This window comes from Podarcis liolepis (assembly GCF_965112155.1).
Source record: "Podarcis liolepis genome assembly, chromosome: Z".
Taxonomy (NCBI): Eukaryota; Metazoa; Chordata; class Lepidosauria; order Squamata; family Lacertidae; genus Podarcis; species Podarcis liolepis.
Genome location: NC_139570.1, coordinates 33,167,322 through 33,453,481, shown reverse-complemented (window position 1 = coordinate 33,453,481; position 286,160 = coordinate 33,167,322). Strand labels below are relative to the sequence as shown.

At 45.6% G+C, this 286,160-nt stretch overlaps 1 protein-coding gene and 1 long non-coding RNA gene across 7 annotated transcripts; one reads left to right on the top strand and one right to left on the bottom strand.

Moving 5' to 3' along the window:
- Positions 1-88,006: 88,006 nt before the first annotated feature.
- LOC310698345 lies at positions 88,007-92,891 on the bottom strand. Of its 3 annotated transcripts, none has more exons than XR_014521423.1 (3): positions 92,615-92,818; positions 89,170-89,533; positions 88,007-88,822 (listed from the first exon to the last, which is right to left on the bottom strand). It is a non-coding gene; the product is annotated as an uncharacterized lncRNA (long non-coding RNA). The 3 variants fall into 3 exon arrangements; XR_014521421.1 differs by lacking the exon at positions 88,007-88,822 and adding an exon at positions 92,097-92,322 and having other exon boundaries at positions 88,833-89,530; positions 92,615-92,891; XR_014521422.1 differs by lacking the exon at positions 88,007-88,822 and adding an exon at positions 92,097-92,322 and having other exon boundaries at positions 88,833-89,533; positions 92,615-92,890.
- On the top strand, positions 91,482-276,191 carry COL5A1 (collagen type V alpha 1 chain). Of its 4 annotated transcripts, XR_014521361.1 has the most exons (67): positions 91,488-92,190; positions 131,355-131,522; positions 133,692-133,905; positions 135,108-135,270; positions 168,571-168,702; positions 170,324-170,482; positions 171,730-171,972; positions 173,182-173,346; positions 174,214-174,270; positions 177,845-177,886; positions 178,202-178,264; positions 184,790-184,864; positions 185,289-185,381; positions 190,513-190,569; positions 191,294-191,347; positions 193,629-193,682; positions 195,774-195,827; positions 198,955-199,008; positions 199,646-199,699; positions 200,895-200,939; positions 203,388-203,441; positions 207,571-207,615; positions 208,989-209,042; positions 209,982-210,026; positions 211,013-211,066; positions 212,629-212,673; positions 215,047-215,100; positions 221,176-221,220; positions 223,670-223,723; positions 224,985-225,092; positions 226,783-226,836; positions 232,437-232,490; positions 234,442-234,486; positions 234,599-234,652; positions 234,774-234,818; positions 235,517-235,570; positions 235,745-235,798; positions 237,787-237,840; positions 239,619-239,726; positions 240,155-240,244; positions 240,835-240,888; positions 241,980-242,087; positions 244,748-244,855; positions 245,503-245,556; positions 246,765-246,818; positions 247,437-247,544; positions 247,646-247,699; positions 247,802-247,909; positions 248,876-248,929; positions 249,781-249,888; positions 250,798-250,851; positions 253,323-253,376; positions 253,809-253,862; positions 254,649-254,702; positions 254,811-254,918; positions 255,210-255,263; positions 257,344-257,397; positions 257,827-257,934; positions 258,806-258,859; positions 259,874-259,909; positions 260,409-260,462; positions 261,192-261,450; positions 262,177-262,289; positions 266,078-266,146; positions 271,465-271,698; positions 272,378-275,313; positions 275,365-276,191. XR_014521361.1 is itself a non-coding variant. In XM_083484933.1 (66 exons), the coding sequence occupies exons 1-66, from the start codon at positions 92,085-92,087 to the stop codon at positions 272,522-272,524; spliced, it is 5,667 nt and encodes a 1,888-aa protein (XP_083341059.1). In that variant the 5' UTR covers positions 91,482-92,084; the 3' UTR covers positions 272,525-276,191. The 4 variants fall into 4 exon arrangements, 3 of the variants coding, with proteins under 3 accessions (XP_083341059.1, XP_083341060.1, XP_083341061.1); XM_083484933.1 differs by having other exon boundaries at positions 91,482-92,190; positions 266,078-266,275; positions 272,378-276,191; XM_083484934.1 differs by lacking the exon at positions 266,078-266,146 and adding an exon at positions 266,207-266,275 and having other exon boundaries at positions 91,484-92,190; positions 272,378-276,191.
- The last annotated feature ends 9,969 nt before the right edge of the window (positions 276,192-286,160 follow it).

Sequence of the window (286,160 nt, the reverse complement as noted above, 5' to 3'; positions counted from 1 at the left end):
AGTTACACAAAACAAATGAAATACCGTGAAAATCCCTGAAATGAGAAGTAATTGACTAGAAATATTATCTTATAGAAATAAAATAAATAATAAAAATCAAAAAGTTTAAGGACAACATTAGAAAAACCTAGAATTGAACAAAGTTTTAACGGGATGCTAGCTACAAATCTCGTTTCACTGAACTATTCAGTTTCCTCAGAAGGAAATAGAGACATAAACCTTAAATGACCAAATTCAAAGAAAGGGGGTAAAACTCCCAAAATTTCTGAAGTATTCTAATCCTAGCTTGACCTAGGTGAAACAAAGCACAGTAATAAAGGATTGAGGACTCAAGGGTACAGTTTCTAAAAGGTTTGAAAACCTAAATGGCAAGTTTTAGACACAGCCCAGCTTGAAGAAAGCCAATCACAGTAATAAAGAGTTGAGGACTCAGCTGTGAAAATTTTAGTATTGCCTTTACAAAAAGGTTTAAAAAACCTAAATGACACAAATTCAAAGAAAGGAATACAAGATAAGCTGTTTTAGATTTTAAACAAATTCAAAAACAGGGCTGAAACGCTCCCCTGAGTTTGCAAAAAAGGTTTGAAAACACACCCTTCTGATAGGAAATGCTCTGTGGTGGAGCAGGTTAGGGTTAGGCCGGGCAGGAGACCCCCCAAAAATGGGGGGTTGAGGAGGGTCAGTTGTGGGGGGAGTGAGAAAATGTCCCTGTTTTTGTCCAAGGAATGGTGGAGGTCTGGGTCTGGATACCAAGCCTAGAGAATTATGGTGCTGGAGGAGACTCTTGAGAGTCCCATGGACTGCAAGAAGATCAAACCTATCCATTCTGAAGGAAATCAGCCCTGAGTGCTCACTGGAAGGACAGATCCTGAAGCTGAGACTCCAATACTTTGGCCACTCATGAGAAGAGAAGACTCCCTGGAAAAGACCCTGATGTTGGGAAAGATGGAGGGCACAAGGAGAAGGGGACGACAGAGGAAGATATGGTTGGACAGTGTCCTCGAAGCTACCAGCATGAGTTTGACCAAACTGTGGGAAGACAGGAGTGCCTGGCGTGCTCTTGTCCATGGGGTCACGAAGAGTCGGACACGACTAAACGACTAAACAGCAACAATAACTTAGAGAAGCGGAGACTGAGGGGAGATCTGATAGCTATCTTCAAATATCTCAAGGCCTGTTTTATGGAAGATGGAGGAAGACTGTATTCTCCTGCACTGGAGGACTCAAACCAAGTTACAAGGGAGATTCCAAGTAAACTTCAGGAAGACAATGGTAAGAGCAGTTCGACAGTGGAATAGACACCCACGAGAGGGGGCAGACTCTCCTTCCTTGGAGGTTTTAAAGCAGAGGTTGGACAGCCATCTGTCACAGGGGCTTGGACCCACAGGATCCCTTTGAATTCCACAATTACATGACTTTTCGAATTCCCAAACGCCACAACCTTTCTTCAAGATCAGGACTGGGATCATAAATTGTCTCTGTGTGTGGGTTGTGTATGTGTGCAGCAACTCTCCACCAGTTGCTATTTGACTCAATAGGAAATCTCCCACAATGTTTTTAGTATCAGGAGGACTTGGATGTTTGCCTGTCAAACATTAGTAGTTTATTAGGCCACCAGGAAACTTACTTCCGATTGATATATTGCACTGCCATCTGGTGGTCAGTTTTGAGAACTGCGGCTTAAGGTAAGGGCGATGACTTGTCAAAACGCTGAGACTACTGTTTGCCTATTTATATTTTTTAAGAGTCAAAATTAGTGCTTGTGCACGAAGAGAAAGAGGAGTGAGATGCTGCCCTTTTGAAAACAACCTAATTCCCTGTCCCCTCTTTTTAAGATCTATTCCTGTTTCTTGACCGAGTGGAAATATCGATCTAAATAGTTAAATATCAAGTAAAACGAAATACCAACTAAAGCATTTGCTACCACCTTCCTGCTTTGCCGTGCTATTGCTTTCCTCTGAAGGGAGAGGAGAGATGCAAGACCATCTCACTGGTGACCTCTGGGTGAGGTGGGGAGGTTAAAAGTTGGAGAAATAATTTGTTTATCTGCTAATTAGTGGATGGGAGCATTCTTTGCCTATTATTTGAGTATTTTTTTGTTGTTTGTTGTTTATAGGGCAGGTGTGTTTTGTTCTTTCATCTTTACATAAGTATTATGTTAGACAATATATTGATGTATGATCCTCCCCCCCCATGGTATTATGTATTTTTGTGTGTGTATTTTATGTCGCTAGGAGACCTTTGGGTGGCAAGTGAATAATAAGTTTAATAAATGTACATAAATGGAATTGTAGGTCACCCTTGGTATATAGATCAATCAACACCAATCAGCCCAGGTTATTTAAGTGCAAATATTTCATTAGACTATATTTCAGTATAACTTGCATTGGGTCTTGTCTTAGAATGGCTGGACTTTCCTTCCTTCCTCAGAAAGAATCGCCTGCATGATCCCAAACAATCTAAGGAGACTGTACAGAATGGGACAGGGTCACAATCCCTGGGGAAAGGGGAGATGAATATTCAGCAAATAAATAAAATAAACACCATAGCAGGCCACCTGTCCCCAACCTGGGGCTTTCCAGGTGAGGCTGATTTCTAGCTGCCATCATCCTTTAACAGAGGATAAGGCCCTCAGTGCAGTGGCAGAGCTTCATGCTCTGGCACCGGGGGGGCAGAGAGCAGGCGGGGCTGACATGCTTCTTGGGGGCAGAGTGCAATGGTGCCTTCACTTGGTGGTATATTGTGGGTGAAACTGCCACTCCTGAGTCAGGACAGAGCAGCGGCAGTTTCACCTGCAATATACTTCCAGGTAGGTGCCATCACACACTGGCCCTCAGACCAAGAGAGGAATGCTTTGTGAGGTGCCGAGGCCGATGGAGCTTCTTTGTCCCTCGGTGCACTGGGCTCTGGCGACAAAAGGACCCCCTCTGCCGCCAAGTGCCCAGCACACTGAGGGACAAATACAGTGGTGCCTTGCAAGACGAAAGCAATTCGTTCTGCGAGTTTTTTCGTCTAGCGAATTTTTTGTCTTGTGAACCACGGTGTCGGAAAAGTTTTGGAAAAGCTTCAAAAATCGCCAAAAACCTCAAAAAAGGCTACCACACCGCGTTCTATGAGTTGCTCCTCGAAGTCAAGTCGCAACTGTATTAACGGTGTTAAGAAAAAGAAAACAAACTTGCAAAAAACGCAAGACGTTTTCGTCTTGTGTAGCAAGCCCATAGGGAAATTCGTCTTGCGAAGCAGCTCAAAAACCGCAAAACCCTTTCGTCTAGCGAGTTTTTTGTCTTGCGAGGCATTCGTCTTGCGGGGCACCACTGTAAGCTCCATTGGGCCCAGGCCCACAAGGTGCTGAGGTGAAACTGCTGCCGCTCCCACTGATGGAGCTGAGCCCTAGATTTGAAGCAGTAGTTATTCCAGATTGAGCAACTAACCCCCCCCCAACTTTCTTCCCACTGAGATTGTTTTCCTCAGCTTGAGTGTGAGGCACTTCTGAGGGGAACTGGCCCTTTCCTTAGCTCCTTTCCTCAGCAGTCCCTGCTCTGTCTTCCTGCCCACAGCCATGGCTGCACTGCCTCTATAGGGCCCTGACCTTGCCCTCCCCCTGCCATCCTTCAAAGGCAGCCATGCAGCTGGTCTGAGACTCCAGGCAGGCAGAGCAATGGCTCCCTCAGCTGGTGGGGCAGAGAGAGAGGCAGTCAGCGGAAGATGGCAGTGGCAGGCAGGGCAGGACAGAGGCGGCAGAGCCTCCTTGCTTTGATTGCCACCACCTCCCCTGTCTCTGCCCCAGAAAGAGCAAGTGGCAGGGAGGCAGAGGCTGCGGCTGAGCTTGCGCCCCCTTCCCTCGGCTTTCCTGCTTCTGCTCTGTTTCTCACAGCGACACTCAGGGAAGATGGCCAGGGTCGAGGCAGTGGGGCTGTGCACCTGGGGGCCATGTTCCCCCTTCCCCTGCCATGCTATGCCTCTGCAACCCATACTTTGGGGCCGTGATGCCCCCCTGTCTGGCAAATTCAACAATGGGATCCTCCATTAGATTTCAATCCTTTCCAGAGCCAGGAATTAGAAGTGACTCAGGCCTCATACAACCTATCCCAGGGGTCTGCAAACTTTTTCAGCAGGGTTCCGTTCCACTGTCCCTCAGACCTTGTGGGGGCTGGACTATATATTTTTTGGGAAATGAATGAATTTCTATGCCCCACAAATAACCCAGAGATGCATTTTAAACAAAAGCACACATTCTTCTCATGTAAAAACACCAGGCAGGCCCCACAAATAACCCAGAGATACATTTTAAATAAAAGCACACATTCTACTCATGTAAAAACACGCTTATTTCTGGATTGTCCGTGGGCCAGATTTAGAAGGCGATTGGGCCGGATCCGGCCACCGGGCCTTAGTTTGCCTACCCATGGCCTATCCCAGGGGTCTGCAACCCGCGGCTCCAGAGCCGCATGCGGCTCTTTTACACCTTTGTCGCGGCTCTGGGGCAGATACTAGCGAGGGGAGGAGGCGCATTGTGTGCCCCAACACTCCCCACTGTGGCGGGTGCTGTACTGGCTATGACGTTGCATGGGGGCGGTGCGTGCGTTAGTCACGCACCATTCCAACGTCACCTTCCCGGTTTTGCAGCTCTCAGTTTTTTCCCCCTTCGGAAACGGGTCCAAGTGGCTCTTTTTGTCTTAAAGGTTGCAGACCCCTGGCCTATCCTCACCCTCAAATCCTCAACAATAGTTAAACGGAGGATTGCCTGCTACTAAGCACTTTGACGAACGGGGGACGAAGTGGGGAAACTGTCCAGCTCTATTAATGACCTGGAGGAGGAGAAGGAAGGAAGGCAGCACAAAGGCCCCCATCCATTAGCAAAAAGGGAGACCGAATTCTTTCTCCATATCCCCCACCCCCCCAAGCACCTTGACATCACTTTCAGACCCACAGCTGTCCAAGGTTGGCTGTGGATTCCCAGTGTAAACATGTGCAGCTGCTTTAAAACTCACTTTCTTTTTTTTAGAAAGAAAGGGAAGACAGATGACAATAAGGGTCCACTTAGTTCACATACAAGGCAAGAGAACAGATGCTTATTTGTGCATTTGTTTGATTTTTAATTTTTTTCTACTGCCCTTCATTTGTAGATCTCAGGACAGTTAACAACATAAAAATCCTAGATGCTTTGAAACTCCCCCCTATTGCATATGCTGAATATGCTGAAGTAGACAGTCTCTCGTAAAAGATTAAAAATGTCAAAGCAGGATTTCATTTCAAACTGGGAACCTTTAAGGAATTATCTAAAGAATAATTGTTGCAATTTGAATTCAGTAGCAGCCTTTGAGTAATCTCTGTGAATAATTTAAATTAAAAGAGGAAAAACAGGAATATATAGGTATGAATATTCTTATTTTATTAGTAATGTATAGATGAGGCAATAGGTTTATTAGAATGGAAAAAATTGGGAAAGGACCGGAAGTCAAATGTTTGAATCAAATGTATTGTAGGAAGACCTATATTCTTTTGTTGGATTTTATTTTGAAAAAAAATGATTTATGTAAAATAAGGAAGATATGTCTTTGATGTACAGATGCAAGTATGGATAATAAAGCATAATAAAAAAGAAAAAGAAAAGACTCCCTCCTATTGGCTGTACTCTTTTGGTGCCTCCTGAAAACATGTTTCGTTTAGGAAGCTTATCCAGACATGTAGAATGTTTTGACATGTATTTTAACCCCCCCCCCCTTTTAGCTTATTGTTGAAAAAAATTTTAAAAGTTTTTTTTAACTCTGCTTCCTGATGTTTTCCTTGCTTTATTCTTTTGCAAACTGTTTCGAGGTCTTTTGTTTTTTTTACAATGAAGAGGTATATAAACTTTAAGTTGTTGTTTTTTTAGAATACTAATAATGATAATATAAAATGCAGATGGGGAATGGGGCGCTTGAAATGCAAGGTTTTTACAGTGATATGCCACCCGACCACTAGATGGAGGCATTGCACTGCAAAACATTTTCGGAGCCCATTCTTCCCTTCCCCCACTTTAATCGTATGGTGCCTCTCTTCAGTAAAGGCTGTTGGTCTGGAAAGTCGTCTAGGACCCTCCCCTCCCTCGTCTCCGCCCACCCCCAAATGTCTTTCTCCTCCAAGGGTTCTGCATGTTTTACCCTCTGGAATGTTTGCTTTTGTTCCAATTCCGCGGATGTTCGAAACGTTTTCCAATCCGAATAGTGTCCAAGAAGTTATTTATCCACCTCTCCCTAGCCCTCCTGTCATTTTTTAAACAAGCTAAACAGAATGTGATGTCCTCTCTCCCCCTCCACCCGGCTCCCCCGCAAAAAAAACTAAAAAATCCCATTGCACACATATCGTATTGGCAGTCAAGAAGTTTTAAATGTCATAGGAGTATGAAGGGCGGCTGAAGAACAGCTGGCGGAGACATCAGAGGTCTTCCAGAGCATGACCACACCATTTCTCCAATAGCTGGAGTGCCCTTTTCTTTTCTGAATGAAAACCGGGTTTGCAGGGTGAGGGTGGGCAATGGGAATGTGCTACCCTGTCTACCCCCAAGCTCATGTTTAATGTAGAAGGAGAAAACACCCATCTCCCTGGCACAAGAGCCCCAGATCTCCGTACTTATTCTGAGTGGGAAAAGGCCTGTCCAGAACTAGGGGTGGCTCAGCCTAATCTTGGTTCCTGTGTTTCTCACTTTTCCAGACTTAAGGCTCATCCACACTGACTCAAAATCTGGCTTATGGTGCTTCTGAATCCCAGTTGCCGGGATCCACGGGAAGAGAGAGGACTTCTGGGTTCAGATCCTGCTTGTGGGTTTCCCATAAGGGGCATCTGTTTTGCCACTGTGAGAACAGGATGCTGGGCTAGAGGGATAACTGGCCTGATCCAGCAGGCTTAATGGGCCATGGGCCTGACCCAGCAGACTCTTCTTAAGGATGATATTGTTGTTGATGTTGATGATTTTGTTATTTCCACCCCTCCCACCTGGCTGGGTTGCCCCAGCCAATCTGTTTTTTTTAAAAAAAGCTATTTATTGAGAAAAAATTTTGAATATAAGAAAAAATGAAAAATAAACATACAAAATAATAAGCAGTTAAAAACACACATTAATTTTCAATAACATAACTTCCATACCCTTATTTCCTCCGACCTCCTCATACTTCCCTTCTTTGTATTCCAGTTCAGTTTGTTGGTTCAACAAATCCTTACCATAGAACCTTTACCCATTTATAATCCTTTTTTCATATCTCCTAAAGCATTACAGCTGGAAACCGCTTAATTTCTATCCAACATCTTTCTAACTGCCCCAGCCAATCTGGGCGGCTTCCGGCACATATAAAAACACAGTAAAATGTCAACCACTAAAAACCTCCCTGAACAGTGCTGCCTTCAAATGTCTTCTAAAACTCAAATAGTTGTTGATCTGTTTGACATCAGAAGGGCGGGCGCCACTACCGAGAAGGCCCTCTGCCTGGTTCCCTGTAGCTTTGCTTCTCGCAGGGAGGGAACTGGCAGAAGGCCCTCAGAGCTGGACCTCAGTGTCTGGGCAGAACAATGGGGGTGGAGACGCTCCTTCAGGTATACTGGGCCAAGGCCATTTAGGGCTTTGAAGGTCAGCACCAACACTTTGAATTGTGCTTGGAAATGTACTGGGAGTTAGTGTAGATCCTTTAGGACCAATGTAATATGGTCCTCGGACACGGGTGGCGCTGTGGGTTAAACCACAGAGCCTAGGGCTTGCTGATCAGAAGGTTGGCGGTTCAAATCCCTGCAATGGGGTGAGCTCCCGTTGCTCGGTCCCTGCTCCTGCGAACCTAGCAGTTTGAAAGCACATCAAAATGCAAGTAGATAAATAGGTACCACTCCGGCAGGAAGGGAAACGGTGTTTCCATGCGCTGCTCTGGTTTGCCAGAAGCGGCTTCGTCATGCTGACCACATGACCCGGAAGCTGTACGCCGGCTCCCTCAGCCAATAAAGCGAGATGAGCGCCACAACCCCAGAGTCGGTCACGACTGGACCTAATGGTCAGGGGTCCCTTTACCTTTTTAATAGGGTCCTCGCAGCCACTCCCAGTCACTAGTCAGGCAGCTGCATTCTGGATTAAATTCTTATGATGAGGTGCTTCATTGGCTTGATCCAACAGGGCTCTTGTTACATTCTTAGATCTGTGGTCCTGCTTGTAGGTTTCCCTTAGGGGCAACTGCTTGGCCACTGTGAGAAAAGGAGACTGGACTACATGGGCCCCCTTGCAGAGGTGTATCTGGGAGGGCAGGACACACTGGGCATCACACTGCAGGGGTGGCACTTACTGTGGCGCCTGCAGCACACTCAAGCCACACATCTTTCCTGGGAGTGACGAGGTGGCTCAGGCACTTGCAGGCTCCATGCTGCCTGAAATGGCAATGTGGGGCTTGTATCTGCCCGCCGTCTCCCCCTCAGCTGCCCCAAGTGCCCGAGTGGCTAGTTACGCCGCTGCCCCCTTGGTCCAATCCAGCAAGCTCTCCCAGAGATCTTATGCACTTTGGACATGTTGGCTGATGCTGATGGGATATGGAGCCGAACAACATCTGGAAGGCCACCGGTATAGCTCTCATTAAAACATTGTTCTTAATACCCCACTGTTTGAGGTCCACAGCTTGCTGGAACGTGGTCAGTCTTGACTGCAAGGTCCAGAAAATGAAACAACTAGGAGATGTTCCTGGAGGATCCAGGAATCTCCTTCTCCACCTCAGAGCTACCCTCCCTAGTGCATCCAACCAGATGTTAGTGTCATCAGCCAGCGGCCAGCGACCCATTCCAGAGCCTGCCTCTGCCTGACAGCCCAGCTGTTTCTAGAATTCTCTGTGCCTGGGGGCTGAACTTCCAAACCCTGCAGAACTCATTCCATTCCACTCAGCCGATATTTCAAAGCGTGCAAATTAGGTTTGTGCATGAAACCGGGAAAGAGGGCCAAATGGAGTCTGAAATAGGATGAGATTTACGATGTTTGGGTTCCACGAATCACACGGGCAATGCTTGCCGAGAGGTCAACCTTGTATGCAATCCCTTCCCATCAATTACATGTTTGGCCGGCTGTCCTGGGAGCTCGGTGTGTACACCCCCCCTCCTCCCATTTACAGCTGCAGTGCACTAGGAAAATGTGCTTACTGCAGTTATGTTTTATTTATTTATTTATTTATTTATCGCTAGGAGTTCAAGGTGGCATGTGTGGTTCTCTTTCTCTCTGTGTTTATCCTCACAACTACCCTGTGAAGTAGGCTAGGCCAAAAAATAGAGAATGGCCTCAAAGGTAACACCCAGCAAGCTTCATGACTGTGCAGGGCTTTGAATCCAGACCCTTGTTCTGAAAGGGTTTCCACCACCCCTTCTCAGGAATGAAAATAAAATTGCTGTCTTTTTTAGCTGGGAGAGAGAAGGGGGTGGGGAGGTGGGGAGAGGAAGCAGAGCCCAAACTTGAGCTGACTGACCTCCCTGTGCCCTGGTGTGGGAGTGACTGAAATGGCACAGGTCATAAAATTTGCAGACAGAAAAGCCTGCACCTTATGCACATTTACTCAGGAGTAAGCCTCATGGAATGCTTACATCTGCGTAAGCATGGATCAGGTCTGTCTGCAAATAAGATTATCATTCCCTTGCTGCATTTGGAGACCACGTCTGCGAAAGCAAGAAAGAAAGCAACCCACATCTGGGTTCCTCTTCCATGCCTTGATTCACATGTGCTAGAAACCAACTCTTTAAAAATACACCCCGCCCCCACCAACCCTTCATACTTTCCCACTGACATCATCTGGCAGGACAGGAATCTACCACTAACTGGTAAACCCTCAAAGGCATAATTGCAGTTGTTTTAAGAAAGTGGGAGGCATTCAGCTCTCTCCCCCCCCCTTTCAAACCTCCCTTCTGATTCCTGCTTGGTTTCCAGATGTTTCCTGCAACAGCTATTGTCATGGGGACAGAACAGAGAAGGGAGGAAGAGGACCACTACTGCAATGCATGCCGGGAAGGATGGCATGCTAGTGGTGAACTTGCATCTATCCTCGCTCAGTGGTATGTTTGCTGGTGGGGTGTCCAGTGCTAATTGGGGGGGGGGGAGGAGGCTAGGTTTAAAAGGCAAGCAGAACCTCTCAGTAACAAAACTCTCCATCCTCCTGTTAAAGGCAGTAAGACGCACATTACAGACCCGCCATCGATTGGGCTGGCTTTGCCACGCGCCAAAATAAATGGTGTCATTTTCTCTCCTATTATGAGAGGCTGTAAAAAGCCCATTTTGGGAGGCCCCTGTGCATGCATGCCTGTGGAATGACCGATGGCGTTGAAGGTTTCTGCAGGAAAGATGACTGGTGTTGGGAGTAAATCTTGCGGAACGGTTCCTGAGATCAGGGGAAAGGAGCGCTTGTACTTATTTTTATTAATAAGTAAAGTGATTATCGGACCTGGGTAATGGCCCATTTTGTCTTCCCGGTGACAAATCAGGGGTACTTAGCAGGCCTTGAGATAGCATTGGCTTCCATGTGGTACTAGGGGTTTCAGTTCCAGGAAAACAAGTGAATTCATCTCTACTCAATATACGAATTTAGAAGACCCCTGCTATATCCATCTGCTGGCCCATCTAGTCCAGCATCCTCTTCTCACAGTGGCCGGCGAGATGCCGAAATGGGAAGAAGCCCACAAGCAGGACCAGAGCACAAGAGCAACACAGCCCTCCTCTAGTTTCCAGCAACTGCTTTGCTGGTGCCAAGCTACTTTGCACCCTAGGCAAGGATAACTAGTTGCACCCCCACCACACACATGGTTTTCCATGCTAGATTCCAAAGCGGGTACTGGCAAATGGATGCCAAAGATAAGGGAAGAACTGATTTCACAGCAGTACAGGGGCAGTTCGGAGTCATGACTTGCAAAATGGCCCTGCCATGTTTCAGATACTCATGGAGGGAGAGGGTGCCCCGTCAGCCTGCTTGTTATACAGTGGTACCTCTGGTTGCAAACAGGATCCATTCCGGAGCCCCGTTCGCAACATGAGCAGAACAAAACCCACCTCTGTGTGTCTGCGTGTCTGCGCGTGCACGTGTCACAAATCGCTGCTTCTGCACATGTGCATGATGTCATTTTGAGCGCCTGCGCATGCGCAAGTGGCGAAACCCAGAAGTAACCCTTTCCGGTACTTCCGGGTCGCCGTGGGACGCAACCTGAAAACGCTCAACCTGAAGCAAACGTAACATGAGGTATGACTGTACAGTGGTACCTCAGGTTACAGACGCTTCAGGTTACAGACGCTTCAGGTTACAGACTCTGCTAACCCAGAAATAGTACCTTGGGTTAAGAACTTTGCTTCAGGATGAGAACAGAAATTGTGCTCCGGTGGCACGGCAGCAGCAGGAGGCCCCATTAGCTAAAGTGGTGCTTCAGGTTAAGTACAGTTTCAGGTTAAGAACGGACCTCCAGAACGAATTAAGTATGTAACGAGAGGTACCACTGTACTTAGATGACATCCTCCTACACATGAGACATTTGTCCAAGAGCAAGCGTTCTGTGACTCCAACCACAAGTGGCCATACGTGGACCTCTGGAAAACAAATGAGGTGGCATACCAGATCCAGCCGGGCCTCAGGCACAAGCCCAAAATCATTCTTGTGGGTAGCTTCCCCAACCATCAGTGGAAGCCAGGTCCTAGGGGCCTAGGAGAAAAGTGTTGCAGGCCACACCTGGACAAAGTGGCTGTAGCGAAAGTAGCCAAGGATGGCCCAGCAGAGCTAGAGGAGGGTGGCTCCATGACACAGTTTGCTGGGAGATTCCAGAGGCACAGGAATGCACTTCAGAGAATAAGCCTCTGAATTTGCTGCAGACGGAGAACTCTGTGAAACCCTAGTTGGCCTAAGGATTGCGTTGTCCCTCTTGGGAAGAGCAGATGCCTCTGACATGGAGGCAGAGCACAGCCATCATCGCTAGTAAGACACTTACCATATTGGCCTGAATATAAGTGTCACTTTTTCTTTTTCAAATTCCGACCGTGAAAAGTTAAAGTGTGGCTTAAATTTGCGGCCTCACACAAACTGGCTTTTACGATATCGCTGCTGAAACAGACATACAGTAAAACGGAACGGGTGTGAGTGCCTGCAGAATTTTAAGGGAGTGGCTTATATTCGGGTATTGTCTTTCTCTCCCCGCCCCCATTTGAAAGGTTCAGCTTATATTTGAGTGCGGCTTATATTCGGGCCAATACGGTAGCAAAAAGGCTGAGAAGCACATCATCCTAGCTAGTAGCCATTGATAGCTTTTTCCTCCATGAATTTGCCTAAAGCTTTTTAAAGTTGGTGACCATCACTGCCTCCACACATGATGGGAGAGTGGTGCTCTTGTGGATTTCCCATTGGGGCATCTGATTTCAGGAGTGGCACCTCTTGCATTCTGTTCTGCCCAGTTCACTAAGTCAGATTTAAGTGGCGCCCCCTAGACTCAGCTCCCAGTATGGCAGAACTGGACACACTGCCCTAAATCCACCTTGGCTGGTTGGCATTGTAAGAACAGGAGGCTGGACTAGGCAGGCTCCCTGCTGAAACCCACAATAATGGCAAAAGAAGAAGTAAGTATCTGACCTTGAGGAGCTTATAATGTTAATTGCGGCCATAAGCCAGCCAGCAAAAGGAGTGGAATTGGAAAAGCAAAGTTAACAAAGGAGGAAATGGAACAACTGCATCTCCCTCGGTTATCATTAAACCAGTTGTTATTACAGCTCTCCTCTTTGTTATTCAGGTAGCCACTAGGTGGCAGCACAGCAAGCCCCTTCATGCAGGGGTTTATGTGAAGGGAGTGATGCTGTATGTGTAACTCCCAAACTGTATACTGGGGTGTTCTACCCTCGCACCAGGAACCTGCCTATGGCCCAGGAGAAATCAATCCATTAAAATTAAATGACAAGATGTTTTGCCAAAGGGGAGGTTCTCATATCCACATCCCATTCCACTTTATGCAAAAACCCAGGAGCCAAAGGACTTCTCTGCACACACAAGCACACTGCAAGGAATTTCAGAACTTTCAGAAATTAGCTGTGATTCCTGCATTGCAGGGAATTGCACTAGATGAGCCACTGGCCCTTAGGTAAAGATAAAGGGACTCCTGACTGTTAGGTCCAGTTGTGGACGACTCTGGGGTTGCGGTGTTCATCTCGCTTTACTGGCCGAGGGAGCCGGCGTACAGCTTCTGGATCATGTGGCCAGCATGACTAAGCCTCTTCTGGCGAACCAGAGCAGCGCATGGAAACGCCGTTTCCCTTCCCGCCGGAGCGGTACCTATTTATCTACTTGCACTTTGATGTGCTTTCGAGCTGCTAGGTTGGCAGGAGCAGGGACCGAGCAACGGGAGCTCACCCCGTCGCGGGGATTCGAACCGCCAACCTTCTGATCGGCAAGTCCTAGGCTCTGGTTTAGACAACTCTGCAATTCTTTGATTCTCCCATCTCACTAAAATGCATTGGGCTGTCTTCAGCTTGCAGTATTTTAGGGCTTTGAAAAAAGGTGAGGAAGAGGACACACCATAGAGGTGCATAAAATCATGCCTGGTGGAGAGAAGGTGGATAGTGAAAAGTTTTCTTCCCTCTTTGCTGTTCAGTGGGCTCTGGTGTGGACAACCAGGGCCCTGACTCTGGATTTTTACCTCTTGAAATATGACAACCTAATGAACACGGACTGGTAGCAGCTCTTCAGGGTATGAAGCAAGGAGTCTCTCCCAGCCCCCACTGGGAATAGAACATGGGACCTTTAGCATGCAAAGCCAGATGCTCTTAACCACTGAGTTATGGCCCTTCCTGAAAGAAGCACAGATTAAGAGCATCAAACTAGAAATGTAAATCCTCCTGCATCTCTCACTGCAAGAACTCTGCCTTGTCACTGCTTCCCTTCTTGTGTTCTGAGTAGAACAATGTGAGGAGCCTGCTAAAACCATCTTTCTCTGCCTAATTGTCCTGGTAACTTCTGTATCAACCTGTCAAACCTTAATCCTGCCTGACGCACATCTGGCTGACTTCCTTACATAAGAACATAACAAATGCCTGCAAGGTCAGGCCAAAGGGGCCCCGTCTAGTGCAGAATCCTGTTCTCACAGTGGCCAACCAGATGCCTCAACCTAGCTCAGGACCCGAGTGCAGCAGCAACTCTCCATGGTATTCCCCACTGGTGGGTATCTTAGGGGTAGACTGCCCCTGAGCATGGAGATCTGCTGCCATAGTAGAGCCTCCACATAGACAGCCTTGCTGGATCAGGTCAAAGGGGACCCATCTAGTCCAGCATTCTCCTCTCCTGCCATTTCCAGCAACTGCTATTCAAAAGCATTGCTGCCTCTGATCGTGCAGGCGGAACATGGGCATCTTGGCTAGTAGCCATTGATAGCCCTTATACTCTCCACGAACATGCCCAATCCTCTTGTAGAGCCATCCAAATTGGTGGCCACCACTGTCTCCTGTGTCAGGGAGTTCCACAGTCTAACTCTGTGTTGCATGAAGGAGGGCTCTCTTTTCTCTGCCCTGAATCTTCCAGCATTTAGCTTCCTTGGATGTCCCCCATTTCTAGTTTCATGAGTGAGAGAGAGAGAAAAAAAACTTCTCTCTATCCACTTTCTCCATGCCATGCATAATTTTATAAACTTCCTAGGAAGAAGGAGAGAGAAGGAGAGGGAGAGGGAGGGGGAGGGAGAACAGCAGCACAACTGCCTCTGTAGAAATTTGACTCACAGATGGTCCAAAGACCAGCTGTGGCTTCACAGGACAGTCAATTTCTGGGACAAGCAGCAGGTCAGTAACTCCTTCCAGCTTTTTCTCCCGATTGCCTCTCTACAACCCTCGGAGGCATTCCAGAATCTCCACCCTCGGAGCGACGTGGCAGCCAATGCGATGAGGTCATCTGCAGAACGTATATAAAGTTTTCTGAAGTTTTCTCTCGCAGTCCCCATCGCCATGTTGTGCAATGGAGAAGGACTGCATTTCAAAACAAAGAAGCAAACAAACAGGTCCCTAGGGTCTCATTTCGCTGGTCAGGCTGGTTTTTAAAAAAATATTATTATTTTAAAGTATCTAGGCAGAATATTGCAACTCATCACCTTTTATTGGAAAGATGCCCTCCTCCCCTCAGTGAAAGTGACTTCATATCAATTAGGGATGAAGGAGAAAAATGATCTGGCATACAATTTAATGTGAATCTACATAATTCGCGCTTCCTGAACCTTCTGAATACCAGTTGCCTGAAGTCATAAGAAGGGAGAGCGGTGCTGCTGAGCTTGGGCCCTACTCCTTGGCATCTGCTTACAGGGGCATAGTGTGGAGGGGCTGGGGGGGTCATAACCTTGGATACACAATTTTTGACTGCGTGCAAACCAGGTGCCCCCATGCAGATGACTTGAATGGCACCGCCTTTTGCTCCTCTTCACCTGCCAAGGGCTGTGTCAGGCAGGGAGATGGTTCAAAGTGGTCCCAATTTGCTCTGGTGGGCATGGAGATACTCTGGCATCATCAGCAGTGAGGGCTGGGTTGGCACCCCCCCCCACCTGGTGCTCCCTCCCCCGCCCAGAGCACTGACAACCAAGACTTCTGGACTATAAGACCCCCTTCAGCCAGACTTCTAGAATCATGGAATTGTAGAGTTGGAAGGGACCCCAAGAGTCATCTAGTCCAACCCGCAGCAAGGCAGGAATCACAGCATCCATGACACATGGCCATCCAACCTCAGCAAAAAAAACCTCCAAGGAAGGAGAGTCCACCACCTCCTGAGAAGAGACCGTTCTACTGACAAACAGCTCTTGCTGAAAGTTCTTCCTGATAGGTTCTTATGGAACCTCCCAATTCCAGTCCAGTCTATCTAGTTTTCTTGGGGTATTTGGCCACTGTGAGAACAGGATGCTGGGCTATGTGGGCTATTCGCCCGCTCCAGCAGGGATCTCCTTATGTTGTTCATCCACTGTCAGACTCAGTATGAATACCTCTGGACACCGTTTGTGTGGATTTGCAGCTGGAGAGAGTCTTGCTGTCGCTCTCAGATCCTGCTTGTGGGCTTTCCATTCGGATCTGGCTGGGCACTGTGAGAATGGGATGCTGAATTGATGGGCCTTTGGCTGATCCAGCAGGGGTCTTATGTTCTACCTCTGATGCAGTATACCTCTGAATACCAATTGCTGGCAGCGGCAGACTTTGGGCTCTCAGATTTCAGCGGCGCCCTGTGGGATGCTAAAACTCAGACCACTCCATTCTACAGCATTGTTGTGGCTCCCCCTGCAGCACAGCTGAAGTGGTCTCACTACCCTAAAAGCACCTCTGCTGGTGAGCATCTTTGATGGACAGAGTTGCTGTTGCACTCAGGTCTTGCTTGGGGGTTTCTCATCAAGGCATCTGCAAGTTGGTCTTCACTGCAGGCAGCAAATCAATCAGTGGTTGTGAGGCAAGAGTCAACCCTCCTGAGTCCTAAAGTCTTAACTTTGTAGGGGTTTGCATTCAGGGATTGAAACGTGACTGGAATTTATCTCACACCAAGTGGGAAATGACGCTAGGTTAGTCTTGAGGTTTGGGGTCAGGAATCCAGTCTCTGGCAGATTGTCCTGGATCAGGATACCATGGGATGTCATTTTAATTTTTAATTATTCAGTGAATTTATGTTCCAGCTTTCTCCCCAGGAAGATTGAGGTTGCACGCATGGTTCTCCTCCTCCTCATTCAGTCCCCACAAAAACCCGGTGAGGTAAATTAGTCTGGGAGGCAGTGACTGGCCCCCAAGGTCACCCAGTGAGCTTCATGGCTAAGGGGTGATTTGAACCCTAGTCCCCCAGGTCCTAGTCCAGCACTCTAACCACTGTGCCACACTGGCTTAGGCACAGAGGCATCTTGCACAAGACCATTCAGTTCCTAGCCAAGAGTGAGTGTGATATCAAGAGATCAGGGATAGATAACTGGTTTCTCTCCATTTCTCATTTTATGCAAGGTGTGGAAGAAACAGATAAGGAAGTGTTTTTCTCCCTCTTATAAGACTGGACCTCCAATGAAGCTGAATGTTGGAAGATAGAAGGAAGGAGGAAAGAAAGTGCTTTGCACAATGCAGAATTAAACTATGAAACCCATGAGAGATTAGGGATGGTCCCTGAAATATACTCGGAGTCGAGAGTGGATCTCATGCTCTTTAGTCAGCTCATAGTGGTGAGGAGGAATGGAAGTTCTCCCACAATATCTGCTCCATATACATTATTTACACAATGGGCTGCACGTGACTGGCTAATTCCGGGATTCTCCTGTAGGCCAATCAGGTTGTGGGTTCACCTCCACCTGGAGCTGGATTGGTTGGCTCCTGCGGACCAATCATACTGCTGCATTGTTCTAGGACCAATCAGACTGCTGCATTCTGAATCCTATTGTTCTAGGACCAATCAGACCACTGCATTCTGGATCCTATTCAACTCAGTACATAACAGTCACCAACTTAGACAACTTTAAGAGAGGATTGGAGAAATTCATGGAGGATAAGGCCATTGTTCTGACTCCACCATCTGAGGCAGCAATGCTTTTGAATGCCAGTTGCTGTGAGCTGCAAATGGGAGAGCACTCTTGCACTTAGGTTCTGCTTGCAGCTTTCCCAGAGGCTTCTGGTTAGCCACTGAGAACATAAGAAAAGCCCTGCTGGATCAGGCCAATGCCCCATCTAGCACAGCATCCTGTTCTCATAGTGGCCGGGTACCAAGACATACAGGATGCATCCCTCTGCTGAATCTTGGGTCTCTTGGTTGGATTATTTGAAGAAAGATCAAACGTTCACCTCTGCTGCAAACATCTCATTGGAAATTGCAAAATACCTGGCATCGCAGAAAAGGAGCCCAAGGCCCTCAGAAGCACAGCTGCAGCTCTCAAGCAGAGACAGCTGACTTAGCATTTCTTGCTCAGCTGGCAGAAGGGCTGGTGGCTCAGAGGAAGGCTGTACTGAAACAGACACGCCCTTTGCTTTCTCGGGAGTTTCCTTCGCTTGGAGAATGAAGCTCTTGGGTGACCTTGGGCCGGCTGCTGCCTCTCAGCCTAGCCCTACCTCACAGGGTCAATGCGGGGATTAAATAATGAGGGGGAGAAGCTCCTTGGAGGAAATAAGATGGAATAGAAATGCAATAAATAAATGCAAAGAAATAGTCAGTCTATAGCATCCCATCCATCTGGCTGCCTCCATGCAGGGAGCGAGAAGCAGGGTTCATTTCCACCAGCTTTGCCAAAAGACTAGTTCTGTCAGGGGCCTCCTACCCCATGAACCATTTCTATGCCAGTTGGTCGTTATGAGAACTACTCTTCTGGAATCAGCACCTGAGATTGTTTTTTCCTTCTTCCTCCCTTCCTCCCTTCTTCCTTGTGTGCTGTGTCATTTAAATTGTAAGCCTGCAAGGGCTCATTCCATCAGTTTTGCTGAAAGACCATCTCTGTCAGGCACCTCCTGCCCCTAAACTGTTTCTATATCAACTGGTCATTATCAGAACTACTATGTGGGTGGTGCTGTGGTCTAAACCACAGAGCCTAGGGCTTGCCGATCAGAAGGTTGTTGGTTCAAATCCCCGCGACGGGGTGAGCTCCCGTTGCTCAGTCCCTGCTCCACCAACCTAGAAGTTTGAAAGCACGCAGTGCAAGTAGATAAATAGGTATTGCTCCGGCAGGAAGGTAAACGGCATTTCTGCGCATTGCTCTGGTTCACCAGAAGTGGCTTGGTCATGCTGGCCACATGACCCGGAAGCTGTCTGCAGACAAACGCTGGCTCCCTCGGCCCATAAAGCGAGATGAGCACTGCAACCCCAGAGTCATCCGCGACTGGACTTAATGGTCAGGGGTCCCTTTACCTTTACTGAAGAATAGGTGTCTGAGTTTGCTTTATACCTCTTCCCTCCCTGTCCCTTCTTCTTTGTGTGTGGTGTCTTTCAGAATGTAAGTCTGCAGGCAAGGACTGTCTCATTTCAGTTTATCTCAGGTAAAATGATCCCAGTAGCCTTTCCGGCTGTAGAGTGTGTTGCAAAATGCTCTCAGACAAATGAAATAAGCATTGGTCACTGCACTTGCCTCTTGTAAATTTCATTTACGTTTCCTGTTGTTCCGTGGCAGGGTGATGTTTGAAGGCTAGATAATAAGGCCATTAATTCTTGTCACTCACGGTGCTAGTTATTTCATGGAACATGACAGGGAAACGTTGATTCCTCCACCGGAGTAATTACTGTACCACTTCAAAGGCATTGCCCTGAGAGTGGAGCAGCCACAGAGCAGATGGAGGACATCGTGTCCAGGAAGACTAAGATGCACCTTTCATTCCCAATGGCCAAAGATGGCAGCCTCTGGACTAATATCTTCTCCATTGCTAAGATGGGCATTTGGCCTGAGTACCTACTTTGCACACAGAAGGTCCCATGTGCAAACCCCAATGGCATCTCCAGGTAGGGCTGTGAAAGTCTCTCTGTCTGTAATCCTAGATAGCCAGTGAGTGCAGACAATTCTGAACTTAGATGGGCTTGGGGTAAGGTAAAGCATCTCCCCATGTTCCAATGTTCATCTGCCAGCCTGACTGGGACTGATGGGTATTGGGGTCCCTCAATAGCTCAGTTGGTTAGAGTGTGATGCTGATAACACCAAGGTTGCAGGTTTGATCCCTGTATGGGGCAGGTGCATATTCCTGCACTGCAGGAAGAAGAAGAAGAAGAAGAAGACTTTTATTATTTACCTATACCCTGCCCATCTAGCTGGGTTTCCCTAGCCACTCTGGACAGCTTACAGAATATATAAAACATAATAAAACTTCCCAATACGGGGAATATAACAATAGCGTTATTAGTAAAAGCAATTGAAACATTAAAAAAAAATTAAAATCAACAATAAACTAAAAGCAAATCAGCATTCTAAATATCCAGGTAAAAATGTTTTTTTTTAGCAGGCACCAAAAAGAGTATAGCGAAGGCACCTGCCTGATGTCATTAGGCAGGGAGTTCCAGAGTGTAAGCACCACCGTACTAAAATATAGATGTCATACAACTGTGGAATGGGCATTATGGGTCACATGTAACAGGATCAGTTCCACAATACTTCCTCCTCCTGTCTCTTCCTCCTTCCTTTTCTCCTCCTGATGCCCTCAGTAATTGCAGGTGGTCATTATGTTCCTATTTTAAATTGAGGTTGAAGAGGTTCACTCAAATGAGGATGCCTGAAAATTCTCCCCTTACCTTAGTTGGCCAGCTAAGGCTCACCCGCCACACCCCTCCTCTGACTGGCAAGGACTCAGGTTACAAATCCATGTCCCCATCCTGTTTGTCTATCTCCTAATCCTCACTTAATGGGCTGATTCTCCCAGAATAAGCACTGCTTTATTGTAGCTGTCAGGCGAGGGCTCCATTAGGAATGTCAGCAGAACTGATACTGGTAAGATGGTAAAACATCACAGTCTGATACCAAGGTTTCCTGGTGTGAAGTGTCCTTACTTCCAAGTAGCACAACTTTAGAAGTGTACTGGTGGGTTGGTCTTTCAGCCATTTGGGTCCCTTCCACTGTATTCTGGGGACAGAGCAAGGGATGGTAAGTAGGCGTGAAAATGACTGATGTCAGGAATTCAAACAGCTAGACCACAACCTTCACATGAGCCAACAGTGTGATGCAGCATCAAAAAAAGGCTAATGCAATTCTAGGCTGCACCAACAGAAGTCTAGTGTCCAGATCAAGGGAAGTCATAGTATTGGCCTTGGTCAGACCACACCTGGAGTACTGTGTCCAATTATGGGCACCCTGATTTAAGTAGATTGAGAAGCTGGAAGGATGATCAAGGGTCTGAAAACCAAGCCTTATAGTTGAGAGCGTTGGGGATGTTTTAACCTGAATATGTGAAGACACAGGGCTCATCCAAACTTCCTTTTGCACAGGTCTTCACTTTAAAGCTCTGTGACTCAGTGGTTACCCCCCCGCCCCAGTCCTGGTGCTTTCCTCAAGAAAACCATAAAACCAGAGCAAACAGAAAGCCTGATTGCTGTTTGCTCAGATTCAATAGTAAAATATGGTTTTTCCCAGGGAAAGCACCAGGACGGGGGTGGGACCACTCAGATAGTCAAAAACGGAGCTTTAAAGTGTGGAACTGTGCCTGGGAAATGCAACACAAAAGGAAGTCTGGATGAGCCTTAAGGCATGATAGGATAGCAATCTTTTAATATCTGAAAGGCTGTTATATGGGAGATGGAGCCATCTTGTTTTCTGCTGCTCCAGAAGGTAGGAACTGAGCCAATGGATTCAAATGACAAGGAAGGAGATTCTGACCAAACTTAAAGAATAACTTTCTGATGGCAAGAGGTGTTTGACAGTGGAACAGACTCCCTTGGAAGGTGTTGGACTCTCCTGTGTTGTAAGTTTTGAAACAGAGATTGGATGACCATCAGTCAAGGATTCTTCAGCTGAGATTATTGTATTGCAGGATGTTGGAACAGATGACCTGGGGGCGGGGTCCCTTCCAACTCTATGATTCTACGATTTTATGGCCCCAGGATGCCTTGACCCCATCAAAAGCTTAATAAATGGACTGGATTAGTCAATGGCTGTGATGAGGAACAAGTTTTATTCTTCTTCTTCCTTTTTTAAGCTGGTGGGTCATCCCTGATTGGATCAGGGCCACTCTGAAGCACCAGAGCAGGCCCTGGATTGGGTCGATGTGTGTATATGTGTGTGCATGCACAGTCCTGCATTGTAAATCTATCTCCATTGTGCTCAGTTCAGCCCAGGACACTATAGAAGATGCTATAGGGCAGGTTTGCAGATGGTGATTCTGGCATTGCAGGTCCCTTCTAACCCTGCAATTCATTACAACCACCATACAGCCACATTTTGCCACATCCCAATCAAAGGATCCCCCACCTGTAAATGCTCCCATGAGAACTCATCCATATTGAAATTCTGCCTGCATTTTCGAAGAGGATTTACTCCTTGCCCCATGGGACATCCTGGAGACGTCTATGTAATTCTTCCCTTATGTTCATTTTTTGGAGGAGGGGGATCTGTGCATAGAAATAAAAGTCTGAATTTGGCTTTGAAGAGGCTTTAATGAGCAGGGAAATTCAGGTCTCTAGGCATCCCCTTTTAATGCCTGCAGAATACTAATATTGACAGGAAAGAGCAAGGCTGTAGAATGGTGAAGCGAGAAGTCTCCATCTGTGCTCAGTCTGGGGAAGAACTCTAGCTCAGTTGTACCACTCTTTTATTGCAGGTTTTGGGGAATCAGGTCTCAGGAGGTTGATAGCTTAAGGAGGAGTGAGATTGTCAATCTGCACAGGCCACAGACTTATTCGTGGGAATGAGTGGAATTGCAGTGATTAAGATGCTTCTGCAGAACGGTGGAAGTGGAAGCCCTTGGTGGATACAATGAGTAGCCTTTCAGATACTGTTGGACTACAAGTCCCACCATTCCTGACTATTGGCCATGTTGATAGGGGATGATGGAAATTAAAAACATAAGAAGAGCCTGGCTGCTGAATCCTGGTCCAACAGTGACCAAACAGATGTTCCAGTGTGAAGCCCACATGCAGGACCTGAGAGCAACAGCACTCTACACACCTGCAATTCCTATCAACTAGTTTTCTGACAGTGGGGGTAGAACATAGGTATTGTGGCCAGTAGCTGCTGATATCCTTCTCACCCAACAACATCTGGAGGGCATCACATTGGTTCTTCCTGGTGTACCCCACCTAAGACAAACGGGACACTTAAGCATCAGTTTTATGAATTTTGCTTTGTAACAGAATGTGGACATGCGATGGAACAGACTTAGAAAGAAAGTTAGGGGAGAGACTTTTCCAGGTTTACTTGGAGATGCCATTGGGGATTGAAACTTCGGACCTTCTGCATCAATGATGATCTCATATGCTAAGGTCTACCAAAGAGTCTTTGCTCCAGGGACAACATGAGGAAAGTTGAGGAGCCCAAGAAGTGCTTCAACAAAGACGAGTGAGGAAAGGCATTTAGAAGATTAAGGACAGAAAAAAGAAAGTCTTTCACATGGCACATAGTTAAACTATGGAACTCCCTCCCACAGGAGGAGGTGATCCCCACCAACTTGGATGCCCTTAAAAGAGGATTGGACACATACATCAAGGACAAGGCTGTCAATGGCTACTAGCCACCATGGCTATGTTCTGCCTTCACAGTTGGAGACAGCGGGGCTTTTTTCCAGCTGGAACTCACAAGAACTCATTTCCAGGTCCTCTCAGGTGGGTGCCATTGCCATTATAAGAGAACAAGGGAGGCATTCATGGTGAGTTCTGGCACCTCTTTTTCAAGAAAAATAGCACTGGGAGGCAGTAATGCTTTTGACGGCCAGTTGCTGGAAACCACAGGAGGGAAGACCTGCTTGTGGGTTTCTCAGAGGCAACGGTTCAGTCACTGTGAGAACAGGATGCTGGGCTCGATGGACCGTTGGCCTGATCCAGCAGGGCTCTTCTTATGCTCTCCCTCCACTCTCAAAGGCAGCATGCCTCTGGATAATACTAGTTGCTATGAATCATAGGTGGAGAGAATTGCTGCTGCACTCAAGTCCTGCTTGCAGGTTTCCCACTGGTGCAGCTGGCTGACCAAAGAATGCTGGACTTATGTTCTTAGAGCAATGGTCCTGCTTGCTGGTTTCCCTTTAGGGATCTGGCTGGCCACTGTGAGAACAGGATGCTGGACTAGATTGGCCTGATCAAGCAGCAGGCTTTTGCTATGTTCTTACTCTCTAAAATCTTTATGGGCATCTATCAAGTGTCTAAATAGAGCCATGGGTCCAGCCATGAGAATATCACGCCCTCAGCCTTAGAAAGCAAGAGATACCAGATGTTTTCCTCAGCAGTTTCTGGGTTTGCGACGTCTGTGTCGCTTCCCTTCTGTTCTTTGGGCACCACTCCATCTTTGTTCAGGGATGGTGTGGGCTCCCCTTTGTCGTCTCCATGCATTTGAGAAGCATTGCAATTATGTTTATTTAAAAAAAACGAAACAAAAAATGTGACCCCCAAGGTGCTTGGTCAAATGCCACCTGGTATGACAACATCTGGGCAGCTGTGCTATGAAACTGCCAGCTCTGTGCTCCTTGTCCAAGAAAACCCGAAAAGCATTTTTACAAACTGATTTTTACACACTTCTGCCAACCATGACCTCAACTCGACTTCCTAGACTGCTGGTGAGTTGAGGCTAGGCGGATTTTATCTGGAATTTTTTTTATATCTCAATACTGCACAATGCAATGCTTCTGGCTCCAAGGAGGAATCCCAGATTCTGAATCGAATTAGGGGTTGCATCCAATGTTGTAGCTGACTTATCGAAACAAAGTGGACGGCTAATTTAACTCCATTCATTTCAGTGGGTGTACTCTGAGTAGAACCTAATTGGAGACAACGTTATGATACTTATAGCACAAATTCACCACTGAGCTAGGACCTTTCCCTCCAAAAATGAAGATTCCAGACCTCATGGTTTTTCATTAAAGGCTGGTGTAGAAAGCTGCCAGATACCATGTCAGAGGATTGTCCTATGTAGCTTAGTGGGTTGCAGCCATTAGTTGAAACTGATAGACAGGATGAAGTTAGCTGCATTGGTTTCTTTGAGTCTACTCTGAGTAGGCAAAGGTATGTCTAAGGGGCCTCTGAGCTACACCCAGCACACACTGCTTCAGGCTAGTCTGAAAAAATGGGGGATGGTGGGGAAGGATGGATCCTGATGGCTCAAGAGGGACAAGTCCCTGGATGACCTCATCACTGCAACATCTGGAAGTGTTTAGCAAAACTGGAGCTGTGATTACATAGGCTGCCCCTGAAGTCACACACACGCGCACACACACGCACAAACAAAAGAATCCCAGGGTTTTTAATGCCTTTTCTCTCATTTATTTGTGATTGCAAGCTCAGGGTTTGCAAGTGAGAGAGCAGGAACTTTTGCAAACAATTCAAGGGTGCAATTCCAGACTTTGCAAGGATGAACAGGGTCACCCTTGTGGTCATGCATCGGGTTCATGTTCACCTGCCCCCCCCCAAACTTCCCTGAAAGCAATGTCCAAAGGTTAAGAACATAAGACATAAGCCCATCTGGATCAGGCCAATGGCCTATCTAGTCCAGCCTCCTCTTCTCACAGTGACCAACCAGGTGCCCCAATGGGAAGCCCACAAGCAGGACCTGAGGACAACTGCAAAGCTCTCCTCTTGTGGTTTCTGGAAACTGGCATTCATATGGAGATACAGTACAACATAACCATTGTGCCTTGTATCATTCTGGGAACTGTAGCTTGTTCAGGGTGCTGAGAGTCGTTGGGCGATCTCTATTCCGTTCATAGAGCTGCAATTCCCTAAATTCCTTCTGAAGAGGGATTAATTAGAATCATATGATTGTAGAGCCAGGGGGACCCCAAGGGTCATCTAGCCCACCCCCCTGAGAACTCTGTTGGTGGAACAGGGGACTCCTAACAACTCTCAGCAGCCTCAACAAGCTCCTCTTTAAAGTGGTGTCATAGTGCTTTAAATATATGGTGCCGATGTGGCCTCCGAATTAGGAGGAGGAGGTGCCATTAATAAGGGACTGGATACCCAGGGCAATCCTCAGAGCAAGGGAAGCACAGAGCACTGGAAAGAACGGGAAAGATTCCCCTGGCAGGAAAGGCGAACCCTGGACAAAATTGGAGTGCTTTAATGGTGGGACAGGACAGCACTATCTGACGCGGATTTTCCATCCTCTCTGCTGCGCCCCCAACCTGATCCCAATTAGATAAATGCCTGCCAGCAGTCACTTATGACTCATTCGCAAAAAAGGGGGGGGGATGTAAGTACAGAGCCTGGAGAAAGCTGCACATTTTCAGGACAGAAAGAGCCCACAGCTGTTGTTTCAAGAAGGCCGGGGTGCCTTTGCTGAGGTCACTTTGCAACCAGCAGTAGCTCCTGAATTTAATACATTCTGGAAAGGGTAAAAAAAAAAATTCTCATTTTTTATATATTTTTGCTTCTTGGTGGGATCCTTGGAATATTCTGCATATTATTATTTTTTTTAAAAAAAAAAGAGGGGGGGGGAAACACACATCTAAATTGGCAGCAAAGTTTCCGTATGAAACAGTTTTTCCAGCATCCCAGTAGCGAAAATGTGTGGTTAGGGATAACTAGCTTAGGCTTTTAAAAAACGTGTCATGTGTTTTCTCCAGATCAGCAGAATCCTTGGCCGCATTTTACCACTTACGGGACTGAAATGCAAAGGAACCAGGAAAGACGTGTGTGTGTGTGTGTGTGTGTGTGTGTGTGTGTACGTATGTCTGCCTCCATCTTCTGGGCTAGAATTTTGAGCCCAGGTTAGTATACCTCTCCCCTTAAATGTTATGGGGAAGGGGCATAGCTCAGAGTCAGAGCACATGTATTTGGTTTATAGATTTGGAAGGGGCTACCAACCCTCTGCAGTGTAGGAATATCACACACACACACACACACACACACACACACACACGGTGCTGGTTGGCCACTGTGAGAACAGGATGCTGGACCAGATGGGCCATTGGCCTGATCCAGCTGCAGGGCTCTTCTTAATGTTCTCTCCTCTCAGCTCCAACCAGCATGGCCGATATTCAAGGCTGATGGGAGTTGTAGCTGAGCAACAGCTAGAAGGCATCACAGGTTCCCCAACCGTGCCCTACATGTGAGCCTCAAAAAGCAGCAGCAGCAGCAGCAGCAGCAGCAGCAGCAGCAGCAGGGTCCTTCACACTCCCAGGAGGAGCAAGAGGTTGTCCTGACGCCTCTTCCTGTCTCCTCCCCTCCACCCTTGGACAGGCTGCCACAGCCAAGCCATAGAAGGAGAAGGAGATAGAGGGGAAAGTTGAGCAGTGCTCATCAACTCTTCTGGAGAGCTTCCCAAGAAACTGGGAGGCTCCAAAGCCAGGCTGACCTTTCGCTAGTGTGGCCTGTTCCTCTCGATCTTCTCCCACACATTCTTTTCTTCCCCCTTTCCATGATGGGTGAGGTGTCTGCACAGAGACGTTTGACTTTTGTCCGACTGGGATGTAGCTTCCTCTGCTGCACTGCCCACTTTTGTCTCTGGCTCCACCTATGCGGCCCCTGAAAGGTTCAAGACAGATGTTCTGTCACTGAGCTATGGTCCTTCCTCATACAAAATGAAGCACCACTGGTCCATCTAGCTTAGTGTTGTCTACCCTTGCTGGTTGCAGTGGCTCTCCAGGATTTCATACCCTGCACTATTTCTCTGATGAAAATAGGGATGTCCTATTCCATTATCAGGACGCGGGTGGCGCTGTGGGTTAAACCACAGAGCCTAGGACTTGCTGATCAGAAGGTCGGCGGTTCGAACGGGTGAGCTCCCGTTGCTCGGTCCCTGCTCCTGCCAACCTAGCAGTTCGAAAGCACGTCAAAGTGCAAGTAGATAAATAGGTACCACTCCGGCGGGAAGGTAAATGGCATTTCCGTGTGCTGCTTTGATTCGCCAGAAGCGGCTTAGTCATGCTGGCCACATGACCCGGAAGCTGTACTCCAGCTCTTTTGGCCAATAAAGCGAGATGAGCGCCGCAACCCCAGAGTCGTCCGCGACTGGACCTAATGGTCAGGGGTCCCTTTACCTTTATTACATTATCATCATCATCAATAATCATCATAATTTTTATTCTTTATGCTGTGCTCGCCTGAGTGGGTTGCCCCAGGCACTCTGGGCAGCTTCCAACATATATAAAAACACAATAAAACATTAAACATTTAAAAAACTTCCTATACAGGGCTGCTTTCAAATGTGTTCTAAAGGTTGTATGGTTCCTTATCACCTTGTCTTGTGGGTCACATAACTCCAAACCCTTCAACATTTCTCCGATGAAAACAGGGAAAGTGGGACATTCCAAATCAAATCAGAAACCAGGACGACTTCTGTAAATCCAGGACTGTCCCTGGAAAATAGAAACACTTGGAGGGTCTGGGATTTCAGGCAGAAGTCTCTCCTAGCCCTTTCTGGAGAAGCCAGCGGGGATTGAACCTGTGGCCTTCTGCTTACAAGGCAGATGCTCTTCCACTGAGATACGGCTCGTCTGGGACAGAATGATCCTTTATTTCCAGAAGGCATGAAAGTTTCCCAGCAGGGAAATTTAAGAGGTGGTGGTCTTTTATAATGGAAGCAGCACAGTTTGGCACGGGTCGGTATTTCTCTTCTCGTAGCCTCGAGTGCCAACAATGTAGTGGAAGGAATCTCCACCTCCTCACATCAGGAGCTGCTGAAATCGCTTCCTGCCTCATTCACTCCTCACATCAGCCTATAACTCTCTGAGGTTCATTTCCAGACAGGGTAGTCATCCTGTCCCAGAGAGGATGACGAGACCCGGGTCTTTACGGCAGAGATTGCTCAGGAAGCCTAAGGAGAGGAACGCGGCCCCAAATATTCAAAGCTTAAATCATAGCCCACAAACATAGCTTCGCTTTTTTTATGGCAGAAGCCATTCCTTTAGTTACTCTTTCCCACCCACCCCCATTTATCGAAATATGTTCAGCATTCTTTTTCCTTAGACCAAAGTGGTTTTCTCAACCTCTGACTCAATCTTAGTCCTGTTCTGTGATTACTTGTTTTATTTTTAGAATCACATAACTGTAGTGTTGGAAAGGACCCCCAAAGGTCATCTACCTAACTCCTTCTTGAAAACCTCCAATGAAAAGGAGTCCACCACCGTCCTTTAAAGCACAAGAAGGACTGATTTTCTTTAAAATTCAGCAGAAACAAATCCACTACTAGCCCACTGCTAAACCAAGGCCAGGAACATGGGCGTAGTCAGGATTTTTTGTGGGAGGGCAGGACTTGGTTGGGGGGGGCAGGACATTTGTTGGGGGGGCCAGAACCTATGTGATTGGTCAGTTAGTTAAGTATTTCTATTGTTTTTCTTGATCTAAAGGGGGGCAGCTTCCCTGCCCCCCCCCCCTTTGACTATGCCCATGGTCAAGAGGCGCTTTTCACCCAATCAGTGGTGGAGCTTCATGCTCCAGCATCAAGGGGAGGAGGGTGCGGAGAGCAGGCGGGGTCGGGGCTGGCGTGCATCCTGGGGCGCGGGTGGGAGGGCAGCCGCGATGGCACTCTACTGGGATCACACTGCCGGGGGCGGTATGCTCCCCCCGCACTCCTCTTCCTCCGCCAGTGACCCCAATGGCTTTCCCCCCTTCTGAGCAACCTTCCAGGGGTCGTAATCCAGCTAGAGGCAAAAGTGGCTGGAGCAGGATTTGTTTGTTTTACTTTTGTACCATAGAATCATACAGTTGTAGAGCTGGAAGGAACCCCTAGGGGTCATCAAGTCCAACCCCCGGCAATGCAGGAATCACAGTTAGAGAATCGCTACCAGAGGGCCACCCAACCTCTGCTTAAAAACCTCCAGGGAAGGAGAGTCCACCACCTTCCCAGGTAGCCCGTTCCACTGTTGAACAGCTCTTACACTCAAAAAGTTATTTCTAATGAATAATAATAAAAGCATTGGGGATGAAATGAAGGTTTCTGGCTGCCCTGCATTGCAGGGCGTTGGACTAGATGACCCTTGGGATCCCTTCCAGCCCCACAATTCCATCATTCTATGATACTTCCTACATCTAATAAGAAACACATGAGGCCTCTGGGAACAACATGTACCTGCAGGATGAGGCAGGAACGAGTGTATTCAGTGTGGGAAGAGAAGCGAATGAGCTCCATTGCCAGAGCTGCACTAAGTAATGTTGCATTTCAACCGAAGGGCTGGGGCTTTCCTGTAACCCCCTTGCCTAGCTCCTAGGACAAGGATAGCCAGAGTTGGGGGTGAGCTGAGCTGGAATCAGACTGGAAGCTGGAAACACAGAATCCTGCTTGCTCTGTGCTGGATCAAAAGCTGTTACTAATGAAGAAGCAAGATCTGTTGGGGGGGTGTTAATGCTGTGAGACACATACACACACCCTTATGCTCAGGTTATATAGATGTGTAAAAATGAAATCTTCTATCCTGAAAACACTACAGCCTCCAATGACTTCTGTTCCAAGGTGTACAAATCCTAGATGGGTGTCTGGAACCCCTGGAGTCCCTCACCTCTTGGAGATTGGGGTCACATGTACGGTAACTACACACATGGGCAGAAAGTGTGTCTTCACACACATACACACACAGGCAGAAAGTGTGCTGCATTGCACATATTCAATGGTTATGCATGCATTAAGTTTATTGTGCCTCACTCCCACCTTGGCAGTATATGAATGTTTGGAGATCAATCCAATATATAAACAATAGAATCATAGAGTTATAGAGTTGGAAGGGATCCCGGGGGTCATCTAGTTCACCCCCGTGCAATGCAGGAATCTCAGCTAAAGCATCTATAACATATGGCCATCCAACCTCTACTTAAAAACCCCCAAGGAAGGAGAGTCCACAACCTCATGAGGGAGTCTGTTCCACTGTCGAACAGCTCTTACTGTTAGAAAGTTCTTCCGGGGATTTAGTCGGAATCTCCTCTCTTGTAACTTGAGTCCGACCCTCCAGAGCAGGAGTCACTTGAAATCTTCAGATGAGGAGTCACTGGAAGCTGAAGGACCATGCTGCCATATGAGGAACGGTCACAGCCCAGTCCTTAGAGCACATCCTTTCTTGGCACACAGAATGTCCCAGGTTCAATCAAGGCTCTAGTCTAGGATCAGCCTGAGCCGAAGGAGAAGCTAGGAGCAAGGAAGGAGAAGCGAGCCAGAAATGTGGACTGAAGAGTAAAGGGTGAAAGACAAACCACGAAATAGCCTAGTCAGAATTAGCTGTGATTCCTGCATTGCAGGAAGTTGGACTAGATGACCCTTGGAGTACCTTTCAAGTCTACAATTCTATGATTCTGTCAATTCTAGATCAAAGAATAATGAAGACTGTAGACACAACCAGAGGTCACCAAGCAGCATGCCTCAGCCATGGGGTTCCTCAGTCTTGATCGGAGGAGAATCAGGCATTACACCAAGCCCTGGGTCAGGCTCCACCAGGGGCCAAGACCCCAGATCCTGCAACAAGGCCAAGGAAGGGCTGCACCCAAGGAGAGTTTTGCCTCTTGTATTGATGCTGGACAGGTCCTAAGCCCTAGGAAAAGGTGGTAGCACCTTAAACTCCAGGTGGAAACCCACCCTCTGCAAAGAAGCTCCAGATTACAGGAAAGGTCTTCTTGGGTTATACTGTGATCTCAAGGAGAGCTCTGGAAAGGAGGGCACCGACAGGCATCAGCTGATGTTGAGGTGTGGTTCCAGCAGCTCCAGGTGAAAGCACCCTAAGGCTGGGCTGGAAGAACATATGGGGAGCCTGCTGGATCAGGCCAATGGCCCATCTAGTCCAGCTATCTGTGCTCACAGTGGCCAACCAGATGCCCATTGTGGAAATCACACTCAGATCCTGCTGAGCTCTCTCCCCTTCTGTGGTTTCCAGCAACTGGTATTCAGAAACATTACTGCCTCCAAGTGTGGAGTCAGAGCAAGGCCATTGTGGCCAGTAGCCCTCACTAGCCCTCTCTTCAACTTGGTGGCCATCACTGCCCCCTGGAGCAATGCAACAACGTCTGTGTGCCAGCTGTATGTGCTACCTATGCCAGACCTGACCCCAGAGTGCCCTGGCCCTGCCTCTTGCCCAACCCTTGTTGTGGATCTTGCTTGCTTGGACTCTGAGCTTGGACTCTGAATTTTGTTCTAGTTCTTGCACCCATGGCTGTGGCTGCTGGCAAGTCCCTTTGTTACTCCAGTGCCCAGTGAGTAAGGCATTAAGAATTCATTGAAACAGAATGCTATTTCTACTCCTACCTTGCTCAGAAAGATTTAATGGTCATCTTGGGCGAGCAGAAGGCCATTCCAGAAGCATCTTCCTCGCTGAAAAGGCAGCCTCCTGCAATTCAGAGACCCACCACATGGGACAGCTGTGTCTGATCCAGCAGTTCCCGGCCGTATGTATGTATGTATGTATGTATGTATGGACATAACTATTTTCAGACTGTAGAGCCAGAAAAGTACAGAAAGGGCTACTAAAATATATAAAGGTGGACTGGGAGCTTTTAGACAAAAGATGAGGTTGGCAGGTTGAGTTTGTGGGGGGCTGAATCCAGGGGCAAATGTGTATATAATTATGCATAGAGTGGCAAAAGAATCAAGAATGAGCAGAATTAAACATTCTGCCCCCCTCTTGCAGGCAGAAAGTCCCAGGTTCGTCTCCAGATAACTCTGGGGAAGCTGCTGCCAGTCAGTATAGACAATCTGGAGCTAGATGGGCCCCGTAGACTGAATCAGTGTAAAGCAACTTCCTGTGTACTGGTTTTATTGGCTCAGGGGCAGAGTGGTCTAAGTGTTAGTCAGCTCCTTAGGTTCCTTAGGTTCCTATTTAATTCATTATTTTTTAGCATGACGATCTAGAACAGGTATAGGCAAACTCCGGCCCTCCAGATGTTTGGGACTACAATTCCCACCATCCCTGACCACTGGTCCTGTTAGCTAGGGATGATGGGAATTGTAGTCCCAAACATCTGGAGGGCCAGAGTTTGCCTATGCCTGATCTAGAACCTTACTTTATGTTTAGGGGAAGGGGTGGCTTAATGGGTAGAGCACATATTTTGCATGCAGAAGGCCCCACGTTCAATCCCCAGTGGCATCTCCATGTAAGGCTGGGAGAGGCTCCCTGCCTGAAACCCTGTAGAGCTGCTGCCAGTTAGTGCAGACATTGCTGAGCTATATGGACCAGGGGTCTGACGCTGTGCAAGGCAGCATTTATTTCCTGTTTTTCCTATAGGATTCAGAGGTGGGAGGGGAGAGGTGAGGTTCTGGGTTGAGGAGAGAGGAGGAGAATCCTTTTATCCTTTTAGGGATGGAGAATCTTCCTCCTCCCAAATGCATGAGCCACATTCTCAAAGTGGCTCCATGCTGTATGCCATCCCTAGCAGGCAGGGAGAGAGAAAACAATCTTTGTGTGCAGAGGGAAGGACGAGGGGAGCAGGCAGGCGGGGTGTGTGTGTGTGAGGCCGGGGCCTAAAGCGACCCAACAAAAGTTTGAGGCAATGTGAGCAGCCTCCATCTGTTTCCACTCAGGCCTATCCTTGGAGGCAGAGTGATGTAACTCTCCCTAACCCCACCGTTCCTCTGGCACAGTCGAGCCCCTCACAACTCCAACTGCAGGCTCCTTCTGCTAATAAGCGGGGACGGGGGGGGGGGGGAGAGACCTGTTTCATTCTCTTCTTAACGGGCCAGACTTTCACCTTGAGGTCTTCCCCATACCCTCGCCTTGACTCTTTTCACACCACAAGGAGTGCAGATGTTAATGAGCGTGCAGCTGGCAATGCAATGCCTGGCCATGGGGAAGGGGGGGAGGCCTGGTTGGAGGGGGGTATTGTCCCCAACCCATTCCGCCAGGCCCCTTTCCAGAAACGACTCCCCCCCCCCCCCCCGCTTAGAAAAGCAACCTGATCTCCATACAAGCAATCCTTAGGAAACCGTGTTCCGGCTGTGATGGAGTTAAATTTATTATGGCTGTTCTTTTCTTTTCTTTTTCCTCCTCTACGTTCCATCAAGAATGTTTTACCACAGCGCTCTCTCCACACAGTCACCAACCTCCAAGTGGACCATGTTAACAGCAGCATTACACAGCCTGTCAAGGAGCATGTGTTTCTTGTAAGATGATTTCTGGGCCCGCGAACCTTGGTAGGAAATTGTTTATCTCTCCCCCGCCCGCCCGCCCTTCCTCCTCATTTCCTCACTGTACTTCCACTGCCTTTCCCATCCACAGCCGAACGGGGATGTCCAATGTGGACGCTCAGGCAGATGTTGTTTGTTCTTGACTTCCACTCAAGGAGACCTTGCTCCCAGAATGAAGGCTGAGGCAGACGTGCCTCTTGGAAAAGGGGCGAGGGTTGCTCGACTTCTCGGAGAATTTGAACTTTTATCCATCGAGAACAGATTCTGACCCAGGGCCAAAATATTCCTGCTGCTTCCAAGCCATACGATTCGAGGCGGGTTTTTTGGGGGTGGGTGGGGGTGGAATTGAGAGTCCTGGTCAGGCAAAACATCTGGAAGGATTTGGGAAGAGGGGGGCTAGTGTTCAGTTATAAGACAATCAGTGACATTTCTCCAAGGGGGTGGGTCAGAAAGCAGTGGCATACCTACGGTCCCTTGCTCCCATGGCAAGGAGCAGGATCAGCATAATAGCCACATTAGAAGCCACCATGTTTTACATGACCCAAGTACTTGAACTGTCTGGAGCAAGGGCAAGTCAAGGGGGCAGATCGCAGTCTTGCAATGTGGCTCAAGGGCTGGTGTTGCTCTGGGAGTGAGGGCTGGGCTGGCTTGCGGTGGGCTCCTTTCACCCTCTGTGCCCCGCTGCCCCGGACCTGGTTAAAGCACATTCTTCTGCTGTACACTATGCAGTCTGATAGGTGATTTTTGCACGTCCTTGGACCTGTGCCCCCAGCAGAGGCAGGTTTAACCAACTCCTAGGTATGTCTCTGTGGAAGCATGAGCTTGCCCAGATGTACAGTAAAGGTAAAGGGACCCCTGACCATTAGGTCCAGTCATGACCGACTCTGGGGTTGCGGTGCTCATCTCACTTAGTAGTAGTAGTAGTAGTAATAATAATAATAATAATAATAATAATAATAATAATAATAATAATTTATACCCCGCCCTTCCAAGCCAAGGCCGGGCTCAGGGCAGCTAACAAGCAATAATAAAAACTAGTTGAATGAATACAACTTAAAAACAAGATTAAAAGACATTAAAATATTGAAACATTAAAATATTAAAATGCAGCCTCATCACAGGTGGAGAAAGGAAAAAGAAAGAGGGGGAGAGAATCAAATTGGCTCCAAGCCAAAGGCCAGGCGGAACAACTCTGTCTTACAGGCCCTGCGGAAAGAAATCAGATCCCGCAGGGCCCTGGTCTCATGAGGCAGAGCGTTCCACCAGGCCGGAGCCAGTGTTGAAAAGGCCCTGGCTCTGGTTGAAGCTAATCTAACTTCCTTAGGGCCCGGGACCACTAGGGTGTTGCTATTTATGGACCTTGAGGCTCTCCATGGGGCATACCGGGAGAGGCGGTCCCGTAGGTACAAGGGTCCTAGGCCGTGAAGGGCTTTAAAGGTCAAAACCAGCACCTTAAATCTGACCCTGTACTCCACCGGGAGCCAGTGCAGCTGGAAAAGCTGCATATCATAAGGTAAAGCAAAATCTGTAGGTGGGTATAAGGAACATAAGAGCCCTGCTGGATCAAGCCAGTGGCCCATCTAGTCCATCAACCTGTTCTCACAGTGTCTAACTAGGAAAGTCATACACAGGTCAGTCTAGTGTTGTGCCAAAATCTGCCCTCTGGTTCCTTTATCTTTTTTCTTCTCCTGCAAAAGAGGCTTCATGTTTTGTTTCCTGCCTCATTTTCATTTCTCAAGGTGCTTTTGGATTTTGGAGGGTGAGAGGAGGTTGAGCTTATCATTCTATTCCAAGGTGGTTTGGGGTGGGGTGGTTTTCTTCCCAGGAAACATTTATCCAGCCCTCACCATTGGTGACCCATGCTTCCTAACCTGAAAAAGCTCCATAGGAGGAGTCAACCTTGTCATGTCACCACCCCCACCCCCAGTTTTGTTGTGCAGGGATCCAGGTTGGCTGCAGAGTGTGGACCATTGGTGACGTGATTTGTAGTATGAACAACTACCCCCAGCCGCTTTACAAGTAAAGTAAGTGTGACAAAAAACCAGTTTTCCCAACCTATGAGAATGTCACACAAAAAATTCTCTCCACTTTCGAGGGCATTTTCTCATCTGTGGATGAAGAATAGTTGGGAACCACCCACCCGCTAGAGAAATCATCAGCACAGCAAATAATTGATAGTGTTACCAAAGTTGGGTGCCTCCTTCTCTCTCCGCCGAGCTTTGGCAAGAGTCCATGGGGTTTCCAACACTCACCCAGGGTTTGTGTTTCCTTTGGAGAATTGAGACATGGCGGACACTGTCGTAGCTTTAAGAAATAAGGTTTATTCATCAGTTTACACTTTCAGTCTGCATAGAGGGAATCCAGATTTTACAGCATGGTCATCTCAAGAGGGGCTTGTTCCCTTGTCCCCCACAGCAGTGCAGCCCTGAAGTCCAAGCCATCTCTCCCAGCCAGCCTTCAGCCAGCCTGCCCAAGATGGATCCCAGTCTTTCTTCTTCCTCCTCCTCCTCCTCCTCCTCCTCCTCCTTCCCAGCACACCTTGCTAAAAACTCTCTTTTCCTGTCACCTCACACCCAGTTACCCTCGCAACCTTCCACACCTCAGGACACCTCAGGGCAACTGGGGAGACATTGCCTGTGGCACTCAGTGGCCCTGTATTGTTTCTTAATAGCCCTAACTTGGCCAGGTCTTTTGCATAAGCTAGCTCTAGAATTCCTCTGCAGCTTATTTCCCCCCCTTCACATCTCAGATAATCAAAATCCTACCATTTATTAATTTCTAGGGTTTAGGGGCCCCCCACCCCAAATATATAACACCAGGAAGTTTGAGGGAAATCAAACAACTGTGGATGAGGTTCTATATTTTCCTATATATTCCACTGTTTTGTTTGCACCTTAAGGAAACTGAGGACAACCTCACACGACCATTTTTGAGATTCAAAAATCATAGCAAATTCTCTATTCAAAACATAAGGAGAGGTCTGCTACATCTGGCCAATGACCCATCTCATAGTGACCCACCTGGTGCCCCAACTGGGAGAAGCCACCATGCAGGACCTGAGTACAAGAGCCCTCTTCCCTTCTGTGGTTTTCAGCTACTGGTATTCATTGCTGTCTACAACTGTAGAGGCAGAGCAAGGCCATAATGTCTAGTAGCCATTCATAACCGTATCCTGCTCCATGAATTTGTGCAATCCACTTTTAAACCCATCCAAGTTGGTGGCCACTTTTGCCTCCTGTGGGAGTGAGTTCCACAGTTTAACCATATGCTTTCATCCCTTCTGAATCTCCCAGCATTCAGCTTCATAGTATGTCCATGAGTTCTAGGGTTAGGAGAGGGGGAGGTAACCACTTCTCTACTCTCGATGCCATGCATAATTTTATAAACTCCTATCATGCCAACGATTACTCACCTTTTCTTTGTTTTTAAAAAGTCCCAGACGTAGCAATTTCAGATTGATGCTCTTCCTCCTATAAGCCCTTTGTTATTGTTCAGGAAGCCATTGTCCCCTTTCCCCACCTTCATATAAATAAACCACCCTAAATTTCCTATATTTTCCGAGCCAGTTCTTCACTTTCATTTTGTTGATGGGATAGAATGTTTAGTGTTCTGTTAATGCATCTCTCCCATTTATCACTGGGGTTCTTCCTCCTTTCCCCCCACCCTCTCAGTGGTGTCTGTTCTCTGCTGGGACACAGTTGAGGCTCAGAGCCAATGGGGTGATGAGCCAGAGTTGCATTAATTCCACCAAGAGGTCCCCTGCTCCCTCTGTAGAACATTTTTGCCTCTGAAGTCCAAGGAAAAGAAAATCCCTTTAGGGAATAAACTTTCCTCAAGTACTGCTGAGTCAAAACAGATCTATACATCTATTGCAAACATCTCAGTCATGAGAGCGTATGAGCAGAGGGTGGGACGTTTTTAGTCCTGGTGGGGCACATTCCATCATGGGGAGCTTTGCAGGGGTCAAGGCACAGTGGTGGGCATGGCCGGAGGCAAAGGTAGTAGGGGCAGTATTTATTTATTTGTTTGTTTGTTTGTTTTACTTCATAACATTTATACACTAAAGGTAAAGGATCCCTGACAGTTAAGTCCAGTCACAAATGACTGTGGGGTTGCAGCGCTCATCTCGCTTTACTGGCCGAGGGAGCCAACGTTTGTCTGCAGACAGCTTTCCAGGTCATGTGGCCAGCATGACTAAGCCACTTCTGGCGAAACCAGAGCAGTGCATGGAAACACTGTTTCCCTTCCCGCCGGAGCGGTACCTATTTATCTACTTGCACTTTGACATGCTTTCAAACTGCTAGGTTGGCAGGAGCTGGGACCGGGCAACAGGAGCTCACCCTGTCACGGGGATTCGAATCACTGACCTTCTGATCGGCAAGCCCTAGGCTCAGTGGTTTAGACCACAGCGCCACCCACAAAAAGGCAGAACTCTAGAAGTAATTCACCAAAAAGATGAAAACAATAAAATATCAATAAGAAAAATTAACAATTTAAGTTTTTGAAAATAATAATAATAATAATAATAATAATAATAATAATAATAATACATTATTTATACCCCGCCCATCTGGCTGGGTTCCCCCAGCCACTCTGGGTGGCTCCCAACAGAACATTATAAACACAATAAAAGATCAAACATTAAAAACTTCCCTAAACAAGGCTGCTATCTGATGTCTTCTAAAAGTCAGATACTGTAGTTGTTTATTTCTATTATGTACTGAAGTTCTCACCCTGGGCCAGCAGGGGGATACTGTAGATAGTTATGCAAATAAGGGATCGAAAGTGACGTTCAGTGATTGGATAGTTTTAGAAAATTGTTACAGTTATGTTGTACTGGAGCTCTATATAAGCAGGCTGACTGAACCCTTCAGTTCAGTTCTGTTCTGGCTTCTGAATAAACAAGAGCTGTTTGAAGAATCGCTGTGTCGTCTGCTATGTTCACCCACAACCTAACAATTTCCTTGACATCTGATGGGAGGGCGTTCCACAGGATGGGAGCCAATACCAAGAAGGCCCTCTGCCTGGTTTCCTGCAACCTCACATATCACAGTGAGGGAACCACCAGAAGGCTCTCAGAAAAGCAAAAATAGCAATGGACTAAAGCAGAATAAAACTCTCATCAACTTTCAAACAACCAGATAGGCTTGCCTAAACAAGAATGGAAGAGTACAGCAAAGGGGCCTGCTTGATGTCACTAGGCAGGGAGTTGCAAAGTGCAGGTGCCACCACAGTAAAAGATTGAGTTCTTATAATTGCAGAGTGGGCATTATGTGGCAGCTGTGAAATGGCCAGTTCTGCTGACCAAAGCAGTCAATTGGAAGCCACAGGAGAGCAGAATCTTTCTTGTGGGCTTCTTCCCATTGGGGCACCTGGTTGGCCACTGTGAGGACAAGATGCTGGACCATTGACCAGGTCCAGCAGCCAGACATTCTTATGTGAAGACGGGGGTCATTCCCCTCCCCCTCCCTGCTGCCTATAATGAGAGAGGGTTTTCCCCCCGCCTGCCAGAGTTCTGCAGGCAGAAGCGGAGAGCAGCTGGTGGGCTCTGGTGCGCAGATGGGAGTGCAGATGACTGCGCTCCAATCTCAACTTTGAAACACTTCCAGCTTTCATCGGATGATTCCACTCAGGGCTTGGCTCAGCTGACGAGAAGGGATGGCCAAGGAAGCTGTCTGCAAAAAAAAGAGGGTAAGCAACTGGAGTATGTGCAGCCCTTGTTCAGTTCCCCAATGCTGCTCTGAGTGTGTGGGGGTCATCAAATAATAGAGCCGGAAGGGTCCCCAGGGGTCATCTAGTCCAAATCCCTGCAAGGCCGGAATCACATGGGGAGCATGTGCAGCCCTCTTATGCAAACAAGTCTGGCTTGGCATCCACCTTTTCTCTCTCTTAAGACCTTTTCTGCTCCTTTTGTGTAAGTGCCCATAAAACAGACTCTCTCTTTTTTTTGGGGGGGAGCAGGGGGCAGAGTTTCTCATGCTGCTTTACAGCAGGGCCAGCTCCCAAGAGAGCTACTCCATTGCAAAACAAAGCAAGAGGTTTTATCCCAGAATCTCATTCAGGCCTGCTGGGCATGGAGACACGATTCTGAAGCCACCGAACAAACTCACGAGTTCCTGGTCCTGCAAAAAAGAAAAACGGAAAATGTCAGAATGTGGTTTGTTATTACATGCTGCCGAAGCCCTTCTTCCAGTCTCTAAAAGTTTTGGGGAGGCTTGTAATGTTCTGCTCAAGGATGAGCCAGAAGTTTTAAATGCCAAATTCTTCTGGGGCTTAGAGGAAAATCCCAGCTGGAGAAGAATAAGAACGCAAGAAGAGTCCTGCCGCTGGATCAGACCACTGGCCCATCTAGTCCAGCATCCTCTTCTCACAGCAGTCAGCCAGATGCCCCCAAGGGAAACCCAAATGCAGGATCTGAGAACAAGAGCACTCTGGCCTCCTGTGGTTTCCAGCAAAGGGGATTGAGAAGCAACTGCTGACTCTGGAGGGAGAGAATTGCCATCATGGCTAGTAGCCATCAATAAGCCTCTCCTCCATGAATTTGTCTAAGCCTCTTTTAAAGCCATCCAAGCTGTTGGCCATCACTGCCTCCTGTGGGAACAAGTTTCATGGTTTAATCTCTCTTAATTATTCCCACTAGTGTACAAATATCCCTTGAATAAACAATTCTAGTTGATTATTATTACTGTTGTGGTTGTTATTATATTTATGATGGCCTGTTTTCCCACTCCAGATCGGGACTGAAGGCAGCTTAAAGAAATTAAAACAATACGGATAAAATACAAAAAGCTAAAAGCACATAAAAGATAATTGTTTTAAAAAAGCAACTAAAGCAAATTCATTAAAATGCATATAGTAAAAATAGCACTGTTTAAAAGCCCTTTCTTTTAAAAGTAGTCATTCCCCCAAAAGCCTGTTGGGAAAAGAAAGTCTTTGCATGCCAATGGAATGATGAGGAGGGAGCCAGTCTGGCTTTGCTATGGAGGGAGTTCCAAAATGTGGGAGCAGCCACCAAGAAGGCCCTTTCCTGCACCCCTCTCCCCTAGCTTGCCTGTGAGGATGGTGGGACTAAAAGAAGGGCCTTGCCTGAAGATCTCAAAACCCTGGCAGGTTAGATGATGGTGATTTGATTTAACCGATATCCTAGCCTTTCTCTCAAAGGAACCCAGGGTGGCATTTTTATTCAGTCCCTAGGGTAGGGGTCAATCTCATGCCTTACACCTCTATTTCCATCCCTCCTCGCACTTATTCTGACCGCTCATCTCTTTTCCCTTTCAGCTGGAGAGCTGGGGCAATGGGAAGATGTGTTGAAGGGAAGGGAGGGCGGGAGATCTCATTCTCCCCTTATTCTCTGGTATCTGGAGACAAGGCCCAAGTAGCCCCTGAGAAATGTAACTTTCAACGAAAGACATGCTGGAATGTAAATGACCAGGGGGATGAAATAGTCTCCGTCCACATTCCACTCCACCCCACCCTGTGCCGTCTCAACAGCTTAGAGCACTTAGCATTTTGGAACGGTGATGAAAGGTTATACATGATCATCTCCCATTTCTCCTTTGCCTTTATAAACAAGGGGTACCCTTTGATCCCATCTGGATGATGGAGACTCTCGCCACAGGGCTGTCTTTATACATACGTATGGTGCATTTTAAATGACCGGTCTTCCGAGGACAGTCAAGGCAGGAGGCAGAAGCCTCTTAATGCAAATTTAAGATCATAAGAAGAGCCTGCTTCTGGATCAGGCCAACGGCCCATCTAATCCAGCATCGTGTTCTCACAGTGGCCAACCAGATGCCTGCATGGAAAGCCTTCAAGGAGAATCCAAGCACAAAATAACTGTCCTCTATGTATTTGTCCACCTTCTTCTAAAGTCATCCAAGTTGGTGGCCATCAGTGCCTCCTGTAGGGCTGAGTTCCATAGTGTGATTATGTGCTGTGTGAGTAAGTCACATCCCCTCCAACTGTCCTGATTTTCCAGGACAGTCCCGGAATTATGAAAGCCGTCTTGGCTTCTGATTTCATCCTGGAATGTCGCTATTTAATTCACCAGCACTGCAGCCACTGAGCTCAGGGAGAAGCATGAGCCCAGTGCTTGTCCCGAGCAGCAGTGGCAGCTGCAGATGTAAGAGACTATTCTGTTGCCTCTGCATGGCTGCTGCTGCTGGCCTTCTCTCTCTAGCAGCTCATAGCAGCTTCTGGAGAGTGGGCAAGGAGAAGGGGCCACCACTGCCAAGGCCCAGCCCCATGTGACGTGACGGTTCTGAGGGGCAGGCAGAGAGCAGGCTTGCCCTAGAGAGGAAGAAAGGGGGAACAGAACACAGCGCAAAGAAGTCTTGATTTTTATTTTTATTTTTTAAAAATGCTTTGCGCATCCACGTCTAATGTTGCCCATCTCTAAAATTTATTCATTGGTGTGGTTTTCTCTTTTTGTAAATCTACCAAAAGATAAAATAAAATTGAGGGGGGTTTTTCCGGTCGGTGGAGGGTGTGTGTTCTGTGTCCCATTGGTGTTGTCACTCACCCTTCTTCTGATAGAAAATGCTCTGCTGGGGGAGGGGACAAAAATGGGGGGTCGAGGAGGGTCCATTGGGGGAGGGGAGTGAGAAATGTCCCTATTTTCATCTGAGAAATGATGGAGGGTATGATAAGTTCTTTCTTTTATTTGTCCTTCAGCCTCCAACATTCAGCTTCATAGGAGGTCCATGAGTTCTAGTGTTATGACAGAGGTGGGAAAGAACCTTTCTCTGTCCGTTTTCTCCATTCCATGCTCTGAGGCGGGTAGAGAAGGGGAGAGAAGGGCTCTTTCTAGTTTTTGGACCCCAGGTCATTCAGGGCTAAGTCAACATCAATGCCATCTACCAGGGCCAGAAGAACATAGGTGGACAGTACAAATTTGAGACCTCAGTCTGCATCCTTTGGCTAACTTGTCTTCAAGGAGAGCCTATGTAGAAAACATTGCAGTAGTCAATATGCGAAGGCATTTGTGTCCGATCCGCACATTAAAAGTGTAAACTAGATAAAAAATACACTCTATCCCTGCTCAATTAGTTTCAGTCCCAAAAGGTGGTGAAAAACACAGAAGGCTCCAATAAGTCTCCTCCAAAACGCTCAAAATAGTGGCTTTTGAAAAATATGGTTTGAGCCTGAAAGGAATATTTATCAGCTCGTAGATATGCTTCTTAATTGCACTCATTTATTAAAACAAGCTTGATTGTCAAGGAAATCCTGATGCGTTCCAATGGGAAACAGAGCCTGGAATGTGGTTATTCTTCCCCCATGCCCCACCCCACAATATTATGCCTTATGGGGAAAGTGCCTGTTTGCATTACCAGGACAGTGAGTGAGATGGTTCATTTCCTTGAAAAATCCCACAGTCATCTCATGGTGGATAGAGCAAAGTGGGCAGTGGGATTACCAAGGGAGTTTCTAAAAGGTAAGGGGGCAGCAGGGGGGCACTGGAGGTGCAAATGACTATCAGACTTTGAAAAGCTAGTATCAAAAGTTCATCTTTTTTAAAAATCAATTAAACAAAATCACTTCAATTGAATTTTGAATAAATGCATAGCCTCCAATGAGGCTATTTCATTTCTCCAATGAAAACACCCTATTCTACACCAAGAAGCTTCTCCTGCATTTGATCGCACAGCACCCAGAGACATCGTACATATACACACATATATCGGTCGCCTTGAGCCAATGGCAACCTCGCAGCCTAACCTACCTCACAGGATTGTTGCAAAGAAAAAAAATGTGTGCGGGGAAGGATCATGTACAACACCTTCCGCAGATAAAAGGAATGAAACATAATGTTAGCTTCACACTGCCTTGAGTCTCTGTCAGGAAAAAGGCTGAATCGACAACAACAACAACAACAACTGTGAGAATGATCAGGAACGTACCAGAGAGTAAATCCTAGTGAACTCAGTGGGACTCAGTTCTGAGTAAAACTGCTTAGGATTGCAATTTTAAGACTGCACAGTTTACCCAGTTACCTGGCAGTTGAATACAGTAGGACTTACTTTTCAGCACATGGCATAAGGCTCCATTTACAATAAAGGAATAAACACTCCACACGTTTCCTAAAAGATATAAGGCTGCAGAAGCATTGCAGTTAAAAAATTTAAACCAGATTGGTAGCATTTCCTTCAAAATTATAGGAAGGGCTTCATATGCCAGCTTCGCCATTTCCTTCATCTGGTGCAGGAATTTTATTTTCAGTATAAACAGGAGTCTGTTTTTGCCCCTACACACACCGCTTTTAATTGTTCTCTAACACAGGGAGGGGAGGAAAAAGGAAAACGGGGACATTCTGGAATCAAATCAGAAACTGGGACGTCTTCTGTAATTTCGGGAATGTCCCTGGAAAATAGGGATACTTGGAGGTATGTAAATGTGCAATTAATTAACACTGTTCTCAGTTTTATTGTGTGGGGCATGTAAAATGCAAAATGCTATTGTGAATGTTACACACACACACACACACACACACACACACACACACACACAGAGCAGGGGGAATGTGAATGAGTAGGAGACTAGGGGGTACAGGCCTGTAAAGGTTTGGCAATCGCTGGCTTAGATCATAAGCAACAAGAATCTGATGTGGGACTGCCTTTAGGCAATGAAGCAGAGCTTTGGGAAATGCCACATCAGAAAGAGTCTGGCATATTAAATAAATGTGCAAAGAAAGAAAGAGTCTGGCTACCAGCATGGGGGTGTGGGTGGGACATCTAGTTGACCATGGAAATGTGGGGGTGGGGTAAAGCAGTTTGGTGGGTCTGCATTTTTCCCCAGTGAAGTTTCAGAGGAAAGAAAAAGACCACTTGCAGAGCCTGTGGTCAGTCCTTTTCCCATAAAGAAAAGGCTTGAGTATTCTGCCAGCCTTGCCTTTTAGTCAGGGATGTGGAGGGGTGGCCAGCCAGGGGATCCTGTGTGAGTCAGTAAAAATATGGTCTTCTGCAAAGAAAACCTTCCTTGACACAGAAAAGGGCTTTCTACAGTACTTCTTCTGAGAGTGGCTGAATTTGCCCATCTTAGTTTATCTGATCTTTAGTTCAACACATGCTGGCTGTTTATTATTATTTTTTAAGTCCTTATGAAAAATTTTCAAATTGTTCAGTCCACCCCCAAGAGAGACAGTGTCGTTAGAGTGCCAGAGTAAAACCTAAGGAAACCCAGTTCAATTCCCCCCCCCCACTTAGCCATGAAGCTTACTGGGTGACCATGGGTCACAGTCGCTGCCTTGAGCACCTTGGAGAGGGAAAAAATATGTAATATCAATGCAAAAATAAAATAAATCAAAATAATATACATATTTTAATGAATATTTCCATAACAGACACATTTTTGCAAGCTATTCTGCATAATATAGGGCACTTTTATTCAGGCTGCACCTAATAAATGCATTCTTGTGAACGTTGTTTAGTCAGAGAACTGCACTGCAAAATCTGAATAAGTGTGAATTCTGAAGGAAGGCTGTATTTCAGTCATCATGTTGTTGTTTTTCCAGAGAGCGTGAAATTGATAAAAGCCAACTTTAAATATAAAATGAATCTAATTTCTCCCCCATCGCTATCTGTGAGTAGAACCTCATCGAATGCTACCCATAGATACATATTGGGTTGTACACAGTGCTAGTCCTGCGTAAAGCAGACCAACTGAAATCAATGGCCCTAAGTTAGTCATGCCCATTTATTTCTGTCTTGGTCCTCAGGAAGTGTGGGGAGGGGCTCTCCTTTGTTGGAGGTGTTAAAGCAGAGGTTGGATGGCCATCTGTCAGGGATTCTTCAGCTGCGATTCTTGCATTGCAGGGGTTTGGACTGGATGACCCTTGGGGTCCCTTCCAACTGTGATTCTAGCCTTAAGTCGTGGTGGATGAGCTTATTACTGTGGCATAATGGGTCAGTATATCTGGCTTCTGTTAACTAGTGTTTGGGCCAGCTTCAAAGCTCAGAACTCATCCCTTAGAAAACATCTTCCCTTACCTAGGCCACAGTTGGGGAAAGTGGACCACCCTCTGACCTTCTTGGCCTACAATCATCATGCTTTGCTGTTGGCCTTGATGGCTGGGGCTGGCAGAAGGTTGGGCTCTGATAACATCTGGATGGCATCCACATTTGCTTCTGTTCCAAGGTGTGTGTCTGAACCCACATGTGTATACTCATGTAGAATAGGACCTTTTGCTAGAGTTATAACTTGTGTTCATTGTGAACAGGTGTTTGCCCTTAACCTTATGACCCAAGAGGTTCACACATAAGAGGAATTTAAAAGGTTTGTCTATTACATGAAAGTGACAAGAGCATCTGGAGGCTGCTTCAGACAGCAAAGTTACAGTATAGGCAGGCAGCAAAACACACACATTCAATACATAGATTCTAAAGAGCAAAGGAAGGATCCCTATCATAGAATCAAAGAGTGGGAAGGGACCCTAGTTCAACCCCCTGGGCTGCTGCCACTCATGGGGATTGAACCTGCAACCTTTGCATTATCAGCACCACGCTCTAACCAAATAAGCTATTCAGCTGACTGAAAGCCTAGAGAGAGTGAACAAGACAATTTTGCCACAAAGCCACACTTATATGTAAAGCAAAAAAGGGAGGGAGGGCAGTATACTTGTCTTGAAGTGAAGTGGTGCCAGTCTGGTCCTTGAGAGTTGTTATGCACTAAGCTTGGATCCTAATGTTGGAGCTGTGAGAGCCAACCAACCATTGAAATCTGGGTTTTAAATACTATTCTCAGCCAATGTTAGGTCATGGAGAAGGGAGGAGGTCTTTGGGATTTGTCGCTTCTGTTTCTATTGCCTGTTCCTAAAGTTTCTTGACTATTATTTTGTTTACCTTCCTTGGTTTGGTAGTAGAAAGAATGCTTGTGAGAAATGACTATCTGGTTATCTTAGCCTTTCCCCCCAAGTTTAACTTGGGTGGATTCTATTGTGTATATGGAAATTCATTCTTTTTACAGGAGATGTTAATTAAATTTTATGGGCAACAGGTTACTGTGCTGATCTTTACGTAAAGTCTTAGGAGATCAGGTAGCCTTCTAGAACACGTTCAGGATAAAGACTTGCACCAGGGTCAAGAAATTTCATTGAGGAGTATATTTTATATCAAGCTATGCCAACTATGCTGACACCGTGATCTACACCTATAAACTGTAGGAAAAGTTCAGGTTGGCATCCACCATTACAGTACCCTGGATCAAAATGATGAGCTGGATTCTCCACCTCCCCATCTGCTTTGAATTCTGAATCAATTTCACTCTGTATAAGTGACAGTCAGCCTGTTGTCAAGCAAATTAACGCACAGCCCTCAGAATTTTGACACTGAGACAAATGCTTTATAGCAGCTATGTAGAATGTAAAATCCTCCCTCCAAACATGCAAAATCCCTTCCAAAAGAACTCAACACACACACACACACACACACACACACACACACACACACAGGGTAACATGTTGTTACAAGACCATCCGACTAAAGTTATTTAGTCTAACTTAGTCTTAGTCTAAGGCACATCGACAAGTACCGTAAGTCTCAGTATAAAAAAAATTGTTGTCTTCCTTTGGACGGCAGTCTTGGAAGCTCTGCCTTTTGTGGGATGATCCTCTGCACACTTACATGAGAGGAAGCCCTGTTGAATAAAAACATCAGAAGAACTTGCTGCATCAGGCCATAGGGGTTGCATCTAGTCCAGCTTCCTGTCCTCACAGTGGCCAACTGGATGCCTATTATGAGAAGCTCACAAAAGGATCCAAGCACAAAAGCCCACTCCCTTCTTGTGGTTTCCAGAAACTGGGGTTCGGAATCATAGAGTCATAGAACTGTAGAGTTGGAAGGGACCCTGAGGATCATTCTAGTCCACACACACACACCCCGGCGATGCAGGAATATGCAGCTGTCTCATAAGGGGTTTGAACCTGCAACCTTGGCATTATCAGCACCATGACCTAACTAACTGAGCTATCAGCACTACTGCCTCTGCATAGCCAACATTGGCTGGTAGTCATTGAGAGCCCTCTCCTCCTGAACGCAATGCCCAAGGGTTTGACTCAGTATAAGGCAGCTTTCCATGTTCCTATTTAATTCTGCCCATGCCCATTTATTCAGAATCATGAGGACTGGAATCTTTCTTCTTCTTTTAGAGGCAAGGCTGCAGCTCAGTGTTGGAGCATCTGCTTTGGATGCAGGAGGTCCTGGCTTCAGCCCCTAGTGGCATCTCCTGGCAGGACTGGGAATGTCCCCTGCCTGAAACCCTGGAGACCTGCTGCCACCAATCAGTGTTGACAATAGTGAGCTGGATGCACCATTGGGTCTAATTCAAGAGAAGGCAGCTTCAGCCACTCCTATGCATACAAATATTAAGCAGCATATTGAGTGTTTAGGTTCTGTTTTCAACATGAGCAGCCAGGAGACTTCAGCAACCCAGACACACTTCCTATAAGTGCTGTTGATGACTTGATCTCCATACCATTCTGCAGCCCGCCCCCTCCCCTTCCCGCTTAACTCCAATATTAACCTCTGACCCCTCCTGATCCAGGATCCAGGGCTGCTCCAAAGCATCTTCTTGGCCTCTTGGCTGCCGTTTATCATGTGGCTGATGACATGGGACATATGGAGCTGTTCATTACCATATTGTACGTTTCTTGAAAGGAAGCCTTCTGGTACATTCCATCAGGCCGAGTCATACGGTGGAACGGGGCCAACTCTGCAATGCTTCCCCGAACATCAGAGTCCTTTCCTCCTCCCCTCTTCTCCCTCCTTGACTTCCACCTCTCCTAGCCTGGCCTTGGGACTCTTCTCTTACAAGGCCTCCCTTGCAATTGATGTTGAAAGCAGCGGCTGTGAAAAGGGCAGATTCCACACTAGGGATTGTTAGGGAAAGGAACTGAAAATAAGACTGATGATATCACAGTGCCTGGAAACCACAGGAGGGGAGAATGCTCTTATGTTTGAATCCTGCTCATGAGCTTCCCTTTGGGGCATCTGATTGGCCACTGTAAGAACAGGATGCTGGGCTAAATGGCCTCCCTCTGGCCTGATCCTGCAGGGCTCTTCTTACGTTTTACCTTCACTGTCAGAGGAAGTATACCCCTGAATACCTGTTGCTCGAAATCACAAGAGAGTTACTTCTGCAGTCAGGTCTTGCTTGGAGGATTTCCCACTGAGGCATCAGTTTGGCCACTGTGAAGACAGGATGCTTAGCCTCATCCAGCAAGATTCTTCTCGTGTACTTATCAGACATTTTTGGCACAGGACAGGCAACTCCCCATTTACGTGGGGGTTGTGTTCCAAGGCACCTCACGCGTCAGCAGGACGTGCATAAGCCTGCCCTGTTCTGTCCCCCACCCCCTTGTGGTGCCCAAAAAGGCACATACATCAACAATTGTGCACATGCTGATCCCATGGAAATGGGGAGTTGCCTGTACTATTTTATACCAGCTGCAGATTGTGAGCCCATGGCACCTCTTACAACTCAGGAGAACATACAGTGGAACACAAGCTCTCTGCTGGATCCTGTATGACACACAGACTTCCCCATTTTCCAGGGGCGTCCCAGATTTACAGAAGCCATCCGAGTTTCCGATTTAATCCTAGAATGTCCTGCTTCTCCTTAGAGAAATGTTGGAAGGTATGGAGTTATCCAACCCCCGAGCCATCTGAAGGCAGCCCTATATAGGGAAGTCTTTTAATGTTTTATGTTTTTTAATGTTTTTATATGTTGGAAGCCACTCAGAGTAGCAACCCAGTTAGATGGGTGCGGAATAAATAGTAACATTATTATTATTACTGAATAGGGTGTCCCAATTTCCATCAGAGAAGTGTTGGAGGGTATGACAGAGCAAAATTCTTATGACACAAAGTTACTGCAGTCTTTTTAGCATTAGTGTCAGATGCCCACAGAAAGAAGGTGACCTCTGCAGAGTTTCTGTCCAGATGCTCATCATCATTATCCTTTGGGATTATGAATCCTGCAGCCGGCTTTCCTGGAGAGCACCTTTGCCGTGTGGCTTCATCTCCTTAGCAAACACATTTTTGGACCGTGAGTCAAGTTTCATGGAGGTTTCTTAATCACACCACAAGCACCCTTGATTTATGTGTACTTTCCACCAGAAGACGTTGTTTAGCAATGTGGGAAAGGGCACTTGGAAACAGTTAGTAAGAGCCTGAAGTAGAGGCTCTTTGTAATGAGGGATAGGTAGCAGAAATACAATTGATTAGCTCCTTTCCAAGTTGGGCCATCTGCTCTTTTTTTGCAGTGTGGGAACATACACAGTATTTCCCGACATCTCCAGCTGGCAAACATTTTTGCAATTAGATGCATGTAGAAGAGTATTTTTTAGCCACTTTGAGAACAGGATGCTAAACTAGATGGGCCATTGGCCTGATCCAGCACTGCTCTCCATTTTATTGTTGTTTTTATTTAACCATTTTCTATACTGCCCATCATCTGAGGATCACAGGGCAATGTACAATATGAAAACAATATATATATATATGATGGTAACAATACCAGTACCAGTACCCTACACACAGTTTAAAAAGCCATAGATTGTTTAATTGGCCAAAGGCCTGGAAGAAGAGGATTCCTTTTCGCTGGTGCCTAAAGATACATAAAGAAGGCACTAGGTGAGCCTCCCTGGGGAAAGCATTCCACAAATGGGGAGCCACTGCAGAAAAGGCCCGTTCTCATGTTGCCACCCTCTGCACCTCTTGTGGAAAAGGGCCTCAAGATGATGATCAGAGGGTCCATGATGGTTAACATGGAGAGAGGTGGCCCTTGTGGTCCTGAGCCATTTAAGGCTTTGTAGGTCAAAACCAGCACTTTGAATTGGGTCCAGAAATTAATTGGCAGCCAGTGCAGTTGGGCCAGAATTGACACTATATGCTCAAACCATCTTGTCCCAGCGATCAAGCTGGCTGCTGAATTTTGCACCAGTGGGCATTTCTGAACTGTCTTCAGAGGCAGCCCCATGTATAACATGTTGCAGTAATCTAAGCTAGAGTTTACCAGAGCTTAGATGACAAAGGTTAGGCTGTCCCTGTCCAGATATCCAAAGAATCCTCAAGCTACAATTCTCAGAGTTTCCTGAGAAGTGGGCTTGATTGTTAAAGCGCCCTAGGGATTGCTGCTCTGTGAGGGGAATCGGAGGGGGTGTCTCCAAACAACTCTCAGATCCCAAGATTCTTTGGGGGAAGCCATGACTGTTTAAAGTGATAGGATACTGCTTTAAATGAATAGTGCAGGTGGGGCCTATTACTAGCATTGAATACCGACCGTGGTCCTCAAACAGATTCATTTGCAGGAGGGACGCTGTGATTGCCCCAATTTAGTGAATTGAATTGAACATACTGTACACTTGAAATGACAATACTGTACTGAAACTATATTTGCAGAGATGAGTCTGAATATGTAACAGATTCAGGAGGAAGAGCCTGGCTGCTGGATCATATCAAAGGCCTATCTAGCCCAGCATCCAATTGCCAAAAGTGGCCAACCAGATGTCTGTGGAATGCATTAAGGAAACCCCTCAAATCTCCCATTCATGGTTCTCTGCATCAGAGGCATGCTCGTGATTCTCAACAACTGGTATTCAGAGGCCTGCTTCCTCTGATCCTGAAGGTAGCATATAGAACACGAGAGCCCTGCAAATTAGATCAAAGGCCCATCTGCTCCAGCATCCTGTTCTCACAGTGACCAACCAGATGCCTATACTGGAAACCAAAAAGCAGGACATGCATACAGTTCTCCCCCCACGTGTGATTCCCAACATCTGGCACTGAGAAGGATGCTCCATCGAATCTTGGAGGCAGTACACAGCCTTCAGGACTACGAGCCATTGAGAACATAAGAAAAGACGGCTGGATCAGGCCAATGGCCCATCTAGTCCAGCATCCAGTTCTCACAGTGGCCACAATTGGAAGCCCTCAATCAGGACCTGAGCACAAGAATACTCTCTCCTCCTGCGGTTTCCAGCTGAATTGTGTTTAGTAGCTGAATCGTGTTTAGTAGCCATTAATAGCCTTTTCCTCTATTAATTTGTTCGACCGATTTTAAAAGCCATCAAAATCAGTGGCTGCCATTCCATCCAGTGGGAATGAGTTCCATAGTTCAACGATCCTCTTATCGGTCCTGAATCTTCTAACATTCAGCTTAGATCTGTATAACGGCACAATGACACTGGCAGTTTATTTCCAGTTCCTTCCATGATGATCCCTAGAGTTGGTTTGCCTTTTTCATGACCAACAAACTGGGCCAACATCTTTATTGAGCTTTCTAATATGACACCAAGAACTCACCCTGGTCTGATCTTCTTCTCTGGCGATCATTTGTGGCTGAATAAAATTCCCTTCCATGAACACGGTTTTAACAGTGAGTTTGTAAGTGACCATGGAGGTCAATTCTGGATCCACACGTCCCTCTGCAGTGGGGACATAGGATTCCAGGCGGGAGTTGATCAGTGAGGATTTGCTGAATGTTCCTTCCTCTCATCCCTTTCATCCTGCTTTTGAGCATCTTCAAAGTCCATGACACCTTTGATAAAGGCTGTTCTCCAATTGGAGCGCTCACAGACCAGTGCTTCTCAGTTGTTGATGTTTATACTACATTTTTTAAAGATTTACCTTGAGAGAGTCTTTAAACCTCTTTTGTTGACCACCAGCATTACACTTTCCACTTTTAAGTTTGGAATAGAGTAGTTGCTTTGGAAGATGATAATCAGGCATCCGCACAACATGACCAGTCCAACGAGGTTGATGTTGAAGAATCGTTGCTTCAACACTGGTGATCTTTGCTTCTTCCAGTACACTGGCATTAGTTCACCTGTCTTCCCAAGTGATGTGTAAAAATTTTCGGAGACACCGTTGATGGAATCTTTCAAGGAATTGGAGATGGCATTTATAAGTTGTCCATGTTCAGACCCTAGGAGTATGTACATGCAATGAAGATTTTTTTTGTCCCAACATGCATAACTCTTTACACTTGTTGACACTGAATTGCACTTTTCATTTTACCACCCATTCACTCAGTTTGGAGAGTTCTTTCTTTCTTTCTTTCTTTCTTTCTTTCTTTCTTTCTTTCTTTCTTTTAACCAGAACTGCACACAGCCTTCTGGGAGTCAAAGGCTCCTGGAATATCAACAAGACGTCATCCTCAGATGCATTTGTTTCAGCACTTCTGCTGAAATATAAAGGATGCTTCGAAGCTGGAAATGATTCAGGAGGAAGCAACTAGGGTAATAAGAAGAAGAAAAGGTTATAATCACATGTGGAGACAGTTGAAAGGGAGGGAGGCTCTTAAACTCTGAGGAAATACTAAGACAGTTTTCAGATTTTTCGAAGGATGTCAAAGGGGAGAGGGGATGGTTCTTCCCTCTGCTGTTCACCTGATGCTAGGAAGTAGAATCATACAATTGTAGAGTTGGAAGGGACTTGAGGGTCATCTAGTCCAACCCCAGGTGAACTCCCCCATTGGTCTGGAGGAATGCTGCAGGTAGTACACTTCCCTTGTGTGCCCTCTTTAACAGGCCAGCTGCAGCCAGGTGCAACTGAAATTTTTATCACTTTTTAATTTTATTTGCTTATTTATTAAAACACAACCCGTTTTTATGTCATACATACATGCATTTGGGATTTTTGATAAAGAAAAAGAAGAAAGGGTGTGGCTGACATGACCAGCTGCCGCATAATTCCTGTTCTGCACATGTAAAGAACTCAAACTTTTAGTGTTGTGGCACCTACACTTTGGAACTCCCTGCCTCTTGACATCAGGCAGCTGCCTTCAATGTACTCTTTTTGACATTTGCTGAAAACCTTTTTGCTCAGACAAGCTGACTCAGATGTTTAGCATGCTGATGCGAGTTTTTAGCTAATTGTTACATTAACTTTGTGAAAGGTTTAAATTATTGTTCTTGATTTTTCCTATAGATACTTAAAAAATATTTTTGTAAACTGATTTGAGGGCTTGTTTTACAATCAAGCAGTATATGAATTTAATGAAATGAAATAAAAAATACAAGTTTTACATTTTTAAGCGAAAATAAAGGAGACTGTCATTTATCAAATGTATTAAACAATGTTTTAAAATGACTGACCTTTCAGTTAAACATATTGGGTTTCTTTCACATTTAGACATAGTTGAAAATCATCTACATGTAGTTCCCTGCCTCCTGCTTCATCCCTGCCTCTGATTTGATTCAGAATTGAGCCCCTCCAAATCCCCCCTCAATTTATCTATTTGCACCAAACTAAATTGGGGAGAGGGGTCACTTTGGTGACTCTTAGAGGGAGGGACTGTCCAAACCGTCCCAGCAGTTTTGCTTAACCTCAAAATCAGCTGCCACAGCAGTGTGGAACATCTGGGCTGGGAGCTGACTGAGTGGCCCTCCAGAGCCTTCTTTCTGGCTCTTGAAATCTCCCCAGGTCTTGCTCAAAAACTAAGACACACCAAAAATGCAAATAACATTTTTAACTCTCTTAATCCGCTGACTCACTGTGATCTCATATTTTAAATATCCTCAGAACAGCAGGGACTAGAAACTTGCTTGAAAGATGGATGATTATTCCCACGACTGCACACAGGAGACATATTCGTGGCAACCCTAGGCAAGATTCCCTTTAAGGACTCTGGTGGGGGCAGGGAGAGCTGAATCTGCATCCTCCAGACACCACATCCTGAGTCAATCAAAACAAAAAATTAAAATCCTGGGCACATCTGGAGCCCTGGCCTTGCTGCTCTGCTAACTGAGCATCAGGAAAAGGAAATTGCTTTGGGAGCGACTGATGATGCAACCGTGGGTTAGAAAGGGTGGGGTGGAGCAGGTCAGAAGGGAGAGGTTGAATGCCAATACCAAGCGGGAAAGAACAAAGAGAAGCTGTCCCAGAATGATGTTGTCTATCATCCAGAGAGGGAAGGGTTTAAAACAGCTGGCATCGTGCAGGGAGCATCTCTTTGCCTGAGCCAGAACTAAACAAGGAGCAAGTCCTAGACCTGCTGCCCTTGTGGATGATATAATCATAGAATTGTAGAGTTAGAAGGGAGCCCAAGGGTCATCTAGTCCAACCCCCTACAGTGCAGGAATCATAGTTTTAAAATTGCCAACAGATGGCCATCCAACCTCTGTTTAGAAACCTCCAGTGAAAGAGACTCCACCACCTTCCAAGGGAGCCGGTTCCACTGTTAAATGGTTCTTAGTGTCAGAAAGTTCTTCCTAAAGGCAGTGACTCTCAAAGGCTGTGGCGTGTCACACTGGTGTGCCAGGAGAGGATGGCAAGCGTGGTAGGAAGATTCAAGGACAATCAAAGAAACATTTTGGTACTATACTACACTGAAATGTTTGTTTGTTTAGCAGAATATGGTTAGATATCTTTTCCAAATCAAGCACTCCTAGTTTCTTATTTTTGTTTTTCATTGTATTTCTTTTCAATAAAAAAATGTGGTGTGGTGCAAGCAAATTTTTATTCTGAAAGTGTGGCACAGAGGAAAAAAAAGCTTTTGAACCACTGTCCTAAGGTATAGTCAGAATCTCTTTTCTTGTCATTTGAATCCACTAGTTGATCTCAGGGTTATGGGTTCGAACCCCCACTTTGTGCAAAAGATCCCAGCATTGCAGGGGGTTGGACTAGTTGACCCTCGTTGGGCCCTTCCAACTGTACAAGTCTATGAAAAGGGTCCTTCAAACAGCAGAAAACAAGTTTGCTCCATATTCCATGTAACTAGAGCAAGTCCTATAGGGTATCCTAATGCATATGTATGATAAATATAAAGAAACATTTAAAGGACAAAACAAGCATGACAAAACAAGATGCATTTGACAAATTAATTTCTTTATTTGAAAATGTATTTAGGGACCACCTTCCTGCCCACAGGGGCCCTGAAGCAATATAATGCAATATAAGAGTAGTCAGAGGACATTCTCAGTCCTACCTGGAGATGCCAATGGGACTTTCTGCATGAAAAGCAGGTGCTCTAAAACTGAACTATGATGTCTCTTCCCAGCAACATAGGTAGTTGTCAGATAATTGGTACAATTAGCTCAATATTGCTTGCACTGACCGGCAGTGGCTCTCCAGGGTTTCAGACGGGGATGTTCTCAACCCTACCTGGAGATGTGATATTTACTTATTTATGCCCCACTTTTTCTCTTGACCAGACTCAAGGTAGCTTACAGATGAAAACAAGAACTGCTAAACACATAGAAGGATCAATCATTAACATACAATTAAACATGGGTAGAATTAAAACTATATATATATATAGAATCTGTTTAAAAACATACTGTTGTGAGTTGCAGGGCAGGGGAGTGGGGAGGAGGAAGCACCCCATATGAGAGACCCGTCTAACCCCTGGAACGAGCAAGTGTTAAAATATGAGCCAGGTTAGTGTTGAGGCGATCACCTGGTTATGAGCCATTAAGAGAACAAAGGAAAGAGGGCTCTGTGCAAGATTGTAATTGGGTGGGGCTTCTCACTCAACTTGGAGATAGTTAGAAGGACAAAGCCTGAATTTAGAGCTGAGTTGCAGTGATGTGACCTAGAAATAAAGCAGCAAGCTGGAGAGCCAGAGAGCAATGTTTGTTGTATGTTTGAATCTAAGACTGCAGCTATGGGAGAAACAAGACCTGCTTGGCATATTAATGGTGTGAACCCCTCCATCATAGGCTAAACCATAAATCATAAAGACACCACAGTCTCTTCTGTGCCTCATTCCAAAAACAAGCCCTGGGTAAGCACCTGCAGCACCTGGAGTGGATTGAACATTGGGGGCATCTGGGTGGCCACTGTGAGAACAGGATGCTGGCCTAGATGGACCATTGGCCTGATCCAGCCAGGCTCTTACGTTGGAAGAAATGTTTAATGCATAGACTCACACGCCTCTCATGAATGCTTTGCAATGGGAAATTAAATCATGCACCCTCTTAGAATGAAATTCTAAAGCCCCCGAGAAAGAGAGAGAGAGAGAGAGAGAGAGAGAGAGAGAGAGAGAGAGAGAGAGAGAGAAATGGGAGCCTTCTTCAAACAGGTGAATAAAACTTTCCAGACAGCAGCAGCTACAAAAGATTTCCTCCACCCAGTCTCTAGCAATGAGGAATGGGGGCACCGTCTCAGACGCTTCTGCATCAGGAACCCGTAAGTGATTCATGAGTCACGAAAGCTTATGCCCTCTGGTTATGGAAATTGGAAAGTGACCTCCCGACACCTAGGGGGAGAGGGAGAAGTTCTTGATACAGGAGCGCTCACCTCAGGCTGCTGCTGCCGCCTGCTCCACCCTCCACTTTGCAACCAGAGCATCCTGTCAAAATGAATCAGAATCACCTAAGACATGCAGAACTACATGATGTCCTTTTCGGAATTGCCCTGGCATGTTTGCCTATGGAACATCTGTTCCTGCATACCGAGTGCCTTATTGTTTGTGTTCGCTGCCATTAGCTCAGGTGGAATTAAAGACTCCCCATCTTCTTTACAGCTGGTCCCATCTTAAGGTTGTTCTCTTTCTCAGAAGACAGCAGGAGGATAAGGTTCTCTTTGCTCGGGGATCTGCCTCTTAGTGACTATTGGGTCCAGCCCTACCTGAGGAGCATAAGCACATAAGAAGAGCCCCATGGGATCAAGTCAGTGTTCCTTCTGGTCAACCATCCTGGCCTCTCACAGTGATTCCTGGCAACTGGTATTCAGAGGTATACTGACTCCAGCAGTGAAGGTAAAACATAAGAACAGCCCTGCAAGATCAGGCTGGTGGCCCATAAAGTCCAGCTCCCTGTTTTCACCATGGCCAACAAGATGCCCCAATGGGAATCTTGCAAGCAGGTCCTGAGCAGGAGAGCCCTCTCCCTTCACACAGTTCCCACAACTGGTATTCAGAAACATTGCTGGAGCATAGCCATTGATAGCCTCATCCTCCTCTGTGAATTCCTCCAAAATCCTCTTTTAAAGCCTCCAATCTTCTTTTAAAGCCTTTGGAAAGTTGGTGACTTTCCAAAGGAGGCACCTGGTTGGCCACTATGAGAACAGGATCCTGGACTAGATGGGCCCCCTTTGGCCTAATCCAGCACCCAGGCTCTTTCTATGTTCTTACGCCACCTCCTGGGACTGGCCCCCTGGCCCCTGAGGTCATGCTCTGGAGCTGCATTCTTCGCTGAGAAAAGGGTTGGGCTTGATGCCTTTCCAGCCCTGCTTCTGACGCTGCACTGATTACATTACTTTGTTGCACGATGTTCGGGGTGAGGGAAGGGGGTTTGCAATGGCGCCTTCCAGCAGATGCAGAAACCTTGCTAAATTACATCCTGGTTGTAATCCCCTCCTGCAGATGCTCACCACCTTCCTTTTCGCCCCACAAAGCAGGCCGACAGGACTTTCGACAGACAGCATCCAATGAGAGCACGTCGGCAGTTATGGGGAGTGATTATGTTTCTCCGACGTGTGTTTTCAAATGAAGCAGATGCTGGATCCTCCCTGCTTGCCAACATCTCTCTGTTTTTAACTGCTCCTCGGGGAGCCTTCCCTTCCCTTATTACCTTTGAAAGTAGGAGTGTGGCGTCAGTGTTCAAGGAGAGAGAGAGAGACTGCCTCTTTCCATCCCTCTCTCCTTCTCTCGTCAGTCCTGCACAATCTTCTCCATTCCTCACTATAGAGCCACATTTCAGTGGCAGTGATTTCTACTTTATACAAGGTTCAATCCCAGCAGCATCTCCGGGTAAGGTTGGGAATAATCCCTGTCTGAAACCCTGGAGAATTGCTGCCAGATAGTGTAGACAATACTGAACTAGGTAGATCAATGTTCTGACACAGTATAAGGCAGTTCCCTGTATTCTTATTTAATTCAGCCCTTTATTCAAAACAGGACTGGAATCTTAAGGCTTCTTGGGGAGAAGGGCCATAGACCAATAGCAGATCACTTGATTTGCAAGCGGTGTGGGATAACCAGCCTCATATAACCTACATCAGGGTGGTCCGTGTGGTCCAAGGGCCACATGCACCCCTCTATGCCTTTTTTGGAGGCCCTCAGCAACATTTGACGCCCTCCCCTGCTGCTCTCGCCCTGCCTTTCCAAAACCAAGTAAGCGAGGTGCTGAGCTTTGGGAAGGCAGTGTGCAGGCTCCGTGTTCACAGGCGAAGAGGCCATAGAGTCAAAGGCCATATCTGAACAGAAGAAAAGGCGAAACAGCTTGAGGTATCCCCACCACCTTGGGAGTTCCAACATCACAGGAGATCTCAATGGCAGCTACTCTCCTGCATTACAATTTTATTTATTTAAAATTTATACACTGCTTGATTTTTTTTAAAAAAAGCAAAAAAGCACTGTAGTATATATGGAAGAGACTTAATATTTGGCTGGTAGAATAGTTATTTTTTACTGTATTGCTTGATCTACTTCAATAAAAACACTTGAGAACAACTACTTAAAAACATTCCAAAAAAATAAAATGAAAATGAAAACAGCAACAAACTAAAAACAGATTGAAGCACACATCAACATTCTGTATGTCTGGGCAGGCTTGTCTAAACAAAAATGTTTTTAGCAGGCATCAAAGAAAGTCCAGCGAAGGTGCCTGCCTGTTGTCACTAGGCAGCGAGTTCCAAAGTGCCACCATAGTATGGTGGCTATGGTGCCACCATAGTAAAAGATTAAATTATTACAGATGCAGAGTGGGCATTATGTAACAGCTGTGAAAGGGCCAGTTCTGCGGACTGAAGCAGTTGAGTGAGAGTATATGGGGCAAGGTGATCTCACGGGTAAACTGGTCCCAAGTTGTTAAGGGCTTTATAAATTAATAGCAACACAGTCTTCAGACTCTGAGGACTCCAGCTCAGAGGACATAGCAGACCCCATATCTTTCAACATTTCTGCCTTGAAAATAGGGATGTCCTATTCAATAATAATAGCATATATAAATACATAGTAAAACATTAAACATTTTAAAAAATGTTTCCCTATACAGGGCTGCCTTTCGATGGCTTGGAGGGTCAGATAACTCCACACTCTCCAACATTTCTCCGATGAAAATAGTGACATCCTACCATACCCTCCAACATTTCTCCAATGAAAAATAGGGATGCGCTAAGGAAAAGCGGGGCATTCCAGGGTCAAATCAGAAACCAGGATGGCTTCTTTAAATCCAGGACTGTCCCTGTAAAATAGGGACACTCAGAGGGTTTGGCAGCCTCCCCCGGCCCCCAAGAGTCCACAGTTCCTACAAAAGAGGCTACGATCCTTTGAGGGCAGAGGCACTGCGCATCAGGCACAGGGCTAGGTGCTGAAAGGAAGCTGGAGTCTTATTTATCCTATGTCCCAATCAGTTTTGCCTGACCTCTAGCCTAGGCTCCAATGCTGATCCGCCGTGCTTCTTTACATTCGGGATTCTGCCTTCTTTTGATCTAGGCATAACCCTCAGCTGTGCCTCACTTTGCTTTAATGGAACCTGACCTATGCTTGGCGTGTCTCTACTTCTTGGATTTGGGACTATGGCTATTGTGTTGTGTGATCTGGTCTTTCTGTGCCTGCAGCAAGTGGACACTTGAGCTGTTAGGAAGATATAGCTTTCTGAAGCTAAGAGCTGTTCAACAGTGGAACGGACTCCCTAGGAAGATGGTAGACTATTCTTCCTTGGAGGTTTTTAAGCAGAGGTAGAAGGGCCAGCTGTCAGGGGTTCCTTAGCTGTAAGTTCTGCATTACAGGGTGCTGAGGTAGATGGCCATGGGGCCCCTTCCAACAGTTCCACGATTCTATGAAACAGCCCCTGTTTCCATCCAGCGACCTTTCTGTATTTGTTTTTTGCTTCCTCTTTTGCCCAGGTTTCCTTTCTACTCTTATTTATTCATTTGTTGCATTTTTCTGAGCTGCCCCATAACCAGTGTTACATGGTCATCTCCACCACTTTCCAAAGAGGGGAAAAATGTTCCTCAACTTGGCATCTCCTGTGGAAAATGTTAGACATCTGATCAGAATCAACACACGCTTTTCAGAGGAGAGTGTCTGCCAGCTGGTCGAGGCCAAGCAGAGACAATTAAAACAGCTTTTTGTAATGTACAATCTCCACCACCTCCCTCCTGAAAATATTAAAAGAAAAAAAAAGTGTTTTCCAATAAGGCCAAACAGCTGCTCCTTGTGAGTCGAGGACCTGGAAATTTTAATATCATTATTTTATTTGTTAACTTTATATATTAATTTATTACACACACACACACACACACACACACACACACACTTCATCTGAGGATCCCAGGGTGACTTACAGTTAAAAACTCAAAAATACATAACATAATAAAAAACAAAACTAAGCAGATCAATGAGAAATAACATCATGGAGAGGCTGTGTGGTGGAGCAGAAGGATTTGATGGGGGAGGATGTCCATACTCATGGACAGCGCATCTGCTGGGCAAGCAGAGGTTTCCCAATGGCATTTCCAGGTAGGGCTGAGAGAGACCTCAGATTGAGACCTTGTGGAGCCACTGTTGCCTGTCAACGTAGAACATTGGTCTTCTGTGTTATTATTTTGCTTATAGAAAACAATGAGGACTAGAATCTTACATTGTTGTTTTTTTTTTGGCAAAGAGCTATGGTGGAGTCTCCTTCTTTGGAGGTCTTTAAGCAGAGGCTTGACAACCATATGTCAGGAGTGCTCTGATGGTGTTTCCTGCTTGGCAGGGGGTTGGACTTGATGGCTCTTGTGGTCTCTTCCAACTCTATGATTCTATGATTCTATAGTTCTGTGGAAGAGGATCTGCTTTTATACAGAAAGCCCAAGGTTCAACCTGCAACATCTCCAGGTAGGGCTGGAAATGTTCCTTGCCTGAAACCCTAGAGATTGTTGAGCCAGCTGAAGCAATGTTTGGGCTCATTAGGCAGATTTCCAGATCCCCTCCTACCTCCAATGTCAGAGGCAGAACAATAATGACTACAATGTTTAGTTGAAGGGGATATAAATCAGTGGCAGAGCATCTGCTTTGCATGAAGAAGATCCGGGTTCAATCCAGAGCATTTCCAGGTAGGGCTGGGAACATCGCCTGCCTGAAACCCTAGAAAGTCCCTGCCAGTCATTGTTGACGGTACTGGATTCACCAATGGAAATCATAGAATAGTAGTGTTGGAGAGGACCCTGGGGATCATCTAGTCCAGTCCCCTGCAATGCAGAAACTTGCAACCTTGGCATTATCAGCACCACACTCTAACCAACTGAGCTATCCAGGCTCAGTGAACTTACTTTGGTACAATCACACAAAGATTCTTTAGTTGTGCTTCCTGCATTGCAGGAGGTTGGACTAGATGACACTTGGGATCCCTGCCAACTCCACAATTCCATTGTTCATTTGCTTAAGCTGTACAATTGGGGTAGTCTGCAAGTCCAGGTATGCTCTTTCCGTCCCTTGAATTGGCAGAATGGGTCAATGGGTCTTCTCGATTGAAAACTCCTTAGCAGACTTGTTTTGTACAAAACAACAACCACCTCCCTCCTAGAGCAGCTTCTACATTCCCACACGAAATGTCACAATGCAAGATGCAAAGCTGATTGTAGACTTGCATTTGAGGCAGTGAAAAGAAAGTCAGGTGGTTGGATGTGGGGAGGGAAATGATCTCCCACTCACCAGCCACCCCCCGCCACAACCAGGAGGTGTGTCGTTGAGATTAGAAGGCCTTTCGCTCCAGGCCACACACATCAAAACCTTGCCTTCATTTGCCTGACACTGTACCTTCTGCCAGGGGTGGATTAAGTTGGAACGTGTTTTTCCCGTGTTTTTCCCCACCTCTGAAAAAGAGCAAAGGCAGCAGAAGACCTGGGCACCCTGCCCCTGGCTGCATCTTTGAACGCTTTGCTGTTGATTGATGGGAGAGCTGGGTCCCCTTCATTTGCCAAGTCAAACCTTCCAGTCACTGCTGGTATTTACCAGTAAAGGGACCCCTGATCATTAGGTCCAGTCACGGACAATTCTGGGGTTGAGGCGCTCATCTCGTTTTATTGGCCGAGGGAGCCGGTGTACAGCTTCCGGGTCATGTGGCCAGCATGACTCAGCCGCTTCTGGCGAACCAGAGCAGTGCACGGAAATGCCATTTACCTTCCCGCCAGAGTGGTACCTATTTATCTACTTGCACTTTGACGTGCTTTTGAACTGCTAGGTTGGCAGGAGCAGGGACCAAGCAACAGGAGCTCACCCCGTCGCGGGGATTTGAACCGCCAACCTTCTGATCGGCAAGCCCTAGGCTTTGTGGTTTAGACCACAGCGCCACCCCCATCCCTCTTTTACTGGTACTTATTTTTTTAAAAACACAATTCACTTTTCATTGTAAACCATCCCAAGGTGTTGTACGATAAAAGGCGACCTCAATCATAAGGACATAAGAAGCACTTGCTGGATCAGTCCAATGGCCCACCTAGTTCAGCATCCTCTTCTCAGAGTTGCCAGCCGGATGCCCCAATAGGAAGCCCACAAGCAAGAGCCAAGTGCAAGAGCCCTCTCCTTTCCCAAGGCTTCCAGCTACTGGTAATCAGAAGCATTTACTGTCTTTGACTGTGGAGGCAAAGTGTAGCCATTCTGGCTGGTAACCATTTATAGACCTCTCCTCCATGAATCTCTCCAGTGTCTTCTTAAAAATCATCCCACTTGGTGGCCATCACTGCCTCCTGTGGGAGTGAGTTCCACAGTTTAACTATACATTGCATGGAGCAGGACTTTATTTTATCCACCCTCAATCTTCCAATATTCAGCTGCATTGAATGTCCATGAGTTCTATTGTTGGGAGTGAGAGAGGAATTCCCTTCTCTATCCACTTTCTACATATCTGGCATAATTTTATAAATTTCTAACATGTTGTCTTGTCCTCTCTCCAAACCCACCTCCCCGCAAGTCCCAAAGTCTGCAAGATTTGTGCAGTTGCTCCATCCCCTTGATCATTTTGATTACCCTTTTCCAACTTTACAATATCCTTTTTGAGGTGAGGTCACCAGACATTTACACAGTTAATAAACTTTAATAAATAAATAGCTAATAATTGAGGGGGGAAATGTTTAGGCAAGCGTACCCAGATATGTAATTTGATTTCATAATGAACATTTTTAACTGCTGATTGTATTTCTGTTTTTATCATTCTCTTTAGACCAGCTTCCTTTCAGTTACTGGAAAGAAAACATGGTGCCCATCACATGTAGATATTGCATTTCAGCACCCTTAACAAACTATAGTTCCCAGGATTCTTTGTGGGAAGCCATGGCGGTTTAAAGTGGCATGGCACTGCTTCAAATGTACAGTGCGGATTGTTCGAGAGGGACAAATTGGGTCAGTTCAGGCGAAATTCTCCCCAAGCCTAGCCTAGCGAGAGATGTTCTGCCTAGCAGGTTGCATCAGAACAATCTAACAAATCTGCCAGCTCTCTCTTTCCCTGCCTCTAGATCATAATGCTTTTTGTCTTGCTCTCCACTAGCAGAAAAAACGTCAGCCAACTGTACTCATCAGCTCTTTATAGGATCAAGCCCTCGCACTGCAGGAAAACGTCCCCCCCCCCCCCAGTTTATTAATTTGGTTTGCGACAATCTGCTCTCCATGTGTTTGACTGGAGATGGCTTTGTTATTCTGGCAAGCCTGTTGACAACTGCAGTGCATTGAAGCCACAACCCCCCACCCCTTTAGCTGCTATTTTTTTCTGGATCCCAGTCTCCAGTTCAAACTTCCGGAGAACAGGATGCTACACTGAGATACAGTCAGGAATGTCCAGCGTGTGTTTTTAATCCATAAAGGTTTTTTTGAGTTGGGAAATGTAAACCAAACAGGGTGTTATCCAGTGTTGGTCCTACTACTATCAGTAGACCCACTGAAATTGATAATACATTTCTAACCTAGCCACAATTATTTCAGTAGGCATGCTTATTGCCTTGCAGGTGATTGGGTCATATAGGCATTTGCAAAAATTCTCTCTGGGAATAATGCATTATATCCCAACTAAGTTTTACTCAGGAATACCGGTATATCCACTGAAATTAATGGACCTAAGGTAGTTGTGTCCATTAATTCTGTATCACACCAAGTAGAAGCAAGGAGCCCCACTTCAGATGGTGGTCTTTGAATGCACAAAGGACTATGGGGATAGGAGGTAGAGCAAGCACACTTGTCTCCATACACACCCTTTTGCGTGTGGAATTTCCTGTTTATGATGATAGAAATTGTGCTTCAATTGGGAAGAACAGTCGCTAATAGATAAAAGATGGTGTAAACGAGGGCTGTGCTCTTGCACACGCAGAGCTCAGTGGCAGAACATCTGCTTGGCATGCAGAAGGTCCCTGCTTCAATCCCCCATGGCATCTCCAGTAGGGCTGGGAATGTCCCCTCCTTGAAACTCCAGAGAGGCATTTCCAGGGAGCGTAGACAGCACTGAGTTAGATGGACCAGTGGTCTGACTCAGTAGAAGACAGCTTTCCTTTGTTCCTATTGATGTCAGCCCTATATTTAGAACTGTGAAGACTACAGGCAGCCATGCTTCCGAATCCTAGTTGCTGGAAGCCACAGGAGAGGATAGTGCTCTTGTGCTCAGATGATGCTTGCTGGTTTCCCATAATAGGCATTTGGGTGACTATGGTGAAAACAGGATGCTGGACTAAAGGTAAAGGTAAATTAGGTCCAGTCGTGGCCGACTCTGGGGTTGCGAGGCTCATACAGCTTCTGGGTCATGGGGCCAGCATGACTAAGCAGCTTCTGGTGAACCAGAGCAGTGCACGGAAACACCATTTCCCTTCCTGCTGGAGTGGTACCTATTTATCTACTTGCACTTTGACGTGCTTTAGAATTGCTAGGTTGGCAGGAGCAGGGACCGAGCAACGGAGCTCACCCCATCGCGGGGATTCAAACCGCCGACCTTCTGATCGGCAAGTCCTAGGCTCTGTGGTTTAACCCACAGCACCACCCGCGTCCCTGGTTTCCCATAATAGGCATTTGGGTGACTATGGTGAAAACAGGATGCTGGACTAGACAGCCCATTAGCCTGACCCAGCAGGGCTTTTGCTATGGAGGCCTATTGTGATCGCAGAACCTTCGTGCTCAAGGTCAGCCTACCTTTGAATACCAGATAATGGGGAACAAAAAATGGAGAATATTTTTTGTGTGCTCGTGTCCTGCTTGTGGGTTTCCCACTGGGGGCATCTGGTTGGCGACTGTGAAAACAGGATGCTTGTCCTAGGTGGGCTAGCAGGCTCTCCTTCGTTTCTGTCTTCCTCGTCTGCTCCCCCCGCCCCCCCCCCGGTATAACTTCTTAGTTGGAGAGCAACTTAGGCTCAGCTTGAGCCATACTGTTCCTGGATGAGATGTTTTGCTGGAAAGAAGTGGGTCTCTTCTGGCAAATTTTGAAGTCTGATCATCGAAGACCGTGATGTCGACCCTGGAGGAGTCGAGCAGACTTTGAACTCTTCTCTGAGGACGTACCCCACCTTCATATCTCACCTACGTCAGGATTACCTCATGTTCATAAGTTTAGGAATTTCCAGTCAGCCCTGCCAAGCTCTTCAGCTGCTGCATTAAAAGTTTTCACCTTTCTTTGGACTGTACTTTGCCCCTTCCCCATTCATTCTTTCTTCCTGTCATTCCTTTCCCACCAGGCGGTAAGAATGAAAAATGGTTCAAGTTACACTGTCTGTGGCTGGCTGCTGTGAGGGCAGAATCATAGAATCACAGAACTGTGGAATTTGAAGGTACCCCAAGGGTCATCTAGTCCAATCCCTTGCAATGCAGGAAACACAGCTAATGGAAATGACTAATCACAGGGTGGAGACATTGGAAGCTGTCGTGCACCAAGTCAGATCCTTGGTGCAGCCAGTTGAGCACTGTCTATGTTGACTGGAAGCACCTCTGCAGGCTTTCAGGCAGAGGATATTCCCCACTGCACTTGCAGATGTGAGATTCTAATCCTCATTTGTTTAAAACAGAGGGCTGAAGTAAATAAGAATATAAGAAGCTGTCTTTATTGCAAATCAGGCCTTTGGTCCATCTAACTCTGTATTGTCTACACTGACTGGCAAGCACTTTCCAGAGTTTCAAACCAGGGTCTCTCCTAGTCCTGTCTGGAGTTACTAGGGATTGAAGCTGGGACCTTCTGCATGCAAAGCAAATGCTCTACTGCTGAGCTATGTCCTTTCCTGTTATGTACAGTGGTACCTCGGGTTACATACGCTTCAGGTTACATGCGCTTCAGGCTACACACTCCGCTAACCCTGAAATAGTGCTTCTGGTTAAGAACTTTGCTTCAGGATGAGAACAGAAATTGTGCTCCGGTGGCGCGGCAGCAGCAGGAGGCCCCATTAGCTAAAGTGGTGATTCAGGTTAAGAACAGTTTCAGGTTAAGAACAGACCTCCAGAATGAATTAAGTACTTAACCCGAGGTACCACTGTACTAAGCTTGGATCCTAAAACAATTGGCAGGTAGAATCCTAGAATGCAACAACTTGATTTGCTTGCTGGAAAAGACCAATCAGGCTCCAGAAGGAAGTTAATCAGCCTATTAGGCTGGTAGCATAGTAGAATGCAACAACTGATTGGCCTGCAGGAAAAGAAGCTCCAGGAGGGAAGCAGAATCAGCCAGTCAGACGGGATTCATTGTGTAAATAATGTATATAAAAGTCTGAGGTTTGGGGGGCAATTCAATCACTGCAATAAAGAGCATGAATACAGGACTCCAAGTACATTTCATTTTCCCTAAACATATGTTTCTAGTCCTCCTTGTTCTGGATGAAAGACTAAATTAAGTGTGAACCTGGGAAGCTGTCTTCTAGATGGGCCCCCTTTAGCCTGATCCAGCAGAGCTCATCTAATGTTTGGGACTATAACTTCCACCATCTCTATACTGGGACAGGGGACTGATGGGAGTTGTGGTCCAAACCAGCCAGGGAAAGCTGCCTTGGGACTATTCTCCCCTACCTCCCCTATTCTCATCTACTTTTTTTAAATTCCGGGGGCGGGTTTCTGTTGTCATTGCTATTAAAACGGAGGAACATTCTGGCCCTCAATTCCCCCACTGGCATTCTGAACTGATTCAACCCAGAAACAGTTTTACCAGCTCATTCTGTGAAATACGGAATAAATTTGCTTTCTCTGTAACCTCAGACACACAGAGAGTATTTTCTTCTACTTCTTGGACAGGTGCTCCATAGGAACAAGATGCCAGCCGCAATGGGCTATGTATATGTTGCAGGAATGAATGAGGTCACTGGAGCAAAACTAGCCAGCCTGCATTTTCCCAGTTGCTCATGTGCTCAGCCTATTCCTCTCCTCCCAACTTAGCCCAAGACCTTAGCAGGGACATGTTCTGATGGTGGTCCATAAAGCCAATGGAAAACTTGAGCCTTGATACTCATCAGGCTGCCCAAACTCTCCCTCTTCCCTCAATATAGGAAGTCACTCATTTCGCGCCTTCCAGGATTGTGTTACATCTGTGTTTCTAGCTGTCCAAAGACTTCAGTGGAATGGAAGCCTACTTTGGCCCGCTGAAGAGCAGAATGTAAGAAGAGCACTGCTGAATCAGGGCCAATGGCCCATCTGGTCCAGCATCCTGTGCCTGAGCAAATGGCCATTATGGGAAGCCCACTCAATGATTTTGGTATAACATAAGGTTAATAACCAGAAAGCGAAAATGTTAATAAAGAGTACGACAACAGAAAAAGCAGGGTTTCAAATTTGAAAAAGTAAAATACTCGGGTATTACTACAACAAATATGAATTGTATGTTGTTTCAAATTAACTATATTAAAACATGGGCTGAAATAAAAACAAGGTATGTCAAGATGGGAGGTGCTAGAACTGTAATTATTGAGTAGAATCTCAGTGATAAAGATGAATGTTTTGCCTAGAATGATTTTTTTATTTCAAAAATATCTATTTTGACCAATGATTTACCATTTAAACAATGACAAAAAGAGCTATCTAACTTTCTGTGGCGGGGGGGGGGGGTTAAAGTATTGAACAATGCAAAGGAAATGGGAGAAATGGGTTTACCTGACTTGAAATTGTGCTTTGCTGCTTGTTGCTTAGTGTGGATGAAGGAGAGGGGGACACTGAGGACTAGGAAACTTCATTCAAGGTTTGGATGGCATGGATATTTTTGTTATGATAAAGTCAAAGTTAATGTGGATTTTAAAAATCAAATTAATACACATGCCATAGAACTTGGAGTAGATGTAAACCTAGGTTGTGTGAAAAGATACTCTTACGAATTTCACCACAAGAAACTTTTCACACCAAAGAGAAATGGTTAACTCACTGGCGGAGGAAGAGGATTGCGGGGGGAGCGCACCGCCCCTGGCAGCGCGATCCTGGTGGGGTGCCATCATGGCTGCCTCCCCACCCGCGCTGGGCGCCATGCCCCCGCAGGCAGCACACCACGCCCCCAGGACGAGCACCACGCCCCCAGGATGTGCGCGAGCCCCGCCCCTGCCTGCTCTCCGGCCCCCCTGCCCCCCCCCCCGTGCCAGAGCATGAAGTTCCACCACTGGGTTAACTTATCAAGAGTTATTAGAGTGGAGTCAAGGAGATTATAACATCAAAACAAGGGAACAGTTAACAGTGGAATGTGATAGTTTCCAGTGGTTTTCTCATTTACAACTAACACAGATTTTAGTTGGATAAAAAGACTTTTGGCACAGAAGAAAAAAATTTTTGAAATACAATCGTCTACAGATGATGAGCACGTTATAAACTTATTGAAATTTGAAATACAAGAAGAACAAGTTAAAGAATGCATGATTAAATGGGCAAAAAACAAGAACCTGGTTATAATATGGAACAGTGGGAACATATATGGATTAAAGGGTTAAAATATGTATTATGTTATGATCTAAAAATTTTACAAAATGATGTATCATTGGCACCTAACTCCCAAGAAGTTATTTAGAATGTATAAAAATATTCCAAATGTATGCTGGAAGTGTAAAGAATATGAAGGGACGTTTTATCATGCTTGGTGGACATGTAAAAAAGCTAAAAAATATTGGATACAAATACATACACTGATACAGAAGATTTTGAAGGTTAATGTTAAATTGAAACCAGAGCTCTTCCTGCTGGGATTTATGAATATACAATTAGAACAAGACAACGAAACATTTCAGTACATGATCACTGCGGTGAGACTTTTATATGGAAAGATTCTTCATTACGTACCATGGAGGAATGGTTGTCAAAATTATTGAACTTAGCTGTGATTGCAAAGTTAATGTGTTTATTCAGAGAAAATTCACTATCAATATTTACTAAAGATAGGAAACTCTTTATATAACTCTAGCTTGAAAAAGAATATGAACTTATTCTATCTGGGTTTAAGGATTGAAGAAAATATTGGTTTATAGATAGTGGAAATGTTGGGTGTTATCTTGAAGTAGATGCTTTGAAATATTTTCTTAGAAACAAAAGCTCCCCTCCCCTTTCCTTTTCTTCTATTTGTTTTTTTATTATTTAAAAAATGGTTTAGTTATTTATCTTTAAAAAAAGATATTGGGTATTTGATATTCTTTTTCAAACATATATATATATATATATATATATATATATATATATATATATATATATATGAAGCCCACAAGCAGAACCTGAGACAACAGCAATACTCCCCCCTACTGCTGTTTCCAGCAACTGATATTCAGAAGCATTTCTGCCTCTGACTGTGGAGGCAGAGCACAGCCACCTTGGCTAGTAGACCTAAACAGCCTTATTTTCCATGAGAGAAGTTGAGAAGTGGAGGCTTTCTTGGTTATGCACAGAATGCTCATCTTGCAAAAAGCAGTCCTCTGCTTGGAGCAATTTCTGGACCAATGCTGGGTACACACCAGACATCTAAAGCACATTAAAGGTAAAGGTAAAGGGACCCCTGACCATTAGGTCCAGTCGTGACCAACTTTGGGGTTGCGGCACTCATCTCGCTTTATTGGCCGAGGGAGCCGGCATACAGCTTCCGAGTCATGTGGCCAGCATGACTAAGCCACTTCTGGCGAACCAGAGCAGTGCACGGAAACACAATTTCCCTTCCCGCCAGAGCGGTACCTATTTATCTACTTGCACTGGCGTGCTTTAGAACTGCTAGGTTGGCAGGAGCAGGGACCAAGCAATGGGAGCTCACCCCATCACGGGGATTTGAACCGCCGACCTTCTGATCAGCAAGTCCTAGGCTCTGTGGTTTAACACACAGCGCCACCCGCGTCCCTTCTAAAGCACATTACTTCCCCCCAAATCCTGAGAACTGTAGTTTGTTAAGGGAGCTGAGAATTATATCCTGGGAGGAGTAAACTATGGTTCCCATAATGTTTTGGGGTAAGCTATGTGATCCTGTCTTCACAGTGGCCAACCCCGTGTGCATTATGTGAAACCCACAAGCAGGACCCAAACACAACAACAACTCTGGGCGCCTCCCAACAGAATATTAAAAACTTGATAAAACATCAAACATTAAAAACTTCCCTAATGATGGGGGTGGAGATACTCCTTCAGGTATACTGAGCCAAAGCCATTTAGAGCTTTAAAGGTCAGCATCAACACTTTGAATTGTGCTCGGAAATTGGGAGCCAATGTAGGTCTCTCAGGACCGGTGTTATATGGTCTCTGCGGCCACTCCCAATCACCAGTCTAGCTGCCACATTCTAAATTAGTTGTAGTTTCCGGGTCACCTCCAAAGGTAGTCCCACACAGAGCACATTGCAGTAGTCCAAGCGGGAGATAACTAGAGCATTCAGAAAGAGGGAGTCCTCCACACCAGCCCGCCCCCTGTCCCCCCAAAACAGTACTTCTGTCTTGTCAGGATTCAGCCTCAATCTGTTAGCCGCCATCCATCCTCCAACTGCCTCCAGGCACTCACATAGGACCTTCACTGCCCTCACTGGTTCTGATTTAAAAGAGAGGTAGAGCTGGGTGTCATCTGCATACTGCTGAACACCCAGCCCAAACCCCCTGATGATCTCTCCCAGAGGCTTCATATGGATGTTAAAAAGCATGGGGGAGAGGACGGAACCCTGAGGCAAACCACAAGTGAGAGCCCAGGGGTCTGAACATTCATCCCCAACCACCACTTTCTGGACATGGCCCAGGAGAAAGGAGCGGAACCACTGTATAACAGTGCCCACAGTTCCCAGCCCCTCTAGACAGTCCAAAAGGATGCCATGATTGATGGTATCAAAGGCTGCTGAGAGCTCTCCCCACTCCTTCAGTATTATTCAAAAGCACTGCTGCCTCCCAACTGTGGAGGCAACTTTCCCTGGTGAATCTGGGGACTGAATCTGGGACCTACTTCATGCAAAGCACGTTCTCTACACTCAGCTATGCCCCTACAGGTTATCTATACTTTGCTATTTCCCTAAACATAAAGTCAGATTCTAGTCATCATAAAAGTTCTGAAAATGGGCTGGATACTGTATCCATAAATTAAATAGGAACGTAGGAATCTTCCTTATCAGATTATTGGTCCATCTAGTTCAATACTGAATACACTGAGTTGCAGTATAAGGAAACCCTCCCTGTGCCTTTACTCCATTCATGTGGTATGAATCTGAGTGTGATTTTGCTTGGGATTTTGAAAATCTTCAAGCCAGCATCACTGTGGAGAATATTACTAAGAGGAGAAAATAATAACCATCCATGCAGACAGTACCCAGTCAATGGAAGAATTAATCTTTCCGCCCACTTCTTAGCTGGTTCAACATTCCCCTGTGGAATAACCAACAGAATATGAAGACAGTTACTTACACTTTCCAGTTTTTTTGGACCTCCTTTTTTGCAACACACAGACCCCACCCCCAAATTGCTCTGTAATAATGAAGAAATCTATTTCCAGTAGCTGAACTCACTCCGGACTCTCCTGGGATTAATTAAGTATCCTCACATTTCTGAGAAGTCTGTTTTCTGTCTGAGGAGGAACCTTGGCTTGGCAGCTGCCAGATAAATCTGCTAAAATATACCACAGGATTGAAGCACACTTTGCTGGGCTTTTTCTTTTTTTTTTTGTAATAAAAGGAAAGGCACAGACTATTCTTGGTGTCTTAAAAAAAATCAAATAGGATTAGGAAAATGAGAAATTAGCATACAGATTTAAGACCGTGATTTGGGACTCTCAGAATGAAATGGGTTGGAGCTCACAGGATAATGGAATTGTACATTTGGGAAGGAACCCAAAGGTCAACCCCAATGCAGGAACCACAGCTAAAGATTCCCAGATGGATGGCAGCCCAATCTCTGTTTAAAAACTTCCAGCAAAGGAGAGTCTATCACCTTCCAAGGGAGTCTATTCTACTGTTGAATGGATATTACTGTTAGAAAATCATTCCTAATGTTTAGTCAGAATCTCCTTTCTTGTAACTTGAAACCATTGGTTTGGGTCCTGCCCTCCAGAGCAGGGAAAAACAAGCTTGCTCCATCTTCCATGGGACAGCTCTTGAGATATTTGAAGATGCCTATCAGGTCTCCTCTACTCCAGGCTAAACATTCCTTCAGCCTTTCCTCACAAGGCTTGGCTTCCAGACCCTTGATCATCTTGGTCGCCCTCCTCTGCACACATTCCAGGACAAGCTACATGTTATATTTAATGAAAAACTTGCAATCAAAATAATTTATTATTGTTATTATTTTTTGTGGTGGTGGGAAACTCCCCTGTGAGAAAGGGTACAAAGTTCAGGGCTTTTTCGTTTAGAGAAAGGGCACGCAAGAGACAACAAGGTCAACCTTTATAAAATTATGCATGGCATGCAGAGAATGAACAGAGAAAAGTTCTTCTCCCTCTCTCATAACACCAAGACTCATGGAAATCTAATGAAGCTCAACACTGGAAGATTAAAGGCAGAAAAGAAAGTCCTCCTTCACCCAAACTATTTAACTTCCCCCTCTAAGATGCAGTGGTGACCAACAACTTGGATGGGTTTAAAGGATTATTGGACATATATCAATGGCTATTAGCCACAATGACTATGGTTCTGTATTCACTGCCAGAGGCATGAACACAAACTGCTGGAAACTACAGGAGGGGAGAGTTGCTGTTGCTCTTGGGTCCTGCTTGTGGGCTTCCCACTGGAGCATCTGGGGGGCCATTTTGATATTGGACTAGAGCAGTGTTTCCCAACCACTGTTCCGCGGCACACTAGTGTGCCGCGAGATGTTGCCTGGTGTGCCGCGGGAAAAATTAAAAAATTCGAAAGATTTTTTTTAAAAAGTCAAATTTTCGATTGGGGCGCCGTCACTAGATGACCCCTGGGGTTCCCTCCCTCCCTCCCGCTCTGCGCCTCCCTCCTCCTCCTCCTCCGGGGAGGCCCTTCCTGGCTCTCGGCCAAGGCTTAGCGGCTGCCACTCACTCACTCGCCCGCCCACCCGTCCCTCCATCCCTGCACCCGGCCTCTCCCCCTCCGTCCCCGGCGCGGGGGCTGCCGGGATCCATAGTCCCCTCGCCCTTGGGCTCCGCGCCCGCGCGGGGTGCGCGAACTACGTTTCCCAGCGTGGCCTGGTGGGCCAGGTGTTTTGTTTGAAGCGCTCTTCTCCTGGCCATGGAATGAGGGCGGCGGCGGCGGCCGGGCGGGCAGGGGCTCTTCCGCGCAGACCCCGCGCAGCCTGCCTGCGCCCCCGCGGAGATCGGGCGGCAGGATGGAGCCCGGGGATCCCCGCGGAGGCGGAGCGGCGGAAGCGGAGGCTACCCCCCAGGTAGGGCTGCATCGGGGTTTTTTTATTTTTGCAATGCTGCATCCGCGCCGGAGGGGACGCATCGGACCGCGGGGAGACCCCTTGGCGGGCGTGCAAGGCAATGCAGGCGTGCAGGCGTTGCATGGAGTGCAGTGCAATGCAATGGCAACGCGGCGCCCTGCATGCATGCATGCAACTTCCACCGGTGCTCCGGACTTGGCAGGTGAGGGGGGTCCCCAGTGGGCGGCAGAGAGAGCCGGGAGGGCAAAGGGGAGCTGCGCTGCTCCCCGAGCTGAGCCCGGGGGGAAACTTCGGCGTCGTTGCGCCGGGTGTTGGAAGCGGAGGCTGGCGGGGGCCCCTCACCTGCAAAACCTGGTCGCCTCTCATATATTTCGTGCATTGCATTCATCGCCCGCTTTCTCCTCCAAGGAGCTCCCGGGGGCGCGCGTGGTTCTCCCCGTGTTATCCTCGCAACAACAGCCCTGCGAGGTGGGTCAGGCGAGTGGCCCAAGGGAGCACCCAGGGATTGTCCTGGCCAGGTGGGGTGATTTGAACCCTGCTCTCTGCCCGGTCTTCGTCCTCATTTAGCCCCCACATGTGCATGACTGTGCATGACTGAGGTTTCCCCCCCCTCGTCTTGGCTATGGTGTGAGTCTGTGCTGTTAATTAATGGGGTTCTGCCTTCGGAGAAGATGAGCCAGCCCTCAAGGAGGTGATTATGTAATTTGCTAGCAATTCATGTCCCTCCCGGCGTGACGCTGCGCGCTGACGTCACGGGGCTGTAATGGTGGTGTGCCTCGAGATTTTTTTCATGAAACAAGTGTGCCTTTGCCCAAAAAAGGTTGGGAAACACTGGACTAGAGGAGCATTCGTTCAAATCCTGCAGACTCTTCTTATGACTTCCACTGAGTCAGATCATTGGTCAACACTGGTTGCAAATTGCTCGGTAGTTTCAAGCAGGAAGTCAGTCCCAGCCATTACTGGGGATGCCAGAGATTGACGCTGGGGCCTTCAACCCGCAAAACAGATGCTCTACAACTGAGCTGCAAACCTTCCCCTAAAAATAAAGTAAAACCGTAGTCCTCATGGTTCCAAGGACTATCAGTGCTCTAGCATTCCTTCCTCACCAAGGAAACCCAAACTTCTTCTTGCATTCCCTCCATATCTCTTGTGCATAATGGAATGCCCCAGGACATGAAAGACCCTCCCCTGCCACCTTCCTCTAGCAACAATCTTCATCCAACATCACAGCACTTATGGTAAGATGTATGAATACCCCTCAGACAATCAATGCCCTATTCGATTTAATTGCAATATTCAAAGCATGTTGCCTTGTTGTATGTGGGACAATTGACATAGTGACATTTTCTTCTGGCCCAGGGAACAGCAATGAAAGACAGTCTCGGAGTCGTGAAGGGAAAGCAGTCCCTACTGATAGAGCAACAAGGCTGGTTTTGTAGGAATGGTAACTATAGATCAAGCTTTCGTTTTGCTTTTCCAATATTGCCCTTGTAATGGGAATGCGGAGAGACATGGAGGAGCACTGTGCTCTCAGATGTCCAGATTCCAACTGGCAATCAATTGGCAATGGATATTCTTTAACCTTGATATGCAGCTCAAAAGTATTGCGTTTGGTACACCTGCATAAATCCCCAGAAAAACACACTGCAGAATGTTGCTGTCACTTCAGTGCTGTTTAGAGATGGATAAATCTCTCTTATTTTCCAATTTATCCAGTCTTAAATTCAGTTTTTCACATTTCTGTAGCAATTTATTATTTAAAAAAGAAACTTTTCTCATAGTAAACACAATTTTGTATGCAGTTCTGGCTAATTTACATATTTTTTGCAGTGTGGTGTAGTGGTGTGGTGTAGTAAGAGGAATAGACTCGTAATCTGGGGAACCGGGATCGCGTCTCCGCTCCTCCACATGCAGCTGCTGGGTGACCTTGGGCCAGTCACACTTCTCTGAAGTCTCTCAGCCCCACTCACCTCACAGAGTGTTTGTTGTGGGGGAGGAAGGGAAAGGAGAATGTTAGCCGCTTTGAGATTCCTTCGGGTAGTGATAAAGTGGGTTATCAAATCCAAACTCCTCCTCCTCCTCCTCCTCCTCCTCCTCCTCCTCCTCCTCCTCCTCCTCTTCTTCTTCTTCTTCTTCTTCTTCTTCTTCTTCTTCTTCTTCTTCTTCTTCTTCTTCTGCAATGCATTTTTATAACTTATTTTCACTGATATCTGCGGATTTTATGTCCATTTCCACCTACCATATGCATTCTTGATTGGACATCTCCATTGCGAAATTCAGAGAAGTGTGAATCTTGAAGGATTTGCTTATTCTATGATTTGCTTATTAGTTTGATCATAATTAGTCTTTTCTCATTCAAATGCAAACAATTTCTCCTCTAGTGCTGTTAGGCACCCTTTTTCTTCTCTTTGGTTGTTGCTCCTGCATCTTGACACCGATTTCCTTCTTCTCTATTCACAGGCCTTAGAAATCATCACCCACATGGACTATTGTCTGTGACACACACACACACACACACACACACACACACACACACACACACACACATTGATTATGAACATGCAAAGTTGGTTAAGGAAAGCCATGATAGAGATGTAAAATTATGTGTGGCATAGAGAAAGTGGATAGAGAAAAGTTTTTCTTCTGCTCTCATAACACTGAGAGCAGAAAAATCTCTACTAAAGCACCCATGACAGATGGCCATCCAGCCTCTGCTTAGAAACCTCCAAGGATGGAGAGTCCACCACCTTCCGAGGGAGTCCACTCCACTGTTGAATATCTCTTACTGTCAGAAAGTTCTTCCTGATGTTTGGTTGGAATCTCTTTTCTTGTGACTCGAATCCATCCAGACCAGGAGAAAACAAGCTTGTTCCATCTTCCATGGGACAGCACTTCAGATATTTGTTGACAGCTGGAGATTCAGCACAGATAAAAGAAAGACCTTCTTCACACAGCACATAGCTGAACTATGTGATGGCCACCAACTTGTATGGCTTTAAAAGAGGACTGGAGAGATACTAGCCACCATGGCTATGTTCTGCCTCCACAGTCAGAGGTAGCAATGCTTCTGAATGCCAGTTGCTAGAAACTGTAGGAGGGGAGAGGACTCTTGTGCTCGAATCCTGCTTGCTGGTTTCCCAAAGGCAACTGTTTAGCCACTGTGAGAACTGGATGATGGACTACCTGGACCATTGGCCTGACCCAGCAGGTCCTTCTTATGTTCTTATGCGCATGTCTGATCAAGAACTCATGGGGGGGCTGAGGGCCCCCAAAATTTTCAAAGAAGGGGCTGGGCCTCCTCGTTATTAGGCCTTCTTGCAGCTGTGGCAGTGTTGGGAGACGCTGTGCGGGTCAGTGTGACCTCACACCAGACACACTGGTCCCCACAGTGTCTCCCAATGCTGTGGGGAGCAGCACAGCTTAGCTAGGCTGCACTGATTCCTGCGATGTCTCCCGATGCTGCAGGGACCAGCACGAAGGCTGCACTGGCCTGCCCAGCATCGGGAGATATATGTGACATATGTGATGTCACATGTGTGCGCCAGGCTCCTTCAATCTTGGGGGCAACCCGGTTCCTGTATGGCTTATGCAGCTGGATCTACCAATAGCCTGACCTGGTATAAAGTCAACAGAGCTGCCAACATTTCTAATGATGGGCAGTGTTTGACAAATTCGGAGGGAATTAAGGTGGGATAGTAGTCTTCATAGATCTGGCATTTCAACAGAAATGGGGAAGTTAGACATTCCAAGTGTTGCTGGACTACAACTCCCATCATCCCCGGACCTTTGGCCATGCTGGCTGGGGCTGATGGGAGTTGGAGTCCAGATAACCTCTGGAGGGCCACAAGTCCCCTCGCTTCCTGCGTTAGACAGATTGGAGTCATGGACTGTGGAAAAAATCTGTGCAGGGAAGTCGAGTGAAACATACCTCACCAGCCCCTCTTTCTCTCCCCCCCTTTTAAGGCCTGTTGTTGGAAACAGTGAACAGACAGAAGTTGGAGTTAGTCATGTTTGAGACCGCTTGGAAGCTGGATCCGATCCTTGGAGTGACTCACCCAAGCAAAACCACCGCTTTGCTTAACATTCCTGTGTCGCCCTGCAAAGCCTCATTTGCTGCCTTTGTTACCGAGTCTCCTCTAAATGGAGGGGTCGTTTGCTTCCTTGCATTGTGATTTGTGAACCATCAGTGCCAACGGGGGCAGAGTGTAACATAAAATGCTTTTTTTAAAAAAGCCACAAAAATGAGAGGATTTGGAGCACTGCATAGTTCTTGGAAGAGGGAAACCTGTAATCTTGGGGCATCAAAGCTCCGACATGGGCTTCTCTTGGGGCTTGTTCTCATACAAATGGATTTTTTGAGTGAAGGAAGGGCTGACATATTCAGAAATTCTGATCTGAACTTGGTAGGCAACTTCTGCCTCTGAACTTTGGCTCTTTTTATATTCCTGCTTTATTTTTCAAAGAAAGGTCACAACTGGATATGAGACCCTCCAAGTGTCCCTATTTTCCAGGGATGTTCCTGGTTTAGAGAAGCCATCCTGGTTTCCGATTTGATCCCAGAATGTCCCACTTTTCCTTAGAACATCCCTATTTTCATTGGAGAAATGTTGGAGGGTATGGAGTTATCCAACCCCCAGGCCATCTTAAGGCAATCCTGTATGGGGAAGATTTTTTTTAATGTTTAATGTTTTGTTATGTTTTTATATATGTTGGAAGCTGCCCAGAGTGGCTGAGGGAACCCAGTAAGATGTGTGGGGTATAAATAGTAGAATTATTGTTATGGAATGGGACGGCCCTATTTTCATCAGAGAAATGTTGGAGGGTATGGGATATGGGTGAATCTGTCAGTCTTACGTTTTCTCAGTTTCCCTCCTGCCCCCACCCCCAAATCATTGCATAAGAACATAAGAAGAGCCTGCTGAATCAGGCCAATGGCCCATTTAGGCCAGCATTCTCTCCTCACAGTTGCTGATCAGATGCCCCATTGGGAAGACTGCAAGCAGTATCCAAGCACAATAGCTTCTGCCCTTCTGTGGCTTCCAGAAACTGGTATTCAGAAGCTGCCTAAGCCAGTGGAAGTAGAACATAAGGAGAGCTCTGCTGGAACAGGCCAAAGACCCATCTACTACATCATCTTGTTTTCCCAAGGGCTAACCATATGCCCCAATGGGAAGCCTGCAAACTGGACATGAGTATAAGAGCGCTTTCCCCACTTGTGGTTCCCAACAACTGCTGTTCAGAAGCATACTCAGTCGATAAGAGTAGCCTTGCTTCTGCATCTGGCCAAATGCTTGTCTGGTCCAAAATCCAACCAAACACCTCTGGGAAGCTGGAATCCAGCTCTTCTTATGGATGGCTTTACAAGGGGATTTTAAAAATTCACGGATGATAAAGCTATCAATGGCTGCTAACTATGATGGGTGTTTGACCCCCATGGTTGGAGGCAGTAATGCTTCTGAATACTAGTTGCTGGAAATGGCAGGAGGGAAAAGTTGTTCTTGCATTCAAGTCCTGCTTGTGGGCTTCTTCCTCCTGGGGCATCTGGTTGTCCACTGTAAGGACTAGATGGACCCCCTTCAGTCTGATCCAGCAGCCAGGCTCTTTTTGTGTTCTCCCTTCACTGTTGGAGGCAGGAAATGCCTCTGAATCCCAGTTGCTGGGAATCCCAAGTGGGGAGAGTGCTGCTGCTGCATTCAGGTCCTCCTTTCTCATTGCAAAGGAGAGAAACTAGCAGGGCCTCTTTCCTCCACCACTGCCAAGGCAGCTTGTCTCTTACTTCAGTCTCTGTCATGTTCATTCATCTGCTCTGTTTGTAAGACAGTCTTGGAATTGACACTGCAAATGACTTTTCCAGCTGATTTGGGGCCATTTTTAATGTTTGACAGATGTGGACGGACTTTTTTTTCTGCCCCACCCCCTCTTTGTTTTCAACGGAGCTGGAACTGGTGATGTTTTTGTTCCAAAACTCCCTGGCCTTGCTGAGAGCCAGTTGCCAAGCTCAATCTGTTCCCTTGGTTGAGGGGAGGCTGCCAGCAAAGCTTTGGAGATGCCTCGTTATTGATGAACCGCTGCTGTGCAGGACAGGAGGAGGGCTCAAAAGCAGTGCTGCGCAGAGATTTCTCCCACATTCCTCACTCCCTCTCTCCAGAATCATAAACTTTTAGGGTTGGGAGGGGATCCCAAGAGTCACCTAGTCCAACTCTTTGCAATGCAGGAATCCCAGCTAAAGAATCTCTGACAGGTGACCATCCAAACTCTGCTTAAAAACCTCCTGTGAAGGAGAGTCCACCTTTTTCTCCTGACCAGGTAAGGTTATGTTTTCCTCCCTTCTCCCTTATCCCAGAGCTTGTGGACAGTCAATCAAGCTGAGTGTGTTGGTAGATTCAGGACAGACAAAAAGTCCTTCTTCACACAGCAAATAGTCAAAACTGTAGAACTTCCTCCAGCAGGAGGCAGTGATGGCCACCAACCTGGGTGGTTTTAAAATAGGATGAGACAGATTCAGGAGGAGGAGACAGCTATCAATGTCTATGTTGTGCCTCTACAGTTTGGGGGCAGCAATGCTTTTGAATAGCAGTTGCTGGAAACTTCATGGGGGGGGGGGGAGATGACTCTTGTGCTCAGATCCTGCTTGTGGTTTTCCCACAGGCATCTGGTTGGCTTCCATTAAAGTCATTCTGATTGGTGGCCATCACTGCCACCTGTGGGAATGAGTTCCACATTTTAACTCTGTGCTGCTTAAATTAGTTCTTCATTTTATCTGCCCTGAATCTTCCAACTTTCAGCTTCATTGAATGTCAACAAGTTCTAGTGTTATGAGAGAGGGAGGAAATTTGTCTCTATCCTATGGATGGTACCTGACTCCCAGTAAATTAGTAGAAATGTATAAGTTGGAATCAGAAACCTGCTGGAAATGTAAAAAGAGAAGGGGTGTACCTTTTTCCATATGTGGTGGTCATGTAAAGTAGCAAAAGCTTTCTGGGAAATGACTTATAATGAGTTGAAAAAACTGTTGAAGATAACTTTTGTAAAAAAAACCAGAAGCTTTTCTTTTAGGTATAATTGGTGGAGAGGTACTTAAGAACAGAAATATATATATATTTAAGTACGCTACTGCGGCTGCCCGAATGCTTTATGCCTAGAGATGGAAAGAAGAAACATTTACAATGAAGGAGGACTGGCATTTAAAACTGATGGAGTATGCAGAAATGGTGAAACTTACCAGAAGAGTAAGAAACCAAGAAGAGAGACTTTAAAAAAAAGGAATGGGGAAAATTTATTGACTGTTTGGAGATGTATTGTAAACAACGTAAAATATTAGCAGGATTGACATAAACATGTGCAGCAATAAATAATTAAAAGGGAAAACAAAGGGAAAATTATTAAATAGGCTAGAACTGGATATGCAGTAACAAAAAGATATAAGCTAAGTAACTGCAGAAAGGAGGGTAGGGAAGTCGAGGGAAATGCAGATCGATTGTATAAAGACTCTGTTTATTCGTTAAAATATTTGTAAAATGAGGAAAAAAAGAAACGATAGTTCATTAGTCCTCTTGGGGGCCCAGCACTTACTAACAATGATACAAAGCAGAGTTTTAATGATACATTGTTTGTTAGACTATACATAACTCAGAGATTTTTTGAAATATTAATCAGTATATTAATGCTTTTAAATAAAAAATACATGACAAAATTTGCCTCCCTCTGCTTTCTCCATGCCAAGCATGATTTTATAAACTTCTATCGTGTTGCCTCTTACTCAGCTTTTCTCTAAATTAAACACTTCAACTTTTCTGCATGGGGGAATCGTTCCATCTTGTCAATTATTTTGGTGGCCCTTTTCTGAACCTTTCCCAAGCCCACATTATCCTTTCAGAGGTGAGGCAATCAGATGTGTACACCGTATTCAAAATGTAGTCACGGCATAGATTTGCATAACAACATTATAATATCAGCAGTTTTTGTTTGCAATTCCTTTCCTAATTATCCCTAGCATGGGATTTCCCTTTTTCATGGCCACAAAACACTGGGTCAACATCAGGACATTTTCGCTTTTTACTATCTGTCTTGGACAGATTCTAATTCCATCTTTGGTGATTTACATTCTGCTCATCAAATGATTGCAGTTTCTCAGACAAGCGAAAGCTCATCCTGCGTGTCAAAATGAACAAAGAGATTTTCATTTGGTAAGTACAGTACTACTGAGTTGGAGGAAGGGGGAAAAAAAGACAAACCCTCCTAAAACATCAGAAAGCAAAGCTGTTGGCTAGTTTAGGAATTGCTATGTTAACAGACTCCTCTCTCTCCATCAGATTTCCAAGAGTTTCCCAAGAGCATTGACTTTATTTTCTTGCTTGTTCCTTAGCCATTAAAAAAAACCCAAAAAAATATTTAGGCTGCAGAATTGTATGGAAAGATTTGGAAGTCAGATTACAGTGCAGCCTTAAGACTCAGATATGAGTGAACAGAATCCAAATGATTATTTTTATTTTTTGCTTTAAGTAGCCTGGGCCAAAAATCCCTCCCACTTCTCCACCTCCTATCCATTCTCCAACAGTTAATGAGAGCGAGTGTTGCATAGTGGTTAGAAGTGTCAGACTAGGACCTGGGAGGCCAGGGTTCAAATCCAGCACTTGGCCAGAAGCTCGCTGGGTGGCCTTGGGCCAGTCACTTCTTCTTAATTCAAACTACATTGCAGGGTTGCTGTGGGAATTAATTCAGGATGGGAAGAGTCATGTGCGCCACCTTGAGCTTCTTGGAGAAAATGGTGGGATATAAATGCATTAAATAAATAATAAAATAAATTGTATTTGCACATTTTCAAAGAGGAGGGGAAATTCTGGTGAAACCCCAGGGCTGCTGTGTGCAATAGAATTGCTGACCATGGACTCAGAAAGCTTACTTTCCCTTTGCCTCTCAACTACCTTCAGCCTGGTTAACACATTGAGCGTCTACACTCCCACAATGTGCTCTGACCAAGGACTAGTTCTACAAGGAACTGGACCAGGCTGCCAGGAGGGTCCCAGAGTTGGGAACCATCACATATGGGACAACTGCCACTTTGATATTGACAGCATCAATGAGAATGGACAAAGGCTCACAGCCTCTTTATCGCAAACACATTCTTCTCTATCAAGGCAAAACACTGAGTGTCCTAGAAACATCCAAGGTCAAGGCCACTGGCACCAGCCAGACTTGATTGTCACTAGGTGAAGAGCACTGAACTGTGTTTGTGTCACACAGAGTTACCGCAGTGCTGACTGGGACACAGATCACTCCCTGGTGACAAGCAAGATCCATCTCCAGCCAAAGTGGGTCCATAGCACAAAGCAGAAAGTGTAGTCTCAAATCAACGCAAGAACAGTCATACCTGAACTTTGTGAATGCTTCTCTGATTCTGTCAAACAAGCTGTACTGAACCGCCTCACAGATAGCGTTGAAGCAAGGTGGAACCACATCAAAGAGGTAGCCTACAACACAGCTATGTCCTCCTTTGGCAAACGAGAACAACAGATCCCAGACTGGTTTGAGACTGACATTGAGCCTCTTCTGGCTGCAAAGTGTGAGGCTCTTGTGAACTACAAGCATCTGCCCTGCAGGAAGACATTCATTGAAAAAGGCAGGGAGCAATGCCCAGCAGATTGCCAAACAATGTGCCAGTGACTATTGGCTAAAGCTGTGTAAGAGCATCCAATTCACTGCTGACACTGGCAAAACTCACATATGTACAAAGGCATGAAGGAAGCCTTTGGACCAACAGCCAGGAAAACTGCACTCTGAAAACCTTGTCTGGAGAGATCATCACAGACCATAGCAAGTAGATGAAGCAATGGACCAATCATTATCAAGAACTGTACTCACTGACACAGCAATCGACAGCATCCAGACTTTGCCTGTCTTGGAAAAGCTGGATGTTCTTCCCTCCCTCAACTAGCTGAATAACACCATCAACTCCCATGACAATGGCTTGCCTCTCCGAAAAACTATGAAAGAATGTGATGAAGGTCTACAAGGCTTGCATGTTGAGCATGCTGATTTTTGGAAGTAAGTCATAGGCAACTTACAACTACCAGGAGCAACACCTCAACTTCTTTCACATGAGCTGCATCAGAAATATTTTGGGTATCACATGGCAAGATAGAGTCTCAAACAAAAACGTGCTCTCCCAAGTCCACATTCCCAGTATGTTTCCACTCCTGTCTTAATGATGTCTACACTGCTTTGGTCACGTCCACAGAATGGAAGGTGGCAGGATACCCAAGAGCGTGCTCTATGGGGGAGCTGGCTTCAGATACCAGGCCCATTCGCAGGCCAACTCTATGCTACAATGATTACATGTCTGTAAACATGACATGAAGCCTGGCAACCCTACCATGTGGGAATCCCTTGCAGATAACCACAGTGCCTGGAGACAGATAGTCAGGTTATAGATCCACAGCAGTGACCACAGGAGAAATGACCCTTGGGAGGAGCGCAGGGAGAAGCACAACCAGATGTCTTCATCTGTCCCAGATGCAATAAAACATGTCTGTCCCGTATCAGTCTCTTCAAATACATGAGAGGTTGTCACATGGGAAATGGAGCAAGCTTGCTTTCCGCTCCCAAGGGCAGGACCTGGACCAGTGGATTCAAATGACAAGAAATAAGATTTCAACCAAACAATAGGATAGAACTTCCTGAGGGCAAGAGCCTTTTGACAGTATGATGGACTACCTGGCCCATCTAGCTCAGTATCCTGTTCTCACAGTGGCCAACCAGATGTCCGTGGGCATGACAGAGCTAAAATTCCCAGAGTTCCCTGGGAAGAGGTTCTGATGGTTAAACCACTCTGGAACTGTGAGAGGGGAGTTGTCTTCCAACACTTCTCAGAACCTTGAATAAACTACAGCTCCCAGGATTCTTTTTTTGGGGGGGGGCATGACTGTTTAAAGTGGAATTGTAATGCTTTCTATGGATGATGTGACCAGAGACATAGCCAACGTCCTCCTGTCAGGGGCGGTGGAGGAAGCCGCATGGGTGCCTGAGGCGCTGCACCCATAGGGGCAGGGTGCACCATGGGGCCTTTGGAGTCTGCCTGCCTCCTCCCACTCAGCAGCCCTACAGCTGTGGGGGAGGCAGCAGGCGGACCATTTGGGCAGCGCAGGAGAGACACATGTCTTGGGCGTGCTGCAGGCACCGCAGTGAGTTCTGCCCAGCATTTTGTCACCCCCTCAGTGCTGACACTCAGGGCAGACTGCACCCACGGCACCCCCCTTCCTCCATCCCTGCCCATCAAATGTCAAAGAGAGAAATAATTATATGACTTTCCACCGAAGGCAATGCTGTATTGGGAAGTTTTTAATGTCTGGTGTTCTGTTATGTTCTTTTATATTCTGTTGGAAGCCGCCCAGATTGGCTGGGGTAACCCAGTCAGATGGGCAGGGTGTAAGTAATAAATCATCATCATTGTCATCATCATCACCACTGCCTTGCACTGTCAGAACATTGGTCCACCAGCATCATAAACTCTGACTGGCTGAATGAGACTGAAAAACAGAATCCACATTCCCAGAGAAGAAAACCTTGGAGAACTTGGAGGGTAGATTTTGGACCAGCATCTTACCCTTATGAGAATAGGAATCTGCCTAATGAGTCAAACCCTTGGTTTATCTGGCTGATTATTACCTACACTGACTGGCAGCAGTGGATTTCTGGGGTTTCAGACAGAGGACATGCCTCGCCCTCCTTTGGAAAGGCCACTGGGGACTGAGCCTGGGACCTCCTGCCTGAAAAGATTGGGCCCTGGCACAGAGCTGTAGTCCATTCCCATAATATAAAGTAAGTTTATAGTCATTTTTCTGAATACAGAACAGAAGTTAGTAGGAAGGAAGGCCTTATGCCAAGTCAGACTCTTGGTCCATCTAGTTCAGTATTGTTGATGCTGACTGGAAATGCCACCCTAGAGCTTCAAGTAGAGAAATTCCTAGTCCAAGCTGGAGATGCTATCGAGGCTCAAAGCTGGGACCTTCTGCATGCAAAGCAAGTGCTCTGCTTATGAGCCATGGCTCTTCCCCTGAAAATATAGATTCCAGTCTTCATGGTTCTGTATAAAGGACTGGATTAAAACAGGAGCACGGATCCATCCATCTCAGTGCTGTCTACACTGAGTGGCAGCAGCTTTCTAGGCTATCAGGCATGGTGCCTTCACCAGTCCCACCTGGAGATGCAATTGGGGATTGAATCTGGAGCCGACTGCGCTAAAAGTTATTGCTGGCATTCATGGTTCTGCTTGTGGCCCCCAGGTTTCTCAGAAGGCAATGTGGCCCTCAGGATGATAAAGTTCATCCACCTCTGTGCGAATGTGGATCTGCTTTGAGAGGTCAGTGGCTGAGCCTGTGTTTGGCTAGCAAGAGCTCCCATGTTCAATTTCTGGTCTCTCCGGTTAGAAGAATAAATTGCCAGAAAATAGAAACAGAGGAAGTTGCTTTATAGTATGAGTCAGGCCTTTGGTCCATCCAGTTCAGTATTGTACTGAGGAGAAGGAGCAGCAGTGAGATCCCATGAGAATTTCATGAGAACTCTCAAGATTTTGCTGGAAACTATCACTGCTTCACTATTCACTAGCAGCAGCAGCAGCAGCTGGAATGGAATGGGGTGAATGGTAAGGACATGGGTGTGTCACCCCCATGGGATTCCTCTGCCTGAGCCCTCTCATCTGCGTGATCCAGCAGGCTTTTCTGATCATAGAAGCATTATATTGTAGAGTTGGCAGAATCCCATAGGTCATCTAGTCCAACCCCCTGCTATGCAGGAACCTCAACTAATGCACCCATGACAGATGGCCATCCAACCTCTGCTTGAAACATCCAAGGAAGGAGTGTCCACCAGCTCTTCTCAGAGTTTATTCCACTGCCGAACAGCTCTTCCCACCTGAAAGTTCTTCCCCATGTTTAGTTGAAATCTGCTTTCTTGTAACTTGAAGCCATTGGTTCAAGTCCTACCCTGAGTCTATCTAGCAATACAGCTCTGTGGTCCTTAATCCCTTCATGTACTAACTAGCAGTTGTGCATAGTTATGCTTGACTGTAATCTCCGATACTTTCCTGCTGACCAGTCTGTAGTCACCTGAGTCTCCCCCCCCCCCATTTTTAGGAGATGGGGACATTTGCCTGCCTCCTGTCTGCCGGGACCTCGCCTGTTTTCCAAGAATTCTAAGATTACATCCACAAGCTATATTAGAATCCTTGGTTGCAGCTCATCAGGCCCTGGAGACTTGAATTCTAGGTGATGTAGCTGGGTGATGTTCTTCTGCAAGCAGCAAAGGTGCTTCCAAAGCAGACCTCAGCAGGACTGAACCCTCTTCCTCTAAGCAGGAATAAGTCCTCCAAGCCCTCCTGATATGTGTTTAATTAGGGTTTGAAAACCTCCCATTAATTTTTAGCACCGTCCCCAAATTGATTCAGACCTAGGCCAGATGTGGGTAGGGTGTTCCCCAAGGCTGGCCACAGATTTGGGGTCAGGAGGGTGTCCCTAGCGCTAGCCACCACCACCAGATGGATTATTAAAAATGAACACTGTGGCTGAAAACAGTTCACTAACGTAACAACTTCAGAAACCTGTGTAGTGTTGTTGCAAAGTATCAGCAGAGAGAGATGAACCTTTTTCTATTTTTTTTTTGGCACTCAGACATCTCTCTGGCACAACAAACAGATTTCAGGTATGTGCAAATTCTGGATGATGGTTTGTCAAGAAATAAGCAAAATACACTAACATCCTATTCCACTTTGGTTGTTTTTATTTTATTGATTTGTTTGATTTGCTCCAACAAAATCTAAAAAAACCAACAAAAAAGAATAAAGGCTGTTCCCACTAGCAACTATCTTTGTCTCTGAAATGTCAGAGGGCGTGCAAATGAGGGTGTGGGTTTGCACATTTCTATGTAACTGGGACGCTCCTAAGGAGGTCAGTGACCCTTTGGGCTCAAGTGATCCTCTCCAGTGGGGAAGATTCCAGCTTTTACCACAACAAAACCATACTTTTGACACACTGGAGAAATCAAGAGGGGAGTTGGCTGGGCTGCATTCGTGGCCTCTAAAATGACAGCATGCAGGTCCTGACCAACTTTGTGATTCACTTGATATTTGTCATTCTTCATCTCTCTCTCCTTTTTTTTTTTTTTTTTGGTCTCCAGATGTGGGGCAACTCCCCCGCCCCTCATTTTGGTCGGCACAAATAGCTCATTGTCTGGAATCGTGACCTTTTCAGTTTAATGGCAAAGCACCAGCTACTGCAAAGGGAGATCTCGTGGATACCTTGATAGAGTCTCCATCGAAACTGTGTTGGAGACACTTCCCTTAGGGATACAGGGATGTGTGCATTTCAGCTTCTCGTATTTAAAATCTTAACTTTGGTCTACCACATTTCCAGCAACGCTTGCATTTTTTTTTAAAGTGCACATGAAAATCCATGCATATGTTCATGTACACTTCACGTTCATACTTGGTTGAATGGGCTGCAGATCTTCTTATTCTCGTATAATAAACATATCCAATAAGTCTCTCTCGTCTTTTTTTCTGAAGCTTTGTACTCTACAAAAAAAAAAGGTGAGTAAGGGGAGACACGATAAAAGTGAATGACATGGAGAAACTGGATAGAGAAAAGATTTTCTCCCTCTCTCATAACATTAGGACTTTGTGTGGGCATCCAATGAAACTGAATGTTGGAAGCTTAAGGACAGATAAACGAAAGGACTTCTTCACATAGCGCAGTTAAACTTTGGCACTTGGGCTAGATCTAGACACATCCAACGTTTCAGTTTAAAGAGTTGTCAATTTAAACAGGGAAAACAGGTAGAGAAAAACGGGATTCCATATCACCATCTGGTGGCTCAATGTTATATCGCATATACAATGCATATAAATCGCTTTTCCTTTACCAGTCTAGCTGACTCCTTGCTCCCACAGGAGGCAGTGATGGTCACCAACTTGGATGGCTTTAAGAGATTATTTGACAAATTCAGGAAGGAACAGAAGGCTATTGATGGCTACTAGTCACAATGGCTATGCTCCACCTACATGGTTGGAGGCAGCGATGCTTCTGAATACCAGTTGCTGGAAACAACAGCGGGAGAGAGTGCTCTTGTGATTGGTTCCTGCTTGTGAGCGTCTTCCTATCGGGGCATCTGGTTGGCCACTCTGAGAACAGGCTGCTGGACTAGATGGGCCATTGGCTTGATCCAGCAGACTCTTTGTATTTTCCATCTCAGCTGTTGGGGGAAGTATGTTTCTGTATACCAGCTGCTGGAAATCAAAGCAGAGGAGAATGTTTCTGTTGCATTCAGTGCTGGAGAAAAGCTAATACATTTCATTCTGTTGAATTTGTAGTTAATGCAAGTTTTACTTTAAACCACCAGCGGGCACTGCTTGTGTAGCAATCTAGCCAGCATTTGTTTGTAGCTCTCTGTTTAAGTTAATTCCACCCCCAAAAGCTGAGCTATTAAAAAAAAAATCTCTCCACTTGTTGAGGCAAAATGTCTGCTGTTTCTCTGTCTCATCACCACTCATCCTATAAACAGTTCCTGCATGAATAAAATCTTCAAACTCCAGAAACCATAAGTGATCTAATTCTCCAAGCTGCAAGCTCTCCTAGCAGGTTTTGGGCCCAGACATTGATTTAGAACTCCAAACAAAGTTTCCCTGAATTTTCCCTTCCAAAAGCCTTTTCATCTAAGCTGCCCTTCCTCAACAAGAAAGAAGGAGAGTGGATTTCAAGTGAAGCGAAAAGAAGTAGGTAGTGAGGAAAAAATAAAATGGACTAGAAAGAAAAGAGCAGGCTGCAAGATCTGCTAACACTTATATCCTGCTTATGGGCTTCTTTTTTGGGTCCCTGTTTAGCCACTGTAAGAATAGGATGTTGGACTAGATGGGCCATTGGCCTGATCCAGTAGGATCTTCTTAACTATTAAGTTATTATTATTTATTAAATTTGTATCCCACCCTTCACCTGTAGATCTCAGGGAAGTTAACAACACAAAAATAGAAGCAAAAACACAAAATATATAATAAAAAACTAAAACAAAACAATAACCACCCTCACCCTCTCCCACAAACACATTAAACCGAATACAGTGGTACCTTGGTTTTCGAACGTCTCGGAAGTTGAACGTTCTGGTTTTCAAACGCCGAAAACCTGGAAGTAACTGCATCGGTTTTCAAACGCTTTCCAGCTTCTGTATTGAGTTTTCTGTAAGTAAATGCTTCTGGAAGTAACTGCTTCAGTTTTCGGACGTTTCGTAAGTCGAACCATCTTCTAGAATGGATTATGTTTGAAAACCGAGGCACCACTGCAAAGGATGTTACTGAGCCAAAGGCTTGGTTGAAGCGGAACATTTTAGCCTGGCATCTAAAGGCATAGGCACCAACTCCATGGGGCTTGAGGGGGCCTGAGCCCCCTCAAAAATTCATTTGGGGGGGCTCCGCCCCCCCCAATAATCTCCGGTGCCCCTCCAGCAGAGCACCATCGCTGCCCATCCCCCAGCCCAAAATGCACAGGGTCGGGCTGCATACCTCCTGCCCTCCCTCCCGAGCAAAAGCTCCACCCAATTTCCGCTCCGGAGCTGATTAATAGGCGCAGCACGCTCTCCCCTATTCGCTCACGAGGAGGCGGCGCCACTTTATTTGCATATTCATGAGCTTATTTATTATTCATGAGCTTTCCCGGGCCCCCCCAATATTTTTTATAAGTCCGCGTCCCTGTCTAAAGGTGTATAATGAAGGTGCCAGGTGAATCTCCCAGGGGTGAGCATTTCACAAACAGGGAGCCACTGAATAAAGGGCCCGTTCTCATGTTGCCACCCTCTGGACCTCTCTTGGAGAAGGCATATGAAGAATGGCCTTACATGATGATCACAGGGCTTGGTAGGTTCCTATGGAGAAAGTCAGATTTGGTAGATTTCTACATTGCTGGCTGGGAAACAGCTTTCTCTGCAGTCATGGCCAATTGCTGCCAGCCAGTGCAAACAGTACTCAGCTAAACAGATGAAATCTCTGTCTCTTCTACCCCGTGCTTGTTCATTTTGCTCTGTGATTTTATTTCAATGCATCATTTTTCCAATGCACGATTTTTTACTTTTAAATGCATCACTTTTAATGCATCAATTCTCCAGCGACTGGATTTAAACTTCCCGCTGGGGTCTCCTCTGCCTGCCTGTTCTCACGCCCTAGTTGGAGGGGGAGCTTGAAAGGGTGGGGAAGACAGGCCTCTCTCTTTGCCACACACACAAAATTTTCTTTGCAAACTCCTTCCCTCGCCTCCCCCTCCCATCTGCGGAGAAGCGAAGAAGAGGCGGGGATTAGGGCTCTTCCGAGATCCTGATTGGCCGAGGCACCTCTGGATTGACATCCTATCCTCATCTGCTCTAAGAGGAGAAAGAGGAGAAGGAGGAAAGAAAAAAGTTTCACTCCCAGATCAGAGAAGGGAAAGGGGAACATCACGGTGTAGAAAGTCATCCCCGGAAGGCAGATCAAGCAGAGGGCCACTGGCAGAGGTGGAAGAGGACAGCAGTGGGCTCCCTTAAGGAAAGAAAGGAACGGCCGATCTTCCAAGCAAAGCAGCCACCAAGCAAACTTTTTGCAGACTTTTTGGAGAAGAGGCAGAGCAGCTGGAAGGAGACGTCCAGTCTCCTCCTCTTCCATCCCAAGCATCCAAACTCATGGCTTCGTAAAGAGAACATTCCTTTGGGGGGTGGGGAGGGATATATATTAAAAGAAAGAAAGAATATTCCACCAGGCTTGAGGCTGCGTCTTTTGCACAAGCAAAATAATAATTATCCCTGTTTTGTCTCGGTGGACGATGGATACTCACACAAGATGGAAAAGGAGGACTTGGGTGATGAGGTCCATTCACCCTTGGAGTCTAGTAATGTGTCTTCTCTATTCAGTAGCCCAGAGCCACGCAGGTAAGTGGGACCAACAACTCAATTGTTTTTGCTATAGATGCAGGTTGTTTATTTTACTTCTTTTTATTTCTAAAGAGTTTTTGCCCTCGGGTCACGCAATTATTTTTTCCCCATCGTGTTCATACATGATTCCTAGAGGGAAAGGTTTGAGGCAGTGCTTAGATTTGGAATTGCCTTATATATATATATATATACATATATTCTCTCTCTCACTCACTCACACACACACACACACACACATACATACATACATACAGTATATATATGCAGCAGCAATTGAAAGAGATGCAGGAGCAAATCTAGGTTTTGCACTGTTTTTGCACTATCATAAATAATTTTAGCAGCCCCAGTCCTTTGAATGCCATTTATCAAGGGCTGGGACGGGCAAAAGGAGAAAACTTCAGAAATGCAAAGTGTTTCTTACCCGTTTCTAGGGAGGGAGAAAGGTTTCTTGCGGAAGATGATCTATACAGTTTGCAAAGGTCTGTTGCTTGGGATTATCTCTCCGTAGCGTAACTGTGTCCAGCTGCAAACTCCCGCCCCCCGCCCCGCTCCTGAGGAACAATCTGGGGATCAAAGGCAGGAACTTTGCAAACTCAAATGAACTTAGAAAACAGACGCCCCCTAATGTGCCTTAAGTGAACTTTATGGAAACAAATTCTTGCGTCTAAAACTCAGAGCGGGTCAGTGAGACCAACGCAGGAAATCGTGTTACTCCAACCCCAAATCTGGGTTTCATGAAAGAAGCCCAAAAATGTTCCATGATATGTGTTGCCTTTGACTGGTGGGTCGTGGAAGAGATGTTTTCTTACTTTTACACCTGGATAGAAACCAGATCAGACAGACAGACTGTTCCAATAAGGATATCTTTGGAACAGTATTAAGTTTTGTTTTTCAAAGAAAAAAGTTGGACTGTTAGTTTTGAGACTGGAAAATGCCATGAAGTGAAATATTTGTGATAAACATTTGTTCTGGGCTTCCTACTGCTTCTTATGTATGTACAGTATTTACAAAGCGCCGGTGATGGGTCTGGAGTCTTGTAGAGAAGAAAGAGGAAAGTCTCTGCCACCTTAGGAAATAACAGGAGGGAGTGATGAGCGGAGACACCTGTATTACAGTGGGTTGGGTTCCATAACCCTTGGGGATCCCTTCCAACGCTTTGCTTTGGATTCAGTTACAGCAAGGTTTATTGCAAGTCATAAGAACATAATAAGATCCTGATGCTGCTGAATCTAGTTCAGCATCCTGTTCCCACAGTGCCTGTCAGATGCCCTTAATGCAAAATCCACAAACAGGACCCAAGCAGGACATAGGCTCACAAAGGTTACACTCCCTTAGTGGTTTCTTATCAGTTTCTTGGAATAGATACATTCGTGGAGGACAACGCTATCAGTGGCTACTAACCATGATGCTCCATGTTGGATCTCTGGTACTGGGGCAGTATGCCTCTGAATGCCAGTTCCTCTTGTTTCTGCAGGCAGTAGTGCTGGAAGGCTATTGATAGTGTATAAAACAAGTTCTTTACACAGGGCTGGCCCTCAAACTGGGTCTCTGCATTTGCATGTTCTGCTTTGCATGCAGAAGGTCCTGAGTTCAATCTACGCCCGCATCTCCAGGTAGGGCTAGGGAATGCCTCATCATGGATACCCTGGGAAGCTGCTGCCAGCCAGTGTAGACAACACTGAAGGAGATGGACCAACAGATCTGACACTTGGTATAAGACAGGCTCCTATTTCCTATTTATTATCCAAAACAATGAGGATTAGAATCTTGCTTTATTGTAGAGAAAGGGCGGTAGCTCCAAGGTAGAGCATCTGCTTTGCTTTCAGAAGTCCCCAGGTTCAATTCCTGCTGGGAACTCCAGGTAGGACTCGGAATGTTCCCTGCCTGAAACCAGTTAGTGCAGATGGTCCTGAGCTAGAGAGACTAATAGTCTGACTCAGGATAAGGCAGCTTCCTGTGGTCCTATGTTCAGAAGTTGTTGCACTCCATCATCCCTGCTCATTGGACATGTAGGCTGCTGAGCCTGCTGGCAGCTTCTGTGGGGCTGCTGGGAGTTATACTTTAGCCGGAATTAGATGGCACCACGTTGGGGAAGGCTGCTTTATGAGTTGTTTGACAGTGTGGCTGGGCGATATATATTGTCCAAAATAGTTTTGAAGTCCAATGCCATGATATCAGTTTCATAATTTTTGACCTGGCAATATATCATGAATCATGATGTGTGTGTGTTTGCACACACGCTATGCAAAAATCACAATGCAGGAAAAAGTGTGAAGCCAGCCTCTCCATAGCTCCATCCTTATTTCAAACATCATGATATATCTGTATATCACAATGTATAGCTAGTGAAATATCATGATGTTGAAAATCAGATATTGCCCTGCTCTATTCAGCAGTGGAACAAACAAGAAACTTTATCGTTTGTTGGAGGTTTTTAAACAGAGGTTGGGTAGCCATCTGCCAGGGGTTCTTTAGCTGTGAATCCTTCATTGCAGGGGATTGGGCTAGATGATCCTTGGGGACCCCTCCCAAATCTACAATTCCATGATTCTATGACCTCATTTATCGTTCTGCCTTACTGAAAGCCTCTGGACTCTAGAGAATTCTGGAGACCCTTATGGGTATTCTGCTGTGGAGCCCTGACATGGGCTGCAGCATCTCTCCTAGATTATACAATCCATGCCAGAATTTTTGGCAGGACAGACCCTGTTTGCTAACACTTTTTGGAGAGGAATCCAGTGGTGTCCCTAAGAGTGACTTGTCAAGAACCATCCAGTGAGTTTCATAACTGCACTAGGAACACAGGAACACAGGGATCCATTTTGTACCACTGGTCCAGCTACCTCAGTACCATCTATGCTGGCTGGCAGCAGCTCTGCAGGGCTTCAGGCAGGGGCAGAGCATGTTTTCATAGCCCCTGGGTGGTGCACATGTACCGGAGGGTGCAGAGGGCAAAGAGAGCCTGCTGCGTGCCAGCCCAGCCCTTGCCGCTGATGCTGCTAGAGCAACACCAACCCATGAGCCACTTTTCGAGTCTGGGATCTGGGGAGGGCGGCATGAGGGTGAGGCTGGGATTGAAGGGCACATAGTATCCTTCTCACACTGCCTTCCCCGAGCAGCTTTAGATCCCAGCCTCCTAAAGTGGTGCAGGGCTGGCTCAGGGAGGGTGGCATGAGGAGCCAGCAGCTCCCCCCACCCGCTACTTCCCTGGGCATTCCTGAACCTATCTGGAAATGCCACCAGGGACCTGGGACCTTCTTTGTGCAAAGCAGGTGCTCTGCCATTGAGCTATGGAGGCCCCCGGTTCCCCTTTCTCAGAGCTACAATTCTCAGAGCTGTTTAACAGTCAATCCCTCTTCACAGGGAACTCTGGGAAATGTAGCTCTGGGAGAAGAAGCAGGGTTCTCCTACCACCCCGAACAAACTACAGCTCCCAGGATGCTTTAGGAGAAGCCATGAATGCTTAAAGTGGCATCTGATGTGAAATGTGGCCTTGGTCACCCACCCCAAATCCAAGCTGTCTTGCAAAATAAACGAAACTGAAGGGAAAGAAATGTGATTCCCATTTCCTTCAGCTTTACACCCACTGTGTGCCAGGCGTCCAGATGTGACAGATGAAAGGCTCTGAGTAGGCTTGCATGGGCGGGGGAAGGGGGGCTCTGGGGAGTGACCTAATATTACAGGCTTGCGGTCCTGGTCCTGTAGGGTGCCAACTTACAAAGTTAAAACCCTCAGCGACTACCGAATAGAGCTTTGTGTTGCGAGAATCCCGCCCACACAGCTTTTAGGCTTTCTGCAGACAGCAGTTGTTGGAAATATTTTCACATGTAGTACAAGATGCATTTCTCATCCTTAGCTCTTTGCCATGACTTTGTTAGGCAAAAGCACATAATCTGCAACCAGAGGCTGCAGGCTAAATGGTTTGGTTTTTTTAATGCAGCTTCTCAATTGCAAATGATATTCAGAAGAAAAACTTCCAAGTGGAGTGTCCTGCATGCAAGAGCTTCCCATCAGAGCATCTGGTTGGCCCCTGTGCATAGGCACCATCTAGGGTGGGCCTGGGGTCCCCCCCCCCCAATTTAAGGCAGGGGGCCACATCTCCCCAAAATCTGCAGGGGAGTGAAAACATGCCGCATTACATGCTTACATTAACCAAGCAGTCCGTGTGGCATACTTGTGTCACTCACGCCTGCCCTGTGGCATATGTGCGACACGTCAGCACATCATGCGATCTGCGCACATGATGTCATCATGTCACATGGCGTGCTGACGTCACTCATGCATATCGCGTGGCACCAGCCCCTTCAATTGCAGGGGCAAGGCGGCACACTTGCCGCTGTGAGAACAGGATGCTGGACCAGTGATCCAGGAACCAGGCTCTTTTTGTGTTTCACAAAGAGGTGTCTTAAATTCTCCCATGGGAAATCCCTGAAGCATTCAAGAATTTGAAGGGATAGGTTAGCCTTTAACTCAGGACCCACTTCAAACATTGCAATAAAATAAAATAAAATGCTGGTGGGAGGGAAACCTCATACTCTCCAAGTGTCCCTATTTTCCAGGGACAGTCCCAGAATTACAAAAGACAACGGTGGGGTGCACAGGGTGAATAGAACACACCACACTAGCCCAATGCTTGCCACCAATGCTGTTGGACGGGTGCAAGCAGGGTGTAGAGGATTCACAGAGCCTGCACTCCACCCCAGCCCTTGCCACTGGAGGCAAGTGGGACCACACTGCGCCACCTGCCTGCCCATCCAAGGAGGAACCCAGCTAGCCAATAAGGCCCATAGAGAGTGAATCCCCCCAACATTGGCTGGGCGTCCATTCAATGAGGCAGCTGGGGAAGTGGCGGAGAGGCCAGAGACCCCTTGCGGCAGGCAAGGTGGGATGGGGATCTTTGGATGTGTGGGGTGCCTGGGTTGCCCCCACACAAATTGTGCACCAGGGACTACAGTCGCTTCTGGCTACTGCTGAGCTTGGGGAGGAGGAGGAGGAGGAGGAGCTGGCACTTGTCCCAAGAGGTGGTAAGGGAACTTCCCGCTGCCTCTGCATGGTCTCTCCATGGCCGCTGCTCCATGGGGAGCTCATAGTGACTGCTGGAGAATGGGTGAGGAGAGGCTGTGGCCGCTGAGGCCCCACCCCCTGTGACATGCTGACTCTGAGGGGCAGGCAGAGGGCAGGGCTGCCCTGGATGAGAAGAAAGGGGGAGCGGAACAGAGCACAAGGAATCTAGATTTTTTATTTAAAAGCCCCCCAAACCCTTTACATCCACATCTAAACTTGCCCCTTTTGAAAATTTATGTACACTCGTACCTTGGATCCCAAACGCCTTGGTACTCAGACGTTTTAGCTCCCAAACACCACAACCCTGGAAGTGAGTGTTCTGGTTTGCGAACGATCTTTGGAACTCAAATGTTCGACGAGGCTTCCTCGGCTTCCGATTGACTGCAGGAGCTTCCTGTAGCCAACCAGAAGCTGTGCTTTGGTTGCTGAATGTTTTGGAAGTCGAATGGACTTCCAGAACGGATTCCGTTCGACTTCCAAGGTACGACCGTATTTGTGTATGTGCTTGTAAATCTACTGAAGAATAAAATAAAATCGAGATTAAGAGGGTGTCTCAAGACGGTGGAGGGTGCATGTGCTGTGCCCTGTTTGTGCAGTGGTGGTGACACCCAGCCTTCTTCTGATAGGAAATGCCTTGTGCTGGGAGCGGGGAATGGGGAGTGAGAAGTGCCCCTATTTTCATCCAAGGAATATTGGAGTGTATGAAACCTTAAAAAGAGTAAGGGCTGTCATTGGGTTATCTGGACCCTTCTTGAAGGAGCTGTGGAAAGAGATTAGAATCAACCAAGATGGAAACAGACTCAGCCTCCAGACAAATGGGATATACTGTTAAGATGCCTTCGGCTGAGTCACTGTGGATGTGAATTTGCTTCTGTTTAACTTGGGTCATTCCCCATGTGTCAAGATAGGCTTGGGAAACTGGAGAGGTGATGATGTCACAGGGGCAGACCTGGGGCTTGTCTGGGGCGACAGACTCCCTCCCCAAAGATGGGCATTCCGAGGCATGGAAACCTCACTCAATGCTGTGTTGTTAATTCTAGTGATTTCCCAGCAAAGTGTTTGTTCTGAGCAGGATGTGATTGAAACATATCAGGTGAATAATTGAAAGCATCCCTCTGCCTGTTGTGACTTTGGATAGAGTCCACTGTATGGCTTGCAGCATAACACTTGCCTGGGGATGGGGATCCTGGGATAGATAGGGCTGTTGCTTAGTGGGTAGAGCACCTACTTTGCACACAGGAAGCCAGAACCATAGGGACTAGGATTTTACTTTATTTTTAGGAGAGTAGCCATAGTTCAGTTGTACAACACCTGATGCTACAATGAACACTATACCTTCTTCTGTGACCAAGTCTCTCTGCATCAACTCAAGTTACCACTGTACCTGCCTCCACAGCTCTCTTTCTGCATTATCCAACTCCCTGTTGCTTTGAATTGTATTCTGTGCCTATCTTTGGGGCAGGTGGGAGAAACAACTCCATTTTCTTCATTTTACCAATGTTTGATTTGCGTGGCTTTGTCCAATCTCAGCTTCATTGTCCAAGTGTCACAAGCCATGCATCAGCATCCCAAAGGCACTCTGAGGAGTCAGATGACTCCCAGGTAGATGGCAAATAAATTCAATTCAGTTCTGCTTTTATAGCAACTCAGTATTTTAGTGTGGCAGCACCAACACTTTGGAACTCCCTGCCTATTGATGTCATGCTGTACTCTTCCCTGTACGATTTGCAGTGCCTGCTAAAAACATTTTGTTTAGGCAAGACTACCCAGATGCTTAAAGGACGCGGGTGGCGCTGTGGGTTAAACCACAGAGCCTAGGACTTGCCGATCTGAAGGTCGGCGGTTCAAATCCCTGCAATGGGGTGAGCTCCTGATGCTCGGTCCCTGCTCCTGCCAACCTAGCAGTTCGAAAGCATGTCAAAGTGCAAGTAGATAAATAGGTACCACTCTGGTGGGAAGGTAAACGACATTTGAGTGCACTGCTCTGGTTTGCGAGAAGCGGCTTAGTCATGCTGGCCACATGACCCGGAAGCTGTATGCCAGCTCCCTCGGCCAATAAAGCGAGATGAGCGCTGCAACCCCAGAGTCGGTCATGACTGGACCTAATGGTCAGGGGTCCCTTTACCTTTACCTTTACCTAGATGCTTAGAAAATGGATGCAAGTTTTGATCTGTTTTCAGGCTATTTTTCAAAAGACTTAAATTATTGCTATTAATTATTATTACTGATAATCTTATTGTTTTATCTTTTTGTAAACTAATTTGAGGTTGTTGTTGTGTTTTTTTACTACCAAGTTCTGTACAATTTTTACAAAACAAAACAAATAAATACAAACCTACCTAGTTTGCATATTCTGAAACAATATGCAAACCGAAATACAGCCATCCTTTGCAATTCACACTTTCCTGAATTTTGTAATCCGATTTTCCATCCAAACAATAAGGTCAGTGGTTCAAATCCCTGCGACGGGGTGAGCTCCCTTTGCTCAGTCCCTGCTCCTGCCAACCTAGCAGTTCAAAAGCACAAAGTGCAAGTAGATAAATAGGTACCGCTCCGGCGGGAAGGTAAACAGCATTTCTGTGTGCTGCTCTGGTTCGCCAGAAGCGGCTTAGTCATGCTAGCCACATGACCTGGAAGCTGTAAGCCGGCTCCCACGGCCAGTAAAGTGAGATGAGCACTGCAACCCCAGAGTCATCCGCGACTGGACCTAACAGTCAGGGGTCCCTTTACCTAGTGCTGGGTGCCATCTCGCTTTCACCTTCACGGTTTTTCCCACATTGTGATTTTTACATAGTGATTAATGATATATTGCCAGGTCAAAAATTATGAAACAATATAATGAAAAACCAGTTTTGGACTATATATCACCCAGCCCTAGTGTATACTAGGATAAAGGGTTTATACATTGCATATATGCATGAAAACCATTTCCCCCAGTCATTGCAAAATCATTTCCCCTATTATAATGGATGTTTGTATGAACATCCATTATAATAGGGGAAATGGTTTTGCAAAAAAAAAAAAAAAAATGTTTATGTCCGGCAGATGTGTGTACATATTGAGAAATTCCTGCTAAAATTCTGGTTCATGAAATTCATGATGGCTGTTAAAAAAGAAAACCATATAGTGGAAGCTGATGTAGAGGTGTGGAGAACTTCAGAATGGAAGAATGGGTAACTTGGGGAAACTTAAATCAACAGATTTTGGAATTCACAGGCTGATAACAGAGCTGAGTGTGACTGAGATCTCAATGCCATGTGAAGCTGAATGTTGGAATATCCAGGACAGATAAAAGAAAGCCCCTCTTCATGTAGCGTCTAGTTAAACTATGGAACTCACTCTCATTGAAGGCAATGATGGCCACCCAACCTGGATAGCTTTAAAAGAGGATTGAATAAATTCATGGAGGATAGGGCTATTCGCAACCACTAGGCATGATGGCTGAGCTCTGCCTCCATAGTCAGAGGTGGTAGGGCTCTGAATACCAGTTGCTGGGAACTGCTAGTGGGGAGAGTGCTGTTGCACTGAGGTCCTGCTTGCAGAATTGCCATTGAAGCATCTGGTGGCCACTGTGAGAACAGGACTCTGGACTAGATGGGCCATTCGCCTGATCCAGCAGTAAGGCTCCTCCTTATAAAGAGACAGACAGTTAGGTGAGGTATCCATAGCAGAGACCAGAGTAGGAATGGCCACTGGGAGGAGTGCAGAGAGGAGAAATGCAATGGTACATCTGCATCAGCACAAACAGATGCCCTCATCTGCCCCAGCTGCAACAAAACATGTGTCTCCCATATCGGTCTCTGCAGCCACAGCAGGTGCTGTAACTTTCCAGCACTTTGACTTTACCTCCGATGGTGCACTCTTCATTTGTCTCCTGAGACAAACAGATGTCAACTAACAACAGCTAAGTTCTTAAGGTAATCAGTATTTGGGTAGGATTTGGCTCCTTGAGTGCCGAAAGGTCTGCCTCAGCAAGATATAATCCAAAAGGACATTGACCCAGATTTGTTATCTGGGCTGGGATTCTGGGACTCATGGTGGTGTCTGCTTGAGGGGTGAGAGACAGCCTGTTCCACTCTGTTTGTTTGACTGTGCTCTGGTATCCAGGAAACAGATCTGGAGCAGAGGTATAGAAGAAGGCAGTGCAGAAAGGGAGCCAAAGGCAATGCAAACTCTGCCAAGGAGGTCTTGGCCATGGTGCTCTGACTCCCTGGCCACTCCTTGTTGGCTGTCAATGCTAGGGTCTGATGAGGGTCAGGAAGCGTGTGCAGAGTGCATTCAAGAAGGCAGGGCTTGGATCCAGCTGCATCTCAATCAGAGGGCTTTTAGGAGAGGGTGGTGGTGATGTCCTGCCTCCTTATCTGAGTTGTTGAGGTTCCTCATTCTTGACCTAAAGGATATGGCTTCTGTTTGTGTGATACTGAACATTGCCAGGCATGTTTGTGTTTAGATTAATTGCATTTGAGATCCTGGGAGCTTTGATTCCTATTGTGGACCATCGGAGCTAGTGGTTTTCCTTGGTACATTCTAAACAGAGCTAAAATTGAGACTCTTCCCTCAGTTAACCATATTATCTGAGCCTTGTGGAATCATAAAAAACCAGCAACTGGTATTCAGAGGCATACTGCCTCCAGCAGGGGAGTGCAATTTCTTACAGGCCTGTTTCTTCATACAGGTAAAAGGTAAAGGGACCCCTGACCATTAGGTCCAGTCGTGGCCGACTCTGGGGTTGCGGCGCTCATCTCACTTTATTGGCCGAGGGAGCCGGCATACAGCTTCCAGGTCATGTGTCCAGCATGACTAAGCCGCTTCTGGCGAACCAGAGCAGCGCACAAAACACTGTTTCCCTTCCCGCCAGAGCGGTACCTATTTATCTACTTGCACTTTGACGTGCTTTCAAACTGCTAGGTTGGCAGGAGCAGAGACCGAGCAACGGGAGCTCACCCATCACGGGGATTCGAACTGCCAACCTTCTGATTGGCAAGTCCTAGGCTCTGTGGTTTAATCCACAGCGCCACCCGTGTCCCTCTTCATACAGGAGAAAATGCTAAATTGTCCCTTAGAACATAAGTCTGCTAGTTCGGGCCAGTGCAATCTATTCCAGCATCCAAAAGCAGGACCCGAGTACAAGGGAACTCTCCCTCCCTGCTCTTTCCAGCAACTGGAATTCAGAAGCATTTACAGCCACTTCCTACTGAAGCATATGCATATATAAAATAAGAATTCAGAATTCTCCCAGTTTTTAACATATCTTCCAAAATTTCATCAACGAAACTGAGGATGTCAAGGAAAGAATGGAGCTAGAGAGCTCAGTGTAATTTCACCTAAAACTGAATGGCCACAACCTAGATGGCTTTAAAAGAGAATGAGATAAATTCGTGGAAGAGAAGGCTTTTGATGACTGGATGGCGCTGTGGGTTAAACCACAGTGCCTAGGACTTGCCGATCAGAAGGTCGGCGGTTCGAATCCCCGCAACGGAGTGAGCTCCTGTTGCTCAGTCCCTGCTCCTGCCAACCTAGCAGTTCGAAAGCATGTCAAAGTGCAAGTAGATAAATAGGTACCGCTCCGGCGGGAAGGGAAACGGCATTTCCGTGCGCTGCTCTGGTTTGCCAGAAACAGCTTAGTCATGCTGTCCACGTGACCCAGAAGCTGTACGCTGGCTCCCTCGGCCAATAAAGTGAGATGAGCGCCGCAACCCCAGAGTCGGCCACGACTGGACCTAATGGTCAGGGGTCCCTTTAGCTTTACCTATAAGGCAGCAATGCTTCTGAATTCAAGTTGCTGGAAGCCACAGGAGGGGAGAGGGCTCATGTACTCTAGTCCTGCTTGCGAGTTTCCCACTGGGGCATCTGGTTGGCCACTGTGAGAAAAGGATGCTGGACTTGATGGGCCATTGGCAGACAGGCTCTTTTTATGTCATTATGAGCAAGTAACTCCAGATGGGTAAAGCAGCTGACCCAAATAACTGTAAGTGACTATATGCCAAGTAAAGAACATGGTGTATATGCAGGTCAAGGTTGGCCAGAGCACTTCTCTCCAGATGCGTGGACCACAAGTCCTACCTGCCTTGCCTAGTCTTGACTAGGGCTGGGTGATAGCTGGCTTTCAAAAATGTCACATACCGATATATCATGATGTCTGAAATAAGAATGGAACTGAATATGTTATCCTTGGGATATGTGTGTGTGTGTGTGTGTGTTTGAAAAACGAGACATTTTTGTGGCAAGACGTAAAACAGTAAAATACAGCTCAATAATTGGAAACAGGACTCTCCTGGAGTGAGCTTTGTTGCAGCTTTATTTCACGATGCTTGGGAGCTGACGTCTAAAATGAACTTCTGTTCCGATGTCCGATTCCTGGCTCAAAATAGCAAGGGGAGAGAGTTTCTGTTGCTCAGATCCTGCTTGCGAGTTTCCGACAGGTTGGCCACTGTGAGAAGTGTATGCTGGACTAGATGTGCCATTGGCAGGATCTAGCAGGGCTCTAATTATGTTTCTCCTCCACTGTTGAAGCCAGAATGCCTCTGAATACCAGTCGCTGAGAACCACAGGAGGGAAGAGAAGCCCTTGTGCCCAGATCCTGCTTGTAGGTTTCCCATAATGGGCATCTGGTTGGACACTGTGAGAACAGGATTCTGGACTAGATGCACGCACCACCGCCTTGGCCTCACCCAGTAGCCACGTTGTTCTGACCCTCTTATCACATACACACAGAATTCAGGTTATTAAACTGGCATGCCCCCCAATATTTTGGGAGGGCAAATCAGGGTGCACACACCCCATTCTGCTGATCTTGTTACTTGCCCCCTTGCCCCCTCCCTGCTGCCACCATCTTCCTCACCAGCCCGCCTGTCACCTTCTCCTCCTCTGCCTTGGGAAGGCTGCCCCCCCTACACAGCCTCAGGAGGCGCTGCTCTGAGTGGTGCATTCTCTTCCTCTGGTGCCACAGATATATCTGGAAGTGCCACAATGGAAGGAGGGAGAAGAGTGGTGGTATGTGGGTCAAGGTAAGTTCTCCTTCCATTTTTTGGTCCCATGCTCTGGTGTGAGCCAACTGTTTCGTGTCACAGTGCAGAACCAAATAAGTGTCTCTTTTGGTCCCACGCTTTGGCACAACCAGAGCATGGAAGCCCAAATGGGGCATCCCAGATTAGGGTCAGAAGCCAGGGTGGCCAATGGCACATCTGGGATGTCCCACTCAAAACAGGAGACACTTGGAGGGTATGGGATGAAGTTGGTGCTTCACCCAGCTAGTAGTTTAATTATGGAATTCTCCCCCAAAGGTGACTGACTTGGATGTTGTCAAAAGAGGATTAGACTAGTTCATGCAAGGTATGGCTATCTGTGGCCATTAGCCACAAGGACTATGGGGATACTAGTGCTGTTGGGCTCATTGAGACAACTTGTTGGCTACTGAGGGGATAGAATGCTAGCCAAGAACAGCCTCTGGTGTGATCCAGATAGCAGACCCTTGTTATATTCTTGAGAACACGAGAAGAGGCTGCAGGATCAGGCCAATGGCCCAACTACTCTAGCATTCTGTTTTCACAATGACTGACCCAGTTTGTGCCCCAGTGTCAGAAAATGGGGTAAGCAATCACACACACACACACACACACACACACACACACACACATGGGTTGGGCCATGTTTTGTTTGCAACATAGTGATATATCACCAGCTAAACATATACCAATCTATCACAATGCAGGAATTGAAAGAAGCATTGTCTGGTTTCACATTGTGATTTCCCCCCACATTGTGATTTTTGCATAGTGCGCGTGTGCGTGCGCGCACACACACACACACCATGAGTCATGATATATTGAAAGGTCAAAAATTCTGAAACCAATATCACAATATGAACTTCAAACCGATTTTGGATTATATATTGATATATTGCCCAGACCTAACACACACACACACACACACACACACACACACACACACACACACACACTTTATGACCAGCTCTGACTGCTTAGGACCATTTATTATTTTGAGCTAAAATGCATGATTCAGAGTAACATGGGGAACTAATTCTCTCTCTCCCCACCCCCAGTTAGATTCCTTTTAGGAGGCTGATGTCATCATTTTTCAACAGGGTAGCTGGCAAGTGTTGAGTCTGCCAGAAGTGACAGCCTTTATTCCAAAGGAGAGCAAAAAGTGTTCAGTAGGATAATCTGTCAAAATTGAAAATAATAGTTGCTGGATTAATATTTTTCTTAAAGAGGGCATCCATAACATTCAGCTTGTCCATGATATTCTCAGATTCCTCTAAATAAAAATAAAATCTGGCAACCATATCAGAAAACTTGAGTCAGCAAAAATAAACCCAGGCAGGCTTGGAACTGGATCAGTGGTCTCCACAATTTGACTTGTGTTGCACTTGATTAAAGGACTGGGAGTAAGATAAACTTTTTTGTTTTTAATTTCCTGCCCCCAAAGCATCATTTAAAAAAAATAAAAATTTTTTTGCATGACTTTAGAAAACCTTTAATCAAAATGGGAGCATGAGGTTTTGGGGAGATGGAAAGGGGTATATTTGCCTGTGGGTTTAAGACTATGGGCACTTGATATAGAAAGCTTGGGTAACAAATGGACTGTTCTGCTTGGATGAAGGCATGTTGTTGACTTAAAGCAGGGAGTTGGTAGTAGCCACATTCACACCATACATTTTAAGCACTATGATGTGATGTAATGGTTAGAGTAAGAATATTTTATTTTATGCTTATTCATTTATTGCATTTATATCCCACCTTTTTCTCCAAGGAGCTCAAAGTGGCACACATGGTTCTTCCCCTCATTTAATGCCCACAACACCCCTGTAAGGTACGTTAGACTGAGAGGCAGTGACTGGCCCGAGGTCACCTACTGAGCTTCATCACCAAGTGGGGATTTGAACCCTGGTCTCCCGGGTCCTAGTCATCATTTAATCCCCACAACAATCCTGTGAGGACAACAGCATACCCATTTCTCCAAAACAAACTAAAGAAAATCCCCACAACAATGCACAAATCCACATGGTCCTGGAAGGGACAAGTAGGCAAGCTGTCTCCATTCCCATCCCCACTAACTCCCATGGCCTATCACCCACTATTCCAACACACAGCACAAAACCTCCAGATAAAAACCTGGCAAGCCAAAGACCTACACTGTCTAAAATATTTCTACAAAAACAACAAACCCAAACCAACACAAGAAATACAAGACAAGCTGGGTGACACCCAAATACCTTGGCTAACACACCATCAGCTATATGCCTTCTTAAGTAATCCAGTAAAATCAGCAGCCACTAGGTCCTTGACAACCTTCGAAAACCTTCTCCTGACAGCAGAGGGGCATGGAAAAGGGATAGTATCCTCAATATACAAAATACTTCTCCAAAACCCTAAAAAAAACCCTTGACACAATCAAAGAACAATGAGAGCACAACATAGGCTATGAAATTAACCCAACCCAATGGACTAGAATGTGGTCTAAACCTCACTTTAAGTCCATATCAGCCAAAAGAAGGGAACTCACTCTGAAACTCACCTACAGGTGGTACTTAACACCATGGGAACTGGTGCTGATATGCCCAGGAACCTCACCAAGACGTTGGAGAGGCTGCACCTCCAAAGGCACATATCTCCACATGTGGTGGGAATGCCCTAAAATCCAACCCTTCTGGACAGCAGTCCTATAAGAGATGTGCAAAATAACTAAACAGGTATTAGAACTCACCCCAGAACTGGCCCTACTGAACACCTTCCAAGATCATAATGACCACCCGCTTTATTCAGAGCTTATAACCCACCTACTCTCAGCAGCCAGAAGCCTCATAGCCAGACACTGGAGAGACCTGTCAGGAGGAAACATGGACCAATGGTATCAAATTGTATGGGAAACAGCCTTACTAGAAAAGCTAACCAATAAACTGAAACTGACACAGGGACAAATAGGACTCCTTCACCCCAGTATGGCTCCCCTTATCAGCCAACCACAGCCAACCAACCACACCCTGCCCCCCAATACCTCACGACCAAGGAAATGTAATAAGAGAACCTACCCAGTTGACGCTGACACAAAACCCTGCACATACACCATACAAAATAATACAAGCCTCACCACCCCACCCCTCCTCTCCCCCCTCTTCTTCCCCAAGCTTATACGGTACTCAACATTAATGTCTCACAACAAATGTAACTTATTTGTAAGAAAGACTGTACATTACAACCTGAAAAAAGAGACAAGGCATGTGCTTTTGTAAACCAAGAAAATCTTTAATAAAAATATTTTTTAAAAAATAAAATCCTGTGAGGTAGGTTAGGCTGAGTAGTAGTGGCTGGTCCAAGTTAGCTTCATGGCTGAGTGGCATAACTGAACCCTGGTTTCCAGGACCCAGTCTGACACTCTAACCACTGCAGCAGCAGTACACAGGTTCTCTTCACCAATGCATATGGTAAGGTATATGTTGGCGTTGAGTATCTCTGAACTTCTGCGTTTTTATTCTCCAGTGCCTGGCGTAAAAAATGCCTGGAATGATAAATTGTTTTGTCACTGAGCATGTTTTGCATTAATGTTGGCGTCGGGTCACCGTAGTGTCTCACTCAGGGGGTTGGAACATTCAGACGGAAACTGTTGTCACAGTTAGAGGTCTGGAGGCAAAAGGCATGTCCAACACAAACATGGAAGCTGTCAAACCGTCCACCGACTTGGAACCAATTCTGAGGGGGAAATGGGTCTCGGTTTGCTAGCAAGGCAATCTGCTAAGATGTCCCCAGTGCCAGCAGGGAAAGGGAGAGGGCGATTTGACCTCCACTCCTCACCCCAGTTTAAAATATACCTCTGAAACCAATGCACAAATCGGTAAACATTATTATTCTTCAAAATCTGCACTGCTCTGTCTTTTGCAATGTGGTTCTCCAGTTGGTCACCTCACTTCAAAGATGATACAGCGGTATCTCTGGTTATGAACTTAATTCATTCTGGAGGTCCGTTCTTAACCTGAAACTGTTATTAACCTGAAGCACCACTTTAGCTAATAGGGCCTCCCGCTGCTACCACAGCGCAATTTCTGTTCTCATCCTGGGGCAAAGTTCTTAACCCAAGGTACTACTTCCAGGTTAGCAGGGTCTGTAACCTGAAGTGTTTGTAACCTGAGGTACAACTGTATTGCAGAACTGGAAAAGGTTTCAGCAAAGGGTAACCAAAATGATCAAGAGGACAGAGAAACTCCTCTACCAGGAAAGGCTGCAGCATTTGAGAAAATGCTGCCATATTAGAAAAAAAAGGTGACTAAGAGATGGCATGTTAGAAGTTTTTAAAATTATGCATGGCATGGAGAAAGTGGGCAGGGAATAGTTTTCCTCCCTCTCCTGACCCTTGAACCCAAGGACATCCAATTAAGAGGTTGGAAGATTTAGGACAGATAAATGAAAGTTCTTAAACTATGGAACTCACTCCCACAGGAGGCAGTAATGGCCACCAGTTTGGAGGGCTTTAAAAGAGGATTGGCCAAATCCATGGAGGAAATTAGGCAACCGTTGGCTACTTGTCATGGTGGCAATGCTCTACCTCCATATTTGGAGGCAGCAATGCTTCTGAATCCCAGTTGCTGGAAACTGCGGGGGGAGGGGAGGAGAGATCTGGTGTTGCACTCAGGTTCCGCTTACTGGTTTCCCACAGGCATCTGGACAGACATCGTGAGAAGTGGATGCTGGACTGGATGAGTCCCCTTTGCCCTTATGCAGCAGCCAGGCTCTTCTTATGTTTGAAAATGCACACATATGGGCATGGTGGTGCAAAAAAATGTGCATTACTGAAAATAACAGGACATGCATTATATATGGGGAAATCTGCTTGCTGGAAAGCTTGTAAATTAGGAGAAAGTAGGACCAAACAGGTGATGAATCTTCACAAGGGTGCAGTGCTTTGTGCGGAAAGATAGTGACTGTGCTCAATTTTTGAGGCCAGGCAGCCCTTATTTATTTGTGTACTCCTCATTGTACAGGGGAACAACTTATCTGTTCTTCAGAGACGTGTACTCTTGCTATCAAATGATGGTGCATCACTGCCCTAGTTTCTGAGTGTCAAGTTCCTCATCTCTTAGGAACACAGCGAGTTGCCTTATATTAAATCAGGCTTCTGAATGTGCTGCCATTGAGCTATATCCCGGCCCCGAAACACAGAGTGAGATTCTAGTCCTCAGCATTCTGAAGAATGGGCTGAAGCTCTACCACTGAGTTACAGTCTGCCTCCTTGAGAACTGATGCTTACATAGGAAGCTGCCATATACAGAGACAGGCAATTGGGTGCAATCTAGCTTAGTATTATCTACACTGGCAGGCAGCAGCTCTCCATGTTTTCAGGTAGGGAGTCTCTCCCAGCCCTACCTGGAGATGCCAGGAATTGAACCCAGGACCTTCTGCCTCTGAGTTATAGCCCCTCCTCTAAAAGCAAGATCCCGATCCTCATGGCTGTAAATAAATAAGCTATCTTACATTGGTCTGTCTAGCTCATTATAGTCTACACTGATTGGCAGTGTCTTTCCAGGGTTTGAGGCAGGGGTCTTTCCCTCCCGGCACGGAGATTCCAGCAGGGATTGAACTTGGGACCAAAGCTGCCCATCCAACAACCACCAGCTACCAAGTTACTGGAACATACAGTTCCTGCACCAATGAATCCAACTCAGAAGTAACCCTGAGGAAAAAATTCTGATACCCTGCTTACGATTCTCAGCAACTGATGGAATGCACAACTACAGAGGAAGAGCATGATTATTCTCCATGAATTTGGCTACCCCCCCCCCTTTTTAGGGCCACTTGAGTCTATGGCTATCACTGCCTCTTGTGGGAGTGAGTTCCACAGATTAACCCGGTGCTACAGGAAGAAGGACTGTCTTTTCTCTATCCTGAATCTTCCCCCATTCAGCTTTATTGGATGTCCACTAGTTCTAGTATTTAGGAGAGAGGGAGAAAAACCTCTCTCCATCCACTTTCTCTATGGCATTAGCTTGGCAAGTTAGCATGAGTGCATCAGGATGTGGGGTGTGTGTGTGTGTGTGTGTGTGTGTGTATTAGGTTTCATGCCTGGTTTTGTCCACCTCGTTTCACAGGGGACTGGGAAACTAGGTTAGAAATTTGAGGAAAGTACAGTCATACAGAGGGTTTTCTTTTTTTAAGGGAACAGGAATTCATTGTTCTTCAAAGGAATTTCCTCCTGCGAAGCAAGAAAGGTGGAATTGTGTAGCCTGCGGGCGAGTAGGAAATCATTGTCTTAACCAAATAAATAGAAGTTGGCATCCAGTGGGCTTTAGTCTCTCAGTCTCTCTTACAGTTGCTGTTTCCACCAGGGAGGAGAATGCAACCCTCTTTGGTCATGAAGCAATTGGGCATTTCAGAAATACTAGGAATTCTGAGATGTTCCAAGGTACACATGATCAAGAAATTGGGGGTTCATTGTTGCTGCTTTGCCGACAAGCTTTGGTTGGTAGCAAGCATACGAGGAGGAGGAGGAGGAGGAGGGGCTTGTTGGATCTGCTTTTTGCAGAGGACTGACCCAAACTGATGCTCATGAATTTGCAGATTGGAACACCAAGTTATTTAACTTAGGTGCATAAGATGAGCCTTGCTGGATTGGATGATAGGCCCACCTAGCCCAACATCCTGCTCTCACAGTGACCAGTCAGATGCCCCAATGGGAAGTCCGCAAGCAGGATCTGAGCACAACAGCAATTCTCCCCTCCTGTGGTTCCCTGCAACTGATATTCAGAGGTATTCTGTTTCCAACAGTGAAGGAAGAACATTCAGCTTCACTGAATGTCTGTGAGGTTGAGAAAGGATTGAACTCCAGTGGGCACATGGAGAGAAGCAGTGATGATCCTTGCATAAGGCTAGCATGAAGAGAGTTCTGGAGTTCAAGAGGGTGAGGAGGCAGCCAATGTTCAATGAATCCCATTACATAAAACACATATTTTTAAAGGGCCCTTCTTGCCCATCAGAACTGCATCACAACTTCAGGACGCTTGTCCAATCCCATAATACCATTCTGGTTCCATTTGGAATGGTTCCATTTGGTTTCATCTGTTCTTATCATTGTAAATTAACTGTTGTAACATACCCTGTGAATTTCTAGTGAAGAGCAGGTAGGAAATCTTACGACTCGAGGCAGCGATGTTTACCATGTGGACAGCTCAGTTGATTAGAGTGTGGTACTGATAGCACCAAGGTTGCAAGTTTGATCCCCATATGGGACAGCTGCATATTTCTGCACTGCGGAGGGTTGGACTAGATGATCCTCAAGGTCCTTTCCAAAACTACATTTCTGTGATTCTATGCTGAATACCGGTGGCTGGAAACCACAAGAGGGGAAAGCACTCCTGTGCTTAGGTCCTGCCTGTGAGCATTGGGGTGACCACTGTGAGAACAAGAAGCTGGACTAGATTGGCTATTGGCTTGATCCATCAGCCTCTTCTTATACTCCTATGATTACAAAGTGGACATGCTGAGCAGAGATGCTGATTCCAAGGCAAAGGCCTCTGGATCCTGTTGCTTCAGTTAGCTGAACAAGGCTCTGTAGCAGGGGGTGGGGTGGGGGATCATTGTTCGGTTTCTTTGGGAGTGAGTGGCTGGAGCAGGACTGAGCCAGTTTTTCCATTTTAGCAAGCAAGGGCTGACAGCAATGGGACAGATTCAGTCAGGTAATCCACATCTGCTTAATATCACTCAACACATGATTAAATGAGGCATGGTGGAAATTCCTGCTATGAAGCAAAATGGAGCATCTGCAAAGAGACGGAGGGAGCTCTGGAGTCTGAGAGGGTTGGGAGACAGGCCAATGTGCCCCCACCGTCACCCCAGTTCCCTCCTCCCAACTAAAAGAGAGGAGGGAAATGCAGCTTAGCCCATACTTTTCCTGCTGAGCCACAGAGGTTAGGGAGGCCATTTTTGATGGATGGGTAACTTAAAATGTTCCTACGTTATTATGGCAAAACTATTGGCTGTTTTGCAGAGATGGCTTAGCATCATAGAGTTAGAAAGGACCTTGAGGGTCATCCATATTGGTGTTATGTGAACCATGGGTTAAATTACACAGTGCTGGATGTGATGAGATAAGGGTGCCAAGCGCACTGGGTTACCATAGCAACACCAGTTGAGGTTGACTGCATGCCTTTCTGAGCCATTCACCCTCCCATTGGTGAAGGCCATATATGTAGAGATGGGTATCATAGTCTCTAGGGCATTGCTTTCATTATGTCTAGTCCTGTTGCATGTTTGTGTCCTGCCCTGTTTTGCTGGCAGGGTCTGACTCTGAATCTGTGAGAGTCAGGGGAAGAGACTGTAGGTTTTCCATGGCAGCGTTAGCTAGCGTGGTGATAGTGTTGATGGATCTCTCGGTACATATGTATCTTTACCTCAAAGGCCATAAGGACTGCACATAGTAGATAGCAGTGTTTAGCTTTGTCTTGCATCTGGAGACAATAAACACTTGGTTACTTTGAACTGTGTGGGAGAGGAGTCTTCCTCTTAATTGGAGACTCTGGAAGAGGATGTTCTGCTGGGAGCAAGAAATCTCTGAAGACTCTGCTGGGGCTCCACATACTCTGCTGATAACATCACACTGGTTGAGGTGTGGTGAATGACCATCTGACTTCCACAAGTCACCAACAATCCAGTCCAACCGCCTTCAGTTCAGGTAGCACAGCTAAAGAATCCCTGACAGATGGCCATCCAACCTCCACTTAAAAACCTCCAGTAAATGAAAGTCTATCACCTTCTGAGGGAGTCCGTTCCACTGCCTGGAGTCCCTGTCCAGTTCTGGGCGCCGTAGTTTCAGACTGATGTTGACAATTTGGAACATGTGCAGAGGAGGGTAACCAATATGACAAAGAGCCTGGCAACCAAGCCTTATGCGGAACAGTTGAAGAAGTTATGAATGTTTAGCCTGGAAAAGAGTAGACTGGGCTCAGTGTTAGAGCATCTGCATTGGAAGTAGAAGGTTCTAGGTTCAGTCCCCTGTGGCCTCTCAAGGTAGGGCTGGCAAAGGCCAGCCTAAATGCCTTAAACTCTAGAGAGCCACTGCCTGTGTGGACAATACTGAGCAAGGTGGACTCAGTATAAGACAGGGGTTCTTTAGCTGTGGTTCCTGCATTGCAGAGAGTTGGACCAAATGACCCTTGCAATCCCTTCCAACTCTACAATTCTCTGATAGCCATATTCAAATATCTGAAGGGAATATGGAACTAGCTTGTTTTCTGCTGTTCCAGAGGGTAGGACCTGATCCAGCAGAATCAAATGCCAAGAAAGGAGACGCTGACTAAACATTAGGAATAATTTTCTGATAATGAGAGCCATTTGACAGTGGAAATGACTCCCTAGGAAGGTAGTAGACTCTTTGGAGGTTTTTCAACAGAGGTTGTATAGCTACCTGTCAGGGATCATTTATCTGTGACCCCTGCATTGCAGGGGTTTGGAGTAGATGACCCTTTGGATCCCTTCCAACTCTACAACTCTGTGAGTCTATGATTCACTACTACCACTGATATTTAATCTACATTTGTGTTCCTGAAATGTGCTCCTCACCATATCAGAAAATATTTCCTCAAGGAGGAAAGGGTATGACCTCCTCCACATAAATTTATGGTGCTTTGTTGTCTTCAGTGAGCCATGAATGAGGAGTGGGTGTGTTATAGGTCTTCTCCCTCACCCTACCCTGGCAATTCAGTCTAATTTAGTTCTTTCCTCCTGGTCCATATCTCATTTGTCAAAATCTTCATTATTCTTGGAATCAAAGTTCTGGGCTTTGTCTATAATACTCTTTTCTGGATCTGCATTCATTGCCATTTTCCTGGAGGCTTAGGAGTGAAAGGTCCCAGAGGCCACACTCATCTTCTTATTCCCTTTCAGGGGTATTCAAAACCAGTAAGTCAAAATATTTATGTGGTTCCTTTCTGTGGTTCCTGGTTCATGCTGTGCCAAATGTCACAATTCCCTTTTGTGCATATTTATTTTCTTTGCACATCCAGGAAAGTTGTGCTTGAGTTTCAGAAGCCCACCTCCACAGGGGGGGGGGGGCGGCGGACCCTTTGGGCAGGTTGGTCACCTGCTGCGGCGGGGGCTTCTGTTCCACAACATAGGATCTCCATGTGGTGTAGATCTCTTGTACAGTCCTTTTGCAAGCGATTGGGGATCATGGTTTCCATTGGTTTGCGCAGAGGCTCCTTTGAAAAGCTTAACTCAGGAAAACTGTGAGTGAATTTGATGTGTACAGAATAGGGAAGGAACGGTCTGTCAAAGTCACTTCCCTGATTCTCATTTTTTCTATCTTAAATTCAGTTGTCAACATTTACTTAACAATTTGTGATTTAAAAAAATAATTACAAAAATTCATCAGCATTTTAGTGCGACTCTTCTAATTAAATGTATTTGTGTGCAGCTATATGGGTATATAGCCCAGTCCTATAGCTCATGTAGTTTCTAAGCCAATCTGATGTGAGATATGGGGAGCTGTTTGTGGTGGAGTTTTAAAACAAGGCTTGACAAATGTAGGGGAAATGGAACCTCCAGAGGCAGGGGATGTATTATTACTTTGCATTCTCAATGTGACTGACAGATGATCAGTGACAATCACTATCATGGGCTGTTTGGAACCTCTTGGAGCAGAGGTGGATGGGGATCTTCTTTTTCAGTCTGAGGGTCACATGCCCTCCTGGGCTATAGGGCTGGGCGATGTTTATCTATCACCAACTAAACATTGCAATATATTGAGATACCGTATTTTTCCATCTATAAGATGCCCCCATGTATAAGACACCCCCTATTTTTGGGGTCTCAGATTTCAGAAAATGGGGAAGATGGCCCCGTGTATAAGATGCCCCCTATTTTTTGACATTATTTTTTAGGGAAAAAACCTAGTCTTATACACAGTAAAATACGGTACACGACCATGTCTGAAATAAGGATAGAACCAGGCTTTTTTTTCAGGGAGAACTCACAGGAACTCAGTTCCAGCACCTCTCAGGTGGGCGCCATTGTCATTCTAAGAGAACAAGGGAGGTTTCATGGTGAGTCCCAGCACCTCTTTTTCTAGAAAAGTCACACTGGATGGAACTATATAGAGGTGAACAGTAGGGGTGGGTAATATCTGGTTTTCAACATGGTGATATATCACCAGCTAAACGTCCTGACATACTGATATATCACGATATCCGAAATAAGGATGGAACTATGTAGATGCATTGTCTGGCTTCACAGTTTTTCCTGCATTGTGATTTTTGCATAGCACACACACACACACACACACACACACACACACACACACATATTCACAATATATTGCCAGGTCAAAAATTATGAGAACAATAACACAATATGGACTTTAAATCGATTTTGGACGATATATTGATTTATCGCTCTGCCGTACAGGGCTACCTTAGAGAGGTGGACTGGGCCAGAAGCAATAGTATAAAAAGCAACAGGTGTGACCGTTACATTTTGCACAGTAAACTGTGCTTCAACCACACCTAAGTCAGAGGAGACATTCCAAACTGGCAAAAGCAATCAAGAGGAGAGAGCATGGAGCAGAGCTGATCCTAGGGATGTGGAGTCTGCCCTGAGAATCCCAAGCACTGCTTAGGTTAGTCTGGAAGTTCCTCAGCTCTGTCTTAAAGCCTCTGGTCAGCCTCATTAGAAGCAGAATGATAAATAAGACTGGGCTTTTTTTAAAAAAAAAAATCTGTTCAGAATGATTTAGAATCCTGTATATTCATGGGAAGCTAAACCTTGTACCTTATCAGTATTTTCATAGAATTACAGTGGACACTTGGGTTGTGAACATGATCCGTGCAGGAGGCACGTTTGCAACCCGCAGTGCTGCATCTGCGCATGCGCGGGTTGTGATTCGGCGCGTCTGTGCATGTGCAAAGCGTGATTTAGCACTTCTGTGCATGTGCGAGCACCAAAACCGGGAAGTAACCTGTTCCGGTACTTCCGGGTTCGCAGCGGTGCGCAACCCAAAAACATGCAACCCGAAGTGTCTGTAACCCGAGGTATGACTGTATAGACTTGAAAGGGACCTAAAGAGTCATTCAGTCCAACCCCCTGCAATGCAGGAACCACATCAATTTGTTCTAAGAACTAATTATTATTATTTATTGAATTTATATACCGGTCTATACCCCTGGAGGTCACAGGGCAGTTCACATAAAAGATCAACATAAAAACCACAACATATATAATCAAAATAAAAATAAAAACAACAACCTAGTAACACACACATACACACCAAATTAATTGTGTTAATTGTGGGGAAATGAAAGCAAAGAATCACAAACTCATAGAGTTGGAGGGGGTCCGAGGGGTCATCTAGCCCAACCCCGGCAATGCAGGAATCATAACTAAAGGATCCCTCACAGATGGTCCCCCAACCTCTGTTGGAAATGAAAATGCATTTAAAGGTGTTGGAAAATGAGCATTTGTTCATAAAACACATAAAGTTCAAATGTGAAATTTTCATACGATCTTGGGGTAGGACGTGGCGGTGTGTGGAATCTGCACAAAACAGAATGGAATAGAGCAGTGTGACGGAAACAGGATGGGATTTTACTGTTTAGTCCATCCCTAGCTTGTGGAGCTGCCTGTACTGTTGAAGCGAGTAGCAGAAAAGGGTGGATTTTGCAAGTTAAATTAAAAACCTGGCACCCTAGACCAGGGAAACAAGTCCAATGCTCATCTGAAGCAAAAGAACACCGAGTCCAAGTAGTTTATTTTGCACACAGATTGGGTAAGAAAACAGCCTAGATTGTAAATCGAAAATTTCCAGTCATTTTCTGTTGGGCAGAACTTCGTCACTTGACTTTGCTCCCTGCATCTGTGAAATCTAAAAAGTGGTGGTTTTTACCCGAGGGCAAGCAAAGCTGGAAAAAGGCTTTGCTTGTTAAGCCTGAGTTTTTCATCTGATTTTGCAAATGTCAGTTTAGGCAGTGGAGGCAGCTGCCAGCTCCCTCTACAGGCTGGCGGTGTCAGCCAGTTTTGTGTTTCACACACAAAAGGTGCCAGAAGTTCCCTGTCAAGAGTCACTCTGGGCCATGGGACTGCCTGCACATCCGATTTAACATCCTGTCCTTGAAAGGAAATGCATAAGTGGGGGGGGGGCACCTCCCAGACTTAACAGAAGTAAATAAATTTTAAAAAGGCTTCTTCATGCAGTGATGCAGTACATACTTTGACTGTGGAACTCCCGCAGAAAGTAGTTATTGCCACCATCTTGGATGGCTTTAATGGAGGATTAGACACATGCAAGGGGATGCGGGTGGTGCTGCGGGTTAAACCACAGAGCCTAGGACTTGCTGATCAGAAGGTCGGTGGTTCAAATCCCTGCGATGGGGTGAGCTCCCATTGCTCGGTCCCTGCTCCTGCCAACCTAGCAGTTCGAAAGCACGTCAAAGTGCAGGTAGATAAATAGGTATTGCTCCAGCCGGAAGAGAAACAGCATTTCCGTATGCTACTCTGGTTTGCCAGAAGTGGCTTAGTCATGCTGGCCACATGACGTGGAAGCTGTACGCCGGCTCCCTCGGCCAATAAAGCGAAATGAGCGCCGCTAATGGTCAGGGGTCCCTTTACCTTACCTAGACAAATGCATGGAGGAGCATTGCTTGCCACAATGCTTTTGAACACCAGTTGTTGGTAAACGCATGAGGGGAGAGCTCCTCTTGTGCTCAGGTCCTGCTTGCGAGCTTCCCACTGGAGCATCTGGGTGGCCACTGTGAGAACAAGACGCTGGGCACTTTGGCCTGATCAAACAGGGCTCTTCCTATGCTTCCTGTATTGCAGGGGGTTGGACTGGATCAGTAATGGCCAAATTTGGCCCTCCAGCTGTTTTGGGACTACAACTCCCATCATCCCTAGCTAACAGGACCAGTGGTCAGGGATGATGGGAATTGTAGTCCCCAAACAGCTGGAGGGCCAAGTTTGGCCATCACTGGACTAGATGATTCTCAGGGTTCCTTCCAGCTCTGCAATCCTATGATCCTGATGTGGTCCTGATCTTTTATCTGACTTGAATCAGATAACCCAAGGTGTTTCAGGCAGGGGTGTCTTTCCCAGCCCTCTCTGGAGATGCCAGTGGGAACTGAACCAGGGGCCTTCTGCATGGCAAAGCAGATGTTCTTAACCACTGAGCCAAGGCCCTCTTCGATTTCTCTAAGTTCCTGCATGGCTGAGGAATTTCAAGGGAAATCAAAAGTTTTATGCCTGTATGAAATACTCTTTCAGTTCGATTTTGGGTTTTAAAAAGTGTAGTTTCGGTGGTGCAGAAATATTTCCTGCTTGATCCTTGTAGTGAATAGTCACACCGCTTAACAGTGATGTTACGAATAAGGACAATTTAGATTTGGGGTAGGATCATCACAGTTAGATATCACTGGCAAAATACTGAGTTAAGATTGAAGACTTAGACATTTCCAAGGAAGGAAAAGAATTCTGTTGAGGCTTGTGGATTTTTTTCTTGGGGGCAACTTGCAATCCTCCTCACACATCTCATTTAAAATTATTCTCTGTCCAAAAGGACAAGCTGGCCCTGTATTTTTTCTATTGTTAGCCATTTAAACTGTCTTTATGGTTAGCCTCTTTCCAAGGTGTAGAAGGTCATCTTTATTGCACCCGTAGAATGACTCTGGATCCATCCAAAGTGCAGCTGTGGGTGGTCCTTTTTCCACTCAACACAGAACTTTCCAATTAAGTCAAGGTGTCCCCTCCATGCCCCCTGGTCCTTATGGACACCTCATTAAAGTCTGCTTTTCACTTTATTTCTTTAACCTTGGTGGTCTAACAATAGGCATAACGACAGCCAAACATTTCCCTTATGTGGACTGGTTTGTTTGTGTCCTTTTGATTCTGACTACATTGTCAGTCAATAGGATGTTGGTGGAGGAAACAGGCCCATAGCTGTATGGATTCTGAGAACATCTAGATCCATCCTTCAGCATCTGATAGGCATGGCGTGGTCATAGGGTGGAGGCCTCCATGCTATCACGGGCACCAACTCCATAGATGCAGATGCTCTTCCTCTCTTGTGATGCAAGAACTCATGGGCAATCAATGAAGCTGAATGTTGGAACATTCAGGACAGAGGAAGGAATTATTCACACAGTGCATAGTTGAAATATGGAACTCCCACAGGAGGCAGTGAAGGCCACCAATTTGAATGGCATAAAGAGAGGACTGGACAAATAAAGGGAGAAGGCTGTCAGCGGCTACTAGCCACAATGGCTCTGTTCCACCTCCACAATCAAAGGCAGTCAATGTCTCTGAATTATGCCTGTTGCTGGAAATCACAACAGGGGAGAATGTTGTTGCTGCTGCCACACTCAAAGTCCTGTTTGTGGCTCTTCCCTTTGTGGCATCTGGTTGGCCACTGTGAGGACAGGATGCTGAACTAGTTGGGACATTGGCCTGATCCAGCAGGCTTTTCTTATACGGTAACTGATTGCCTGAAAATTGCTTTTAAAAACTGGCAAATGATGTGGGTGTATGGTGATACAATTCATATGAGCTGCCAGTTAGGAAAGGCAGGTTCAAATCATGCAAGCCTCTCCCTTACAGCTTCAGGCATCCCAGCTGTATCATGGGAACAATGGAACATAAATATTAATGTCATCTAGAAGGTGATCACATTTATTCTGGCACATACTTTCATGGCTTTTTGAACTGCTTTTCTAATTCTTAAGAAAATCTAAAGTAAGAGTGAGCAAATCAGTTTTTTCCCCTCATACATGTATCACTTTAGCACACATTCACTCATATTTTTTCCTATTTCTGAATTAAACCTTCAGGGTTTATTTTTGGTTGTGGTGATGTTTTAACAATCCACATGAAAAATTATTTTTAGGTGTGTATTCCCTTAAAAAAATTAACCATCTTTTGAAATTTGCCTGCCTCCGAGTTTTGCAGTGCAATTCTCCATTCATTCATTCATTCATTCATTCATTCATTCGATTTATATACTTCCCTTTATCATAAGATCTCAGGGTGGTTCACAGAATAAAATGCAGGATAATAAGTAAATAAATAGAACAGCAAAACATCCCCCGCCCCAGTAATGAGTACAAAACTGCATATCCTTACGTAAAGTGTTCATAAAAATGCATATAGAAGAAGAAGAAGAGTTTGGATTTGATATCCCGCCTTTCACTCCCTTTAAGGATCTCAAAGCGGCTAACATTCTCCTTTCCCTTCCTCCCCCACAACAAACACTCTGTGAGGTGAGTGGGGCTGAGAGACTTCAGAGAAGTGTGACTAGCCCGAGGTCACCCAGCAGCTGCATGTGGAGGAGCGGAGACGCGAACCCGGTTCCCCAGATAACGAGACTACCGCTCTTAACCACTACACCATATGTTACCGAATATAACACTTCGCTGCCTGTACCCCTCCATTTCCCGCTCCTGGCACTGTTCCAGGATTAGCATGGACTGCTCATCCATTTTCAACTTCAGGCACACATCACTGCTAGCCCTCTCTCCAGGAAACACAGATCCCACGACTGACTCCAGTGTTACAAAAGCTGGGTGCCTGCCCCTCTCTCTATCCTGAGTGGTGGCAAGAGCCTATGAGGTCCCAGGCACACATCCAGGGTCCATTCTCCTTTGGAGAATGGAAGACACGGTGGAGACTGTCATGCTTTGAGAACTATGGTTTATTCACCTGTTTACACCTTCAGTTTGCATGGGGGAAGTCCAGATGTTACTGTATACACATTTCCAGAGGCTGCACTGAAGGCAACCTTTAGGCTGCCTCCCTCCAAGATGGATCTCAGCTCTTTCCTCCCATTCTTCTTCCCAGAAAAACTTGTTCCTGTCCCCTCAAACACTCCCCATCACTTTGGTAACCTTTCAAACTCCTGTCTCTGTTCATACCTGGGAGCGGGTGTGGGTGTGGGTAGAGAGGTCTCTTGCATTAGCAACCACCCACAATGGGCCCTCAATGGCCCTCTATTGTTGCCTTAATGACCCTGGCTTGGCCAATTTACCCAGGAATTCCTCTGCAGTTTATATTTCTCCCTTCCCAACCCAAGCAATCACAAACCTAGAATTGATTAATTTCCAGGGTTTACCCTAAATCTATAACTATTTATTTATTTATACCCCACATTTTTCCCTGACAGGACTCAGGTGTGCTATTTTAGGCAATCTTGCTTTGCAATTATGTGTATATTAGAGGAAATTGCATTTTTAAAATGTCCTTCGAGAAATCTGCAGCAAAATGCACCTCTGTAAATCAATCAATCAATCAATCAGAGTGGTTTAACAACAATTATATTTAAACCATGCAATAAAAACACACACATAAAGAAAGTTAAAATTGGAAATCAGCTAACTACTATGGACAGATGTATTCTTAATTTTTATGAATTCTCATGAGGCTTTTAAAAAAATAATATTATCAAACTGGTGTTGAAATGCAGAGAACTGAACTGAAAAAAATGAGAAATGGGGAGAAATGGAAATTGACAAACTCACTGCTCCCCGACTCTGAGTATGGCTAACAATGGATCTCCCTCTCCCTCTCCCTCTCAATGTCCTATCTATATCCCCACATACTTCCCTATTTTATCTACCTCCCTATCTATCTCAGCCATTCTGATTACAATTTTTCAGCCTTCTGTATCGAAGCATCTTCTTAGCATATAATGCTCAGTTCTTTTTTGTAGCTGAGTGGAACGAAGCAGGCATGCAGTTGAGGAATTTGGAAGGGGGGGGCTTTGCAATCGTGGTTATGAGGCCATTCCAAAGGTGAAATTCTTGTAGAAAGTCCCCCATCTCCTCTCTGGCTTAGCAATGGAGCGTTTTTTGTGCTGTGGAATGTGGCAGTTTTCCCAGAATGACTAAGCAAGCAGGGATCTCCCAAATGGCCTCTCCAATGGTTGGTCTCTCTCAGCCACTCCATGCGACACTAAACCTCTCTCCTCCCCACCCCTAAACCTTGCAACTGAGCATTTGCACAAAATCCAGAGAGCGCTGCCTGAGCTGGTTGCCAGTGAACTCGCTTACATTTGTTTATATTTGTTTTTTGGTTTTGTATCATCACATTGGTAAGCCCAAGGCACAACTAAATTAAAAAGACATTTCACAGAATCACAGAGTTGGAAGGGACCGCGAAGATGATCTAGTTCAAATCCCTACAATGCAGGAACCTTTCACCCAAAGTGGGGCTCAAACCCACAAACCTGAGATTCAGCATTTCATGCTGTACTAACTGAGCTATCCCACTTGGCAAAAATGTCTGGAAGCTGAATGAATGAGCAGTAATACAGCAAGTGCAATTCATTGTAAACAAGTGTAAAGTGATGCTTGCTGGGGCAAAAAAAACCTCCTTAAATCTATTCTCATGGGGTCTGATTTGACAGTGACAGACCAGGAATGAGACCTTGGGGTTGTAGGAAATATTTACTCCCTCATTCAATGGACATCCAATGAACAGAGGTTGGGTAGCCATCTATCAGGGATTCTTCAGCTGTGATTGCTGCATTGTGGAGAGCTGGACTAGATGGCCCTAGGGGGGGGTCCCTACAGCTGTACAATTCTGTGGTTCTATACCATCACATAACAGCAATGGGCACAATCTTTGTGGTGACAGTCTGGAAGTGGTCCTAGTAAAGACATTCTGCCCTGCTGAGCATAAGGATTGTGGAGGACACAGGAGAAGCTTGGATTACACCATGGAGCTGCCATTGACAGACCCTGATTGACAACCTTAGTCAGTGTTTTATTACTCCATTTCTTGTAGGATATCGGAAACTGCCTTAATGAAAATGGTGCCTCCTGATTAGTGGGCCTGCTATTTATTTTTTAATAAAAAGGTTGCATTATTTTTCAAACCAGAAAACATAAATGACAAAGAGCCAGAGAGAGAGAGAGAGGGAGAGAGAGAGAGAACACATTTCCTAACACGTCACCAACTGTGGCAAACTTTCTGTATCAGCTTAAAATCAAAGTTTGTTTTTGTTTTTTTTTAAAGAGAAACTCCATATCCAGATTTAATGAATTAACTGAATTAATGGATTAGCCAATATGCCAAAAAGAAAAAAACAGGAAACATTTTTTAAAAACACCCAATTGCTTGGGATTTATTTAATCGGAAGACATATTGACATTTTACCTTGGAAAGACAGCCCCTGCCACATTCCATAATTGTGATTGCTGGATTGGAGTAATATCCATTGAATTCCTTGTTCATGAAACACAGATACAAAGTTACCCGATTTGCACCTCTCGGATTAAGGGCGCAGACGGTAATTATTCTGTGCACCAAACTGAATATATGAAAGAACACATATTAAAATGTTTTTGGGGGAGGTGCGAAATTCTTTCAAATATGTGTTTCCCATATTTGTTAAAGAAATAATTTGCAGATCAATGCAGAAATGGAATACAATGGAATTATGGATAGAATCATAGAATTGTAGAGTTGGAAGGGATCCCAAGGGTCATCTAGCCCAACCCCTTGCAAATGCAGGAGTCACAGCAGGTGACCATCCAAACACCCAAGGTAATAGAATCATAGAGTTGAAGAGTTGAAAGGGACCCCGAGGGTAGTCCAACCCCTTGTCCACCAGCTAGTCTGCTCCACTGTTGATAAAAAGGGGAAGCTCCATGTAATGGAACTAGACATAGCTGTAGGAAAAACCTTAGCTTCCTGAAAAATCTCCTGTTTCTATTTAAAACCAAGCTCAAGTGGCTAACTCTCATGGTTACAAAGATGACTACTTGATTGTTAGGTCCTAACTGCCAGCTAAATTAGAATAAATAATGCCTATGTGGTTAATTTCCATGACATGCCTGGAATTTTATTCATTTAATCCAAATTTTGCACAGTTTAGCTAAATAGCAAACAGATTCCTTTGGGCTCAGTGCCTGGCTGCTAAGACGTCGCTTTGCCAGAAGGCAATACAATGGGCAATAGGTTAGTTCTGTGTCAAAAAATTATCCTGGGCTTTTCCTCTTTCACAGAAGCCTCTTTCACAGAATTGCAGCGCTGAAAGGGACCATAAGAGTCATCTAGTCTAGCCCCCAGCAATGCAGGGACCTTTTGCCCAATGCTGCCTTCAAATGTTATCAATGGGGAGAGAAAAAATGCAGTGAAATTCTCATGGGCAGGGTTCAGGATTTTTGTGGCACCTACTTTTGAAGTGACTGAGTAGTGTTTGTGGGTGCCATTTATTTCTGCCTGCAAATCCAGACTCCCTTGGAAGGTGGTGGACTCACCTTCATTGGAAGCTTTGAAGCAGAGGTTGGGATGGCCATCTGTCATGGATGCTTTAGTTGATATTCCTGCATTGCAAGGGGGTTGGACTAGAAGACTTCAGCATCCCTTCCAACTCTGCAGTTCTATGGTTCTATGGCTGAATGTGAATTTGAACCCTGGTCTTGCAGTCCCTACACTCTGAGCACTACATGACTCTGGCTGTCATGAACACAGGAGTGGCATGCTTCCACCTTCCTTTTACAACCTGCCGAGCTGAACTTGGTTTAACTGGGCAAATAGCTGAAAAGGGGATTTGATTCCACAGGAGATCTTGGCTTCAGCTGTGCTGGCAAGTGATGGCTTGCTATACCAGAACAGCAAAGGAGTTTTGGGGCAGAGATGCCTTTGCAAAATCTGTGGTGCATTGTGCCAGGTTTTGATATTGAAATTCTAGCCTGTGGTTTGTTTGGGCTGGTTGAGAGCCATGCTTAAACACACACACACACACACACACACACACACACACACACACTTGGAATAGAAGTGCACATTCCTCCTCCACAGCTGGTTCTAGCCAATGGTTGAATGGACTATAACTTACATTAGCTCCAGCCAGTATATCTGCCTGGAAATCACCAGGTTGAGGGAAAGGCTCTGCTAGATGCCTTGTGTGAATGCAGCCAGGTTGAGCTCTGTCACATGTTATGAGCTGGCATTATGAGGAGGGAAGCTATATGTTATTGCCCTGCCATACCAGTTCAATAGCAGTTGTTAGAGGGAGAGGAGGGGTGCTCTTGTGCTTGGGTCCTGCTTATGGCATTCCCATTGGAGAATCTGGTTTGGCCATTGTGAGGACAGGATACTGGACTAGGCTAGCAGGCCCTTTCTATTTCCTTATGTTCTGTAATTTAGGCACTTGGGGCTGCCCTGAAAAAGGCCCTGTCAAGCATTGATTCTAGCTGGAAGATTCAGGACTGATAAAAAGAAATCCCTTCTTCATGCAGCACACAGTTAAACTATGGAATTTGCACCCGCAGGATAGCCACCAACTTGGTTGGCTTTAAAAGAGGATTAGACAAATTCATGGAGGAAAAGGCTATCAATGGCTATTAGCCACACCAGCTGTGCTCTGCCTCCGTGGTTGAAAGCAGCTTTGCTCCTGAATACCCAGAGCTCAGGGCGATGAAACAATTGCTGAGATGGCTAGAGTGCCGGTGGTGGAAAACTCATGCAGAATCTGAACGGACACAGGTTAGAGCTCAACATTGAGCCTACCAAGTGGTGATAGTGACAGCAAAGAGGACCTTCTTCACCACCTCTATTGCATCTGCAGAAAACAGCAGCACAAGTCTCTTTCAGGTGGTTCACAATTTAGAGAAACCACCTGCATCATCAGGCCTGGTGAGGACCCCAAGATCTCCTGCAATGATTTTTGCAGATAAAGTCGCTCAGATTCAGAAAGAGGTAGACTCCACCGTGGGAGTAGGGTGGGGGCAGGAGAGTGCTAGAGTCCTGTCTAGTCAAGTTGTGTGGGATCATTTCCAATCTGTTACCTCAGAGGATGTGGACAGGATGCTTGGACAAGTGAAATCAACCACCTGTCTCCTTGATCCTTGCCTATCCTGGCTTACAAAAGCTAGCCGGGAAGAGCTGGGCAGTGGGCTCCGCAGGGTGGTGAATGCTTCCCTCTGTGAGGGAGCCTTCCCAGACATGCTGAAAGAGGTGGTTATTAAACCACTTCTTAAAAAAAAATATTTGGACCCTGCCAATATGGCCAACTATCGCTCAGTCTCAAATCTTCCATTTTGGGGCAAGGTGATTGAGCGGGTGGTTGTGGAACAACTCCAAGCACGCCTGGAGGATGCAGACCATTTGGATCCATTCCAATAGGGATTCTGGCCTCACCCTGGGACTGAAACTGCCTTGGTCATGCTGGTCAATGATCTCCGGCAGGCGAGGGACAAAGGTGAAAGCTGCTTCCTAGTTCTGCTGGATATCTCAGCGGCCTTTGTTACCATCGACCACGACATCCTTCTGGACCGTCTAGAGGGGCTGGGAGCTGGGGGCACTGTTATATTAGGTTCCACTCCTTCCTCCTGGGCCATGTTCAGAAAGTGGTGTTGGGGGATTAGTGTTCAGTCCCCTGGGCTCTCACTTGTGGGGTGCCTCAGGGTTCTGTCTTCTCCCCTATGCTTTTTAACATGTATATGAAGCCGCTGGGAGAGATCATTAGGGGGTTTGGGCTGGGTGTTCATCAGTATCTCTTTTAAATCAGAACCAGTGAAGGCGGTGAATGTCCTGTGTGAGTGCCTGAAGGTGGTTGAAGGATGGATGGCGGCTAACAGATTGAGGCTGAATCCTGACAAGACAGAAGTACTGTTTTGGGGGGACAGGGGGTGGGTGGGGGTGGAGGACTCCCTGGTCCTGAATGGGGTAACTGTGCCCCTGAAGGACCAGGTGCGCAGCCTGGAAGTCATTTTGGACTCACAGCTGTCCATGGAGGCACAGGTCAATTCTGTGTCCAGAGCAGGTATCTACCAGCTCCATCTGATACACAAGCTGAGACCCTACCTGCCCACAGACTGTCTTACCAGAGTGGTGCATGCTCTCGTTATCTCCTACTTGGACTACTGCAATGTGCTCTACGTGGGGCTACCTTTGGAGGTGACTACAACTAATCCAAAATGCGGCAGCTAGACTGGTGACTGGAAGTGGCCGCCAAGACCTGAAAAACCTGAAAAACCTATATTTGCTCCCAGTACGTTTCCGAGCACAATTCAAAGTGCTGGTGTTGACCTTTACAGCCCTAAACAGCCTCGGCCCAGTACACCTGAAGGAGCGTCTCCACCCCCATCATTCAGACCAGACACTGTGGTCCAGCTTTGAGGGCCTTCTGGTGATCCCCTCACTGTGAGAAGTGAGGTTACAGGGAACCAGGCAGAGGGCCTTTTCAGTAGTGGCACCCTCCCTGTGGAACACCCTCCCATCAGATGTCACGGAAATAAACAACTATCTGACTCCTAGAAGACATCTGAAAGCAGCCCTGTTTAGGCAAGTTTTTAATGTGTTAATGTAGGGAAACCCAGCCAGATGGGCAGGGAATAATAATAATAATAATAATAATAATAATAATAATAATAATAAATAATACCAATTGCTAGAAAGAACAGGAGGGGAGAGTGCTCAAACGCTCAAATCCTGTTCACAAGTTTCCCACAAGTTGACCACTGTGAGAAGAGGATGCTGTACTAGATGGGTGTCTGGCCTGATCCTGCAGGCTCTTCTTATGGCTAGTTGGACCAGTGGCCTGATCCAGTAGTCTCTGCTTATGTTCTTATGAAAACCTATCCAGGCCGGTGCCACTCTAATGCCAGTGGCATTCCACCACTGGGGCACCAGCATCAAGAAGACCCTCATGTGTGGCTGTGTCCCAAATGCTCAGTAAATGCTGCATGGATAAGGGGGTCTCTCTGCACAAATGTACCACCTCAGCAGGTGTCTGTGGGAGCAGATGATCCACCAGATATTTAATATTTATATCCAACTAAGTTCTACTCAGAGTAGACCCAGTGACATTAATGGATCCAAATTAGTCACCACCTGTTAATTTCAGTGGTGCTATATATGTCAGAGCAAGCACCCTGAACTTGGCTCAGTAGCAAATTGGCAGTCAATGCAGCTGCTCCTTCACCGTCATTAATATGCTCCTGGCAAGCTCTCCTGGTTAAGAGCCTAGCTGCCACATTCTGTGCTGGATGCAGCTCCTGAATGGAGCCAAAAGGCAGCCCCATGTGCAGTGCCTCACGTAAAGCCTGCCCTGGCACAGCCTCTTTTTTCACACCCTACGAGCCTTTGCATTAGGCAGGTGCCATCTTCAAGGGTGGCATTAAGAGGGAAGCCATGTGGCATCCATAGAAAATGAAAGTTGCTTTTGATCGGCGGTTGAGCAGAGGCATGCGCCATGGCAGACTTCCAACAAGATACCCACTTCTTCCTTCCTTTGTTCTTGTCTTTTCCTCAGGCATATTACAGCTAGTGATTAGCCAAATCATATTTTAGTCATTTTCCCTCTGGCAATGAAAATTCATGCGCCTTCTTGTGTTAGCAGGCCGCAGAGTAAACCTAGAGGAAAGAGGCAGGGGGGGTCTGAATATTATGGAAGCCTGTTCCTGAGTCCCATTGGGACTTAAGCACATAAGAAGAGCCTAATGGATCAGACCATTGGTCCATCCAGTCTAGCACCCTGTTCTTACAGTGGCCAACCAGGTGCCTGTTGGAAACCTGCAAGTAGGATTCGAGCAGAAGAGCAAATTATCTCCACCTACCATTTCCAGCAACTGGTATTCAGAAGCACTGGTGTCCTTTCCTCCATGAATTATTCTAATACTCTTTTAAAGTCATCCAAGTTGGTGGCCATCACTGTCTCCTGCAGAAGGCAGTTCCGTAGTTCGACTATGTGCTGTTCGAATACGTTCTTTCTTTCCTTTGTCTTTAATCCTCCAGTATTCAGCTTCACTGGATGTCCACAAGTTCTAGTGTTATGTGAGAGGGAGAAAAGCTTTTCTCCATGCCATGCATCATTTTATAAACTTCTATCGTGCTGCCTCTTCCTTGCCTGTTTTCAAAACTAAAAAGTGCCGAATGTTGCAACTAGGGCTGGGCGATGCCTGGTTTTCAACCTAGTGTTATATCACCAGTTAAACATTGTGACATACTGATCTATCATGAGGTCTGAAATAAGGATGGAACTATGTAGAGGCATTGGCTGGCTTCATGGTTTTTACTGCTTCGTGGTTTGTGCCAGTGCCTGCTCTTGTGATTTGCTGCCTCCTGCAGGAGCCGGCAGAGTAAACAGGGGCTGCAGGAATCAAGAGAAGCATTGCCTGCCTTCACGGTTTTTCCCACATTGTGATTTTTGCTTAGCGGGTGCACACACACATAATAATTCGTGATATATTGCCAGGTCAAAAAATATGAAACCGATATCACCATATGGACTTTAAACTGGTTTTGGACGATGTATCAGTATATTGTCCACACCATAGATTACCAGATTTTGTTCTTTTCCTATTGATCCCAAACACGGAATCTGTAATTTTCAGAACTGCTGCACACTCACACTTACTGGGGTGATGGTGTTAACCACCCACAACCTACACACCTGGCAGAGCATGGTGGAGGACTCATTGTTGGTTCAGGGTTACTTCCTCAGGCGAGAACTTCAAATGTGTTAGTTGGGTTCTCCTGGCTGGAAGGCACATCCTTCATGCCATCCTCTGGCTCAGGAGAGGAGTCCCTTTCAGGACCTTGTAGAAACCACTCTCTCTGTGGTGAAAATGAGCTTTTGAGCCATCAAAGTCAAGCAGGCCATAATGCTGGCCACTTGGGCATCCTTGCAACAATCTCACCTTTGACTTTCCCCATGGCACGTTGCAAGATGAATTTTGTAGTGATAGTGGAAGTCGGGGGGTAGGGAGCGTTCTTTTAATCTCAGGCACTCTTTTTTTTTTCAATCTCAGAAACAAAACTGCATGGCACTTAAATCTTCTTTCCTAGATCAGTGGTATTGCTGTTTACGTTGACATGTTACATTGGTTGTGTATTCTTTTTGTAAAGCGCTTTGGGTGGTTTTTTTAACATTGTTTATTTATATTTAATTTGTATACCATCCTTCATCTAACACTGGGCAGTTTAAAATATAAAAACAGAAGAATATATAACATAGTTACAAACAAAACAATTCCTCCCCTACCCACCGTTTAAAAGGCCATAGATTGTTTAATTAGCCCAGGGTTTGGCAGAAATGGATACATTTGAAGAAAAGAAAAGAAAGAAAGAAAGAAAGAAAGAAAGAAAGAAAGAAAGAAAGAAAGAAAGAGAAATGCAAATATTTGTTTGTAATTTGGGGGGTAGTTTTTGTTTTAAACACTTTTTAAAAAAGAAAACTGTTACAGAAAACTATATGAGGAATATAATAAGTCGCTGAAAAGAGGGGACACTGTTCATCTGTTGAATGGAAACACCTGGGGTTTGGGATATTGAATGCATTTAAAGGCCAGGGAAAGCTTACAACATATTGAGGTTCCTGAGGAAAAGTGCCAGCGAGAAGGAGAATTTATTTTCCTCAGCCAAAATAAAGAAGTCACTTCACTATATTGAGTTAGCCCCGTTTACCTTGCTTCTGAAATTTCACCTGATCATTAGATTTGGGTTGTATCCAAAAGGAGAATAAGAGGTGACATGATAGAGGTTTGTAAAATGATGCACGGCCTTGAGAAAGTGGACAGAGAAACATTTTTCTCCCTTTCTCATAATACTAGAAATTGTGTACATCCAATGAAGCTGAATGTTGAAAGATTCAGGACACACAAAAGCAAGTCCATCTTCACACAGCGCAGAGTTAAACTATGGATCTTGTTCCCCCGGGGAGACAGTGATGGCCACCAGATTGGATGGCTTTAAAGAGGACTGGGCCAATTCATAGAGAAGAGGGCTATTGATGGCCACTAGCTTGCGCTTGGGTCCTGTTTGAGGGTTTCCCATTGGGGCATCTGCATGGCCATTGTGAGAACTGGATGCTGCACTAGATGATCCAGGAGGGCTCTTCTTATGTTCATAATGCTGGTTCTACTCAAAGCAGAGGAACTGAAACAGATGGGCATGGCTAACTTAGGTCCATTTAATTTCAATGGGTCTACTCTTATTTGGATAAAACCTATTTGGATACAACCCTTTCTCTCTTTTCCTTGGAAATAAATTATTTGATGCTTTTGTTGCTGCTCTGTTTCATGCATGTGGTCATGTGGAATAACCAAATGGCAATCTCTTTTCACCTTTTAATCCCGGTGCTTCTTCTTTTCCCCCCCCTCCTTACAGCTGAACCTGCAGATCTCTTGAAGGTATTAGATTTTCACAACTTACCCGATGGCATATCGAAAACAACAGGTTTCTGCACAAGCAGGAGGTCTTCGAAAGGCGCAGATGTGGCATATCGTGTGACCAAGGATGCACAGCTGAGTGCCCCAACCAGGCAGCTCTACCCTGGTAAGGCCTGTTTTTATTCTGAGGTTATGCAGAGTTAGACCATGTATCCATCTACCTACTCTGACCAGAAGCAGCTCTCCAAAGTTTCAGACAGAAGGCATTCCTTGCCCTACCTGGAGATGACACTGAGAATTGAACCCCGGACCGTCTGCATGCACAGCAAATGCTCTGCCACTAAGCTACAGCTTCCCTTTAAAAAAGAAAGAAAACAAGATTCCAGTCCTCATGGTTCTGAGAAAAAGGTCTAATTTAAAAAGGAGCCCGAGGAAGCTGTTTTATTATCAAATAGAACTCTAGGAGGTTTTTAATCTATTGTTACTTTTAAATTTGGGGAATTTGAAAGCCTTTAAGATACATGTGTAAAAACTGTCTCGGTGGCTTCTCTCTGTGAGTTAGTGTTGCAATTCTTCAAAACAAAACGCCATAAGTGTTTTCCCACTCCCCATGTTTTGCCACGCTGGCAGTGGCTAATGCAACAGGATGCAAAGACCCTAAAACTACCAGCTTAGGAGAACAAAACCTTCTAATTATCTCAAAATATGCTATGAGGCAGAGGGCGCTTGGGTAGAAAGAGCTCTGTGGCTTTGTCTTCATCTCCCCATCTCAACACCCTTGATATTCAAATCCCCCAACCTCCATTTCCCTTGGAGATGCTCTGCAATTACTTCTGTTGTCTTTCTTTTAGCATCCCATCATTTGCTTGCTTGTGAGCTAGAGTAACATCTAGTTATTGGGATGATGTGTGTTATTAAAGAAGAAAAGGGATGAACGGTTTCAGAAAGTCCTAGGCAGCTGGCCAACCGACACATCCAAGGTCTAAACAAGGCCCTTTGGCTTATTGAGGGGTTTCGTACACAGGGCTTGACTTCATGGAATCATGGAATTGTAGACTTGGAAGAGCCTCCAACAGGTCGTCTAGTCCAACCCCCTGCAAGGCAGGACTCACAGTTAAAGAATCCCTGACGGGTGGTCACCCAATTCTTGTCAATCTGCTTTGCAAAGCTCTGCCCCAAAATATGCAAAAACTCAGAAGAGTTGAGGGACATCATAATATTCTAGTCTTCATAGTTCTGAAGCATGGGCTGAATTAAATAGGGCCACCAGAATCTGCCACACCAAGTCAAGCCATTGGGCTTCCCAGTTCGGTTGTCTATACTGACTGCTAACTGTTTTCCATATTCCAGACAGGTGCTCTACCACTGAGGTTATGACCCTTTCTCTAAAAATAAATAAAGATTTTAGTCCTCATGGTTCGGAATAAAGGACTGAAATAACTAGGAACATAGGAAGCTGCCTTCTATCAAGCTAGCAGATTGGTCCAAATAGCTCAGCACTGTCTACACTGGCTGGCAGCGGCTCTCTAGGGTCTTTCCCAAGCCTTACCTGGAGGCTTACCTGCTATTGAACCTGGGGCCTTCTGCATGCAGAGTATGTGCTCTTCCAGAGAGCTATGGTCCCCCCCCCACACACACACACATTAAAAAATGTTCTGGTCCTTGTAGTTTTGAAGGAATAGCTGGATTAAATACAATGTAGGCAGTTGCTTTCTGTTGAGTCAGAACACGGCTCCATGTAGCTCAGTACAGTGGTACCTCAGGTGACAAACACCTTGGGTTACAAACACTTCGGGTTACAGACTCCGCTAACCTGGAAGTAGTACCTCAGGTTAAGAGCTTTGCCCAGGATGAGAACAGAAATAATAGGAGGCCCTATTAGCTAAAGTGGTACCTCAGGTTAAGAACGGTTTCAGGTTAAGAACGGACCTCCGGAATGAATTAAGTACTTAACCCAAGGTACCACTGTACTGTTATCATTGACAGCTAGTGACTTTCCAAGGTTTCAGGCAGGGATTTCTCCCAGCCCTACATGCTTGTGCTACTGGGAATGGAACCTGGGACCTTCTGCATGCAAAGCAGGTGCTCCACCACTGAATTACTGCTTTCCCCCAAGGAACACTGCCTTCTCTGCACATTTTGAACTCATTGCTTTGGGTCCAACTCTACAATTCTGTCATTCTATGATATTTGGTCCCATTCCCATTTCCTTTTTGAAAAGGCCACCTAAGCAAGAGGCCTTTGTCACCAATCTTACAATATTGTGGTTTGGGGGTTATGCTTCCATTGCAGGGAATTAACCACTCTCTCTCCCGCCCCCCTTTTCCAATGCCAGCCTCTCCATTCCCTGAAGACTTCTCGATCCTAACCACTGTAAAAGCAAAGAAAGGGGGCCAGTCCTTCTTGGTGTCTATCTACAATGAGCAAGGCATACAGCAGATTGGTGTGGAGATTGGGAGGTCTCCCGTATTCCTATACGAGGACCACACAGGGAAACCAGGCCCTGAGGACTACCCTCTCTTCCGGGGCATCAACCTCTCAGATGGCAAGTAAGTCTGGCTTGGAACAGGTGGGTGAGACAGAGGGGTGTCAAAGATTTCTAATAAAACAGAAATGGGAGAGGACGTAGCCAGGGGTCATTTCTTCATCCCATGTCGTGAACCAAAACAAATGCAGCAAATAAGTACTTAAGAATAGCCTGCTGGATCAGGCCATTTACCCTTCTAGTCCATCATCCTGTCCTTACAGTGGCCAGCCTTGTGGATGAAACCCACAAGCAGGATCTGAGCACAAGAACATTCACCCCTCCTCTGGTTTTCAGCAACTGGTATTATTCAGAAGCATTATTGCCTCCAACCATGACCACTGAGATGCCTCCAGGATATTGTAGAGTTGAAGAAGGTTCAGAAAAGAGGATGGAGCGACTTCCCTATGAAGAAAGGCTGCGGCATTTGTGGGGCTGCAGCATTTGTGGGGCTGAAGCGCTTGTGGCTGTTAAGCTTAGAGAAAAGGTGATGAAGAGCAGACACAATAGAGGTTTATAAAATGATGCATGGCATGGAGAAAGCAAAGAGAGAAAAGTGTCTCTCCCTCTCTTATAACGCTGGAATTTGTGGGCATCCAATGAAGCTGAGTGCTGGAAGAGTCAGGACAGATAAAAGAAAGCCATTCTTCATGCTGCATGTAGTTAAATTGTGCAACTCACTGCCACCGGAAGGGGTGATAGACATCACCTAGCTTTAAAACAGAACTGGACAAATTCATGGAGGATGAGGCTGTAAATGGCTACTAGTTGTGACATCTGTGCTTTACCTACACAGCTGGAGGCAGCCATGCTTCCAAATATCAGTTTCTGGAGACCACAGGAGGGGAGAGTGCCCTTGTGGTAACTGCTTGCAGGTTTCCTATTGAGGGCATCTGGTTGGCCACTGTGAGGACAGGATGCTAGACTAGATGGGCCATTGGCCTGATGCAGCAGGCTCTTCTTCTGTTCTTAAGAAGGACCTGAGCAAAGGAGCACTCTCCCCTTCTGCATTTTCCAGCAACTGGCATTCAGAAGCATTATTGTCTCAGTCCATGGAGGCAGAGCATAGCCTCCGTCATAGCTTCTATCCATTGATAGCCTTGTCCTCTATTAATTTGTCTTTTATTGACTGTGGGCATTCTGACAGGTTGTCCTCCTGGAGAAACAGACTCTTCATAAGATTCGGAGTCTCCATTTAACGTTCCGGTGGGGCTTCTTATTTCCCAGGTGGCATCGGATAGCTATCAGTGTCCACAAGAAGAACGTTACCTTGATATTGGATTGTAAAAAGAAGGTTACAAAGTTTTTGGACCGGAGTGACCATCCCATCATCGATGTCAATGGCATTATTGTGTTTGGAACAAGGATCTTGGATGAAGAAGTATTTGAGGTAAGCGTGAGAGAGAAAAGAGCTACTGAGAAGCCAGAATGGCATTTCAGGTTGTTGAAATATTAAGGGTGCTTTCTTTCTGTTGGAGAAGAATGTTCCAGATCAGAAATTGAGGGGTCACCAATATTGGGTTTTTTTTTTATTTCAGAGTGGCTTACATTACAAATGGTTAGAACACAACAGTCCCTGCACTCAGACACACATTGTAAAAGACATGGCATGAGAGGAAAAATGGATGAGGAGGGAGAGAGGTACCAAAATCTGGAAGGATGCTTATGATTCAGAAATGCATTTTCCTAGCCCTGTCCAGGTTAACTATAACAACCCCTGTGTTGGATGGGGGGCAGCTCCACCCCACCCCACCTAAGGGGACACTACTGATGGAGGGATAGTTATCTAGAGTATCAGGTATCTGTGTTTTCCAGCACATGTGATTAGCAGAAAGTTGTGTGCTGTGTACGAAAGCAAGCATTCCATGTGGATCTGTCCAGTGGAAGGTGTGATCCTTATTTGTCAGTAATGGTGCACTGTAGCTCATGGCATGGAGCTTTCTCCCACAAGCCTCTAATAAGCTCCAATCTAGATGTACCCAGGATGCCTTGATAAGAGCGAGAACAGGCAGAGCGGAAGGGTTTGTATTTTTCCAGAGGCTGTCATTCACCATGCATATCAGTGACAGAAAGTTCCTTGTTGTGAATTATTGTAGGGCAAGATCTGTAAGGAGTATTTAATTATGTATGATTTTTATAACTAATTTCATGTGTGTAGAGCACTTAGAAGCCATTCTTTTTATAAAGCAATAAACAAAAACAACATCATTTCAGCAGGACACATAGATACCCTAAACAAATCTGGAATGTTTCTAACCACGAATGGTTGCAGACTTGTTCCATAATGGTGGCTGTTTTTAAAATAAAATAAAATAACATACCTTTTGGCTGAGCTGACTAATGAGGAAGCAGATTCCATTAAAGGATAATGTATTTTGGTGCTGATTTCCATCATATTGTAACAGGATCCTCCAAATTGGACCATTTTTATGCTTATGACCATGTAGCTGAATAGCCAAGGTTGGTTTTGGCAGCTGATTCAGACACCAGGCGGCAGATTTCATCACTGTCCCAAAAGCTAGACTTATTCCCTGCAAACTGGCTGGTCTTAAGTGTCAACCAGACACCTATATTTTCCTTCTCTCCCCCCTTCCTTTCCTCCTCCTCACTTTTTTAAGATATACATTTTATTGCTTCACCCACCACCACCTAGAAACTACCTTGCAAGCATTTACTCATTCGTTATCATTATTTTGGTCAATGTGTGTTCACAATGAAACAAAAGCCCTGCCAGGTCTTCATGCTGGTGTAGCTGGGAGAGCATGGAGGCTCCCTACAACAATATTTCATTATTTCCACATATTTATACAAGAAGCAGCAATCAGTATTCAACCATGCGACCCCCACCCTGCAAAGCACCAAATGTCCATTTAATTGCATTTAACTTGCAAGTCATTTCAGTTGCCAGATGTCCTCAGAGGCCTATAACCATGTACTATCAGTGTTGCATATATTACAGAACTGTGCCAGGTTGATTGAACAGTAGTGGCTTGATTGTTAGTTTGACTCTCTAGGACATGTTTGCATTTGTCCATTAATATTAAGCCCCAGACTGGTGAAGTCCAGATATGAAACAGGTCTGCACTTAAAGTCTACCAATAACTTGCAAGAGTAAGTCAAGGGAGTTTCTGAAATGGACTTGAAATAGAAATTCTTCCTTGCTGGTAATTCCAAATGTCACCTAGAATGAGGATTCAACAACAACAAAAATCTGTTGGTAGCTCTCAAGCTGCCACCTACTTTCTCTGCTGATCAATGCTCCTTAGCTCATTAGCTCACCCATTCAGGGTTTATATAGGAACACAGGAAGTTGCCTTCTGTTGGGTCAGACCATTGATGGTGCAATATTATTGAACCTGACTGGCAGGGGCTTTCCAGGATTCCCAGCCCCACTTGAAGACAGTAAGGGCTGAACCTCATACCTGCATGCTAAGAAGATGCTCTGCCACTGAACCCTATAAAGTTCCTATCTCTTGCAGTTCTGAAGGAAGGACATCATCAAATAGACTGACTGGCAGGGACTCTCCAGGGTTCCAGTCTTTTCTCAGTCCTAGCGGGAGATGTTGCAAAGGATTGAACCTGGGGCTTTCTGCTCGCAAAGCAGATGCTCTACCAACGGCACCCCTGCTGTTCTCCATAGGCCCCTTCCTGTTAGTGTCAGGATAGCTTTAAGATGACAGTTCCTGAAGCCTTTGTCTGAGGGCCTTGTCAGGCAGGCCAGTATCTAAAACAAGCAGCCTAACTCTTGGCTTGACAGGAGGGGTCATAATAATAGCGTTAATAAGCTCTGTGTCCATTGGGCTGTCATAAAAACTTAATCTGTCCACCCTGTCGCTAATGGCTTCATGGAGAAAAGAGAGTTTTCCAACTGTTTTTTTCTGACACCATAGGTACCAACTCTTAGGTCTGAGGTGTCTTCAGCCCCACCAAAGTCTGTTGGAATGGGACTGAGCCCCCACAATCTTGAGGGGCCAGGCCTCACAGCAGCAGCAGCAGGCTTTGCTGGACATCACAGGAGTGGCAGGCCTTACCGGGCCTGTGACAACAGTAGGCCTCACAGGGCCTCGCTGTGGTGGCAGCAGGCCTGACCAGGCCTTGCAGTGGTGGCAAGCCTTGGTGGGCCTCACAGCGGTGGTGGTCTCACCGCCCCCCCCCCCAACGTTGGGCAGAACTCTGCACCTCTGATCTCAATAGAGGATGGGGGCTCATTTTATGTTCTTATGATTATAGACCACTTTGGTTGCCCTTATCTAGCTCCACTGCTTTGTATAATATATTTATTACGGTATTTACTCGAATGTGTCTTGGCCAAATTATGTCACAAAAAAATAGGGTGTGCATTAGATTTGATGGCGCATTTGCATTCACCAGCAAATACTTTCTTTCGGTTTCAAGGTTTTGAAAATGGAGGTCCACATTAGATTTTGATGGCTCATTAGATTTGTGTAAATACGGTTCTTTTAGAATCATAGGACTGAGGAGTTGGAAGGGACTGCAAGGGTCACATCTAGTTCAGCCTCCTGCAACTCAGGAATCCCAGCTAAAGAATCCCTGACAGATGGCCATTGACCCCTGCTTAAAAAACCCCAAGGAGGGAGAGTCCACCACCTTGCAAGCCAAGGCCCTTTGACTTATTTGTTTCCCTCATTATGAAATAACCAGACAAGACAGAAAGTATAAACAGTGGTACCTCGGTTTACAAACTTAATCCGTTCCGGAAGTCCGTTCTTAAACCAAAATCGTTCTTAAACTGAGGCGCACTTTCCCTAATGAGGCCTCCCACTGCTGGTGCCCTTCCGCCATTCAGATTCCGTTCTTAGACCGAGGTAAAGTTCTCAAACCGGGACACTATTTCCGGTTTTGTGGAGTTCGTAAACTGAGTAGTTCGTAAACAGGGCTGTTCTTAAACCGAGGTACCACTGTAGAATGGGTTCAAATTAGGCCACAACTTTATTGATTACAGATGTGAATGGTTTGGCTTAGGCACAGGGTGGAGCCATCCCCTCCAACCCCTCTGCTGGGAGAGCATCTAAGGGTGAACTACCACTAGAGGGAGCCCTAATGAGCTACATCAAATAGGGGTACATCTGAGGGGTCCCAGTTGGAAGGAGTGCTATGGCCCTGGCTCCCACCTGGGCATTCGGATAGAAGCAGCTCTTCCTAGATCCCTTTACCAGGATACCCTTAACCAAGGAGGGGCAGGCAGAGGCTACAACTTTCCCTCGAACCAAGACTAGGCTTAAAGGTAAAGGTGCCTCTGACTGTTAGGTCCAGTCATGGCCGACTCTGGGGTTGCGGCGCTCATCTCGCTTTACTGGCCAAGGGAGCCGGCGTACAGCTTCCGGGTCATGTGGCCAGCATGACTAAGGCGCTTCTGGCGAACCAGAGCAGCACAGGGAAACGCCGTTTACCTTCCCGCCGGAGCAGTACCTATTTATCAACTTGCACTTTGACGTGCTTTCGAACTGCTAGGTTGGCAGGAGCAGGGACCTAGCAAAGGGAGCTCACCCCGTCGCGGGGATTCAAACCTCCAACCTTCTGATCCCCACTGCCTAACCTCACAAAGTTGTGAGAATTGCTGCATTTCTCCTAAATAATAAGAATAAGAATAGGAATTTTATTTATCTGCCTATCTGACTGTGTTGCCCTAGCCATTCTGGGCAGCTTCCTATGTATATAAAAACATAATTAAACATTAAACATTTAAAAGCTTCCCTGTACACAGCTGCCTTCAGATGTCTTCTAAAGGTTGTATAGTTATTTATCTACTTCGCTCAGAGGTCTCATAACTCAATACCCTTCAACATTTCTCTGATGAAAATAGGGATGTCCTAAGGAAAAGGACATTCTGGGATCAAGTCAGAAGCCAGGATGGTTTCTGTAAATCTTGGACTGTTCCCTGGAAAGCAGGGACACTTGGGGGGGGGGTCTGTTGCTACAAGGTAGGTGGAAACCCAATGGCTGGTGCCAATTTGCCAAGTGGAAATCTTCCTACCTGGCCCTGAATATGGCAACCAACAGTGCCATAGCAAAGTCTAGCCTGCAGAAAGAAACTTACGAAAAAGTGAAGGGAGGGTGGGAGAACTGACTATGGTGAAGTGGGAAGGAGGCCTGCTCAGGCCTCAATTTATCGCCCCTGGGTGCAGACCCAAGTGGCATTTATTGGTTGGTTGGGTCTGCCCCCATGGGGAATTCCACCGCACACTTGGCCTGCTATTGGCCAATCTTTGGGCAGGCAAATCCACCTAGACAACCTTCCCAACTCGCAGATGTGGGCATGGTCAGGCTGCAATGAGATCCGACTAAGGAAGGTAAGTGGACTTCTGAGACCATAGAATTATACAACTGAAGAGTTGGAAGGGATCCCAACGGTCATCTAGTCCAACCCCCTGCAATGCAGAAATCACAGTTGTTTTTATTTTTGGATCCCTTTTCTAATGATCCCCAGCAAGGAATTTTCTTTTTCTCAGTTGCCATGTGCTGGGTGTGTCTTGTTGAAAACCTCTCTCTGCCCACACCCCATCTCCCAGCTGCAATTCTGCCAATTCTTCAGATATTATATCAAGGGAGGGAGGAGATGGTTGACTTTATAAAACCCGCAATTATGGCTAAAGTCAATAATCCCCCGTTTCATTGTCCCTGTTCACAAGCTTCTATTCTCACCCAATGCACCACCCTTTTTGCCATCTGTCATAGTTTAATGGGTTTATAGCAGGGATTATTTGGACTCATCCGCCTGTCAGATTAATGTGTCATTATCAGACTGAATGGGATCACTCAGCCTGAACCAGTCTAGGAGAGACGCTCTGAGCTCATTAAGAGAGATCATAAAATGCTCTTGAAACCTCATCTCCGCATTACACACTGTGAGCAGATAACTGAAAAGTCTAAGCTGTCGGAGTCAGGAACGGGTTGTTCTATCTCAGCGGTGGAGTTCACACCTGGCATGGGTGATTTCACTGTCAATGTCTGGCTTACACACACACACACACACACACACACACACACACACACACAGTCTCAGTAGATTTAGGGAAGCCACATCTGTGTTTATCCACATGCCCAAAAGAACATGAGAATAGTATGCTGGATCAGGCCAATGGCCCATCTAGGGCAACATTCTGTCCTCACAGCTGCCAAATACCACACAGAATCTAGGATTCTGGATAGACTGCTTTTGGCATTGGAGGTTCCACAAGAACATAAAAAGATCCTTTTTGCTGGATCAGGTTGGTAGTAGCCCATGTAATCCAGCACCCTGTCCTCACAGTGGCTGACCAGATTTATTTATTCATTACATTTATTTCCCACCCTTTCCCAAGGAGCTCCATTTCCCCATTTAATCCCCACAACAACCCTGTGAGGTGGGTTAAAATGAGCAGCATCCCAGTGCAGGATGCTTCCCTTCCCCTCCTCTGTTTTCCAGCAACTAGTATTCAGAAGCATTGCTACTTCCAATTGTGGAAGCAGATTGTAGTCATCGTGGCCAGTAGACATTGATAGCCTTATCCTCCACAAATTTGTTCAGTCCTTCAGTAAAGCCACCCAAGTTAGTGGCCATCCCTGCCTCCTCTTTCTCCATAGAGCTCAAGGTGGTTTGCATAGTTCTGAGCCTTTTCATTCCCCAAAACAACCCTGCAAGGTAGGTTAGGCCAAGAGTGAGCAACTGGCCCAAAGTGTGCTTCAAATGGCCAAATGTGGGAATACGAACCCTGGTCTCCTAGGTCCTAATCCAATACTTGACAGTTCCTCTTTTCCCAGGCCTTTGGCTAATTAAACCATTTATGCCCTTTTAAACTGTGTGGTGGTGGGTACTGTTTTTGTTTGTTATTACAGGGTGTGGGTGGGTGGGTGTGTTCACATTGTAAACCGCCCAGTGTTCTTTGGATGAAGGGTGGCAGATAAATAAAACAAACAAGCAAACAAACCATTACACCACACTGGCTGTGTAGACAAGGTTGTTGGGGAAACTAGGAGAACATGCCAGCACAACTACCCTTCCCCAATATGCTGAAAGAGTGGGCATGGCCAGGGTAGGACATCATAAATAGATGTGGAAGGAAGCCTCCTCTTTGCAGGTGCCTGCTTTGGGTTCACAGCTGTGTTTGAATGATCCATTTCATTTGTTTCTGCAGCCTGGTGGCAACTCTCCCTCTCCCAGCTCACTGTTTTGGAACAATCGCTGTAATTTGGCAGTGAGGCTGGTGCTCTGAAATGGGGCATCCTCCATCCCTCTGTTGAGTTGAGATCCAGACACCTACTTTAGCTATTCCTCCCCCATCCCACTTGAGTTAGCTGCCAGAGGGAGTAAATTTATGACCTTGGCTTTGTGTTGGACCACTTCGGCCAACAGTGATTTCACTTTTCTTCCTGCAAAGCCCTTTAAGGAAGTCTCTCTCTCCTTTTTTTTAAGCCTCCAGTACATCACATGGAGCGATGGAAAAACTAAAACAGCGAGCGCCAGCATTTATTCTGGCACTCATTACATTACAGGGAAATGGACGGTTCTTCTCCACAAGCTCGGGGTGTAATTTATGGTTTTCATCATTGGGGTTTTGCTTTGGTTTAGCTCCCCCTATTGTTATTGTTATTTTTCTTTTTTTAAAGAAAGAAGGGTCTTATTTTCTCCTGGAACAGGCAGTCACTTTGAGCATCTGGATCAAATCACCAGGATGGTGTGTGTGTGTGTGTGTGTGTGTGTGTGTGTGTGTGTGTGTAGGTGGCGAGTCGTAAGTTTTGCCTATTGGAAAAAAACGAATGTTGTCATCTATCTGAGGTTCTACCTCTGGAAAAGTTTATGATTGCGTCGAGACGGCCTTGCGCTGACTCCAAGCAATGCTGTCACTTCAAGAAAATATGGTCAGCTACTCCAGTTCAGGGCAGACTCGTAAGGAATTGGGATTTTGTGGCACCCAGGAAGGCTCAGAAGCCTCCTCTGGTAGCTGCCTGGTGATGTACTGACTAGAGTGTAATGGTTAGCAATGGGAGATGGAGAAAAATCCAGAGTGTAGTAGTTGGATTGTCTGACTAGGACCTTGAGAGAGGCCAGGGTTCAAATCCTCACTTGGCCGTGAAGCTCACTGTGTGTGACCGTGTGCCAGTCACTTTCTCTCAGTCTAGTGTACCTCACAGGGTTGTTCTGGGGATAAAATGGGGAAGAGGAGAGCCATGTACACCACCTTGAGCTCCTTGCAGGAAAGGGGGGAGCATAAATGCAATATATAAATGCTTGCTCTTCCCTCATGCCTCTGCAGCTTGGCAAGAATCCAGGAGTGGGCCAGAACAATCATGGGTTCAATCTTTGGCATTTTCAGATGAGTCTGGGAATATCCCTGTACAAAACCTTGGAAAGCTGCAGCCCTGTGTTGACAAAGCTAAGTTAGGTGGATCAAAGTTCTGGTTCAAAATAAGGCAGCTTCCTAGATTTCTCTTTAAATCACTTCCCATTTATACAGATGTATGAGGACGAGAAGCCTGTTCTAGTTTTGAGTTATGTAGCTTAGTGGCAGAGCATCTGTTATACTCACAGAAAGGTCCAGGGTTCAATCCCTGGCATCTCCTGGTAAAGCCATGGTAGCTTTTTATGCTCTTACCAGAGGACAGTGTGAGGAAGCTCACAAGGGCGGCAGCACTGAGTGTGTGTGCACTTTTATGTTGGGAGAGGCTGTTGTCGGGCATTTGGATGAAAACACCAAAACTGAGAACACAAGAATGTAAGAATAGCCTCCTGGATCAGGCCAGTGGCCCATCTATTCCAATAGCCTGTTCTCACTGTTGCTAAGCAGATATCTGCCTATGGTCAACCTGCAAGCAGGACCTAAGCACAAGAGCAACCCTCTCTCCTCCTGTAGTTTCCAGCAACTGGGATCCAGAAGCATTGCTGCCTCCAATTGTGGCAGCAGAGCATAGCCATCATGGCTAGTAGACTTCTCCTCCTCCTCTATGAATTCGTCTAATCCTCTTTTAAAGCTGTCTAGGTTGGTGGACATCACTGCCTCCTGTGGGAGGTAGTTCCATACTTTGACTATGCACTGCGTGAAGAAGGACTTTTTAATGTGCCCTGAATGCATTCAGCTGCATTGGATGTCCATGGGTTAGGAGAGATCCACTCTATCCACTTTCTCCATGCCCCACATAATTTTACTTAACAGGCAGCAGAAGAGGATCTGAGTATCCTAGTCCAATCCTCTGACCTAAAACCAACTAAGATTTTTTTAAAAGCAGGCCAAACTCATTATGGAATGCAAACCGAATTCTAATAGACTAAAAGCAAATGGAGAAACAAAACGAGTCGTTCTTGGTTCCCTGCTCTTGCATTTCCCAATGAGACAGGGAAAGAGGAACTCTTTTCTCAGGATGCAAATGTTTGAGAAATCGGAGGATGGATTTGAGCACGGCACCAGTGCTGGCAGAGCAGACCCCCTTTGGCAACCAGTGGAGAGCAGTCCATGCATTGGCTCATTACAGGGGATGGATAACATGAAGCACAGCTCACCATCAGTCTTTTGGCTTGTGGCTGCGTTTTGGAGGTTAGGTTTCCCTGATGGATAATGAGAGAGCAAGGGTGTAATTTGTTCCATGGAAATTATAACCTTACCATGGTGCTGCCTCTTTGGATGCTCATATTCCCTCTTTTCCCGCCTGTGAAACAAACAGCTTCTCTGCTCCCCCACACCATTTCCCTGAGACAATCCTTTCCTAAACGTAGTGGAGTCCAATAAATCTGAAATATTGTTTTCTGTTGTATAAGTCATAATTTAAGGACACTTTTGTTATAGAAGTTTAAACACTAGGCAATATAGGAACATTAGTTCCATTCCTTCCATAACATCTGCATATCAAATTGATTTATTGATAATAAATATCTATAAAAAGTAATCATGGGGTGGGGTTTTTTAGTTTTAAAGGATTTAACCAGTCATTCTAGTATCTCAGATGTCTCAGAAGCTGAATAAAGTTGTTAAGAAATGTTGTAGCTGTAGATATTGCCATTGGGTTGCATACTATAGCTGATATTTAGTTCTTAACACAGCGTACGTTAAAAATTCATCTTCATCATGCATCAGTTGATCCAAGCACCATCTTTTCTCCAATTTTGAAAATTGGGGTTTCCCATAAAGTAAATTTACCATGGGGAAATGGGTCAAATCTTTTTTTTATTAGACATTGTATTGCATAGCTTTCCAACTGATACAATTGTTTCCAGAGATAGCAACATTCTAATGTATTTGTTTGGGGCTTGGCTCCCAAACAAATCGGCTTCCGAACGCTGCAAACCCGGAAGTGAGTGTTCCGGTTTTCAAATGCTTTTCGGAACCCGAATGTCCAAAATGGCTTCCATGGCTTCCGATTGAGTGCAGGAAGCTCCTGAAGCCAATTGGAAGCCACACCTTGGTTTTCGAATGGTTCTGGGAGTCGAAAGGACTTCCGGAATGGATTAAGTTTGACAACCAAGGTACCACTGTATTCCAGAGTTGCTTCTAATATTTAATGCTTGACAATAAATGAGCATGATGATATCGCTGAAAACCACGAGCAGGAGCAGAAGAGAGTGGCTCCTGTGCTTGAATCCTGCTTGGGGGCTTCTCACTGGGGCATCTGGTTAGCTACTGTGAGAGGCTGGACTAGATGGACCATTGGCCTGATCCAACAGGCTCTTCTTATGTTTTTAAGAAATATAGAAACCATCCACTTTGGTGGGGAGTGGAATTATTAGTAATAATAATACCCACCAATCTGGTTGGATTTTCCCAGCCACTCTGGGTGACTTACAGCATATATTGAAACATAGTAAGCTGATTCCCTCTGGCCTGTGGGAGCATCCAATTTTTCCCTTCTATTATGCTCCTGAGATTGAAACACCGTTGAGGTGTGTCATTGTTCTCTTTGAGCTGATGGTTGAAAATTAGCCACGGCTTGTAGTAGTAGCAAATACAGGATCTTGGAGGAGGTTGAATTCCTGTGCCACCACCAGGATTATATACTTCCACACACACCAGAAATTAGTGGAATTTACCCTCACCCCAAAGATAAGGCAAGCCCTCCTGCTCACATACACCCCAACCAACTGTAAGGAGGAGCCCAGTCAGATAGGCAGGGTAGGTAAAGCTAAAGGTACTCTTGACCGTTAGGTCCAGTTGCGGACGACTCTGGGGTTGCGTGCTTATCTCACTCTGTAGGCCGAGGGAGCCGGCGTACAGCTTCCGTGTCATGTGGCCAGCATGACCAAGCTGCTTTTGGCAAAACCAGAGCAGAGCTTGGAAACGCCGTTTACCTTCCCACTGGAGCAGTACCTATTTATCTACCTGCACTTTGACATGCTTTCGAACTGCTAGGTTGGCAGGAGCAGGGACCGAGCAATGGGAGCTCACCCCATCGCAGGGATTCGAACCACCGACCTTCTGAGCAGCAAGTCCTAGGCTCTGTGGTTTAACCCGCAGTGCCACCCACATCCCCTTGCATTTGTCTAATCCTCCATTAAAGCTACCCAAGATGGTGGCAATAACTACTTTCTGCGGGAGTTCCACAGTCGAAGTATGTACTGCATCACTGCATGAAGAAGCCTTTTTTACCTTCCCACTGGAGCAGTACCTATTTATCTACCTGCACTTTGACGTGCTTTCGAACTGCTAGGTTGGCAGGATCAGGGACCAAGCAACGGGAGCTCACCCCGTCGTGGAGATTCAAACCGCCAACTTTCTGATTGGCCCTAGGACCTGTGGTTTATTATATCATAAATCATAATTCATAAAAGGTAATTCATAAAAAGTAGTTCATGAATTATAATTCATAAAAGTAATTCATAAATCATTACTCATAATTCATAAAAAGCAATTCACAATTCATAATTTATAAATTATAAATCATGAATATCATAAATATCATAAATACCATGATTCAGGAATCAGGAATCAGGAACCATAAATAAACCGCAATTCATAATTCTTAATTCATAATTCATAAATATCATAGATCATAAGTCATAAAAGAATTCATAATTCACAAATATCAGTAATCATAAATCATGATTCATAATTCATGATTTAGAATTTATGATTTAGAATTCATAATTCATAAATATCATGAATCATAAGTCATAAAAGAATTCATAATTCACAAATATCAGTAATCATAAATCATGATTTATAATTCATGATTTAGAATTCATGATTTAGAATTCATGATTTAGAATTCATAATTCATAAATATCATGAATCCTAAATCATGAATCATGATTCATAATTCATAAATATCATGAATCGAAAATCATGAATCATAATTCATGATTCATAGGCTTGATTAGCCTCTCTCTGTTCTTCCCTCTGCACAAAATTACCTGTTCTTTTGACAGTAAAGGGCATCTTTGTCACCATAGAAATAGGCACGGAATGGAGTGAGATTTGTTTAGTCTCCATTTGAAAGAACCATGTGGACTAGGATCTTACTTTAGTTTTAGGGAAAGGGCCGCAGCTCAGTAGTGGAGCATGTGCTTTGCATGCAGATGATCCCGGGTTCTTGATGGCATCTCCAGGTAGGCCTGGGGAAAAAATCCCTGCCTGGAACCCTGGAGATCCAATGCTACCTGTCAGTGCACAGAATACTGATCAGTGTTCTGAAAGAGTGTAAGACAGGTTCCTAAGTACTATGAACAGCTGTCCTCCCAAGGAACACTCCCAAAATAATCAAAATGGACACCTCCATGGATTGGCTAATTGGAATCCCCATTTAGTCTCCATCCTAAGAGAGACATGCCTAGTCCTCCTTGGAGTGAGGCAGATTTCAGAGTAGATGGGAAGCATTAAGTGCATCATCACTCAAGGGACAGGATGGGGGCCTGTAAGAGTGTGTTCCTAATGAGTTCCACAGGCTTTTTGGAGAGAAGGCTGTGTCTCGTTTTACCTCTCTGCCTGTGTCTGTTGTGCAAACGAACCGGCTCCAAGAACATGGAAAATCCATCTCCTGCCAGATGGATGGTTTTCTCCCTGGCACACAGTCTCCTACTGGATCCACTTCAGGAGATGAAACCCTTTTAAACAAAACCGTGTGTGTGTGTGTGTGTGTGTGTGTTTCTCCCTGAGTCAGGAAGACTAGAGCTTTGAGATGGAGATGGGGACATTGCTTCAGCATCATACAGAGAAGGCTCCACCCCTTCCTGGCTCTTAACCACTCAGCTGAAGTCAGGGCACATAAAAGAAAGTTCTTAGTTATGCAACTATGGAACTCCCACAGGAGGCAGTGATGCACACCAACCTTAAAAGGTAAAGGGACCCCTGACCATTAGGTCCAGTCGTGGCCGACTCTGGGGTTGCGACACTCATCTCGCTTTATTGGCCGAGGGAGCCGGTGTACAGCTTCCAGGTCATGTGGCCAGCATGACTAAGCCGCTTCTAGCGAACAAGAGCAGCGCACGAAAATGCTGTTTACCTTCCTGCCAGAGTGGTACCTATTTATCTACTTGCACTTTGACGTGCTTTTGAACTGCTAGGTGGGCAGGAGCTGGGACCGAGCAACAGGAGCTCACCCCATCCTTCTGATTGGCAAGTCCTAGGTTCTGCGGTTTAAACTACAGCACCACCCACCAGTGGCGTAGTGTGGGGGTGCAGGGGGGCTGGCCGCACCGGGCGCAACATCTGGGGGTTAGGGTTAGGGGGCGCAAATCCATGGGTTAGGGGGCGCAAATTACTTGCCTTGCCCCGGGTGCTGACAACCCACGCTACGCCACTGCCACCCACATCCTTGCACACCAACCTAGATTGGTTTAAAAAAAGATTGGACAAATTCGTGGAGGAGGAGAGGGCTATCAATGACTACTAGCCACAATGGCTGTGCTCTGCCTCCCGGTATTCAGAAGCATGACTGTCTCTAATTGTGGAGGCAGAGCATGGCCATTGTGACTAGCAGCAATTGCTAGCCTTATCCTCCATGAATAAATACATGATTATTCAGAAATAATGAAAGAATGAAAGAAGAGACTGCTAGATCAGGCCAGTGGCCCATTGGGTCCAGCATCCTGTTCTCCCAGTGGCCAACCAGATGCCTCAGTGGAATGTTCTCTCCTCTTGCAGTTTCCAGTAACAGGTATTCAGAAATATTGCTGCCTCCCACCATGGAGGCAGAGCACAGCCAACCTCGCTAATAGCCCTCATTAGCCCTCTCCTCCATGAATTTGCCCAGTCCTCTTTGAAAGCCATCTAAGTTGTTGGCCATCACTGCCTCCTGTGGGAGGGAGTTCCATAGGCTCACTATGCATTGCTTGAAGAAGGTTGTTGTTGTTGTTTTAATCTGTTCTGAATATTCCTGCAGTCAACGCTGTTGGATGTCTGCCAGTTCTAGTAATATGAGAGAGGGAGCAAAACTTTCCCCTCGACTTTCTCCATGCCATACATTGCATCATTTTATAAACTTCTGTCATGTTGCGTCTTACTCACCTTTTCTCCAAACTGAAAAATCCATTCCCTTGATTGTTTGGGTTGCTCTTAGATTGTGATGATTTCATTGGAAGGCACTAATTTGCTTTTTGAGTTCCTGATTTGACGAATTTAGAAATATATTGCACCCAAACATATGCTAAGTGTGCATGCAGTGTAGAAATTTCCTGAGCTGTTTTTCTGGCAATCATCTGGGGCTCCTCCCTCTTAACCCCTCAACCCACCCCCATGGCCGTCTTCAGCTATTCATGACTCACGGTGGAAAAATGTCAAAACAAGTGTAAGGACATTTAATTTGATTTGTTTTGGCTGGTTGGAACACAGCAAACCGGGCATCTGAGCAGGCTGTATTTTCCACACACACCCCACCTCTTAACAAAGAATTCAAGAATGGAATAATTTGGTGAGTGTAAGTAGCTCTTGCTTTAATTGGCCCAGCCTCCTTAGTAACTTTTGGAAGATCAGAGACCATCAGTAGTCTAGGACTGCTGAATTAACAAGACAATTTGGCCTGATCAACTAATTTTTCAAGCGAGCTTCGTGAGTGTCTGAGTTTGGAGGAGCTTTGGGGGAGAACCACTGTCATGAGCCCCCCTCCCTCAGTGAGCCTACCTGCTTGCCCCTATTAAAAAGGATAAGAGCCCTGCTGGATGAGGTCAATGAGCCTTCTGGAAGAAAAGACTTAGAGGAGATATGATAGCCATTTTCAAATATCAAATGAATTCAAGTTACAAGATAGAAGGCTCCAAATAAACATTAGGAAGAACTCTCTGAGGGCAAGAGCTGTTCGACTGTGCAGCAAACTTCTTCCGGAGATTGTGGAGGCTTTTAAGCAGAGGTTGGATGGCCACCAGTCATGGATGCTTTAGCTGAGGTTCTTGCATTGCAGGGGGTTGGACTAGATGACCTTTGGAGGTGCTTTCCAACTGAACAATTATATGACACAGTGAAAAGTTTGGGGAAACTGGAAGATAAATTTAGGCTCATTTTTCCTTAGAATAAGCTCATGCTTGGCTTGGGGGCTCTTCAATGTGTAACACTGGTAAGATTTTGAAAAATTAAACGGCCTGTTTCGCTGGGGCTGTTTTGATGGTTTGGAGGCCGGGGAAAATTTGAATCCCTGGATTAAATGCCGAAACCAAGACCCAATGGCAAATGGGGACTTATGCCAAGGAAGGAAACTTAATATCCAATTGAACAGAGAAAGAAAACACCAGAGTCAGGGGTTGCGACTTAACTCCCGAGAAGCTGCAGAGATGAAACCAGGGTTTGGGCAGCCTTTGGCAGTGCAGAGCCCCTTGAATTTGGCTGACGGAGGCATTTTTGGGATCCCTCTGGGCCCACTCCGTTTCTCCAACAAAAACTTAGCAATTTCCATCACAACAGCAGCCTGTTTTGGATCAAGGGGCCAGTTCGGAGGAGACAGCCGGTTCCCGCATCGATCTGTAGCGGGCAGGGAGGTGCCAGCAACAACATCCCAGTTCCCAGCCTCTATTTGGCAGCCAGCAATAGATGTGGAAAGGATCCGAGCCTTATTCTTGGCTGCTTCAGGACGCCATGTAGGAATGAGAAGTTGGTGGTGGGGAACCAGGAATGGTATTGTGTTTTGCTGGTTCCTGGCTCTGCCTGGTTCTTGTTATAATTTTATGATTGACTATGGTGTCGATCATGCCAACCTTACAAAGTAGCCCACAAACTACCTGGGCTGCCCACACAACACCTATGCGGGATTCTTGAGCTGCAATTCTTGTATTGCAGATGGTTGGCCTAGATAATCCATGGGTTCTCTTCCAACTCTACAATTATATGATTCCAAGTAATTTGTGTGGGGTCAGCTCAATACATTTTTGCTAACCAGAGATAAAGGGAGGAATGTGGCTCAGAGGAAGAACATCTGCTTTGCATGCAGAAGGTCCCAGGTTTGATCCCCAGTGGTGTCCTCATGGTGTGACAGCAGAACACTTCCTTCTGTAAAGTTGGAGAGTTGCCACTACCGCTCAGTGCAGACAGTAGTGACTGAATAGACTGTCTGAAGGCACCTCCTATGCTCCTTTTTAATTCAGCCCATTGTTATACAGAACACTGAGGACTCAAATCTTACGTTATTCTCCTCATCAGCTGTAGGGACAGCATGCCAACCTATGTCCCTTATGTGTCAATCATAGGTCTGTTCCATCCAAGAGAATGCATGAAAACATATGCACATAAAACATACATTTTTTGAACACACCTCTTCCCAGCCTCTCCAGAATTTCAGATAAGGATGTTAAGTCTCTTCCTTTAAATTCCTGGGAGTCCATCTTAGTGAAGACCTTACTTGGAAGGTCAATACAGCCCAGGTGGTTAGGAAGGCCCAACAGAGACTTCATTTCCTTAGGGTCTTTTGAAAGAACAATGTTAGAAAGCAACTGATGATTTCCTTCTATCTGTCCACAATAGAAAGTGTTCTCTCATACTGTATTACGGTGTGGTACGCTGGTTTGACAGCCATGGACAGAAAGTCCCTACAGAGAGTGGTGAAGACAGCACATGATATCATGGGCTGTCCCCTGAGTCTGCTAGATGTCATTGCAAGACACCGTTGCCTCAGAAGAGCGAGGAACAGTCTCAGGGATGACTCAAACCCTGGCCAGCACCTTTTTAATCTCCTGCCCTCAGGCAGGAGATATAGAAGCATGATAAGCCCACCAACAGGTTAAAGAACAGTTTCTGCCTGTGAGCCGTGAGGCTGCTGAATGGAAGGCAGCAACATTGCAGCTGACGTTCGGTGTTGGTAGTTGTACAACAGCACACAGAGTGTAACAAGGACTGAGAGATTGGGGGGGGCTCATTTAATCTCACTTCAAACAAGTGGTACAGTGACAATAAAGTATTTCTATTTTTTTCCCCTATTCTCAGCCCTACCTGGAGAGGCTTTTGGGGTTCAAACTGGGACCTTCTGAATGCAAAGCAGATGCTTAGTCACTCAGCCTTGACCTTTCTCAAATAGATTGTGTATGGAATGGAGATCAAGGAAGGGCTTTTGGTGGTGCCATTGACTTGTGAACATAAGGATATGGATGGCTCAGTTGGTTAGAGCGTCATGCTGATAATGGCAAGGTTGCAAATTCAAGTGCTGTATGGGATAGCTGCATATTCCTGCATTGGATTAGATGATCTTCTGACTCCTTTCCAAGTCTATGGTTTATCATCATAGTTGCCCATACAAAAGGTTTGAAGCCGTATTGTCAAAAACCACTACTCATTTTTACTTATCAGTAAAGTGTGTACGTGTGTGAAATACCTGTGCAAATGCAGGGGGGCATGTTTCACTCATCTCTACGCCTTAACACACTTTCATAACCCCATGCTTGATGGAGGCCATATGATAAATGGTTGGAAAGGGATTTGTATGTCACAGGGGGGCCCAGCCAGAATCATGAGGGTGCTAGCAAAGTCACTTAAATGATGCTGACTGAGTCCAGAGAAAAAAGAAATGCTGATAACGCTTTACTGAGGAAGCAAGGCATGTAATTTGAGCAGAAAGAAACAGATGTTCTATCTTCCTTGAGACCTTGTACATGACAAGGAGATGTTCAACCAGACATGGGAAAGGGTACTCCCTCTCAGCCACACAGCCAATCGGAGCACGGGTACCTCACAAAATAACATTGCACCTTCCCTGGCTGCTAAGCACCATTTCTAACCGCTTCACTCTTGGCCAATTGACTTCCCAGCAGCAGAATTAATTCTTAAATTCCAAACTGAGTGATCCCTGCCTTGCACTTCCAGTGAAGGGTGCAGGAGGTCTTACCTACAAAAAGTACCGTATTTTTTGCACCATAACACTCACTTTTTTCCTCCTAGAAAGTAAGGGAAAATGTCTGTGCGTGTTATGGAGCGAATGCCTGCGGGTGGCGGGGGGGATCTGCTGCAGTCGTGAGCAGAGGATCCATGGTTCCCCTTCCTTTCCTCCTCCATGGTTACAAAGCATGGATCCACATGGATCCTCAGGATTTTTGCATTGGGCTACTCCAAACTCACTGTCAGATCACATGTCTGTGGCCACAGCATGAACCACAAAAATCATATACCCACTATTTTGTTTAGAATATTTTTTTCTTGTTTTCCTCCTCTAAAAACTACGTGCGTGTTATGGTCTGGTGCGTGTTATAGAGCGAAAAATATGGTAGATACAAAAATCACCCAGATTTTAAGATCTATAACAAATGGGAAAACAAGGTTTGACATTATTTGTCCTGTTCTTTTTCCTTTTTATAGGCTCAAGAGAGGTACTTGAAAGGCTTTGTCGTTTTTGTTAAAATAGATTTCTGCAGAAAGAGAGAATATGGATTTATGGGCAGCAGACTTGACAGTGTACAGGCAGGAGAAACAAAATAAACTAGCTTCCAAATTGCAACCAAACCACTTTTGCAGACTGGAAAATATTAGGATGGGCTGTTTAGGATGGACTATTTTGGTATCTGATTTTTTTTCCCCATTCTGCTTTTTTTTTTTTAAATTGCACTGCCATTTTGCCTGGTTTGGCTGAGGTCAAATCAATCCACTACAAGATGCTTGTAATGATAGAGCTTGTAATTTGTTGACACCCCCTTAATGTTCAGAAGTCGACAATTTGAGGACTTACCCCTGAGTCACATTACGTAGGCAGTTCCTTAGGTCTTCACTTTTGAGTTCTAGCAGAGATTACAGGAGGCTCCTCTGAATGAAGTTTCTTTAGAAAACTGCTACTCAGTCCTGGTGCCTGTTGGTTGGACTCAGAAACATTACAATACTCCTTGAAAATGTTTGCTCTCTCTAGAATTGTTGTTGCAGAAGGAACAACACCCTCAAAAGGTGGTAGTGATGAGAAGAGGAGGAGTCTCAAAATAGGACAGGGGATATGAGCTGTGACAACACCTATCCCATAAGCGGTGTCACTGCATCTTCTCCACTATGAAGAACCTTCCATAGAGTGACACCGCCCAGACTGACCATTGGTTCCTTCTGGGCAGGAAGCAGTATAAAATGACTTCCTGTTTCAGGAGTTTATTTATATGAGTTTGAGAGTCAAGGTCTACTTGTGCTCTAGTGTCTGGTACTGATCTTTAGTCCTCTTGACACCTGGTCATTAGTCTGGTTCAGTTCTAAGGCAGCTTTCTATGTTCTTACTTAATTCAGTCCTTGATTCAGAACTATGAGAACTACTATCTTGCTTTGTTTGGGGATGCAGCTAGGTGCCAGAGTACCTACTCTGCATGTAGCAGGTCCCAGGTTCAATTTCCAGAATCTCCAGAAAGGGCTAGGAGAGAACCCCACTACCAGAAACCCTGGAGAGTGACTGTTGGTCAAAGTAGATCAAGCTAGATAGACCAAGCATCCGACTTGAGATAAGGCAGCTTCTTACATTGCTATTTAACTCTTTAACTCTTCTTACATTGCTATTTAACTCTTTCCTTATTTCAGAGCCATAAGGACTAGAGTCGTATTTATTTTTATGGGAAGGTCTGTAGCTCAGTGGTAGTGCATATTATTATTATTATTAGTATTACTACTACTACTACTACTACTACTATTTTGCATGCAAAAGGTCCCAGGTCCAATTTTCCACTGGCATCTCCAGGTAGGGCTGGGATGGTCTCCTGTCTGAAACCCTGGTTAAGTATTTTCGGGTTGTGCTCCGCAGCGACCCGGAAGTAATGGAGCACGTTACTTCCAGGCTTCGCTACTCACGCATGCACACTCGAAGTGTTACGTTCTACTCAGGATGCGAACGGGGCTCCGGATGTACCACTGTACTGAGCTAGATGCACCCAGTTCTCTCCAAGCACCATCATTGTAACAATAACAGCAATCCCTGCTAGCTCATGTTAAAAGTCTTTCCAGCAGAGGAAGAAAATGTTGACTGGAATGTGGTGAAATTTGAATGAAAAGTCACACCGCTTAAATAACAACGCACATACACACACACATGCCCTAGCTGTTTTGGATTCTGTGGCTTTTCTCCATGTGTTTTCATGTGTTTTCAATCAGCCAGGGTTTTGGAACAGGAGCCCAGAATGCCTTGCTCCATTCGAGGCGAGAGAGAGGAAAATGCTGATCTTGCAGATGTAATAACAGAAAGAGCTGTTCCCCCCTCCACTGCCCCGTAGCAGAAGAATGACATCTGAGAGCTCAAATAAATCAGCCTTCCTTAAATCAACCTTCCTTCCCCTTTAAAGGAGCATGAATTGGTAACTAAATATTACTCTAACAAAAGAAAGAGAAGAAGGAACTGCCGAGCGTGTGTGTTTGTGTGTGCTGCTTATTCAATCATCACACCAACCCACTACATTTTTGGCCCAGTGACTGAGAGTCGGCTGTAGAATTGTTATTTTTCTTATTATTTCAGCTATTTATATACTGGAATTTTGAAGGAGAGAGGAGAAGGCTATCAATGGATACTAGACTCTACAGTGAAAAGAAATCTTATGCCAGAAATTCTGGAGAAGTGCTGCTAGCCAGTGCAGACAATATTGAGCTAGATGGACCAGGGGTCTGACTCAGTTGAAGGCAGCTTCCCATGCTCCCATCCCTTTCTTCTGAATGATGAGGACTAGAATCTGATATTGTTTATAAGGAAAGGACCATGGCCCAGTGGTTAGAATGTCTGCTTGACATGCAGAACGTCTCGGGTTCAGTCCCCAATGGCATATCCATATAGATCTGGAAGAGACCCCTGCCTGAAAGTCTGGAGAGCTTCTTGCCAACTGCTCCTCAAATCCTGGTGTTAGTTGTTTTACACAAAAGCTCCCATCAGTCCCAGCTGGTCCAGAGCATCTGGCAGACTTTGGGTTGGAAAGGCAACGCTGAGCTATGTGGGTCATTAGTATGACCTGGTATAATGGTCCTATATGATCTGCAAGACCAGATCAAGGATTCATTCAGGGGTGCAACAGACATCAGGGTGAGCACCTTGGTCTCCCTCTCAGTTTTAATTGTTTAACTTGATTACTTGCTGGATCGTGTCATCTGATTTTCAAGCCGTATTGGAATTGCTGTTATGCAAGTGCATTAAATTCATACGGACTCTTATTTCAGAAAAGGGTATTAAGGGGGCAGAGTGACTGGCCTGTGTGGAAAAGTTGCAGCATTTGGGACTTTTCAGTTTAGAGAAAAGGCAAGTAAGAGGCAATATGATGGGAGTTTATAAAATTATGCATGGCATGGAGAAAGTGGCTAGAGAAAAGTCCGTCCCTCCCCCCTCATAATACGAGGACTCATGGGTATCCAGTGAAGCTGAATGTTGGAAGATTCAGGACTGATGAAAGAAAGGCCTTCATACAGCTCATAGTTACATCATGGAACTGCCCTCCACCCCCCCATGAGGCAATGATGGCTTTAAAAGAGGACTGGACAAATTCATGGAGGAGAAGAGGGCTACTGAGAGTTTATTAGTCACAATGGCTGTTCCCTGCCTCCACATTAGAGACAGCAGTGCTTCTGAAAACCAGTTGTTGGGAACAGCAGGAAGGGAAAGTGCTCTTGTGCTTAAATCCTGCTTCCAGATTTCCCAAAAGAGGCACCTGGTTGGCAACTGTGAGAACAGGGTGCTGGACTAGATGGACTAGCAGCCTCTTCTTATCCTCTAATTTTATCTACAGTCATACCTCGAGTTACAGCCGCTTCAGGTTGTGTTTTTCGGGTTGCGGTCCACCAAAACCCAAAAGTACTGGAACGGGTTACTTCCAGGTTTTGGCAGTTGCGCATGCGCAGAAGCACTAAATCGCACTTTGCACATGTGCAGAAGCACTGGATCACAACTCGCATGTGCACAGATGCACAGACGTGGGTTGCGAACGCTGCGGGTTGTGAATGTGCATCCCGCATGGATCATGTTCACAACCCAAGTGTCCACTGTATTTATTTATTTAAGTACATTAATACGGACTCATTTTCCCAAGTGCATTACTGTCTACCACTGAACTGGAATGATAGTGCTCAGGCAATCCATTTCTGGAGTCAGCCTGGAGTCACTAAAACTGTCACAGTGATGAGTGCAAGCAAATAGCCTAGTTTACTGTGAGCAAATTGGCATGGCATTTTAAGCACAGCATTTTAAGACTTGGCCGGCGATGATCAGTTAGCGCCCCTCATTCGCCAGAGCCTTGCCAGTCTCAGTTTGTCAAGAGTTGAGGTCCTGCTGTACTGATGCTGTCTGCTGAGCAATGTGCTTTTGCCAGTAGTGTCTTATTCCATTGGGTGAGCCATCAGTGATGGACTGGAGCTGGGAATGTTGTGCATGTCTCCTAGCCTTATACAATGCAACGTAAGCCACTTCTAAGTGGTTGGTAGATCAGCATGGTGGCAAATGCATGTATTTCTGCCTCCCCCCCCTTTTTTTTTAGAGGGTGTGATAACTCAGCGGGACATGCCCAGGCTTCATTCCTTTGGCTCTTCCTTTCTGCTGCTAGGTTACTTCTGGGTGTCCATGAAACCCAATGCTAGCAGAGGGGAGAAAAACCTTTCTCCATCCACTTTCTCCATGCGCTGCATCAATTTATTACCTTCTATCATGCCATCTCTTGCTTGCCTTTTCTCTAAACTGAAAAGTCCCAGAAACTGCAATGTTTCTTCATGGGGAAATTGCTCTATCTGCCTTTGACCATTTTGGCTGCCATTTCCTGAACCATCCTATCCTTGATGGGGTTGGGCATCTGGACAGCTTTATCTGGAAAGAGGGTGCTCGTCCAGGAGGAAAGACTCTTCCGTTTTCATCAGAAACCTGGTGAACTTTGTCATTTGCCAGAAGTATTTCACTCCCATCAGAAGTCTCTGGCATCTTTGTTGAAATTGTCCAAAGCTTAGCAACCTGGATTATATACAGCTATGGAAAGATATTTTGGGGCAGAGGTGAATGATGCATATTGTTATAGGCCACCCCAATCCATGCTGAGCTGTGCATGGGATTCCAGGGGTCTTGACCCCAACTGCGCTCCTTTGGACGAGTGATATTGCGGTGGAGACTGCCGTGCCTTTAGAAATATGGTTTAGTTAAACATGAGGGTGAAAAAGGAGAGCGCAAAATATGGTTTGAAGCTCAACATCAAAAAAACGAAGATCATGGCCACTGGTCCCATCACCTCCTGGCAAATAGAAGGAAAGAAATGGAGGCAGTGAGAGATTTTACTTTATTGGGCTCCATGATCACTGCAGATGGTGACAGCAGCCACGAAATTAAAAGATGCCTGCTTCTTGGGAGAAAAGCAACGACAAACCTAGACAGCATCTTAAAAAGCAGAGACATTACCTTGCCAACAAAGGTCCATATAGTTAAAGCTATGGTTTTCCCAGTAGTGATGTATGGAAGTGAGAGCTGGACCATAAAGAAGGCTGATCGCCAAAGAATTGATGCTTTTGAATTATGGTGCTGGAGAAGACTCTTGAGAGTCCCATGGACTGCAAGAAGATCAAACATATCCATTCTTAAGGAAATCAGCCCTGAGTGCTCACTGGAAGGACAGATCGTGAAGCTGAGGCTCCAATACTTTGGCCACCTCATGAGAAGAGAAGACTCCCTGGAAAAGACCCTGATGTTGGGAAAGATGAAGGGCACAAGGAGAAGGGGACGACAGAGGACAAGATGGTTGGATAGTGTTCTTGAAGCTACCAGCATGAGTTTGACCCAACTGCGGGAGGCAGTGGAGGACAGGAGTGCCTGGCGTGCTCTGGTCCATGGGGTCATGAAGAGTCGGACACAACTAAATGACTAAACAACAACAAATTCAGTCCACACAGAGGGAGTACATCTCAAGAGGAGCTTGCTCCCCACAGTCGTGCAGCACTGGAGTCCAAGGCATCCCTCCCAGCCTGCCTTCAGCCAGCCGGCCAAGACCATTCTGCCCTTTCTCAGCTATTCCAAGCCTCATAGCAAAGGCCCCCCAACTATTCCTGACACCTCACACCCAGTTACTCTGGCAACATTCTAAATCCCCTATGTCTGTTCACACCTCAGGGCAAGTGGGGAAAAGACTGTTCTCTTGACTTGCCAGTGGCCCTCAGTGGGTCTGTATTGATTCTTAATTGTCCTTAATTGGTCAGATTGTTTTGCATAGACTAGCCCAGGAATTCCTCTACAGCTTGAATTTTCCTTTCATATCGCAAATAATCAAAATGCTACCATTTATTAATTTCTACTATTCACTAATAGACCCCAATGCCTCATATCTCTAACTATATATTTGACATCTCCCTGCCAGGGATGATAGTGGGTGGGAGAAGATAGGTTTTCTCCTGATATGTTTGGATTAAGACTTTGAGGGGGTCTGGTAGCCATCAGCCAGGAAGTAACACGAATTAACCTTATGACCTCTGCAAATCTCAGCTGCTAAATACAGAGCAATAGGTTATTCTCAGAGTTGTCTGGTTGGGTGAAGATTTGGGAAGAGCCATGTTTAGAAAGTAAGCCTGCACAACAAGCTTTGCAGATTGTGTGTGTGTGTGTGTGTGTGTGTGTCTTACACACAGACACACAGGTAGGTAGCTGTGTTGGTCTGACACAGTCGAAATAAATTAAAAAATTGTCCAGTAGTACCTTAAAGGTAAAGGTAAAGGGACCCTTGACCATTAAGTCCAGCCGCGAATGACTCTGGGGTTGCAGCGCTCATCTCGTTTTTCTGGCCAAGGGACCCTGCGTTTGTCCGCAGCCAGCTTCCGGGTCACGTGGCCAGCATGACTTAGCAACTTCTGGTGAACCAGAGCAGCACATGGAAATGCCGTTTACCTTCCCGCCGGAGCAGTACCTATTTATCTACTTGCACTTTGATGTGCTTTCAAACTGCTAGGTTGGCAGGAGCAGGGACCAGGTGACGGGAGCTCTCCCCATCGCGGGGATTCGAATCACTGACCTTCTGATCGGCAAGCCCTAGGCTCTGTGGTTTAGACCACAGCACCACCAACCCCCTTCGTAAAGGTAAAGGGACCCTAGACCGATAAGTCCAGTCGCGAACGATTCTGGGGTTGTAGCGCTCATCACGCCGCTTTCGTGTGCATGCGCACTTCTTCAGATACACTGAAACAGAAGTCGCCAGACCCTTATATATAGTGGGAGGGTGGAGTGGGGTTTTTCTCAGAAGGGTAGTAGGAGATGGGTGATTGACTCAATGGGTATGGTAAACCTGTTGATGACTGTTAACGTCTGCAATTAGTCCTACAGCTGTGCATGCGCAGGTTGCAATTCGGCACTTCTGTGCATGTGCAAGCACAATCGCCAAAACCTGGAAGTAACCCATTCCTGTACTTCTGGGTTTGGCACAGTGCGCAACCCGAAATTGCGCAACCTGAAGCGCCTGTAACCCAAGGTATGACTGTATTGGATTCTTGGCTCATTACACATGCTAAAACTATTTTTGGTCATCTGCATACTATCTCTTGCTTTTTCCTGTAGGACTAATTGCAGTCGTTAACAGTCATCAACAGGTTTACCATACCCATTGAGTCACTTAGCCATCACCTACTACCCTTCTGAGAAAAACCCCACCCCGCCCTCCCACTATATATAAGGGTCTGGTGACTTCTGTTTCAGTGTATCTGAAAAAGTGTGCATGCACATGAAAGCTTATGCAGGGGTAGGCAAGGTTTACCTCACCTGGGCCAGTTCACTCCAGCGAAGATCCCTCTGTGGACTGGATTGCGCTTGCGCATGAGCGCCCACACCTGCAATTTCCAGTGTCTGTGCAGACATGATTTCTGACACCTGCATCTGCGCAGATGCGATTTCTGGTGCCGCGGAAGCAAGTCCCTGTGCTGCACTGCGTTGGTTTAGCGCAGCGCGTGGGGACTCGTTGAGCGGGCGGCTTGGTTCGGTGGTGGCTCATGGGTCAGTTAAATAACCCCCGTGGGCCGCTTTTGGCCCATGGGCCTTAGGTTGCCTACCCCTTGCTTATACCCAGAACAAACTTAGTTGGTCTCTAAGGTGCTGCTGGAGAATTTTTTAATTTATTTCAACACATACACAAACAGAGAGAGTAATTTCCTCACATTCATTTCTCTGTCACTGAGGCACATACAGCATCTCAGCTGAGGGCATGGCAGATGCAATGGGAACAGGGATAGGCATTATTTTATTTATTGCATTTATGCCCACCTTTTCTCCAAGGAGTCAGGGTGGAATCCAAGGTTCTCCCCCACCCCTTTTAAACCCTACAACACCCTGCAAGGTGGGTTAGGCTGAGAGGCAGTGACTGGCCCCCGAGTTCACACTCAGTGAGCATCATGGCAAAGAGGGGATTTGAACCCTGGTCTCCCAGGTCCTAGTCCAGCACTCTAACCACAATGCCACCCTGGTTCTCCTAACCAAACAGTGTCCCTGCATGCTTCCTTTAATCACTCCACTCTCTGCTCCCCCTATACCTAGAGATTTTGATAAACCATGACTGGGTACAAGCTGGAAATTTGCAGGGGAAGCCCTAATCATCATAATCACATTACTACTACTACTACTACTACTACTACTACTACTACTACTACTATTGTTATTGTTATTATTCACCCTTCACCTTAAGGTCCAACATGGGTTACAGCATTACAACACAATATTAAAAACAGTTAAAAACAACTTACAGGGGAAAAAATAACAGAATATATTACCCACCACCCACCCTAAGGTTCTGAGATGGGTTACAACAATTAAAAACAGTTTAAAACAATTTACAATCAGAGAAATAAGGTGGGTTATACTGCAATAAAAGCAAAAAAAACCTATACAACAAAGCCATTATTGTTTTTGTTTTTGTTGTTATTTGAACAGACATCAGTTAACCATTGTGGGAGAATGCATTCTTACTTGCCTACATAGGCCTGGCAGAATTGAAAAGTTTTCAGCAGGCATTTAAAAGTTGGCACAGAAGGTGCCCGCTGAATCTCTAGCAGCAGAGAGTTCCACAGGGATGGCACTCAAGGCTCTATATACCCCCCCCCCCAGGTGTCAGAAGGCAGGATAAGGAGGTGCATCTTCAGTACAGTGGTGCCTCGCAAGTCTCTTTTCTTGCATTTTTTCGTCTTGCGAAGCACGGCTATTAGCGGCTTAGCGGCTATTAATGGCTTAGCGGCTTAGCGGCTATTAACAGCTTAGCAGCTTTAAGAAAAAGGAAACAAACTCGCAAGAACTCGCAAGACGTTTTGTCTTGCGAAGCAAGCCCATAGGGAAATTCGTCTTGTGGAACGACTCAAAAAAACGGAAAACTCTTTCGTCTTGCGCGTTTTTCGTCATGTGAGGCATTCGTCTTGCGAGGTACCACTGTATCATCCAGAAGTTTCAGTATCATCTGGAAGCAATGAAGGTGTCAGATGCATCTGTGTGGGGATATTGTTCCACAGCTTAAGGGCCTCCTCCCCTGGGCTGCCACCTTCTGAACTTCTGAGGGCAGAGGAAGAGCTAAAAGGGCCCCCTCTGCTGATCAGCTAGCTGGCAGCAGACTATTTATTTGGAACCTACATTTGTGTCCACCACCCACATGCCTTCTAAATATTGAGCTCAGAGGATTTCAAGGATCTTTTTGCTAGAAACATAACCTGTGTTTGTTTGTGAATACTGGCAACTCCCCATTTACGTGGGGGTTACACTCTGGGCTCTCCAAGCTCTTAAGTGAAATGCATACCCTCCAACACTTCTCCAATGGAAACAGAGACGTCCCATTCCATAATGATAATTTTACTATTTATACCCCACACATCTTACTGGGTTGCACCAGCCACCCTGGGCAGCTTCCAACATATATAAAAACATAAAGCATTATTATTATTATTATTATTATTATTATTATTATTATTATTATACTTCCCTATAGAGGATTGCCTTCAGATGGCTGGGGGTGTGTGTGTGGATTGGATAGCTCCATACTCTCCAACGTGTCTTCAATGAAAATAGGGACATCCTAATTCAAAACAGGACATTTCAGGATCAAATCAGAAACCAGTACAGCTTCTCTAAATCAGGGATGTCCCTGGAAAATAGGGTCTGGAAGTGGTGTAAGTGGGAAGCACCCTGGAGAGTCCTCATTGCTCATGAGGAGACCTTTCCCTGTCACTCTCATTTCGTACAATAAATAAACCTTTTAAAATTCATTTTTTGTGTGAACCTTTTGGGGCATAAGGTTCAGTTTAAGGTTAACTCCCCACTTGCGTGTGATCACACACACAAACAGCGCTTGGAACCCAAAAGTGGTGGGCAGCTCATGAGGAGACCCTCCCCAGAACCCACTCTAGGGAAGGTCTCCTCGTGAGCCGGTGGTGCATGGAGGCTTTGTTGAGGCTGATCAGTGCACATGGTAGTGCAGCAGACTCTTTCCTGTGCTCAGCTGAGCAGCCTCAACAAAGCCCTGCTGCACCTCTGGCTTGCGAGGAGAGGGAGGGTCTCCTCGTGAGTCGCCTGCCACTTCCAGATTCCCAGCACTGCACGCGTATGCGGTTACGTGAAAGTATATCACATGCAAGTGGGGAGTTGCCTGTATGTGTTTCACCTTAACCTTACGGCCCAAAAGTTTCACACGTAAATGAATTTTTAAAAGGTTGATTTATTACATGAAATGACAGTGGCAGAGTATCTGGATGCTGCTTCAGACATCAGAGTTACAGTACAGTGGTGCCTCGCAAGACGAAATTAATCCGTTCCACGAGTCTCTTCATCTTGCGGTTTTTTCATTTTGCGAAGCACGGCTATTAGCAGCTTAGTGGCTATTAGCGGCTTAGCGGCTATTAACAGCTTAGCGGCTTAGCGGCTTTAAGAAAAAGGAAACAAACTCGCAAGAACTCGCAAGACGTTTCGTCTTGCGAAGCAAGCCCATAGGGAAATTCGTCTTGCGGAACGACTCAAAAAACGGAAAACTCTTTCGTCTTGCGCGTTTTTCGTCTTGCGAGGCATTCGTCTTGCGAGGTACCACTGTATAAGTAGTACAGTACAGTACATACTGATCAAGAAGTTGCAGTTACTGCAGAATGCTGCAGCACGATTGCTGACAGGAGTGAGGCCTTGTCCACGTATCTGCACTAGTAGCCGATTTGCTTCTGGGTCAAGTTCAAGGTGTTGCTATTAGTATATAAAACCTGACCCTGAGATCACCTTACTGCATAGGTGCCCATTTGACCGATCTGATCAGCAGAATTGGCGCTACTACAGTTTCCACATAGTACCTGTTGCACATTTAGGGGGGGGGGGATATTTTAGTGTGGCAGGACTTATACCCTGGAACTCCCTGCCTATTGACATCAGGCAGGTGCCTTCATTGCACTCTTTTTGGCACGTGCTAAAACATTCTGTTTAGTCAAGCCTCCCCGGATGTTTCAAAGGTTGATGTGATGAATTTTGATTTGTTTCCATCCACTGTTGCTTTAACTTCTTGTATGTTTTACAGTATTGTTGTAAGCTTTACTGGTGATAATTTTATTTTTTATTTTTTTGTAAACTGCTTTGAGGTTTTTTTTTTAATTTCCACAATTAGGCAGCATATACATTTTATAAAATAATAAACAAGCAAACAAATACAGTGGTACCTCGGGTTAAGAACTTAATTCATTCTGGAGGTCTGTTGTTAACCTGAAACTGTTCTTAACCTGAGGTACCACTTTAGCTAATGGGCCTCCTGCTGCCACCATGCCGCCAGAGCACGATTTCTGTTCTCATCCTGAGGTAAAGTTCTTAACCTGAGGTACTATTTCTGGGTTAGCGGAGTCTGTAACCTGAAGTGTCTTGTAAACTGAAGCGTCTGTAACCTGAGTTACCACTGTAAAGCACACATTGAGTTAAAGAGTAAAAGAAGGAGACCTATCAAAAGCCTAAAGAGAGAGTAACTCTGACATTTTTCAGAGACTCATATGTGAAGTAGAAAAGGGAGGGGAAAGGGTAAACCTGTCCGGAAGTGAAGGAGAGTGTCAAGCTTGTCCTTGAGAATGCAGATTGAAAAGGCGGCACATGTTGAAGCTGTGAGAGCTAACCAACCATGGACAATCTGGGGCTTAAATACTATTCTGAGCCCATGTTAGGTTATGGACAAGGGATGAGTGATTTGCATTAACACCTATATTCCTTTGTTCTGTTGTTTCTTTTCCGTTAAGTTCCTGTCTGCTGGTTATTCTGTTTTTCCTTAGTTGGTAACTGAAAGAATACAATCCCAGTGAGAAATTACTAAACTGGTTATCTTTATTTCTTGAGTTCTGAATTTACCATATTTTTCGCTCTATAACACGCACCCGACCATAACACGCACATAGTTTTTAGAGGAGGAAAACAAGAAAAAAAATATTCTAAATGAAACAGTGGATGTATGATTTTTGTGGTTCATGCTGTGGCCACAGACGTGTGATCTGACGGTGAGTTTGGGGTAGCCCAATGCAAAAATCCTGAGGATCCATGTGGATCCATGCTTTGTAACCACGTTTTTGCACCACTGCGGCCCCAGGCAACAGTGGGTGTGTGATTTTTTTGGTGCAAGCTGTAGCCATGGACATGCTATGTGAACTGATGGTGAATTTGGGGTGACCCAGTGCAAAAATCCTGAGGATCCATGTGGAGGGACTGCAGCAGAGGGACTGCAGCAGATCCCCCCGCCATCCGTGGGCATTCGCTCCATAACACGCACAGACATTTCCCCTTACTTTCTAGGAGGAAAAAAGTGAGTGTTATGGAGCAAAAAATACGGTACCTCACTACTGCCTATGTGGAACTCATTCATTTTACAGGAGATGCAAATTAAATTTTGCTCGTGACACCAGATTGCTGTCCTGATCTTTACATAAAATCATAGGAGATCAGGAAGCCTTCCAGAACACAAGAAATTTCACCGAGGGGTATATTTTATATCAGGTTTATGCCAACAGTAATGAACAATAGGAAAAGCTAAGATTGGCATGCACCGACTGGCACCTGTCCTGGACCATGAAGCCCCTTGGTCTTTTGAGGGCCTCTTTGCCCTGATCTTGAGTGACTGCTCTGATGCCCTCCTATTGGCAGGGCCAGATTGTGGCTGTGATGCTGTCCACCTCCCTCCAGATGTTCTCGCTGTCTGGATAAATTTGGTCATTGGCATGGGAAAGCGAGCAAGAGTGGTCTGTTTACACACCTTCACGTCCAGCCAGGGCTAAAGTGAATTTTTGACCATCAGCCAAACAACAGCAAAATGGGTTTGCTGAGGCTTGGTGTTGGAGCCAAATTGAAAAAACGAGAAAGGGAAGAGAAGCCACATAATATCCTTCTAAGGATGCACATTTTTGCACATTATTATTATTATTATTATTATTATTATTATTATTATTATAAAAAAACTCTTCTAAGGGCTGGTTTGCCTAGGAAACTGTAAGGCCTGGTGGTCAGGCCTATTATGGATGAGACACTTCTGTTTGTTCCCTGTGGGTTAAGGGAGAGGAAAGGCGGGGTGGAAAATGAGAAGGGGTGGCTCCACGTACTCCTTGCTCTGTCCCTTGACAGATTACCTCTGAGATTATGCAGCCATCCACACACACACACACACACACACACACACACACACACACATAGAGAGAGAGAGGGAGAGAAAATTTCAGTTGTACAAGATAAAGTGAAAAAAGAGAAAAAGAAGAAAGTACAAAGAAAAAGAAGAAAAAGTGCAATAAAAATACATAGTATAGCAGAATAAATGTTACACTTTCATGCATATTATATAGGTAAAAAGGTAAAGGTACCCCTGACCATTAGGTCCAGTCGTGGCCGACTCTGGGGTTGCGGCGCTCATCTCGCTTTATTGGGTGAGGGGGCCAGCGTAACTAAGCCACTTCTGGCGAACCAGAGCAGTGCACGGAAACGCCGTTTACCTTTCCGCCGGAGCAGTAGATACCATATTTTTCGCCCTATAGGACGCACCGTCCCATAAGGCGCACCTAGTTTTTGGGGGGGGAAATAAAGGGGGGGAATTATTTTTTCCCCCAGGCGTGGGGCCGGGGGCGGGGGAGGCCTGAGCTTCCCCCGACCCCAGCCCCCAAACAGGCAGCTCTCTGCAAGCCGTAGGAGCCCAGCGCTAGCTCCCGCTGCTTGTGGAGAGGTCCGCGAAGCCTGGACGCGCTGATCTCAGCGCGCGCAGGCTTCGGCATGCAGGCAACTCTCCGCAAGCAGCGGGAGCGCTCCCGCTGCTTGCGGAGAGGTCCGCGAAGCCTGGAGAGCGAGAGGGGTCGGTGCGCACCGACCCCTCTCGCTCTCCAGGCTTCAGCCAAAGCCTGCATTCGCCCCATAGGACGCACACACATTTCCCCTTCATTTTTGGAGGGGAAAAAGTGCATCCTATAGGGCGGAAAATACGGTAAGTACAATTATTCTCCTAATACGTATATAATTGTTGATAACCTACAATGTTCATTCCAAATGTCAATATGTTTATCCAAACAGAGTCTGTATCTTTAAGCAATCCATTCATATGTTGCATGTGCTGTCATGTCTTTAGTCCATTGATTAAAGGGGACCATAATGTTATTCTTCCAGTTCATCAATACCAGTCTTTTGGCCATAGTTGGGGCACGTAGAATCTATTTTCACTCTTCAGTTGTCAACTTCCATACAATAGGTATATAATTCAAAAGAAAGGGTATGCAGCCCTTGACAATAAAAATACAGTTCCCTGCTCACAGCCCAGGTGATGGGGATGGTGTCCATCTTCTCTCTCTCTCTCTTAATAAACTTTATTAAACAAGAAGATATCTTAAAATACACACAAAACAAACATACAGTACAAACATTCTATAAGAAAAAAGAACTTAATTACATATAGAATAAAAAATAGTAAAAGAAAGAAACTTCCGACTAAACCCATTGTACTATTTTGCATTCAATTTTTTTCACACAGTTTCTTATTAATATTTTTCTATATCTTAGCTTAAACTTTTTAAAATACTTCCTATACCCTTTGAGATGTTCCTTAATCATTATCCATTCCTTGTTACGTAACATCTTGTGTTGAGTTTCCTCTTACTGTCCCAGTTCTCCTTGCTAGCTGTAAATACTCTATTAATTTGGCTTGCCATTCAATCTTTGAAGGGATGGTATCACTTTTCCAACTTCTTGCTATTAGAATCCTTGCTGCAGTTGCTGAATACATGAATAATGGTCTGATTTTATTCTTGATCTCTGATGTCATGATTCCTAATAAAAATGCCTCGGGTCTTTTAGTGAATGGGATCTTAAACATTTTCTTTAACTCATTATAGACGGTGGGTGTCCGCCTTGCCACAGTGTGGTGTCCCATCCTTTTGTGTCATATGCATCTTTTCTGTCTCTCTCCTCCCAGGGTGACATCCAGCAGCTCTTCGTGGTAGCAGACCACCGAGCAGCCTACGACTATTGTGAGCACTACAGCCCAGATTGTGACACAGCTGTCCCAGATGCGCCGCAGTCCCAGGACCCCAACCCTGATGAATACGTAAGTGGAAAGAGATGAACGACTGCCACAATGTTGGTGCAAAATCTGGAGGCAGCCTGCTGGCTCAGCAGGGAGACAGAAGATCCATTGCTCCCCATGGAATCCAGAGCAAGGGATGGCAAGGCAACCCCAGTGCAACCCCTTCATGGAAGTGGAGTGATGAGCTGAAACCACCTCTTCCCCAAAAAAACACACACTACTTTTCTATGGGGAGGGAGGGATCCGCCTCTGCTTCAGTTTCACATGGGTTTATTCATAAACCCACTCCAGTCTGTTTTAGATACCATTCGACTCAGGGTAGACCCACTGAAATTAATTGAAATTTATTTTAATGGGTCTACTCAGAGTAAAACTAAGGTGAATATCACCCTGATTTTTTTGCTTTAAATACCTACGAAAATTCTAAGTGGTTAACAAATTGTCTTTTTTTTAACATGGGCTGTCTTTACAAGCAAGTGTAGCAGACTTTGTGTAAGCATATACACCATGCATTCAAAGCATATTCCTTCCTGCAAAGAATCCTAGGAATGTTAGTTCACCCTTGCAAAGCTACAATCTCCAGCACCCTCAGGTAAAGGTAAAGGAACCCCTGACCATTAGGTCCAGTCGTGGACAACTCTGGGGTTGCGGCGCTCATCATGCTTTACAGGCCGAGGGAGCCAGTGTACAGCTTCCGGGTCATGTGGCCAGCATGACTAGGCCGCTTCTGGCGAACCAGAGCAGCACACGGAAACACTGTTTACCTTCCCGCTGGAGCGGTACCTATTTATCTACTTGCACTTTGACGTGCTTTTGAACTGCTAGGTTGGCAGGAGCAGGGACCGAGCAACGGGAGCTCCCCCCGTTGCGGGGATTCGAACCGCCAACATTCTGATTGGCAAGCCCTAGGCTCAGTGGTTTAGACCACAGCCCCACCCGCGTCCCTTAAACTACAGCTATTACTACTACTACTAATGCTACTATGTGGGGTGAGCTTTAAAAGTATGGTGGGTATGCAGCCTAAGCTATAGCAAAAGAAAATAAAAAATGGAAAAAACATTAATGGGCAGGAGCCTTGGCTTTTACTAACTGCAATGAGCAGACTGTTCCATGGAGTCTACACTCACACAAGATTCCGTTGACTAACACATCCACTCCCAAACAAGGCTCTGCTTCAGCCATCTCTATTTCATTTGCAGATATGTAGGTTAGAAGAGCCCTTCTAGATCAGTCCCATTAAAGTCCACCATCCTGTTCTCACAGTGGCCAACCAAATGCTCCAAATAGGAAGCCCACAGGCAGGACCTGAACCCAATAGAGTACCCCCCCCCTTGTGATTCCCAGGAACTGGTAATTAAAGGCATATTGTATCTGACTTGTATCTGAACTTGGCCACTGTGGTTAGTAGATGTTGATAGCCTTTTCCTCTCCAGATGTTCGTCTAATCCATCATTTTAAAGCCATCCAGGTTGGTGGCCATCACTATAGCTTGTGGGTAACAAATCCCATAACTTAACTCTGTGCTGTGCGAAGAGGTTCCTCCTTTTGCCTCTTCTGATCCTGACTCAGTGAAACTGTGGATGGTGGTGACAATGCCTCACAGCCTCGCCATGTTCTAGCTGCTATGCTTTCTGCCTTGCAGTACCCAGATGGAGATGGGAACCTCGAAGTGGAAGGAGAAACTTACTACTACGAATATCCCTACTATGAGGACACAGATGACACAGGCAAAGTGGTACCACCTACGACCCCAACTACAGATACTGAAGAAGTGGCACGGGAAACGGCTGAAACCACTGAGGTATGGAACAGGGGGCCACAGCTGGATTGGTGAACTGGTTCCAATCCAACCCCCTCCCCCTATTTTCAGATGCTGCACACATGGCATAGAAACATAGGCCATGTTTGAAGAAGCTTTCCCTGTGGCGTAGGGTGTAGAGATGCTATTGGTTCTCCCAGAGTGGCTTCTGTAAGCCCTGGTATTAAGATACTCTTTGAAATAACAATTTAATTCATAAGGGACACAGATGTCATCTATTTTTACTCTTTTGACATGTTGCAGCACTAAGCCAATGGTGTAGGGGGTGAAATATCCTAGCCTTTATAAATCCTAAAGTGGGGTGTCCAGTAAGTAGCAGTGCCCCCTCTGAGATCAGGTAACAGGGCACTGCAGAAGGTCATGCCTGGGCTCAAGCAGATGTTTCCAGATGTGATATTGATATACAGAACTGTATGGCTCTCATTTTGGGGTGCCAACCCAATCCAATGTGCAAAGGTTTTAGTATTATTCCTGGAATGGTACCTCCTGATTTGCCCCTTGTGCATTTACACAGGCTCTGGTGGCTTTTGACAGAATGTAGGTTAAATGCTCTGCAGGTGATGGGGGCATTATAGGACTCAGAACGGCATATATAAATATTTCACTGCTTTAAAGAGGAGAGCATGGTACAATTCTTAACAGAGTATACCTTGTGTTAGGAGAGCTTGAAGCTTGGGTGAATTAGATTGGAATAATCACTTACAGTTTCTGGAGTTCAAAGGGTTTATTTATACAGGAATATATTTACAAGATGAGTGTAGATGAGAAAGAGAAAATAGCAGGCATCTTTCTCAACTAGTCATATAGAACCGTCACATTTGTTAAACAGGATTCAGAGAAGTGAGGGCCATTGATTGCACCTAAAGATCACACTGAATAAAATGGATTTGTTGTTCTGATTTTGTGGGGGAGGTTTTGTGAACGAGTCTTTTATGACAATGTACTTACTTTGATGCTTACTTTTTTGCTTTGTGATTTGTCTATTGATATGATGAGCGTGCGGTATGGTTTAGGCTTGGTTGGCCAGAAATCAATAAACTATTCCTTTTCATATTTTAAATATCTGTTTAATTAATTAGGGGGCACAGGTATCAGCCAGTTTGATTCGTCTGACATGCTGCGGTGCTAACAGTGTAGACGGGCACGTGTCTCCTAGCTTGTGCACATCCTAAGAAAGGGTATCCTAAATATCAGGTAACTGTGGCCTCTTCTTCTTTTTGTGGAAGCAGGAACTTGCCCCTCCATCTACAGCATCCCCACCCATTGTGGAGAGAACTCAAGAGGAGACCACGGTGAAAGAAAGGGTAGAGGATCCACTGGTGGATGAATATAATTATGGAACCATAACTGATGAATATTACACTCCACTCCCTGATGAAGATATCAGCTATGATGACCTTGATAAGCTCCCAGAGGGCGGCGTCGAGGTGGAGGTCCCCACCAGCACGGTGATCACCCTCAACGGAACCAATGTAATTCTTTGTGGCCTCAAAACTATGATCCATGTTCTGGCTCGGTCTGTAGCCCAGGCATTTTGGGTTGTTAACCCAATCAAGTTCTACCCAGAGTAAACCCACTAGAATTAACAGGCCTGATTTTGTCATAAGGAGAACCTGCTAGATCAGGCCATTGGCCCATCTAGTCCAACATCCTGTTCTCACAGTTGCCAGCCAGATGCCTCCATGGGAAACACACAAGCAGGGCCTGAGCACAATATCAGCACCCTCTCGTGGGTTCCAGCAACTGGTGCTCAGAAGCATTACCATGGAGGCAGAGCATAGCCATTATGGCTTGTAGTTGTTGAGGCCAGTCAGTTTCAGATGAGTTTACTCTGTGTAGGACTAACATTGGCTACAGCCCACATTCTTGAACTGCCTCATGGGTTCTGAAGTTGTCTTTAAGTTGCATTTTAGAAAGTTGATGGCTGATGGTGGATCCTAGTAAATTGGTGATTATGCTAAAGACCGCTGCTCTTTTGCAGGGGAACATTATGCATACCTGGATCAACACAGCTGCCTGCATTTTCAAACCTTGGAGGTGTAGCTGTGCTGCTTGAGTGGGGTGGGATGTCCTTGTGATGAGTTAGTGCTTTTCAGATTTTACAGTGAGAGTATTCAGTTGGGTGTCTGTTCATATGGGGCAGCAGTAAGGCCTAATCTACAATAAATCCATAAGTTAGTGTGGCAGCACCTACACTTTGGAGCTGTCTTCCCTTGACATCAGGCAGGTGTCTTTGCTGTACTCTTTTTGGCACCTGCTAAAAATATTTTTATTTGGGCAAACCTTTTCAGACATGGGAAATGCTGACAGGTGTTTTAATCTAGCCTTTAGCTTACCATTCACTCTAATTATTTTTTTGAAAGTTTTAAATAGTCATTATTCTATTCTTTGCATAAACTGCTTTAAGGTTGTTATGAATTTTGGGAAATTAATGAATCATAGAATTGTAGATTGGAAGGGAACCCAAAGGCCATCTAGCCCAACTCCCTGAATTGCAGGAATCACAGCTAAAATGTGCCACCCCCCCAAACTTATGTTCTAGAATCCTCTGCAACCAGCAACGGCTTTGGTATGCAGAAGCTTATACTGGAATGGTCCACTGATGGTAGGAAATCTGGAAATCCCTCTGGCTTGGAGGAAAAGGTCTTAGAACCTCCTGTTTTCTGTTATCTTCCACTTAGGATGCAGAACAAGGGCGTGAAGGAGGAGAAGACCCCAACAAGGACTTCACAGAGGAGACCCTCACAGAGTATGAAGATGGGTACTATTATGGCAATTATGACCGGACAGACTCTCCAGACATTGGACCCGGCATGCCTGCTAACCAGGACACAATTTATGAAGGGGTAAGGGAAGACTTGGTTCTTGAGAAACAAGGAGACTGGACTTCACAGTCCATGCTGTGTGGAGGTGAAGCCAGGGCCTTGGATTAGTGCAGTGGTTCCTACGGTGAGCAGTCATTCCCCCTGGGGAGACAGTGGGATTACAGTGGGACTAAGAGGCAGGGACGCGGGTGGCGCTGTGGGTTAAACCACAGAGCCTAGGACTTGCCGTTCAGAAGGTCGGCGGTTCGAATCCTGAAACGGGGTGAGCTCCCATTGCTCAGTCCCTGCTCCTGCTAACCTAGCAGTTTGAAAGCACATCAAAGTGCAAGTAGATAAATAGGTACTGCTCTGGCGGGAAGGTAAACGGCATTTCCGTGCGCTGCTCTGGTTCGCCAGAAGCGGCTTAGTCATGCTGGCCACGTGACCTGGAAGCTGTACGCCGGCTCCCTTGGCCAATAAAGCGAGATGAGCGCTGCAACCCCAGAGTCGGTCACGACTGGACCTAATGGTCAGGGGTCCCTTTAGCTTTACTAAGAGGCAGGGGAGCACTGGAGGTGGGTTCTTCCAGGAGCATGGATCGCTTATTTACAATTAACTGGGCTAGAGTCTGGAGCAAAACACTTTCCTCGCTTCATATTATGGTGGCCTAGTAAGCTGTTAAATACTGAGATAGGTAGATAAAATATTTTCTTTCTGAGTTATTCTTCTAAAAGGATCTGTTTTAAAAAATATGTAGATGTCAGAGTCTCATTGGACAGATGAGATGTTCTGCTTCTGCAACACTCTGCTCGGTGGCAATCGATTTGGTGACAATGAATGCAGCCAATGAAGTGGAGCAATGCTCATTGTTCAGTGAGTTCTTGCTTTTGTTTCCTGTGTATGCTGCAGATTGGTGGGCCACGAGGTGAAAAGGGACAGAAAGGGGAACCAGCCATAATTGAACCGGTAAGAGCTGTCGCTTTGCCTTTGGCTTGCAGCTGGAGAATCCATGTGGAAATTGTGCAATGATAACATTTAAAAATCGATCAGTTTATCTAACCAGGGTAAGGGTGGGGAATCCTCAAGCCTGCAGGTCAAATGTGGCCCTCTGGGCTGCTCTGTCTGGCTCTCAGGACAGACAGCCTCAACCCACAGTCTCCTTGAGTGTTTTTGCCTGTTTGGAATATGTCCTTGAGCTGTCCTTACTAGCCAGGATGGGAATGTGTTTGTGTATTTGGCCCTGCCCACACCTGTTGCTCCACCTACTTTTTTTGCTTCTGGCCCTGTCCACCACTAGGGTTGCCATATTTCAAACAGTGAAAATCTGGACAGAAAAGTTGTGAGCTTCCCCTCTCTTTTTTTTTTTTTTGCCCAAAGTTGTTGAGCTTTTTGGGCAAAATCGCAAAAAAACAACAACCCACCAAATTTTTGAGCTATTTTTATTGAAAAAGTGCAAAAACGGCACTGCCGACATGGGCAGCCATACAGCTGGATTTTCCCAGACATTTCCCCAATGTTCACCCGGACACTGCTGCCTACTGCAGTATTCCGGACGTATGCACCATTGACTTATGACCCCTGGAAGGCTGCTCTGAGTAGAACGAGGCCCATGGACTGCTGAAGTTCTCAACCGCTGAAATAGTTGCAAGAGGTTCTCCAGTAACAAGAAGGGATAACTACAAAGCGATCTGTTCTGCATTTCTGTAGTTTGGTGGCAGGGTGGAAGTCTATCCTATCTTTCTGTCTTCTCCTTTCCCAGCCTCCAAAAGTTCTCTGCCCAAGAATATAGAAAAAAAATAAGAATGGCCCATCTAGTCCAGCATCTTCTTATCACAGTGGCCATCCAGATGCCCAATAGAAAGTCCTCAAAGCAGGTGCAGACCACAAGAGCCCTCTCCCTGCCTGCAGTTTCCAGCAGCTGGTATTCAGCATTGCTTCCTCTGACCATGGAGGCAGAGCATAGTGACCCTGGTTAGTGGCCATCAATAGCCCTCTCCTCCTCCATGAATTTGTCTCCTCCTCTTTTAAAGCCATACAGTCTGGTGGCCATCCCTGCCTCCTGTGGGAGAGAGCGCTGGAGTTAAATTATGTGCTGTGTGAAGAAGGCCTTTGTTTTAACCATCATCTTCCAACACCCAGCTTCATTTGGATGTCCACATCTAGTGCTATGAGACAGGAAAGAAACTTTCTTCATGCCTTGCATAATATTATAATGTTGCCTCTTACTTACATTTTCTCTTAAGCTAAAAAATCCCAAACGCTGCAACTCACTCCTAGGGGAGTCACTCTGCCCTCCTTGATAATTTCCATTGCAATTCTGGTTGCTACAACATCTGGCTGCTGTCATCACTGTACATCTCCATATTGGATCTGACCTAGGTTCTGGACAACAGAGGCAGGAATGAAGTTGCAGAGTGCTTAGTGCTGAATAACTTCAGGCTGCAATTTGCAGATCACAATTTGGAGATCCTCCCTTAAGGTTAAAAAAATAATAATCCTGCAAGGAGAAGTCTAGAAGAAAAAATCCCTGCAAGAGGAAAACTAATACAGTGGGAGGGAGTGGACTGAGCCAGATCCTTTCTCTCTGATGTTGAGGTTCCCGTCTTTTTTTAATTTGCACAGCATTGTTTATATGGGGGGACATGACAAAACAATGCCATCTGTTGCATGCAATCTCAGGTCTTATTAAACCAATTCATAGAGGGGAAGGCCATCAACGACTACTAACCACAATGGCTACATTCTACCACTGCGGTTGGAGGCAGTCAACGCAGCTTCTGAATACCAGTTGCTGGAAGCTGCAGGAGAAGAGCTGCTTTTGCACTCAGGTCCTGCTTGTGGGTTTCCCCTGTTGGCATCTGGTTAGCCGCTGTGAGAACAGGATGCTGGACTAGGTGGGCTCCCTTTGGCCTGATCCAGCAGGCTCTTATGTTCCTCAGCCCAGCTGCTTCCACACCCTTTCAACAGCTATGCCTTCTCTGTTCCGTAAAAAGAAAAAAAGCAACTCTGTTTTTCCAGCTCAGTCCTCCCCATCTAACATTTTCTGTACACTAGCGACCTAATTAACCCAGTTTTTTTCCTGGCAGACCAGCCAAAGTAACAGCAACCTTGTCTGACTTGCAAAGTTGAAAGGTCTCCGTGTGCTGCTTCTCCCTGATGATTTCCCTACAAGGGGAAATGAAGTCAGAACCAACTCCTCCTCTTAACTGTTTTCTAGCTGCCTCCCATTCTTCCCTCACCTCTGTCTCTGAGGGAGCTTGCAGCTGAAACACGTGTGTGTTTGTGTGTGTGTGTGTGTGTGTGCAAAAAAGAGAAAAATCAGAGATGCCCTCAGCATGGAGGGGGATCTGCTGAAAACGGTTGCATAAGAATTTGGCAGCTCTGAGCAGGGTTTGAAAATGCCAGACCACCGAGAGGCTGCTAGAATGTAAACAAGACCAAATGCTTGTATTTTCTCTCTCTCTCCACTGTCCAAAAAAAGAAACATTTTGGAGCCTTTTGCTTTTTTTTTAATGCACTCCTTATCAGGCTTAGATGCATTCCAAGCTAGGCTCGCTGGATGCCTTCCCCCTCCCCTCTTCAACTCCACAGAGGCCCTGCAAGTCACTACATAATAAATTTACTTGAAGTTGAGGCCTTGGGTTTTTTGGGGTGGGTGGGGGTTGCATTTCAGCTGCTTACTGTACTTTTCAGAATGGCCACTGTGTGTGCCAGTTTTCTTGAGCTCAATGTCCAGCAAGATATTGGAGCCCTGTCGTTTTTGCAGTGCATAAGGGGGTTAAAAGCAGCTGCTGCTGCTGCAGAAGAAGAACATAAGAAAAATAAGAAGAGATGAGTTGCTGGATTAAGCACCTAGTCCACCATCCTGTTCCTACAGTGGCCAGCCAGATGCCCCAAATGGGAAGCCCCCAGGCAGGATCTGAGCAGAACAGCAACTCTTCCCTCCTACAATTTTCAGCATCTTTGACTCAGAAGCGATTCTGCCTCCAGCTGTGGAAGCAGAGCATAGCCATTGTGGCTAGTAGCCATGGATAGCCCTGATCTCAATGCATTTGTCTAATCCTCTTTGAAAGCCATCCAAGCTAGCGACTATCACAGCCTCCTGCAGGAGGGAGTTCCACAGTTTAACTATGCACTGCATGAGTAACTCTTTCATCTGTCCTGAATCTTCCAACATTCAGCTGCACTGGATGACTACAAGTTCTACTGCTATGAGAGAGGGAGAGAAACTCTTCTCTATCTACTTTCTCCACACCATGCAGTTTTGTACAGTTTTATATTACTCACCTTTTGTCTAAGCTAAAGTGTCTCAACTACTGCACCCTTTTCCTCATAGGGGAGTTGCTCCATCCCCTTGATCGTTTGGGTCGCCCTTTTCTGAGCCTGTTCTAACTCTGTTATTCAAAATATGCAATTTTGTACTCTTGCAGAATTCAGATTTTAGACTGCAGATTTTTTTGATTTTTTTAAAAAATAAACAAGTTTAGATTCCCCACTGTCCTGTTTGTTAACTGTATTGCAATCTCTTTCTCTGTTTCAGGGGATGCTCATTGAGGGCCCATCTGGGCCAGAAGGACCAGCGGTGAGTTGCAAAATATGACCTATATATTCTGTGCTTTCCCCCTACTTTCTCTCACTTAGCACAACCTTGTCTCTTTGTGTGTCTTTTGACTGCTGCCTGAGTGCAGCTGTTCTCTGGGTTCAATTACTTCCATATGATGGGCATGGTTCTGCAAGCCTTGTGAGGTCAATTTGACCATGCTAAAGTAAACACATCCTTCTCATACTTTTCCTGTTCAGTGTGTGTGTGCGCGCACACACACACACACACACACACACACACACACTTCCTTTTGTCTTGCAGCTAATTTTCCTTCTTTTTTTTCTTCCACATCAGGGTCTTCCAGGTCCTCCAGGTACAACTGGTCCAATGGGTCAAGTTGGAGATCCTGGCGAAAGGGTGAGTTATCTTGCAAATTCCCGATGCTCAGAGCACAGGGAGTGAGCCCTAGTACAAAATGCTGCTGATGTCTTTCTGCAAATAATTCTTTTGCCTTGATCTGAAATCACCACTAACCACACCTCTGACATTGATGGGACCCAGAAGATGTTCTTTCTCAAGGATCAAAGTGACTGGGCAGGTTCGCATAGGGAGACAGGTAGTTTGGGCCCAATTTCTCCATCTGAAGTTGTTCCCTAAGGAGATTCTGGCTGAAGCTGAATCAGAAGTAAATGTTCAAAAGTTGAGTTGAAATATGTTAGCATAAATCACGCTGGATGACATTCTAAGCAAATTTGGTTCACACCGAAATTGGATTTCATGGGAAATGGCGGTTTCCTTTGCTGGCCTGCCAGAGCAAACTCAACAAAACTTCTTTGTTATTATTATTACTACCCAGTGTCCAGATCTTACTTGGACCACAACAATTGGCATGGGTTTCTGTTGCAATAAGATGCTTGCATTTGTAAGATAATGCATTTTGTTTTTGTTTTTTAAAGCATGCTTAAATTGAGTTTTTGAACATAAGGAGAGCATGCTGGATCAGGCCCATGCCCTATCTAGTCAGCAGCCTGTTCTCACAATGGTTGGGCAGTTGCCTGTGAGAAAACAGCAAGCAGGAGCACAAGAGCCCTCTCCCATTCACATGGTTTTCAGCAACTGCTATTTAGAAACATTACTACCTCCAACTGTGGAGGGCACAGCATAACCACCCTGGCTAGTAGCCATCATAGCCCTCTCCTCCTCCATGAATTCGTCCAATCTTCTTTGAAAGCCATCCAATTAGTGGCTGTCACTTCCTCCTTGTTCCCTGGATGCCATGTACGTAGTTGCAGGGAGAAGGCTCCCTATGTGATTCTGACAATGGCCAGCAGGAGGAGCTCCAGTATGCAATCTGTTTCTTCTAAAAGGATCCTCCCCACCACTGCCATTGGTGTAATAATCTGGGATAAATTTTCTGCTCAGTTTGGATTATTTCCTGGGCTGGCAATTGTTTCCGCTTGAAGTTCAAAAGCAACTCTGGATGCCTTTCTTATGACACCTACTCTAAGCCCATGTGACATGGTTTTAGAGCTCTTGTTCAATAAACAATGCAGATTAATCTGCAGGCAGCAGTCAATATACCATGTTATATTGTGTGCGCGTAGTTATATGCAACTCGTAATGCACAACACACATTTCAGGTTGTACCTAGGGAGGTAAGATGGTAAAGAGGAGACTGAAAGGAGTTACAATTTGTTGTTGTTGTTGTCTAGTCGTTTAGTCGTGCGCAACTCTTCATGGCCCCATGGACTAAGAGTACGCCAGGCACTCCTGTCTTCCACTGCCTCCCGCAGTTTGGTCAAACTCATGTTGGTAGCTTCGAGAACACTATCCGACCATCTTGTCCTCTGTCGTCCCCTTCTTCTTGTGCCCGCAATCTTTCCCAGGGAGTCTTCTCTTCTCATGAGGTGGCCAAAGTATTGGAGCCTCAGCTTCAGGATCTGTCCTTCCAGTGAGCACTCAGGGTTGATTTCCTTAAGAATGGATACGTTTGATCTTCTTGCAGTCCATGGGACTCTCAAGAGTCTCCTCCAGCACCATAATTCAAAAACATCAATTCTTCAGCGATCAGCCTTCTTTATGGTCCAGCTCTCACTTCCATACATCACTACTGGGAAAACCATAGCTTTTAACTATGCGGACCTTTATTGGCAAGGTGATGTCACTGCTTTTTAAGATGCTGTCTAGGTTTGTCATTGCTTTTCTCCCAAGAAGCAGGCGTCTTTTAATTTCCTGGCTGCTGTCACCATCTGCAGTGATCATGGAACCCAAGAAAGTAAAATCTCTCACTGCCTCCATTTCTTCCCCTTCTATTTGCCAGGAGGTGATGGGACCAGTGGCCATGATCTTCGTTTTTTTGATGTTGAGCTTCAGACCATATTCTGTGCTCTCGTCTTTCACCCTCATTAAGAGGTTCTTTAATTCCTCCTCACAATACAATAGCCATCTCCAAACATCCCAAGGGCTTTCCCATGGAAGATGGAGCAAGCTTGTTTTCTCCTGCTCCAGTGGGTAGGACCCAAACCAATAGCTTTGAGTTACAAGAGAGGAGATTCCTACCAAACACCAGGAATAATTTTCTGACAGTAAGAGCTGTCTGACAGTGGAATGGACTCCTTTTGAAGATTGTGGACTCTCCTTCATTTGGAGGTTTTTAAGCTGAGGCTGGATGGAGATGCTTTAGTTGAGATCCCTGCTTTGCAGGCGTTGGGCTAGATTACCTTTGGTGTCCCTTCCAACTCTTTCAGTTCTATGATTCTGCTATGATTGGAGATATAAGAAGGCCTCGTTTTTCATCCCACTTGCATTTGTTGCATGAAGCACTATTTCTCTTCCACTGCAGTTTGTTTCCCACGAAAACCAAACAACGGTTATTCATCTCGCTGTCCAGTGTGACAAAATCATGGCACATTCCTAGTTCCTCTGGGCACAGTGGCGGAGGAAGCTGCTCGGGCACCTGGGGCAGTGCGCCCAGGGGTGGAGAGAGCCCCCCACAGGGGTGAGGTGCACCTCAGGGTCTCCGGGGTCTGCCTGCCTCCTCCCACTCATCTGTCCTACAGCTGGGGGGGGGGGAGGCAGCAGTTGGACCGTTTGGGCAGTGCAGAGCCTGCGTACGCCCAAGTCACCGCTTCTCTCCCAGGAGAGACGCCTGGCTCGGGCGTGCTGCAGGCCCCACGGTGAGTGCCGCCTGGCATTTTGTCACCCCCCTCAGTGGTGACACCTGGGGTGGCTCACACCCACCGCATCCCCCTTCCTCTGCCCCTGTCTGGGCATATGCTGAATGTCCAATGGTGGGAAGATAATTGTGCACCTTAGAAATGCAAACATGCAGGGATTCAACTTGTGTGAGATTGTATGGGAAAAATACGGAATAACAGATACAATCTTGCTTCAAAATGTATATAGGAAGTGCAGTGTAAGCGAGGGAAGTCAATCAATGAAATTTTATTATTATTTTCATATTGAGATATCTGTAGAATAAACTTGGAAGAAATTCTTCCAACATTTTTCTTCTTTTTTCCTCTTTATTTTTTCTTCTTTCTTCTTTCTTCTCTTTTGTTCCTTTTTTCATATATATGTGCTTATTTGAAATATATATGTACGTATGTATTTGTAACATTTTGCTTATATTTTGTAACAATCATGGAGGGATTCAAAGAGACCTACAGTACTGGGTTTCCTTAGTAGATGAGTATTACTGTCACATCTGTTTTACAGCAATTGATTTAGGCCTGACACCTAGTGGCATCCTGGGAACACTGCAAGCAGTTTCTGGGTGATTGTTTTAGACTTTCTTAAAATAGAGCTGCACTGAACGTTACAAAAATATATTTCGTTTATTTTAACCTTTCATTGAGTGGGTGGGGAGCGATACAAAACCCTCCCTAAAAATAAGTTTTTTAATTGATGCTTTTGGGAGAGATTGCCCTGTACCATATTTACAAGGTGCAGGTAGTTTCCCTTTAAAAAAAAAGTATTTTAAACATTTAAGGCACTCTGTGCAGCTTCTCAAAGGCTGAAGTTCCTGAAACATCTTGGAAATGATGCCATCTCACATTGCATTGAGGAAGTGTGGCCAGCAGGGGGCAGTGTGTGGCTCTTTCCACAGCTTACAAATGTCTGCATTCCCTGGTTGATACCCAGTTTTCTTTCTTTAATTTTTTTTTTAAAATCAGCATCCTCCCTCTCCTAAAACTTCAAATTTTAGAGAAATTCCTCTCTCTCTGCTCCCAGAAATGAGGAGGAATCTCATCCGTGCTTTAGCTGAAGTAGGCCTGGGTATATCATGACATCTAAGAGATAATTTTTGGGCTTCTTTGTTTCTGATCACGTCTGATCAGGTTTCCCTTCTGTCTGGTTCAAGACAACATGCAACTGTTTTTCTAAACAAATAAGTATGCTTTGCATCTATTAAAGACACAAATCCCTTTATTTTAAAAGGAAAAGGGAAATGGTGCTCATTGATGACATTGCAAAAGTATTTTTAAAAATCACAACAAAGGCTCTGAAAGAGTTTAGGAGAAGAGATTGCTAGATCAGGCCAGTGGCTCATCTGGTCCAGTGTGCAAGCAGATTCTGAGCACAACAGCACTCTCTCCACTTGAGATCCAACCCTGGAATTCTATAAATAATGCAATGAAGATGTAATTTAAGTAATTAATTGTGTAAGTCGTGTAATTTCACCACAGTGCATAGTGAGATGAATAGCATAGTTTCTGGTGGAAGACGCATTGCAGTGGAATGGAAACAGTCCTAGATGAAGACATCCTTTGTACATCCTTGGGAGAATAAACTTTGTTATGTACTGAAGTTCTCGCCCTGGGCCAGCAGGGGGATACTGTAGATAGTTTTCACTCAGGTCTACATATGCAAATAAGGGATTGAAAGTGACGTTCAGTGATTGGATAGTTACAGAAGGTTGTTACAGTTGCGTGGTAGTGGAGCTTTATATAAGCAGGCTGGCTGAACCCTTCAGTTCAGTTCTGGCCTGTGAATAAACAAGAGCTGTTGAAGAATCACTGTGTCATCTGATATGTTCACCCACAACTTAACAAACTTCATTCTGAATCCTCTAATAAGAACTGATCATACCATTGGTCCATTTCAATGGGGTCCAAATGTCCCTGTTTTCCAGGGACTGTCCCTGTTGTATGGCATCCAAGACCCCTATTTTTGTCCAGACCTACAAACCTGGCCAATCACCTTGCCCCAAAAAAGATGCAGATGTAGGAGAAAACGCAGGCTTTTGGCCCAAAGAAGGAGTGGTTGTCTACCAACCCAATAACCCATTGGACAGCAATAGGCCAGAAAAAGCCATGGGTGAGACCTGGCCACTATAAAAAACATCCTGATCAAGTTGTGCTCTAGTCTGAAAAATCAGGCGGTTGCTATAATTTGGGTGAGGGATTTGGGGAAGGGCAGAGTATCTGCTTTGCATGTGCAAGGTCCCAGATTGAATCCCCAGAAAAGAGACCTCCTACTTGAAGCCCTGGAAAGCTGTTGCCAGTCAGTGTAGGAAATCTTGAGCTATTTGGACCCAAGCATCTGACATGGGATAAGGTGGCTTCTTACATTGCTATTTAAATCTGCCCTTGATTTGGAACCATAGGGACTAGAACCTTGTTTATTTTTATGGGAAGGGATGTAGCTCAGTGGTAGAGCACTTCCCATCTTCCCAAGTTCAATTCTGGCATCTTCAGGTAGGGCTGGGAATACCCCTTGTCTGAAACCCAGGAAAGTCTCTACCAGTCAGTGCAGACAACCCTGAGCTAGTTTGACCAGTGCTCTGACTCTCTGTCCTTTGTTCACATTATCATTTGTTTTCTCCCGGGGCTTCCTTCTGCTCCCAATCCTGTTGAGGGTTGGGTCTGTCAAATGGGTGGCACTGAGCTATTGCTTTTCCGATGCAGCCTCTTGTATTTACGACTCTTCGAGGGCCCAGTAATAATCTTCCCCATGGTTGTGACATGACAGAGCATGAAAGACTCAGCCATGCCGCATCAATCCTTCCTTGTAAGGAAGTCAATACTGCAGCTTGTCCTTTCGGAAGGGGCTGGAGCAGGCAGCTCCCTTGGTGGCTCCACCCAGCTGTAGGCCTCGATTCCCTCTGACTTTGTATGGGGGAGGAGGGACAGGACTTGCACTTCAGGGCAGAGGAGGGAGAGGAGTGGGATTTGTTCGGTCTGCTTTTCGAAATAACATAAGGGTACCCAGTGGGTCTTCTGGTTGGCCACTGTGAGAACAGGATGGTGGATTAGATGAGCCCCCTTTGGCCTGATCCAGCAGGGCTCCTCTTGTGTCCTGAAGTAACATTTGTGAGATGGTTTATAATCTAGTGAATAAAGGAAGATCTATAACAGGGGTCCCCAAACTAAGGCCGGATAAGGCCCGAGGGACTCATTTATCTGGCCCGCAGCAACCCCTGCTGCCTGCTCTTACCAGTGCTGCTCTGCACGGCTGCCCACTTCCGGGTCGGAGGAGCACCGGAAATAGCTTGTGCACATGCGCAAGCGTTATTTGTGCAGGCGCAAGCGTTATTTGTGCATGCGCAAGCATTATTCCTGGTGCACATCTGGGTCAGAGGAGGCCTGTGCACATACGCACAAGCTATTTCCGGTGCTCCTCTGACCCAGAAGAATGCTGGAAATAGCATGTGTGCAAAAATATGGGCACGTGCTCCCCCACCCTCCGGCCTGCCATGCGATTGGCGCTGGAGACACTGGCGCGTGGCGCGGTAAGTTTGCTGACCCCTGATCCATAAATTTCCCTCTGCTTCCCACCACTTTTCCTCTCTCAACCAGAAAGTTCCCAAAAGGAAGAGAATAAACGCTTGGGTCTCCACCTGACTTCCGCATCCTGCAGTCTCCACACCATTAATAAACCCAAAATAGTTGCATTGTCCAAAGTTTTTAACACCTGTTCTATGTTCTGTTCAATTTGCAGGGGCCTCCTGGACGAGCAGGCCTGCCTGGGGCAGATGGTTTGCCAGGACCTCCTGGGACTATGTTGATGCTGCCGGTGAGCACCCGTTAACTGGCAATTTTGGTGGTTTGCAACTACAGTGTAAAGACAACTTTTTTCACACAGGCATTTGCTGTTACCTGATACAGCATCTTAAGGTCATTCGGCTGTGTGGAGGAGAATTCCAGTGACTGTCAGTGGGGGGAAAGACCTGACTGTTGTAAGATGAGGTGGCAGAAGATTATTAGACCAGGTGACACACACGTCTTTCCTTTACAGTCAAAAAGTAAATCTCACAGCCACTTGAAACAGCAGGTGTTGGGGTTTTTTTGCCCCCTACCATATCCTGTCGGGAATGGTGCTACCAATCTACTCTCATTCCCAGCAGCCCTCCAGAAGTGAGATAATGTTGTCGCTCCCCCCGCCCCAAAAGGATGTCATTCTCCAACTGATCCTCTTCTCTCTGCTTTGTCTACTTCAGTTTCGGTTCAGCGGGGGAGGTGATAGCGGCTCGAAAGGCCCCATGGTGTCTGCTCAAGAGTCCCAGGCGCAAGCCATCCTCCAACAAGCCCGGGTAAGTGACAGGTGCCACTTTGGCATGTGGGACACTGGGCCAGCTTCTCTCTACTTCGTTCGCATGGTGGTGGATGGCATAAAAGCAGTAATGAAATTTGTGTTCGTAAAACAACTACGAAATATATCACCCATCAGCTGATGAGCTCTGATTCCTGCATTGCAGGGGGTTGGGCTAGATAACCCTTGGGTCCCTTCCAACTCACCAATTCTCTAATTCTGTGCTCAGCTGAGTATGCCAGATATAGCTGGATCACCCCTAAGGGAAAGGCTGTGTGAGCAGGTGAGGTTTAGGCAGGCACCTGCATGACATTAGTGTAGACATCTGCTTGCTGTTTGCTCAGGGTGCATTCCAAAAGGAAGGTGCCACCATGCTAAACACCCTGCTTTTAATCAATGTAAGATGAATCTCAGGAGCATACAGCAACCCTAAGAGTGCCTCTCCTGAAAACTGAAGTGACTAGGCAAGGATACACAAGGTCAGGCTTTCCTGAGCAGGGTTGCCAGGTCAGAAACTTACCAGCCTCTGAGATTTCAGGATTCAAAAATCCTGAGACTTGGGGGAAGCCCCATGTGATGTCATTGCGGTGGACCCGGGAGACAGAGGTTAATTGGGAGAAGGGAGCAGAAGAGGGCAGACCCAACCAGAGTGTCTGTGCTATAATTTGCAGTGGCCTCTTGCCTGGCTGAAGTTTGCAAGCTGCATTCTCAGTCTTCCTTTAAAAAATAAAGAGACTCTCACCCATAGTCCCTGGAGATGGAGGTTAATTGGGAGAGGGGGCCGGAGGAAGGCAACCCTCCACCACTTTGTAGCCAGCTCCTGGTGAGCTGAAGTTTGCAAACTGCATGCACAGTCTTCATAATAATTTTTAAAATTGTTATCAAAGACACTTCTGTCCACCTGGAGATTCAAGACCTCCCCCTGCTACCTGAAGGGGGCCGGGCAAAGAAGGAAGTTTCAGGTCAGACTAGGAGGTCTGGCAACCCCATTCATGGAAGTTTGTAGAACAGTAATGTCTGGCTCCAGAAGTCACTATTTTAGCATTCAAGTGGCCTGCCCAGATCCTAGGCTCAGGGAAAGGGCCATAGCTCAGGCATAGAGCATCTGCTTTATATGCAGAAGGGCCCAGGTTCAATCCCCAATGGTGTCTCCAGGTAGGGCTGGAAATTTCCCCTACTTGTGGCTCTAGAGAGGCATTTCTAGTCGGTATTCCTGGCATTTCCTGACAATATGGAGCAAGATGGATCAAGGATTTGACTCTGCATAAGGCCTCCTACTTACCTCAGCCCCTATATTCAGAACTATGAGGACTAGAATCTTACTTTCTAGGGGATGGGCCACAGCTCAGTGCCAGGGCCCAAGTTTGCATGCAGAAGGTCCCAGATTTGATCCCAGGCATTTCCAGTAGGGGAGAGAGAGACCTCATGTCTAGAACTTTGGAGACACAATGTCAGTCAGTGCAGATTGTATTCGGCTAGATGGACCAATGCTCAGACTCAGTGTAAGACAGCTTTCTGTGTGGCTGCATGAGATTTAAGTCGGGTCTCAAATCCCACCGATATCAGCTAATTGTTCTTTGCTTTTCACTTTATATATATTTCTCCATAATTTGGATTTGGCCTCCTAAGACCAAAGCGGTGACTTTCCCCCCATTGGCCTTTTAATGGTGGAGCAGTTTAGTTAAACTCACAGCACACAGCTCACTAAATTATCTTGCACTTCTCTCCGCCGCCCCTCCCCCATGCATTATGATTGCAGCCCTTGGTTGGATTTTAATTACTGGAGAACACAGATAATTACAGGTCTTTTAAGGGATTGAATTCTTGCAATGGAACAAATTTGTCCTGGCGACGTTATAAAGTGCGGACAGGCCCATTACCTGCCAAAAGATTTATTGACTCTGGCCTAGCTACATGACTTTTTAATTAGTAGTTGGAAACAAAAAACCAAAAAACCAAAGATCCCTAGACTGTGACAATTTCTGAAGTTCTGGATCCTTGCTCTTTTCATAGAGGGCAGCGTTCCCCAACAAGGCACTCTGTAGGTGTTGTTGGAATCCAAGTCCCATCAGCCCTGGTCATTCCCATCAATATTCAGAGGTGATGGGAGTTGTAGTCCAAAAATATATAGGGAGCACCAGGTTGCAGGAAGCCTGGCATCAGGGTACAAACAAGGAGCTGATATTCCTAGATCTGCTCTCTAGTCCCAAGAGTCTACTCCTGTAAATGTCGCATTTACCTATTTATTACGTATTTACTTATTTTTTTGCTCTATAAGACGCACCAGACCGCAAGACACACCTAGTTTTTGGAGGAGGAAAATAAGAAAAAAAAATTCTGAATCTCAGAAGCCAGAACAGCAAGAGGGATCGCTGCGCAGTAAAAGCAGCAATCCCTCTTGCTGTTCTGGCTTCTGGGATAGCTGTGCAGCCTGCATTCACTCCATAAGATGCACACACATTTCCCCTTACTTTTTAGGAGGGAAAAAGTGAGTCTTATAGAGCAAAAAATACGGCATTTATTCCATAAAATGTATGTGCCACATGATTATTCCATAAAATGTATGTGCCGCACGATTGTAAAAAGAATCTCCAAGTGATTTTAGAAAAAGATAAAATGATAACAATTCTTACTAACAAAAGTTAACCACAATAATTTAAGACTTTTGAAAAGCTGAATTAACAATAGGTATATATATATGGGGACGCGGGTGGCGCTGTAGGTAAAACCTCAGCGCCTAGGACTTGCCGATCGCATGGTCGGTGGTTCGAATCCCTGCGGCAGGGTGAGCTCCCGTCGTTCGGTCCCAGCTCCTGCCCACCTAGCAGTTCGAAAGCACCCTTAAGTGCAAGTAGATAAATAGGTACCGCTTTATAGCGGGAAGGTAAATGGCGTTTCCGTGTGCTGCTCTGGTGCCAGTTCGCCGGAGCAGCTTCGTCACGCTGGCCACGTGACCCGGAAGTGTCTGCAGACAGCGCTGGCTCCCAGCCTCTAGAGTGAGATGAGCACACAACCCTAGAGTCTGTCAAGACTGGCCCGTACGGGCAGGGGTACCTTTACCTATATATATATATGTGTGTGTGTGTGTGTGTGTGTGTGGACTCAAAGACACATGCAAGAGCGGGCACTGAATAGACTGATGTCAATAGGCAGGGAGGTCCAAAGTCTACCGCCGCACTAAAATATTGAATTCATACAACTGCGGACAGGGTATTTATGCGGCGGCCCCTGTAATAGTGTCAATTCCACTGATCAAAGTGGTCAAGTGGGCATACGTGGGGCAATGCAATGTAAACTGCAGGTAAACTGGTTCCAAGTTCTAGTTACAGGTAGGTAGCCGTGTTGGTCTGCTGTAGTCAAAACAAAATAAAAAAATTCCCTCCAGTAGCACCTTAGAGACCAATTAAGTTTGTTATTGGTATGAGCTTCCGTGTGCATGCACACTTCAGATAACTTGGTCCCAAGTTGTTAAGGGCGTTATATGCTAATGGCAACACCTTGAATATGGCCCGGTAGCAGATCAATAACCAGTGCAGATCTCTGAGCACAAGTGCTACATGGTGACAAGGCCTTGCTCCTGTCAGCTATCGTGCTGCAGTATCCTGCACTAACTGCAGCTTCCAGATTGAGCAAAACAGGAGCCCCCCCATATTTATCGTCAACACTTTCACCAAGGTAGTGTCCAAAATACTATATAATGTATTTATATAATGAAATCAATAAATACTGGTTGGTTAATATGAAAGGAAAAGATTCGTAATTGCAAAGGCACATCCATGGAAGACAGTTTTCAGAAGAGTTCTAAAATAAGGTGTGGTTGGTTTCTGCCAAACTTCCACTGGCAGGGAGTTCCATTGGGCAGGGCCTGCCACACTGAAGGCTCCCTGTTTACCCCCCACCCCCCCCCCCACCCCGGTGCTTTCTTAAGGCTTAAAAAAAGAGTCCCAGCTGCATTCTGATTTTATCATTTTAACTGACAATTGTAATGGGATAGCATATAAACTGTCTAAAAAAGTAAAGTCGCTGGGTTTTCTAGCTAATGCTTTTCCTACGCAGAGTAGACCCCTTAAAATTAATGGAAATGACTACCTTAGGTTGATTCATTTCAGGGGTTCTTCTCTGAGTATAATTTAGCTTGGTAACAACCCAGAGGAATTACTTCTGAGTAAACCTAATTCGGAGAGCACCATGTACTTCACCACTATGAGTAGCTATGTCCTCTAGTTCAGTGTTTCCCAACCTTTTTTGGGCAAAGGCACACTTGTTTCATGAAAAAAATCTTGAGGCACACCACCATGCCAGATGGGGAAAGGTCACTTTTTACTTATGTAAAAAAAAAATAAAAAAATAGTAACAGCATAGAAGGTAATGGTTAGGCTAGCACCCCTCTTCCAAATATGCTAGGTTTTTATTTGCAGGGACTGTTCTACATGGGAAAGCATTCAGCACTGTCATTCTCCCATCTGCCATCTGAATTGGTACTATTCTGGGTCAACTTACTCTGCTGCATGTATAGATGAAAATGGCACCAAGTGTGGGGGAGGGGGCAGAACAGGTTTCAGATACAGGATATTAAGCATACACGTACTTCAGATTGAACTGGTTGCTTGCTTTGCAAGTTTTCATTTCCCAAATGACTGCCTTGGCAAGCGCAATACCTACCAGGCTCAACGCCGGTCTCGCGCTGCCGCTTCCCGCGCTCTCAAGGACCCGGGAGGAGGAAGGCGTGAAGGGAATCCCGAAGGCGCGAAAACCTCGTGCATGTGCAGGCCTTCTGCCTGCGACAGCCCAGTAGGCTGGCCGAAGCGAGCGGCGATGGGATGTGGGAGGGAGCTTGCTCGCCGCCCCACGTGTGCCTATGTGGGGCACGTTACAGCCCCGTGACGTCAGCGCCACGCAGGCAGACGGCGAGAGCCCCGCGCTGGGCGGCCTCTCCTCGCCGCCGCCGCCCCGCCTCTCGCCGCCCGACTCGCCCGCCTCCCTCCCGCGGCACACCAGGCAACGTCTCGCGGCACACTAGTGTGCCGTGGAACACCGGTTGGGAAACACTGCTCTAGTTGGCATGCAACTCTAGCAAGGTGACAACTGCAAGTGCCATTTTCACACCCTCTTTTCTCTCCCCCCCCCCGCAGTTGGCGCTGAGAGGACCAGCGGGCCCAATGGGTCTTACTGGAAGGCCAGGCCCCATGGTAAGTAAGCAGTGCAAAGCTTGCTATTTTATATCTTTCTGTATACATAAAAACCTGAGGCTGTCATCACGTTCTGCAGTCTGCAGCAGCAGGCAGGAAAGTGAGGAAGTAGCTCTGGTGGCTCGCCTTTCAGCAAGCAGGTAAAGGTGCTTTGAATGGTGGTTCAGCAAGCCACCTCTCCGTTTTAAAGGGGGGCTGGAGTTTGGGAAAAGCTGTGAGTAGAGGGGGAGGGGCTTTGGGAAGACTACTAGAGGAGCAGTAAGGGACAATCGTGGGACATAATGTTCTGCACCTGCCTCCACTGAAGGCTCTAGGTGTAAATATGTGTAAAACAAGCTGTATTTCTTAAAGACACTAGTCTCTCCTGTGTCCTGCTTTCCCAATGGAAGCACAAATTCTGCGTAAGCATCTGTAACCTCCTGGAGTCTTGTTACCACTCAGCAGAAATTGGGAGTGGCATGTAACAATACGCATGGGGCTGCAGGGGGGAAATGTGCATTGCGATGCACACGTTGGTGCAAATGATGTGCATTGTTATGAGTGGGAAATTGCTTGCAAAAACTGGTGATTTGGGCATGGAAAGGATGTCAAAATCACCAGTAACCATCAGCCAGGAATGAGGAGAGTTGGCTGGGGTGGGGTGTTGGGGTGGGCTAAGAATTTACTGATTAATTTTTCAGTTCGTTCCTTTTCCCTTTCTTTCTGAATATTCCTCTTCTCTTAGGGACCCCCAGGCAGTGGAGGCATAAAAGGTGAATCAGGAGACATGGGACCGCAGGTAGGTTTGTTTGTTTTTGTTGCATTTATAGCCCACCTTTTCCTCCATGGAGCTCAAGGCGGCTTACATAGTTCTTCTGCTCTTCATTTTACCCCCACAACAACCCTGTGAGGTAGGTTAGGCTGAAAGGCAGTGACTGGCCCAAGGTCACCCAGTGAGCTCCATGATTGAGTAAAAAATTGAAACCGGGTCTCCTAGGTCCTAGTGCAACACTCTAACTGCTCCACCACATTGTACTTTCTTTAATCAATCAACACACTTGTTTTGAAAAGCCTCTGTTGACCAGGTCTAGATAGGCAGGTGACGTTTAACTCACCTCCTCCCTGGATGGATCACAAGGAAAGATGTGACTCGCAAGCTCTGCTATTAATTTAAATCATACACAATAGAGCCATTTTTACCTATGGGGTGTGTGTGTGCGACTTTGCCCTCCTAAGAAAGGTTGCTCCATTTATCTCAGAAAGGATATGGATACCTAGCAGTGTAATAAGCCCTAAAGGGCCGTCCCTACAAATTAATCTGAATGTGGAGCTTGAAGAGAGTAGTTAGAGGAAGCTATTATCCTCTTACTTTCCCTTCTGAGTTGCCTGTTCAATGCCTTCATCTCACTGCATATAACAAAATGAAATACCTTTAGGAGGCTTAAGTGCTCAGGGGCTGGTGATAAACTGTGCTTATCCCTTTCCACCTTGCAGAGCAAAGATGTTGCTCTTTGCACATAGGTACTACATGGAGCCAGGGATGCGGGTGGCGCTGTGGGTTAAACCACAGGACTTGCCGATCAGAAGGTCGGTGGTTCGAATCCCGGCGATGGGGTGAGCTCCCGTTGCTCGGTCCCTGCTCCTGCCAACCTAGCAGTTCGAAAGCACGTCAAAGTGCAAGTAGATAAATAGGTACTGCTCCGGTGGGAAGGTAAATGCGGTTTCCGTGCGCTGCTCTGGTTCATCAGAAGCGGCTTAGTCATTCTGGCCACATGACCCGGAAGCTGTACGCCGGTTCCCTCGGCCTACAGAGCGAGATAAGCACACAACCCCAGAATCATCCGCAACTGGACCTAATGGTCAGGGGTCCCTTTACCTTTACCACATGGAGCCAGGATGACTGTGTCAGTGGCCCTCTTTGAATGGTCACTTGCTAGGTTTTGCATCCTTGCCCTCCTTTGTGCTTCACTTGAGGGAAGGGCTGTAGCTCAGTGGCAGAGCATTGGCTTTCCATGCAGAAGGTCCCAGGTTCAATCCATGTCATCTGTTCAGGTTCATGAGGACTGGAGCCTTACTTCCTTTTTAGATGAGGGGCAATCATTCAATGCAAAGCATATCAAAATATCAACAGTACTGAACTAGGTTGACAAATGGTCTGTCTCTGTGTAGGCAAATTCCTATGTTCCTGGTCCTATATCGCAAGTAACTGGGAATAGCCATAGCTCAGCAGGAGAGCATCTGCTTGGCATGCAGAAGGCCCTAGGTATAATCCCCAACATCTCCTGTCTGAAACCACACAAAGCCACTGACACTCAATGTAGACAATACTTGAATTCAGTGGACCAATGATCTGACTTGGTGTAAGGCAGCTTGCTAACTTTATTATTATTTATTAAATATCTATACTGCAGTGCACAAAGACCTGAGGAATGAGATCATCACCCCACTCGTACTAACCATTCCCGGGGCACTCAACCACTGCCACAATGTCCTTTCTTCTATCAGATCAAAATGAGCAGATAACAGCAAAGGTTGCTAGGTTCATAGCAGGCGCAATCAGAATAAGGGCCACTAACTGCTGATTCAGGACTTTAAATTGTGTTCTTATATTAAATTTCCTTTTCTGCGTATACTGTAATGTTTTACTGTTGCTATGGCCATTGGCTAATGCGAATAAAGTTTTATCTCTATTTCTCTCTACTGTTCTGCCCTTCGTCTGAAGATTACAGGGCAGTTTACAATATAAAAACACAAAAATACATATCATAATAACAAGCAACAAGGACACACCCACCCACCCCACAGTTTAAATGGCCATAGATTGTTTGATTAGCCAAATGCATGTGAGAAGAGGAATGTTTCTGCCTGGTGCCTAAATATATTAAATCATCCCTTTATTCAGAGCAATGAGGACTGGAATCTTACTTTATTTTTTATGAGAAGGGCACATGGTAGAGCATGTTCCAAATTCAGTCCTCACTGGCATGGTGGGTGAGTCATTGGTCTGCCTCCATATACAGCAGCTTCATGCGTTCCTATGCTCTTCTTTTTTCCCCCATGCTCTGTTCCATTTGTTTCAGGGACCACGAGGTGTACAAGGACCTCCAGGCCCATCGGGGAAACCAGGACGACGAGTATGTGTGCAGTGAGATTAAAAGCATGCTTGGTATGGTCTTATGAATTGGGTCCACACAGAGTGATCTGGAGCTGTCAAAAAAGTGCAGTCTGGTGGCAAAATGCGGGGAGGAGGATATGTGCAGGCATGTTTAATTGTAGGGAAACATTTTCCACACTTCTCCTGGCTGCATGACTGTGGAAGGCCCCCTGAGGCCCGGATTTGGTTGGCCCTCGATTATCCTGCTTTGGAGCAGCTGGATTGGTCTCCAAATCAGACTGAGAAGAAGCCTCTGTCCAGCCCTAAAGATGGTTGGTTGGGAGGGTGATATGAGATTCAGTCAGCCCCAAAATGGGGATCCAGAGCAGCAAACAGAGTTCAGAGGGGGCAGAAGCAGTGGCGCTATCAATGGCCCTTTGGCTTCCTTTGGCTTCCTTTAGGGAGGGATTCCTGACTCCCCAAGTTCACAGCAAATTCACTTTTGGGAAAACGCAGGTGTCCATTTCTAATTCCTATTCAGTGGAGGTACCACCATCTGCACCTCCAGCTGTTCCTGAGTTGCATTATGTAAGAGGGAAGCAGATCCTTTTGTCAAGGCTTTCTGCAGAAACATGTGACTCTCGCAGTTGACTTCTCTCTGCTTAATTTGAGTTAGTGGCCAGTCCTTGTATGTTTAATTGAAAAATTAAGAGGCCGTTGGGCACATATTTGCACTGCTGATCTTGGCAGAACCCATCAATACTGAAGTCATCATCTCTTTGGAGTGGTGTTCCATGGACCTATTCTGTGATTGGGATTGTGAGCTGTGCCAGTCCCCCATGTTCTGCCCTGCTCTCAAAGAGCTGTAGAATTGGAAGGGACCCCAAGGATCACCCTGTCCAACCCTCTGCAATGCAGAAATAACAGCTAAGGAATCTCTGGGAGGTGTCCTTCTGACATCTGCTTAAAAACCTCCAGTGAACGAGAGTCCATGTTCCAGGTTCATAGAATGATAGAATTCAATCCATCAAAGTTTATTGACAATGATAGAATTGTAGAGTTGAAAGGGACCCAACGGTCATTCAACCCTCCCCCCCTGCAATGCAGGGATCCCAGCTGAAGCACCCCTGGCAGATGACCATCCAACATCTGTTTAAAAACTCCCAGCAAAGTATAGTCCACCTCCTTGTAATGTTGATTCATCCTTATTCCTCTGGAATAAGACTAATGCACCATATACATTCAGCATTCAGCTAACCATGATCAAAGTCATAGTGATGTGCCATTTGATGCCTTGCTAGTGTTGGTGCTTTGTATAAGGTTACCAGATTATTTTTTCAATGAATCTGGGGACACTTTAAATAAATAAATAAACAAATACATGCATACATACATACATACATACATACTACACATTCAGGACATTGATGCTGCAGTGATGGCAGTGGCAGAGGGGCCACCACCACCTTGACCTCAACCGCCATGTTTCCCCTTCCTCCGAGGCTTCTATCTCCTTTCTCCATGAGCCTGGGCAGCCCCTGAGTTGTTGGTTCTTCAGTGGTGGTGGTGGGGAAGCGGTGTGCGGTGGGTCAGGCATGGAAGACGGAGAAGGAGGGCCGAGAGCAGCGGCGGCAAGGCTCAGGCAGTGTGATGCCTCCCTTCCCATCGGAGCAGCCCCAATCCCATTCCTACTTGCGTGCAAGCAGGAGAGGGCAGGGATCCCTCAGCTGGGAAAGGAGGCTTCCCGTTGCCTAACTGAGAGGTCCCTACCCCCTCCTGCACGCAAGTAGGAGTTGGGAGGCTGCTCCTATAGGCAGCATGAAGCCTCCCTTCCCAGCTTAGTTGCTGGGGTCAGGGAAGGTGGAGGCAGCCCGGAAGCAGCATCTTTGAACCCCTGCGCCACCATCATATGGGGACTTCCGAGCAGCTCCTGGAGCCAGCCAGAGCCAACTGCTCCAGGCTGCTGAGACTGTCACTGCTGCGTTTCCTGGGGACATTAGATGAAATCCGGGGACATTCCAGGGATGGAATTTGTCCGGGGACTTATTCACAAATCCGGGGACTGTCCCTGGGAAACAGGGGCGTCTGGTAACCCTAGCTCTGTGCTTAATTTCTTCCCCTCTCTTTTTAGGGACGTGCTGGAAGCGACGGCGCTCGAGGGATGCCTGGCCAGACTGGGCCAAAGGTATTTGCGCCAAATTGTTCAGGGTCTTTTTTTTAAAACCCCCATTTACTCTAGGAAACATACTGCCATTTACAAGGAGCAATCGCATTCTGGGTGGGATGAGCCTGTCGCCTAGGGGCCTGGTGCTCCCGTCAGCCCAAAAGCTGAAGATTCGCAACTGCAGATTTAATGGCCGCACCTGCCCTTTGTGCTAATTTATATATCTAGAAAGAAATTTCCCTTTTTCCTTTGCTCCTCACTTCCTTCAGAGTTCACTCAGCTATCATCAAAAGGGACAGAAGCCACCAAACAGGAAATTTGAATATGGAGACATTTTGCCAGTGAGCTGCATGCTAGAAGGTTTAAGTGTTTGATTAAGTTGGTACTTAAGATGGAAATGGATGGAGACAGGGACTGTTGCAAAGGAAGAGGACCGCAAATCATTTGTCCCTGGAGATGTGCAGCCACCATTGCCTGGTCCCAAAAATATTGAAAATCAGGGTCAGGGTAGAGGAGAGGTGGCTAAATAATTTTAAACTACAAAGACAGAGATTTTTCTGTGTACAGGCTTGGTGGTCTGTATCCAGCCCCTGGCCCAGAGGTTGCCCACCCCTGTTTATAGATCATGGGTCGGAAACCTGCATCCCTCTAGATCAGTGTTTCCCAACCGGTGTTCCGCGGCACACTAGTGTGCCGCGAGACGTTGCCTGGTGTGCCGCGGGAAAAATTAAAAAATTCGAAAGATATCCGGAGAGGCGGCCTTCAGGCGAGTTTTAATTTTCCTTCTCCCACTTAATGCCCCACGCTCGCCCGAGCAGCTTGCAGTCCTCGGTAACCACGGCGACCCGAGGGAGGGGAGGGAACAGGGAAGTCGAGGGCGGCGGCGAGCCGCGATGACGTCAGTGGGCCGCGCCGCCTCGCCCTGGCACGGTGTGAGAGCCCCGGCTAGTGGCGCGAGCTTCGGAATAAGTGGGATCCGCGTGCGTGAGACCGAGATCGCGGGTAAGGAGCTCAGCCCTGGGCAGGAGGAAGCGGGGCCGCGCGTGCAGGCCACATCCCCACAGAGAGCGAGCCTCCCCCGGCCCACCACTCCGGGCAGGTCCACTCCGCATGAGGGGGCGGCGATGGCGACGGCCGGCAGCTTGCCTGCAATGCCATCCCTCGAGCAGGCGGGGAGCCCGGAGGCTACCAGATGCGAGTCCTCTTTCCCACCCTGCTCGGGAGTCCAGAGCACTTGGTCGCATTCAGGATCTAGAGTGGGGAAGCGGGGCTTGTGTCTGGGCTGGACACATTGGGCTGCCTGTGCCGCTCGACCTGCGGGGAGAAATCAGGGTGGGAGTCACGACCGTGAGGCAGGGCTGCCAAGTGTGGCAGAAGAGGACACGGCCGTCGCACCTGTCCTTAGGTAGGAGCTTCTTCCGTGTCGACCTGCTGCCCTAAAGTCTTGGCTTTTTTCTTGGCTTTTTGGCGGTTGGCACAGAAGGAAGGCAAGGGGGAGGGGAAAAAATTGAAACTTACACTTTCGTGCGTCCCTCCCGGCGTGACGCTGCGCGCTGACGTCACGGGGCTGTAATGGTGGTGTGCCTCGAGATTTTTTTCTATGAAACAAGTGTGCCTTTGCCCAAAAAAGGTTGGGAAACACTGCTCTAGATGTTATTGGACTACATATCTCATCCATTGCTAGCTGGCACATCCAATGCTCATGCATAATGGGAGTTGTTTTAAATTACTTTTAAAATTGTATTTTAATGCTGTAACCCGCCTTGGGACCTTCAGGTGAAGAGCAGGTAATTTTTTAAAAAAATATTATTATTATTATTATTATTATTATTATTATTATTATTATTATTATTCCAATAATGCCCAGAGGGTCAAGGTTCCTGACCCCTCTTACAGATAAATCTTGTTTGAAAAGCTTAAATATTGTGGCTGGTATTCAACAAAGTTTTGCACAGGGTAGGTCTATTGAAATGGATGGACCGAACTTATTCATTTTAATAATTTAATGGGTCTACTCAGAGTAGAACCTAGGTCCTACCTGCACCATATATTTAAATCAGCATCGCACTTAGAAGAATGGTGCCTCCTTTCAAAGCATATTGGGAACTGTAGTTTCTTAAGGGTGCCGAGAGTTGTTAGAAGACCATTATTCCCATAAGTAAAGGTAAAGGGACCCCTGACCATTAAGTCCAGTCGTGACCAACTCTGGGGTTGCGGCGCTCATCTCGCTTTACTGGCCAAGGGAGCCGGCGTACAGCTTCCGGCTCGTGGCCAGCATGACTAAGCCGCTTCTGGCAAACCAGAGCAGCACATGGAAACACTGTTTACCTTCCCGCCAGAGTGGTACCTATTTATCTACTTGCACTTTGATGTGCTTTCGAACTGCTAGGTTGGCAGGAGCAGGGACCAAGCGACAGGAGCTCACCCCGTCGCAGGGATTCGAACCGCCGACCTTCTGTTCGGCAAGTCCTAGGCTCTGTGGTTTAACCCACAGCGCTACCCGCATCCCTGTTCCCATATTCCCTATTCCCATAGCAGAGCTTCAATTCTCAGTTCCCTGTGAAGAAGGATTGACTGTTAAACCGCTCTAGGAATTGTATCTGAGGGATAATAGGGGGCCTCCTGACAACTCTCAAACTAGCAAATTACAGCTCCCAGAATTCTTTGGGGGCAGCCCTGGCTACTTAAAGTGGTATGATGCTGCTCTAAATGTGTAGTGCATATGCAGCCTTCATTGACTACCACCATATGTGCTAAATATCTGCTAACTTAGCACAGAATTAGCTGTTGCTCCAAAGCTGTGGCTATTGTGGAAACAGAGGCCCTGAGATGAGATACCTTCCCCTCATCCTTCCATCTTCCTTTGCTCATTGCAGTCATGCCATATGTGACTTGATGGACATCCTCCATCCATGCCTGTTGTAGGCAGCATCTGTTCTGGGATGGGTAGCTCCCAATGATTTAACCAGGCAACAAAACCTGGATGTATTCTGTCTGAATGCTCAGCATATTTGGCAAGAAGAAACTTTGCCATCTCTTGATCTGACAAGCTGCTAGAAGAGCTCATTCACTTACAGCTTTTAGGAAATGGTAGGTGATTTTGTTGTTGTTTTTAAAAAAGTTACCTCTCCTTAAAATTTTACTGTAGGGTGACCGAGGTTTCGATGGTCTCGCTGGATTGCCAGGGGAGAAAGGCCACAGGGTAAGTCTATTACAGGTTTATATCTTGTTCTGGCTGAATTACTTTATATGCCATCATGAAGAGGCTGACTGGTTTTGATAACCTCAACTTGGGATTGGGGGGGCGGGGGGCGGGTGGAATTCAGTTTGGTTCATTAACCTACCTAATTCAAAATACCCAAAGCAGGGCATTAAACCAAAATACAGCTATCCTTCAAAACTCATGCTTCTCTGAATTTTGCAATGCAGTTCTCAAACATTAAAAATGTGTATAAAAAATGCATACATTAGTGAAAGTAATATGCATTGTTTTAAGGGAAATTGCTTGCAAAGATGGATATATTAAGATAAATAACATTTCATATAGCCATTTGCAATTTTATAATGCTGGAAAACTGTGTACTATGGAAGGCATCTGAATAAAATTCTTTATATTTTTTCTATAAAAAAAATTAGAGGCTACAAACCCCAAAGACAGAATGCCAGTGGCTGGAATCCACAGGAAAGGAAATCCTGCTTGGATCCCACTGGGCATTTGGTTGGCCATTGTGAGCAGAAGAAGCTGGACTAGATGAGCCATTGGCCTGATCCAGCAGGGCTCTTTCTAGGTTCTTGTGTTCTTCAAGAATGTGGCTGATTCTGTCCTTTGTTTTTCTTAGGGTGAACCAGGCCCTTCAGGACCCCCAGGAGCCCCTGGAGAAGATGGCGAGAGGGTGAGTCCATTCCGCTCTTCATTTGTCTGCAAGGAACCCAGGCAGGTTCAGATGTGCTTGTTCCTCACTCTGACTGTAACCCCAAGGGATAGCCCATGTGTGCAAATGGAGCTCTTGCAAATCATTCACTACATTTTCCATGCATTTAGGGATGTGAGAAGGCATCGCTTTCTGTCATGCCTTGAATCCATCACACGCAGCTCTGTTTCCATTCTGCTGCAGTTTGACTTCTGCCCCAAGCTCCCTTTTTCATCCTGCTGTAGCAAAATGACGTAACTTACGGAATTGATTACAGCAATTCCATTATAATTACATTCTTACACCTCATTCATTTCAATTCAGTGCAAATTTGGGGAGTAATCAATTACGTATTGTTTGCAGATGGACAACAGCAGCAAATACCAGTTGCATTCATTGGATGGATTTCCATTCTAGATATGAACAATAGCAATTTCTGTTCCCATTTCTATTTAGATTTAAATTCTTGAACATCCTTACATTCATTTCCTGTCCAATGGAGACCTGTTGGTATAATGGGAGAAAGAGAGGAAGACCCTATATTTAACCCCCCCCCCCTGTTGAGTTTGGATCATTTGATCCGTTAGCTGGCTATTTTTCAATGGTTCCCCCATTGGTTCCAGCCATTTCTTCAGTGGTTCCCCCTACCCTATGCTATAAAAAGTATTATTCAGGTCAGTGGTTTGCAGGGCCCATTAAGGAACATAATAACACAACAAAATATAAAACAGTAACAATTAATTGTCCATTTATTCGAAACCCAATTAAAACTAGTTTGATTAATTCAACAAAGCTGGTGAACTTGATTCAGTGATACCAGGGGTCAGAAACACTTTGGGAACCACTGTGTAACATATTAACCTTCATTTATCAAAATTACACACACACACACACCCGCTCTTTGTTTAAGCAAATCTATCTTCATAAATGTTGGCATGGATTATGATGATATTGCTTACAGTTTCTCTGATCTCATCAATTCTACACATGCTGTATTAATACTCTTAGTTGACAAGGTATTCTTTATGCATGGGCTACTCCTTATCACTCTCACAGAGCTGTTTTGCCTGTGCAATTATTTAATCACAAATGAAAACACCTGTGATACAGTTGGTAGAGCCCATTTCTGATCTCTCTCTCTTGCCTTCTTTCTTCCCATTTCTTTGCATCCAAATAGGGCGACGATGGTGAAGTTGGACCCAGAGGTCTCCCTGGCGAACCCGTAAGTCATTCACCACAGCAATAGAAACAAAACAAAATACAGCATGTACTGCATTAGCTATGTATTAGAGGTGTACACCAAAGATTCTTCTCTAAGATAGCATAATGTATGAATCGGACTGCCTGGTGTCTCACATGTGCTCATGAAGTGTTGGAGATGCGATGTACCCCCCCCCCCACCCGCAGAGCATATACTCAAAGGCAAACCCAGGTTTGCTAAAACATAATGTGTGAAAAGGTCCTCCGCAACTTACTTTGTCCATTTTGGCTAGCTCCCCACCGAGTCCCCATACTGCAGACAGGAGGACTGAGGCTGAATGAGAGAACAGGCTTCCTTAAGCCAACTTGATGAGTTCATGGCACAATGACACTAGAACCAGGTGTTTCCTGGGTCATATCTCCTATTCATACCAGTTGGACTAGTACTTGGGAGAGCCAGATTCAAATTCCCCATTCAGCTGTTGGGTGACCTTGGGCCAGTCACTGTCTCTCGGCCTGACCTACCTCCCAGGGTTGTTGTGAAAATGAAAATATGGGGCAGGAACCATGGACCTTGAGCTTTTTGTAGAAAAGAGGCGGTTACTCATGTAACAAAAAAATACATAGATAAATTACAGAAGCTGTCAATAAATCTGAGTGACAGATGCACGACTCTCCAGTTTTTTTTCTCAGCTCTAACAGAAAGCTGTCAATGGAGTTTTGAAAACATTTTAAAAGATTGCTGCTGTTGCAAAAACTGAGCTTACCAATATGACAGCCTTTGTCAAAAATGTTAGGAACTCTTCATTTGAGGCAAGGAGCAAAAAAGTGTGTGTGGTTTTTGTAGTGGGGTGGGCGTGGGGAGGAGAGATATGAATATCAAAAAGCTCCATCATATCTGGATGAGGTGAGGTGGCTGGTTAAGATCTGCTGAGGTGACGTCATCCTTCCTGTTTTCTTCAACATACTTTTCTAAGCAACAACTTCTAGGCTGTTTACCTGCCTTTAAAAACTGCTTTAAAATCCAGCAGGTACTGACAGTAATTAGGAAGGCATTTAGATGAGTATAAATAGCCAGGGCACTTTTCTGGATCATTCATGGCTGGGGGAAGAAGGAAGAGGATGGTGATGAGGGAGGGACGGGTGGAGCCTGACGCTCTTAATGTACCTGCCTCTCAGTCTACCTCATAGGGTGGTTGTGAGGATAAAAGAGCGCAGGGGAAGTGTGTACACACCACCTTGAGCTTCTTGGGGGAAAAGTGGGATATAAATGCGATAATAATGATAATGATAACAACTTCACAGTATGAGACCGGGATGCAGCTAACTCCACACAGGGCCTGGATCCCTCTTTAGCCACTGGGGCATGATGGATTGTCTTAAAATGCTAGTCCTACTTAGAGTAACCCTATTGGGAAACAGTGGACGTTACTAAATCAGATCTATGGATTTCAGTGGGTTTACTATGAGTAGTACTTGATTACAATTTTACGGAATAAAAATAAATGCAACCAGAGAGACAGAGAAAGACAGAGGCAATGTGCTATAGTTAGAGTGTCAGACTTGGACCTGAGCCATGAAAGTCACTGGGTGCTGACTTTCGGCCAGTCATTGCTTCTCAGCCTAGCCTACCTCACAGGGTTGTTGCTTTTTGTTGACCCACATAGTCTTTGACTGGGCTGCAGCTAAGGAACTCCCTGTAAATTATAGTTTCTGCACAGGCTTTGGCACTGAAGGTACCGTAATGGGTTGTCTCCAGATGCTCTTCCTACTTAGAGCAGACCCACTGGGAAATAAATGGGCATGTGGGGATTAAATGGGGGGGCAATGTGTGCAACTAGGTGCTTCTTAGAGAAAAAGGTGGAATGCAAATGCAATAAATAAAACAATAAATAAATAGTAACCAACTCAGTTCTACTCAGAGTATACCTGCTGAAATTAATGGATGTAAGTCCTGTCCATTATTTCCTTTGAGGAAAAGGTGGGATAGAAATGCAAACAATTTATCAATAAATCACATGCAATCAATTTCAATAGAAACAGAAATTTCAAAACCAATGCAGAGAATAATGTAATTATATCTATGCAACTTTTTTTTAAAAAAACAAACCCACAATGCTGCTCATTTTCACTTGCATGATTTCCATTCCTGACTTCAGATGAACATGCGGATTGGGGGGCATTTTCTGTTCCCATTTCTGATAGAATTCTCCAACATCTTTGGTGGGCACTGAACAGTCCTTGTTTGGCTGTTGGGGGAAAGTCCCACTCCTTTGTTTGTTTGTTTGTTTACAAACAAGTCTCAGGACCACCCTGAGACTCCTGCTGTTTCACTCCATGTATGGGTGAAATGTTTTTCAGCTACAAAAGTGACAGCACTCAGAGAAATGGATCAGAAGTCGAATACAGAACGTGATCGCCGTCTCACCCTAATGGACATGTTCAGACTCTTATTTGCTTCCTCTTATAGGGACCCCGTGGTTTGCTGGGACCCAAGGGACCTCCAGGACCCCCAGGACCTCCAGTGAGTAGCATTAATTTTTTAGTGTCTCCTCCCCCTGGCTTTGGAGCACGTCCTCATCTTACAAAAGAGTCATCTTAGCTGAGATAGCAAAAAAATAATAATAAATGCTCCCACCCCCCTGTTTCTGTCCTATCAGATGTTACAATGTTGTAATGGAGGGGATTTAAGTCAGTGTTTCCCAACCGGTGTTCCGCGGCACAGTAGTGTGCCGCGAGATGTTGCCTGGTGTGCCGCGGCGGCGGCGGGAGCTGCTACTGCAAAGCAGGGAGAGAAGGAGGCGGCGGCGGCGGCGGCGGCGGGGAGCCGGGCAGGGAAGTTGCTGCTGGGGATGAAGAGGCGGCGGCAGCGGGAGGCGGACTTCTCTCCCTCTCTGGTGCTGCTGCTGTGAGGCGCTTGCCAGCCCACCGGCCCCTCCTGAGCGGGATATGGGTGGGCGGACGGGGTGGGTGGGGGAGAGTCGCCGGGCCCGCCTCGAGCCCTGACAGGAGCTGCCGCTGCGCCCGCCGGCGCCCTTGACGCGGCGCCCCTCATGCCGCCTCGAGAGGCGTTGGGGGGCAGCGAGACTCTGCCGGGCCCCGCCCCTCACTCCGCGCTCGGCTTCAGGGCTGTCTTGCGAGGGGGCGGCGGGAAAAGGCTCTGAGGAGAACCTCGCTACTGCAAAGCAGGGAGAGAAGGAGGCGGCGGCGGGGAGCCGGGCAGGGAAGCTGCTGCTGGGGATGAAGAGGCGGCGGCAGCGGGAGGCGGACTTCTCTCCCTCTCTGGTGCTGCTGCTGTGAGGCGCTTGCCAGCCCACCGGCCCCTCCTGAGCGGGATATGGGTGGGCGGACGGGGTGGGTGGGGGAGAGTCGCCGGGCCCGCCTCGAGCCCTGACAGGAGCTGCCGCTGCGCCCGCCGGCGCCCTTGACGCGGCGCCCCTCATGCCGCCTCGAGAGGCGTTGGGGGGCAGCGAGACTCTGCCGGGCCCCGCCCCTCACTCTGCGCTCGGCTTCAGGGCTGTCTTGCGAGGGGGCGGCAGGAAAAGGCTCTGAGGAGAACCTCGCTCGCTATCCCGCGTCGCTTTTCCTCACGTCGTTTTCCCTTGAGGGGACGGGGAGGTGAAGGGAGCCCGCCTTCCTCCTCGCACGTGGCGAGTCGTCGGTGGAGGTAGAGAAACCACACACATTATATATTCACAATAATAATAATAATAATGGTTTGAAATTTAAGACTCCCCCCCCCCAAGGAAAAGGCACTTTCTTGCCCTGCCCGTGGACCAGGAGGTCGCGGCGGGCGAGGCCTTCAGCAGCGGGGCCCTTATTTGCACTGCCAGCCTGACCTTCACCCTCTTACATATAGAGAGGAAAGGAGACACGGAGGTGCAAAGGCTTGCGGGGCAGAAGTAAGCCCCGCTGAGTTCATCAGGGGTGCCAATGTGAATACAGTATGATATTGGGGGGGGGGGAGGCAAGTAAACCCCGCCCTGCATAGTTGATCACATTGGCAATGCCCATCAACTGGGGGACTGGCCCCCTCAAATGTTTTATTGGGGGACCTGAAGCAGTGGCGTAGCGTGGGGGTGCAGGGGGGCCGGGTGCAACATCTTGGGGGGGGCGCGCTCGCACTCGAGTGCTAAAATCCACGGGTTAGGGGGCACAAATTATTTGCCTTGCCCCGGGTGCTGACAACCCACGCTACGCCACTGGTCATCGGCTCCGGTTGTTGCCTTTCTCCGCCGAGGTCGGTGGACCTTGCGCCCGGTGGACATGAGCCAACAGTGTGATGCGGCAGCTAAAAAAGCCAATGCAATTCTGGGCTGCATCAATAGGAGTATAGCATCTAGATCAAGGGAAGTAATAGTGCCACTGTATTCTGCTCTGGTCAGACCTCACCTGGAGTACTGTGTCCAGTTCTGGGCACCACAATTCAAGAAGGACACTGACAAACTGGAACATGTCCAGAGGAGGGCAACCAAAATGATCAAAGGCCTGGAAACGATGCCTTATGAGGAACGGCTAAGGGAGCTGGGCATGTTTAGCCTGGAGAAGAGGAGGTTAAGGGGTGATATGATAGCCATGTTCAAATATATAAAAGGATGTCACATGGAGGAGGGAGAAAGGTTGTTTTCTGCTGCTCCAGAGAAGCGGACACGGAGCAATGGATCCAAACTACAAGAAAGAAGATTCCACCTAAACATTAGGAAGAACTTCCTGACAGTAAGAGCTGTTCGACAGTGGAATTTGCTGCCAAGGAGTGTGGTGGAGTCTCCTACTTTGGAGGTCTTTAAGCAGAGGCTTGACAACCATATGTCAGGAGTGCTCTGATGGTGTTTCCTGCTTGGCAGGGGGTTGGACTCAATGGCCCTTGTGGTCTCTTCCAACTCTATGATTCTATGACCCCGAGCCTAGGCTTCCTTCCCGCACCCCGCTTTCCGAAGACCGCACACCAGTTGGGCCAGTACATATTCCCCTCCCGTGACTGGAGCGGAATAGCCCTTTCTCTTCTTCCCCAACCCTTGTCATTGGAGGAGTCCCTCAGTCCCTCGCTTTGCTGCCTCCTCCCCCCCCCCAAAGCTTGGAGGTTCCCCGGCAAGGGCGAGGGAAAAAAATTGAAAGTTACACTTTCGTGCGTCCCTCCCGGCATGACGCTGCGCGCTGACGTCACGGGGCTGTAATGGTGGTGTGCCTCGAGATTTTTTTCATCAAACAAGTGTGCCTTTGCCCAAAAAAGGTTGGGAAACACTGATTTAAGTAATCGGAGAAGAGCAATAGTGCATTGATGTAGTATTGTCCCTGGGGAGCTTATGGGAAATAAAAATGGGAGCAGGGGCATAGGTCAGTGGTCAGACAGTTGCTTTGCATGCAGAAGGAGCCAGGTTCAATTCCTAGAGGCACCTTCAGGTGGGGTTGGGAAAGACTCCTTGCCTGAAAACCTGAAATGGTGCTGCTGCCAGTCAGTGTAGTTAATTCTGAGCTAGACATCCTACAGATTCGCTGCTAGAGATGTGAGCAGGCAACAGTTTCCAATCCGTTCTGTGTTGGTCATGCTGTTTTTGTTCCACTACAGTTCCACTTCCTCTGAAACCTATACTAAGGTTACCAGACATCCCCGTTTCCCGGGGACAGTCCCCGGATTTACAAATCAGTCCCCTGACATAATCCATTTATTAGGAGGAAGTTGAAAAGTGCCCCCGGAGTCACTGAAAAAAATCTGGTAAACTTAACCTATAGTATGTCCCTCTGTCCTCTGTGGCTGAAACCTATGTGATAAATCATGTGATGAATTTCAATGGAAGGGAAATGTCAATAAAACGTTGCAGAAAATTAACACAATTAATGGAGCGATAGTGACTACCACTCACAAACACAGGATTTCCTATCTTCCTACGTTTGCAAGCTCTCCAAGGGGGCCATTCCTGCCTCTGTGCCTGTTGATTGGAAGGAGAGAGTGCTGTGATCCCTGCAGAGAGATGGCATCCAACCTCTTGGAGGCTGACTGATTAGGGCAAAATGGGACACTGCCCCACTATTCTTGCTCTGAGTTTGGCCAGCCTCCACCCGCTTTCCTTCTTATAGAATGTGTGGCTCTGGCTGTCATTGTTTCTGGCTCTGGCTCCCATTTGCTGTGGCTCCTGTTGGTCTTCTCACCTTCTGTCCCCGTGGGAACCAGCCTCACTGATCCAAGGTGGTGTGGAGTCTCCTCGGCTGGAAGTTTTTAAGCAGAGGTTGGATGGCCATCTGTCAGGGATTCTTCAGCTGTGATTCCTGCATTGCAGGAGTTTGGACTAGATGACCAATGGGGTTCTTCCCAACTCTGCAATTCTCTGATTCTACGTACCTCATCTGTAGCTAGAGGTGATCATGACACACTGGCAGTTCTGTTACAGCACAAATGGGGAACCTTTGACCCTCCAGATGTTGCCAGCGTACAACTCCTATTAGCCCCTAGCAAGCATGGTCAATTATGGGAGTTGTAGTTCAGCAATATTTAGTGGGTCAACATTTCCCCACACCTTTATGCCCTGTGTTTTGGGAATATTAGCCAGTTAGGAAGTTGGATCAGGTCTGGAGCTTCTTGGTTCTGTTTGATTTTCTCAGAAGATGCTGAAAACGTCTCACTTTGCCTTGATTACCTATATTAAATTTCCTCCCAGGGCATAGCTGGCATGGATGGGCAGACGGGTCCCAAAGGGAGTGTGGTAAGTTCTTTCCTCCACTCTGTTTAACTATCCAGGTTTCGTGTGTATGTGTTGTGTAAATTACATTTACTAATTGCTTTCCTGAGCTGCGTTCGTTTCACAGCCGGTGAATGTTCAAGGTGCTGTTTTCTGGAAGGAAATGGTTGCTAATTAATTTTTAATTTGAAATTGATTTTCCAGTAGTGTTGCACATCCCTTCCCTTTGTGCGGGCAATATATCAACTAACACACTGGGGTAATTTATGGGCATCAAAACAGCCTTACACCAAATGCCAGTCTCTCTCGCTCCTTCTTCCTTCCTCCCCCCTCTCATTCTCTCTGATACACATAGCATTTGTCAGTGTGCTGGGTTGTATGTATGACTTATTCATCCCATACAGTAGGGCACTGAGAAGGAACACTAGAATTTGTGGCCACCTAATGAACTTAATGTTGGAAGATTCAGGACAGATTACAGAAAACCATCTTCATGCTGTACAGTTAAAACTATGGAACTCACTCCCCTAGGAGGCAGTGATGGCCACCCGCTTGGATGGCTTTAAAAGAGGATGAGACATGTTCATGGAGGAGAACAAGGCTATCAATGGTAACTAACCAGGATGCCTATGCTCTGCCTCCCCAGCTGGAGGCAGCAGCGCTTCTGAACACCAGTTACAGGAAAGTGCAGGAGGGAAGAGGGGTCTTGTGCATGGGTCCTGCTTGCAGGTTTCCCATAATGAGCACCACTGCGAGGACAGGGTGCTGGATGAGATGGGGCCCCTCTGGCCTAATCCTGATGTTCTTGTGTGATGTTCTAATCAACCCCTTTCATTAGGAGCAGAGGAGAATCTCAGCTGAGTTTGCAGCTAAGTGCAAACCCTACCCAACTTGGATGGCTTTAACAGGGTATTGGACAAATTTGTGGTGGCTGCTAACCATTAAGGTTACGTTCCACCTCCACAGTCAGAGGCTATAATGCTTCTGAATACCAGTTGTTGGGAATCCTGCATGTGATTCCTGCATTGTCTTGAGCTAAATGACATTTTGAGCCCTTTTAACTCTACAGTTCTATGGTTCTATCTATGATTCTATGAATCACAAGTGAGCAGAGTTGCTATTCTGCTCATGTCCCGCTTGGGGGCTTCCCATTGAGGCATCTGGTTGACCACTGTGAGGACAGGAGGCTGCACTAGATGAGCCATTAGCCTAATCAAGCAGATTTTTCTTATGTTCTTAGGGACCTAATTTAACCTCAAAATGATCCTTGTACAATTGAACAATCCTCTACAATGCCCTGTCTTTGTTGTAATTGCTTTTGGGTTTGTCTGAAATTAATGAAATGCACAGTGTTTTCTGGGCATATGGATTTTAAATTTGGTCTTCTTCTTCTTCAGGGTCCTCAAGGTGAGCCGGGACCCCCAGGTCAACAAGGAACTCCAGGTGCTCAGGTGAGAGAATGCTTTTTGAGCCAAGTGAAAAGAAAAACCTTTGTGTCCATTAGATTGAAGTGCATGATGCAAAATTGGGGGTCAGTCATCTTGCTGAAGGATTGGAAAATGGAGATCAAAAGGAGTTTCGTTTTCCTACTGTGGTTTAATTGCTGTGTCAGGAAACTGCTGCATTTAGGGAAGCAACAAAGCTCAGTGATAGGACACCTTTGTTGCAGGCAGGAGATCCCAGGGTCAGTCCCTGGTATCTCTAAGTAGGAATGAGAAAGACCCATTTCAAAGTGCTGGTACTGACGTATAAAGCCTTAGATGGCCGAGGACCTCAGGACCTCAAAGACTACGTATCCTCATGGTAATCATCCTCTGGGCCCCTTCTTCACGTGCTTCCTCCATGAGAGCTCCAGGGGGTGGCAACACAATAAATGGCCTTTTCTGCAGTGGCTCCCCATTTGTGGAATACTCCCCAGGAAGGCTTGCCTGGTGCCTTCATTAAATATCTTTAGGCACCAGGAGAAAAAGTTCCTCTAACCAGGCCTTCGTTCTATAGTCTTATATTGAATGGGGGGGTAGTGGTTTGTTTTTGTGTTTGTTTTTATTATGTATTTTGTGTTTTCATTTCATATTTTTACGTCGTGAACCACCCTGTGATTTTGGATGAAGGACCATATACAAATTTAATAAATAAGAATAATAGATTTATATGTGTTATTTTATAATGAGTTAATTTAATCATTGTTACCGAACACCAAATGTTATCAAACTGTTCACATGCAGCAGATGTACATTTTCCATAGTTCTTAGTGATCATAATTTTTGCTGCTGTTATAATTTCCTGATCGTTTTCAGAGATAATATCTTTCAAATAACAGAATACAACAATTTGGGCTTCTTAGGGTGTATGCTATCCCTATGTGTCTAAAATATCCCTTTGTTTTCTAGGGTCTTCCTGGTCCTCAAGGTGCAATCGGTCCACCCGGAGACAAAGTATGTTAATTAAAAGTAGTTGCTCTTTACAGTATTCTCTGCTGCTCTGAGTGCATATTCAGTCTTTGAATAAGTGTTTGTTTCCATGTTCAACATCTGTTTATTAAGATTTCTGGAGACTGTTCAGACTTGATAGAATCAACCCCAAAACAGTATGTTGTATTCTTGAGTTGCAACTTAGCCAAAGAGTGAGAGACTGAAAACAGAAATCAGCCTCTGGTGAGAGGTTGCTTCTGTAGGGTAAATATACAAAGGGACGCCCTGGGCTATCTTTGTTCATGAACACATGTTCAAAGTGATGTTCTAGCACATACAAATAAACCATTACGGTTCCATCAGTCTCCACACAAAGAACTTTCGCTCCGAGGTCACATCCACACCACACATGTAAAGCATATTTAAGACCCCTGGCTTCAGCAAAAGAATCCTGGGAACTGTAGTTTACCCCTCATGGAGCTACAATTCCCTGAAGCCTCAACAAACAGTATTGGTTCATGCATTGGTTACTTCAAGACTGGATTACTGCAATGCACTCTGTGTGGGGCTTCATCAAGTGCTTGATCCAGAAACTGCAGTAGGTGCACAATGCTGCAGCACAATTGCTGAAGGAGTGAGGCTTTGTCAACATATAGCATCTGTGCTCAGAGATCTGCACTGGTTGCCCGTTTGCTACTGGGTCAAGCATGGGCATAGCCAGGGGGTCAGCTGCCCCCCTAAATCAAGAAAATATATAAAAATTCTTAACTAACTGACCAATTGCATCACAGATAACTTGGTTCTGCCCCCTCCCATCCCCTGTGGGTCTACTCTGAGTATAGTCAGTGTTGAATACAATCTATAAGATTGAATTGAGATACGATGAATCGTGTCAAGGATCTTTGTAGTCAGAACACTATCAGCAAGGCAGATCAGGTTGATGATGCTTCCATGGTGGACATCAGTTGTAGAAGTGACTCACCTTCCTGTTTCCTTTTTCTCTCCCTTAGGGTCCACTGGGGAAACCTGGACTTCCCGGTATGCCTGGCGCAGACGGTCCCCCGGTAAGCCTTCTTGGGGATTTTTTGTGACCTTTCTTGCTCCCAGGGCAAGGCTGGGGAACCTTTTTCAGTCTGAGGGCCGTGTTCCCTGGTCGATGATCTTCTGGAGGCCACATGCCAGTGGTATAATAATAATAATAATAATAATAATAATAATAATAATTTATTACTTATACCCCACCCATCTGGCTGGGCTTCCCCAGCCACTCTTCCAGCCACTTTGTTGGCGGCTTCCAACAAAATATTAAAATACCATAATACATCAAACATTAAAAGCTTCCCTAAACAGGGCTGCCTTCAGATGTCTTCTAAAAGTTTGGTAGTTGTTTTTCTCTTTGACATCTGGTGGGAGGGCGTTCCACAGGGCAGGCGCCACTACCTCAGTGTCTGGGCAGAACGATGGGGGTGGAGACGTTCCTTCAGATATACTGGACTGAGTCTGAGGGCTTTAAAGTTCAACACCAACACTCTGAATTGTGCTCGGAAACGTACTGGTAGAAGTAAAAGTCAGAGCCTCTCCACCCTGGGAGGCACTATCACAGTTAAAGGATACAGTCAGACAGAGGCAGCCCAGGAAGGTGTGAAGCTGAGCTGGTGAGAGGTTTGGCATCAAGAGAGTTTGGAGGGCCACATTCACACCCTGGGCCTGAGGATCCTCACCTCTGTTGTAGCAGGCAGCATTCCCTCCTGGGTGACCTTCCGACAGCAACATCCCAGTTGTGGGCAGGGCCAGGGGGAAAGGGGGAAAGGTGGGTGGAGCATTCAATTGTATTTTTGTACAGTAGGCTAATATATACTAAACTTACAAACTCCTCTTAAACTGGAAGCGTGCTGAGAGTTTGCAGACATGTTCCATCCAGCCAAAAACATTTGGGGTATGAAGTGGGGCCAGTGGGGTGTGTTGCCTGGGGAGAGACTCCCAGGCTCCAGATAGATAGACCTGTAGGGCCACATTTGGTAATACAGTGGTGCCTCGGGATGCGAACGGGATCCGTTCTGGAGCCCTGTTCGCATCCTGAATGGAACACAAGATGTGAAGGCGCAATGGCGCATGCGCAGGTCGCGTTTTGCTGCTTCCGCGCATGCGTGTGATGTCATTTTGAGCACCTGTGCATGCGCAAGCGGCAAAACCTGGAAGTAACATGTTCCGTTACTTCCGGGTTGTCGCGGAGTGCAACTCAAACACGCTGAACCCAAAGCACATTCAACTCGAGGTATGACTGTAGTGGAAAGTGCCCATTTTGCATCACTGCCTGATAATGTTCTGTAGAGTGCCATGCCTTGAGTCCAATTTCCCTTGGAAGATCTAAATCATTGTTCTTCAGCATTGGGTAGGTGAACTGCAATTCCCATTGTCCCTGTCCATTAACTAAGCTGTCTGGGGATGTTGGGAAATGTAGTCCAAGAATGGATGGGAACCCAAGATTGGCGAACACGGATCTAAGCCAGTTTGGGAGGAACCACTGATCTAAGTGACCTTATGGGGTTTATGCAGGGTCAGGCGGCCATTCAGGTAGTAATACATCAGCTGATGTAACCCCCCCCCCCATTTTTCTTCACAACAGGGTCACCCTGGCAAGGAAGGTCCACCTGGTGAGAAGGGAAGTCAGGTACGTATCTAGCCTACGGACAACCTTCAGCATGCTTGAATTGTGTTCCTTAGTTAGAAGTGTGTGTACGAGGGGGAGTTTAAAGACTGGGACTCAATAATCTGTGAGATCAATATCTGAATGGAACACCCTCCCACAAGAAGCAGGGATGGCCACTAACCTAGATAGCTTTAAAAGAGGATCAGACAAATTCATGGAGGAGAGGGCTATTGGTGGCCACTAGCCCCAATGGCTTTGTTCTGCTTCCACAGCAGACTAAGGCAGCCTTCTGAGTAGAAAGGCCTGTTTCTCCCTCTCTCATTAAACTGGAACACATGAGCGTAAGAATAATAGATTCTAAGAATAGAATCATAGGATCATAGAGTTGGAAGGGCCATCTAATCCAACCACCTTCAGTGCAGGAATGACAGCTAATGATGGAGTCCAACAACATCTGGAGGGCTACGAGTTCCCCACCCCTCCCTTAAGCAGAATGGATGGAGAGGTCTCCTAATAAGCCCCTACAGAGTGAAAGAACACAAGGGAGAAGAGGGAAGGGAGTCTTCCACTCACCCCTTTCCATTTTAAGGCTACAGGGAGGTGTCGCCTAGCCTTATAGCAACATGAAGGCCTCTCAGTAGTCTCTGTTGAGGCCATGGGTCTGTTTCCCTCCCTCTGCCAGCTGCTGCACCTTAGCACAAGCAGGTCACAGGGGGTTGGTCTAGATGACTCTTTGGACCCTTCCAAATCTATGATTCTATGGTTTAGCTCCCTCCTCTCCAGCATGAGGGTTGACCATAATTTAGAAAGCTTTGCTCAGGGACTTCAATTATTTGGCTGGCCAGTCTCCACACCCCATCCATTTATTTCCAAAGTATTTCATTATGGGTGTGTGTTTGCTGAGCTGATTGAAGTTCAGAGCAGCCTTGCCTTGGGACTGAAAGAGAGAGAGAGAGAGCCATGAAGAAATTGCAGCTGCGACTTCACTCGGAGGGCGTCCTGTCCCCATCTTGGCTGCTCACAAGGACAGGAATCTGCAAAGCGTCTGCGCCCACAGAATCCTCAAGCAGGCTCATCCATCATGGAAGTCACTGGCAGGGCTGGAAGTCATTTAGCAAATGGCAGGCAGTCCGCAGGTGTCCCTGGGATGGGAGAGGCTGCCACATTCTCTGCAGATTGCAGGACAGGCTGTCTTGACCTCGGAGCAAAAGCGGCCCACCTAAGGCTGTTCTCGTTGACTTGGATATGAGATGATGGAGACACCTGGGGGGTGACGGTGTGGGCTGGTTGGGGATGGAGAGGAGAGAGGCAGCAGGCACTTCCTTTCTTCAATCTGAGGGAGAACTGGAGCCAAAGTGGAAACCATGTCAATGTGTAAAAATATATATTTTCACATTGAATGGAGGGAGGGGAAGCAACGAGGACTGGGGCATGAGGGGTGAGAAGCTTGAGAAGTACACTGACACACACTTTTTGTCTGTCTGTTTCTCTCCCCCCCCCCCCCAATTTTCTCACACACTCATACACACTTTCTCTCACACACCCTCTCACACACATTTTATCTGCTGCACACAGAGACTTTCACTCACTCAGTCATGCAAACACCCACACACATCCACACACCCACACACACACCTGCCCAAAGGGGAAGAGAGTGTTACTGTGGGAAGCCTCTGTTGGTGCAGCAAATCGGCCTAAAATAATTCCTTAGGAACAAGAATGCAGAAGACAAATGCATAGCGCCACCAGAGCAGTTTCTTGTTTAAAAAAAGAACGCCCAGAATACTTTTAAAGGGGTCAGCGGGGACTTCTGTTGTTGAAAAATCATTAATTTATGAACTGTGCTTTTAAAACACCAACACCCACACCAACACCCACCCACACAACACAGCTGGAAGTCAGTTTGAAAAGTGAATCATAGAGAGCTGTGTTGTGAACAAAATTCACAGAGATAGATTTCAAAGGGCCCTGGCTGAGTGGGTAGAGCTCCTGCCTTGCATGCAGAAGGTCCCAGTTTTAGTCCTCATTAGCATCGCAAGACATGGCAGAGAAACAAAACCGTAGAGAGGCACTGCCAGTGTAGGCGATACTGAATGGGAATAAGGCAGCTTCTTGTGTTGCTATTTAAATTAGCCCTTCAGAAAATTCAAAACTATGAGGACTAGAATCTTGCTTTATTTCTATGGGAAGGGACACAGATCAGCAGTAGAGCCCCTGTTTTATATGCAAACTGTTCCAGGTTCAATCCCCAATAGTATTTCTAGGTAGGGCAGGAACTCTCCTTTGTTTGGGATTCTGGAGAGCTGAAAGGATGTTTTCTCTGGGTGGGGTGAGAGAATGAGAATTACCACTGCTGAATAAAACCAGAAAAATCTCTTTTTGTTTTAATCGTAGGGTCCAGCTGGCCCCCAGGGCCCAATTGGATATCCTGGCCCTCGTGGTGTAAAGGTAAGAAAGTGGAGGGGAACAAACCTTTTGGTTCTGCTGAATACAGAGATGCCCCTGGAAAGCAAAACATTCCCCTTCTGACCGAAGCACAGAAGGTTGAATGAGCACTGGAAGAAATCTTTTGCGACCTGGGTGAAAAAAATGGGTGTTCCTGCCCCACGCATCATCACTACCATCTGGTCACATAACATGAGAATTGGTGCTGAGAAACTGGAGTTAAACAGGAGTGCTTGAAGATGCCTTTGTGATGCATTGCAGGTCTTGTCATAAAGACCTAGTTCACACCTAAGGAGAGCTTTGTTGAATTCGACCAATGGCCCATCTTAGTCCACCATTCTGTGGTGAAAAATGTGTCTCCAGGTATGGCTGGGAAAGACCTCTGCCTATAACCACCTACCTAAACAACAACAACAACAACACAAGGCCTTGAAAATTAAATTAGATTAATATTTTCTGTATTTTTTCCAGTTAGTTCCTTTTAAAAACAGCAACCCTCTTAGCACAATGGTTGGTCTTTTGCTTGCCGAGCAAATAGGAATGTTTTCACAAAATGTTGTATCCTCAGCAAAGGCAACCCTAATGCCTCCCCCGCCCCCTGGCCTGGCCCCTATTTTTAAATTCATTTGGTTTATTTTTCTCTTGGTGAAAAGAGCAGACCGCCAATTGCTTACGAAAGAAGCTGCCTTCTGAGTGGGGGGAAGGGCACCCTTCCTCTGAACCGGCACAACGCATAATTTGATCTTCCTTTCCGTTTGATCAGAAATTTCTTTCCTGCCACCTGAGGGATGAGGCAAGCTCCTTGACGAGAGCTGATAGTGCAAAAAAGGCAAAACAAAAACCCAAAGTCTCAATAAGAGAAAATGTCTTGGGTAAAAGCAAGAGAGTGCGTTGCAATGGTGTTGCAAACCAGCTTCTGGAAACCAAAGGAGGCAAGAGCGCTCTTGTGTTCGGATCCTGCTGGTTGTTTTCCTTTGGGGCATGAGGTGGGCCACTGAGAGGACAGGATGCTGGACTAGATGGGCCTTTGGCCTGATCCAGCAGGACTCTCCTTAGACAACTACTGTGATAGCAGAACCTCCATGCTCAGGGGCAGTCACCTTTTGAGTACCAGACAATGGGGGACACACCTGGAGAGGGCTCTGGCACTCAGGTCCTGCTTACGGGTTTGCCATTGATGCAACTGGTTGGCCATGGTGAGACCAGAAGGCTGGACTAGATGAGCCATTGGCCTGATCCAGCATATGATGGGGTGCATCTGGTCAGCAGCAGGTATGTTCAAAAGCAGCTGGAAAGAGAACCATTGGCCCTCCCAGTGTTGCTGAATTCCAACTCTCATCAGCCACAGAAGGTAGCATGGCCAATAGTCAGGGGCAACCAAGGGTTGTAACCACCCAGAGTGGCTGGGACAACCTAGTCACATAGGTGGAGTACTCCTACTACAACTACCCAACTAAGTTTTGCACATTAATGCACCTGTTATTTTATTTAACAACATAAAATGCCCTAAAGGAAAGCCCTCAAGCATCCAAGCACCAGAGCATTCTCCACTCCTTTGGTTTCCACAACTGGTACTCAGAAGCGTTTGCCACATTTGACCATGGAGGTGAAGCATAGCCATTGTTGTTACTAGCCATTGATAGCCTTATCCTCCATGAGAGAAGTTGAGGAATAGCAGCTCTTGCATAGGGTAGCCACAGGAGAGGAGCTCTTATGCTCAGGTGCTGCTTGAGGGCTTCCTACAGATTTCTGCTTGGCCACTGTAAGAAGAGGATGCTGGACTAGATGGGCCATTGGCCTGATCCATCTTCAGGGATCTCCTTAGGTTCTTAAGATGGGCAGCGCTCTGCACTGCATTTTGATATTATTATTATTATTTTAAAAAAACAACATATGTATGCAACAGTACCTTAGAGAGCTCCTATTACTAATGCATCACATCCACTTAAAGAAATAAGACCAAGGATTTGAAACTTTGGAATCCAGGAAGAATAATTTCTGACCGACTGATCCTTTTTCCTCCCACTGGACTCTCCCAAGGAACGGCAGATGCCTCCTTCCTGTCTGCTATTGGCTTGATGATGCTCCCTAGACAGAGCCCCTTCTTGCAGCCTTTGCCTTCCTCACCTTTCTTGGCACCGCAACAGCCAGCTAAGAATTTTGTAGGCTTTCAAATCTATTAATATTGACTACATTCTATGCCAAGCAAGCTCCCCACTCCCACCCCTCAAGCCAATCCCTAGAGAAGCTGGCAAGATTGTTGAAATACATGTTAAAATGTACACTGAGCCTGCCTGTGGATGAGATTCCAAAGCTCTCTCTCTCTCCTTCTCCCTCCCTCCCCGCCCCTCTTTCTTGGGCCTCTACCCAAAGGGCACAAGAAACATCAAGTAGGCATTAGTTGGAGTAGTGATAGGAATTGGCTGCCAATTCAGCCAACAGGGGTTGTATCAAAGTCTTTTGGGCCATGGTTCAATGGCAGAGCAACTGTTTTGCGTGCAGGTCCCAGGTTCAATCCCCAATGGCATCTTCAGGTAAGCCTGGGAAACACCTCCTGCCTGAAACCATGGAGAGCTTATGCCTGTCAGCAGGGGTAAATCTTTCACGCGGCTCAAAGACCCACCTTTGCACATTTGCACACACACACACAGGCTGAGAGCCTCAATGGCAGCCCTCTGGAGATTTCACCTGGGGCAAAAAACCTGGCTACACACACAGAGAGAGAGTTATGGCTCTGCCTGTGCGTGTAAACAACACTGAATTAGATGGATGAGAGCTCTGCCTGTCTGTGTAGACAACACTGAGATAGATGGAGCAGAGGATCTGACTTGATATAAGATGGCCTCCAGCTTCCCATTTAATTCAGAACCATGAGGACTAGAATACTTTGTTTAGGAAAAGGTCCATAGCCCAGTAGTAGAACATGTGCTTTATATGCAGAAGGTCCTGTATTCAATCCCCAAGTGCTTTGCTAGGTAGGGTTTGGAATATCCCTTGCTTGAAATCTTGGATAGCTACTGCTGCCAGTCAGTGATGACAATGCAAAGCTAGATGTGCCACTGACCTCATTTGGTATGGACCTTAGTTGCAACTGGCAGCCAAATAAACAAGGATTCTCTTACCTTTGTAGTGTTTGCTTGATTCTAATGGCAGGCATGACACATTTGTGCCACAAGAGGGGGCTTGGCCAATTGAGTCTCCCCCAACTTCTCCTTAATGCAAGTCTCTTTGATCTGCCTTAGAGAGAGAGGTGTAAATTATGAGTGGAAGAAACTCACCTACCTAATACAGATCACAGCTTGAACCCCCTTTTTCTTATTATTATATTAAATAAAGGGGTTAAATAATTCACAAGGAAAAAAGTGTTTAAAAGAATCTGTATGTACAATGGAGATGGCTAAGGAGGTTTCCTCTTAGCTATGGGAGCAGCCTCAGATTCTGGCTTCAAATCTTGGAAGAAAGGCTGGCTGAGGGCAGCAGGAGAAACTGGAGGCAGGAGAGAGGAGGCAGCAGGAGAGGGGGCACAGGGGGGGATCTGCCCCCCCAATCAAGTAAATAAAAATACATATACTTAACTAAGAATAGAAATTGTATAAATTTCTGACAGATTTTTCTGAGCACTTAGTGTCAAAAGAAAGTAATTTAAAACAACTGTTGTTGAGACAATTCATTTTGAATTTGCCAGACAGCCAGACAGAGGATGATGACAGGTGGGTGTCCTCCCCCCCCCCCGCCCCAAATCCTGGCTATGCCCATGGGAGGGAGTGCAATCCTCTGGTTCCCAATTTACTCATAAATCCCGTGATTCCCAGTCTTCTCATTTTAAATCTCATGTCTCCCGATCTTCTAGTTTTAAATCCTGAGGTTCCCAGTCTTCTATTGTGTGGACTGTTCTTTGTAGTTCATGGAAATCTTTAATAAAAAATTATTTCAAAAAAGCAATCAACCTGCCACTTGCTTAGTTCCTAACTGCTGTTAATTTGTTTTGTTATTCAGTTTGCATTTGCCTTGTTTTTAGGTCACATTTTTCTCACATTTTGCATCTGGTCAATTATTATTTATTATTTATTTATGTCATACGAATTATATGCCATTTGATCGTTAAAAATACCCTCAAAGTAGATTAGAAAAGGATAAAACAAGAAAACCAAGGGGGGGGATCACAACCATACTTTTGTATGTTTTAAAGTGTGGTTGTGAATTTTTCTTGATTTTATTTTTTAGTATTATTGATTTTATTGTTTAGTATTACTATACTAAAACATATTAAAAATCCCCTGAGCTTCCTAAGCAAATTGGTAAGTGAACTTTATATTGCTCTAGACACAAAGTAAGAACAGGAGTGCCTAATCTTAAATTATATTCTAATACATTTCAGGTTAAAAAAATAATGCATATTCTTAATGATTCACTGGAGATCCCATGGGTTCAAGTAGAATCATTCTGCACCCTTCCTTCAATTAATGCTCTGCCTTTTAAAAATCTTCCTTGGGTACAGATTGGGAAAATATACAGCCCGTTTCTTCAACTGACTTTTAGGGCATCTTTTTTTTCCAAAAGACCAAGCCCGTCCTGTCTCTGCGTGTGAATGTTTGCTTCTCTTGGTGTATGTTTTCAGCAGTTGAAATATTGCCCAATATGTTTTGTTTTGTTGTGTTATCTTGGATACTTTTAGTTGTATCCTACTCATAGTAGAACCGTTGATTTTGCTGTCGCTTTCCATGAAATTGACTATCTCTTTCAGCTACCCTGTAGATGTGTAGATAATTTATTACGGTCAAAGACCAGCTCGCATAACACAATAAAAACAGCGTTCATAAAGATAAAATATACAATTAGAGCAGTTTACCCTGTAGCCTGATGCTATATGAAGAGAATGTCAAATTCATGTCAAATACTTCCTCCTCTTCATGGCAGAGGACCATAGCTCAGTGGCAGAGCATATGCTTTGCATGCAGAAAGTCTCAGTTTCAATCCCCAGCCTCTCTACCTAGGGCTGGGAATGCCCTCTTGTCTGTAAACCTAGAGAGCCAGTCTGTGTAGACAACACTACACTAGATGGACCAGTGGACTGACTCAGTAGAAGGCAGCTTCCTATGTTCATCAGAAGCACCCACAGCTAATCAATAGAGCAGCTGCCTTGCATGTAGGTTCCAGTTTCAATACCTGGCATCTGCAGATTGGGCTGGGAAACCCTGGAGAGCTACTGCCAGTTAGTGTGAATAGTACTGAGCTAGAAGAAGGTAGCTTCCTGTTAAATTCAGCTGTTCACAGCCAGTAGTGGTGTAGTGGATAGAGAGCCTAGGAGACCAGGGCTCAAATCCCCACTTAGCCACGCAGCTCACTAAGTGCCCTTGGGCCAGTCACTGCCTCTCAGTCTAAGCCATCTCACAGGGTTGTCTTGGAGATTAAATGAAGACAGTGAGAACATTGTATTCTAGCTTGAGCTTCTTGGGAAGAAAAGGTGGGGTAGAAATGCAGTAAATAATTAAACTTTGAGAACTAGAATCTTAATATATATATATATATATAGGCACAGGGGTCAGCAAACTTTTCCAGCAGGGGGCTGGTCCACTGTCCCTCAGACCTTGGAGGGGGCCGGACTATATTTTGAAGGGGAAAAAAGAATGAATTCCTATGCCCCACAAATAACCCAGAGGTGCATTTTAGATAAAAGCACACATTCTACGCATGTAAAAACACACTGATTCCCGGACCATCCACGGGTGGGATTTAGAAGGCGATTGGGCTGGATCCGGCCCCCGGGCCTTAGTTTGCCTACCCATGTTTTAGGGGAATGGCCTTCGTTCAGTGGGAGCAGTTCCGTAGTTCAATCTTTGACATCCCCAGGTGCAATTGGGAATTTCCATTGCCTGAAACCTCTGGGAGTGTAAACCATCCTGAGCAAGAAAGGACAATGTTTTGACACCATATAAGGCAGCTTCCTGTGTTCACTAGGAGTTTTAAACCATCACTAATGAACAAGTCATGTTTCTTGCCCCACCTCCATTCTCTCTGTGCCAGACTTTACTAATTTATTTTGATGTTGTTTCTCTCCCCCTCCCCACCCCCACAAAGGGAGCTGACGGCATCCGTGGCTTGAAAGGAACCAAGGGGGAGAAGGTGAGTAAATGACCATTAGTTAAATGACACTCTCTCTAGGAAATGGACCACAGAAGGCTGGCCATAGCAGAATGTGGCCCTCGTGCCAAAAAAAGCTTCCCCATCCCTGATTGACAGTCTTTCCTATTCCTTGGTAACAAAAAAACCAAACCCAAATTGTGGGGGAGGGGGAACTTCTGCAATGCCTGTATCCCTAAATGCAGACTTCTGTGATTAATTTGCATGATAACCCTCGATGCAGAATTTCCTTGCTATGGAACCTGGAGGTCTTAACACAGAGAGGTTTCCTTTCATATTTTCTCTTTGCAGAGCGGAAACCACACACACACACACACCCCGATGCGACAGTCCCAATTACAGCTATAGATGTTTCTGAGTGATGCCGTTTGCAGAACGAGCTTAGGAGATTCCCTGGGAATTTGGCATGTGCAAAGGACTTAACAGCCAGAGGCAGCAGCAGCAGCATCTATTAAAATGCTGTGTTTAAAGGCTTTTTTGACAAGGAGGCTTTCTGTATATTTTCAGGTACACGGTTATGTTCTCCCGAAGGATGAGCAGAGGCTGTGTAATATTCCAGCCTGGTCCAAGCTTTAAATCCCCCTCACTTTTCCCTTTGTTCATGCCCATAGTCCATCACAGGGAAATCTGACAATTATAAGCAGGAAGCCCAGCTACCAGCAGCCTCCTCAACCCCCCCCCCTATGTTGTTTTTTCATTACCACATCCGCATTTTAGCACCTGACAGGCTTGCTTTAGGACTTGATACACTATCGATTGGAAGTCTGCGGTTAAAACCTGGAAGAAATATTAGTGCTGTCCTCGAGCTCTCTCTGAAAAGACTGGCGCGAGATGGCCTCGATGAAAATGATTTGTTGCTGGAGTGCCGGCAAGTTCCTGGTATTTATATCAGTTGAACTGACAGTCCTGCCTTCAGCAGCTTGAACAGACAGAGGGCACCCCTGGGTTTTTTAGTTGGGGGGGTAGGCAATGGTAGGGAGCCTTCGACAAGGTTCCTACACAGAAATTGATCGGATATATTGTTCAGGCCAAAGGTTTCCCTCTGAGAAAACATAGCCTTACACTACAGAAGCTTATTTCTGGGAGGTGGGAGAGTGAGGAGGGGCACACTGCTATGTTGTTGCTGTTGTTTTTTTTATCATCACAGTACTAGCTGGTCCTCCTTTGCCCCAGGCAGGACCTGGTTGCTGTGGAAACGAGGCCTTCCTTTCTTCCCACTGGACCGAAATATTACCTGCCTTACCTCTGTGTGGGAGATAAAAGCCTCTTTGAGGAGATGGGGGGCAGAGAATCATTTCTCCTGAGAAGTGGGTTTAATAAAAAGAACATTGGGGTTCCTCAGTAGCTAATTGGGCTACTGAAGGAAATTCAGGAAGGAAATCTGTGCTACAGGGCAGGCATCCCTAGTAGGCAAGCTGTTTCCTAAAAGCAACATGGGCTGTTGAGGTGGAGGGAAGATTGAAGATCAGGAGTAGGTAATATGATACATCTCCCCAAAACTGCAGCACCTCCCATTAACCCCAGTGGTAAGGAATGATGGGAATTGTAGTCTTTAATGTGAGATCCTGTGTGGTGCAGTAGTTACAGCGTTGAGTTAGGACCTTGGAGAATAGGGTTCAAATACTTAGTGATGAAACTTACTGGGTGACCTTGGGGCTAGCCATAGTGTCTGAGCTCCCTTGGTTGTGGAGGGCATAGATAAATCTGAGATGTAGGGGGAGGGTTATGATGTCCATCACTACAATGGAGGATTCCTTGAATAGAAGTGTGGTGCCACTTCAATCCTTCCCTCTATCCTTTAACTGTGGAGAACCCTCAAATATGACTTCAGTTGATCCAAAATGCAGTGGCCAGATTCCTGGCGGGGATTCCGTTTAGATCTCTCACAACCCCTGTTTTGAAACAGCTGCATTGGCACACTCCTCCATTGTCTCCAACCCATAACTATGTGCCAGTTCATTTCCAGGTCCAATGAAAGGTGCTCACACTGATATTTAAAGCCCTAAACGACTTATGCCCCAAATATCTGAAAGGCATCTTTCTTTCCTACAGACCCTCTCAGGTGCTGAGATCAGCAGAGGGAGTGCCTCTTGGTAGTTCCTCCACTCTCAGCTTTTTACCCCCACTCTGCTGGGGGTGGGGTGGCCCAAGGGAGGCGCCTTTTCTGTGGTGGCCTCTAAGCCATGGAAGTCCCTCCCCACAGAGGTGTGCCTGGCACCTTCATTGCACAGCTTCTGGAAGATGCTGAAGGTGCACCTCTTTTCCCTGCCTTTTGGCACTTGAGGTGTATATTTTTAGGGTCCACCTTACTTTTGTAAGTCATTTTAAATTGTTCTTAGTATTGTATTTTAAAGTTGTCACCTGTTATGGGACCTTGGGGTGAAGAACAGGTAATTAATCATAATGATGATAATGATTTGTCCTCATCCAGGGTGAAGATGGCTTCCCAGGTTTCAAGGGCGACATGGGCATCAAAGGAGACAGGGTGAGGTTTTTTTGTAAACATGGTCTTCAAAGCTGGTCGTGATACTGAGGTTGCCACTGGGATTAGATCCCAGAGCTGCTACCCTAGAATAACCCCTTCTGCCTGCAAGAACGAGGCATTCCAGAGTGTTTCAGAGACATAAGCTTTCACTTCCTAGAATCATAGAATTGGAAGAGACCACAAGGGCCATTGAGTCCAACCCCCTGCCAAGCAGGAAACACCATCAGAGCACTCCTGACATATGGTTGTCAAGCCTCTGCTTAAAGACCTCCAAAGAAGGAGACTCCACCACACTCCTTGGCAGCAAATTCCACTGTCGAACAGCTCTTACTGTCAGGAAGTTCTTCCTAATGTTTAGGTGGAATCTTCTTTCTTGTAGTTTCCTGCCTGCTTCTGAAATTCATCTGAAGGTATACAGATCCTCTGGGAAGGGACAGTTTTTCTCTAGACAGTGACAGAATCTGACACTCCCTCCTTCAGACAAGGCCTGAAAGTTGGAGAATAGGAAGTATGTTTTGTTGCTGTGACTTTCACATAACTTATGTTAACTTATAGCAGGGCAGTCCAGGAACTGCAGGCAGTTGAAGATGGGATCTCCAGTCATGGGGCAGGGATATATGGATTCATTGGCTCTTTCGGCTTGCTAGCAGTATAGGATCTGCTGGGGGCAGGGTCCTCATCCATTTGCTCCTTCTCCTCCTCCTCCTCTTTGGAGACCTCAGTTTCCAGGTCTGGGCAGGGCTGAAAACTGACACCTTGGTAGTTCATTGCCAAAGCACACTTGGTAGGGATGTGGGAGAGGGCCTTCCCAGTGGCAGCTCTCAAACTTTGGAATTCCTTCTCTAGAAAAGCCAGACTGGCTTCCTCAGTGCTGTCCTTCTGCCACCAGTGAAGACCATTTTATTCCAACAGGCCTTTGGGAAGTGACTGTTTTTAAAGGAACACGCTCTTAATAGGGCTGTGTGGTCTTTTATTATATGCATTTTAATAGATATTTTTATATTGTTTTAATTGTGTTAAAGTTTAATTACTGCTTGATTATGATATTTGCTTTTTACGCTTTTTGTATTTTATATGTGTTTTGTATTTTTATCTGTAAGCTGACTTGAGTTCTGCTCTGGAAAAATGTTGGGATGTTGTTGTTGTTGTTTTGCAATTCTGTTTAACATCACCCTTAAAAATTAACCTACAGCTTAATGGTGAGTGTGAGATGGGCTTTGTAAAGGATCAAGAAATTCATCTCTTTTCTGATTCTTGACAGGGGGAAATCGGACCCCCAGGTCCACGAGGCGAAGATGGCCCTGAAGGGCCAAAGGGTCGCGGAGGCCCCAATGGTGACCCTGGTCCTCTGGGCCCTGCAGGAGAAAAAGTAAGAGCACTATGTGAATGGTATTGGGGAGCATGTGATGAGTTATGATAGAGCAGAGCTTGCCAGACTTTTCATGTTGGTGGCACACTTTTTAGACATGCATCATTTCGCAACACTGTAGTCCAGTTTTACTAGCAAACCAGAGGTTAAACTAACCCCTTTCCAGCTCTGGGAGGAGTGTGGGGAGCGTTCGCATGGCACTCCTATGACACACATAGGAAAGCTCTGTGATAGGGTTTTGAACAGTCAGAATTTAGGATTTATTCTACAGCATCTATGTCTGTTCCAATCAGACTTCCTGCTAGTTAAGAGATTTGCGTCTTCAGACCCAGAACCCCCCCCCCCCAAATAAATTCACACTTTACTCAAATTTTGGTTTTTGGCAGAATTTAGGCCACAACTTTATTGATTACAGAAAGTGATTGGTTGCATAGGCTCTGGTTCGACTAGCTCCCTGCCATGCAGGTAGCACTGACCCAGGGTTCCAGCATAGGTCAGCCAAGGGTGAACACCTGGATAAGTGGAAAGCCGGGAACAGGCTGTCTCCACCACCCAAATGTCCCCCTGGACTCAGGCACAGGCACAACTCCCTCTCTGGGTTGGCCACACCATCGAGTCCCTGGATGCCTTTAACGGAATACCTTTCACATAGGAATGGTGAGAGCGTTCTCCCATCCCTATCACCTGAGCCAGAGCCTATCCGAAACCTTGCAAGTTGTGACGATTTGCTACGCAGCAGGCAGAACCCAAATGTCAACAGCCAATCAGCCAAGTGAGAGAAATTCCTGCCATGCCCCTGTCCCAACAACAGATGACACACGACGGCATAGCATGGTCAAGTGCAAAACCCTAAAAGTAGGGAGAGGTGGGTGAGTGTTCAGAATGCACACGCCGAAAGAGGAAGCTGTGGGTCACATGCATGAGTATAAATAGGCCCCTCGAACCATTTGGATTGCGTCCCATTGACCAGTTTGCACCCAGCTACGAGGGACCTTCCAATCGGGTGTTGTGGCTGACCACAACACAACACAGGGTGTCGGTTTCCAGGTCTCACCGCAATACGTGCCCTCTTTAAGGGAGGACCCGATATACCAAATACTACCTGGATCGTTTTACTGGTGCCACTGGTAGTGTCTTGTCCAAGCAGAACTCTCTAGGTTCAGGAGACCAGGGGTGGATCAAAACCTATTCTGTTATTACTGTTACTATTTCTTGGATTACCCTGGAACCATGAAGTCGGGTAGAGAAAGGGCTGCCCATCATTCACCCATCCAATGCTGGCCTAGTCTTCATTTTGGATCATGTCCCAAAGCCAGGGATTCCTTCCCACCCCAAAAATACTTGAGCTGTGTCACAGTTTTAGTCAAAGCAAATGAACTGAAACTAGCAAACCAAGGTTAGTCAGGTTTTTTTTTAATTTTAATGGGTCTATTTGTCCTACTCAGAGCAGACCCACTGAAATTAATGGCTCTAAGGCAGTCATGTCCATTAAATTCAGTGGATCTACTCTGAGCAAGGCTTGCACTGGGTACAACCGCACCACCCTGTTCTGAATAAGACGAATGATAGATACAAGTCCGTTTTTGGTATTGTGTAAGCATAAAGGTTAATTCTGAAGTTAAGATAAATATAGAGTTCCCCAAATAAAACCTGTTCGCTTCATTTCTTAAATATTGGTTTGTTTTTACAGGGCAAGCTTGGCGTTCCTGGGTTACCGGGATATCCTGGGAGACTTGGCCCCAAGGTAAACCTTGTTTTGTTTGTGGAGAATTATCTGTTTGGGATGCTCACATTAGAAAGTTTCAGAGATTGCTATACCTCTAGGAAGAAGGTCTTGTATCTGAGAGATGCCTCTCATCTCAAGTTTCTTTTTAAATTGTCCGTATTTATCCTCCTGTCGGAATGATGTATGGTCTAGCAGTGGAGCCAATGGTGAGAGTTTGGGGGCCAGAACTGAGTCCTAGTCCCTCCATTCCAGCAACCTTTAAAAATGGAGTATGGATCTTTCTCCACTCTGTCCGGGATAGTTTTAGGAAAGGAAGTGCCCCTACTGATGGTGAAGGGGGAGGGGCCTCAATGTGCACCCATGGAATGTCATTTTGTTCCCTAATCAAGGGGATCTGAGATTTAATCTGAAATGCTCCAAGACGTCCCTTATTATGACATTTCATAATTTATTCTAGATTTTTTCCCCTGAATGAGACAAATAGAATTAGCTTTCATTGCGATTTTTAAGCAGAGAAGAGAGAATACAGATGAGCAAAACCTGAAAAAAAATATGAGAACTTTAGAAGAATAGACATTTTAATCACAGCTATCCTGCCAAGCCAACTGAGATTTGAATGCTTCCATTTCACCAATTCTTGGGAAATATCTTTGAGCGAGTTTTATAGTTTCTGCAGCTAAGCTGCTTAAGATCTGATGTTAAATTAATGCCAATATATTTAAAGGCACCGTGAGCAATACTAAATTCTGATTGTGATATTAGTTGTTCAAAAGTCATTGTGGGTAAGTTAATTGGAAGAATGGCAGATTTTGCATAATTTATTTCCAGTCCCACAGCTGCATGAAATGCATTCAATTGTGTTTTGAGTGGTTGGAGTGCATTAAGAGAGTCAGAAAATTAACCAGTGTCATCAGTGAACATACTGATTTTGTGCTCAATATTTCTCATTTTTACACCCTAAATAGTTGCATCTGCCCGCAAATGAATGGCAAGCACCTCTATCACCACTACAAAGAGCAGTGGTGACCTTGACAAGTGCCCCTATTGAGGTGGATGGGTTTGGTGTCATACCCATTTACTGTAATGATGATGTTAGACTGTAGGTAAAATTGATTGATCATATGCAGGAATTGCTTACCAAATTGTCATTTAGATAATAAATATTTTTTAAAGTGCCATTGAATTCTGTCAATGACTTTGAAGGCATCGAGAGAAATTAAAGTTCCAGACGAGTTTTGTGTGTGGAGCTCATGAATAACAATAAGGATTCTCCTTACTGAGTCTAATATATTCCTGTATGGTATAGAGCCAGTTTGGCCGGTTGAAATATATTGTCCAATAAAATTATTAATCTTTTCAGCCATTACTGCCGTGAAAAGTTTTGCACCAACGTTAATAAGAGCAATAGGTCTATAAGAGTCCCTGGTTTCAGCAATAGGGTCAGTTCTGAGGTTCACCATGTTTGGAGAATTTCACTTCAATCTAAAATTGAATTAAATAGTCTAATTTACCAGAGTGAGAGCTCCATTTCAAATGTCTTATAACAGGCATAGGCAAACTCCAGCCCTCCATATGTTTTGGAACTACAATTCCCATCATCCCTAGCTAACAGGACCAGTGGTCAGGGATGGTGGGAATTGTAGTCTCAAAACATCTGGAGGGTCGGAGTTTGCCTGTGCCTGCCTTATAATATTCCCCTGAGGAGCCTTCTGGTCCTGGTGATTTGCCCAATGTTAGTCTTTTTATTGCTTTCTGTACTTCCTATTGGGATATTGGTTGACTCAAATAATCCCTGTGTACCTCCGACAAAAGGCACACTTGAGAGAGATAAAGTTCTAGAGAGGATTGTGAAGGATTGTCGGGATGAGTACAGGGAAGTATAATGTTTTTGGAAGATTTTACCAATTACCAAAGTATCAATGGCCCTTCCTGGAGGCTTTCATCAAACACCGGACTATCATAATTGGTATGATACAGAACCAACTTTGCCAAACATGCAACCTTTAGCTGCCCTGGGAGCAGAAAGCTCCACTTGTGCAGAATCACATGAGCAGTAGAGATCTGCCACACAAATGCCCAGGAAAACATGGGAGCAAGCAGGGGCAATCAGCTTTACTCCAAGCCTTCCATTCCCATGACGGGATGATAAACACAAATACAAGTACCTTAAATATTTTGACACTGTATAACTGCACTCTTGATAGATGAATAAAACAGAGAGTATTGTGATCAAGTGTGTGGTGTCCTGTTTATCTTGTTTATCTTGACGTTCCAGGGGAGATTGCCTTTTCCTAAGTTGTGAGAGGGCACCGTCAGCTACGTTAACCGATGTTGAAAGTTGAAGATCTTTTAGCATATTTTCAGCTGGTTGGTTGTCACCCAGCACACACTGTCTGTGCTGAGCTATTAATATTGAAAGGAAAGCCTCAATGGTAGGCAATGCCAGCCTCCTTCAGGGCAGCTGTATAAGGGCGAAAATCTCGTTGCTGGGCGAGAGTGACCAGACCAGATTGATTTCTTGAAATATGGCAGTGCTGGATTCTTCATATTTTAAGCCCCTGATGTTACAGAGTGCTTTAAATGTTGTAAAGTCTATAATGTTTAAAGCAGATGACAATATTACGCGAGGCTTCACCCATTTTGCTTCGGCCTCCAGGGACTCTGTGTGCCCTCTCCACATCTGCTATTGACATGGTGGTATTTATATTCAAAGTAAGTATCCAATCCACCAAAAATTGAGCCACATATCTCCTTTCCTGATTCTCTCGGTAGGCCTATGTTTTTTTGGGGGGAATACATCTATTTCTGTCTGATTGTTCCTCGAGCTTCAGGGCACGATCCTCCATGGCCTTATGCATTAATTGTATTTCAGATTGATTAGTGGTTGCAAGATTCAGCACTACATTTGCACTTTGAGAGCTGGTTAATTAGAAAGGCTTTTAAATTTCTGTGAAAATGGTGCCAATGCTGTGGTCTAGTCACACGTTAGGGCATGGCAGATTCTGTCTATGTATAGTTACAGGTAGGTAGCCATGTTGGTCTGCCGTAGTCGAAACAAACAAACAAAATCCTTCCAATAGCACCTTAGAGACCAACTAATTTTGTTATTGGTATGAGCTTTCGTGTACATGCACACTTCTTCAGATACCTTCAGATACCTGTCTTCAGATACATATCTGTCTATGTAGGCATCTGAATCTCTATTGGCCTGCATAACTGCTGCCACTTTTCTGCCATTTTGTGGGCAACCATTCCCATTAGACATATCGGTGTCTGAGGCCTTGTCTGAGTCCTCAGATATTGAGCTTTGAGTTTGCTCAGACATTAGATCAAAATGTGTGGACTTGAGTTTAGATCCTCAAAATCCTTGAATCATTACTGTTCCCATGTGTTAATTTTTTTGCTGTTCCAAAGCCTATGGTTGTCCCTCAATGCGATTATCACCCTGTTGTGTTCAGAGATGTAAGATTATGCTGCCATTTAGCTTTGCAGTTAGCTATGCCACCCCCCACCCCCCAGTTTTAAACACAAAAGCAATTTTAAATAAACAGATCTTCAGAGCCTGCAAACCTTTTGCAAATCTCTAGGAAAATTTACGCTCATAATAAATGCCTCTTCAAGACGAGAGCTCGTAGCATTCAAGCTGCCTCATCAACCTTAAATTATTAAGCAGGGATGCTACTCCAGGCGCCAGGAGTGCACACGAGAGATCCGACAGGGTACCAGGGGAGTAAGGAATCAAAGCATCCCGGGTGATGCCGCTGTAGGCACTCTGAGGAAACCCTTTGATGCCGGCATCGACTGCCTCCCTCTCTGTGCTTCCACTCTGAGCAGTCTTAAGGAGGAGAGCGCCAAAGCCAGGCTCCCATATTACTCTCCATGCAAACTGTTAGATAATTAATTAAGGATAATGATTACAAAGGCAGTGCCACTGTAGCATAAAAGTGGTGGCCCCATTTCTAGGATAAAAGGGGGTGCCCACCCCATGCTCACTTTCATTTTGAGTGGATGTCCACAAATTCTCTTTTTTAAGAAAATGAGAAATAGCCTGTGCTTTGATTAGAAATCTCTCTCTCCCCCCCACCCCCATATTTTATCACAGCCTCTAGAGATACTGTGTGTTTGGAGCAATGTTAATGTTGTTGTTTTTCTTTGATATTTTTTTAAGCATGGTGTTTTATTATTTTTAATGCTTGACGGGTGGGGGACAGATTTGTTTGATGTTTGAGACATAATTAACCAGGAAGATTCGTTCCTTGCCTGTATATATTTCACAGAATCATAAAATCATAGAGTTGGAAGGGACCCCAAGGCTTAGCTAGTCCAGCCCTCTGCAATGCAGGAATCAGAGCTAGATAATATTGTTTGTATCAGTCAAGTAATATTCCACATAGCACTTCCAGTGTCCTTTCAATGTGTTTCCTCATAATGGGGCAAAGTCACCTATCATGTTCTTCTCTGTGAAGATGACATTCGAAAAAAGCATCACCCATAGTTTTGACTACAACATTGGGCAATCTTTTGGGCCACCTCACCTCACCATGCCTTGGTCTGGGAGGACTCTACCATTTCCTTGTTTGTCCTGTTGCAATTGGATTCAATAACTTTTTTTTCTTTTAATCATTTTTCTTTTATTTTGACAAAGTAATAATCATAAATAAATAAGAATAAAAATGTGCACCCCACCACCGAGACCATTCCATTGTAACTATAAAACCTCCCAAAATTTCAACACCTCTTGCGATGGTTTTAACAGTACAAATTCTACAAACACCCTCCATATCTCCTCAGAATCATTTCTCCTGCATATTCCCAGTCTTACCTTAATGGCACATGTTAATTTAATGGCACATGTTAATTTATCATTAATAGCTATATCCCAGACCTCTTTATACCATTCTTCCATTTTATATTCTGCTTTCCCCTTCAACTTCCTAGCTATAATAATTTGTGCAGCTATCAATAAATTTGTGAGCAAGTCCTTCATAGCCTGTGAACCTTCCACCCCATTGTAAATTAATAATAATGCTACCTCTGGACTTTCAGCTTTAACCCAGTGATTTTTGTTATCTCCTTAAAACCCCTTTGCCAAAGAAATTGCACATATTTACAGCCCCACCACATGTGAACATAATTTCCTGTTTCCTGGATTCAATAATCTTGTTGTAGTGTTTTACTGATCACTATCTGATGCATTCTAGAGATTGTAAACTGCTTTGTGAGAAGATGGGTGCTGGGTAGAGCTGGTATGGTTTGTGGCTAGAGTGTCAGACTAGGACCAGGTAGACCAGGCTTCAAATCCCAACCAAGCCATGAAGCCCCCTGGGTCAGTCACTGCCTCTCAGACTAATCTACCTCACAGGGTTGTTGTGAGGATAAAATGGGGAGGAGGGGAACTATGTAAGTCAATATAAGAGTTTAAAACAAACAAAGGAATGGTCTTGGAAATTTCACTCTTTTTGACTTGTTAAGGGCCCCACAACGACTTCATTTCCTTCTCTTCTCCTGGAAGTGCGATTCTTTGGTTGTTAGGGTGCCTTGTGATGTTATTTTAGCAGCTACAGAATGTTCACAGTGACTTCCTTCACTCTCTTTCTCTCTCTTTTCTCTCCCTTCAGGGCTCCATTGGATTTCCAGGGTTTCCAGGAGCAAATGGTGAGAAAGGAGGAAGGGTAAGAGCCTTTTTTTCTTTTTATGCCAATGCTTGACTCATTCCTATTGCAGAATTGTAGAGTTGGAAGGCACCCCATGGGTCATCTAGTGAAACCCACATGACTCTTTGCCCTGTTCCGAAGCCCCCATTTTTCCTCCAGTGCATGTTTATGACACCTGAGGATGGGGAAACCAAAGCGTAAGTGACGTGACAAGGATCCCTTGTGATTAGGATAACACTGATGGGCTGGTTAAAAGGCTTTGTGTTTATTTGTCCAAGTGCAAAGCAAACTCCATTTCCATCATTATGAGACCGACTGGCAGACGGGTGGGGGTGGGGGCTCTCATGTTCTTCAACAGCACCCATGTTACAATGAGAGTGCATGGACAGCATTAAATTTCCCTTTTGCTCTCATTTAAATTCAAATTGCTTCTAACAGGCATGCTTGATCGGAATGCAGGAGGTATAAATTGCTTTTCAACATGTTAATATTGTGCCATCTAAATTTAGTTTACATAACTTGAGGACGGGAGGGGGGCCATGTACTTTCTGTCTCCCTCCCCCCAGCCCGGCTGCTCTTATTTTTCTGGTGCACAATTTTCATCCCTTGATTGTTAGCCACAAATCACTTCCCCACCCCACACCCCTAGCCCGCTTTAGGGGAGGCTTTTGGCAGCATTTCATTCCACTGAGCCGTGTCTTACGAAATGCCACCCTCTCCTTGCTGAATCATGGGACAAATTCAAATGCCATGCAGTGAGGAAAACTAGCAGCGAAAACACCACTCTACTGCAACTGTCTGAAGCCCAGCCCAGCTCATAGAATTACAAAGTTGGAAGAAACCCTGAGGGTCATCTAGTCGAATTTCCTGAAATGCAGGAATCTTAACTATATAAGACATGACAGATGACCATCCAACCTCTTCTTAAAAACCTCCAAATGAAGGAGAGTCCACCACCTTCTGAGGGAGTCCATTCCACTGTCAAACAGCTCTTACCTTCAAAAAGTTATTCCTGATGTTTAATTAGAAACTCCTTTCTAGTAACTTGAATCCATTAGTTTTGGTCCTACCCTCTGGAGCAGGCGAGAACAAGCTTTATCCATCTTCCATTTGACAGCCCTTTAGATATTTGAAGATGGCTATCATATCTCCTCTAAGTCTCCTCTTTTTTAGGCTAAGCATACCCAACTCCCTCAACCGTTCCCCATAAAGCTTGGTTTCCAGACCCTGGATCATCTTGGTCACCCTCCTCTCATCCGTTGAAAATCAACAGAGTTCAAGATAGTAACATTTCATTTTGTCCTGGGTAGCATTTGACTGAACTGATATGATGGAGCAGAATGTTCATTAACATTCTGGTTGCTCAGAGTAGATTGCAAACATTTGCAATCCAGATAGGGGAGAAGATGGTGTCAGTTTGGCTGGGGGAGCCTATAACAGCCAGGAGACAAGAGGCAGGGGTGGGAGAAGCTGCAGGACTGGAGAGTGAAGAACAGGTACAGGAGGAGGGAGAGATCGGTCAGGCAAGTGTAAAGTCAAAGGCTTCCATACCTCCTCTACCTGCCCATATCTCTTCTACTCCACTGTCTCCTGGAACCAGAAAAGGATTGAAGCAGGAGGAGCAGAAACAGGTTACACACAAGCAGAATCTTTGTCTGCCTGTGCGAAGCTTGGGTGGGGCCAACACATAAGCTGAGGTCAGGGGCAGGGCCTCTCTTTTGCCGCAGCTGCCTCATTGGGTGCATACCTAGAAGTAGCTGAGAGACATACGACTGATGGACATGCCTTTTCCTAGCTTGCAAGTATAGTTTTGATGATAAAGAGTGAATTCCTCACTCGGGACATCCCATGCCTGAGAGTGCCATGACATCCAACCTCTGCTTGAGCACCTCCGATGAGGAAGAGTCCACCACCTTCCAAGGTACTCTGTTCCAAGTGATTTAAGGTCACGTCTTTTTTCTGGTTCTAGGGTACTCCTGGTAAACCTGGACCAAGAGGACAGCGGGGCCCAACGGTAAGCCACCCTGTCCCTTCCTGCTTCTTGGCTTTTCTGGGATTAGCTTTCGGGCCAGTTTCTGCATCATCAGACAGGTCACACCGTAACAAGTTTCCTTCCTTATCTTAAGGGTCCCAGAGGAGAACGTGGTCAGAGAGGCATCACCGGAAAACCAGGACCCAAGGTATTTGGGATTCCAGACACCCTCCCCCCAGATCTATGTTGTGTGCTCAAACTGATGTTTATGTGCTTTTGGCCTTGGTAGTGCTCTCATTCTAATGTCCTTATTTTTTCTTCATTAAAAGGGCAACTCTGGCGGTGATGGGCCCCCTGGTCCTCCAGGCGAAAGGGTAAGAAAAAAAACAGACTGAGACAGGAGCTTAGATGAGAGATAAACATAGACTTTTAGGCAGTAAGGGGCAACTTGATAGAAGTTCATAAAATGATGTCACAGCAGGAGGGAGAGAATAGAGAGAGGTTTCCCACCCACCTCTCCTGACACTGGAATTTGTGGACGTTCAATGAAGCTGAATGTGGGAAGATTCAGGACAGAGGAAAGAAAGTCCTCCTTCACACAATGAAACTAGGGTACTTGCTTCCGCAGTAAGCAGTGATAGCCACCAACCTAGATGGCTTTAAAATAGAATTCGACAAGTTCACGGAGGAGAAGGAGGTTATCAATGTCTGATAGCCATAGTGGCTATGCTCTGCCTCCATTGAGGGAGACAGTAACATTTCTAAACATCCATTTCTGGAAACCTCAGGAGGGGACAGGGGTCTTGTCCTTGAATTGTGCTTGCATGTTTCCCTTTAGGACAGGATGCTAGACTAGATGGGACATGGGCCTGTACCAGCAGGCTTTTCTTACGTTCTTATGAAGGGAAGTTGTAGTAGTAACAACAACAGAAGATCCTCTGATTGATGGATCTTGAGGTTCTACCAAACCTGCCCCACCCCTTGCTCTAGAGCCCACCCCCAAGTGAGAGGCCAATTGCTTTAGCATCACCAGGTGGCAACACTAACTTTCTTGTGTTCTTTTGTCTCTAAGGGTCCTCCAGGGCCCCAAGGACCTACTGGCTTTCCTGGACCCAAAGGCCCTCCAGTAAGTACAACAAGGAGAGAAGTATCTGCCCTTGACCCACCAATGCACCCAGTAAACCAAAACAGAGCTTTAAAAACTACTACAAGACAACCCACTGGCTCGGATTCATCACACCTTGTATGTGAAGAAAATCTTGCTGGCTGTGTCCTCTTAGCATTTTCTTTCCTCCTCTAGGGTCCACCAGGAAAGGATGGGTTGCCAGGACATCCTGGGCAGAGAGGTGAAACTGTAAGTACACAGAGATATTCCCCATTCTGATAGGTACTTGATGTGTGGTTGTGTTCTGTGTATTTGTATTTGTATGCTTTGCAGAGGATTCTTGGGCATGTTCCATTGCAGAATGAGAGTTCAACTTTCTGCTGGGGATATGTGTTGGAAGACCAACTGTGGCAGTCAAGATATCTTGGAAGGCCAACCATGGCATTCATCATATATTGTAAGACTAAACGTGGTCAAGATCTCTTGGCAGATAAACCATGGCACTCAAGATATATTGAAACACCAACCATAGCACTTAATAAATCTTTATGGGGCCTTGTCTGCCATTGCTGATCTTTTCATTGTGAGGAGCCACTGATAAACATCTAAGGGTCCCCCTAGACATTATTTGAAAATCAGGGGTAAGTACAACAGGCAACCCTATTCAGAAGGAATAAAAGGGGGACATTTCAGCAGTTGTCAGGGGACAATAAAATGAGTGGGGGAATGTGGACCATAGCACCATCATCAGTATTCCTTTGGTTGGGTTGTAGTCGGTTGCCACCATTCTTCTTTAAATGACACCTGAGAATTCCTGCCTCCTTGGGAACAGGAGTTTATGGCTTTACTCTACTGCTAAGGTCCTGCTTGTGGGCTTCCCATTAGGGCATCTGTTAGGCCACTAAGTGAATAGGATGCAGAAATAGATGGACCACTGGCCTGATCTAGCAGGCTCCTCTTATGTTCTTAAAATTCCCTTTTTCTTCTTAGAGCTCATTCATCAGAGTCATACAGTCTAAACCAGCCTCCTCTGCTGAAAGCTGGTGCCCTTCTGATGTTTTGCACCCCAACCCTCATCCTTACCAGCCAATTGTGTTGGATTTGGGGGAGTTTTGGTGCAAACCATCAGTTCTGTTGCACTTGATTCACACACCTTCCAATCTGTGGAAAGTTTTGGTTCAGTAACAACCAAACTTTTGAACCTCATATAATCTGCTTTCCCATCTGATAACCTGCAAATATTCAGATACTCCTTCTGTCACCTTTCATTTCCCTATCGCTATCTCCTTCAGGATTTTATTTTTTTTATAATGTATATAAAACAGACAGAACAGTTATAGCAACAGATGAAAATGAAAACAAAATATGACAAACATTAACTACAAAATAGGCACCTAGAGTGAGTCCACTTGCACATGGGTTAAAATAGCAAGGTCACTCTTAAGTAAAAACTATCAATATTATCTAATTATCAAGTCTAGTTCCAGATTTGCCAGGCTGGTGACAAGGCTGTCTTGAAAATGATGGCTCTATTGTATATGTCATGCATGCCAAATCATATTCAAAGGTTCTGGTCCTTGTCGAAATTTAAAATTATGCATAATTTTATCCATTTTAGCTATATTCCAGAGTAAGTGGCACCAAGCATCCAGTGTCGGATTTTGTGCTGTTTTCCACTGAGTTGCAATTACTATTTGAACTGCCAATATTATAGAACCATAGAATTGCAGAGTTGGAAGGGACCTTGAGAGTCACCTGGTCAAACCCTTTGCAATGCAGGAATCTCAACTAAATCATACATGACAGATGGCCATCCAATCTCTGCTTTTAAAAACCCCAATGAAGGAGAGTCTACCACACCTTCTGAGTGAATTTGTTCTACTGTCATACATAAGACCAGTTCTTTTGACAGTATATCTACATTGGTACCATCAAAAATATTCACTAAGGTTAATTTTGGACAACAAACAATAGTTTCTTTAGCAATACCTATCATTTCTGTCAAAATTAAATTCCAAGAATCTCGCACCAACTTACATTCCAAGCATAAATGATAACATGTATCAAGTCCTTTGGGATTTCTCCCTCTTTCTAAGATGATAAGAAAACTTATTTGGAGAAAATAAGCTAATCAATGTCAGCTGGATCATTATCTTGCATGATAAAAGATTAGCAATTTATTTAGCTATCCACTGCTCTTTTAAAACAGTAATTTCTTATTTACTTTTTTCAAACAGGGTTTCCAAGGCAAGACAGGTCCCCCTGGGCCTCCGGGAGTTGTTGGTCCTCAGGTAAGCACCCCCTCCCCACCCAGCCCAAACCACCCTATTCTCTTGCCAATTTCCTTCTCCCAACCTTACAGGGAGAGTTGCCAACTATCCAATTATCTAGCAATTAGTAGACCCTGTCGGATTAATGGCAGAGTTAATTCTGTAAGCCCATGTTTGTGTCTGCTTTCTGGGGTGTAAAAGTCGACTGCCTGGTAATTATTGTTTGGATATGCTAAAACGTAATTAGTGTAATCTTTGGAAACAGCATCGTTGCCAAGGCATTGTTAATGGAGTCAATGAGAAGTTTTGCGATGTTTGCTTTTCCTTTGTGAGGAGATGCAGGATTGGGACACTTAGGGATCTGCCCACACTCCCATTTGTCTCATGCTTTCTTATAATTTGTATCGGGTCAGTAGCACTGATCTGAAAGCTTATCATTTCTAAGCCCAATGCAGAAATGCAAAAACCGTTTTGTTTTGTTTTACAAAAAAAATGGTTTTTTTACAGAACAAACGAAATACCCGTTAAACCCCAATTAGAAATTGGTTGTTCTTCTGATCCTTTTGGGGGGGCTCCTGAATGGAAAAACACACACTTTCCCTTGTGACACCTTGTGTAGGTGTTCCTCTTTCACCTCCCCTCTTCTATCTCCGCCCATGCCTTGTGTAAAAATTTCCAGTTGTCTCAAGAGCCTCTTGATGTGCACTTCTGGTTCTCTGCCCTACACCTCTACTGCCCTACACTATTTTTTTTTAACAAAAGGGTTCCCCTTTTGCGCTCATGTAGGCATTTCAAATATATGTGTGTGAGCGAAAGCAGCTTCCCTTTCCAGTGCCAATAGTATCAGATGTGTGACCGCAATGCAAAAATGGGGAGTAACAGGGGAATGTAAACCATCCACGTAGCCCCCCATTCCTTGGCTGCAGCAGCGGTCAGCACCCTGTGCTGTTGACACCTTAAATGTTTATATTATGGGCTATGTGAGTGGTCTTCCTTTAATATTAATCAAATTACAGTCTATTTTTAACTTGTTCTTGTTGGACTTCCTCTTGGGAGTTTCAGAGAAGTGGCAATATTTTCTATTATTATTATTATTATTATTATTATTATTATTATTATTATTATTATTATTTGCTTGTGAACATGGGCACAGAAACAAAATGGACTTCAAGGACCTCCGAAAAAGAGCAACAGTAAAGCAGGGCATGCACTGCAGTGCTGTGGCACAAGGGGGCAGAGAAAGGGGTGGTTAAGAAGGAAGAAAAGTGGAACAGTGATGGACAGGATATTGTGAGCTTCCACAGGTGCCTCCTTGAATAGTTGTGGAGGAAGATGTGGCATGAGGACCCAGAATCCCAGACAAAACTTGTGGCAATACTAATCTGCACTGCAACAAGCAGTAGAAAACTTGGGACAAATGGAAAAGTGGATAGGCCCTTTCAGTGCTGTTGCTCCCTCTCCACTGGTCTGAGAGTGGCTAAGGGAGCAGAAAGGTCAGGACCACCAAGATGTACATAGATGTATTCATTCATTCAGTTGCAGATTGCATAACTATTTAAAACAATCCCAGTCCTTAGGCAGAATATACAAATATGCACAGACTTTTATAGATGTGAAAAGGTTGCAGCACTTGGGACTTACTTATTCTTGCTAAACCACAGAGCTTGATATACCTCTCAGATCAAGCTCCCTCTCTCCTCTTCCGGTATTTTTGCATGTGTTGTTCTTGCTTTCAGTGTCATATGGAAAAGAAGTGTCTCCTTCTGTGCACATAATTACTCTCTGCGCTTTCCTCATAGGGTCCTACTGGGGAAACTGGTCCAATGGGTGAGCGTGGCCATCCAGGGCCCCCTGGACCTCCAGGTGAACAAGGACTTCCTGGGTTAGCTGGAAAGGAAGGAACAAAGGTGAGTCTGTTTTGATGCAATCAAGGATTGAACCTGAGAGAGACCTTCTGCATGCAAAACAGATGCTCTACTTACCCCTGAGCTATAGCCCCTCCCCAGATAGGATTGGTCTGTATTGACCATAGGGGAGATCTTAATGATGTCCCCCATCAATTTGATTTCTCTCTCTCTGTTAAATCAAGAAACTTTTTTAAAAAAATGGCCCAAGCAATATTAATTGCTTTTTAAAAAATGCCTCTTGCTTTGTTGTTTTTAAAAATACATTTTGTTTATTATTTTTATTTTGCTAATCTCTGTTCTTAACATTTGAATCCTCACATTATAAACAGAATGTTAGCAACAAAACTTTTGTTTTTAAAAAAATCAAACTGTGCAAATAAGCAATGAGTTTCTCCTTCCAATTCTGAACCTTGAACCTTTCCTTGCAGGGTGACCCGGGTCCTGCTGGCCTTCCTGGAAAAGATGGTCCATCTGGTCTGAGAGGATTCCCAGGAGATAGGGGTCTTCCTGGTCCAATCGTAAGTAACAGGACTTACGTTGGAAGCATCACGGTGTGCCTTCTGCTAATTTCCCCCAAACAATTTTAATAGTTTCTGCATACCAGTTTGAGTCTGAGATGACAGAACCATATAATTGGTGTACATCAATATGTTCCTTTTCTGTGAGCCTGGGAATGCTGGAAGGGTAGCTTTATTGGATGAGTGGACAATGATATCATTCACATATATGATAACCAAAAAAGGGGCCTGCAAGCCTTACACATTTGTTGACTGTACAGCTGACAGCTGACATTGTCTGTCTGCTCTAACTTACATTGTATTTCCAGTGCACAGGTTATTAATTATGGTCACCAGTCGACTATCCATCCCTAGCTTCCATAATTTGAGCCAGAGCATAGCTTTGTTGGTTATATCAAAGGCTGAGGTCAGATAGCCAAAAACATCATTTAAATATTTCTTGAGGGTGCCTGCATATTTCTCTCTTAAATGGTTTTTAAAAAAGCACTGGTACACAGTTGACTTCCCCTAACAAAAGCCTGATTGGTCATCTGCTAATTTTCCATTTGGGTGACCTTTCTCCTCTTTCTCTCCCATCTTCTTGCCTGCAGGGACCTGTGGGATTGAAGGGCAATGAAGGACCTCCTGGACCCCCAGGCCCAGCAGTAAGTACAAAACTTAGAATTGCCTTGAATCTTCACATTTGCCAACCAGCCAAATTCTTCCACCTTATAAATGCTGCAGACTGTTCAGTTCTTTGTTTGCTTATCTTCTAATCAAAGCAAATTGCTGCACCTAAACTGTGGCATCTGGTGTCTGGCCCTGGGTTCTTTGGTAGGACTGGATTTCCTGTATTAATTCTACATAAAGTGGGGTTCTATGCTTGTTTGAGAGCCAGCAGTATGTTGACCCATTAGGAAGCTGGAAGAGTAGCCCTTATGTAGAGGGTGTGATGAGGCTGTGATTTTGGTTTTGACCTGCATTTGTCACAATCACTGCTGTTTACATGCTGCTGCAGTTCAGTTTCTTCCCAATACTATGTTATTAGTCTCACTGTCCACTACTTAATGTAAGTTAGGTAACTTTTTACATCATGTAGGTAACAACTGACATTGATCTCAATGTAATGGAAACATCAGTATGATGTTTAAAAAGCCGTTATACATTGTTTATGGATGTTAATTTTTCTATTTTGAGAACTAGTAGTTGTTAGAAGCATAAAAGCATAGAAAATTGTAGAATTAGAAGGGTCCCTGAGGATCATTCTAGTCCAACCCCCTGCAATGCAGGAATATGCAATTGTCTCATACAGAGTTTGAACCTTCGGTGCTCTGTTTACACAGTCAGAGGCAGTAATACTTTGAATAACAGTTGCTGGAAACCACAGGAAACAAGAGAGTGCTCTTTTGCTCAGGATTCTCACTGACATCTGGTTGGCACTGTGAGAACAGGGAACTGGACTAGATGGTCACTGGCCTGATCCAGAAGAGATCTTCTTATGTTCTACCTCCACAGTTGGATGCAGTAATGCTTCTAAGTACCAGTTGCTGGAAGCCACAGGAGGGAAAAGTGCTCTTATGCTCTGGTCCCCATCCCCTCACTAAAGAGGGCTCCAGGTCTGCAAGCAGCCTGAAAGAGATCACTGAACCTGAAGTTAGCAAATGCTGTTCACACTCACATTATTTTTGATGGTTTCATAGCAGCCTTTGTCTTGTTGTTGAATGTCCACCAACCCTCTCTCCATCCTCTCATCCAGGGCTCTCCTGGTGAGCGAGGTCCTGCTGGCTCAGCCGGCCCCATCGGTCTGCCAGGGCGGCCTGGACCACAAGGGCCACCTGGCCCTGCTGGTGAGAAAGGAACCCCGGTAAGTCTTACATTCAGATCACGGTCAGTGGGTGGGGCTGGGGTAGTCTGATCCAGCAAGTGATGCAAGTGGTTAGTTAGAAGAATAGAATTTTAGACTTGGAATGAACTCCCTGCAATGCAGGAATCAAAGCTAAATTGTTTAGAATGGCAATTTTTTTTTTTAGGGATGTAACTCTGAGTTGAAAGGGTCATGCCCTAAGTTCTGCTTGGTGTAGGCCAATGAGAATGAGCAGACCTGAGCGAGTGGATCTCCTCTGAGTAATAATAATGATTTTATTATTTGTACCAGCATATACAAAAAATAATAAAACATTGAATATTAAAGAGAAACGGGACAGGGCCCATTGAACTCGCAAATAATAGGCTACAGCACATGCAATCTCAGCAGAATTCAGCAAAATAGCCTGTAACATTGGGTTATATATTTATTTATTTTCATATCATTTATACACTGATTGATCCTAAAAAGACAACAGCCTCAAAATGAGCTTACAAAAAAAGGCAAAACAGTAAGAAAAGATGAACTATAGTTTAAGGCTTTCAAAAAGTTAAAATCACAATAGGCTAAGCAAGATTAAAACTTGGATCAACCATCTAAACATGTAATGTGGTGAGATGCGTGGGGGAGAAGCCTGTGTGTGTGTGTGTGTGTGTGTGTGTGTGTGTGTGTGTGTTTGTGTGTGTGTGTGTTTTAAAGGTATGATAATTCAATAGAGAACTTCCATGTTCAGTAGCAGTGTATCTCCTGGCTCCCAGTCACTGGGGATGTACCACTGGGCAGAATGGGTGGGTAGGTGTTGATGTTGATGGTTGATGACCCTTCTTACAGGAGAATATCATTATTATTCTTGCTTTCCTTTCCACTCCACTCTGGGCCATGATGATCTCTCTCTCTTCTTTCCCACCACACACAGCTTGTGACTTTCAGAGGCATGGAAAACACAGCCTCAGTAAGGCCTTTTCCCTCCTGCCTGCCCGCCACCTCGAACTGAGCGTTGGCGTAGAGTTTTTGAAAGATGGCAGCCAGGCCTGAGGCACTAATCTCCCTCTCCGAGCTGCGTCGCAGACGTCTGCACCGTAGCGTTTATATATGTAATGTTTTCAGAGAGCTGAAATGGGTAGTTTATCTGATGCCAGATTGGTTACTGCAGAGAGCGCCTGGAATTCAAGGGAGAGGATGAAGTGATGCTCTTGGAAAGGAGAGAAACATCAAACATTCATCCTGTTGAGGCAGGCAGGGGGAGGGAGTGCAGGGCAACTACCTCTCTCTGCTCACACTCTAAATCTAGGCCTTCAAGTAAAGGAAATGCTTTGAAACAGCAACTCATAAGAATGATAAAGCCATAGAAGTCTAGAGTTGGAAAAGACCCAAAGGGCAATCTAGTCCAACCCTATGCAATGCAGAAATGACAACTGAAGAAGCTAAGCTAATTTCAAAGTTTGCAGTATTTCTTCTCCAGTCAATACGAAGCATCAGTGACATTTGAAGCTAAAAGTCTGCCCACTGAAATATAGCACCTCGGCTAGGATGTATGGCGGAATATTTCCACTGCGGAAGGCTTCAGCCCAGTGGCAGAGCATCTGCTTTTCACGCAGAATGTCCCACTTTCAATCCCCACTTGTAAGGCTGGGAACACCCCCTGCCTGGAACGCTGAAGACTGCCTGTGGTCAGTCAGTGTAGACAATCCTGAGCCAGACGGACCAGCAGTCTGAGTAAGGCAGCTTCCTATATTCCAAATTAATTCAGCCTTTTCTTGAGAACTATAAGGACTAAAACCTTACTTTGCATTTAGGGAAGGGCCATGGCTCAGTGGCAGAGAATCTGCCTTGCATGCAGAAGGCCCCATGTTCGATCCCCACTGGTTTCCCCAGGCAGGGCTAGGGAAAACACTCCTTGCCTGAAACCATGGATATAATCCGATAAGACATTGTGGAATAGGAAAGCAGCACATTTGGCCCTCCAGATGTTGCTGTACATTAACCCGCATCACCCCTGTTCATTCTGGCAGCAAGGGCTGCCGGGAGTTGGTGCCAAACAACAACTGGAGAGCCAAAGGTTTCCCCATCCCTGATTTCTGACTCAACATAAGGCACCTTCCTGTATTGTTATTCAGCGTCTTGGGTCAGTGGTACTTCACATCACATTCAGGTTCAGTTCCTGGTGGCAACTCCAGGTGCAGCTGTGAATATACTGTGCCTGAAATCCTGGAGAGGTGCTGCCCGTCAGGGTAGACAATACTGAGAGATGGACCAGTGGGTCTCACTCTGTATAAAGCTGCTGATATATGTGCTTTCTTAATATATGATTTTTTTAAAAAAGGAAAAAAAAGCTTTAGTTGCACATTGATGGGAGGGGAGATCCATCCTGCCTGAGCTCATTACTTACTCTCTGATATAGATCTCCTCCTCATCTTCTTGAGGTAGAGACAACTAGAGAGTTGTTAATTTTTGATTTTTTGCTATATTCTTATATGTGTTGTAAGCAACCCAGCCAGATGGGTGGGGTATCACCATCATCATCTTACTTTATTTTTTATTTCTCAGAGCAAGGATTGGAGTTAGGCTTGTTTTAAAATGAGCAAGTTACACGTGTCAATATAGTGGAGAGGAATTTGATCTGGGATTTTGATTTCTGCTCCTCCTCTAACCTTTCTTAGGGTGAAAAAGGCCCTCAAGGACCAGCTGGCCGTGATGGTATCCAAGGTCCAGTTGGGCTACCTGGCCCAGCAGGGCCTGTTGGACCACCAGGGGAAGATGGAGACAAGGTAGGAGACATTTCCCAATACCACCCCCTGCCACCCCCCAAATAATCAGGTTAGCAAAACCTGCCACTAATCAATTATCAATCTAGCATGTATCCAGTGAATCCAGTGAAGGATATCCTCCTCTCCTTGCTAATGTTCTTCCTGGGTTTTGTTTAACCTGCGTTTTACAGAGGGATTGCCCTACATTGTTGTGGAAATGAGCCCACAAGATAATCATTTGAAACGTACACCAGGGTATCCCTTTGTTTTCTGATGTGCATGTCTGGAGAGTCACCTTGTCCATCTGTACCATAGGTACTCTGAACATTGTACAGAGTGCAAAAGATTAAATCAGTGGTTGACACATAACAAGCAAATATACTGGAAAATTAGCAAAAGTTGCAAAAAGGTTTCAGCAAGTTACTATAATCAGTTTGCCCTTTTAAAATCAGCTTTCTTAGCATTATGTGGCAAGCTGTGGTTATACATGATAGAGTGTTTTTGCACAACTAGTGCAGGATATGAACCAAGCTAATGCCACCCTCACACACGTAACCCTTATCAATTGCTGACCAGAGCAATGCTCAATATCCTTAATCCTGAAACCAAACTTCATTGATTGCTCTAACAAAATATAATGCTGTTTGTGTTCTCCCCTTGTTGGATAGGGTGAAATTGGTGAACCAGGACAGAAGGGAAGTAAAGGTGACAAAGGGGAACAGGTAAGGTGTGGTTTTCCTCTTGAGGTGGGTTGTTGCAAGTGGCGATGTAAAAAGGTATTATTTTCTGTTCCCTGTGGGAATCAAACCACAGGACAACTTTTGTTCTTCACCTGATGCTCCTCTTTATTCTAAGTACCTGGGAGAGGTCCCTGAACTCTTGAGATCCAGAGTTCTCTGAACGCACTACAAAGTGCACAGTATGGATATAGTCATTGTCATTGCAAATCACAGAGACTAACTTCCTCAGATGTAGTGGAATACTACAGAGTGTCCAAAGCAATGTTGCAGAAATAGTTTTTCACCTTTTAGATTCAGTTTGTGTAGCAGTTATTTAGCTCTCCTGCAGTCTGAGGTTATTCATGTTAAAACATTTTTGCACAGCTTTGTTTTGTGTTGCTAAAGCAGTACATGAATCACCAAATATCACCCTCATCCTTATTCCATATCACATTCTCTCTTGTTGTTGGCCAGCACTAAGTTCATTATCCTTAATCCTGAAGCCAAACCTTATTGATTTCTCTTACACCTGTACCTGAAAGATGGTATTCCCTCAACCAAACCTGCCCAGGTTTTGAGATCTTCAGGGGAGGCCCTTCTCTTGGTCCTGCCACCCTCGTAGGGCCACTTGGTGGGGATGTAGGAGAGGGCCTTCTTGGTGGCTGCTCCCAGACTTTGAAACTCCCTCCTTAGAGAAGCCAGGCTAGCTCCCTCCTCATTCTGTTGGCAGGTGAAGACTTCCCTTTGCCAGTAGGCTTTAGAGATCTGCCTGCTCTTAATTAAAGAGCTGGTGCCAAGCTGTTTTTATTGTAATTATTGGTATGGTTTAAACTGATTTTGTATATGTATATAGTTCTAATTCTATCAGTGTATAATTGTTTTTTAATTATGGCTTTTGTAATATGTTTTTAGTAGTTCTTGTTTTTATCTGTAAGCTGCCTTGAGAACTGTCATGGGAAATAATGGTCTCATGCAGCATTCTTTTCATTTTGCTACCAAACCTGAATTTCATTTCCTTGTGTTCATCTTCCACTGAACCTGGCATTATTATGTAATTTGGTTATCTTGTTGTTACGTCATTCCACCCTGTTTGTTTCAATGAAAAGGAAACACAGTGTGGGGGAGAACATAATCAATTACATGTCGTTTGCAGGTAGGCAGCTTGCTATCCCCTTGATCATTGCACTGAGCATGCATCTCTTTTTTTCCAGGGTCCACCAGGCCCTACTGGTCCACAGGGCCCAATTGGTCAACCAGGTCCAGCTGTAAGTATGGCTACTATTTTCAATCATCCAATATCTTGTCAAACTTCACTTATATGGGAACTGTACTGGACTTCATTTGAGGAATCCTTGAATATGTGAAGATCATAGTCTCTGATCATGTTCAGAGTGCCTTCCTCTACCATTGAAAAGTCACAACCTGTTTCCTAGGATTAAAGGATCTGGTCTTCTGGCTTCAGGCTGAGTTGGGACCTCACAGCCCTTTCTCCTCAAAATTAAAGCAGGGGTAGCCAATGTGGTGACATCCAGATGTTTTTGGACCACAACTCCCAAAAGTCAACATATTCAATGATCGGGGTGGTGGGAATTGGAGCCCACAACACCTCAAAGACCACCCCGAAATCAAGCCCTGGGTGGGGACATGACTGTAGAAACAAAAAGAGGAGAGACTCATTTCCTTAAGGTTCTCTCTTCCACCAGTTACCAGCCATCCAAATGAAACATGCTCCATTTTGAGATGGCAGCCACAGTAGGGTAAATTTGCTGTGCTGAAATCTGTCCTTCCTTCCTGATCTGAAAAAGTTCCAACCATGTCCTTCATCAGGGATTTACTCCATCCCCTCATTCATTTTGGTTGGGTTTTTGGGGTGTGTTTTTTAGGGAGCTGATGGTGAGCCTGGCCCTCGAGGACAGCAGGGTCTCTTTGGTCAGAAAGGGGACGAAGGACCAAGAGGATTCCCTGGCCCTCCAGGACCTGTGGGGTTGCAGGTAATTTCCAAAACAAGTTAAAGGAGATTTATGGGAGGAAGGGAAAGGAAAGAAATGTGTGATTCAGATGCTCTACTCACTCTTCTGACACTATTCCACAGGGCTTACCAGGACCTCCTGGTGAGAAGGGCGAAACAGGCGATGTTGGCCAAATGGTAAGGTTCCCATTTTCCCTGAAGTGTTGCTATTGCCGTAGTCTGCTTATGTCAAAAGGTTAACTTTTTCACCAATTAAATGTCTTTTTTCCTATCCTCCAGGGTCCTCCAGGGCCTCCAGGGCCGAGGGGTCCATCTGGGGCCCCAGGAGCGGATGGGCCTCAAGGTCCACCAGGTGGGATTGGAAATCCTGGATCTGTCGGCGAGAAGGTAACCTATCTTTGGCTCATCTCTATGCCCAAGTCCTTTGGGGTGGGGATTTGAGAGGAGGAGATGAGCATCTGAGCAGTGTTGTTACCTGGATATAGGTAAAGTCAGGCAAGCGATGGACCTTGCCTAGGCTATAGCTCAAAGGGAGAGACATCTGAAGGAAAGCCAAGAGTATGGTTAGCTCCAGTGTTTTGAGGGTTCCTCTCACCAAGAGGCCATCAGGGGACCATTTAACCATCAAAGGGTGGAACTGTGCACGGCAAGGAGATTGAGAATCTGCTCAAGCATCCTTGGCCACTTAAACCTTTAAGCTAGGCAAGACAGTTGCTAGATTCCTCTTTTCCAGTGGCGTAGCATGGGGGGTGCAGGGGGGGCTGGCCGCACCGGGCTCAACATCTGGGGGTTAGGGTTAGGGGGCGCAAATCCATGGGTTAGGGGGCGCAAATTACTTGCATTGGCTCGGGTGCTGACAACCCACGCTACGCCACTGCTCTTTTCAGCTCTTGGTGGTCATGCAAGAGATAGCTATGATCTGCCTCCATGATCGGAGGCAGCCATGCTTCTGAATACCAGTTGCTGGAAACCACAGAAGGGGAACTGCTCTTCCTCTTAGTTCCTGCTTGTGAGCTTCCCGTAATGCGTTGGCCACTGTGAGGACAGGGCACTGGACTAGTTGGGCCACTGGCATGACCCAGAAGGCTCTTCTTATGCTTTTTTGCCACCATGGAATCAGGCACGCTTGTGGTCTGAGGGGTTAGGAAGTTTGGTTTCTAAAATACCCAGAGTGGCTCCTGCAGAGTGAGGTCATACAGGCCACTGGGTGGAGGTTTGAGCTCCAGGATTGTCAGAGAAAGGAGAACAGGTGGGGTAGGAAGGTCAGTGGTGAGGGCTAGAGTACAGCTCTTCCCAATATCAAAAGCAAAGGGCATGGCTATATTTCATGGTCCTGACCTACAATTTTTACAGGGTGAACCTGGAGAATCTGGAGAACCTGGCTTGCCTGGAGACGGTGGACCCCCGGTAAGGCCTTTATCTTCTTATAAAAATGACTACGTTTGGAAATAAGATGGTATGAAATGGTGCTGAGGCTTTGAAGTTGTCCTGTCTAAAGTTTTCAGTGTGAGGTTCATATAGCCTCAATAGCAACCCAATCCACTTTTCTGCTATAGGCACAATAATGGGACATACAGGACATTACTATGTTACTGTAGAATAAGTAATTAATAGAATCACAGAATTGTAGAATTGGAAGGGGTCCCAGGGGTCATTTAGTCCAACCCTCTGCAGTGCAAGAATCCAAGTTAAAGAATCCCTAAGAGATAGTCACCCAGCCTCTGCGTAAAAACCTCCAGCAAACCAGAGCCCACATTAACTGAAAAGATAACTCATCAGTTATGTGTTGCCAAAGGCCAGGAGGACTGAAAAATATGCTGTTTGGTGGGATTTTACCTTACATGCAGATACGCAGGGTAGCCTCTCCATCTCACAATATCAGATTTGCCTTTCCTGATGGCCTTAACTACTCTGCCCACCTGATATTAAGTCCCAGATATACTGTGTTGCTTTTGTGGACTTCTGTTGTTTTTATTGTATTGATTTCTTCTATTTACTTTAATGAAGTCTTTTGCCGTGAGGAGAGGAAGTCTTTCAGAAAAAGAAGAAGCAATTACTACTTGTCTTTACTGAAGACCAAGGCATTTCTGATGGGGAGGGGATTAGGAATAATAATAATAATAATAATAATAAAGATGCTGAGTTGAGGATGATCCTTTTCATCATTTCCTTAGGGATTCTGTGTATTACCTTTAACTGAAGTGGCAGGTGTTTCAAGGAGTTTGTGCCTAATGTGATCTCTTCTCTTCCATTTTCAGGGTCCTAAAGGCGAGAGAGGGGAAAAGGGAGAAGCGGGCCCCTCAGGTGCTGCTGGCCCCGCAGGACCCAAAGGCCCCCCGGGTGATGATGGACCCAAAGGTAGCCCTGTAAGTAGCCCCCACGTGGATTCCATAGGCCGTGATCCCCAAAAGGAGGACAGCTTTCCCCATATCTACATAACTGACTGATCTTGGCCAATCAAGAATTGCGTTTGCAGTGTATTCTGGAACAATCACTCGTAAGGGTTGCTTTTGCTTCAGTTTCATTAATCAATTTTTGATGAATCGAGTCTCAGTTTGCAAACTTGAGTGGTGGCCTCATGTTCTGATACCCTGTTTGAATAACTGAAACCACAGCTGTTGCATGGAGCTGGGTGTGTTCTGTACATCCTTGGATTGGCTCTAGATGTCTGTGGGTTGTATCCAGTGTTAGCCCAATGTTAGTAGGCCCATTAAAATCAGTGGGCTTAAGTGAGTAATTTCCATTGATTTTCAATTGACTGACACCATTACATAATACCTGTTTCACATTTGTAAGAAATCAGTCTTTCGGTATGGTAGCACCTACACTTTGGAACTCCCTGCCTATTGACATCATTGGCATTTGCCATATGCTTTTTTGGTACCTGCTAGAAACATTTTTGTTTAGGCAAGACTGTCCAGAAACATTGAATGTTAATGTGCGTTATAATCTGCTTTTAATTTATTGCTGATTTTATCATTTGAATGTATACATGGATGACTTTGTTGCTTTATTCTCTTTGTAAACCACTATGAGGATTTGTTAGTTTTTTAACAACCAAGTGGTGTATAAATTTTATGAAATAAATATAAATACATATTTTAAATATTGTTAAAATGAATTAACAACTGAGATCTAATATTTGATACAACCCTGTGTGCTGCTGAATCAGTGGCTCATAATCTAGGTTGCAGTTTACATTCTTTGTAAGATGCCCACCCAGGAACTGTAGATTTACATGGTTTCATTCTGCACATTTTTTTTTTTTTTTGTAGGGTCCGGTTGGTTTTCCTGGTGATCCGGGACCTCCAGGCGAACCTGGCCCAGCCGTAAGTACCAATTATGAAGTTGTTAATTTGCATAACTTCCTCTTTCTGGTTTCCTCTTTGAAATATGCCTCACAGTGCAATATTCAGAAGTAGGTCCCGGTGGGTTTGGTGGAACGGACTTTCTTGTAAGCGTGCATAGAATCAAAGACTTAACTCTCATTTTTACTCAACTGCCTCTGTAGCCTTACTGCAGGGGAGGGAAATGAAGGTCACAGAGGACATTTTCCCTTGTAATGAGCAGAGCAGGTAGTGGAGATGTGAGAAGCCATCATTTTCTGTTCTGCCATGTATCCGTTGAATGCAGTGCTGTTTCCGTTTCACTGCCGTTCGTCTTCCGCCGAAAAACAACATTATTTGCCTCACTGTCTGCTGTGGCAAAATGTGTAATTTAAATAATCAATTATGTAATGGTCGCTACACTATTCCACCATGCTCATTTTAATACAAAGGAAAAACAATGCAAATGAGGAAAGGGACGTCCACAAAAAGCATAAAATCATAGCATTTGGAAGGGAGCCAAAGCACTATCTAGTCCAACCCCCTGCAAAGCAACAACTGCAGTAGATTCTGATCATATTCTTTGGGCTGATTTCTGTCCTGGGTATGGAACAAATAAGCAAACATTGTAAGTTTCCACTCCTGTTGCTTTTTGCTTTGGAATTTTTCTGACATCTCTGCTTGTGACTCATTTGAGTACAGACAACACTGTTCCGCCTTCATCCACCAAGCCTTGTTGCCAAATTCCACCCCACTTACTCAGGCAAAAAATGGTTTCATTTTCACCAGTGAAATCGTGGCGGGTTTATGATTCTGCCTTTCTTATTTACCCAAGCCTCTGTTATCTATCGTATCCTTTTAAAGGGATTATTTAATAAGATGTGCAAATATAACAAACGAGACATCAAACTAAGCATATCACCAAACTAAACACCATCAAAATGGACATAGAGGCAAGATGAGTAGAAACACAACAATAATAATATAAAAACTTGTAAAAGAATGAGTAGCATAAAATATATCCCACGGAGGATTACAAGGCTTATATTTATGCAGTACATATCAAACATTCATGAACATTGCTGGATAAAATCAAATTTAGTAGGTAGGTGCCAGCCATGAGATTCTTTGGCCAAATCAATCAGAAACAGCCACCCCAAAAGATTCAAAGTCTGAGGTGTCTGCATCACCCCCTTGGGGCCAGTTTTTCAAAGATAAACATGACTTTTTTAAAACTGCAAGTCTAAAGAGGAATAAGATATGTCCTTCTATCCTTGAGAGATCACTAGGTAAGCAGTAGAGGTGGAATTAGTTGTGGTCAACAATTATCTTAAAACTAGGGTTTTCTGAATGCAAAACCCATTTCAACACTGAACACAATCAACCATTTTTAGGTTGCTGTCCAATAAACATGCATATATTTTATAATCTTTGCTTTTGCAATGTATTTGCAAGGTATGAAACTCTTCAAATAACCCTGGGAATCATAGTGTGGTAACTGGAATGCTGAAAACTGCTAGATTCTTAGCGCCCCTGCACAGAACAATAGTTCCAGAATTCCTGGGTTGGGAGAATCAAATCTTCTCTGTAAATATGACCATATCTCCATATCATTAACAAATGTCATATCTCCATATCATTAACAAATCTTCTCCATATCATTAACAAATGTCAAGCCAAGTCCCTCATCAATTGCCAATTAATGGATCCTGTTTCCATTTTTCTTGAAATTTTCTGGCATAGGTTGCAATATTTTATTTTTAATTAGTTTTTATTGAATTTTTTCAGATAAACAAAAAACGCATAGTAACATACAAGACACATACAACAAAGCTTGACTATAAGCGTAGGTGTTGCTTATAAATGCACAGAAAGAAGGAAAAACCCAAACAACATTTGCTGTAGAAACAGCAATCTGGTAGACCAAGATATTTTTTAGATTTTAATATAAAGACCAAAAGTATACAGTATAGGTATAACACCAGTCCAAAAATAGACAATGGAAATCTGCGAGGAAGACAGCTCCTCGTTGTTTCAAAACAAATATGACAAATGGAGAGCAAATAACTGAGAAGAGTGTTTTGGATTTAAGCCCTCTAAGCTGCCTGTTATGCTCCATAACTTTTCCTGCAACTGCCAACAGCCATACCTTGTTCCACAATCCCTTTAGAGTACAATGGGAATAATGTCTCCAATGCTGGACCAGTTCCAGCCTAGCCTAGCCATTGTTACAAGGTGGATGATTAGATCTTTATATAACAAATTTTGCATAGTTTTCTGGAAAGAGTGATAGCAGTCCAATTGTAAACAAGGAGAAGAAGATCAGGGTCTTTATTCAGTGGGGCTCCCCTGCTGGGGTGTGGTCTTCAGCAGTCACTCAGTCATAGCAACCCTTGGTTTCCATATCCTGTGATTGCCTTCAAAGAACATGAGTTGGTGGATGGCAGAATATGAATCTCTTGCCTTCTTTTCAGGGCCAAGATGGTCCACCAGGTGATAAAGGAGATGATGGAGAACCCGGTCAGACTGTGAGTAACCATCTGTGTGTCACATCTGTTTGTTACAGACCAAATTTACCAGCTGTCAAGCATTTGCCCTCCTCCTCCCCAGAAGGAGATGGTGGTGGGGAGATGACACCAGCCTGCTAGGGTGAGGGCATGGGCAGGAAATCAAGGGGTACTTACCTCTCCCCTTCCCTGCCACTAGCCTCTGATTCTCTCCCCTCCTCCCTGGTGATGGCCCCCCAAAACCCATTGGGCACCCGCCGGTATTGCCCTGTCCCCATTTTGTGCTCCTCCCAGACCCATCCTCCTTCTGGCTCTGCCAGCTCCTGAGACCTTTATAGGACAGCTAATGGCCTATCTCGGTTGGTTGCATGGGGTCAAACTATTTGGCATCTTCCTGTATCATCTCAGAGGTGCAATGATGAACTGGCTCTCATATTCCTTTCATATATACAGGGCTCTCCTGGTCCAACTGGAGAACCAGGTCCTTCAGGTCCACCAGGGAAAAGGGTAAGTTATCGTTTTACGTGGTGTCCTGTAGCCTCGTGGCAAGGCTTATCAGAAAATTTCAGGGGAAGACCAGCAATGGTAGTGGGTGTCAGAGAATCATAGAACTGTAAAGTTGGAAGGGACCTCAATGATCCTCTTGTCCAGTCCCCTATACAGTGACAATGTGAAGCTCAGTTCTGTTGTTGTTGTTGTTAATGTGAACAGAGACCATATCTGTTGCTCAGCCTGTGTATGGCAACATCAGAATCACACATGAGACTCTTCATTCTGGGATGGGGAAGGCTTTCTGCCTTGTGAGCAACCCTTCTGGGGGGGACACCCAGCAGAGGTGGGAGGGGCCAAAGGCAAAAGTAGGGAGGACAACATACATGACTTCCCTTTGCACATTAGGCTACATTCTAGCCACACACATAAGTGAGAGGTTTCTACACATAGAGGTTTCTACCCTCCACAAAGGCCTTCTTAAAAGGTCAGGTCTGGACCCAGCATCTGCTGTTCCAAAGTGTTAAGTCCTCCATGGAGTGGGTGTTGGTACCACCACTGAAAAAGCAGCTGCCATACTTCCATTGAACAAGACATGGGGGGGGGAGAGAGAGAGAGCAGGGCCTTAGATACTGGATGAAACACACAGGGACATAGAGGCAAGGGGCTTACATATAAGGAGAATCATAGAATTGTATAATCAGAAGGGACCCAAAGGGTTGTCCAATCCGCTGCAATGCAGGAATCACAGGGGGCATATGGATCTGATTCTGTTTGCTTATCAACCTTCTTTATCTCTTTTAGGGCCCACCTGGGCCAGCGGGTCCTGAAGGCCGACAAGGAGAGAAAGGTGCCAAGGTAAAAAATGAAATTTTATTGAGGGTTCAGAAGGTCAAATCCATGTTCAGTTTCAGCCTCTGTTTCCCTCCAACAACAGCCTGATTCTCTTTTGCTTTTTCACCACAGGGTGAATCAGGCTTGGAGGGACCTCCTGGGAAAACGGGGCCTGTTGGCCCTCAGGGACCACCAGGAAAGCCTGGTCCAGATGGACTTCGAGGGATCCCCGGCCCAGTGGTGAGTATTAAGAGCACAGAGGTCATCTATAGGAAAGCCTTCTGTTGTAAGAGAAGTAAACCATTACATGAGCATCCTAGACTCTGTGCTGGATCCCTGAAGTCCAAGCAGTATAAAAAAACATGAATGGGTTCTGCATCTTCAGAGGCTGCCACATAACACAGGGCCATAGAAAGTTGCCATGTATCAAGAGAAGCTCTCAGAGAAGCTCTGCATGGGCCTGAATTGAACTATGGAACTTGCTTTAAAAATTCAACAAATGAATAAAAATGAGTAATCCTTGTTTTGCAGGGTGAGCAAGGACTTCCCGGTGCTCCAGGCCCAGATGGACCTCCAGGACCACTGGTACGTCTGGAAGTTTTGCAGGATTTTTGTTATTTGTTTGTTTGTCGATAATGGGGATGGTCCACTCTGATTCCACCATATTCCTGGGATCCGCTGTATTTCCAAAATCAGGTGTCATGATCTTGTTAAGGAAGTCTGCTTTGTAATGATGGGCATTGCAGTCATAAACTGTATGCCAGCTTTTACCAGGCTGCTACCCTAGATGTTTCGGACTCCCAACTCCCATCAGGCCCAACCTGGCAAAGCTATTGCAGAAGCTTCTGGCTGCAGTCTTAGCTGCCCAGCATGCCTTTGAAATGAAGGGTGCATTCCCATTTGCAGTCAAAGTGCAGCTTGGAATTCCACTCTTCTTTCTCGCATAACTTGGCTGTATTTTACAAAACCTTGTTTATCTGTGCGGAAGAAGCACCACTGTGGTTGGACTGAAAGTCTGCCGAAGAATATTAAGAAGAAGCAAATGCATTAGAGAAGACTCCCATCACCATCTCTTCTGAATTGTTAATTCAAGTGTTCTAGGGATGACAAAGTTATCACAACCTGGTTAATAAGAAACCACAAGAAACAAGTTACTCAGGAAAAACAGCATTCCATCCTTCCTTCATTCTGACTTCTTCTTATACTTGAACAGAGATGTGGGCTTAAGATAAAAGCAGGCTCAAGCCTGTCGCAGGTCCAGATCCTTGCACACCCCAAACCCACACATTCTGCTTCAACACGTATGTTGCTAGAGCTGGATGGTGGCAAGAAAGTTTGGATCTGAGAATATTATGAGATTCCAAAGATACTGGATTTACATTTTTGAAAACATGAGTATAAGTAGATGAGTTGGGTCTGGATTAGGTCTGGATGGGGGAGAAATTTGATTCAGGTCATATTTAAGGGCAAACCTACTTCCTTTGTACTGTTGCATGCCACCCGCATCTCTGAGTGATGCAAGATTTCAGGGGTTCCAAGCTCTTGCCAGGGTTTGTGTTTCCTTTTGGAATGAAGCACAGAGGAGACTGTGGTGTCTTTATAATATATGGTTTATTTTCATTTATACAACCTGAGCCTACGATGGAAGGGTTCACAGCATTAACACCCCAAAGGGAGGGGCCCCACTCATATTTTATCTTGCACAGAGCCCCCTTTCCTTTGTTCTCTTAATTCATCACTGAGGCGACCATAACACAGGAATAATAATAATAATAATAATAATAATAATAATAATAATAATAATAATAATTTATTATTTATACGCTGCACCCATCTGGCTGGGTTTCCCCAGCCACTCTGGGCAGCTCCCAACAGAATTAAAAGCACAATAAAACATCAAACATTAAAAACCTCCCTAAACAGGGCTGCCTTCAGATGTCTTCTAAAAGTCAGATAGTTGTTTATTTCCTTGACATCTGATGGGAGGGAGTTCTACAGGGTGGGCACCACTACCAGGAAGGTCCTCTGCCTGGTTCCCTGCAACCTCACTTCTCGCAGGGAGGGAACCACCAGATGGCCCTCGGAGCTGGACCTCAGTGTCCAGGCTAAACGATGGAGGTGGAGACGCTCCTTCAGGTATATTGGGCCAAGGCCATTTCGGAAGGCCGAGGCCAGGAAGCTGACCTGGCTTATATTTTAATACTTGCTAGATCCAGGAATTAGAAGGAACTGCATACAGCCTACTTCCTCCCCCACCCTCAAACTCATAACAGCACTTTGAAAACAATTTGAGAACTGAAACACAGCCCTCCTTTGAACTTCTCCAGATTTTGCAGTGACGTTTTCCAGCTAAGTAATGTGTACAAAAAGGCAAATGCTAGTATAAATTATCCCTATAAATGCATGCATTAGTGAAATTGGCATGTGTATATCAAGAAAGATTTGCACCTAATGTTTTCATGAGAACTTTCTATAGAAATCACAAATTGATGTGGAAATAATGGAGAACCAAACTAAAGACGGCAAAAATAAGAAACCAGAATCTGACATATTCACCCCTCCCTCATAATTTCCATCTAAAACAAGTTTAAGCTCTTGAGTATCTAAAGGAAAGTTTATGGTGTGGTGCTATTTATTTATAGTATGTTCCTCTTTCTTTCTTAAGGGACCGCCTGGTTTACCTGGCTTGAAAGGAGATTCTGGTCCAAAGGGAGAAAAGGTAAGTGGCCTGATTTTGGACTAGACTTGCAAGTGTACTTTTGATGATAAAGAGTTAATTCCTCACTCCAGGCCTAACAGCACTGTGACACACAGGTCCCAGTCCAGCACTCTAACCACTAGGCCATGCCAGCTCACTAGTCCACAAGAATTGCTTAGATCTCTTTTAAAAAAAAATGTTTTAGTGGTTTTTAAAGATGTTTTAAATTGTTCTTCAATACTTCAGTTAATCAGATTATATTATAATGAGATTATATTATAATACTTCAGTTAATGAGATTATTTTATCACTGATTCATTTCCTGTCCTGGGCTCCCTGGAGAGGAAGGGGTGGGATATAAATTTGATTAATGTGTTAAATTTAATAAATAAGCTTTTCTTTACCTTCACATGCTTGAGATTTTGAAATGCATCATTTGATCTTTCCTAGGGTCATCCAGGTCTGATTGGTCTGATTGGGCCCCCTGGTGAGCAAGGTGAAAAGGGAGACCGAGGCCTTCCGGGCCCTCAAGGAGGATCAGGGCCTAAAGGAGAACAGGTGAGCATCCAGGAGCTTGATGGGAAATTTCCTTTCTCATTCTTATGTCTTCCGTTCAATCAGCAAGACTGATTTCTAAGTGGTGACTGGGGGAGAAATTTGATTTTTGCTTGTGTTTTAATGAGAAGCTACCTAATCTGCACTACTCATACCAATACACTGTGCAGCTATCCAAATTTCCACATTCCTATATTTTGCAATGCACTTCTCATACCAAACAACCTGTACAAGAAATGCATTTGTGGGGGGAATGTGAGAACCCATTAGTAAAAATAGCATATAAAAATATATTATATATGGAGAAATTGCTGTCAAAACTGTTATTCATTTGGGGTAGAGTGTGTGGAAAATCATGCTAAGATGCTGATGAAATTTAAATTAATAAAATTGCTAGATTGGATTAAAGAAAACATGGTTTGTCACAGGTGTGGGGAGTCTGTTGTTGGATGTTGCCAGACTCCTATCCCATTAGCCCCAGTCAACGCGGCCAATGACAATGGATGAATGACTTTGTAGTTTAGCAACTTCTGCAGGGCCAGAGGTTCCCTACACCTGGTCTGTTGTAATGATGATAGCATTAACTTACTTTAATGCTATCAATCAGCCAAAGAGATTTATGGGGAAATGTTTTGGAATTATAAATATGCAACATAACATAAAACCATACATTCCTTTTAATTTACTGTATTCCTATAAATATTCACGAGTACTTCTGTATTGTATAATAATTAATTAGTTTGATTAAAAATTTAAATATTTTTAAACATCCAAATTTAGAATTGGCTCCTCCAAAGTTTGTTGTTAACAACAGATACTTTCTGAATTCCTCTTGAATAGACATTGATTTTGCTGTTTGGGTTTCTTTCTATAGGGTATAACAGGTCCGTCTGGTCCAATTGGGCCTCCTGGTCCTCCAGGTTTACCGGTACGTAGCAAGTTCTCAGAGATCCTTATTCCCAAAACGATGGTGCAAATGAGTCACTTGTGCATAAGAGAGGCGAGCTATTCAGTAAATAACCTGGTAGGCTACATGTCATTGTGTCCTGTTGTGGGTTCAACAAGAAAATGGGAGGCCTGGAAACTACCAGAAACCTCCTGTTGCACCAGATCTTTCTCAGATTCTACTGATCAATCCCTAGAATTCACTGACCCTCTTCTATATAGAAGAGCAGCTTTCTAGGGTTTCAAGCAGAGGACATTTCCAGCCCTACCTAGAGATGTTTGGATAGAACCTGGCATATTCAGCATGCAAAACAGATGCACTAAAACTGAGCTATGGCCCATCCCAGAGCATAACTAGGAGTTGTCTGGGTTGGCCCCTGAATAGAATGAATGGACATGAGTAACTTCCGAACATAAATTTCTGTGAGTCTATGATTCTATGATACTCTGAGTAAAATGTAGGTGGGATACAACCCATAGTAATTCTGGAATTTCTTTTTTTAAATGTTAAACAGATGTTTTAAAATATTGCTTGGGGGCTTCATGGAATCATAGAATTGTAGAGTTGGAAAGGACTCCAAGGGTCATCTAATCCAAACCCCTGCAATGCAGAAATCTCTCAACTAAATCATGCATGACAGATGGCCATCCAACCTCTGCTTAAAACCTCCAGTGAAGCAGAGTCCACTGCCTTATGAGGATGTCCTTTCCACTGTCGAAGAGCTCTTACTGTCAGAAAATTCTACCTAACGTTCCGTTGGAATCTCCTTTCTTGTAACTTGAATCTATTGGTTTGTGTCCTACCCCATAGAGCAGGAGAAAATAAGCTTGCTCCATCTTCCATATTTGAGGAGAGATGAAGTGTATCCCTAGCACATTCATTTGAAACCTGCAATAGTGTTTGGGTTTTAAATCAGTAGCTTACATTAATGTGAGTGATAATTTGTGTATGTGTGTGAATCTACTAACTGTTGGTTTGGCTCTCTCCATGGTCTAGGGTCCCCCTGGTCCAAAAGGTGCTAAAGGATCATCGGTAAGTCAAACCTATGCAACTGGGAACATTAATTTGGTGGAGTCATGCCAAAGTCACATTTTGGTCTCCCATCTTGATTCAAAATGGCACCTGGCTTCTGAACATCAAAGATCCCTGCCCAAGGAACCCTTGAATTGAGTTTGGAAACGATATCTTGAGAAGCAGCCAAACCTACGCCAAAAAAATGTGCAAAGTCACACCAAAGTTGTTTTCTGGGCTACCATCTTGAATCAAAATGGCTCTCTGCATCCAAACATTGATGAAAACTGCCACCCCTATTTTGAGAATTCTTGTGTTAAGAGGTAGCCTTACCTGGTTCTTTTAACTACACTCAGAAGGCTATCTTTGTTCATCATGTAGCTGCTCCCATATAAAGGACTTGGGGCCAGAGGCCCACAAGAAATAGGAGTTATCCCTTGATGACAAGCCTCTGATCTGTGGATATCTGTATTGCCCACCTAACTAACATCTGCTGGTTTCTGTTTCTTTGTCTTTCTAGGGTCCAACAGGTCCAAAAGGGGAAACGGGTCACCCTGGGCCACCAGGGCCTCCTGTAAGTACTGGTCACCATGTCCTTTGTGGTTTTAGAACACCTCTCCCCTTTTTATTGGAAATATTTACAGGCAGCTTTTTCATAAACAAATAACAAAATGGTTTACAAAATGACATAGGACCATACAGTTAATACACAGGAAAGTTAAAAGCAGACATCAGTTAAACATTGTGAAAGGATCTCTTCTTAACTGCCTGCACAGGCCTGGGAGAATGACAAATGTTTTCAACAGGCATTTAAAAGTTGGTATAGAAGGCTCCTGCTGAAACTCCAGTGGCATAAAGTTCCACTGGACTGGACCAATGACACTAAAGGCTTATTTCTCTTTGTTGTCAAACAAGCCTCCCCAACTCAGGGGATGACTAACAATCCTCCTGCAGATAATTTCATTGTTCAACATAGAATATAAAGGCTCAGGCGATCCCTGAGGTACCCTAGATGTTAGTTGTTCAAGGCTTTGTAAATTAATACAAGGACCTTGAACCTGGCTTGGTATAGATGGGCAGCCAGTGAATAACAGTGGTTCCCATGTTCTCAGCCAGATGCCCCCATCAGCAATCTGGATACCACATTCTGCACCAGCTAGAGCTTCCAAACCAGGCCCAAGGGCAGTCCCTTGAAGAGCAGCTTACAGTAGTCCATCCTTGATGTTGCCCCTTCCCTACGTGTTGTCTTTCTCTGTCTTCAGCACCAGTTAAACTGTGTCACTCTACTTCTTCCTTGCCCCAGGGTCCTCCAGGGGAAGTGATCCAACCACTTCCCATCCAGTCCTCCAAGAGGACCCGGCGGAACATTGACGCCAGCCAGTTGGTCAACGAAGGCAATGCTGACAACTACATGGACTACGCTGACGGCATGGAGGAGATCTTTGGCTCCTTGAACTCTCTGAAACTGGAAATTGAGCAGATGAAGCACCCGCTGGGCACTCAGCACAACCCAGCTCGCACCTGCAAAGATCTGCAACTCTGTCATCCGGATTTCCCAGACGGTATGGATGGGCATCAGTGGATATGCAGGAAGGGGAAGGAGGGTTTATCTGGGAACCAGAACAGTGTTGTACACATCTGCAATTTCTACATGCTTCAGATAGGGATGGAGGAGATGTTCAATTCAGTAGCTGGGATTCCTGCATTGCTGGGATTGCTGCAGGTATTCAGACTAGTTGACCCATGGGGTCCCTTCCACCTCCACAACTCTTGAGTCTAAAGCTGATCCCATCAAATTCACACTTTCTGAAACAATAGGCGAATCAAAAATTTGCACTTACCCAAATTTCGTGATGCAGTTCTCCAATCAACCAGTGTTTCACAAAATGCATAGCTCAGGGGAAAGTGTGCATTAAAAATGAGGATATTAGTGAAAATAACATACAAATACAAATAACGTTTAGGGAAATCTCTTGCAAAAAATGTATTTGTTAGTGAAAACTGCACATAAGCATTTGTTGCATAAAATTGGTTTATTAGGAGAAATTCACTCCAAAATGCTGGTGGATTTTCATGAGGATTCTTTCTAAGAGAGATTGCAAATTTCTACTTAGAAAACAAAACATCCTTCCATCCCTAGTCCCTTTTTATTGTTGCGAAAAGAAATTGGTGTCATATAGTAGGATTTTCACAAACATAGGAATGTGTTAGATGATTAAATTGTAGGATTTGTATCAACTCTTCCTGTCTTCCTTCCTCCCCTCAAAAAAACATGGTCCCAACTCCAGGTGAATACTGGGTAGATCCTAATCAAGGTTGTTCCAGGGATTCCTTCAAAGTTTACTGTAATTTCACCGCTGGTGGGGAGACCTGCATCTTCCCAGATAAGAAGTCAGAAGGGGTAAGTGATTCTTGTGAGCTTTTTCTCTTTCTTTCTTTCTTTCTTTCTTTCTTTCTTTCTTTCTTTCTTTCTTTCTCACTAATCTGGGCATCCCTTTCACTTTCACGTTGGAAGGCAGGCAGAAAAGTTGACCTGTCCATTGGATCCTTGATTTGGTTCTATGGGAAGCTTAAAATCATATAACTGTAGAGTTGGAAGGTCCCCCGAGGGTCATCTAGTCCAACCCCCTGCAATGCGGGGATCACAGCTAAAGAATCCCTGATAGGTGGCTATCCAACCACTGCTAAGAAACCTTCAATGAATGAGAGTCCACCACCTTATTTAGAACCAAGCGGCCCCTATCTTGTGCCTAATTGCACTCTAAAAAAGCTACTCAGTTCCTAATAATGGCTTGATCTCCAGAACTATATTTGAAGTGAGAGGCCGTAGCTCAGAAGGCCTGTGTATAAATTATTGCGATAAAGAAAAACTACTTGCTTATTCACAGTACATATTTTTTATAAGCCTAATAGCTCACTGTCCTGAAAGTAGCCTTGTCCCATGTTTGCATATAAAATGCAGGGAAAATGTAGCTGTGTTGCATTTCATAAAGAAATCATGAGAGCAGTTAATAGGCTGGGAGTGGAGAGATTATGTAGAACTGTATTAAGGAGGAACAGGAGACTTGGATAATTTTTTCCAGTGGGCTGTTATGAACATTTTAGGAAGAAAACACGATTTCCTTAATCATTCCACTGTTCAGGATATAGCCAAAGCCCTCCAGGTCAGATCCTTTAAGATTATGCTTCAAAGAACTCCAGGCTTCAGGGCTCCATGGCAGAGCATCTCCTTTGCAAGCAAAAGGTCCCAAGATCAGTCCCCAGTTGCGTCTCCAGCTAGGACTGGGAAAGACCCCTGTTCAAAATTCTGAAGAGCTTTTGGTAATGCTAAGCTGGGTGGACCAATGGCCTGGCTCAATAAAACCATATTTGATAGCCGTCTTCAACTATCTGAAGGGTTGCCATGTGGAAGATGGAGCCAGCTTGTTTTCTGCTGCTCCAGAGGGGAGGGCCTGAACCTATGGATTCAAATGACAAGAAAGGAGATTACAACTAAACATTAGGAATAGCTTTGTGTCATTCAGTGGTGGAACAGACTCCCTCAGAAGGTGGTGGCCTCTCCTTTCTTGGAGGTTTTTAACATCCAGTGGTTGAATGGCCATCTATCAAGGATTCTTTAGCTGTTATTCCTGCATTGCAGGGGGTTGGACTAGATGGCCCTAGCGGGACCTTCCAATGCTACAATTCTATGTTTCCATTATTCTAAGATAGCTTCCTATATTCCTATTTAACTCAGCCTTTTATTCAGAACTACGAGGACTAGAATCTTTGTTTTTAGGGGAAGGACCACAACTTAGTGATGAAGCATCTGGTTTGTATGCAGGAGGCCCCATGTTCAATCCCCGATGGCATCTCCAAGTAGGAATGTCCCGTGCCTGAAACCCTAGAGAGCCACTGCTGCCAGTCAGTGTAGGCAGTACTAAACTAGATGAACCAATGGATTTCTCACAGTATAATGCAGCTTCCTGTGTTCCTTTTTCAACTCAACCCTTTCGTCAAAAGTATGAGGACTAGACTCCTACTTCATTTTTAAAGGAAGGGCTCAGTAGTAGAACATATTATTTGTGTGCAAGAATCTGGGTTCTATCTTCAGGTAGGGCTGGCAATGCCCTGTGCCCAAAGTCCCGGAGAGCCTCTGCCACTGCGTATTGGAAATACTGAGCCAGATGGACCAATGGTCTAACTCAATAGAAGGCAGCACCCAATTTCTTGTCTTTCCCTAAGGATGGAATTGCTTCCAATTTCCTCCTTCAGCTCTGTGCACTTTTCTTCACTTCTTCATGCAGCACATAAACTATGGAACTTGCTCCACAGGAGGCAGTGGTGGCCACTAACTTGGGTGGTTTTAAAAGAGGACAAATCCATGGAGGAGAGGGCTATTGATGGCTACTAACCACAATGGCTATGTTCTGCCTCCGCAGCTGGAGTCAGTAATGGTTCTGAGTACCAGTTGCTGAAAACCGCAAGAGGGAAGAAGGCTCTTGTGCTTGGGTACTGAGGGGTTCTCCTAATGGGCATCTGGTTGGCCACTGTGTGAAGATGATGCTGGACTAGATGAGCCACTAGCCTGATCCAGCAGGTTCTTTTGTTTTTATGACAACATGATGCTGGATTAGATGAGCCATTAGCCTCATTCCAGCAGCCTCATGTTCAAGGCAATCACCAACCTATGCAGTTAGCAAGTGGATTCTGTGGCATCATGGGTGCCCAAGGAAGTTGTCAAGGACACCATTGCTCTGACAGATTCAACACTGGTGGCTCCTGTGATACAAACCAATTGGGCTGAGCCTACATGTGCTCTTCATTGGTTCTGGGCTCAAAGTAGCAGTTTTGCCATTCTGACCATTTGCTTCCAAACCTTATTCAGCCACCTCCAACCTTCCTGGATAAATGGACCATTTACCCAGGAGAGTGATATTTCTGCTTGTTCTTTACTGGCAGGGCTTGCTGATGGTTGTAGCCCAACACCTCTCCAGAGGTTATACAGACCATTAACCCCAAAGTAATGAGAGTTGTCACCGGGGGCATAATTGTTTTACAGCTGTGCATTCGTAAGGGTTGAAAAGTTTGATCTTGAAGTCAAGCAGTTAACTTTCCAGTTCAGGAATTCTTCCAAGATAAAGAGAGAGAGAGAGCTCAGATTTGGCACCAGGTCACCTTGATTTTAAACAGAAAGGAGGAACATAGCAGTCATGGTAACAAAAATACCTCTTGGGGGGGGGGGGATTTGAGCCGCTTATATTTCTAATGTGAACTTTTCAGAATTGCATTTCCAGAACCAAAACACCACTGTCCTTTTGAAATCAACAGTTTTCTGAATTTTGCAATGCCGTTCTCCTACCTAACCGGGGGGGGGGGGGGACATTTTTAAAATATATTTGCAGGAGAGGAGAATTGCTGTTGTGGTCACATCCTGCTCGCTGGCTTCTCCTAATGGGCACCTGGTTGGCCACTGTAAGAACAGGCTACTGGACTACTTGGGCCCCCTTGGGCCTCATCCAGGAGGGCTCTTCTTGTGTTTTCACTCTGCTATTGGAGGCAGTAATGCGTCTGAATACTAGTTGCTAGAAGCCACAGAAGAAAGTTGCTCTTCTCAGGTCCTGCTTCCAAGGCTTCCCACTGGGACATCTGGGCGGCCATTGTGAGAATAGGAGGCTGGACTTAGATGAGCACCCTATGGCTTGATCCAACAGCCAGGCTCTTCTTATTTTCTGTGTCAAGGGAGTGGGGAATCTGTGGCCCTCCAGGTGTTTCTGCACTACAGCTCCTATCATCCCCAACCATTGGCCGTGCTGGCTGGGGCTGATGGGAGTTGGAGTCCAACAACAACTGGAGGGCCACAGATACCAAAATCCTATCTTATATTCCCCCTCCAGTGTCTGAGTTGATATGCCTCTGAATACCAGTTGACGTTAATCTCAAGTGGGGGTAGTGTTACTGTTGTACTCGGTCCTGCTTGTGGGCTTCCCATTGGAGCACTTGGTTGGCTATTGTCATGAAAGGATGGTGCACTAGATGGACCCCCTTTGGCCTGACCCAACAAGGATGTCCTTATTTGTATTTTGGGGAGAAGTTGGAGATATTTCAATGTGAGTCTGTGCCCCTCCGAATATAACTCTTCTCTTTCTTTTTCTCTCTCAACCCTTTTCCTTTTCTTCCTCCCCGCCACGCCTCTTCCGCCACTTTCAGGCCAGGATTACCACATGGCCCAAGGAAAACCCAGGCTCCTGGTTCAGTGAATTCAAGCGTGGTAAACTGGTAAGGCACTCCCCCTTCTCACTTTCCAGTTTTGCTTTAAACGTGTCTCATATTTTGCAGAGCAAAATGGCTCGATGGCCCAAAGAGCAGCCGGCCACATGGTATAGTCATTTCAAGCGGGGGTCCCTGGTAAGTTGCTCAGCTTTTGGCACCCCACCACGCCTCTGACTGGGAGGAGACACGCCAGACACGCCTGCTTCTTGGTTATGGCCATCTCCTGCAAAACCCACCCGCTCACACACTGCATGATGGACTAACCAGCACGAGCATTGGGGGGCTCTAAATGACTACAGAGGAACAGTTTAAGGAGGAGCTGGGGTGTATCCTTGCTTCATGCCTCCTCTGAGATCTGCCTGTCACCATCTGGCTGGCTAATATTAGCCACAAGTGGCTAGCTAGGGCACTGGCGCAGCACACATGCACCCAGACCCAATCCAAGGCCCCAACCTGGGTAACAGCTGACCTAGATGTGTCCCTGAATCAGTTCTAATTAAGGTGTGTCTCCTTCCACCCTCCTGACAACACTGAAAGCACAGGAGGATCCAATAGCACTGGGGTCTGATTCCCCAGCGCCTTCAGCCAGTGAGTGAATAGAGGGTTCATGTTGGTGTTCCCCTGCTGGGAATAGGTGTGTGCAGCTGACACAGTTTCTTTTCCACCCCACCCTGCAACGCCCCACTCCTGGGGTACTCCAGATTGCCTGATGCAACTGAGGGCAACCTAGGGCTGTCTCCACCTGACCTGGCCAAAGCCCAGATCGCAAATGAACTGATTTTGGATTTGGGCTTGGGCTGAATCTAGTGCACAACTTGTACTCAGTTCTGCATAACTTAGACAAGTCTCAGGATTCAGCCTTTCATGGTTCTGAACTTGAAAGTCTGCAAATTCGAACTTGAGCCATTGATGGAGTGGGAGCAATAAAAAGATTTTACTGACTGCTGAAGCTCCAAATTCATTAGATTCCTTAATATGTTATTCATGGATACCTTTAACAAGGTACCAGTTAGTTTAATTAATTAAATGGGTTGGTTCCAGCTAAGTTGTATTCAGAGGACACCTACTGAACTGAACATACCCAAGTTAGTAATGCCAGTAGGTCTACTCAGAGCAGCCCTATGGAATATGAGAATCAGTTGGTTTTGGTTTAGATTCTTCCCTCCAGTTTATGGCTCTCTTGCAAAACCTCTTTGAAGCTTATTGCTTGCATTTCTATATCACCTTTTTCACCAAAGATCTTCTGCATGGATCTCCCACTCCTCATTTAATCCCCACAACAACCCTGTGAGGTAGGCTACACTGAGAGGCAGGGACCGGCCCCTGAGATCACCCAGTGAGATTCATGACCAGGTGAGGATTTGAACCCCGGTCTCCCAGGTGCTAGTCCAACCCTCTAACCACTACACCACATTAGCTCATGATGCTTCTGCCTTAAATCTTCAAAACCAAACAAAATAGGCATCCTGGTCCTTCAGCCACCATCACTTTGCATGCAACACACTTGAATCTGCACCCACATGGCTGGCAAGAGAGCTCCCACTTAACAGAGCACAACTGCCATCTCCTGTGTACGTGTTAAGAGCCCCTTCCCTCCCCATGCAGGGGAGAGAGTTATGTCCGCAAATGCAGAGCACTGTACTAATTTGCAGTATTGGTGCTGCACCACATGTAGTCTTTGTGCCTTGGCCAGTTTCTCTGCTCTCTGCTAGCCATAGGCAAATCTATTTGTGCTGGGGACAGGGAGACCTGAATGGTTAGCAACTCCTCAAAATCTTCCTTCCTGCCTCTTTGCACATTTTGATGTCCTGCTGCTCTCCTTCTGCTTTAGTATTGCATCTTCTGTTCAAAATAGCTACCAGCATCTAGAAGACACCCCGACCCGATATTTTGGAAGGAGCAGGTGATTTGTTGGAGAAATGTCACTAGCCTCACAGCAGAACAACCCCCACAAACTCTTCTGGTGCAGAGAAGATTGCTGAGGTCTGTGGGAGAGTTTCTCCTGCAAGTCCCAAAAGGTCTCAGAAGACTCCAATCCTCGGTGATGCACTGCAGGGCTTTTAATGTGGCTAACCCCATTTGTGAACATACTGTAGTTCTCAGGATTCTTTGGGGGGAGAAGCCATGACAGTTGAATGTGGCATCACTGTGCTTTCAATCTCTGGTGTGGATGTGGCTCTCTGAGTGCCTTTAAAAAAGTAAAGGGATCCCTGACCATTAGGTCCAGTGGCAGACAACTCTAGGGTTGCAGAGCTCATCTAACTTTACTGGCAGAAGGAGCCGGCATTTGTCCACAGACAGCTTCCAGGTCATGTGGCCAGCATGACTAAGCCGCTTCTGGCGAACCAGAGCAGCACACAGAAATGCCATTTACCATCCTACCGGAGCTTTACCTATTTATCTGCTTGCACTTTGACATGCTATTAAACTGCTAGGTGGGCAGGAGCTGGGACCGAGCAACAGGAGCTGACCCCATCGTGGGGATTCAAACCGCTGACCTTCTGATCGGCAAGCCCTAGGCTCTGTGGTTTAGACCACAGTGCCACCCATGTCCCTTATTCACCTCAAAATTCCTAAGCTATTCAGAAGGAGGGTTTCCCCCCTCCCTCCTTTAATTGCCCAGAGCACCTTTTCCATCCAGGAGAGTGAAAAATGGGATTACAAATTGTGAGTTTCACCTTGGGGGGTTCCCCCTCCCCCTGCTCCAGCCCTGGAACAAATGCATAACTCCCATTAGATTTTTATGAGCTTTTGCACCTGTTCAAGCTCATTATAATCTTGCAGCCATATGGCTCCAGTCACGAACTCTTATTATTATAATATTATAAGTAAACAAGCAGCTCTGAGGACATGTTGTCCTGTTGGTTTAATAATAATAATTATTATTTCACAAAATCTGCTTCGTTAAATATCCGCCCCATTCCCTTCACAGAGTTACAATTTCCAGAGTGGTTCACCTCTTTCCAGGAACTGTAGTTCTGTAAAGGAGGAACAGAGATCTCATAACAACTCTCAGCACCTTTGACAAACTACAGCTCCCATAATTCTTTGGGGAAAGTCCACACAACAACCTTGTAAGGAAGGTTAGAAGTTGTAGTTTGTTCAGAATGCCTTAATAATCAATCAGTCTCCCCTGAAAACCATGGAGATTGCAGTTCTGGGAGAGGGAATAGAGGTCTCCTAAGAACTCTTAGCACCCTAAATAAACTCAAGCTCTCAGAATTTTTTAGGGGGGGCCATGACTGTTTAAAATGGTATCACTGTGCTTCAAATGTACGGTGGCCTGTGATTTGGAGAATTCTCCTGTACTAGAAGAATTCCAAGGAGGATGATAAGGCTAGTGACATGTTGCAGGAGATGCCCTACAATACTCGTTAAAAAGCAGTGACCTGTAATAGTCTTGGAGAATGGCACAAGTGAGCTCCATTATCTTTTCCAATTTGATTTGGGATCCTCTGTTGGGTGAGCATTCCTCTTTCCCAATCGCCACCATGGCTATAAATCAGTGCCGCCTCCCCAAAATGACTAAGAAAGGAATATGGCAACTCTGAGGTGGTTACAGCTGGTTGGCTAGTTCGTCTTCTAAAATGCAGGTAGCGCCTTCTCTGTTGGCATACTGAGCTTGCCATGATTAGTCATGTTGATCTCTCCGGATAAGCGTGGACACAGATCCAGATCATTGGTTGGTATACCCTTTCTTTATTTCTTTGTGACGCCTTCCTTGTGAAGTTGCTCTCACTATGAGTCTCTCCTGTTTTCATTTGGTACATCCCTATTTCCTTCCGCCCCCTTCCAGGTTCTTTCAAAGGAACAGGCTGTCTCCAGAACACGTTCCTAAAATGCAGTCCATAATATATTGCGAGGGCAGGTACTTCTGTCTGAGAGCAGTTGCAAAACCAGAACAGAATGCCCAAATATACCATCTGTTACACCCAGTAGCCTGTTCTTTGCTGCATACACATTTCCCTGCCTACCTACCCGGAGAAGATCCATTGAAATGATCTGTGATTCCTGCATTGCTGGGGGTTGGATTTGAGGACCCTTTGTGTCCCTTCTAACTCTACAATTCCAGGATTCTATGAAATTATCGTATTTTTTGCACCACAACACTCACTTTTTTCCTCCTAGAAAGTGTGTGTGTTATGGAGTGAATGCCCGCGGGTGGCGGGGGAGATCTGCTGCAGTCGTGAGCAGAGGATCCATAGTTCCCTTTCCTTCCCTCCTCCGTGGTTACAAAGCATGGATCCTCAGGATTTTTGCATTGGGCTACCCCAAACTCACCGTCAGATCACATGTCTGTGGCCACAGCATGAACCACAAAAATCATATATCCACTATTTCGTTTAGAATATTTTTTTTCTTGTTTTCCTCCTCTAAAAACTAGGTGCGTGTTATGGTCTGGTGCGTGTTATAGAGCGAAAAATACGGGTAATGGAAGCCACAGTGGGTGGAGAGTGCTCTTGTGCATGTGTCCTACTTGACATCATAGGCATCTCGTTGGCCTGTAAGGACAGATGAGCCATTGGCCAGAACCAGCAGGGCTCCACCCACTGTTGGAGGCAATATGAATAATTCTGAATTCTAGTTACTTGGAATCACAAGTGGAGAGAGCTCCGCGGTTGCGTTCAGGTCCTGCTTGTAGACTTCCCATTGGGGCACCTAGTTGGCCACTGTAAGAACAGTACAGTGGTGCCCCGCAAGATGAATGCCTCGCAAGACGGAAAACTCGCTAGACGAAAGAGTTTTCCGTTTTGAAGGTGCTTCGCAAGACGAATTTCCCTATGGGCTTGCTTTGCAAGACGACAATGCCTTACGAGTTCCTGCAGGGGTTTTTTCCTTTCCCCACCCTTTTTCTAAGCCGCTAAGCCGCTTATCAGCTGATCCAATCAGCAGATAAGCCGTTAAAAGCCGCTAATAGCACTAATAGCGCTAATCCGTCAATGGGCCTGCTTCGCAAGACGAAAAAACCGCTAGACGAAGAGAATCACAGAACGGATTCTTTTCGTCTTGCGAGGCACCACTGTATGCTGCCTTTGGCCTGATCCAGCTTCTTATGGTCCAGCTTTCTATACGCCATCTGTTGTTAGCCCAGGATGCCTCCCAAGTTCATGGAATCATAGAATGGTAGAGTTGGAAGGGACCCCGAGGGTCATCTAGTCCAACCCCCTGCAATGTAGGCATCTCATCTACAGCATCTCTGACAAATGGCTATCCAATCTCTGCTTCAAAACCTCCAAAGGAAGGAGAGTTCCACCACCTTCCAAGTTGTTGCACAGCCTTGCCTTCCCTGCTTCCTCCCTCTCCTCTTCTTCTTTCCCCCTCAGCTCTCCTATGTTGATTCCGATGGCAACCCCATTGGCGTGGTGCAGATGACCTTCCTGAGGCTCCTGAGTGCTTCCGCCCACCAGAACCTCACCTACAATTGCTTCCAGTCGGTGGCCTGGCACGACGCCACGGCTGGCAACTATGACAAGGCCATCCGCTTCCTGGGCTCCAATGACGAGGAGATGTCCTATGACAACAACCCCTTCATCAGGGCTGTCTTGGATGGCTGTGCAGTGAGTATCTGCATGTCTTAGAATCATAGAACTACAATGGTACCTCTGGTTGCGAACAGGATCCGTTCTGGAGGCCCGTTCGCAACATGAAAAGAGCGCAACCCGCAGCGGTACATCTGCGCACGCGCGGGTCGCGATTTGCCGCTTCTGCGCATGCGCATGACATTTTGTACGTCTGTGCATGCGCAAGCGGCAAAACCCAGAAGTAACCCTTTCCAGTACTTTTGGGTCGCCGCAGGACGTAACCTGAAAGAACGTAACGTGAAGTGGACATCTGCTTTGCAAACAAAAGGCAACAGACCTTGATTTTTGGCATGTTTTCTAAGAAGGATGTTTGATGGCGAGACTGGTAAGGATTTTAGCCCTGAGGTTCCATCCCTCTGGGTTGGATGCCACCTCTGCTGTTAAAGGCAGGATGCCTCTGAATACCAGTTGCTGGGAGTCCCAAGTGGGAAGAGCGGCCATTCAGATCATGTTCTGCTTATGGGCTTCCCACTGGGGCATCTGGTTGGCCACAGTGAGGACAGGATGCTGGACTGGATGGGCCCACTTTGCCCTGATCTACCAGGCTCTTCTTATAGTCTACCTCCACTCTTGGAAGCAGTATGCTTTTGATTGCCAGTTGCTCAGAATCATAAGCGAGGGGGCCTGCCTTTCAATTTTCTCCATTTCCCCCCAGGCAAAGAAAGGCTACCAGAAGACGGTCTTGGAAATCAACACCCCCAAAGTGGAGCAGGTCCCCATTGTCGACATCATGTTCAACGACTTTGGAGAAGCATCGCAGAAGTTTGGGTTCGAGGTGGGACCAGCTTGCTTCATGGGCTAAGGGACCACTCAGAAAACTAGTTCTCCAAAATGAGCAACCTCGTAACCTCATCGCGCCTTCGGTTTTTGGTTCCATTTTTGTGTCATCGTCACATGCACGTTCTAAAACTGGACAGTTTGATAGGATTGCTATCTATTTGGGTTTTTCTTTCCTCCCTCCGCTTCTGTTTTGCCTGCGCTCCAACTCTGCTGCTGGATCACCCTTCCCAAACCATTTTTAAGCCCCAGGATCATCATTCCCACTGCAGACTCCAGAATCACATGACCTAAGGACATCCACTACCAGCAAAGGCCATCTCTCAAAAAACCCTCTTGCTCAGCTTCTCCTCTGAGGCCACCAAAGAGTTTCCTGCACTTGAACATACAGCTGTTGTTTCAACACACTGAGACCACAAAACCAGGTCTTGTTCTTCCGTAATTTTGACAACCTTGCCAAAGCTGGGGGAAGACCAGGTACTGTGGATCGTTAAAGTTCCCCATCTCTTGGAAGGTTCTGGAAAAATCCCACAGAAAACTATTCTCCAGGCGTGACACAACAACTCACTTGTCCTCGGCATAGGAGCGTAGACTTAGGATGCTCCAGAATCCTCCCAGGTCAGATTACCAGACCGCTGGTGTTTCAAACAGAACTCATATGGAATAAACTTTTTTTTTTAATTGCTTTTTGTAAAACTTTGATCCTAAAAGTTACAACTGAAATCAATTACAGGAAAGAAAACTTTTCCCAGGTTCTGACTGTCTTCCCCATATGATAAAGGTGCTTCTATTTTTGTATGTTGTTAAGTAAATATTTGTATATTATTATATTAAATATAAAATGCCTCTGGTTCAAAGCATGCATGTGACTTGCCCCATGTCCCTGATTGATAATTTAACGAGCCCACATTTCTTACCAGCAAACCAGCCCATCTTATGAAAAACACCAGTCCAGGAGGCATAAAATCATGTAGAGTTGGAAGGCACCCCAAGGGTCAACTAGTCCAGCCTCCTGCAACCCAGGCAATGAATTGCTGTTGCGGTTCCCTCCCTGCACCCGTGGGGTGGGTGCACCTGGTAAAAACATTCAGGCACTTTGAGCCTTATGCATAAACACAGATGTAAGGCTGCACTTCGAGTTTCTCCTCCTTACTCCTGAGTAAGCGTGTCTTCCAGGATTTTACCCTTACTTCTGACTAAGCTGGTGTTTTCTCTATTGATGATTACACAATCAATATACACAGTATTCCTCATGTGCCTGAGTGGTTTTACTTTTGAAGTGGTGGGGAGGTGATCAGATAAACCATGCCGCAGCTCTCCAAAGGAAAAGAGACCCTGAGGAATGTCAGGATTGTGTGTTTTTTTTAATTAACAAAGCATATTGTTATACTGGAAATCCATGACTCTGCTGCAAAAAGAAAAAGAAAGTGCCTTTGTCAGCTCTGACAAGTAGTACAGACTTGGGGTCAGCTGTCACTCCATTTGATTTCAAGGTACAGGTTTCATTTTTTAAAAAAAAATATTTCCCCCCCCCCAAAAAAAAACCCTAAAAGCCCCTTCCCCCCTCCCCAAAATTCCACCTCCTCCCTCATTGGAGGATTGTACATGGCAGGGATCTCCATTATTATTTTTACTTTAAAAATAATTAAAAAAATAATAAAAACACAGGTGCTTATATTTTTTATTATTATTATTTACATTTTCTCTTTTTTTGTTGGTGCTATCTCTGACGACGACACTGGTGGACACCCCCCTGCCATTTACCTCCCTCCAAGGCTCATTTAATGATGTTCTGATTGAGCACCTTTCCAGCACCCCATTCTACCCCCCCTCGACCCCCACCCCATCCACAGTCTTGAATGGAGTTGCATGCTAGTCTGATTATTTCAATGCATAGACCAGCCCACTTCTGTAGAAAAGTATTAAAGCTGTGCTTGCTTGCGGGGAGGGGTTTTTTTGTTTTGTTTTTCCTTTTGTAACAAATAGAATATTCATGCATTTTTATAGGATGATTAACTATGCCAGATTTGTACTCGTGCGCTGAATATTTGTGGTGCTAATTTATGTATTTGTTTGATGTCCTGAAGTCAAGCTTGCCCCCCCAACCCAAAACAACTGCATTGCAACAGCAATAAGAGATGGTGTAATCCTGTGTGCCTTTTACCTAAAGACCACTGAGGAAGGGGAGGGCAGAAGCTTGCTAGCAATAAACTGTTTCAGTTGGGGCCTTCACTTTTTTTGTTTCTTCTCTCCATGAGTTGGGTGAGTGGTACTCCGAAAGAAGGAAAATAAGAAGCAGTGCACTTTTGCCAAAGACCCCTGTCCAAGGAGGTCAATTGGAGGTCAGTCTTTGCAAAGGAAAATACATCATGTATACTGTGAACAGGAGCCTTTATATGATGTATTTTCCTATTTTTTAAATGAACCAAGGGGACAGGGCCCTGAGGTGCTCCATGGTGCTATCTAGTTCAGACTCCATTCATATTTGTACCATAGAATTCTCAGAGCATTTTGTGTTCTCTTGGGCAAGCTTGGAAACACACACCAGGGATCCCTCATTGAGAAGATCAGGGAGAGCGAGGCAGCTTCCCTGGTGGATAGAGAACTGCTATCACATAGCATTCCTTGAGCTTCCCCCCAAAATGCAACAGGTAGAGGCAGGAATGCATTAGCTTAAGGATAACGACACCCTGAAATGAACGAGCAAGCCTCCCTTCTCTCACCCCCTTTGGTTAAGGTGGTGTTTGACCCCAGATTGCACTTTTGGTTCATGGATATGAAGAGTCAGCCCCAAAAGGCTCAACTGGTGCCTATGTATTAGACCATCCCTCTGCAACCTGGTGCCCTCAGGGCTACAATTCCCAGACATCTTGAGGGCACCAGGTTGTCAAAGGCAGTTTCTGAACAGCATGGTGGACATTCAGCCCCTTTGCAGCTGATGGATCAGGTTCCCTGAAGGTTATAAAGTTTGAGCCCTACTGTTCTAGAACAGCATCTTTAGCCAAAAAGACAATTTAGGAATACCATACCTTATTTTTATTTCCTTGCACCTTGAAAAATGCTAGGAAATCCAAAGGCTTGAGTGTTTGCACCTGCAAAAGAAATGGCTTATTAATATGGATGGATGGAGATACCTACTAAGCACACCCACACACTTAGGTCATGTGATTCTGTTCTGCTAATTTCTCTTCAATGAATCTTTAATTCCCCCCCCCTTTCTTTCTGTTGGGTGTTTCTGTCAAAAAAAATAATCCTACCAAGTGTTGTAAAACTGTACTGAAGTTTTGACCCTTTTTCCTTCCTCCCCTCCCAGACCACTTACCTAACGGTATATTGCAATAAAAATTATTCCTTGTATTTGCAGACATATATTTCTGTGTAATTTTATCCCCTCCCCTTTTCCTCTCTTAATATATATTATGACTTGAACAAATGTTGATTGAGAAAAGAAAAATAAACCTATGAAAAAACAAAGTTTTAAATACATACTCCTCCCCCGGTTTTTTTTTAAGTATTATGGGATATGTGTGTGAATGCCCAGACCTCTTTGTACAGGTTCGAACATTCCAATCCAACAGTGCCCATCGAAAGGTAATTTTTTAAAGGGGAAAAACAAAATTTAAACCTGTGTAATAAAGGAATAAATGTAATAGTTTTTTTTCCAATAAATCAAGTTTACTGTTTCCACCTGACCCACCCTAACGTTGAATGCTTCTTGAACAAGATAGGCTTTAACAGAGGATTAGACAGGTCCCTGGAGGAGAGGACTGTCGATGGCTGATAGCCACAATGGTTGTACTCTGCCTCCATGGTCAGAAGCATCAATGCTTCTGAATTCCAGTTGCTGTAAACCCCAGAAGGGGAGAGTTGCTCTTGTGCTTGAATCCTGAGTAAGGGTTTCCACTTGGGGCATCTGGTCAGCTACTGTGAAAACAGGATCCTGGACTAAATGGGCCATTGGCCTGATCCAGCAGGCTCTTCTTATGTTCTCATGAGTGTGATTCCATCTGCCTGATTTGCTTTCACTTAACCTAAGCAAGATGGATTGATCACAATTAGTGGGAAAGGTGAGCCAGGCGATACATTTCCAAATGAAGACCAATGCCCCAAGAAGGCCCTCTTCGAATTCCTAAAACAACTGTGGTGGAGATCTTCAACGAACACACCATTGTGCCAGCTTTATTTTGGACAATGCAGCAGCAGCAGCTGTGGAATCCACAAAGGTAGAGTCCACAGGCCTATAAATCACACATGCTTATACATAGGTATTTTTTTGCCGTAGCTTTACACAGGTGCAGAAATTAAGTCCCATTCTTGGAGGAAAAGCATGCCTGCAGTATCAGAGCCGGATGCCTGATTCAGCAAAGAGAACAGGGTGTCTCTTCTCTACCAGAAGCTGAGTTTTCCCTGCACAAATATTCTTGACACCTTCTTAATACAAGAATGAGAAAGTGGATTATCCTAACAACATCCTCTCACATTCTCTTTTACAGGTTTTACATCTCTTAGCATGCAGGCTATCAAAGCATATACTGTTATTTCCACTACGCAACCCTTTCCACCCTTCAGTTGAAATCAATTACACTGTGTATATTTGACAAGGGATCTTTCTTGGGAAAGATGTATAGAATTATCATGTATTTATTGCATTTATATCCCACCTTCCAAGAAGCTCAAGGTGATGTACATGGCTCCCCCCCCCCACCATGTTTTATCCTCCCAACAACCTTGTGAGGTAGGCTGAGAGGCAAGGACTAAGCCCCCAAGGTCCTCAAGTGAGCTTCATGGCCGTGAAGTTCAGATTGGAACCCTGGTCTCCCAGGTCCTAGTCCTCATTTTAACCCGCACAACTATCCTGTGAGGTAGGCTAGACTGAGAGGGTGGCCACTGTTGGACCTAGATGCTGGACTAGATGGATATTGATAGCCTCATCAACCTGAGACACTGTGCCTTCTCCCATAGTGACCCACAAATCATCATCACACCTCCCCACCTCTTTTCTCTTCCTGCATTCAAGATTCCAAATGAATCACCTGCAACGGATATCAAAGCCAATTTGGGCTTGCTCAGCTCCAGGGCAATGTGCTCAGAGCTCAGATGTGGTGCTTGTTCCATTATGCAAGGCAGATGTGGAAAGGGCGCATTTTTACCAAAGGGGGAAGCATCAGATCGAATACCTGCTTTGGAGCAAAGCAGGAGTTTCTGCTGACATGGCAATATGGTGGGAGGGCAACTCAGCTGCTTGATTGATGGTGGGGAGTGGGGGAGACACACCTGTATTGAATAATAACTAGCGCTATGCCAAAAAGGGCTCCATATCCCTGCCACCCACTGGTTTGCTATCAGTTAATGTGAACAGAAATTGCATTATTATTATTATTATTATTATTATTATTATTATTATTATTATTAACCTTTATATCCCTGCTTGGCAGGGGGTTGGACTCGATGGCCCTTGTGGTCTCTTCCAACTCTATGATTCTATGATATCCCGCCGCCTTTCCTTCAAGGAGCTGAAGGTGTCATACATAGCTGTCCCCATTTTTTCCTCCCAACAATCCTGTGAGGTAGATTAGGCTGAGAGTGAGTGACTGGCCCAAGGTCACCCAGTGAGCTTCATGGCTGAGCAGGGATTTGAACCCCAGTCTCCCAGATCCTCAACCAACACTCTAGCCACTGCACCACACTGCCTCTCCATGAACAAGGGGAAAAGAAAGTTTTGCAATAATTCTCTTTCCTCACTTTCATTCACCATCTATTAATGCAAACACGGATTGTGTTTGAAAATGATCCAAGGAGAGTTAAAATGCTTGAGAAATTCTCTTTCCTTACTTTCAAAGAGGCCAGGAGTGTCCCCTTTTTTCCTTTGGCAAATCGCCTTGCCAGCAGCCCACATCTTGCAGCTGCTCCAGATGCCTGAACATTGAGGATTAAACCTGGGGCCTTCTGCAAGCACAGCAGATGCTCTGCTACTGAGCTATAGCCCATCCCAGAAACATATAAAGCTGCCTCTTACATAGTCAGACCATTGATCCATCTCTCTCCATATTGCCTATACTGACTGGCAGTTGCTCTCCAGGGTTTCAGGATGTAGGAACAATTCCCAGCCCAACTTGGAAATGATATTGTGGATTGAACCTGGGACCTTCTATGTGCAAAGCAAGTGCTCTAACCACTAAGCTACGGCTCTGTTGGAAGCCAGCAGGTTGGAAAACTTCGCTGCATCTCCAAGAGCCTTGCCAGATGGGAGGAAGAGCCTGTGGCCCACTTAGCAATTTTATCCGGGAGGCTGGCACTTGCCCATTCTGCTCTGAGGAAATGTTGCATTGTTTGGCAACAAGAAGTTTATAAAATGATGCAACACATGGTATGGAGAATGTGGAGAGAGAAATATTGCTCCCTCTTTCATGACACGAGAACTGGTAGACATCCAACAAAACTGAATGGTGGAAGATTCAGGACAGATTGAAAAAGGAAGGACTTCTTCTATGCCCCCCAACAGTTCTCTGAAGAAAATAGTGGTGTCCTATTCCAAAATTAGGGACGCGGGTGGCGCTGTGAATTAAACCACAGAGCCTAGGACTTGCTGATCAGAAGATTGGCAGTTCGGATCCCCGCGACGGGGATTGCTCATTCCCAGCTCCTGCCCACCTAGCAGTTCGAAAGCACGAAGTGCAAGTAGATAAATAGGTACCGCTCTGGCGGGATAAATAGGTACCACTCCGGCGGGAAGGTAAACGGCGTTTCTGTGCGCTGCTCTGGTTTGCGAGAAGCGGCTTAGTCATGCTGGCCACATGACCCAGAAGCTGTACGCCAGCTCCCTCGGCCAATAACGCGAGATGAGCGCCACAACCCTACAGTCGGCCACGACTGGACCTAATGGTCAGGGGTCCCTTTACTTTACCTTTATTCCAAAATTACAATAATAATTTTACCATTTATGTCCCACCCATCTGACTGGGTTGCCCCAGGCACTCTGGGCAGCTTCCAACATATTAATAATAATAATAAAACAGTAAACATTACAAAAACCCTTCCCTATAGAGGGCTGTCTTCAGATGGCTTAGGGGTTTGATAACTCCATACCCTCCAATATTTCTCTGATGAAAATAGGGATGTCCTAAGGAAAAGCAGGGCATTCTGGGATCAAATCAGAAACTGGGATGGCTTCTGTAAATCCAGGACTGTCCCTGGAACACTTGGAGGGTCTGTTCTTCATTCAGCACAAAGTTAAACTACAAAACTCTCTCCTACAGGAAGTAGTGCATACCACCAAATGTGGGTAGCTTTAAAATAGGATTAGACAAATTCATGGAGGAGGAGAGGGCTATTTATGGTTATTAGTCACAATGGTGGGAGGGCAGAATACTGGGTGAAATCAGCCACTGGTCTGATCCAGCATCAAGGCTCTCCTTATGTTCTTATGTTCACCTGTGAAAGGAAGGCACACCCCAAGGAGGCTGAAAGACATGGGATTTTCTGCTGTGCTGGAGTGAACAATTCCAAGGGAGCACAAAAACCTGACAGTCTGTGTTGTACAAGATGTAATTTTAGCACTCACAGCTCCCTTTTAGCAATGCATCGTCGGGGGGAAACAGCAGGTTTACTGCCGTTGCTTCATTTGGTATAATTTGCTATTTGGAGGGGGAAACAAAATCACCTCAGGAGGGATGTTCATTTGTCACGTGGGGGAGTTTCACAGCAGGCATTTGTGGGGGGGGGGAGGGTTGGTTCTCTCTGCAGAGAGAACAGAGCAGGTTATCTGCATGTTGACCCAGCCCTGGAGCCGTAAGTGCCTGGAAGCCACGGGCAATGAAAGAAACCAACTGGGGCCTGCAAATGGCTCCTGGGTTAGTCCAAATGACAGAATGCAGGTTTTCTCTCCTCATATCTGGAGCCCATGTCCAATACTAAGTTCCAAGAGTAAAGTTGCACCCCTGCTTCCGAAGTCAACAGCTTCTTCTGCTTCAGTATATGAGAGCTTCCTACTTCTTGTTTATTTCAGAACCACGAGGACTGGAATTTTTTTCTGATTTTAGAGAAAGGGCCAAAAAGAGTGAACTTTGCATGTACAGAGTCCCAGGTTTAATCCCTGACATCACCACATAGGGCGGGGAATGTCCCCTGCCTGAAATATTGAAGAGCTGCTGCCAGTCAGTGCAAGCAACACTGAGCTAAATGGGCCTGTGATCTGACTAGGTATAAGCAACTTCTTCTGAAGGATTTTAGTTTGGTTTATATATATGATGATGATGACTTGTTCCCCAGTTCCTCTGATGTAAGAATTTGTGGGCCATTATGTTATTTTTAACCCTGGGTCCTTCATGCTTTGGAGAATAAATCTCATTAAAGGTGTGGGTGTCAAAGTGCTTACAGGTGGAAGAGGAGGAGGAGGAGGAGAACCAGGCATATCTGGAGGTTCTGAATTGGGCTCCTTGATCTCGATCTACTCTCTCTTAAATAAAAGAAAATGTTTTAGGTGTGTTTTAAGTGCAATATACAATGTGACACTAGATGGCGATAATGAGCCTTATGGAAAATTCAATGTATTTTAAAGCAATTTTTGTAAAAAAGCATTTTCAGAACATTTTTTTATATGTGTGTAGATTCCACCACAGACATATGCAGCATCGCTGCAGAAGAGAGGTGTGGTGCAGGGCTCTTGGGTTCTACAAGTGCTTTGTTGAATATTCCTCCAATTCTCCACTAATTAACAGTAAGATTAATTGCACTAAGCAGATGCATAGGAGGGGTGTGGGGAGTCAAGCTGGTGACTTGATCACCTCCATCATCTGTTTTTCACTACTGTATGCTTTCTTTTTCTTTTCTACTTTTGCTACTGACCTGTTTTAGTTGTTTTATCAAACTGAATTTTTTTTAAATGATCGAAGGGTGGCAGGGATAAATTTTTGTGGGGTAGGTTTCTGCTTTTCCACCTCATTCTTGGGGCACTCAGAATAATTTCACTGCTCCTGGGAATGGATTAAACTATGGAACTCGCTGCCACAGGAGGTGGGGACCCACCAACTTGGTCATAAAAGAGGACTGCACGAATTCATGGAGGAAAAGGCTATCCACAGCTACTAGCCGCCATGACAATGTTCTACTTCCACAGTCAAAAGGCAGTGATCCTTCTTAATACCACTCGCTGACAACTGTGGGAGGTGAGAATGCTCTTGTGCTCAGGACCTGCTTGCAGGCTTCCTGCTTGGGGCATCTGGTTGTCCACTGTGAGAATAGGATGCTGGACTAGGTGGACCACTGGACTGATCCAGCAGGGCTCTTCTGAGGGTCTGGTGGCTATATGGGTTTTGGCCTGATTCAGAGAGACTCTTCATGTGTTCTTCCTGCATTGTCCCCACCCCGCCCAGCCATCAATAGATCATTATATTAAGTCAAATCCCCTCCTGGGAATCCACTCACGCACCTCCAAGCAGGGGCAGAGGAAGGGGGTGGGGGTGGTCCACTCCAGGTTTCACCACTGAGGGGGATGACAAAATGCTGGACGGCACTCCCTGCAGGGCCTGCAGTGTGCCCAAGCCAAACGTCTCTCTTGGGAGTGACACGGTGGCTTGGGCGCCTGCAGGCTCTGCATTGCCCAAACAGGACCTGCTGCCTCCCCCTCAGCTGTAGGGTGGCTGAGTGGGAGGAGGCAGGCACACTCCTTGGAGGCCCCAAAGAGTGTCCTGCCCCAGATCACCCTGCCCCTGGGCGCAGGGCACGCGCGCCACCTCGGCGCCCAATCAGCTTGCTCCACCGCTGCCTCCTAGTAGACATTGTTATTGCAAAGGACAAGTTCCCATAAGGTGGTCTCTTTCCTTACATCTTTGTTTTTAATTTCACAGAGATAGGAACACCCACCTGTGAGGCGGTGGAAGACAGATGCCTGCTGTTTGCACGGTAATAGTTTATGTCACCATAAATTGGGATATATCTTCTTCTGGGTATACAGAATCTCAAACCTGCTCTGCCGGCTCAGGGCTGGTAGACCAGAGAACATTTGCTCACGCATTTGTAGTGGCTCTAGTTTTCTACCTCCTGTTAAATCCTTTATTGGTCTTTCTCGGGCACTGGAAATGCAATGTTAAGGGGGAATAGAGAGTCAAGAATGGGAATGTCTACAATCAAGGCTGGACTGGATCAACCCTTGGCCTGATCCAGGCGTTCTTCTTGTATCCTACATTCTTATGAAAAGCGCCTGCTATCCAGCTGCAATAATAAATTCAAGCTTGGGGGAGCGGGTTAATGAGGGGGAAAACCCTAAAACAATTCTAGAGTGCATCAGCAGAAGACAAGTGTCCAGATGAAGGGAAGTAAGAGTATTGCTCTATTCTGCCTTGGTTAGACCTCACCTGGAGCGTGTCCTGTTCTGAGCATCACAGTTTAAGGAGGATATGGACAAGCTGGAAAATATGCAGGTACAGTTGAGGGAGCTGGGCATGCTTAGCCTGGAGAAGAGAAGACAGGAGAGCCAAATCTAGAATTCCAAACTTACAATTATATGAATCTGTGAGAATGTACCATCAGTCTTAGGCCACATTAACACCCTCCATTGAAACCACTATGATACAGTACCACTTTAAGTAGTCAAAGTATCCTGAGAATTGTAGAATCATAGAATCATAAAAGACCCAAAGCACAATTATTGCAAGAACTACAACTAAATAATTCCTGACAGTTGGCCATCCAAACTCTGCTTAAAACCTCAAGAAGAGGAAGAGGAGAAGGAGAAGGAAGGAGATGGAGAGACTGAACTGGAGAGATTGTCAAGAAGGAATATGTGTTCTCTCTGCAGATTTTAAAAAATCCAAGGCAGAATCTTTAATTTAGAATCCCCAATTCTAGCTGGTCTCAGCCAATTTCAAATCAGTCCCCCTTAAAGGTTTCACCTGCAATTCCTCTCCCCCTTGGTCCTCCTCTCTCTTGCCACTACTCATAAATTGCAGGTGGTGGGGTGTTAACAGAATTATATTTTCCAGATGTATGAGGTCCGTAAAAAAAAAAAAAATGCTTAGCTCAGCTGTGTTCACGAAATGACCCTCAGCATTGGGAAGAGAAATTTCATGCTGAAATATGTCTCCTGAAACACAGCTCAGCTCCAAAACACCTTCTGTCATTCCCTAGGCGTGATGACTTTTAAGTGCCAGTATAATGGGTTTACCATCAGACTCCTGCAGTGTTCCATTCATCACTTACGTTATGGCCCCATTCACCTCTGAACGTTCAGCTGAAAGCTCCTTTCAAAAGCAACCCAATCAAAAACTTGAAGTCCCATTAGCCCCTCGATGAAGAGCTATCGGCCCTAACAACTGATGGCCAATGGCCTCAGATGCACTTGGTATTTCCATTTCTGAGCTTGAGTGTTTTCCCAACCTTCAGAGCAACTGCACTGCAACAACAAGACCTTGAAAGAAGAACCCCACTTGATCAGGTCATAGAGGTCCATTTAGCTCAAAACTTCACCATCAGTTTCCTCTGGGAAGCTCACAAGTCATCAGTAGGCTGGATCCCACCTGAGTCATCTAAGAACATACTGGATTAGGCCAGTGGCCCACCTAGTCCATCATCCAATCCTTATTGTGGACAGTGAGCTGCCCTTAGAGAAAACCCACAAGCAGGACCTGAGCACAACAGTGCTCTCCCCTTCTGTAAAGGTAAAGGGACCCCTGACCATTAGGTCCAGTCGTGACCGACTCTGGGGTTGCGCGCTCTTCTCGCTTTATTGGCCAAGGGAGCCAGCATACTGCTTCTGGGTCATGTGGCCAGCATGACAGAGCCACTTCTGGCGAACCAGAGCAGCGCACAGAAACGCTGTTTCCCTTCCCAACAGAGTGGTACCTATTTATCTACTTGCACTTTGACATGCTTTCGAACTGCTAGGTTGGCAGGAGCAGGGACCAAGCAATGGGAGCTCATCCCGTTGCAGGGATTCGAACCATTGACCTTCTGATCGACAAGTCCTAGGCTCTGTGGTTTAACCCACAGCGCCACCCGCGTCCCCTCCCCTTCTGTAGTTTCCAGCAACTGCTGTTTAGAAGCACTTCCTCCAACTGTGGAGGCATAATATAGCCATCGCTAGTAGCCATGGATAGCCTTATCCTCCAAGAATAGCCTTATCTTCCATGGCATAAGAAGAACCTTTCGGATGAGGCCAAAGGGGATCCATCTAGTCTAGACTCCTTTCTCGCAGTGGCTGGCCAGATACCTATTATAGGAATCCATCAAGCAGTACCGAAAGTCAAGAACAACGTTCTCCCCCCTGCAGTTTCCAACAAACAGATATTGAGAAGCATTGTTGCCTCTGACTTTGGAGGCGAGCATAGTCATTGTGGCTAACAGCCTCCTCCTCCTCCATGAATGTGTCTAATACTCTTTTAAAGCCGCCTAGGTTGTTGGCCACCGCTGCTTCTTCTGGGAAGGAGTTCCATTGTTTAACTCTGTACTTTGTGCAGAAGGATTTTCTTTTATCTGTCCTGAATCTTCCAACATTCAGCTTTATTGGATTCCATGGATTTTAGTGTTAGGACAGAAGGAGAAAAACTGTTCTCTCTCCGCTTTCTCTGCAAATGCTGCAACAAGGGAAATGAGGATTCTGGAGTGTGATGACAGCATAGTTTGACTCCCTGATGTAAGGCATAAGGAGTTAGTTTCCAGCCTCCTGGGGTTCCCATTTGAAACCAGTGACACCCTCTGCACCAGCCCATCCTTTCCCCTCCAAGATGCCCAGCTGAGCCTGCCAAAGATTCACTTTTGGTTAACTGATGTAATGCAGTTTTGTTAAGCTGTTTGCTCTCCTGTTTCAGCTTTTATTCAAATGTCAGGACTAATCTCCAGCGAAAAGCCAATACTGGGGTTTTTTTAATAAAAAAAGAAGAGAAAGAAAAGAATATGTGAACAGGCATGTATATTTGTTAATTTGCTCTGCAGCCTTTGAGATCCATCAAAATTGACGGATGCGGCTAATTTAAGGACATTAATTAATTTGGCTGTAAGTGGCTACTAACCATGATAGCTATGCCCTGCCTCCAAGGTCAGAGGTTGGCATTCTTCTGAATACCAGTTGCTGGAAACTGTAGGAGGCGGAATGCTCTTATAAGAACAGGATGCTGGGCTATTGGCCTGATCCAGCAAGGCTCTTCTTATAGAGGTCTACTGTGATAGCAGAACTCATTGAAGAAAAGGAAATACATTTATTTCCCTTGAGTTTGTTGTTAATGCATGTTGTTACTTTAAGCCACATGAGAGCACTGTTTGCAAACTAGTCAGCATTTGCTTGTAGCCTCTCTGTGTAAGTTAACTACCACTTTAAAAAGCTGAACCAGCTTGTTCTTCCCTCCCAATGAGATTTATTTTCATCTCCACTCATTTTGTAAATAGTTCCAGCATGAATAAAGCCTTTGAACTCCAGATAGTTGTAAGTGACTATTCCAATCCAATTCACCGAAGCTGCAAGGTCTACTAACAGAACCTCCATGCCTAGGAACAGTCTACCATCAAATACTAGAAGATAAGGAACAACAACTGAAGAATTGCTGTTGTGCTCAGGTCCTGTTTGCAACAGTTTCCTATAATGGGCATCTGGTTGGCAACTGAGAACAGGATGCTGGACTAGATGGGCTTTTGATCTGACCCAACCAGCTCTTTTTATGTTCTTAATGGAT

What these genes read in the sequence shown, in the direction of transcription:
- COL5A1 (XM_083484933.1), top strand. Translation starts at nt 92,085, where the DNA reads ATGGATACTCACACAAGATGGAAAAGGAGGACTTGGGTGATGAGGTCC. An exon ending in CTGGCCCTCGTGGTGTAAAG is followed by an intron (nt 215,101 to 221,175) that starts GTAAGAAAGTGG and finishes ACCCCCACAAAG; the next exon opens with GGAGCTGACGGCATCCGTGG. An exon ending in ATGGACCTCCAGGACCACTG is followed by an intron (nt 255,264 to 257,343) that starts GTACGTCTGGAA and finishes TTCTTTCTTAAG; the next exon opens with GGACCGCCTGGTTTACCTGG.